At 41.7% G+C, this 288,358-nt stretch overlaps 2 protein-coding genes and 1 long non-coding RNA gene across 3 annotated transcripts; 1 reads left to right on the forward strand and 2 right to left on the reverse strand.

The window, feature by feature from the left end:
• Window positions 1-6,950: 6,950 nt before the first annotated feature.
• Window positions 6,951-202,220, reverse strand: adgra1b (adhesion G protein-coupled receptor A1b). The gene is made up of 19 exons (XM_085478355.1): window positions 201,531-202,220; window positions 177,422-177,493; window positions 154,570-154,641; window positions 152,222-152,293; window positions 151,971-152,042; window positions 151,472-151,635; window positions 142,227-142,440; window positions 130,951-131,115; window positions 127,631-127,850; window positions 127,054-127,203; window positions 125,208-125,369; window positions 124,640-124,873; window positions 67,568-67,778; window positions 66,823-67,031; window positions 38,242-38,369; window positions 30,483-30,606; window positions 20,892-21,037; window positions 11,797-11,892; window positions 6,951-11,467 (listed from the first exon to the last, which is right to left on the reverse strand). Exons 1-19 carry the CDS (start codon window positions 201,746-201,748, stop codon window positions 10,054-10,056), a joined length of 4,143 nt encoding a protein of 1,380 aa, XP_085334481.1. The 5' UTR covers window positions 201,749-202,220; the 3' UTR covers window positions 6,951-10,053.
• Window positions 75,290-75,727, forward strand: LOC146695880 (uncharacterized). Its single transcript, XR_014923638.1, has 2 exons — window positions 75,290-75,559; window positions 75,643-75,727. It is a non-coding gene; the product is annotated as an uncharacterized LOC146695880 (long non-coding RNA).
• Window positions 189,375-191,167, reverse strand: LOC146695881 (general transcription factor II-I repeat domain-containing protein 2A-like). The gene has a single exon (XM_085476750.1). It carries the CDS (start codon window positions 191,049-191,051, stop codon window positions 189,876-189,878), a length of 1,176 nt encoding a protein of 391 aa, XP_085332876.1. The 5' UTR covers window positions 191,052-191,167; the 3' UTR covers window positions 189,375-189,875.
• Window positions 202,221-288,358: the final 86,138 nt, after the last annotated feature.

Genomic DNA, 288,358 nt, shown 5'->3' on the forward strand with positions numbered 1-288,358 from the left:
AAGAGATGCAGTTAAAAAACAACGATACTGTCACAACTATTCCATGCTTCTTTTCCACATTGTCACAGCTACAATTGCATATATTTTATATATATATTACATATTTTTAGTCACCCTGAGTTGTGTTTGAAAAAGTTTTTTTTTAAGTCAGACAGGGTTTGCTAAAACCAACAATCAACCACCAACAAATTAATAGCATTGTTTTTAATTTATGAAATGAAAGAGAAAACAAAAACGCTATATTAATTTAAAAACAAATAAAGTAAAAATCAAATAATAAAAATAATTAAATGATAAAATAATAAATAATAACAAAATAATAATCAAATATAATAATAATCACATAAAACAGAAAAAGAACAAAAAATAAAATCCCTTTTTTATTTCTCATCTGATTATTGTAATTACTTATAAATTGTTTAAATTAATATAATTATTTAAGGACCAAAAGCCAATATGAAATCCACAGTACTAACAGTAATAACCTGCTGCCCACCACTATATTAAGAAGAAAGTAGCCACATTTAAACATGTAACAACAGAAAATATAACCATATGTATTTTCTTTCATTTAAATCAACTTCTCTTTACATTTTAATTAAAAAAAAAAGAGAAGACGGGTGGGTACATGACATTGTACTGTGTATTTTCCATTGCAGTTTCCGTTCTCTTTGCAAAGTTTGTCAAGTTTACAGGATCAAAAATCCCTTTTGACCTATAGCGGCAGTGAACACTGGTTATTGGCAGCTGTGTGGGATTTAACAGACCCAGAACGAACACCTACTGTAGCATAGTCTACTTGTTGCAATCCTCTCTCTCCATCCTCACTGGTCCTTGGCCCACCATGCCGTCCCCAGCTGTCCTGTCCTCTCTCTCCACTAAAGAAGGGAGAAGGAATGGGCTGGAGGGGAGGGGAGGGCAGGGTGCTGGCTGGTTCTAGTCCTCCCTCCCTGTCTGCCTGGCTGTTGTACGAGCCTTGATGTTACATACTGCAACAGCAGCCTCTTAGGCCTCATAATCCACCGGATTGTTGCATTAAAACCGTCGCATGATGCTTTGCTCCCTTGCAGTTGTGCTGCGTTGCGTCATCATTAGAGGAAGCTATAAATAACAAGGAGAGACTGCGGGGGTGGGAGGGGAGATACGGGGGAGGGTTGTCAAATACATAGAACAACACAGATTGGCAGCTTTTGGCTCCCTCCAAAGCCAGAGTGCAGCTTTGAGTTAGAGAGCGCAGTAATATTCACACTTACCTGACTTAGGCATTGTGATGGCACACATCACAATTCCAACAAAGGATTTGATGCATAAAGAAATTCAGCAGCGCAGCAGGGGCCAATACTTGTGTCGAGAAAACAAGTTAAAGGGAATATTCAGACATGTCACTCACCGAGATGTCAAAGTCCTTTCTTCTATTCTTTTCTTTCTTTCTTTTTAGCACAAGAAGCTAGCTCATAGTGTCACATCACAGACTGAAATTCAGGTGTGGATGTGTTGACAGTAAGCCACTGTGAAATAGCAGAATGGGGTTGAGCTCAGTAAAATAGGTTGGGGTTTTTGTTCATTACTTTTATGTACTTAGAGGGGGATGTAAGTCTTCAGAGGTCTTTTTGGGGAAGCTGAGCGATAGCTATTGGCTGGAAGGCATCCTCTGTATAGGGAGACATATGCTGAGGCAAAACACAGCTATGACAAGCAAGAAAACCAATAGAGCTGTTTTTGTTTTCCTATGTTTGGAGGCCCTATGCACTGCATTATCACACATCATATCCTGTGCCCGCCAGGCAAACAACTACAGTACAAGTCTGTGTAAGTGTAGCAGGCTGGTTCTTCCAAGGGAATAATGTAAGATGACACAGCAGCAATGCTTAACATGCGTACATGTCACTATATGCACACTTGGAGCACCAACATTAACCTTTATATATTATATAACCTTGGGATTAAGTAATAAATACATTATTACTGAAAGACAAATGAATAACACTGATTATCCTTCATCCTGGCACCTATTAGTGGGTGGGATATATTAGGGAGCAAGTGAACATTTTGTCCCCAAAGTTGATGTGTTACAAGCAGGAAAAATGGGCATGAGGATTTTGAGCGAGTTTGACAAACGCAAAAGCGCACTGATGCATGGGGGTGAGCAAAGGCTGGCCTGTGGTCATGTCCAACAGATGCAGGTTAAATTGACAAAAAAAAAGTTCATGCTGGTTTTGACAGAAAGCTGTCAGAATACACAGTGCATCACAGTTTGTTGTGCATGGGGCTGCAGACCAGTCAGAATGCCCACTCTGACTCCTGTCCACTGCCAAAAGTGCCAACAATGAGCACATGAGCAGAAGAACTGGACCACAGAGCAGAGGAAGAAGGTGGCCAGGCCTGATGAATCATGCTTTCTTTTACATCACGTGGATGGCCATGTGAAAGTGCATTGCTTATCTGGAGAACACCTGGTACCAGCAGGATGCATTATAGGAAGAGGGCAAGCCAGTGGACGCAGTGTGATGCTTTGTGCAATGTTCTGAAACTTTGGGTCCTGCCATCTATGTGGATGCCATTTAATTATCAGTTATTAGTCATCTCTGGGTCCTGTGTTAATCCCCTAAACCCAAATGTTCACGTCAGATGTCTGCCCCTTCCTGAGCCTGATTTTGCTGGAGATTTCTTCCTGTTAAAAGGGAGTTTTTCCTTCCCACTGTCTCCAAATCACTTGTTCATAGGGGATCATATGATTGTTGGGGTTTTCTGTTTCCTTTGTGTTATTATAGGGTCTTCACCTTACATATATAAAGTGCCTTGAGGCAATTAAGTTGTTACCATTTGGCACCATAAAAATAAAATGGAATTGAATGTTACTTTGACACGTACCTCCTACCTTTTACCTACAGTAAAAGGAGACCAACATAATATTAGGCAGGTGGTCATTTGTTGTGCCTAACCGGTGTAGTGTAGTAATTGCTCAGTTCAACAGTGTTGCTTTTTAGCCTGTTTTGTATTGTTTTGGGTTTTTGTTAAAGAGGAATGGTGGAGACAGAAATAAAGCTACATAAACAGTGAATGTGAGTCTGGCCTGCTTTCATGAACAGAAACAAAGTAATTGAAATTTCTGTCTCAAAAAGAATAGAAAAAAAACACGTATGGAAAAGAAAGTTACACGATAGCGAGACTGAGGCTAACTTTACCAGTTTTCTCAAGTAACAATGAAAGAAATGTAATATTGCACTTTGTAAAGGCCTCAGTGCTCCTTTAGTTCTAAAGTTGTCTTTATGTCCAAGTGGCTGCATTCATGCAGAGCTTCGGCTTGTTCTTAAGATATCTGCTAGCCTTTCTCCTGTAAGTCCAGAGTATTCTTATCACATTGAAACTGTGCTCTTGTATGCACAGAGTAAAAATTAAGCAATCATCAACCCAGAGAGACGTAAAGAGATGAAATCAAACAATCTGTGCTTGCAAAGAGCACAGCTGCTGTTATTGAGGACAAACAAATGAGACAGATAGGATCCATCAGGACCATGATGAATCCTTAAACACATACAAAGTGATAATCAGACAGTCTGTGTTAAGCTTCTATGTTTTTTTTGTTTTTCATTTTTGCTGATATGAGCAAGTCATAGGTGACTCATAGCAAGTGTTGGTGATAGCATGATAAGAACTAGTAATTCCTAGAAGTAGCGAAAACACACATTAGTGATGGTACATTTCTTTAGGTGTCCCAGTAAGACAGTATGACATTAACAGCACAATAAAGGGTTAAATGTGATTGGTTGATCATTCATTTCTTATATAGACCTGTGATTTCTGTCCTCTCTTTCTCCAATATGAAAAAGCCCAGTATAAAGATTCTCTACAGAATGCATAAAAAATATTGTAAAACAGACCGTCTACAGTAAGAAAACAGTAAAGAGTAAAAATACATAGGCATAGAATAAGCAGCAATTTAATGGAGGTAAACGTTAACAAAATGATTCACACAGTCACTGGCCACCTTGTTAGGTGTACCTGTTCAACTGCTTGTTAAGGCAAAGAGCTAATACATAGCTCACATAGCAGGAAAACAGGATTGTTTAAGCATGTAGACATGTTCAAGACAAGCTACCAAAGTTCAAACTGAGCATCAGAATGGAGAAGCGAGGTGACTTAAGAGAGTTCGAATGTGGCGTGTTTGTATTTCACAAATTGTAATCTACAGGGATTTTAACACAGCCTTGTCTTTTTTTTTACAGAATGTCTGAAATGAGAAAAAATATCGTGTGAGCAGCAGTTCTTTGGACCACGTTGATGCTAGAAGTCAGAGTAGATTAGCTAAAGGAAACAGTAACTCAAATAAAGACTCATCACAACCAAAGTATGCAGAAGAGCATCTCTGAAGACACCAAACCCAAACCTTCAAGCAGTTGGGCAGAAGACCACATGTGCCACTCCTGTCAACTAAGAACGGGAAAGTCTACAACAGAAGACAGGAAAAATGTTGCCTGAGCCTTAATTTCTGCTGTGACATTTGGATGGCTATGTCAAAACTTGGCATAACAACTCGGATCCATCCTGCCTTGTTTCAGCAGTTAAAACTGTTGTTGGTGTTTTATTGGTGTATGGGGATATTTTCCTGGCATACTTTGGGCCCCTAGTACCAACCGAGCATTGTTTTAACACCACACCTGAGTATTGTTACTGAAACTGTGTGATGCCTCAGAACTGATTAGGACAGTTCTGAAGGCAAAACAAGGTTTACTAGCAAGGTTTACCAAACTCGTTTACCAAACAAAGTGGGCAATGAGTGTATTTAGTAAATTATTAAATTATTGGAACAACATTCTTTTCTGTCATTATCTGAAACGTCACCCTCAGATCTTACAACATTCCCAGAAACATCAGGAGCAGATTCAGCATCTTCTTGCCATATGATGTATTTACCACTAATGCAACCTGGAGGCTTTGCATAAATTACTCTCTGGAATAGGTGAGGTTCACTATAAACATTGATTTCATCAGTAATAGTTCAGACTTTTCATAAAAAGTGCATATTTTAAATAGTGACATCAGTGTGATATCATCAGGACTCGCTGTATTCTGAGGAGCTCCACCTTTATAGGCTACATTACAGTGTTTATAGATGTTTATAGATATTCGTTCAGATAGATGAACGGATTTGCATGTGTAAAACCAGTGGGCGTGACGTTGGCACTGGAGTAAATTACCTTCCACTGCAGCAAGCCTGAGATGCACTCTCACATACACACACACAAATTTCACGGACACCCATTAGAAATGTAGCTTCCAAGAAACCAAGTGATGATATCTAATAAGAAGTTTTGCCCACCTCTTTCTGTCTTTTCTTCCCCTTTGATCTCTCCACCTCCCTCGCCGTGTCTTTCTTCTCATAAGCCTCAAACTATCCGTCCTGCTTTCCCCTCCATCCACCGCCCCCTCCTCACCACCCCGCCTTCACTCTGCTGCTCCCTCTCGCTCTCCCCACCCCGCGAATCTCTAGCATGTTATTTAAGCCAAGGACAACATTAGCATGACGATCACAGCCTTCTATCACAAGTCTTGTCCGACAAGACAAGAGGAGGAGGAGGAGGGGGGGTAGAGCTACTAAACGTGTGGGGAGTAAGGGAGGAAGCCAAAGGCATATAAACGGTATAACATGGTCTGAGAGAAATCAAAGACATTCTTGATTAAGTAAGACAAAGTAATACAAGTCTCTATACACCAGAGGAACATTGTTTACGTGCCATATGTTGTTAGATCTACATGAGAGATAGCGAAAGATAACAGCAATTTTGACACGTGTTAAGAGACAGGCTTACAAAGAGACTCACAAATCATGCCCCTGTTCATATGTACAGTTCTTGCATCATGATAGAAGCCCCTCAGTAAAATCTAATTGTACTGCATGTATGGTTTCCGTACCATACATGAAGCGTATTTCTTTGCAGGGGCACATAAGCATTTCTCTTCACATCTCCTGCTCTTCTTCTTTGGCTAATACTCCTACTTATAGGCCTATCTATTACAACAGGAAATTAAAACACTGTTAATTGTATCATAAACACACATCTGTGTTGCTAAAATCAGATTAATTTTTAATGAAACAGCTGCCTCCCTGGGCCAATTTCTCCCTTTGCCAAACCACCATGGCCTCACCTACCACGGCCTTCAGTCTTCAAGCCTCACGGTGAATCATCCATGTGCTTTATTGACTCTTTGTTGAGCACTTAAAAAAACACACACACACTTATTTATTCAAAGACACGGGCAAGCGTCATATACAAGGATGGCAGCTACTCATTTGGCACTGCAGCACACAAAATAATTTGGTTTCTTTAAAAGATAGAGGCTCGAGACATCCATTACTCACCTTTCATAACACCCTGCAGTACTCATGTTAAGCCTGGGTCCTCACAGCCAACAGAGAAGGAGATCGGGGGTTTGATATTTCACATGGCTTTCAGTCACACGAATAATCTGATGGTTGTGAGGCTGAAGAGAGAGCTGTGTGGCCTTGGGAAAGAAAAAAAAATCCAGCTGCATATTAAATGTGCTCAGGCGTTTCACGGCCTGTCAAATCAGGGTGCCGTTTGTGATGCGCAGAAGACACAGTGTCTCATTTCCTGCAAGATATGTGCACGTGCAGATGCCTGTGCATGTATGTGGACAAAAGTCTGGGCATGCACCACACACACTCGCACAGCAGCAGCAGCAGGAACAGCAGTCAAGCCTGTTATCACTTGATTCCTCCCCCATGGTGAGTCCAAAAGACATCTCAATTTTCATCACGCTGGCAGAAGTTATAAAAGAGAATTATGAAGAAGAAGAAGAAGAAGAAGAGGGAAAAAACAGGCTTTTGCGATCACTTGGATTCATATTCACATATGTTAAATGCACTTTCACACACATACACACAGGTGGCAGGCACACAAACACAAAGCCAAAGACGCGCTCGTCCGTTGCATGGTGAAAAAATACATTTATTGGAATCTGTGTCAATGTAGAAAAAATTGAAAACTGGCTTTAGGTTTTGTCACAGTACCACAAGTGAATATTCCAGCAGGCGCCTGGTGAGCCGAAACGAAGCCAGCTAGCTTGTTTGGGGCAGTACATCTGTTACTGATGGCGACAGAGAAGGTGGCCTATGGCGGCCTGTGATACCAAACACACCGTCTCACAGACACTGAAAAGCTCGGGCTGCTCCTAAGACACACCACCAGCAAATGCACATGTTGTACAGCAATTAACCTAGACCGATGTTCTCTCGGTTTAATGTGGGATGATTTCGTTGTGATACTGTTACAAATCCCTTTCCAATAACTATAAAGCCAGGGCCGCTGGCTGCTAGCATCCAAGGTGGCTCAAAGGAGCTTGTATTGTATGATCAATTGTGGGCCAATGTTTTATAACCCATAAGCTGAACCCATAACATCCCATTTTGTCCCAGTCCCTGGCAATAACTCCAATGGCCCTGTGCAAAGCTATGAGGTTCATGCATCATCTTTGATGTCTACCATTGCCTTCCTTTACTGTTCAAAGCCTTGCCATTCAACCAGAAGGACTGTCACATTAATATTTTGCTTTCTTTCTCTGAATTTCTTTCCTTAATTCAGGTCTGTCTGAACAAGCACTTCTATTATAACGACACCGTAAGTGACAAATACTATTCTGGCAGGCCAAACGTTATAATGGGTAGTGCATTTCTATTTCTGATATGACAGGATAAGTCTCACAACACACGGCGAGTCTGCATACTTTATGAAGTCGACAGAAAAAAAAGGCATTTGAAAACAAAAAGGACATTTCTAAACTCAGATACTGAGCATTATAACACTGAGAGGTCAGTTTTTTCCCATACAACTTTCTTTTACATAGACTTATTTTATTCTTAAATATCTTAAATCTCATAAAAAATAATTCATCAGAAACCAATTCTATATACACGGACAAAAAGTGCACGAGATGGATAGAGAGGTGGTGCGCATGCTGAGGTGGTTTCGCGAGAGTGGGCTTTGCTGTGAGATTATGCTTTGGATGTTGTTTTTTTTATGAAGTGTTGGCTGGTCTGATGAAATGTATGATTTGTTTTGTCTGGAGCATTGTATTAAATATTATCATTCATAAAACAAACAAGCGCTTCTAAATCAACACGGAGACTCTTTTGGCTTCTCTTTCGAGAGGCAATTCTTCAAAGAGAGTGTGACCTTCACGGTTTAAAAAAACAAAAAAAGAAATGATCCACATTTCATCTGTTAGCAGTCCTGACAAAAGCTGTCACCAAAGCAGGACATATGATTTTACTGACTGGACTCCTGAATAAATGTAAGAATAAAGGGATAGCTTATGGTTTATCTTATTTTCTGTAATACATATATTGTTACAATGTCAAAAGCAATCTTGAAACCTCTCTAAATGTTTTTTTTCTAGTGTCGACTCTGTTTGATTCAGTGAGGGGGGTATCAGCTTTGGCTATTACTTTTGGCCACACATGTGCTGTTTCTGAAGGGCAACCAATCAGGAGAAAACTGGGTGTTCTGGGCTAAAGCAGTTGCCCAGAAATAACTGCACTAAAGCCTGGTATAAGATAAAGAAGGATTCATTTAAACTATGAATCTTGCAAAGATGACTCTAAGATTGAAGATTAAAAAAAAACTATGAAGCTGTAAATGAGCATAATGGGTCCTTTTTAAAGTGATGCAACATGAAGGTCACAAGAGCCAAATAGTACTGTTGAGAAGTGAAATAATCCACAAGTGCTTCAAAAAAGGACACATGGCAAGCTGCATTGGGTCGAGTCAAATGATATGTCTGTGGAAAGGCATTCATTTACACCATTAAAACACAGCTACATATAAGCATGCATGCGTTGGAGCTTTTATAAGGCAAATTATAAATTTATAAAACACAACAGGGCCGAATTTGCTCTGGTGTCTGCCATGTATCATTTTTTTGGCTTCGGCCAATGTCGGGTGAGTCTGAAATATTTTATTAGCATTTTAATAGGAGGGAAAATTGCAGGACGCTGGGCTGGTTTCCCAAAGTTATGTTGATGCAGCTTGCTGTTATTGTTGTTGCTGTTTTTTTTTTCTAGATTGATTGTACAGAGAAACATAAGCTGATGTGATACCGTCACATGAAGCGTGTGCAAACTGAGCTGAATGGAATAAAAACCAGCACACCGGTTTGGCAATGAACTTTGCTGTGAGGACCTGGCTCTTTATGGCACAATGGATCCAATGACTCACTGACAGTAACTTTCTACACACAATGCTGTTGCTGCTGATGTGCCGTTATTCTCTCCAGAACAGAAAAGAAAAAGAAACACAACAGTGAAGACATCATATAGACAGCACGATCAATACTGACCTGGATAAGAGGATGCTTAATTTCACTTCTCTTTTTCTGTTGCTTTGAATTTTCACAACTTAACTGGCATCCACACATCTCTTGTAAGCAACAGTATCTTTATATATATTTATATATATTTCTTTTTTTTAGAAAACTCTAGTAGATATTCACAGTTGCTTGACCGAATGGCAAAAATACCCATGAAGTCTAAAACTGCTGGTTTAGTTGTCTAAAGCATGGATGCCAAGAAGTTCTTTTAAGTACTGGAGGTTCACTGTCATCAGAGACTATTTGACGTGTTTCAAAGTGTAAAAAATATCTTGCAGCGTGTTGCCTTTGAGCGTTAACACACACAAATTCATACGTACAACCATTCATTTTCTTGTATATATAGAGAGAGATAGATCTGTAGTAATATGGAACAGTGGCGACACCTTCGATTACATCTGAAGGCGCCATGCGACACACGTTTTCACAAATTCATTGTGATGGAAGAAATTCGGTTTCTGTCAGTGGATGCCCCCTGAAGGAGAGCGTTCAAATGGAATTCTGTACAGTAAAACAGCACACATAAAATCAAGAGGACATTAAAATAAAAAAATATCCCACGCTGATTGTGATGTTTTAAAATGTTATACAATTCTTTGTTTTTTTATTATCCTAGAAGGGGAAGCAGGAATGCTGCCTGCATCCCCTCTTCTCAGTCTTCCCACACTACACAGTAGTTTCATTCTTCCAGGGTCCAGTGCGTATATTTCCTGTGCTGTCTGACGTGTAGAGGAGACCCTCATGCAGGCTCCCCTTTAGAATCCCGTTCTGATTGGGCGGGTTCTGAGGGTAAGATTGTCTGCGCGGGGCGTGCATTTCCAAATGGTGATGTGTTGCCACGGGGTCCTCCTCAGCCACTTTGCCGCAGCCGCACAGGAAGACGCCCGTGTCTCCTGCTTCTGCCGGGCACAGAGAAGGGAAAAGGTCTGCCTTGGCACAGCAGATGTGCCTGTGGCAGGGATTATGGCATGCCAGGGACTCTGCAGCAGCGTGGCATGTGTGATGCACGTCATGGTGGCCTTCGTGGGCCAGGTGTGGACAGATGTGGGCGTGGCGCTCGTGTGTGCTGTGGGGGCTGTCAGTGTGTAAGCTGTGCACGCTGCCTCCATCCACACTAGAGGGGATGTGATAGGCGTACTCCCTCTCACTCCCCGCTCCACAAGCACCGGCCCCATCCCTGCGGCTGAGATGTCGGCCTTTAGTCCTGGCACTGCTCTTTAGGCAGGGGTGCAACTGGATCCCCGGCCGGTAACCCTCCGGGTCAGCGTGCAGCAGCACATGCGTGGCCGCGGGCTCTTCTTCCATAAGCTGCTGGCTGTGCAGTGCGGCACAGCACGGCGTCACTGGCGCTAGACACGTCATGTGATTTTGTGAGGAAGGAAGGGCAGCGTGTTTACAGTGAGCTAAGCTGCCATGGCCACAGCTTAGAGCTTTAGCCTGACAAGGTGAGTCATGGTGGCAGTGGCTGTGGCCGTGGCCGTGCCCGGGGGTATCTCCGTTCACGTTGACTTTGGGCCGCGTTTGAGCGGGCGCGGGGGCACCAGAGGAGGCGTCGGCGCTTCGTCCAGGACAGCAGGAACACCAGCAATGCCAAACATCGTCCCGCTTGGCACAGTGATGGATGAGGACGAAGAGGCCGAGGGTGACGGAGAAGGCACCATAAAGGCAGCTGAAGATCATGTCCAGGAAGTGGCCCTGTGACACAGCTAGTGCCCCAAAAGTCCAGGTTGCCAGGAAGAGGAATAGGGTGAAGGCCGCTGTTCTTAACTGAGCCTTGAAGGAGTGCTCGTTGGCCAGCAGCGCGGGGTTGATGGGAATGCCAGGGCAGCCGGCGGGGCAGTGGCTCCCGCTGGGCGGTGGAGCCAGGGCTCCGGGCTCGGCTCCCTGGTGGCAGTGTGTCGGCACATCGACAGCAGCCAGCCTCTGCTGCTCCTCCGTCAGTTGCTTGAGCTCGTACTTCTTTTCAGGGTGTCGCCGTAGCTGGATGAATGTGCAGAGGAAATAGATGCACGTGACCAGGACGATGAAAGCTACGGGGCCAAAGAATGCTCCCAGACTGGGCTCCCACGCCATCCAGCAGCTGCAACACACACAAACACACCACTGCACTTTAATACCATAAGAAATATGGAACAATTCAAAGTTTACTTTCTGTTTGTAATTAAATGGTTACCTTCATAAAGTCACATCATCTTTATGTGTTTACTGAGAAGAGAGTAACTAAATGAAATACACATCCACCAAAGGGAGCATACGCTTGTGTCTATGTATACACCCGTCTAACAGCGTTTAAAGAAGATTAAATCAAATTTAATTTTTGGGAGTAAAACATAAAAAAACTCTTTATTTGCATAACAATGTGAAACATCATCTCAGACTGACTCAGGAAGAAGCAAATCTAGGACTTACTACAGCGCTTGCTCCCTGCTGCCATAGTTGTCTATATTGACAGCTGCCGTGACCCCGCAGATGATGAGGGGCACTCCACCGCTGACTAGATAAAATCTTTGAGGGTAATGGGGGGAGGGGTAAAAAGAGAGAGTGAGACAGGGTCAGTAGGGCAAGAATATCAAAGTTGGAAGTGAAAAGACATTTACAAATCCTGTGTCACACAAAATACACTGTCAAAATAAGACTTCAGGAAGATTAAAAAAGCTGTCAAAGAAGGTGACAGATGAAAGATGCTGGCTTGTGCTGTGAATGGACTGGTTACCACAGCAGATGGACACACACATTTGATTTGGCAGCTTTTTTTTTTCTTTTAAACACCACGTGAGAATTTGTCTCTCCTCTTGGGAAAGCTTTTCTGTTTTGGGACAAATGTGTTAACCACTACAGTATGGAGCCACTGGTGAATGCAGCTTTATGAGTGTTTTAAAATAAATGAATGAACAAAGATCAATGATGTGTGATTGGAACTTGTCGGTGTGCCTGTGACCACACTCCATGGGAGGAATCGCCACCTACAATTTGTTTTCTTTGCCACAAATCAAAGTGTAAATTTTCCTATATAAACAAATCTGTTTTCCCGGCGATAAACTTGTCAGTGCTCATTTAGGGCATCTGCTATTCATCAGAGCACCGAATATGGAAAGAGAGTGCGGATTTAATAGGAAAGGGATGGCGAACTTATCAAAACTGGCTTATCAGACAGACAGAAAACGGATTGTATCCTCGACTTCAGCTTTCATTATCATAAAGAGGGCAGGTCACTTAATAGACAAAATGAAAAAAACACTACACAACAATGAAGCACAGAGTTATACAGCTAAGTGGCAGTTATTTTAGCTTTCATAGCAACAACCCCAGAAATACAGCATTCGTGTTATGTTGTAAGCCACCAAGAAATTTAGCAGAACTACCTTTAATTTTAACACGTGTTTTAAGTGAATTAGCTCTGACCTCACTTGCCAACATAGCTGATGTAATGGCGGTTTATCCAATTAAATCAAGACTATATAAGGCTAGCTGGAGAAAAAAACCCCCAAACAAACAATAATATCAATGGGAGAAAGATGTGAAGCGGAACTAATAAAGTATGATCTTAACAACAGTGCATTATGCCCCTAGGTATTACCATGTTTAGTTCTGTTTACTTTGTGTTGGATTAAATGTTCTCAAGGATGATATTCTAATGTTAACCGCAGATTATTCGGTGCTTTTTTCCCCCTCTCCTTGATCTTTCACATGTCAGCTACACTTATGCATGCGCACGGCAGGTATGTGAACCATGAAACTTGCATTGCAACAGTATATTACGATCCGTCAAGACTTCGGCGCAGAAACAAAGCTAATCCCCCAGCAGCTTCCTGTCCTTGGCTTTCCCTCCACTGTCATGCTATACAACAGTATGCTATTTCCTCTTCCTTCCTGTTCAATCTTAGCCTCTGTCATTACTCTAACCTTTCCACCACTCCATCTTCCTCCGTCTTCATCCTCAGTTTCCTCCCTTCCACCCCTTCTTACTGTGGCTCTCTCTCTCTCTCTGTCGCTCTCCCTTCCAATCGTTACTCCGTCACACAGCAGCCGTTCTGAAAATTCAATTACAATCAAGATGTTTGTCTGGGCTGGTCGGTGAGGGGTGGCTGGAGGTGAGGCAAAGACAGGGGGTTTTCGGGGGGAGCATTACTGGCCTGTCACTGTCTGTGTGAGTGGAACGGTTCTCCCGGGGGACCCTGCTCCAGCAGAAAGCCATTTACAGCTAGATAAGCATAAATGAGAAGAGCTAGTAGATGTTAAAGCACCCAGCACTTTATAACCCTCATTCCCCTTTTATCCCTTCTAGGAAAGCCAGCATGTGTTTCCTTAAGACGTGGTCCCAAGTGAAGCACATGTACAGTACATGCAGAAACTGTATCGAGAGCGTGTGATATATTTCATTCTACTTGCTGCCTCGTTTTTATTCGAAAAGGTCTACCGCATTAAAATTCTTGCTAATGCACCCATTCTAATATGAATATGCACACAAAATCCTGCCCCCCTTGAATGCACTCATCCTCTTTGTTGGCCAATCTACTTTTTTAAAAAAGCCTTCAAACTCAAACAAAATGGCTGTGTATGCAGTCTTGTGCTTTTGAGTGAGTTTAGGAACAGCAATCATCTGATATAAATAGACCCTAAAGTGCCTTTTAGTCAGTAGCTACAGCAACTCCTCTTTTTGTTCCTATGCTTATGCTTATCTTCTGTTTTTATGACTGTGCACTGTCCTTTCTCTGGACCCTGTCCAGGATATACATAGCACAGCTGGGGACAACTGATGGTCATATTCAGCTCCAGCAGAGGGCAAGGGCTTTGGAGTAAAGCTGGAGGATGGAACATTAAGGCATAAATTTGGCATTAACCACAGTCCTGCAGGTCTGAATTCTCTTTAATGGGCAAAGTAAGCTGAATGAAGTGGCAGTTCAACACTTTGGGAAATATACTCATTAGCTTACTTGCCAAGAGTTAAATGCACAGATTTATGCAAAGATTGATGCCACAGCCAAAAGAAAGCTGTGCCAGCTACCACAGCTTAGCATAAGGATCGCAAACAGAATAAAAACAACTCACAAAATAACACTCAAGCAATATGTCTGTGAAGGTTCTCAGTCATCCAGGCCATTGTAGTCTAAAGAGTTTGGAAAGAAAAGCGTCTGGACTTCTTTAAGTTGCTTGAACACATTTCACCTCTCATCCGAGAAGCTTCTTCAGTTCTAGGGTCAAATGGTGGAGAGCCCCAGATTTAAACCCAGTGGGAGTAACCCCCCAAGAGGGACAAAAGGACCCCTAATGATCCTCTACCTAATCACATGAGCCAAGGTGTGAAAACGAGTGTAGATTCACAATTAGCCAAGGTTTCGGGTGAGCTCATTGTGAAACCTAGCCCCACCCTATCACGTCCAGAATTTTTTTATTTCCAAGCGCCTTAGATAACACTCAAGCAAAAACTCTGAACAGTCTATGTTAATTTCAAGTAGTCTTTTTCAAAGAAAGATGTTCTTCCATATACCATTTTATTTTCTGATACATTTTTTGCTACTTTTATCATGTGACAACAGCTTTGAGACACTGTCACAAATAAGAGGAAGCCTTAAAATCCCCCCTTAATCATAAAACTAACAGAGGACAGAACAAAGTCTGCAAATCACTTTGTTCAAAGCCTAAAAGAAGCACACGCAGAGACTTCTCCAAAAATCACAACACAACTTTATGTAGGTTAAGTGTAGCCGGATTCACTTTGCTCTGAAACTTCACATCTATTAAAAATGTGTGGTAGTCTTCTCATTCAAAATAATTATGCCCCAAATGCTGAATTTGATCAAATTCTGGTCAAAATCTTGTCAAAAACAAAAATAAACTTGACTGGTATACACTTTATACCAATCATACTTTCCTTAATGATTAATTATTTGAATAAACAAACATTTGATTTTATTTCCGTTGCAGTTTATTCAAAATTATTGCTTCATATTTATGAAGGCAAAGAATCACTTTTTGTTGGAGTTAAAGTATCAGAATTTCAGGAGCGGGACCACGCCTCCAAACACGCTCCTTCCGGTTCTCATCTATATATGTCCCCCCAGTTCTACAAGCCGTAGTTCTCGTTTACCTGCCCCACCCTCCCTTCCCTTTTCAATTCTTTAACTTCTTCACTTCTATTTAATACACGGGGATCTGCCAGGCCCGGGAGCTGCCGCCCCCAAACTGCAGCTTAATTCATATCCAAGCCCTTCTCCTTTATCTACTAAAACGCTATCAAACCTCAAATGAGGACGTGGGCCCAGCGAGTGAAAGTGCTCTTTAAACAGTTCATTAATCACCTGCAGCATCATACAGCAGCAGGATCCATGTGTGTGTCTCCAAAACAACAGTTTTGCACATATACACTTTACAAAACTTTGCAAATATTGTAAGATTTTGTAAATTATATTTCATGTCACTAATCAAAACACATGGATGATATAATTGCAAAGAGCATTGTATTCTTTTCTCTATTTGAGAGAGGTGAGCTGCCAAAGGCTACAGTCGCTTAATTTGTTACCCGGTGGTTTTCCTCGGGTCGAGTATTGAGCACCATCATAATTGCTGGGACATTTTCCTTTCTAAAGTCACAAATAGTTTTCTGTCATGTCTAGTTTTTCACACAGTTTCAGTCTTAGAGTTTCACTGTAGGCTATTTGCAGCAGAGATATTTTTAGGTCTATGGATGCTTCCCAAGTAGAACATGACCTCTCAGCAAAGTACCCACTAAAATATAACTAACGCCTTCTTGGTACCATAAATTACTGTAACTGATAATTATACATGACACACAGACAGTAGATTAAAGTTGTTTTTGTTTATCTATTTATTTGGGTTATTTAGGGACTTGATGGGTGACCTTTTCCCTTTAAAACACACTGCAGCATCTCATGTGCTGGGTATATTTTAATTGTTTGTCCATCTAAATTAATATGAATAAATTTTAACTACTGTAAAAAGATTTAAATGAGTATTACAATACATTACATAATACATTACCTTAGATTTCTCCCTTGTTTCCTGCTATACATGTAGTGTTATTTTACACTTACATGACTGCACTTGTCATGTGAGTTTTCTTTTCGATATCACTGACACCGACGGCTGGTATAAGAAGTTTTTATCAATAATTGTCAGATATTTGATGGAGATTCTATAGTGAATCCTCTGTTAAGTTTTAGAGGAAAGATCAGCACTCATCACTCCGGATCGGTGTTAGTTAATAGCAAAAACAGAAGCGTTTAAGGTGTGCGGTCCAACATGGTGTGGCAGATTTTTGACAGGGGTCGGTGTAATGGTCGGCTGGATATGCCATCAGATGCTGTCAAGAGTGGAAGGCCGGGAAAAGAGGTAGATGAGGAGAAATAGGTGGGTTGTTGGGAGGGGAGAGAAATTGATTTGTCTCCAGCTGCTAAGTCTCATTGCATGAGCCTGTCTGACGGGGAGCATTACAGTCAATCACTGTGGATCAACTTGACTGCTGTGCCACACAATCCCCCCGTCTGCCCCCAGACAAATTATCTCATTCACAAGCAGTGCATGATGGGAGAGCCTCGAGAACATTCCATATTAAACCCCTGAATCACGCAGGTGTCTGAGGATTTGCTTTGCAAGGAAAGTGCTGCTTATAGGTTGAGGGGATCCTTATCTTAGTGGCGTCCGTATCCTCAGACTTTCAGCGACTCGTCAGGAATACGTTATTGAGAGATTCGAATTTTAATAATGTCAGACATATGAATCTGCCCCTTTATAAATTTTCCAGATATTAGTTTCGGGTGGTATGGGCAATAAATGCCCATGAGAGTGCTATATTCGTCATAATAATCCTTTTAAACCACCCCACAGACAGCGATTCTAAAAGCACGTAAGGTGTTGCAGCAGGGTTCATATCCAGTGCAGCTCCACATGTTCAAATCATTTTCTAGTTTGGGGTCGTCTGCTGTATCTCCTGCAAAATATTCTGAAAAGTTCAAGAAAATTCATGCAACTGAAATTTCCCAGCGGGCTTTAAGAAAATGACAGATTAAATGACAAACATACATTTGCTACGGTCTGCCCCCTGTTTGCCTCTCTGTTGCTGCTCTGAAACCTTCCTCTAACAGGATTTCTCATTGAAGCTCCAGCAGCTTCTGCAGCACGGTTGCAATGTGCTGAAGAGCTCACACAGCACCTTCTCACCGCAGAGGAGGAGCGCCGCATGGGTCCAAAAAACGATCCTCTTAAATGTGCCAAATGTTAGGCGTAAGCAGTAAAGTAATAAAACGAAGAAGTAGGGGGAAAAAAACAACACAAATAGGAGAAATGTAATCTGATGTGCGCGTGTCTAAGTGAAGAGGAGTTAAAGGGTTAAAAAGCTAAATACATTTAGGTTTTTGATAAAGCTTCTGGCTCAGTGGCCTCCTGGGTGACTGCGGTAATTAGTAAAAGCACTGGAGGTGATGCTATGGTGAAGGGCTTTAGTCAATTACTTCTCCGTCCTTCCTTCTCCTCCTCACATTCACCTGCACTCCCTCCTACTTACTAAACCTTTAAGTGTGGAAGGAAAGCTCACACAAAATAACCGAAAGTACACTGTGTTTTCACTAATCTATAAAAAAATCTATAAAAAGGCAAAACATGATGTCTCAGGTTATTTTGAAATGCCTATTAATGAACAGCTAACAAAGGTTTGTGTTGTGTTGATTTACATAGATTCTGAACTGCAGCTATCAAATTGTCGATGTTGTCAGACTTCAGTTTAGTCAATGCTGCGTTCTCGTGTCTGCCATTTGGAGCGGCTGACATAGTCGTTTTTAATCCAATAAAACTACTTTAACAAAGTATTTTAAGTATGAATGGTTATTTCAAAATTAAGTATTTAAACAACTTGCCAATAATGTTATAACTTATAACAGAAAGCAGCTGTTTCTGTATCACCTTAACCATTGTGTTGTCCTCGGGTCAAAAATGACCCCTAGGTGTGTGGCAAACAAGTGTATGGGAATCCCGAGGACGACACAAGGGAGCTGCAGGTGCTTTAAACAAATCAAGTCAATGCTGACTCTTGTCTTCACATAGGAACCAAACCCTTGCCTCTTAGGTGAAACTCCATTGATTAACCTGTAACACTGCCTGCGTTTTGTTTGTCACAGTTGTTCATACTGTCCGTGATTCCCGATATACATAAATATTATGAAGAAGTATAACAGGCAGTGTTACAGGTCAATTTCTTTTTTAAATGTTTATTTGAATTATGTCACAATCCTTATTTTTGTGTTTTTACAATTAATAAAGTACATTACAAATACACTTAGATATTCACCAGTGTTTCTGGGCTAGAGATTACAAGACTGCGGCGGTGACTGCAATGATTCTAGCAAACAGATCAAAACACTTTCTGGTCAGTCTGCTATAGTTCAGTGAGGCTGTTTCTTAATGTCCTGAAAATATCAGGCAAGTTGATTAGCCAGACAAGCTCAGTGGGGAAATTCAGGAAATGCCCTACTGAGAGCTGCTGATGACTGACGGTATACTACATATTCATATTAACCTTGAATGTCACCCCTAACAACAACCTCTATCCATTTTAAGTGGTCTCTCTTCAGGAAATTGGCTGATTACAAGGAATTTAAAGTTCTCTAATCAGTGGTTTATCAGTTTTCACATAAAGTCACTCCTTACTATTCAACACCCACGACATGTGTGAGAAATCAATAAGGTGATGCAAAGTGTATCAACAGAAAGTCTTGATAGCCATCTCGCTGTTGATGTTGAATAATGCAAACCAACTGGGGTTTTATTTTCATATAAATTATGCAACACTTGCATGACAGTTTCTCCCCTTTGAAACACCTGAGCCTAAACTAGTGTGAGACACAAAGATGCAAAAGTTTACTCCACAGTAAAGTCCACGTAGCTCACACGTGCCCAAGGGAATGGCTGAGTAATCTGACAAACACATATTTAGCTATTTAAAAGCTCCAGCAGCTTCTGCAGCACGGTTGCAATGTGCTGAAGAGCTCACACAGCACCTTCTCACCGCAGAGGAGGAGCGCCGCATGGGTCCAAAAAACGATCCTCTTAAATGTGCCAAATGTTAGGCGTAAGCAAACACATATTTAGCTATTTAAAAGCCACTAAGAATTTTATTCTGTGTCCATGTCAAGCTAGCAATAGTCATTATCCCACCAACTCAAAGGGTATGAAGCAGCGGTCTCCAACCATTTTTGCGCCACTGACACTTTATGTCCGACAATATTTTCACCGACCGGCCTTTAAGGTGTCGTGGATAAAACCAGTACCGGTAACAAAAAAAGGAAGATTTATTCATAACACACGGGGAAAGACCCAGAGAAACTGAGTTAATGATAAAACCGATTAAAAACAATAATGATAAAAAACGATAAAAACCCTGAAAACCATAAATTTCACACCTGAGCCTCAACTCTCACGGCCCGGTACCGAACGATTCACAGACAGGCCCGGAGGTTGGGGACCGCTGGTATAGAGGATGCTATGTTGCTAACTCTGCAAAGTTAGCTTATCAGAAATATGCCACATATTGTTAGCTGTTAGCTTTAGTAGGTGCATGAAGGTACTTATCCATAGTTTCTTACAAATCACTGTACTGCTGACAATGGGAAACTGGCAAAAGGTTTTCTTCCACCTATAAAGCCAGTGGGAAAAAAAACTGTTTGTGAAAAACTACTTCTCACTCCGAAGTGAAAGTCCTGGTCTACCACTGCCTCCATCTGTTAGCAAGTTTATGTTATGGTGTGACTTTGTTGTTCTAACAACTGTGAAAGCTAATGTGCGAAATCCTCAAAGACACACAATATTGGGAGTAAATATAAATCTATTTATGAAGTGCTTTTCCAGCCTTGCTGATCAGTCAAAGAGCTTTAGATTACAAACCACATTTAACCACGCATTGATACAGCGTTTTACTCTATATAGTTTAAGCCCTTTATCGGCCTTACATCCATGGCCCTTTAGAATCATCAGTCAAGCCAATAGTTGTGTTTTTAGTCAGTGGGAGGAAACTGGACCACCTGGAGGAAACCTATGAGGGCACAGGGAAAAACTCCATACAAAAAGATGAGTAGAAACCAAATCAACAGTGCTAATCATTGTATAGTGCGCCACACATAAAATAGACAACACAATATAAGACCCAGGGGTCTGGGGCAGGACCCTTATAACTGAGTATATCGATCATCGCTGTATTTGTATTTTTACTCATCCGAAGACTTCTTTCATCAAAATGTGAATGCATAAACCTACTATGACAGTATATCTCAGCCTCGGTCAAGTTGTGTATATACAAAAAAATGAAATAAGAAAGCAAATAACTGCGCAGTGAACCGTCCTTGTCCTCTAAAGGCACACATGAAGCAATCAAAAAAGACCAAAGAAAAGTACCACACACACACATACACAAACACATATGTGTGCACAAATGTTTATGAACTTTCTGTTGAGCGGCATTCAGGGTTGGGAAGGGTTGCGAGGACATCTGTGCTTACCTCAACAGGGGCTGTTTAGGGCGCGGAGGCGGGTCACTGTCTTGACTCTGTGGAGGCTTCTTGGTCACCTGTTTATAAATGTTCCTCGCCGTCACCCCGAGCCACAGCATGGTTGACAAAGACGAGTAGTGCAGCACGACCCCGACCTGAGATTGGGTGACGGAGGGTGCATCAAGTTACTTCTTTGACTTTGCTGAACTTTTGCTTATACATAATACTGTAAAGTGTGTCTCTGTGAAAAATGTCAGACTTCATTATATCCCTGTAACTCAAAGAAGAAAAGTGTTCAGGATGAGCTGCCACTCCTCTTGAGAAAATAACCATCAATGTCACTCCAAGGGTGTCTCCACAGACGTTTTCCTTAAAGACCTGGCTGCTTTGTGTTATCCTCCACTAAAAGACAATAGTAGAATGACGGAAAGACAGGTTCAAAAAGTGCTATTGAATCATCAAGGTTGTCTAGGATAAGAGCAGCATAGTGAGGTTATACTGGTGGATACTGAGCAGCTCCTTATCAGTTGAGTTAGAGGACATGAGGTGTGCACCGTGAATAACAAACCTGAATATAAATGTCAGTCACGTTGACAACTATCAGCGTGTGATTGTTTTTCCAAAAACGCACTGTACACATATCTCCGTTCCTCGTGTTTTAATATTCATGAATTATATTTGAATGGGGAAACTAATCTAACTTTGTTTAAAAGCTTTGCTAGCTCACAGACAGAGAGCATAGACATGACAGTTGCAAAAAAAGACAGAAAGGAGAATGGATACAAAAGATTAAAATGCACTGAGCCTTTTCTTCAACCAGTCAGTGCGTTCATGATGTACTGGCAACCTGAGGTACCCAATCAAATGGCTTCTCTCCAGCACGAAAGGCCTAGGGACTCGAGCTACCAGTCCAGATGCTAATTGGAAGCGTACTTGAGCTGGTTATAGAGAGCAGAGAGTGGGTGGTAAGTCAATCACAGCTTCAGAGTCCACACTCTTCAGAGCTTCTTTAGTGCCAAGAACAGACAGAAGGCAAGTGTGTCTTTAAATATGGTTTTAATGGGGGAGGAGGGGGTTCTCATATTAACGTACGGAGCGTGACCTGTGATTGTTACTGGCTGATTAATGTCCTGAATATTGTTTTGCTATTGCAACTGCACGATCAATCAAATGGCAACAAAACTTTAATGTCCAAATCAGCTGAGACAAGTCAGCAATAATAAAGCGACACAGCTATAGTTGCCCATCTGGCAGTTTTTCAAAAAAAATCACACACAAGCCGCAGTGGACCAATAGTGTGTGTGTGTGTGTGTGTGTGTGTGTGTGTGTGTGTGTGTGTGTGTGTGTGTGTGGTTAAAGAAACCCTATGCTAACATTTGTTTTGATAATAAAGCAGAATTTCTGGTGTCTTTCAGAACCGAAGGTGGTCACAATTATAGCTGTAACCATTGGTGACTGGAGCTATTTGTGACCATCTGTATTCGTTATTGAGTCTGTGAAAGGTGCATCATTTAGACTGGTATATACTTGAGGGACCTGACTTCTAAAAAACACAGCAATATTTTGATATTTGATGTTTTACTATTCAGAGCTGGTGTGTGCTTTCACCTGATGTGCCATTGTTAGCACAGAATCTGGGTAAATACAAAATTTCAGTCAATAATCGGATCAGTGAGCAGCAGCACAATGATCACACAGTTAACAAAACAGAAGCTGGAAGCAGCCCAGGAAGCCTGATCAATGTGTCCCCATTAAAACAGTCACTGCTTCCGTCTCCTCAAATCCCTCTTTTATCTCGTATGGAGATGTTGGTGAGACATGAAAAAATTAACACTTCACAAAAAAAAAAAAGAGTGGCTTGATTTTGATTCGTCGGCTACTTTCCTCCATACATGTGTGGTCAGTGGAAGAAGAGTAGCAACTTGTCAAAGCACTAGCACGTCCTTCTGCAGTACCAGTACACAGTGCAAGAGTGAACCCCAGGATTCTACTAGCTCTTAAACAAAAGCATCATGTGAAATTAATGTTAAATTAATAAGGAATCAGCATTGTTTTTGTATTCTCACTAATCCTATAAGTGTCTTGTTGAAAAACTAAAGTAATAAATAAACATGTTTTTTCATCCCATAAACCACCATTAATGGTTAATAGAAACATTTATCACAAATGATCATAAATCATTTCTGATTTCGACTTATTTTCACACACATTGTATTTCCTGACCGCAAAACGTTTGACCAGAACTGTATGTAAACTACAGAGTATTTTTTTTTTTTTATAATTATAATAATTTATTAGACACTCTTTTGTATTAGATGATGGTAAAGGCAAGAAATCTGTTTTTTTCCTTCCCTTCAAGCTGACTGTTGTAAAATATATGACAGAAAATGAGGAAAAGCAGAATTATAAGGCAACAATAATATTGTAAGTCTAGAAAAACACGTGTGCTCTTTATACTTTCTGACTGGAAATCACAATAATCAGTTTCATAGTATTTTTTTCAGTGAACCTAGTCCTTGAAAACTGATTTGAAATTTGAATAAACATTATCATAGTTCTGGAGGGAAAAGAAATGTGGAAAATAACAAGCGATTAAGAATTTTCAATGAACTCTATACTACATTTTTATTTCAGTTAATATTGCCAGATGATCTGTTTTAAAACATTTGGCACAGACTAAAAGTGCGATATTAAAAACTAACTTTAAAGTCTTTTATCTTTTATCACATCTTTGTCATATTGTTTCCAAATTATTTTTGGTAACCAGTCTACTCTAAGCTACAGTATTTATGTACAGGGAAACTTGGGAACAGTCAAAGTAGACCCAATGGAAAAACAAAGCAAAATCACTGCTATAATGTAATGCCCTCTCTCTCTCTCTCTCTCGCTTTCACAGCTTTTGCCATCACAACTAATTTCACAGTGCGGTGCTAATTAGGGAAATCCTCTGTATAGCATCTTTAAGCTGACACTTGGATGTTACCTCAGATCTAGGTCATCCTTAGCCAAGTTCTTTTCTAAATTAATAGGTTATTTAACGCCGGTCACACTCAGTGAACAATCATCTGCGATGTGTAATCCAAATTTTGATGGTCTGAGGTAACATGAGGTAAGTCGACTGGAAACAGTGGTATACTGTATGTTGTTCTCCTGCTTAGCCCGGGCAAGCAGAAAATGTAGTGTGACAGCTAGGGTGTTGCTCAAATCAATGATAAAGCAAGCCTTGTTTGAAGAAAAGATAGAAATTGAGATTAGAGATGACTTTGACTTTGAAGCTGTAAAGACATTGGATGCTGCATAGCGACAGTGCCACAGTGGGTGGAGTAGCGGTGCACGACTGAAGACTGGCATACAGATAGAAGAACAGGCAGACGAGTATGGGATGCAGGTGTGGAAGGAAAAGGAGGGGGGGGGTTTGGAGGAGGGATGGGTGAAGACTGGGTGGGGAGTGCGTGCTTGAAGTCTTGCGAGAACTGCCAAATCTAGACTCAGAGCCCCTTGAAGTTGCTTAGTTTGGAGCGAGAGCATGTACTTATTTTTCCTCCTGGGAAGGGAAAGGAGGGTAAGTGTGTGCGTAAGGAGGTTGGCGGGGTGATCGGGGGGTACAGTGAATTTAGCAGGCAATGCGTGTATCCGTGTGTGAATCTGACTGTGTATATGCATCGGGAGATCACACATCTCCTCAAGCATTCCTGTAATTATCCCAAATTGTGTCTGGTGGGGCCTGCCTCGATCCCAGTGGAATTGAAGACAATCTGGGCTCCTTCCCAAATCTGCCAAGAGTGATTTTGCTAGCAGTGATTAGGTAAAGGAGGAGCATCAAAAAGTATTCAAAGGCCCCAGGACAAAGTTGAATAAATGAATGAAAGGTAAGTACGTTAAAAACCAGCGGCAAGGTCAGCTAAATTACACAGCTCCATCAGAAAACTCTGCACTGATATTGTGGGAAAGCAGGAGATTGTGTGTGGCTGCATAAGTAGAATTCAAATAACAACCTTTTTCTAATAAGAAATGGGTTTTTGAAAATAATAACATTATTTCTTGTCCTTTCAAAACATTAAACACTGATGTACAATTCAAGGACAAACCTAAAAAAAAGAGAAAAAAACATTTAGAGGCAACAGATTATTGCAACAAACGCTTAATTTAGTACATTTTAAAATGCTTGGGTATCTAATCGAGTGAAAAAATCAAAACATGGACACACCAGCCAAAGTGCTTGTTTACAATGCCACAACTCAAAAGCATATAGAACAATATGCAGCTCATACTAAGTTTAGATGATATTTTATGCAGATGACACATTCCTCAATATGATTGAACATCATTCATTCTTCTCTCCTCTGAAGCTTGTACTGAATGCTGAAAAGTCAATGTCTCCCAGCCACCTATACACTCAGTGGTACAAAAACTAAATTTCATCCAGCTTTTAAGAAAATGAGGAGTAAATGGCACAGAAACGAAAGATAACAGTTGAATTCTTATAGTGATGTTTCTGTGAGGACCACCATGTTCTTCTGTTAAGAGATGTCTTTGTTCTTACATTGCTGCATGGATAACCTTCAACACTAGGCTATGCTACATGCTAAAAATCTAATTGTGTATTATTTGAAAATATAACTTTGCCTTCATAAGCATTAGAAGAAGATAACCACATTCTCTGTTCATTAAGATCTGCAAAGGGTACATCATTACATCACTTCTCTTCTCAAATTTTAAACCACTATGCATCTGAGCAGTGCAAATAGTTCTGAACTTGATCTAAATTGGACCTTATTCGTAAAATAAATGATAGAAGATTTGAATTTCTTATCCCTGTGGGTGTTTTTTTATGTCAAGTAATCAAAAATGATTTGATGTGCTTCACTAGACAAAAACTAGTTAAGCTACTCTTGTGTCCCTTTCACCATTTCTCTAAGAGTAAAGGGACAAATACCAGCCATTTTGTGTCAGTTACCATCGTATGGGAAGACTTGACGGCTGTGACACAAGTGGTGACTTTTTTTAAGACATGCCTGTCAGCGAGCCTTCTGCTAGACAACTCAAGAAAAGCTGGCTATATTTCAGCAGAGGTAGAGTTGTTACACTATGGAATAGGAGGCCACCTAAAGTGCTTGTGACAGCAGAAGAAGGAGTTGAGTCCCAAATGTGTGATAGCGCACACAAAAAATGGAGCATCGGAGGCCAACTGATCCAAACAAGTAGTGACTGAAGACAGTCTAAACTGTGAGTGAGAAGTAGAAAAGAGGTGTACATCAATCTCTTTGTGGCTACATACAGTAAATGCCCCCCTGCTGAGGTGAACTGACAGTGGGAGATGCTCTGCTCCAGCTGATGTTTCATGCTCACTACTGAGGTCGGTCAAGCTATCAATCAAATGGATAGGAAATCCACAGGGACCATATGGTATTCTAACCATGTAAAAAAGTTAAAGGAGAGACATATTGTTTTTTATTCTCACTTTCATTCTTTCTGACGCTGTCAACTATCGCAAACATCAGAGACACAGTTCAATAACACAGCAATTATGTCAGAAGCCTCTTTGATTTTTCCAGCTTTACAAATTCACATATGTTGACATTTTAATTTAATATTTTTCATGGGCTTCTGTAAAAGTTAGAGAGGGGGATGTTTGATATATTGGAGTGTTTAATATGGAGCTGCGAGGCAGGAAGAAAAAAGAAGATTTGCCAATATAGAGAAGGAGGACATGCAGGGGGTTGGTATAACAGAAGGATGTTAGAACAGGGTGAGATGGAGGCAGATGATCCACTGTGGCGATCCCTAAAGAGACCATCCGAAAAAAACAAAGTGATGTATGGAGGAGGCCAGTGAACAACAGTGAGTGTCTACAGCCATCTCTAAAACATGGTGGAGGCTTTGTCATTGTTTTGGCTGCATTTTAGCCAGTGCTGTCTGGGATCTCATCAAAACTAATGGAATTCTGAACACAGGAAAGTGTGGCGATATGTGGATCCACCACGCAAAACCATCTGGAAAACATCTAATTAGTAATGGCTTTATTTTTCAGCATGACACAGAAATGATAAAGTAAAAGTAGAATGCCAGGCAGAGCCTTCAGCTGTTTGCGAAACCAGCTCCCAGTCTGGATTCAGGGGACAGACACAATCTCTACTTTTAAGATTAGGTTCAAAACTTTCCTTTTTGATAAACTGTTTAGTTAGATGACCCTGAATCCTCCCTTAATTTTGTTGAATTAAGGCTTGGTTACTGGGGGCTTCCCATTGAGCACTGAGGGTTTCTTTTTCCCTCACTCTTCTTCATTCTTTATGTGTTTAAACACCACTTTGCATTTAATCATTAGTTAGTACTAAGCTCTGGCTTTCTTCCACAGTGTGTCTTTTGTCCCGTCTCCTTCCCCTCACCCCCAACCGATCATGACAGATGGTTTTGTCTTTCTTTCGAGAAGCCTGCAGAACTATTCCTGCAATCTATCCAAAGAAATTACAAGAAAACTTGCCCAAGTGAGATCAAGTTGTGCGAAGAACAAAGGTGGTCATACTAAATATTGACTTTAAAGCACATTACAATTTCACAAACTCTTTCACAAACTACATGTCTCTTTACCCCTATTTCCCTTTTTTCATAGCAAAATATAAAGAAACGAGGCGTGGCTCAAGAACTTTGCACAGTACTGTATTAGCTTTATAGTTTCATTTTTGATGTGATTTTATTCAGGTATTTTTTCTGTTTTCAAGTTACAAACTCTGTCAAAAACAGCTACACTCTAAGTTCAAGTGGAGTACCAGAGTGTAGAAAGTGTTATTTAGATTTGTATGCAAGTATTTTAATATGAAAATGCAGTCACTGCTATCCAGGGCCTGTTTCTCTATCTATAGCTAGGCTCAGTGATTCCTGTGATGGTCTCCATTGTCATTCAACTGCCTCACCGTCTTTGGTCCAGCTAACCACATATGATTTACCTAAATCTATGCAACCCTCATCAAGGCTGTAGAGGATAAAAAGGGCTACAGTACCTGCAGGCAGGGACACGCAAGACCCGAGCTCATGAGCAGTGACTGAACTCTAAATCTAAAACACTTTCAATGATGTGAGCTTCAGGACTCATCTAAAAAGCACGCCATATACCAAATTAAAGAATGCCTATACTATAAGATTTCCAATGCCTCAGAGGAGTGAAAACACTTTAAGCATGCAGGGGCCCTCAATTTATCCAGGGACCATAATGCATTCAAGATTTTTTACAGTAACCCACAAGCTCGGCAAAAAAACAAAATCTGTGCAGATGTTAGGTTGAGAAAAACACAAATCATGAACCATAAACCATCATACACAAACTTAACACATTACTGCCTTGTCACGGATAGGAGCGCAACATAGCAAACAAGTGTTTCATCAACCAAATACAAATACTATTCAAACACTAGGGGTGCAACGATATTCGTATCGATATTGAACCGTTCGATACAGTGCTTTCGGTTCGGTACGCATATGTATCGAACAATACAACATTTGTAATTTATTTTATCAACTTTCCTTCTGACGATGCTGTCTGTGTTGAGCGCTCAGTGAATCTGTGTTCGACTACTCCGCCTAGGCTGCACTGTGGAGCGCAGATCCACTGAGCGCTCAACACAGACAGCATAGTCAGAAGGAAGAGCGCAGGGCAAGCTAGCGAGAGAGAAGTTAAGCTCTCCTTGCAACATGGACCTCCCCCACCCTCATTCAGATCTGGCGTTTGGAATTATTTTGGTTTTCATGTGACGTATGACCCTGAAGGTAAGCGAGTCATGGACTAAAGTAAAACAGTATGTTGGATGTGCCACGCAATGCTCAATTACATGGGTGGGAACTAGTGTGTTAGCGCAGTTAGCTCGTTAACGTGTTGGCCGTCTAGCCCCATGCACGGGGCGATCGGCGGTAGCTCGTTAACGGAGATTTGCCGTGTTGTGGCGTTAAGGTCATTTCAACGAGATTAATGCTGACAGCACTAGTGGGAACACAACGAATATGACTGCACATTTACGCCGACATCATCCTAGTGCAAAGACAAGTGGAAGCAGACAAAAACAAGCAAGCATGCTACTAACTTTAGCCGAGTCATTTAGACAGCTGTTAGCACATGATTCTCCTTACATATGTTTAAAATGCTGCTGAGAATATAGCCCAGAAGAAGCGGATAGTATAGCTTTTATTTTGGAAAGAGACATTTCTCTGTAATAAACTCTCTTTTCCAAAGATGAGTGATTCCTCAATCAGATACAGGGCTCGCAATATCGCTAGCCCGACGTCCTAGCGATTTTTTTTTCAGTCGGGCTACCAAAATCTATCTCTGCCCTGCCCGTCGGGCTATTGTAGGAAGGAAAAATATATGTCAATGCTTTTGCATTCTTTCAGAAATGTAGCTGGGTAATTATGTCATTGGCATCGGTGAGCCACTGTCAATATGTGACATATTGAAATCGCGTTTGAATTTGTGCTTGTTTTTTTGCTTTCAATTTGCAATCGTGCAAACTGTGTATAGAGAGCGACAGCACCGATCTGTGAGTGATGATAATTTGTGCACCAATTCCTCTGACATCGTCTTATTAATTGTTAGCTTACTATGCAAACATGACAAGTGAAATCTCCCGCAGCAAGCTTAAACATGTGAGAGGTTGATCGCGCAGAGAATCGCTGAGCTTATGTGAGTGTGTGTAAAAGCAGCAGGAGAAGTTATGACAAATCAGACTATAAGGCAAAAAGAAAGTGCAGCTTTATGGTTTCATGGACAAAAGAATTTCTGTGGCTGCAATATGACGAGCTAAATAACCAGGGCTGCACATAAGTGGTCCGCAGGTGCGCATTCGCTGTCAAAATAAAAAACACGCACAAGGGTTAGGGTTAAATTTAAAAACTGTACTTTTGAGTTAAAATATATATTTATAATTTTAATAAATGACAAATTAAAAAGGCATGAACATTTCTTTTGTATCGAAAAAATATCGAACCGTGACACCAAAGTATCGAACCGAACCGAACCGTGAATTTTGTGTATCGTTGCACCCCTATCAAACACGTAAAAATCCTGGAGCTTATTTCATTAAGTAATTTAAAAATCCTTTGAAACTGCTTTTACTGTTATTTATGAAGACAGACACGCAATCCACAACGATCATGTTGCATCTCAAGTACACAGGCAGGGTGCCTTTAATGAAAAGCGATGTGGTAAATGCAACATTGAAATTTCCATAGAAAAGCATGTTTGTACAAAATTCTATTGACCAGAAAATCTTTTATATGCTAACAATTTCTAAAACATCCACAATGTTTGTGGCACAATGCCCACCACTAACCCCTGGGCAAAAAGAAAGAGACAAAGATAGACAATAGAGAGCCTGCTACTGAGTGCAGTTATGATGGGAAGGCCTGAATCATCCGCACTCACTAGGCCACCACTTTACTAAAAGAGTGACCAGACCATACATGCAGCTGAAGCATGAAAGACACACAAAGCGGGGTTATTGTACATCCACATACTGCACCCAGTGGCCTGGTTGTGGACACCTGAATAGACATTCACAATCAATTTTTTGAAAAGCTTTGAGAGTGGGACGAATGAAAAGGGAATGCACTTACTGCTTGACAGATGATGGGGTATTTGATTCGATTGATGCCGCCAGCAAACACAGCGAAGGTCAGCGCTGTGTGGAAACAGAAGTTGAGCAGCATATGCCATCCCTTCCGACTGATGCGGATTGCACTGCCAAAAAAAAGGTTCAAGGGAAAAAAAATTAGTAGATAAATAGTGATAAATATCATACTGTGAAGTGTTTTGTGGATTACCTTTTGTAAATTTGGTTGAAATTGTGTTACTTTCAGTATTATTTACAAAGGTCAGCATCAGTTTTCTTTATCATTTATCTCCTACCATATATATTAACAGTAAAACCTGGTAGTGCTGTCCATAGAAACCGAGTAGTATAAACAAAGTTTTATATACTTCACTACCAATACACCTGCTGAGTAGCAGATATTTAAATTTTTATGAAAAAAATAAATCTATTAGCAGAAAGATTGTGAGCTATTTGTATTCCTGTCTGAAGACAGTTCCACATTCAGATGGAGGAGCATAGAATTTTACCAGATTTCTCTTGAAGAACTTGGGAAGCACTATCCCAGCCAATCATTATCAACCATACACATAAGATCAGTTGTGGCACCACAGCACCATTCATTCTCAATGAGAAAGGGTATTGCAAGGGTACACTAGAAAAAATGCAACTCAGTTAAATGCTATTCACTTATATAGCACCAAATCACAACAATAGTTGCTTCCAGGTAACATTAATCTGGAAACCCATTAACTACTGTGCTGACTTAGCCTGCAACAGTCAATATTTTGGGGCCTTGGTTTATCCAGAAAGTCACTGTTTACAAATGCAAATACATCTCTAAAAATACTGGCAGTGGCACCTCTCAGCCTCCAAGTAGATACACCAATGGTATCCAAAATGAAACTCCTACGTCGCTTCGTTCTCGAGTTATCGCATTTGCAAACTTAGATATCCACATCGCCTACGCGCCTGCCAGGGTGACAACAGTACTTCATCAGTCTTTTAACGCTAATAAAAAGCTCATACTTGTAAGACATTCAGACTGTTTATGTAGACACATGTAGCCAAAGCCTCCTGAAACTGAACATGGACTACAAGCGGAGTAAAAATGGAAACTGGAAAGCTTCAAATTCCAGAAATCTTGCCTACATACTCTGCATATTCATATGCAAGATATCTGTTGATAGAGATCACCATAACACAAAGCCAAAGATAATCATGTAACTATGTTCAAATATATGACATTTGTGTTATCAAAAAAAATAATTAAATGATGTCCCTATTATATTATTTTATAAGAAGACTCAGTATTGAAGTGCAAAAAAATACATATATCTCTTTGCATTGACTATATCAATACTGTTTGCTAAAAGCAGAATGAACTGCAAAAAGCACATTTTTACAAGTATTTGCTACACAGCAAAAAGCAGTTCAGCTACTTTTAAGTTCATTCTGATTGAACTTTTAGAAGAATGCTATTTACAGCAATGCTGTTTGAAGTCTTGTGACAATAAAAAAAGGAAAGTGCATTAAAAAACAAAAACCCAAAAAACAAAAACGGCCCTTTCAAAAAGAAGATCTCTGCATGTACAAAGTGAAAGACAGAATATTGTGTCATCAAAAGATACGAATGATTTAATTCCTTGCTACAAAATGCATAATGCTTATTTTAGAATGATGGACCTCAGGCAAAGGGATATTTGCAGATTCTTTTACAAGAATTCAATGTACATTCTTTCCACACAGCTTTTTTCCACCACCTTCTCGCGTACAATACATGCAGCATATGTACACAAAAGAGAATCAATCAGCTGATTTGATGATGAAATAAAAGGAGATTGCCTCCAGTTGGTTTGGCCAGTTGAAGTTTTTACATTTTTCATCTAAGCCCTGCATCTGTTTGTGAAATATGGTAGCAGCCACGCTCTGTGCAGCAGCACATTTATGGTAACCCAAACCATCGCTTTTCACCCAGCTGAAAATAAGCTGAATAGGTCAGACATTACCAACACATTAGTTGGACTGTGTGAATTACTAGACCATCTATTCTTTTAATTACTTTCCTACATCGGCTCCAGCCTCTTCAACCTTACAGTCACTGTCACCATTTGAAATTATATAACCATGTGCTGGAAATCTCCACTCCCCAAAATGGAGGAGCAGAGCCCCAGCTGCACGTGAGCCAACTGTAGATGAAGCAGTGGCTCAGCAGTGAGCCATGAGGTGTTTCTGGGGCCGGGCTTCACTGCTCTGTGTGAGGGGAGGGAGAATTAAAGCTACCGTTGTCGATGCCTCTCCTGCGATCCAGGTACTGAACTCCTTCCAGCAAAGAGGCCATAAATCAGGCCGGCTTCAGGCCTCCCTTGAAGGAGGTTTTCATAGGCTCTGCTCTGGGCTTTCACTGGGTCAAGTACATTAACCTGGCAACCCTCCATGTCCCAATCTCCCAGTGTGAAGGGGGAATAAAACTGTCCTGACTTTGCATCTGCTCTCTCACCCTGTGTCCGGTCCTCAGCCAAATGTAAGGGACAATAAAGCTATGGACAGTGTAATATGACACATTATGCAATGAGTAGTTTGAGCCAAGTCTTTTTATTGGTGGCAGACACATTCCAAATATGCTGCTGAAGCTCCATAAACTATAGGCTGCAGCACCGTTACACAGTTAGATGGTACCCGCTGCATGGAAATGCATGTTAATTATGATGGAGGAAAAAGAGGAAACGTGGCAAAGGCAGTGGGGTATATGGTTGAAATCTATTTCATATATGAAAATAATATAATTTGTGTTCAGTGCAATGAACTGTGGCCCACCATATTATATTATAATAAGACAAACTCACAGAAACAGTAACATATGACATACACTACACTACCACAAGTATTCACTCCCCTAGCCAAGTTACATCCGTGGCCACAGGTGTATAAACTCAAACACTTAGGCATGCAGACAGCTGCTGTGAAAGAATGGATCACTCTCAGGAGGTCAGTGAACTCTAGCATGGTACCTTGATAAGATGCCACCTATGCAAGGAGTACAGCGAGTCGTTCCTCACTACTGAATATTCCACAGTTAACTGGTAATGGTATTATAACAAAGTTATGAAAGTGATTGGCAACAACAGCCATTCAGCCATGAAGTGGTAGACCACCTGCTCAGGTGCATAATGTTCAGATGTTGCCAGCTTTTTGCGGAATCAAATGCTACAGACCTTCAAACTTCATGTGGCCTTCAGATTAGCTCAAGAATAATGCATAGAAAGCTCCATAGAATAGCCTAGCAGCTGCATCCAAGCCTTATATCACCAAGCACAATGGAAAGTATCAAATGCAGTCATGTAAAGAATGCCACCACCATACTCGGAGTGATGAAGCACGTTTCTCCGTCTGGTGATCAGATGGATGATTCTGACTTTGGCAGTTGCCAGGACCGCACTGTGCCAAATGTAAATTTTGTTGAGGAGGGTTATTGTGTGGGGTTGCTTTTCGGGAGTTGTGGTCAGCCTCTTAGTTCTAGTCAAAGGAACTTAATATTTCAGCATACCACGACATTTTGGACAACATACGCAGTCAACTTTGTCGGACCAGTTTGGGGATGGTTCCTTTCTGTTCCAACATGACTTTGCACCAGTGCACAGCGCAAGGTGGATAAAGACATGGATGAGCAAGTTTAGTGTGGCAGAACCTGACTGGCTTGAACAGAGTCTTCATCTCAACCCAACAGAACACCTTTGGGATGAATTAGAGCAGAGAGCCAGTCCTCCTCATCTGTCAGCATCTGACCTCATGAATGTGCTTCTGGAATATCCATCCATCCATTTGCTTCCGCTTCTCCTTTTCAGGGTCACGGGGGGCGCTGGAGCCTTTCCCAGCTGTCATAGGGCGAGAGGCGGGGTACACCCTGGACAGGTCGCCAGTCTGTCGCAGGGCCAACACACAGGGACAGACAACCATTCGCGCTCACATTCACACCTAATGGCAATTTGGATTTTCCAATTAACCTATCCCCACAAGCTGCATGTCTTTGGACGGTGGGAGGAAGCCGGAGTACCCGGAGGGAACCCACACAAACACGGGGAGAACCCCGGCCTGATGTTGGAATTGAACTCAGGACCTTTTTGCTGTGTGGCAACAGTGCTAACCACCGTGCCACCGTGCTGCCTGCTTTTGGAATAATGGTCAAGAATTCCCATAAACACTCCTAAACCTTGTGAAAATCCTTCCCAGAAGAGTTGAAGCTGTTATAGCTTCAAGGGATTGTCTGGCCTATATTAAACCCTATGGATTAAAAATGCAATGTCATTCTGTTCATATGCATGTGTAGGCAGATGAGCGAATACTTTTGGCAATGTGTATGTATGTATTTGTAGAGGATATATAAGCAAGCAGTTGTGTATTTGCACATCCAGCACACTTGGAGGAACAAAAGAATTCATTTGGACTAATTTTCCTGACAAATGTGAGTCCAGAGTGCAATATTTGTGATTCACTTTTGGTGTCCATCAACTTTAGAAAATATGTATATTTTTATCTACTCAGTGCACTACTCAATTCACTAGTGAGCTTCACCACTGGGTTGCAGCTGGTTTAAAGTTTTCTTACTGCTTGCTCCAGCTGGAAACAATGCTAATGAGATCCTTGAGGCCTGAGTTGTAAGTCTGAGGTCTATGGTGAAATCGCAGACTGCACACACAAGCATTCTGAAAAACAAAGAAAAAACAAAGAAAAAAAAAACAGCTTTCACACCGGCATCAGTTGAGATGCACAAGGACTGATCTTGAAGGGAAGATTAGCCAAATTTAAATCAGGTAGGGCTTGTGATTGTGCTGAATGGAGACCCATCATCTATGCTCCTAAATGACGCTTTTGAGATTGCATTGGAATATGAAATCCCTGTTTCAGCTCCACACAGACTCTTTACCAAAGCCTGCTCAAATATGATAAGACTACAAGCAGACGAGCGGACCTGAAAGCAGAAAGCTTTTGGGTCAAAAGAAGTCTCGATACAAATGCATATTATGCAAATTCATATGCAGATATCTGTTTATAGAGATAAACTGGATGGGTACTGTATAAACTGGAAATTACTGAAGTATTCCTCTGACTCTAACAGCATGATATCAGTGTTTTCGAATATTCACTGAGTCATGACTGTAAACACTTTTGACTCAAATTTCATCAATTGGACTCAAAGGATTTGGGGTTCAAAGACGTGATACCCACCACTATGTTCTTCCTTGGCTCATACATCATACATCACATGCACTCTTAATCACATATTCTGTCTTATTATCTTTCCAGCAGAGAAAGAACTAAAGCACACAGTGTATTGCTATATTTATGCATGTGTGTATGTGTTAGTAAGCTAAAGTGAGAATGTGACAGATTCAACGTGCCCACTGCACACGGTGCCTTTGGACAGCCTCTATTCTATTCTGCCCATTTAACACAGTCCCAACGCTTCACAGCTTGGATACTGTCAGTCAGCTGGAGTGATACTACACAAGTAAAGTGTTACTAAACAGAGATGTGTTTTAGTACTAGGGAGAGCCTGGAGGGAGGTGTGGAGGAGGAGGAGGTGTTGGAGTTTGTTAATGTGAGCACTGTTGAAAGAAAAGCCCTCTAACCCTCTCCTGTGTGTGACAGACACCACAAAAGCTCTGGCATCATATCTTAAATATGGGCTTGTTCTCACTCTAGTTTAATCTGGAATTTCTGCATTCTTGCTCCGAAAAGCACTCTCTGATGAATGAATGTCTGTCTACTTGGCTTTGTTCAGTTTATTGGGATTATCATAGCTGTGTTATCGATGTAAACACAACATCTCTAAACTATCGTTTAATCCCGATGATGCTCTACCATCCTTATTGGAACAGCAATTCCAACCAATTTTCTGCTGCATTTCAATGTTGGGGAGGAAGCAAAGTAAGCAGTGATGCACAGGCCTGTGTCTCCCTGGTTATCTCCTCCAGCTCTTCTTGGGGGAATATGAAGGTGATCCCTAGCCAGCTGCAATGCATAATTTCTCCAGCATTTCCTGGGTCTTCCCTGGTGTTTCCTCACAGTTGCATGTGCCCAGTTGGATATGCCTCTTGGGTACCACTTGGGCATCCCAGTGAGGTGCTGAACCACCTCAGCTCTTTTCGATGCAGAGGAACCGCAGCTCCTTTCTGACCTTCTAATGAATGGTCTCTCCTGGTCTTATCACGGTCTCTGCCTTTGCCTGTAACTGTATCCCAGATTGCTGCTACGCTTCCTGCGAGTGGTGAGCCTACAGCAGGTTGGACCCATGTGGCTTATTATGTGCAGAGTCCTTTCCCAGCCCTTGCTTCGGGGTAGTGCCAAAACATTCATTCACCAGGCAATGTTGATATGTGCCAAGATGTTGTCTTCATAGGACTATTTTGAATTACACTTAGTCTGACCCCTCACCCAGGACCAATTTACCTTGTGGGCCAAGGTGCCCCTGACAACATAGTTACTGGGCCTCTCATAAAGTCCTATGCTCATTTTTGATCCCTGATGAAGTGATGGAGAACCTAAAACCAGCCCTGAGATAAATGCCAAAAACAAGACCCCTGGTAGATCCCTGGTAGCTTAAATAATCAAAAATCAAAATACAGGTTTAAAAATCCAATCCTTAACTATACACCACAAAGAGAAATTCAAATGAATTTGAATTGATTCTTTTTGTCTCTAATTCCATTTTGTGGAAAAACTACAAAATGCACACCAGTATCTGGGAATTGTTTTTTTCATTTCACTCGAAACCACAACATCTCAGTCTCCTGCCTCTATGGCGATTTCCAATTTTTCCTTCAAACGTCAATACTGCAGTGCCAGACAACAGCAAGTGATGCTGCTGTTTGGAGCCCCAGATGCTGTCATCACTGTCTGACTGCAGAAGGACCCACCCTGTCTCCATCCCAGGTGTCACAGATGGATGTAAACTGCGAAAGCCTCTGCGCCTTCGTATAGTTTAATAAATTCAGTTCAGTCTCCGTAAGAACAGAGACCCCACCCACAGAAAAAAACACAACGAAAATAAAAATCTTACTGTGACTATACCAGATAACTGTGTTATAAAACAATATTTTTTGAAAATGTGACATTTGAGATATTTCTTAGTTCCTTTATATGAAAATAGATGGAAAGCTATTACAATAATACCACATTAATGCCAAGGATATGATAAAATGAGTGATGCTCTACAAGAACAACAGATGATGAATTGCTGTGCTGAAACAATACGCCAGTCAAGCTCCCTCCTGCTTTAATAACAGCATTCACAGCAGATGAAACTAAGATGAGCAGACAGATGCCACCGTACAAAACCACAAGAGCCACAGGTCCACTTTTTTATTTTTTTGCCCTCATCTCCATGCCGAATAAAAAGAACAAAGCTGGTAAAAGTACTCCTTAGAAATCCATTAGACACATATATCTCTGCTGTAGCTGTCTAAAACACAGCTACACATACACACATTTGTGTATATGTTTTTATATCCTCTTAGTCAGACAGGCTGCAATACTTTATGCCAGCCTAAAGCATCTGACTCACACCACAGTCAGCTCAGGATCTGTGACAGAAGAGTCAAAAACAAGCATGAAGGTAAAAGGGCGGGAAATAAGGAGATTACATAAGCGTCTGCCTGAATGTCCAGATGATGAAGAAGTGAAATTAATGGCTGCAATTTTAGAAATCGAGGCAAGACGTGCAGGGAGGGATTAAAGCCCAAATGCATACTTAAACAAAATCAAGGTGGAGATTTTCTTCATACCTGTGGTGCACTATGTACGTGATGATGGAGGCGAAGAGGCAGAGCAACATGACCGCCGTGCAGGCATACACGACCGGGTGCAAAAACTCCCCAGGGTATGGGGGGAAAGACAGCACCTTCTTCAGATCCTGAGGCAGAAAAAAAGGAGAGACAGAGGAAAATAATGGGGATCAGACAAAAAGTCATCATAAACACAGTATCCAAAAAGAAAAAAAGAAACTATCAAGAACAAGAGCCAGGCCTGCACAGTCACAGCATGATGAGCTCTCTATATGCATAAGCATAGTATGCTGCGCTGACAAGATATGCAGCCAAAATATAAATGAATGTCAAGGAAATGTCTTTGAGTTAGAATGCGGTCCAAATCAGCATAAAAGAGTAACAACCCTGTCGAGGGAACATTCTTCCTCCTGCATTTACATTTTGCATTTCAGACATTTAGCTGTCACTTAGCCGGAGCAACTGAATGCAACAATAGCATAAGCTTCCTTGTCTGCCAACATAAAAAGAAAACCCAAACAAAAATGGATAGGAGCCAGGCAAACAGAAAAAAAAGGAAAGAGGGAAAAAAGAAGTCATTTTTTGTGTTTCTAAAAGACGGTAATGCTATCACACATTCATTAAGCCCTTATCAACATCACAGTCGATTTGCTCGGAAATTTATTTACATATGTTTTACAATCTGCAAGACAAACTTCTTCCGTATTTGCGGCACACATGGTGACAAAAAATTCCCAGACTTCAGACGCATTTTTAATGCTTCCATTTTATCGCTGCATGTGAACGGTTCGGATCTGCTGTGCACAGATAAAAGAGACAGCTTTAAAGTCGGCCCACTCGACTCTCGTGCGCTGGACTGCCCTCGCTTTGTGCCACGGGCAGGTGTGGAGCCAGCGGTGGCGTCATGATTTAGGCTCCATCATCTTGACGTTGCTAAATAAAGCACACCTTATCTCCATAACCCGCCGGCTCAATGTGAGGTTGTGTCTGCGAGAGTGATCCACAGACACGCTGTCTGACTGCATCATTGTCTCTATGAGTAGCCAAGTGGGATATTCCCTCTCTCTCTCCCTGGTTGTCTAGACGCAGATGAGCCTGTTGGGGCCTCTGTGGGGTCTCGACCAGCAAGAAGCATTTTTTAAACACAGCTGTAATGCAGTGGCCAGAGTTAAAATGAAAGGTTTGCAGAACAGGACGTTAGAGAGATGTAAAACAGGAGAAGATGCGATAGACGCGGCTCAATCGATCAATCTAATAAAGCTTTTCATGTGTGTTTAAGGAGGCAAAGGGAAAGACTGGAAGTCATCTGTTCAAGCTTCAAATTGCAATGTAACCTTTAAATGTGTTTTCTTTTCAGCTACAAGGTGCCACTGCGCCTATAAAAAACAACAACAAAATGAATTCTCTTCAAGGCAGTCACTGATCTGCAAACAATGCTTCCAGCATTTCAGCTATGTTGGATCTCTCTCGGTCTTCTCCTGACCACCTGCATATTAGTTATATTCCAAAACAGCAATCTTTTAGCTTGAATTATTATATCTTAGGGAAGATGATGAAGTAACACCTGTATCTGGTGGATGGGAAGGCAGTGAGCAGCAATGATGTGCGATTTTATATTACAGTAGAAATTAGCATTGATAGTCTGACCATGGGGAATGTATTGATGGCGCACAACACCACATGCCAAAGTAAATAAGCAGCATACTCTTGGTGGCATCGGTTTGGACATTGCAAGCTTTTCCACTGATGATTTCTATGGGTGCTGTGGTCCAAGCAACCAATGATCATAGTCAGCATGACAGTTTGGTCAGCCTGACACAGAATCTGATGTTTGAGATCCATGGTGAAATCATCAAATGTGGCCCTGGCAATGATCACTATGACTACCAGGGAGACATCCGTGCACCCACAGAAGGACTGCTAGAGGTGATGCATCTCAGCACGATGCAACAACTTTGACACACCAGACTATTTGTTACACGTAACGATCTGAGAAATCTTCCACGTAAACTGTTTGGAAAAACGTCATGCCTTCAAAACATTAGATAACGGGTGATGACAGGGTGAGCCATCTTCCTGTTATTGTTACAGTCATATTAAAGACCCACAAGACATGGAACATAAGAGGAGAAAGCGGCGCAGCGTTGCAGAATTTAACTTATTACACCATCAGTGTAGCAACCATTCAAATGTTGTAAGATAATTCTCGGTGTCTTTCTAACGAAGACCGTGAACAAAAGTTTAATAAAACTTTCCAATCACTTTCCAAAAATACTTGGCAGGTGGTTGAATAAACCATCTATTGGTACAGCTATAACCTTTTTGGGCAGTAGCTCCACATAGCTTTATTGGCAATGGCTAAAAGAAGCGGTGGGTGATCATTTTAATCTGCTAAATGGACATCATCTCTCTGTAATCAAGGACTATATTTAGTTTGAAAATCACAAAGAACATTATCATGGTGAATTATACCACAATTATGCCAGAAAAGATGTCAGCATGCCCTTGGACTCAGGGAGACACCTGAGTTAAAATAGAAATAGAAATAGAAATCTCTTCAGCTGACAGATGTCTCACTATGTTAACTAGCTAGGAGCTAACTTGCTCCATCTGGTGCTATGCATGTAGTGGGTTTATGGGAGGTTTTCACTAAAAGCAGTTGCCTGCCTCTATAGACTCCACTATAGAGCTGTAGCTTAACTGTAACTTGAAAGTCAGGTGATGACTCTCTGCAGGTTTATGAGCGACAATGACAAAAAACATGACATTTTTAAAGAACTGTTTGTTCCCAACTCTGAAAAGCAGTGGAAGACACAACAGTGTGACAACTGATCTGACTTTGACATATATGGCTTTGGAGCTTGGAGCTTGGACAGTAATGACAAGATGCAGGCATGGAAGGAGAGCTGGAGGAAAGTCTGCCATCAGACCTGAGCAAAGACATACAGAGCAAAGAAAGAACAGAGAGGAAGTGGCCTTTATGGGTGAAAATACAACACGAAGAACGCTTTCCAATTTGTTCACATAATTTGGTAGTTACGGATTTTCATGGAATTATTAAGTTTGAATGACGTCTTTAAGTGATGTCATGGAAGGACAAAACTGGTGTTAATTACAGCTCAATGAATTGATGGTGCTGAAAAGAATCATGGCCCGAAGCATCCGAAATCCTCCTGAAATGGAGCCGCCAATTCAGTAAGCTGATTTATGTACTTAAAAAGCAAACAGCGCTTCATATGAGTTTAGATCATGAAAATGAACCCCATGCAAACATCATTTCAACTTAAAAGAAAATTTAAAAAAAACAAAACATTTCTCTTTGAAATCAGTCTGCATTTGGGAAAAACTGGAAAAAAACCTGCCCACACACACGTGATGCTAATCATCACATGTCACAGTAAGGGCAGCTCCTGTTAAAAGGCTTTAGGTGGAAGTCAAACAATCTCATGGGAGCCATTATCATCATCATCATCATCATCATTTGGCTTATACTATTGGCTCATGTCAGTCTCTTACCTCCTGAGTCTTTAACCATTTCTCAAACCACTAAATAAACAGCTGCTGAGCTGTTTCCCCCCACAAAATTCACAAGATGATATGCATGTTGCCATTACGTATTTGAGTAACACACTGATCATACAGTACCTTATTCTAGTACTCTTTTTATCTCTCGAAAGCCAGGCCTATCATATTTGTTATAGAACAAAATGACTGGATGTGGATCTGAAGTTAGTGATGCTCTCTATGCAGCTACACTTAGCAAAACCTGGAACATATTCACTTCTTTATTGATACATAGCGAGGTGCCAAAACGTATCATAACAGATACGAGGAGGTTGTTGAATGCCGTTTTTATGGGAGAATGAGTTAAACATAAAAACAGGTGATGTGTGTAACAATGATTGTGTCTATTACAATGAAATGTTCTGCTGGAGAACCTTGTGCTCTGGTATTCATTCATTGTGTATGTCTCACAGGACCTAATCTAAAGTCCCCCCCCCCCCCGAGACTCTAATGGCAATTCCACTTTTCAGTGAAGAAATATCCCCACTGACCACAAGACATGTCCATGTCCAGGAACAGTAAAAAAACACAGAAAAAGCTCAAAGTGTTAAGCTTCAACATCCCACTTTCTTTGCATAATAACAATCTTGATACAGCAAGGTTCCATCATGGTTGACTTCCCAGTTGATCTGCTGCCAACATCTTGGACCCAGATGGACATATTCAATTCAATTATATTAGTATATCGCCAAATCACAAAGACAGTCACCTCAAAGCACTTTAAAATGTATGAAAAGACCCAAAATAATACAAAGAAAACCCCAATAATCAAAGGTCCCTTTTTAGAGCAAGCACTTGGTGACAGCAGAAAGGAAAGACCCCCTTCAAACAGGATGAAATCCCAGCAGACCCTGTCTGTAGGGAAATAGGATAGGACATAACATATAACCCTTATAGAATACAACCAGTGTACCTCCACGTGTATCTGATATGAAGTGATCAGTGTAAATAAACACAGAGGTCTAATAGCTAAAAAACATCAACTGACTTGCAACTTAACATTACCTTTAGTGTATTTTCAAATTATTTACAGCATGCCATTATAAAGAGTCTCACCATCTTTTCAAGCTTTTGCCATTGTGGCACATTTGTCCATTAACACCACGTCAATAATCAAGCAATTTTAGAACCTGCTCATTTCTTCCAGCAGCATACGTGAAGATACTTGAAACACATTTAGAAACAGTATTAGTTATGCAAATTGGATATTGATTATTAGCCTCAAAGCCCTGCTAACAGCAGAATGTACCTTTCCCAGCAGCCAGCTAAATTAAGACAGACTAACATCGCCAAGCTGCGCTGTTGACAGAGGAGCTTAAGATCAGGTGCTTCCAAAGCTGAACAAAGGTCTACACAGCTTAACCAGCAGACATAGCATTTGCACACAGGGCATCTTAAGTCAGATTCCTAATACGTAGAAGGCATTTAGTTTTGGTGATGACTGCCAAGAGAGCAATCATATTGTTAATACATTAACGAGAGCAGAAACAACAATGTAGTTAGATGATATACAGTAAATTAATCTGCAGCAATTCTGATCCTTCATTAATCACAATCAAAAACACCAAAATAAAAATGTTTCTAAGACTGCCAAAGTAAGCAGACTTACTGTGCCATGTGGAAATGGGTGTTTGTATTTTCAGATATTCAATGGATCAAATGCTTAAACGAGATATTCGAAGAATGCTGAAATATTACTATGGAAATGTTCAATAATCTCCAGCCCTACAGGAAAAATCAGACACTAGCAACATCATTTCTCAGAGAATTTTCCAAAATTAATTACAAATCAATTACAACCATCACAAACATCTGTCCTGTGATGCGACAGTACAAGAGTTAATGTTTGGTTACAGTCGGGAATAGAAAAAGTAAACAAGCAAGCATTATGCAGAAGAGCTGGCGGCTCACAGACAAGCTAAAGAAGGACAACGGTTGCCTAAAGGAGAAGGAGGCAGCTGGCAGAAGGAAATAGCCTGACTGAAAGTGAAGTAACAGCCCTTCTTCAACAACTACAACAGAGGTACCCTTGAGCAAGGTGCCAACAGTAGAGGAACTGCCATTTTTATAGGGCAACATAGACTATACAGCGGCGGGGTATGAATGTGAAGAAGGGCAGAGCTGCAACGGAACATGCATGCTCAGCAGAAACCTCCAGTGGACAAATAAAGGTTAAAAAAGACCTTACAGCCCAGAGAGCACGCGGAGACAGAAAATAGAGGGAAAGAAAGGAAGAAGGATGAAGGGAGACGCTCCCTTCAGCAGATGGATCAGCCCAGAGAAAAATGGCGAGGTAGACTACAGGCTGCCCAGAACAAATTGTTCATATGGCTTCTAGGAGCAGTGTTTATGCTCCTGGGGTGGTGTGGGGGCAAACTGCAGAAGCAATTCAGAAGAGATGACTTCAGTGGGGTGAATGCACAATATGCAGTGCTGAGCATTGACTCAAGGGCTATAAAGTTTTTCACCTCTTCTTTTCATATTTTTCTGTCACTTGGTATTTTCTCATTTATTAGTAACACCGTAAAGAGAATTTTCTATCGTCCTTGCCTCCCAAAGTCTACTACTCCTGAGTTTTACATGCTCTATATTTATGTTATGTATAGATCTTCCTGTCCCGTGCAACAGATGCAGGCTGTGAAGTTGCAATTCCCTTGTTGACCTGGCTGTCATGATGACTGATAGGCTATTGGTGTAGCTCGCAGCGTGCGCTAAACAGCGCTTCCCTATTGTACCATTGCATGCAGAAGCCAATAGCGGGATGTCATCTAGGGACAGCAGCAGCGAGCTTCAAATGTGATTCTTCAAGTCCAGTTATTATCATTATTGCTATCATATTACATCACAGCACTGTGGCCACTTTATTACTGTGTCTGTACAGCAGGGCAATGTGACCAGCCCCTCCCTCCCCTGACAGTGCAATTCATTACAGCCAGGCAACTATATTACCATACAGGGCAGCTTAGTTTAGCCTATGCTGGATTAGCAGTGGCATGTTACATCTAAACATGCCTCCATTGTCCCCTAGCCTCTGCAGCTAAAGAGGCCCCTGATCCCCTGTTTATGTTGTAGTTACAACTTTAATCCAGGATCCTCCATCCCTGTGCCAAAATCAGATTACCAGACTCAATTAAACTTGATCCGTAATCTCGATCCAGCACAGCGCAATGCAAGGTTATCAGGCCCAGAAAATATAACTAGGACAAGTACACTGCTGATGTGCGAGACCTTATAAGCTCGGTGTCGTGTTTCATCCCGGGGATTGGGAATAATGCTGAACAACACAACGTGCACTATTATTATTTATTATATCCTCTATTTAACAGCTGAAGGCTGCTGAGAAATGTTTAAGGTCTTTTATTTCTTTTGTTTTTTAAATATCGCCCAGCCAAGGGCGGCAAACGTTGTCAAAAAACATAAACACAAACAATACAAATGGACAAATACAGCTGTGGAGCTCCACAGCCGGCTCACACGCAGGAAAATATCAGTTATTTAAGGATCAGAGCAGTTACACAACCAAGAAGGCTGTTTTCTTCATCCTTTAAAACTGACTTTAATTATGCCACAGTAACCAGCTCCTGCAGATTATGCCAAGAGGAAGGGGGTTGCTTTTTTTTTTGGTCAGTTCTGATCTAACTCGCGGGAAAACAGTAGTAAAGTATTTTAAGAGCACAGGCCATGTGGATTTTAAGTTTTCCAGCATGTATGAACAAGGAACCAGCTCGAGGATGGATTTAGAATGTGAAAACCTGTAGACACAAAGAAAAGGCCATTTATAGAGAACAACCAGTAATAGAAAAAAATAAAGTGATAATGATAGCTTCTTTGGGTATATTCATGAAGTCCACATAAGTGTTTGTTCATTAAATGCTATAAAATGGGAAAAATAAGTCAACTTTCCTTGCGGCTGGGGTGAAATAGGGTTTAACCCACAGTCTTTTACAGAGTGGTGTGATTTCTAATTGAGCGACACAGTTTAGCGAGCTTTGTATGTTTTGTATGTAAAGAGCAGAACCACATTTTGGGAAGCTATATTTGTCTACACATCTGTTTTTTTGTTTGTTTGTTTTACTGTAAAAAAAATTATGTTTCTTTTTTAACTTCATGCCTTTTGGGGATCACACGAGTAACTAATCATGGTAACAGAAATTTGGACCAGTGGCACACAGAATTTCACATATCACTGTACAGCTTTGCCCATTCCCAGCTGTAATCACACTGGTGAATGCAAGAATGCACAAACAATTTGGGAAAGAGGCAAGAGCTGAGAGAAAAAAACAAAATTAAAATCCTCTAGTGAACAGCCCGCGGGCTCGCGGCTCACAGCTCCCATCCAAGCACTGTATTTTATCATCCTTGAGTGGCCGTGCCAATGTTGGAACATTGTGCAAATCAAACCTCTGGCTTGCCCATACATACTGAATAACAGAGAGAGAGGGAGACACACACACACACAGGACAGCAGGCAGGACAGAATGACCTCCGGACTTGTCAGGAAAACGGTCATGCACCATTAACGCGGGTCATCAGTGTTTCGGCCGGTACCTTGTGGCTGTCACTCAGCACATAGCTTTGAGATACGGTCATGCTCGTAATCGCCACTTCGCCCGGTGAATGTTCAACAGTTTCTAACGAGGCCCACTGCGAGGAACAAGCAATCAAATCACGTGGAATCAAGCACGCATCCATCAAATCAACAAGCATTACGAGCTGATGAGGACGCTTGTTCGGAATAAAAGATGAAGCCCACCGTTGTTTGATGCGCACACATATCAGTGGTGCTGTATTTATCTCCTCGAACATCAAGGGGGCATTGTTTCATTAGCATTAATTTCTCCAGAGCCCGAGATTAGAAGTGTTGTATTTAGCTTTAGGCTATTCAAATTCCTATACAGAACTTATTGTAATCGCTGTTCTGCGCAGATATTCAAAGCATGACTATCGAATAAACGAGCCTTGTGCACTGTTCAACCTTGCAAACAGAGAACAAGCTCATAATTCACCAAATCCCCCCCGCCCCCAAGTGGAACAAAGAAATGTGAATACTCAAAGCCTGCTACAAACAGAATGAATCAATACAGACAAATGTGAAAGCAGGGAGAAGACTGCTTTTTAATATAGGGCAGTTACACTAATCCTTCTCTCTCTGCAGCTTTTATTTATTCAAGCAACAGTTCCTGAGCGTGATGCCTCATTTTGCTCTCATACTGCTAACTTGGCTACTGGTAGCGGCCCAATCTGACCACAAGCTGACTGGTGTTTACCGAGCAGCTCCACTACAACAGTCGGGGATTTAAGACGCGTTGTTCCTAAAGGCTCGTGTGCCAGTTTGTGAGAATGAATCACAGTCTAGAATGCACAGTACACATGACACAAGGTATGAAAATTTGTTGCTCATCAGTCTGCACTCACTCTGCTGCAATGCAACGTTTGGGAGCAGCGGACAGGACAATTTGATATGTGGACAGCAGGAGACGGGGATTAAACCGCCCACCCCTGCGATTAATCAACGACCTCTTTTACCTCCTGCACCGCAGCCACGAGAAAGTAAGTGACGCATTCAAAGTCTGTCAGGCCTTTGCACAAAATATTTCCTTCTCCACAGTTTACACGGTGGTAGATGTGGACGGTTGTGTGATTATTACAAAAAAAACCAATTCACTCTCACAATTAGCACATACTCCACACAGAAAGTCTATTTGCAATCACAGTAGTGTCACCAGCGTGCACGAGGCACTTTAACTTAAAGTAAGACCACAGAAGCATGCAGAAATGTTTGGAGCCCCCAAAAACATAAAAACATTTTAGCCAGAGCCAGATGAAAATCATCAATGCAATGAACTATTTTTTTATTCAGTTTTGTTAATTAAGGTTTCATTTGCTCAAACATAATAGACCTCCTTGTTCATGAAATGGATGTAATTAGCTGGAAAACACATAGATTTATGCCAAGAGAGGCGCCATTGATACTTCAGTTTTACGGTTTGCAGACTAACTGTAGTTGCACACATAGCCACCCCAACTGTGGTGAAACTGGAACAAGGAAAAACCTTTTTTTGCGTGTTTGTCAGTAAAGAGGAGCAAAGAGGGATAAGAGGGACCTAAGCTTATCACTATATAAACAGCAAACAGCCAGCAATGTCCAACTATCAGGGACTAAGCAGCCAAGGACCTGCAGGCACAGGTGTCATTTCCAAAATGTGGGTTTTATTATATAATTCATTTCACTTTTATCTACATAGCACCAAATAACAACAAAAGTTAACTCAAAACACTTTATATTGTCAGGTAAAGACCCTAAAATAATACAGAGAAAACAAAAGGACCCCCAATGAGCAAGCACTTTGGCGACAGTGGGAAGGAAAAACCTCAGGCAGACCTGAGCTCAACGAAGGGCATCCATCTGCTGCGACCGAAAAATCAAAACAAAAAAGACCCAGAAAAACACAGAAATAATGTAAGAAACACACACTCAGCAAAATAAGCTATTTCTAAGAAAATGTGGGCCCATAAAAGAGGTCAACTAAAAACAAGAACCGTACTCAAAATTAACACTCAACAAAACGTTAAAACATAACAAACTGACCCAACCCAAATGAGAGACAGCAGCCACTGACTGTACTCCAAAAGGGAAACCACAGGGACAATAACTAGGTTTAATACAAAAAAATAACCCAAACATTTCCTCCCATGTGATTACAGCAGATGGTTAAGTCCACTCGGTCGGCCTCTGGACTTAAACAAGCTACACCCTGAGCCTCCGTACATACTGCTATATATATTTCTTATATACTTGCTTGTGCTGTATCTATAATATACTAACAAAACATGTCATATTTTCATAATGTATTGAAACAAATTAACCATATTATGTATATAGAAACCAACTGTTTGCTGTGTAGCTTCAGTAACTGCCAACTAAAAATGTGAAAATAGGAGTAGAAGAATAAATATCACCCGACTGTGTGGTCACGGACACAACCATCACACCAACCCGTTTAGCTATTAGATTCCAGCCACAAACCCTGCTCCTGAAATAAACGTGAGAGAATCTGTTCCTTCTGTGAACCGTAATCAATAAAAATAAATCTGAGAGGAATTGCTTTAAAATGTGGAGCAAAGAGGCTACAACGAGACTGCTTTCTCTCTCTGTCTCTCTCTCTCTCTGAATGTGAATGTATGAGCAAGCCTGAAACTCTGCTCCCCATGTCTCTCATCATTTTTAGATGTGTGTGTGTGTGTAAGAGACGGAGACAGAGAGACAGAGAGGGATGGTTGGTAGGTGTTGTCTTGGAGGGGTGACTCATCTTACAATCGTTACACACTACAGAATGCTCAATGGAAGCCTGCTCACATGTGCGTGCACACAGACACACAAGCTTATAGTCACAGGCGAGGACATGAAAGAGTCACATGAGGGCAAAACTAGGCACACAGAAAGAAACACGTCGGCCCCTCGTACGCGCACCCCACTCGTGCTCTGATCTCAGCTCTCTGAGATGGCACGCTGTTCAGCACACTGAGTGGGAGCATACATTACACCGGTCCACACCTCGTTCCTTTGCAGGTTGACGCGTTGAACCAAAGCGTGCCATTTTTTTTCTCTCTCTGTCCTGTAACAATAGATGAGAAGGAGGCCAGGACTCCACAGGTTCTGCACTGTTAACGCTTAAAGACGGCGCGACAGAGGGGGGATGCACACCCAGTCTCTGCAAGCAGCACAATACAAACAGCCTCTCTCTCAACAGAATGTATCGCTCTCTGGCTACAGAGGTCTCAGTGCGTAAATAGGCTTAGGTGTGCCTGTGTGGTTCTTATCATGGCAGAGGTGGAGCATTTACAGAGGCCGCCTCGTACGCGGACATCTGTTGCTATCCACCATTTTCATGTGCGCTCTCTCTCACTGTCTCTCTGTCTCCACTACAAACCTCTATCATCCCTTTTTAGTGCTGGCTGACTACATAAAAAGCAACCCTGTAATGTTGGGCTTTTGATGACTCTATTTTCATTGCCATAGAAACCACATTACCACCTCGGGTTCTTCAAATAAAATGCATGTTTGCAGGTAAGGGGTCACGCCACCACCCCCCTTAAACATAAGAGAAAATGAATGGCTTTAGCGTGGTTTTATTTAGTTGCTGCTTTCGGCGTGGTCAGGAAGTGAAACTGACCATTGCTGGTGTGTGTTCTGACTGTGGTGCCATTTAGCCCCCTGGGACAGGGGTACTGAGGGAGAAAACAGATGGGGGATGCTCTTGAGTGAAAGCAGTCAGCTTCGCACACAATAAATGTGCGGAGAATATGTTATGTGATGCATCTAACAGAAAACAGCTTGTAGCAGGGACCACAATGAAGAGCTGCGATAGGAGGGATAAGGAGATGAAGAATGATGGCATTATAGAGACAGAAAGCACGGAGACAGATGGAGAGAGAAGGACACCCAGGTAAATCATTATCCCCTTCAGCCTAGGAAGGGACTGTAAGTCTGGCTGGATTTTTCCCTTAGTTTCTTTCCCATTCCATGCATCCTCCTCGCACAGCAAAGCAATTTTCTTCCATTTCTGATTACAGATAGCTCACGGTGATCTCAACCCGGTTCCATTTTACTATCTGACAGTTGCGCTATCTGTGCCATTTACACTTAAGTTGACACTCCATCTCCTCTGATGGCAATTTACATGTTTGCATCTTGTTTGGGCCATTTGTAAGGCAAAGTGTCAGGACAGTGAATGAAGACAGAATTTCAGCTCCTAGATTAGTTTTCACTTTTGATACCAAAGCATATCGCTCAGCAACTCGAATGGGATTTTGGAAAGGCAGCTGCAGATACACATACTCTCAAACATGCTGTATACTTTTTGCACATATCTTAACCCACTGTGACATGTGCAAACACGTGGCAACGGTACACTGGAGATATACCCTATGGGCAATTTTTTCCCCTTTAGAAAATTAGACCATATTCATGCAAACATTCTTGTATTGCTGCATCACAGAAATACTATACCAGAGCCCCACTATTCTGGTAATGCCTCTGAGCAGTTAAGAGCACCGAGGCCTTATCTGAATGAACGTGGAGAGAGATCTGAGTAAGTGAGACAGAAAAACCGCCTGTCGAAATCACCAATCAAATCTACTGAACATGGCTTGAAAAAACTGCCAGTTTTGCCCAGATCAATAAGAAAAGCTGTGACATTGTCACTTCATTTATAGCTCGATCCAGACTACCAACACGATCAGCGTCACCAGCTCATTCCAGGGGTAGTGCACAACTGTCACGCTACTACACATTACTACCTGAGGAAAACAAAATGTACACTTCACTACATTTTTATTCAGATTAGGCCTGTCACCACACAGATCAATAATTCACTATTTTTTCGTACCACAGCAGTTGTTGCATGCCCTGGCTGCTCCAGTCTTCATGCCAAATATTGTTGGGGAGGATGCATTGGAGTGTCAGTGTGTGTGAATGTTAAATAGAAAGCACTAAAGCTTAGAAAAACAAGGTGCTTGTATGAATGAGTGAAGGAATGTTGCATAAAGCACTTTGAGAGCTCAGGTAGAACAGGATAGTCCTAGATAAGAACCAGTTCATTTAAAATTTCATTTCCCATTTGAGAAGTCAGGTGTATATATATATATATATATATATATATATATATATATATATATATATATATATATATATATATATGTAAAAACCCAGGATCAACATGCTGCCATTTTGACCATTTTATTGACAGGAGGCATCTAAACAGAGCATACAGAGCTGTGAGAAAAATGAAGCTCAGAGTGGAAATAAACCATTTTTATCACTCAGCGGCCTGCAGGTGTGTTTATTTAAATAACACTGCTTAAAAATGATGTTTGAAGGAGGAGGTCTGGAGCTCTGTGCGCACTGATAAATATACATGTGACTCTACCGTAACTTGTTGTCCACATCTGCTTTTTTTAAACATATGCTGTTTAATAAAAAAAAAAAGCTCCACCCTCAGTTCATTAAATCCCTGCAGCCATCTGAGGGCACATATGCTGGCAAATCTGCACCCTGTGATTTGAGAAGTGTCATGCCAGTGCGCAGCGCCATTACACACGACAGTGTACTGTTTACCTTTATTAAATCATGTGTAAATAACAGCAGGCTGCTGCAAAGTAATCCTACTCAGTACTGCACACATCTGACTAGTCTGGTATGATTTGGTATTCTGTTGTTTTGGCAGAAGACTTCAGATTAGAGCAGCTGACAGTTCCCCCCCCCCCCCCCCTCCCCCCCAACGTGGATGGTATAACGTGGACATTTACAACGTTGACATATTTTGCCGTCTCCTATCATTATTGTGCAGGGCCTGCCTCTGCCTGCAGATTTGAGGTGCCAGTGTTCAGGTCGTGCTTCTCTGCACCATCCAGACAACAGTATAATTTCCTGTAGAGGCTTTTTTTTCCCCATTTGTTGCACGCTCGTCGTCATGCGTCACTGAGATTGGCACAGCTGTTTCAGAGCGATGAGATCGTTGATGTGACCAGATAAGGGTGCATTTATTGACCGTCACACCCTCTGGTTTATATTCCACTTTAAACAACCCCTTTTGCGTATTCTGCTGCTGCACCTACATGAACCGCAAATGCAACAGGTGTGCTTTACACCTGTTGCATTTGCAATGGCTAAGTGAATGCATTTAAATTCAGCTGAGTATTGATACCAAACATCACTATAGTTTTTCTTTCTATGATGCCATCCTTTTGTGACCAAAGATCTATGAGGCCAAGCATGAGACTGACGTTGTTCACTATTATTTATTTTTCTTACCAAATTCCCATGAATGCTAGACACTAAGCAAACAGGAGTAAACAGAGCATTTATGGGATACTCAGTATTTCTGTTAGGACAAGTGTATGAAAAGACCGTTATTTAGATGTCTAGCATTTATACTTGAAAGTATGGGTTTTGGAATCCTTTAGAATCCATCCTTTTGTGTGCATACCAGAAAAACTGGAGCATCAACATGCCTGCTTTTGGAGACTGCAAGTAGTTAAGGTGACCAAGTAGTTGCTGAGAGGTTGAAAGGTTGAACTCTCGATCAGCAACGCAACTGCACAGTTTGCCTCTCTCCGGAAAACTGCCGTCTGCCTCAGACTGACTGCAATCACTCGTCAAAGCTTTGCAAATAATTGCCATCTTGGTTAGACATGCAGACAGATTGGCAACTTGTTGCAATCAACCTGTGTCGTCTGTGACATGGGTCTTTGTAATAGAGGACTTGATTGCCAGCTGACTGCATTCAGGTTATATTCCTTTATAAAAGCAAGGTTTCTGAGCGTCTATGGCTACGTTCACACTGCAGGCGAAAGCGCATCAAATCTGTTTTTCTTTTACCCTATGCGACCCATATCCAATCATGGTATGACAGTGTGAACGGCACAAATCCGATATTTTCAAATCCGATCTGGGTCACTTTCGTATGTGGTGCTGAATCCGATACATATCCGATGTTTTAGAAAGTGACTGCTGTTTGAATGGTCAGGTTGCATTAAATCCGTCTTTTACGTCACTGACACAAGACAGACGCCAATTATCAGCGCCGGAGAAGACGTCGCGAACGCTTCCTGGCTATCCAGTGTAGATGTTAGTGAAACTGTTGGGAAGACAACGTTGGAGAAACGTGAACATTTTATTTGTACTGTATAATCTGCAGATTCTGACGGAAATCTGCAACTATCCTTTGAAGCACCGCTCCTCTAAAACAGCAATAAGGATAATTATTAGGTTATTTACTAGCATAAAGTTGAGCTAATCACCACCTGAGCTTGACTTTGTGGTCTGAATGAACTACGGATGTAGGGGTGCAACGATATTCTTATCGATATTGAACCGTTCGATACAGTGCTTTCGGTTCGGTACGCATATGTATTGAACAATACAAGATTTGTAATTTATTTTATCAACTTTCCTTCTGACGACGCTGTCTGTGTTGAGCGCTCAGTGAATCTGCGTTCGACTACTCCGCCTAGGCTGCACTGTGGAGCGCAGATCCACTGAGCGCTCAACACAGACAGCATCGTCAGAAGGAAGAGCGCAGGGCAAGCTAGCGAGACAGAAGTTAAGCTCTCCTTGCAACATGGCAAATTGAACCTCCCCCACCCTCATTCAGATCTGGCGTTTGGAACTATTTTGGTTTTCATGTGACGTATGACCCTGAAGGTAAGCGCGTCATGGACTAAAGTAAAACAGTATGTTGGATGTGCCACGCAATGCTCAATTACATGGGTGGGAACTAGTGTGTTAGCGCAGTTAGCTCGTTAACGTGTTGGCTGTCTAGCCCCATACACGGGACGATCAGGGGTAGCTCGTTAACGGAGATTTGCCGTGTTGTGGCGTTAAGGTTATTTCAACGAGATTAACCTGAAAGCACTAGTGGGAACACAACGAAAATGACTGCACATTTACGCCGACATCATCCTAGTGCAAAGACAAGTGGAAGCAGACAAAAACAACAAGCATGCATGCTACAAACTTTACCCGAGTCATTTAGACAGCCGTTAGCACATGATTCTCCTTATGGGGACCTGATATGTTTAATATTGTGGCGAGCTCAGACAAGGAGGAGACGGAGGTGTCGTTTGGTCTTGCTTCCCGTGAGGTAGCCAGGGAGCACAGCCGTTTATTGACATCTGCAGAAGAACACTGCCGCTAGCTAACTGCTGAGCGCGGCAACCGCACAGCAACAACACACAGGGCGCCCTCTGACCCCGGAAGGACACACCGTCGCAGCGAGAGGGCGTCACCCGTCACTATGGCAACATAAACAAAACATAACTGTACAAACAGAACCCCAAACAGCCCTGACCCGCTACATAGCCCCCACCTAAGGGGTCAGTCGTCCCCGACGACCCCATTGCCCCACACAAAGTCCTGCAAATGTCCAGGTGCCTTCTTTCGGCGCACCGGCCGGTCACGACCGGCGGGGGAAAAGTCACTCGGGTTAGAATATGGGGTGCCACCATCATCCCACTTCTGATACCAATGTGGCGAGCTCAGACAAGGAGGAGACAGAGGTGTCGTTTGGTCTTGCTTCCCGTGAGGTAGCCAGGGAGCACAGCCGTTTATTGACATCTGCATAAGAACACTGCCGCTAGCTAACTGCTCAGCGCGGCAACCGCACAGCAACAACAACAACACACAGGGCGCCCTCTGACCCCGGAAGGACACACCGTCGCAGCGAGAGGGCGTCACCCGTCACTATGACAACATAAACAAAACATAACTGTACAAACAGAACCCCGAACAGCCCTGACCCGCTACAATATGCTGCTGAGAATATAGCCCAGAAGAAGCGTATAGTATAGCTTTTATTTTGGAAAGAGCCATTTCTCTGTAATAAACTCTCTTTTCCAAAGATGAGTGATTCCTCAATCAGATACAGGGCTCGCAAAATCGCTAGCCCGACGTCCCGGGGCTAGCGATTTTTCCAGTCGGGCTACCAAAATCTATCTTTGCCCTGCCCGTCGGGCTATTGTAGGAAGGAAAAATATATGTCAATGCTTTTGCATTCTTTCGGAAATGTAGCTGGGTAATTATGTCATTGGCATCGGTGAGCCACTGTCAATATGTGACATATTGAAATCGCGTTTGAATTTGCGCTTGTTTTTTTGCTTTCACTTTGCAATCGCGCAAACTGTGTATAGAGAGCGACAGCACTGATCTGTGAGTGATGATAATTTGCGCACCAATTCCTCTGACATCGTCTTATCAATCGTTAGCTTACTATGCAAACATGACAAGTGAAATCTCCCGCAGCAAGCTTAAACATGTGAGAGGTTGATCGCGCAGAGAATCGCTGAGCGTTATGTGTGTGTGTGTGTAAAAGCAGCAGGATATATATTTTAGTTCTGCTGAGCCAAATAAGAGACGTCAGGGTGAAGAAGTGACAGCCAAAGAAAAGCTTACCACAAAACGGAAAAGTTATGACAAATCAGACTATAAGGCAAAAAGAAAGTGCAGCTTTATGGTTTCATGGACAAAAGAATTTCTGTGGCTGCAATATGACGAGCTATATAACCAGGGCTGCACATAAGTGGTCCGCAGGTGCGCATTCGCTGTCAAAATAAAAAACACGCACAAGGGTTAGGGTTAAATTTAAAAACTGTACTTTTGAGTTAAAATATATTTATAATTTTAATAAATGACAAATTAAAAAGGCATGAACATTTTTTTTGTATCGAAAAAACATCGAACCGTGACACCAAAGTATCGAACCGAACCGAACCGTGAATTTTGTGTATCGTTGCACCCCTATACGGATGTGCTCATTCATGGTATCAAGACAGTCTGTTAAACTACACTTTGGGCAAGCATGGCATTTAGAAGCATGCCATCAGGTGCTGCGGCATAAAACACTGAGGTTTGGTGTGAGGATTTGGCAAAATTTGTAATACTTATAATGGAGGATGAAATCATGTGCGAGAGAGACGCTTGCTCCTGTACAGCTGCTCTGTCCTTACTGCTTTGTGGTGTGTGCTACCAGTTAATTGCATGTTAACTGCTCTTTGTGTGGAATTTTCTGTCACAGGTGAAGCACATATTTCAAGTCAAAATGAAAAAAAGGAACAATTGAACAGCTGGAAATCTGCATAAATATGTGCCACCCCTGAAATCTGAAGGGCCATTAACAGACTTTATGAAAAGATATACCCCTTTGTCTGCCATGTTATCGCTACCCCTTCAAATGACTTAAGTCTCATTTTCTGCCGTGCTTATCTTCCACATAGAAGCTCACAGGGGGCCACATTGGATCAATATATTCTCCCTAATTACGGCAGAGAAACCAGCAAAAGCAGCAGCAGTTCCAATCTTACAGTACACACACACACACGCAGAAAACATGCTGGGCCAGGTTGCACTGTTCTTGCATGCTGATGAGACTAATGTGCTTTTCCAAAAACAATAAAGAGGTAAGGTCATATGGCATAGGTCACTGGTTGAGGCAGGATATAAAATAACTTGCGAGAGTTTCATTTCTCGCGTCTGTTATGAAAATGCCTCTCACCTTTAACCCTTTGGCTTTTCGGATATATCGCTGCTAATCAGCCAGGCGGCAGCAGCAGCAATGGCATTCTGGGAGCTGCTGTTGTCTTGGCTGACAACAGAAGTGGACATGCAGATAGTCAGCCAGCCAAACATCTAGCCAGCCACAGGGCAGAATTGCTGTCTACACTGGCCTAATAGAGGAAAAAAAAAAGCACTTAATGTGTTTGTCTAGACTGTCCAGCACTGTGCAAATGAGTCGCTGTCCAGTTTAGTTAAATGCAGTTCACAAATACAGCGACCCAATTGAAAGCCAGTGACAGAAACTCAAACAGAGGCAGAGAGAGAGAGAGACAGAAAGAGGCTGTTTACACGGCATGCCCTCATTTCTACCAAGCTGTCTCGGGTTCAGAGAGGGTCGCACTGATGACTAGGAAACAGCTGGTAAAAAGGGATGGGGAGGTGGGGACATTTGACCAGGACAGTTTCAGATCAGATGCCATGTTATGATGTGAACAGCTCAGTTTTTTTTAAGCTCAAATACTTTTTGGATGCGACTATGTGCACCAACAGTGTCCTAGTACATGAATCATTTATGTCAGATGGCCCCTATCGCATGCGAGAGGACAAGCAAGACCTGTTTCATTTTAATCATTTGTGAGTAATCGTGGACTTGCACGTCAGATGTACTCAAGTCTGCATAATACTTCTAGAAAAAAAAGAACTGATTCCCATTCAAGCGCTCATATCTCACTAATTGTTTGAGAAAATGTGTGCCAAAATCATGAACTTGAAAATAAAACCAAAATGCGTCTGCGTCGTTATCTTTTATAAAGACAGCTTGTCAGCAAGGACAGTTTCATATTTCAAGCGAGCGAGTTTACCCGTGTGTAAAACTCTGAGCACCGTTTTGGCTGCCAGTTAATCAGTAACTGCATATAAACGTCATCAAAACAGTGAGACCACCAAATATCCCATTAGCTTTCTTAGCACACAACGGACGTGCGCACACATTAAGTGCAAGAATCCTTTCTGCTGCCAGAAGCACTATTATAATCTTTCATACACTGTGGTTGAGGAGCATACATAATTTGAATAACAATAGGTTAAAGCAATGCAATTTGTATACAGGCTAAAGGAGGGGCACACTGCATTAAAAACAGAGTGTCCGATACAGAGCGCCACACATTAAAAAGGAAAAAAAGTGCCAAGTATTGGCTTACTGTATAAATGCCAGAGCAAAACTGTTGATGTCTGAGATAAATGGTGGTCTGTGAGCTCTGAACTCATTAGTCAGGAAGAAAACAATCTGCATTACATGTCAGCTTATTGGCAAGCAGCAATCTGCTGTGGGAGTGGAGGTGGGCTGGCCCCCCCCCCCCTTTTTTTTCCCATTTCACACCAAAGCAAGTCAGCAAACACAGAGAGTTTAAATCAGAACAGAAGCAACAGAAAGAAAGTCTGCAGTGATGCACACACAGACACACACACAAACAGCAAACCTCATGTGTTAAAGTAACCGTGCCCGACATCAAATTTAAGTTAATGCTTTCAAATGGAACACGAGTGCATTTATTAAATATTAAGTTAAGCCAAACTCGACTGTAAGTGCAGTAAGTTCACAGAGTGTAGCACAAACCCGAGCCTCAGCGTAGCTGGTTAAGCCAGCCGCCCGTGAGGAAGCTGCATGGTTGCCTCTCCTCAGAATGAGGCGGATTAGAGTTGGTCTGCCAGCTGCCATGTTTGGAACAAGCGTAAGTGAGGTGAAGGGTGAAAGGTAGACGATGCGTAGTGAGCTGCAAATAATTAGCATTTACTCAAAGAATTAGCCTAAGCTGTATAATTACGGCGAGGTGAGGCACGCAGTGTGCAGATGTCGCCAACTTTCTGCAGAATCAATTGCCACAGACCTTCAAACTTGATGTGGCCTTCAGATTAGCTCAAGAACAGTGCATGGAGAGTTTCATGGAATGGGTTTCCATGTCCAAGCGGCTGCATCCGATGGATAAGTCTGAGTTTGGCGGTTGCTAGGAAAACGGTACTTGTCTGAGTACACTGTGCCAAATGTAAAGTTTGGTGGAAGGGGGTTATTGCATGGGTTTGTTTTTCAGGCCCCTTAGTTCCAGTGAAAAGAACCCTTAATGCTTGATGAATTAGAGCGGAGACGGTGGCCTTTTCGTCCAACATCACTGTCTGACCTCACAAATACACTTCTGGAAGAATGGTAAAAAAAATCCTATAAACACGCTCCTAAATCTTGTGGAAAGCCTTCCCAGAAGAGTTAAAGCTGTTATAACTGGAAAGGGTGGGCCAACATCATATTAAACCCTACGGATTAAGAATGGCATGTCACTTCAGTTTATATGTCTGTGAAGGCAGACGAGCAAATACTTTGGCAATATAGTGTATGTCGGTCTCCGTATGTGTCTCAAGTGGCCAATTGTGATGAGATCTTATCCTGTTAAATAGCAAATGCATTATTTTCTTTTGCCGACCCCAAATCCCAATGTGCAGGACAACAACAGCACTACAGGCACAGCTCAGCAGGCTTCATGTCCTGTCACCTGGAGTTATCACGAGTCAACACAAACCATGATTAACAGGGCTTAATTTTTAGCTGCGCAATCGGCCATGAGATTCATGTAAAACAAATGACTAATAATAGTTGTCCGTACTGAACCTGTTATAGCGATCAACAAAACGTGTTGTTGTTTTTCCACAGCAAGAAGCACATCAGTTGAGTGGGTGATCCTTTTGTGTGGTCAAGGACTCATTCGCATGCAAACTGCTAGAAGAATTGGCCATATGTTGCCCAAACTTCCTCCGAATGTGGTCTGAGCTCAGCGTGTCCTCTGTGTGTCATTGGCGCATTGGTACTTAGAGGAGTCTGCTTGTGATCAGATCACCAAGGAAACAAGTTAGTTAACAAATTAGTGCCAGTTATGAAAGGGACCTTAAGGACACAAATTAACACATTGTATATCATTTAAGCTTAAATACTTGATAACCACATTTTAGCTGTGTCTGACCAGAAAAGTGTTTTTCTTCTCCTTTAACTCCCAACAAGAATGTCAACATAGCCTAATTGAAAACCACAGTTAAGGCACTTGAGATATTTAGTTCATGGCTATTGTACGTATTAAAAAGTGTATATTGTCAAGTGGCCTGTTTTCTCAAAACAAACCTTTTTTTCAATCCACTGTCATCTAACACACCATCACAAGGCATCGCCACCCTTTCCCTCTGTAGATATCATAGCCTATCATCCCTCTTCCCCTCCCACAACAATGCCTATCAACAGAAAATATCAACATAGTGCTGTGAGACATGGTTGCATATCTAAACAGGTCATCATCGTTACCACTGTAAATCCCTTCATCACCTAAAACACACACAGCAAAGTTCCTTTAGCATGAACACGTCTCGGAGATAGAAAAGTCCAGGGTGTGAGGATAAAGTCGAGGGAAGCAGGAGCTGGGTCTCGCTTGTGGGCGAACAATGAAAGCTGGCTTGTTGTCTCATTATGTCTGCCTTGAGCACAGATGTGGACAAAGGACTAATGAGGACACATAACTTATGTGCTGCTGGAAAAAAACAAAAAAACAAAACAGACTGAGAACAAGAAAACAGTGTTTCTGAACTACAGAGGATCTGAAAGTTGCCGGGAGGTTATTTTCAATTAGCAACACGTATCCAGCACAACTTACACTCTGTGTGCATTAGCCATTATTGCCAAAGACGAAAACACCAAATGTGGATTGAATTTGAATAAACAACTCCCTTTTGATGATGTTTTCTAGAACACAGCCAGTTGGCATCTTTAAGATGAAGCAGAAGGGCAGAAGGATTTCTGAATGTATCGCTCCTATTCCCTCCTTTTAACTTCATCCTTTATTTCCTTTAAGAGACAACGATCGTGATCCAGGTGGCAGTACACATTTCTGAATGAATCTTATGAATCAAAGCTGATGCAATGATCTGATCTAATATTTGAGAAATGCAGCCGGATTATTCCACCTAGGATAAGGATAAGACAATGAATGGATGGATTCTTAGGGACATTGTGCCCTACAGATATTTTCTTCCTCTCTATAGGAGACAGGACCTGGTGGTCAGCACCAGATGTCAGCAGTAATGTCACAGCAGTATCGGGCTTGCAGAAGGCTCAGCCTGTGAGAGTTAATTTATCTAGATGGGATCCTGTCTTGGCTGGTTTGGTTCAAGGTGGAGGCGGAGCAGCCAAGTGAATCATGGTTTGTTTGGTCATTTTGAAAGTATCTATGCAAGTGTCCTAAAACAGGAGGTACTCAGGCTAGAATGACACAATAAATCTCAGTCTATGGTCCATTACAGTTCAGACACAGCATTAAAGGAGTTGGAATGGAGGTGGGTTGCAAAGTAGTCTGCAGATGCAGCAGAAACTGTAAGCAGGCTAATGCTAAAACAGCTTTACCATTTTGAATGTGTATAAGGAGATCAGCTGAGCTACATGGATGAAGTGAAGAATCTGGCATCGTGGTGCCAGGACAACCACCTCCAGCTGAACGTCAGCAAGACCAAGGAGCTGGTGGTGGACTTCAGAAGGGGTCAGCACAGAGACTACAAGCCCATCATCATCAATGGAGCTCCAGTGGAGAGGGTGCAGTCCTTCAAGTATCTTGGTGTCCACATCTCCTCAGACCTGACATGGGCTGCCCACATTCAGGTCCAGACCAAAAAGGCTAGGCAGCGCCTGTATCACCTACGACAACTGAGGAAGTTCAGGGTCTCTCCAAAGATCCTCAGGATTTTCTATACAGGTGCTGTGGAGAGCATCCTCACACAGAACATGACATCGTGGTTCGGGAACAGCTGTGTGAAGGACCAAAAAGCTCTCCAGAGAGTGATCCGTACAGCAGAGCGCTGCTGCAGGATTGCTCTCCCCCCGCTTCAGGACACCTACACCAGGAGATGCCGGACTAGAGCAGCGCAGATACTGAAGGACCCGTCCCATCCTGGCAACAAACTGTTCCAACTTCTGCAATCTGGTAGAAGGTTCCGCATCATCCGGGCAAGGACAGAGAGACTCAAGAGGAGCTTCTATCCCCAAGCCATCCGTGCCCTAAACACACACACCCGCCCTCTCACATCATCTATAATTGACTGAGACAGGACTCTTCCAGACACTCTAAACCAAGGCACAATGTACATTTCAATTCCTTTAAATTTAAATATGTTTATATTGTCTATCCTGTAAAATAGTCAGATATCTATTCATATTAATGTACAGAATTCACCTGCTTGCTGCTACTACTGCACATTCACCCAATGTATATACTATATATATATATATATATATACAATCTACACCCCCCCCCCCCTAATTTTTTTGCACATGTCGAGGAGCGTGTCAGGCTACATTTCACTGTGTGTTATACTTGTATAACTATGCATGTGACAAATAAAGAACCTTGAAACCTTGAAACAGGCTGGTGACATGGGCTGGCACTGAGATCAGCTAACCTGCCAACCACTGACTAAGGATATTTAAAATATTTCAGCGCACTTTGTGCGCACTAATGGGATTCTCGTTTACGTGCCCCACCCTCCCTCCCTTCTTCTTCTCCATTCTTCAACTTCTTCACTTCTATTTAGTACGTGGGCATCTGCCAAGCCTGGGAGTCATCGCCAGTCCTCTTCGAGGTCTTCCCCAAACCGCAGCTCAATTCATGTCAAAGCATTCACTTTTACCTACTAAAACGCTGTCAAACTTAAATGAGGATGTGGGCCCAGCTAGTGAATTAAAAATACAAGTTCATTAACGCAACATGCCATCATCAGAGATTAAAGCAGTGTTTCTAGGCTTTTACTGTTTACTCGTAACCCTGTGTGTAAAAGCAGTTCCTTACAACTCATGACCTTTGTTACTCCACTGTGGGAAACACTGATCTAAAATGCCAAATTCTGTATAACAGAAAATAGTTGAAACTTGCTTTCCCTCAGTCGGCTGCTGTCACAGTGATGTATTAACAGTTTAACGGTGCCTCAGCCTTGGACCCATGGTTTTGAGTTTTTGTGGGATGGTGATTCCTTTTGGATTTGAGAATCACTTGTGTTTGAATTTTGTTCCCTTTTTATGTAACATAGCTTGTATTGTGTAGATTTTGCCTACACAATACAAGATCATTTATATCTTCCAGCAGTCTCTTGTGTATCTTGGTTAAACAGTATTTAGTCAGTTGCCTTTCGTGTTCTGTCCCACTCTTGTCTCGCTTCTATGACTTTGTCCTTTAGCATCTCCTCTGTCCAGTTGGTCTGGGTTCTCCCGTTCCCTTCTGTCTTTTTTCCTGTTTTATTTTGTTAGCGGTTGTTCTCTGTGTCTTAGGTTAAGTTTGAACTTTTATCTCATTATGTTAGTTCATGGTATTCCTGGTACCCAGATTCTCTGCTTCTGACCTGCCAATGTATCAAACTTTTTTTTTAGCAATATGAGTAACTGACATTAAAGCTGGATGGCTTTCCATCCAGATCCATGATCTGCCTACAACACGGCCAATCTGTCAAATCTTTCATTGGTCAATTTCTTTTGCTTCTCATTCTTAAAAAGCTGTTAATATCACCCACCGATACTGTTTGGGCTTTAATGCTAAATTCTGCACTTGGTGGATTGTATTGTAACTAAAGGATCTAAACAATCAGCCTACCATGACTCTTTCATCTGTCATCATCTTCTCATTAAAGCCATCATCTGCAAACACTAAACAGTACTACAAACTTACCCTTACACTGTATGACTCTGCCGTGTTTAACCAACAGGTCTCCTGTTTCGCTTGAGGATAAAACAGAGGATCCACCACTCTATAGGAATCCACTTCCCTTAACATATTCGTTATATTGTTTACAGTGCATGGGGATATATCTCTAAACAGCTCTTCCCTTATTGGACCTCGGCCTTGGGCCCTTTGTTATGATTGGATACTTACAAAAGCCAGCCACCCACACCATGTCTCTCTTTCGTTCTAAAGGTCTGCTCCTGCATATTAAACAGTCTGGACCGCTGCAGCAGTAAAATGCATGAACTCCTTCATCGACATTATCTCCTCAGGAAATACATGCATAAATAAATGAATCCTGCTACCTCCGAGACAGCACACCATACTCAGCGTGGTTACAGAAGAGGGGTGTGTCTGGTAGAAGGGGTTAAAAGGTTGCTGGGAATGTGGGGTTGAGGCTTGTCACTGTGATGAAGACTGATGATGAGGCTGCATTGCTGTAAACGAGTGAGTCAGCCCTCCCTTCAGTCAGATAGACACAGGCTTGCAGGAGGCAGATGGGGGAGGGGAAGGGGGGGGGTGCAAGAGGAGGAGGCGGGACAGAAGGAGGGAGACAGAGAAATGCATGGGAACTGTCCCCGGTGCTGAAATCTGTAACGGCTGCATTGTAACAGCTTCATGTTCAGCCCAGTGCAGGAAAGAGAGAAAGAAAAAAAAAATCCAAAATAGAGGGAGACTGTCTTTTTTATACCTGACCCACATCTGAAACAACTTGTATCACTAGTTGGAATGTAACAGGTCAGCGCCGCCTGCCTTCCAATGTCAAAAAAAGAGAAAAAGTAAGGCATTTGTTACACCTACACCAAATTTTCAAAATCCATTGCAAGGAGGAGTGTAATATTTGCCCAAACAAAAGCTCAGAGGCTCTTGCAGTTGAGGTTTTCCACACTGTCCAAAAGTCATGTCTTTGGCATTCTGATCACAAAGCCAGGGGAGGATATTCTCTACCGTGTAATTCCTTCTGAGCCAAGTCAAAAAGATTCTCATTAGAGTGCTTTTTATATTCCAAACATCAGTGCCCAGGGACAATTGTATTAGGCTGCCATGCTATTTGTAGACTAATCATCTCCACACACAGACACAGTAAGAACTCAATGGAAAAGAAAAAGTCAAGATCAACAGGAATGGGATATTTCAATGTCCAACATCCACCCACCCTGCATGTTCTTTGCTAACCCTGACAGACACTTCAACTGCACACTGCAGACAGTTGATATAAAAGCATTTCGGGGTCAGATGTAAGGGAGGTGATACAGCTATGCAAGACACCAGCATGATGGCTAAGCCATGACTTGACACCCAGGGAATAAAAAACACATCACGGTCACCTTGTTTAACTTCACCCACAGCAGCTGAAATGTGGAACTCTGCTCAACTTGTTACTCTGATTTTGCTTTAGAACACCAAAAGCAAGAGCTGAGCTTAAGCTGGTCGCTGTGCTTTTACTGCATTAGTCACAAACGGTGGTTTCACCGATGGAGCCCCCCCCCCCCCCCCCCCCCCCCCCTTGTGAATACTGTAAATTAAAAATGGTCAACTTGCAGTCAGGCTGTAATTGGCAATTCCCCTCAGATTGACATGCAAAAGATTATGCAACAGGTTTAGTACTTGCAGAAGCCACCCTGGGCTATAAATATCCCTGTTGCAATAGTACAGTATTTTAGATGAGACCATCAGGAGAATGATGTCACAAGTCCGTAAATAAAAGGTCCTTCTTTCTTGGGCACTGCAGAGAGCAGGCGGGTGTGGTGACTGCATTATTAGACGCGCAATCCCCGGCGCGAAAGCTCACATTAGACCACGATGTGGACATTCCCGTCACGGCTTTCTACCATCGCTATGACTACCTGCTACTTATCGTACGTGTCTTGAAGTTCAAATCATTCATCTGCAGCCGGGAAATTTGAGCAAAAATAGAAATAATAATAAAAATGCCGATCTAGCGTTTATTCTGACAGTCACAAGGTGCCCACTGACGGTGCGCCTGCCCAAGCCTCGCGTTTGATAGAGAATACATGTGCAATGACAATCTGACATCTGCTCTCCATCTGACAACAGCTCAGTGTTCTCCACAGACACCCCACTCCCCCACTCGAGCAACACCCCCACCCCTTCTCCACCACCACCACCCCATGCCGTTTTTATGTGCCGCTTTTCCCCTTGTGCCCCACTCTTTTCCCCCCCATTCCTATGCGGCTGTTTTTTCTTCTTCTTCCTTTTTTCTCCTCCATCCTCGATCCAGCTCATTTCCACACTCGGAACAACAACCAAATTGAACAGCGGCTTCATAAAATATGCAGATAAAAGGAAAGACAAAAAAAGAAGCAACTCGGAAAAGCACCGACATCTCAAGCACAACACTTTTCATGCTCTGCCGAGGACTGACCTCCCAGTCTAACGAATGCCACTCTTCGGTAAACATCCGGAGGATTTCTTTTCATCCAAAAAAGCGGACCAGGCGCAGCAGCTCTATGGAGCGACTGGGCGATGCGATGCCATTGCGCTTTTGGTATTATCCTCATGAAATCAATTCGAACAGAGGGACGTCGTCGGAAGAAGGCATCTCGTCGGCGTCTAGACCAACTTGAGCGACACAGATGAACGATCCTACGCTTTGCAGTCCAACATTTCTTTTCTTTTTTTTCTTTCTTTTTTTTCTCTCTGCGATGGTTGCAACCAATTAGCACACCACTTGCGCTCGGAGGCGAATAGCTCCTGACAAGGCGCTCCTTCTCTTGAGCATCGCTTCTATTTCAGCTGCTGTGCTGCTTTTTGGAAAAAAGGTGGCAGACTATACAACACCCGCAACTTTCCAGGATACGGGGTGGGGGGGGGGGAGAATTTTTCTTTTCTTTTTTTCTTTTTTCTTTTTTCTTTTTCTTTTCTTTTTTTTTTTTTAGCATAGCGCATACTCCAAAGCCAATAAATCCCCGTAACGCATTTGACAAATCCTTTTCCCTCTGCTGAAGAGGAGCAACAATAAAAGGAAGCGTTTAAAGGTCCCTTCTTAAAACACGTGACTCCAGCCTATTCCACGGTGAAAACAGATGCATTTGATCCATAACAGGCCTTAAGCAGTGGAGGAAGCATTTATGTAGTGGTTGGGGGGAGGGGGGTCATGGTAAAAAAAAAAAAAGAAAAATGAATGACACCGGTACCACACAGGAGACTACTCACCATTAGCACAGCAAAGTTATTATGGTGGGTGCAATGAATGGTGGTCGTGTTGCCCCCGGAGCCTGTTATGTGGCAGCCCTCTGCCCTCCAGCCACCGTGTCCATCCAGCAGGTCAAAATCCCAATAGGCTGCGGTGGGGTCTACACCCAGCGCGAAGTGCCTCAGAGCAATAGTAACAGAGTGCACGGCGCTCCCGAGGCTGCACCCATCTGCAAGGAAAGCAACACATTCAGTAAAGGAAATCATGTGGAAAGTCTGTAAGTGCTGTGGCACAAAAAAAGCATGGGCATGAGAGGACGAACCCCCCCCCCCCCCCCCCACCCACCCCGGCCGCTATACACACACACACATGCACACAGGCTAGACAAGTGTCAGACAGCTGACTGCAGGTGATAGACTGGTGTGTGAAGTGTTGCAGTTAACTTTCATTTCAAATCGAACCAAAAAATAATAATATTTTTGCTAAAACATGGTGTGTTTTCGGACATGATGCAGCAGCGGAGTGTGCAGGGTGATCTGAAGCACGCGCTGCTCTCTTTAATCAGAGTAAATGAAACCGCAACAGAGTTCTTTCATTTATTCCGGGAATACGCACAGGAGCGGTGTGTCAACATGTTGCGCAGAGCAAACTGATGGACTACGGCTATGTCCGCGTGTGTGTGCGTGTGTAAAGCATGTCCGTGTCGGCAAATACAGCACGGCGTTGACATCACAGGCATGATGATAAAAATGGATTTCCTCTTACCTAATTTGGTGAAAGCAACTGGTGTTGAAACGCTCCTACGCTTCCCGTCGTCTGCGAGATTTGACGAATTGCCAGTGCAAGGGAAGAGTTTCCCATTGCGAAACACAATAAACTGCAGCTTGCAAGTGGAGTTATCAACAGATTGCAACGGCGAGGAAGAGATAGGCGTACCAGCCAGCGGTAAATGGATTGAGGCGACTGCCACTGAGTTCTGCGGATGGAACAAAAAAGAAAGAGAGAGAGAAGAAAATAAAAATTAAATAATGTGTCGGTGATGCGCTGTGGGAAAAAAACTCTGTTAAAAAAAAGAAAGAAGAAGAAAAAACTGAAAAAAAAAATCCTTTCCTCTCCGGGAGTGGAGGCGACCATAGACCAAAAGTGACCAAGGGAATGAGAATCACGTTTGAAGCGCTCTAGTGCGCCTATTTGGTCAAGCTCCCTGCCGCAGAGGTGGAAATGGTTCTTACCATTTCAGCTTGAGGGCACATCAACACTGCAGCTTGATTTAAAGAGACAACCGGTCTGACTTTATCTTCTTTTTAGCAACTGTAAACACCAAAGAACACAAATAACATCCCTGGCAAGATTTCTTTTTTTTTTTTTTTTTTTGGGGGGGGGGGGGGGGGGGGGGGCACAGCTTGGGAATGCCAAAGTGAAGACTCTCGCCATCTTTAAGCAGAAGTAAATCCAAACTGTAATGTAAACCTGCCTGTAAAATAAAAAAATAATCCCCACCAGAGTTGCATTCAAGATCCACACTCCCTCTGATTTGTTATGACCTGAAGCAGATCATTTTATATTCTGACCAAATAACTAAGTAGCCCATACTGTCCAAGAAAGTCTGAGCTACAATCAAGATCCAGCAGCCCCACAAGAGCGGCATGATTACAGCTTCGGGAACTTTGGCAAAGCTCACGATTTAGTAACTTGACATCCTGGTGGACAGAAATGTTGCTCAAGGGTGTGTGGACCAGTGAGTGACTGCATTTAGGACAGGACAGGCAGCACTTAGGCTGCCAAAGAGCAAGTTTAATCAGAAAAAAAGGCTTCCAAAGTGCCACTGTCAGCATGTGTGGCCACACACACTTAACTCTGTGCAACTGATATATCTGCATCAGCTCATGAATTCCACATGCCATGCACAAATACAGCGGAGGGAAGTGTGGCGTGCTTGGAAAGTTAAGCAAACGCGTGTTTAAAAAGAAAAGGCTTTCTGCTGACATTATCTGAGCTGTGATTTTATTCAGAAAAGTGATAATTCTCTAGTCAGGGACCTTCATCAGAGTGTGAAGCAGCGATTAAACAAGCTGACATCTTTGTTGTTGTTGTTGTGAAGAAGTGATTACAACAGAAAATGTTCTTTCAAATGAAGCCAGCACCTTGGGTTATTAACAGAATTTGCGCGCCATGAACAGATTTCTCGGAAGAAGCAAAATGACTGACCCCGCACATTGATTCATCCCTGATGGAGAATGATGCTAATGACAAGGCTGCTGATGATACCCCTTCATAATAGGCATAATGACGGCATCTTGCTTGCGGCTTGCTTTCCGAATGCAGTCTGTTTTTAATCAGCTTTCAATCGCTTCACCCTCCCTGGCGTGAGAGGATCAGCACTTTGAACCTAAAGGGGAGGGAAGCTTCCTGCCAGAGATGAATGTGGATGCACGGAAAGTGCCCTTACAGTTAATGGGTAGCTGCTTAGTCAGATGTTCAGCCCAATCAATGCCGAGGAGGAAGATAGCCAAATTTCTTAATCGAGTTAATCAAGAGCTTCCTTGTCCAGTATTATGTTGATTACAGTAACCGTGGCGTTTGTCCAGCCTTTTATTCTGCTTTGTCCTGATCGTCCTGGTTCCTTCTGTATCCTAGAAAATAAATATACACGGGTGCCAAAGAGCAGCTGTGTGCTTAAGCACAGTTCTTTTTACGTCCGAGACACCACGGCAGCATCAGCTTTGTTAGCTATTTGTTTCTGCATTGACTCACTCTTGAAAAGGTGTTGATTTTCACCCTGCAGGGTGTGTATGCATGTGTGTGTGGAGGGAGAGCAAGAAAGACAGAGGATCTTTGCCTTGAAATTTATGTTGCATCATTTCCTTTCTGTGAGCAGCTCAAGCTTGGCAGTCTGTTTCCAAGACGTCACAGGATACAGACATCAGGGATGGAGTCAGGGAGGATTTCAGCCTAGGTGACGATCTAGGTGGTGTTAAACACAGGCCCTGGCATGCTATTCGAATGCAGTGAGCACAGATTCCGAGTGACCCATCATCCCCAGGGGAAATGTTTTCAAATCGCACAAATTCAAAAAAGAAACCTTATCTCGTATACTTGTCTCTGCATCTCTTCCTACATCTGTTATCCCTTTTTATGTGGTGTATCAAAGTGATTTACAGCCCGGGGTGTGTGTGTGCGCCATAAGCCATGGCGTGCGTAAGGTCCCATTCTCAGCAACAATCTATGTTCCTCCTGAGCAACCTAAACAGCTACATTTCCTCAACCCCAATGCCACCAGGGACCTCACACTTCAGAGTTGATTTAGCTGGTTGTACCTCAGCTGCCTGACCTTCCTCCAAGCCCCTCCCTTTTTTAACAGGGCAGCATGCTGTAGTCTTAGTAACCATAATCACACGCTCCCCTCCATCTCTCATTCTAGCCTTCCCCCTGCTTATTCTTTTATTCTCTTCCTTATAGAGGGCAGTTAGGTGAATGTCAGCAGTCACCTCCTATTTCAAGCTGTTCCTTGCTCGTCCACCTCCCTCCCTCCAGCCTCCTCCTGCCTGCTCCTTGATGCACAGCCCTGCTTGATGGAACCACCAAGCTGCAAAACAGCCTGCTGGGCAAAACACAACAGCGGCGTTTGACCTGGGGTGGCCACCAAATCACAGCATAAACATCGTGCTTAAACACAGATTCCTGACTTTACAGGAGCGATTGCTATTTAGACAAAAGAGGTGGAAAATTAGGAGAGCCACTTTAGTGTGCAATCCAAAATTAGAAAGAGCCACAGCTCTGTGCCTTTGTAGATATATCTGTGGGAGCGATACAGCTATTTATTTGCGCGGGCGGAAACTTGAAAATTAAGTATGAATGGAATGGATTTAGCTCAAAGGGCAGCTTGCTGAGCTCGCCTTCAGCCAAGAAGAACTGCTGACAAGCACGATGGGAGACTTGCATAATTTTTCTGTTTCTTTTTTTTTCTCATAATCATTGGCAGTCCAGTCAGCACAGACGTGGTCAAAGGCGCAGTGTCCATGACAAATAGGTAGACATCAGGAGACTTCAGGGGGATTGTTTCTACCCCTTATGTTTTAGAGTGATTCTGAAAATAAATCACAGTTTGCTCAGAAACATTTTTTTTTCTCTTTAAACAAAAAGCTTGTACACAGGATGCTGCCAGAGCTTATTCAATATTTGAACACACTTGTATCTCCTGACACCGAAAATACAAATAAAAGGAAACACGGCTCTACAGCAAATGACTGCTGCTCGCGAGATTCAAATGCGTTTTGCTCTTGAGCAATTTTACGCCGTGGCGTTGTTAGCGTTACCTATCAAGACAAATTAAACACAATCCCACACGGTTGCCATGCCAACAGGAATCTGTTTCCCCCCCTACATGAGTTGTGTGGCGTCGTCGTGTTGTGTTGGTTAGTTGGTTGGGTGGGGGCATTTGAGCAGATATGAAGCAGGAAATCAGCGTCTTTGGAGAGGCTGAGCTGTGCTTCAGCTGTCAGCCACGCTCTCCTCAGTCAGCTCTGACTCAAACTGTCACATCACAGTGTAGTGGCGTAACAAAAACATTCAAGAGGCCGCAGCAGATGGACAATACTGTCTGACTGAAAGGCCGTTTCGGATTACAGATTAATTAATGAGTATGTGGTGGATAAAACTCATGAATTTGCTGCGAGGTGACTGATAAAGAGCCATAAAAGAACCTTAAAAGGGGAATTCACATTTCCATCATAGTGCTTTAATGCAAATATTTGAATTTCACTGGTCAGTAAGAGTTTGTCGCATTAGTCAGTCACTGCCACGTCAGCGTAGCCTACATGCCCATTATTAAATGGCCTGTATTTTATATAGCGCTTTACTAGTCCCTAAGGACCCCAAAGCGCTTTACATATCCAGTCATCCACCCATTCACACACACATTCACACACTGGTGATGGCAAGCTACATTGTAGCCACAGCCACCCTGGGGCGCACTGACAGCAAAGATAACTGTGACTCACTACAGTGTGCCTTTTGAAAGAAAACATTTTTATGCACTACCACAATGATAAGAAGCAATTTGCGCACACTAAGAAAAAAGAATTATTCATTCATTTAAACGTCTAAAATTGGAATGACTATCGCTCCAAATCTTTAAGGAGTCTATAAAACGGCTATTGTAGGGCTTGTAGTTTTGGAAGGCTCAGACCCAAAGTATATAGTTTTGCCTCTATGGAGCAGGTTGTTAAAATAATAAATTCCTTATTTGCCTTGACAGTAATCTTGAATTTAATATTAAGCTGAAATTTAGAATTTGCTTTAACTCAAGTTTGGTTGGCACCGGCCTGTGTCTTGCTGACAAGTTTGCCATTGTGTTCAATGTTCACCGTCTCACTATCTCACAATACATTTAAATGATATCCTTAAAGAAGCGATAGGCAATGGACTGCATAAATCAGAATTTTGGATTTTGTGAAAAATGCCTAATTAGTGAAACTGAAACCAGCGTTAGCAATGAGAAGGACTTCTCTGAACAGTCCCAAACAATCACCACCTTTTTCCTTGGAGACGCTTGCATGTGTGAAGCTGTCAGACTAACTGAAAGAGCTCGGCTTTGCAAACATCAGCACTGAGCAAATCGCTGCGCTGTGTGAAGTTTACTGTTTTTGAAAGGCAAGAAGTGGTAGAATTGCAGTACCATATCATCATTTTGATACATGCTCTGCAGGCTTGAACTTTTCTAAACATTATCTGAAGGAGGTCAGTACACTTAGTTAGCACCGAGTGATGCTTAATTGAGGCAGTAAGGAGCCTTGACTCTCAGTTTATTACAACGTCCCTGTGTGTCATGGAGATTCAAATGCTAAAAGGTAGCTAACACTAGCTAGCTCACGTTTAAGTATTAGCATGAAGTAGGACATTTTTAAAAAGTGATGAAAACTGCTGAAAGTAACTGATCTGTGCTGTTGTTTATGTTTCCAATGGGTAAAAGGACAATAATAATAATGTCACTGCCACAGCTTTAGTTACTGGTGAAAGCTGTAAGAACAAAGACCACCGCTACCTCCACCACAGCGCTGCCACACACATACATAAAGTCCTCTTGAAGTTGATCTGGCTCATGCTTTACTGTCACCACTTTCTGTATCTTATGCTCTCGTTTCTTGACTTAGATTCACCTGCTGGTTACAGAGACAAGATTAATGGTCGGTCACTCGGCGTAGCAATAACAGCTGGCGATCACACAAAGTGGGTGTGCTAGCACTGCCTGAGAGGTGAAACCGATTCATAACTTTGGATTATGCCAAAGGGTCCTGTCCTCTCTCTGTTCGGACTACCCCTGTGGATAAATGTCTGAGTTCCCCTTAATTCAATACATGTACAACCTCTGACTTTATACTCTTTTCCAGATTTACTTTCACTTATTCCAGGTCAGCACTCTAGCAGTGAAAGAGGACATGACAGCTATACAATTAAAGTCATGTTTAGGCTTGAAGTCATTAATAGATTTCTCACTTTTGTTCCACTTGTCGGATAGCTTTATTTCAAGCACGCTGCATCTGAAGCCTGGAAACAACATTGCTGCAGTGATATCAATTGTCGCAGCTTGCTGCTGTAAAGGCAGATTTACCCAGAAAAGGGTGCATTTGACTTGAACAATATGATTAAGCACATCTCCATTTGAGGAGAGACGGGGGCAGAACAATTGCAGTCTCTTTGGGACTTTTTTCGATTGTAATTTAAGATCCGCCACACAGGTGGAATGGATGTGAAGTGGTGTGTGTGCGCTTCACAGATTGAATTATACAATTACTTTCCACCTGCCATCTGATGATTTTTTTTTTTTTTTGTACATGTGGCAACACTCTCAGCTTTGGCAAGCCAGGGCCAAGTATTGATCGCATAAATGCACGTCGTCAAACAGTTTGCAGTTCGTGGGACTGAGGTGAACTCTGCAAATCAATTGGAATGAAATAATGAAACGAAAAATGAAAGTGTAACCTTCACAACTGATGTTCATGCTACCATGAATCCAAACACTGTAACGCTAGCACACATCCCTATGTAGACACACGAGTTTAAAATATGTATCATGTTCCCCTGACATGATCTACAGTTTGTATTAGTTGATAGCAATATCCAGTAAGATATGATGGCACACAGAGCCTCCTCCCATTTCTGATCTTGTCACCATGGAAACCTGCTTATTAGTCTGCGTGAATTAACAAGTTTCCTCCACAGAGTGGAGGGCTAGCTAGTGCTTCATGTGCTAAGTGCCTTTACATCAACATGGGTATGCATGAATATGTATGACGGTGGGGAACCGGGGTCATTCATCAGCAAAACTCGAGTACAACATGGTAGAGTGGGATTTCTGACTTCCAGACCTCCGCTCGGGGAACATGATTAACCATCCTCTGACCGGCGGCGGCAGACACGAACCGTATTTCAAAGATTTTCTTTTTTTAAAAAGCAGACACAATTAATTTTTTACATGTAATTTGATCAACCCAAGGAAAGTCTAAATATTCCATTTTCTTGTGAGCGTGATGCAACACGGAGTGGTCTGCGAGCTCATTAATCATAATTTAACACTCGCACTGTAGCACTGGCCTCTTTTAGGACTTCTCTTACACTGATGTTGCGTGCAGGGCCTTATGGTTCCCTGGATCCCACCTACACACACCAGCTGTTGTGAGATTCTAGAGAGGTCAACACCATCTGCACACAGCAAACACAACTCATGCTGTATAGAACAAATAACGCTTTGGAGATCAAGTGGATCCATTCATGTGCAACCAAAAAGCATTTTGGGGCTCCTGTGGTCCCGCGACTGTGGTAGATATTGCAACCATCCGACTGCTTCCAGCTGAATGGCAAAGCATAAAGGCAGTGAACTGTACATTATAAATATACACACGATATAAAATTGCTCGCTCAATGCTCAATACGTAAAGACGAAGGATGCATAATGGCAAATCCTCATGAAAGCATTTATGCCATAATAACATTTATGAGCAATCAGGTGTGCTGCGTGGTTAAAAAAGGTATTAACTGTTGGTTTACTAAGCCATTTTCGTTAATCAACACAGCATTATATAAAAATGCAAAAGGTTTCATTTAGCCATAATGTATTTAAAGCTAATGGAATTGTCCTGAGATGCGATTGTCTTTAATGACCTACTCTCTCATTTTGCATTTAAGCTCCTCTCCTGGAAAATGCTCCTGGGCATCAGCACAGCAAATCTAACAGATCTGGGAGGGAAATGAAAGCAGAGGAAGAGGGGAAGGAAAGTGCTGTATATTTTTGCCCTCTTGCACCATATTAATCCCTTCCCACTAATCCTTCAGCTGAACCAAATAAAGCTGTAATGGCTTTGATGGCCATTTTTGGCTCACCAGGGTGATGATGAACTCACTGGTCAAAATCACCAATTCAATCCCTTGGCCAGATTTTTAAAAACATTCATTATTATTATGTCCCTTTTGTCTCCATGTGTCTGATAGTTTTACTGCCTTACTTTCAGTTAATGTATTTTGTTTTGCACTATGCATATTTTATATGCCATTAGGTCATTTATTGTGAAAATTCTCATGTAGGAACTATTGTACTGCATTTTGGTTCCACTGGTGCACCTGAGGGAGATGCACGCCCATGTTGATGTGTGAGCATGGCAAGTTGAAGCAAGAGAAGCCAATTTAATTCAGAGAAAGTTGTTTCTTAAAAGTATCTGTAAAGTGCTCATTTCTGCCTCAAAGCATGGGTCAGCCAGCGAGGTATGTTTGTATGTTATATAGATCATTTTATGTCTTTAATTCACTCGTCTTACTATCTCATTGGATTTTATGTTATGTTTTAGTTCGACGGTGGCGTAGTTTGTGATCAAGGTGAAGCTGTAACAACCCCAAGATCTTACAACTAACATTAAAGCCAACTTCATGCCATCAGTAAAAGAACTCTTTATTGACTTTAAGAAGAGGTAGAAGTGATAGTCGAACTCGGACCTGCATGATTCCCGGCCCCCTGGTGGCAACATCGTGCCAGTGCACCAAGGACCAAGCTGCTGCAAATGTTAATGGACACACAAGTTCACAGTTGCTTCTTCATAAAGATGTCCAGAAGCCAGACATTAAAGTTTATGTTTGGAAAGATGACACAAGGAAGGAGAAACAATAAGGAACTGTGTTAAGCCTGACAACAACAGCATCACAAGTTAGCAAGAAGGGAATTAATGCACCCAAGTTCACAATTCATTACTCAAGTCAAGTTAAAGGGAGATTTTGCATCAACAAATAAGTGCATTACAAGAAAAACAAAATGTCAGACACAAATGAGACAGAAATTGAAGCTCCCAGTGCAGAACAAGCTGCAAGGCAAGTGGATGAAACCTCTTTAGAGCAAACAGTGCAAATAGAGCAACGTAGAAGTGAAAGGTCTCGCATGCTCACAGAAAAAGGAAAAGAATTCCATAATCAAAGGTTACAAGGGTTGCAACGTCGCTTTGACAGTATTTATGACAGATGGAAAGCATTAATCAAAGTGGCAAAAAAATCTGTTATAAAAGGAGATCCACCTGACATTCTTGAAGGTCACATGAACGTTGTACAAAGAGAAGCAGCCGAGCTTAATGATATTTATGATGAATACAGAGCAATGGATGGACCACCTCATGATATGCGTTCCAAGATAGACAAATGCACATCAGTGACTACAGTAGTTTTGCAAAAGATCAAATGTCACATTAAAGGAGAAACTCAAGAGGAGATTGTATGGCCTGATGCAGGCTCTATATTTACATCCTCTAGCTCTGTTAGTGTCTCAGTTCATAGTCCATTTAAAGCCAATACAGTTCTTTCTAATGGTTCCTCCTCCAAAAGACAAGAAGCTGCAGCAGAGTATGAAGCCACAAAGGCTGTGCTTCAGATAATGACAGAACAAGAGAAGTACAGAGAAAGAATGCAAATGCTTGAAGAAGAAGACAAACGCATATTCGCAGAGCAAGCAGCTGCTGCAATGTCACAACGTCTCCTAGAGGAAAAGGAGGAAACTGAGCGCAAGTTACAAAGAGAAAAGGAGAAAGCGGCCCTGATAAAGAGACAACAAGAGGAAAGTGCTGCGAGGAGAAGGTCAGTTGAGGACTTAAGAAGAGAAATTGAAAGATTGGAAAATCTGAAAGGACTCAAGGCAGCACAGGCAAAACTACAAGTTTATGAGGAAGACTACATTTCAGTAAAGCAAGAAAGAGTCACTCTAAACCCTGCAAACTTACAGGTAACAGAGTCCAAGAATACTGCTAATCAACCCTTACAACCACGAAGAGAGTCAAATGTCACTTATGAGAGCACAGGTGAGCTTGTAAAGGTTTTGGCAGAAGCTATGTCAGCTAATAGACTGCCTATTCCAGAGCCCTCGGTATTTAGTGGGGATCCACTTAAGTTTAAGCATTGGAAGGCGTCCTTTCAGACTCTAATAGAGAGAAAGAACATTCCCACTGCCGAAAAGATATTTTTTCTACAGAAGTATGTTGGTGGCTGTGTTAAGGAAGCCTTAGATGGCTATTTTCTGATTGGTTAAAACATCTAGCCACGCAAGGTGAGGGAAAGTTCACTCCAAACACTGTAAGGTTCATTCAAAGGAACTTTTATGTAGATGATGGACTTGTTAGTGTTATGTCAGAGTCAGAAGCCATAAAACTAGTCCAAGAGGCAAGAGAACTGTGTAGCACAGGTAAACTAAGATTACACAAGTTCATATCAAACAGTGAAAATGTGATAAAGTCATTGCCGAGAGAAGAGTGTGCAGAAAGTATTAAGGATTTAGATTTGGCACTTGGAGAGCCATTAATGGAAAGGGCTCTTGGTGTTCAGTGGTGCGTTTCTGCTGATGAATTTCAGTTCAGAATAACTGTAAAAGAGCACCCAATGACAAGAAGAGGAATTCTGCGCACAATAGCATCAGTGTATGACCCACTGGGATTTGTGGCACCGTTCATCCTAAGAGGAAAGCAAATCCTGCAACAGTTATGTCAAGAGAAAGTTGGATGGGACGAGCCACTCTCAAATGATCTCAGCACACAGTGGGAATCCTGGCTCCTAGATCTTCAAACCCTGTCAAAGGTGAAAGTTCAAAGACATGTCTTACCTGCAAACACAGACATTGTACAGTGTGAATTACACCATTTTTCAGACGCTAGTGTGACAGGCTACGGAGAGTGTAGTTATTTAAGAACAGTAACATCAAAGGGTGATGTTCATTGTGCCCTAGTCCTGGGAAAGGCACGTGTAGCCCCAACCAAGGTCACTACTGTCCCTAGACTTGAATTAACGGCTGCAGTAGTTGCCGCAAGAACAAGTGCAATGTTAAGAAATGAACTGGAGATAAGTGATCTTGAAGAACACTTCTGGACAGATTCCAAGGTAGTGTTGGGATACGTGAATAATGATGCAAAGAGATTTCACGTGTTTGTGGCAAATAGGATTCAAAGGATACGGTCACTCACAGACCCACGACAGTGGCATCATGTACCATCTGAAAGTAATCCTGCAGACCATGCATCAAGAGGACTCAGTGTCCAACAGCTACTCAACTCTAACTGGTTTAAAGGTCCAGAGTTTTTGTGGCAAAGCGAGCTACCTGTTGAAAATGGCAAGTTTACGGAAGTCAAGCCCAATGAGCCAGAGCTAAAAACAGTACATGTGTTCAACACCAAAGTAGAAGAAAGGAGAACAATACTAGACCGTCTCACCAAATTCTCAGACTGGAGAAGAGCGGTTAAAGCTATTGCTCGTCTACAGAAATTTGTGAAGGATTTTAAAGGACTCACCCAAACAAAGGGTGAAAACACAAGTGTTGAGGACAGACAAAGGGCAGAACTGTTCATAATAAAACTTGCACAAGAAAACACATTCAGCAAAGAAATCAAGGACTTAACTAGAGGAAAGGACATTCAACTGAAGGATAAGACACACAAGCTGTACAGCCTAAGTCCATTTGTTGATGAGCAGGGAGTGCTCAGGGTGGGAGGACGTTTAACAAGAGCAACTCTGCACCCATATATCAAACATCCTGCCATTATTCCCAAATCAAGTCATGTGTCGTCTTTACTTATTAAACACTACCACGAAAAGGTGCAACATCAAGGAAGAGGAATAACTGTCAACGAGCTGCGCTCCAATGGACTATGGATCACAGGATGCAGCAATGCAGTTGCTTCTCACATCTACAAGTGCACAACCTGCAGAAAGTACAGGAGACATACTCAAGATCAACGGATGTCCGATCTGCCAGAGGATAGAATGGAAGCAACACCCCCATTCTCCTACTGTGGCATTGACTGTTTTGGACCCTTTTATGTAAAAGAGGGTAGGAAAGAACTTAAAAGGTATGGTCTTCTTTTTACATGTATGTGTTCTAGGGCAATACATATTGAAATGCTGGATGACCTTACCACTGATGCCTTTATGAATGCATTACGTTGTTTTATTTCTATTCGTGGACATGTAAGACAAATTAGGTGTGACCAAGGTACTAATTTTGTTGGTGCTAAGGGAGAGTTTTTGAATGCACTAAAGGATTTTGACAAAGAACAGTTGAAACAATATGGATGTGAGTTTGTTCTGAACACCCCCTCTTCAAGTCACATGGGAGGTGTTTGGGAGAGGCAAATTAGAACTATTAGAAGTGTTTTAACTTCTATTTTGGATCACACTTCTAAGAGACTTGACAATTCCTCACTCAGAACATTTCTTTATGAAGTCATGGCTATTGTGAATAGCAGGCCATTAACAGTAGAGAACCTAAATGATCCAAATTTAGAGCCTCTTACACCGAATCATATTCTCATGATGAAGTCCAGTGTTATTCTACCTCCTCCTGGTGAATTTGTGAGCCAGGACCTGTACCTAAGAAGGAGATGGCGCCAAGTTCAGTTTTTGGCCAATGAATTCTGGACTAGGTGGAAAAAGGAATACCTTCTCAATCTTCAACAGAGACAAATCTGGCAAAGAGATAAAAGGAATGCAAAGGTGAATGACATTGTTATTCTCCAAGAGGACAATTCTCCAAGGAACAAGTGGAAATTGGCAAGAGTAACAGAGATATATCCAAGTGCAGATGGAAGAATTAGAAAGGTTAAGCTTTTGCTCAGTGATTCAACCTTGGATAAGGATGGCAAAAGGACTGTCAAACCAGTGTACCTTGATAGGCCAGTACACAAAACTGTGTTATTGCTAGAAGCAGAATAAATGCTAAATTGTAAACATGTTCCTATTATAATGTTTAAGTAGAAATCACAATAGTTTTGTGATTTGGTGGGAGTTTTACTGCCTTACTTTCAGTTAATGTATTTTGTTTTGCACTATGCATATTTTATATGCCATTAGGTCATTTATTGTGAAAATTCTCATGTAGGAACTATTGTACTGCATTTTGGTTCCACTGGTGCACCTGAGGGAGATGCACGCCCATGTTGATGTGTGAGCATGGCAAGTTGAAGCAAGAGAAGCCAATTTAATTCAGAGAAAGTTGTTTCTTAAAAGTATCTGTAAAGTGCTCATTTCTGCCTCAAAGCATGGGTCAGCCAGCGAGGTATGTTTGTATGTTATATAGATCATTTTATGTCTTTAATTCACTCGTCTTACTATCTCATTGGATTTTATGTTATGTTTTAGTTCGACGGTGGCGTAGTTTGTGATCAAGGTGAAGCTGTAACAACCCCAAGATCTTACAACTAACATTAAAGCCAACTTCATGCCATCAGTAAAAGAACTCTTTATTGACTTTAAGAAGAGGTAGAAGTGATAGATAGACTTTCACAGACTACACGAAGATCTGTGATTGTTCGGCCACGAAGCAAGCGCAGACCTTCACGCCTCAAACATGAAAATACAGATGAGAAGTGTAACAGAAATATCTTTAGAATCAACAGATCAAAAAAAGCCAAAAAAAGAAGAAAAAGTAGGCATATTCACCAAACCTGCTCGGCTTCTGCCCACTGTGCTTACTCACACTGACTTTATTAAAAATCTAGCCTCCGCATTTTAAAGTCAGTAAAGGGTGAGTCTCTTCAAACAATAGTTTGAAATAAAATGTCAACAACTTAAGGCAGATGCCTTTGAAAAGACAGGGCTTTGAAATGTTTGAAGCTTGCTTCTCTGCAGAGGCTTCTAAGAGTAGGTTAGTGGATTTCACTTGCTACCTAGATAACCACAAGACCAGCCCTCAACAGAAACACTTGGAATCCATCCAACAGCTGCAACCGCTTTGTGTGAACAGATGGGAAATGTGTTTGGGCTGTGGAGACCAGCACAAAGAGACTAAAAATGGCTTGTTTAGAATGTCGACTTGACCTTGTTTGTCTTAAATTAGGTCTGGAATGGGAACTGATATATGTCAGCCAAGATGTGAAACACGCTCGTGAGCTGCACATCTTTTCCAATAAACTGAACGTGGAGCAAAGAGAATGATAGTGTGAGATAATCCAGGCTATTACTAATGCTGAGAGGTGGTATAAAGGGGCTGGATGGAGCCTGGATCGACTGTCATAGGGCGAGAGGCGGGGTACGCCCTGAGTTGCCAACTTTGACACTTCAGAATTGGGGAGACATTCAAAAGGGCTGGTTTTTTTGGGGGGGGAGGGTTTTGGCGGGGGGGCAGTAGCCAGTAGCATCCATGCGCTTGACTTCGAGGTGTCGCGGTTATTATTGTCCGGCCGGAAACGGCAGCCCAATTAAGGATGGTTTAGCAATTTTTTTGTCCGGGTGGAATTTGGGAGAAATTTGGGAGAATGGTGGCTCCAGGAGATTTTTGGGAGGGGCACTGAAATTCGGGATTCTTCCGGAAAAATGGGGAGGGTTGGCATGTATGGGGCTAACACATAGATGGATAACCATTCAATTTGATTTTCTATTCAGTTTTATTCATATGGTGCCAAATCACAACAGCAGCCCTAACTATATGCTTTATTGAAAAGGCTAATCTTAACCAGCGTCTCTGTCTTCTGAAAAGTTTCTAAAATAGAGCCAATCAGAATGTGGGACTTTTTCTCTATAAGTGAGATTGGAGACAAATTACAAAACAAAACTATGCAGTCCCAAATAAAAGAGAACACCTGGTCAGGCTATGACATTGGCCAGTTTCTGTATTCATGCTTTTTGGTAGGTTTTTGGTTTAGAGACAAACAAATAAACTCAGTTCAACAAACAGACAAAGTCTAAACTTGAATTATTTAGTTTTAATTTAAATATAATAGTTCATTATTGCTTTATATTTTAAATTAACATGATACAAAGCAGTAGTCAATTTTCAGTAGCTTGTCTTTATGCACACTTTGATTTTTGTTCACAGATGTTGTTTGCTATGCTGTACAAGCCTCTCAGTCTCGGTCACGCTGAAGAATCCAAAACACAACACTCTTAGCAAGGGTAGGAGGATTTATTGAAGCGCACTCGTGCCTCAGATGCACATCACTTTAATCGATCTGTTTAAGCATTACCATAGTCAGCTCACTTTGGGTGTTCAGACCCCCTCCCCATGCTGTAATCAATGACAGTACATCCACTGTTCCATTCCCCCCCCACTCCTACATGATGCAGTGGAACCAAAGCAAATTGACTCATATATGTCTCAAGAAGCGGAGATGAAAGCTTCTGTTTCTCAATCAGGTCCACCATTTCAGCGAAAAGACCGACAGCAAATTCTCCAGCGCCATCTCATAGTAAGATGAGAAAAAGAAAGATGATTGGAGCTTAATTTGAGCAAACGAAATCCCCGGGGATCTGCACTCAATTCATCAGCCATTTAATGTGTTAAACAAGGCTAATAAGCTGGTGTCAGTAAGCTGCCTCTTTAGCACAACTGCAGAAAAATACGCCCTGATCCATGTTGTCATGGAAGTGGTGCTACGCAACTTGGAAACAATCATCCAGGGAATTGTCTCTGCCTACACAGTGCAGTTTAAAAACTTCATGTGATATTTTTTTTGGTGGGGTTGAGGCCTTTATGAAACTGCAAACAGGAAATTATAAGTGGGGGAGAGAAAAAAAGGCCAGTGGTTGAACTTAAAAAAGAAACATCTTAAACTCTACCCACAATACCTGATTTGAGTCCTGGTCTCTGAGCCAGCACAGTTCAAGGTGTCATCATATTTCTCCCACTTCCCCCAATAAGCCTTTTTTTTTTTTTTACAATTGTTGTTATGTCATATAACATGTAAGCATACTGAATAAACACAGGCAATCTTAACGGCGTATTCTCTACTACTTTAAAGGTTAACAGATCATATAACAAAATACTGCACAGTGTAGAAAACCCACCCAGGAGTCATTTATTTTGCTCTTGTTAGTGGACTGTTGGGAGTCTCAGTATATACTCAACACATAGTCTGATCAGTGCCATAGTTTGGTCTTGTAAGTCGTTAACAAATAAATGAGACACATTTTCTCCATGCGCACCCTTCATTTAAAAATAAATGCAACATTTTCCTTGTCATTGACCCAAGTCCACCATCACTATCTAAAATTAATGGCTGCACATAATAATGTCAATGTTAGAACTTTTACATTGTCACCCATAGCGCATTATTCAAATGGGCAGACTGATGATTTGGATGGAGCAGAGCTTACGTGAGCCAATCTAGCCACTGCCTACATCCATCAATCTACAGAGCCTCCACTTGGCCCAGATTAACATCAGACAAGAGGGCACACTTTGAAGATTCTGTTTAAAAAAGTGATTAGCTGGGAGCCAGCCATGCAGCCCAATGGGGACTTATTAGCCATCCCACTTAGTGTACACATTGACCACCGAGAGACAGGGAATGAGGACGGGAGGGGAAGAGAAGTCATTCATCACAGATATTTGTTTTCACCCTGATTAGGAAACAAGCAATGTAATGGTGTTAACAACCGGCTAACCTTTGTCTCATCGCCTTCTTTAACATATGTTTGAGAATGCAGCTCTTGGTCCAAGCTGCAGAGCCTCTAAAAAAGTCCAAGACAGAGATTTGAAGCAATTGCGTATGATTGATTTTTGTAGCTGTTCCACATTGGACAGCACACTAAATGATTTATAGCTCAGGTCTTCTTCTCAGAGGAAGTGGCAGTTCTTTAAAAGCTCCACACTCTGTCATAGCTAAAGTTAGCTGTGTGTATGCACCCACCCGTGTGTATGCATACAGTGATATCAAATTCTGACATTCACGACAAGTGAAACTTCTATCTTACAAAAGTCAAGAAGGAGATTTTTGAGAGCAATTTATTGGGAGAGGTCCTTGAACCCTGCAGGACCAACAGTAAACAACATAATGTATGCCTAGATGTACAGTGTGGCATTTCTGTGAAGAGGCACGACTCTTGCCTCTACTTTGCAAGTGCCAGGCTGAAGTAGGATCAGCTGTGGTAATGGTGGAGGGAGAGGAGGGGGACGAATAAGCTCATTGGTGCTGTTCCATTTGTCATGAGAGAGACACTATCTAGCTATTTGTCTGTGATCCTTTAACCTCAGGGTCACCGCCGCTGGCCATGTTTAACTCCATCAGACTAAGGAGCTTGCCACATGCCCCCAGCTACCATCGCCATGTCACAGCATCTAAGCTACATGGATCTCAGGGGTTGGAGCTAATTGGTCGCTTTTCAGGAAGCCTGTCTCCATTGGTCTCATCAGGAGAAGTTAGTACTATCATCAAGGTGTCATTACCCAGAGAGAATTGACCATTGTGGCAGTGATGAAGAGGAAGCAAAGATCTACTCCTGTCTTTGCCCTGAAATTCATTTAAAAAGCAATTTGACTTGCTGCTTAATGCTCCTCCCTTCAAGTCGCATTACTTTAAGAACTCATTTTCATGTCCTTGAAGAGTGGAAAAAACAATTCGTACTTTTCAGCAGCAACTGAAAAAATATGCAGGACACTTATATAGATTGTTTCCAAGATCACTATATTTATTTATTTATTTTGTTGCTTTTCAAATAAGTCAAGCATTATTCAAATTGGGTACTTTAGTTTGCAAAGCTTCATACAAAATCCATTAGTAGCTGTTCATCACTTTTATCTTTCACATTTTTCACTTTTTTTTTAGAAACAATAGCAAATAATTCAATGTTATTTTTTTTCTTGAAAAAAATATTACTAAGATGTTCTCTCAAGGTGGTGATACTCAGTGAAACAGTCATCTAATTCTTTTTTTCTCTTCTCTGCAAAATTAATCTATAACTTCCAAATTGTTTACAGCTTTTTGAAAATAAAGTATGTACATATATGTACATGTGTGTGTAGATATATATGTATGTATATGTATGTGTGTTTGTTACTTGTAGTTATTACTGCCTGTTACCTGTGGTAATGCAATTTATAATTTATATATTCTGTATTCAGTTATGAAGGCTCTAATTGTTGTTTGCGAGCTGCCGTTTAGATGCTTGTATGTGCCCGGGGCTGTTGATGGGTCTGTATGCAATGATGGGCGTAGCTGCGGGAAGTTTATTGTTTTTTTTGTTGATGAGTGAGTATAAGGGTGGGATTTAATAATAATAATGTTCAATATAGGTATTTGTTGTGCCTGAAAATGAACAAATAAATGAATGAATGAATGAATGAAAATTCTCTCTGTTTGTTTTCTTCAAGTTATTCTTGGATTTTTTAAATTTTACCATGTGTGTCATTTTTGTTATTCCCTAACACGTAATAATCCAAATCAATGCAATGTAGGTGCACAGCTAGAAAGACTCTTAATCCTTACACACGTGAAGTAGAATCTGAGTCAAGGGACAGTTTAGTTTCATCAGATGCAAATCAGACACGGAGCAAAATGTGCAGATGGTACATTGGTTCTGTCTCATCCACTCAGTATAGGAAGGCTGCTAGTGAAATGATGAAAAAAAACAGCTGACTGAGATGTTGGCGGTGACTGTGACACCTCCCTCCACCAAGCTCCTGAAAAAAGTGAGCTGCAAACCTGCAGCCTCCAGGGGGCTTTGTATAAGAATGGATGCTCGACGGTGGCTAGCACCAGCCAGACGTTAGTTCCACTCCAGGGATGGACCTGCCTTTCCATGTCAGTGTAAATGTAATTTTCACTCAGCTAAAGCACCTCAGGTACCCTCTCGCCTCACATCCGGGATTAAGTAGTGAGAGCGAGAGTCAGGAAGAAAAAAGACAGACAGCAACATGTGATGTGAGAAATGAAAGCAATGTGTGGCAACCTTTGCGATATGCTTTCGTGCATGCAGAGTGTGCAGTCATGCGTGTGTGCATATCGTCAGGTGCTGTGGCACCTGCAGTTTGTCCCATTTTTACTCCATTAAACTGCCATTCATCCGCACAATGCATGAAGCACTGGGCGATCAAATCTAATTCCGCATGGCCAATATTTTGAGGTTAAGATCTCAAAATCCATTTAACCACAGAACCAATAGGAAGTTCAGAGAAGACTTAAATATCTGCATGTATTTTACTGTGTAAAATACTTTTTACTCTGTAAAATACCAAAAATAAAGTACAGTAGCATACTCTTATTTATTTAAATAACTAAAATTTACATTTAAAAATGACATGTATAGACATGCATGCAGTCTTAAGAGATATACTGAAGTTTTAGCTGAAGGCTGTCTGGTTTTGTGTGATATCCAGAGCTCTTTTTTTTTTATCGGAACCCACGTATAGCAGCTCAGCTAACAGTCTGGAGATTGTGCGATAGACAATGGACAACTCTATCAGCTATCAGCTCAAGTTGCAGTGCTAATGCTAAGAGAAAGCAGTACTCTTCAACTGCAATAATGTTTCTTCCTTACGTGTTTAATCCACATAGTTTATACTGGCACACCAGATGGCGAGTATTTGTGTTTTTATTGTAAAACATAAAAATAATGCACAAAAGGATTTATTATTATTGTATTGTTGACACGATGTAGCAATAACTGCAGCTATTCCACAGCTCCACAGCCAAACAACAAACTAACCTTCCATGTAGTCCTCTGTCCTCAGTCCCAGGGCAGGGGAAAGAAAGAGGAGTATACAGGATTACACACAACTGACTTGTCATGTCATCCCAAACACAATCGACCTTTGTTGGCTCCCCGTGGGAGGCTCCAGCCTAGGTTTCTATCTGCAAGACTTAACCTAACACACACTGCCATCCATCTCTTTCCTCAAGGCCACAATGTATCACATCTGCCTTCTCATTTACAACTAAAGCTCCTTCCAAAGCTGCCAATCCAGGCCAAAGTACACTCCTGGGGCTGCAGGATCCAGATAAATGCCCCAAACAGTTCAGCATAAACAGGTGCTGTCAATCAATGAGATTCTTGTCAGTGCACAACTAGGTAAGATGATTCGCCGTGCATACAAGCCAGAGGCTCCTGAGCAGGTTCAGAAAGTCACCTGACATCAGGCAATATTTTTCCAGTGATATAATGATTTAGTAATCCCTCCCTACCTATCACTTCTGCTAACACCTTTTCAGAACAGCATTAACTTGCTGCAAACAGCACACAGCTTACTAACTTCATATGTCAAAATGGTAGTATTTTCTCATTTAGACATAAATCAATTTTACCTTTTACGTTTTCCTGCCACTTCATGTTGCGTACATATGAAATTCACAGAATGAGCCATGGTACCTTCGCAATATCATCTACTACCTAACTATAAAGATTACAGAAGCTACTTCCTACACCCTAAGAGACATTCAAAACAATCAGTGAGTAATGAAATAAAGGAGCCAGGAGCACCAGGAGCAGCTGAGTCGCAGTGTTGCTGTCTGATGCTCCAGGTTATTACACCAAGAAAAAAGACTTCAACAAATAGCAGGAAGCAACAAAGTCTCGATTAACAATAAACTTTTTGTCAAAGATTGTAATCATTACTGGTGAGTCTTGTCAGTCTGACTTGTCACTGGGTCAGACTGCTGTAAAGTTGTGGCTTATAAACATTTAATCGATAAAAGAGAGAGAATTATAATGCAAATGAGAAAAAAAGATTAAGCATACATGGAAAAAAACGGGACTCTGGGTGCTGAAGGGAGGCAAACTGTGCGTATCTCTCTGTGATGATATGTGATGATATTTCTGATAAATAGACATCAAGAAAACTTCTTATATGACAAAAGAAGCTTCAGTTAGTTCTAAAGAAAGAGAACTGTGTAATGAGCTAGCCTCACTACGGAAGAAATTAGCTGTGTTAACTTAGCATAAGTTTTTTTTGGTTTTGTTTGTTTATTTTGTTATTTTATTTATTTACTTTTGTTTCTTTTCAATTTGTTTTGTTGGTATTGATGTTGCTTTTGTTAAGTTGTTGTATATTATGTGATTGTACTATAAACAAATATGTCAGTTGTTTTCAGAGCAGCTGCTCACGGGGTATTTGCTGTAATTTCCCACCTGTCAAGATTGTGTTTTGGATATTGACTGAAATTTATTGCCTGCAGCTAAAAGGTTTCTTTGTTCTCACCTGAAGTCTGCAGGCATATTTTGTCAGATTAGAAGTAGAACCGAAGTCCAACAGGAATAAGACATGGAGTACTGCAAAATCCTGCAGTTTTGTATGACAGTAAACACCCCTGACATTAAAGCATTTGCTTATTAATAGATTAAAAGAAGAGTCTCATTTTATATTGGGAAACAGGTCTGTACCAGATCTTTGAACAGAGACCGTGAGCATCACTAAAACAACCAGGACTCACAGATTACAGATTTTAAAAATAAAGGCTGTATAAGGTGTTTTTGTAGGTAATTTAAAATGTAGAATACAATAGAATAGAATTGAAATATCCTTTATTGTCCTTTGTTGGGAAATTCACGTAATCCAGCAGCAAAGTGACAGACAAATGGCAAATTCAGATTCACACAAACGTAAATATAAATATAAATATAAATTTTAAATAAAAGGAAATAAGAAACATCATGTTACAAGGAAACAGCGCCTTACTAGTTTTAGGATCCAGGAATAGCTTTTTAAAACTACTTTAATTCATTTTGAAAGTTCGGATTCATTTGCTTCATTGCACATAGTTCATATCACAATAAGAAAATCTAAATCTAAACACATAAATATGGACCCCTCACAGGGAATTCAGCCCTGCCCCAAATGTGACCCCATTTAATGGGCTAAAACTCATTTAATGGGCTAAAGCTCATTAAATGGGGTCTGCCCATTAATTGACCCATATAAATATGGGGAAATTCAGTGATGCCACACCACCGCCTAGTGATGATAACCAAACTAACTCCCGCAGTTGGAGTGTGAGAAGAGCTGCCTTGAAAATCCCATTCAAATAAGTACTGAATAAGGAAATCTATGAGAAGGACCGGACTGAATAAAAATGAGGGCATTAGGATAAAAATAGAACAAAGATACTTTTTGGAGGACGGATTTTTCAAAGCAGAGTAAACTGAACGTCTGTAAGGAAGGCCAACAAAGAGAAAAAGACATAAACCTCTTTTTCATATCATATATAAAAGTTTGCTTTCACCAGTTCATTTGCAAAGCAGTGTCAGAGTTATCACTACCACTAAGGACACACCTCCCACTCTGGGGTTTGTGAGTTATTATGTTAATCGTGTGTTTACTGTTGTGGTGCGACAGCAGAATTAAATGTTTTCCTCTGCTACATTATTCATGGGCTAAAGGAGAGCCTTGGCTCCATGTTTGGCACTGGCTTGGGTTGTTTTGTTTAGCATCCCTTGTTACACAGGCCCTATCCACCCTACTTCTCACATTATGAATTCTTAATCGATGGCCGCACTCACTCACAGCCCAAATCTTGCTGGCTCTTCTCCCACGCCGCAGGCCCGAGGAGCTGGAAACAAGTTCAGGTGGATCTCGTCTTTGTCCTCACGCTCTGTTTACAAGAACGCAACGCCGATTAACGGAGATAATCAGATAACAGCTTTTAATGAATAAATTATGATTGGCTGGATCAGGAAGCACTAGGTTTTTGCCCAGGAGGCAAAAAAGGATTTAAAATGAATGCTTAAACAATAAGTTGAAAATGTGCTCATGTGATACAACTGAGATACAGTCTGAGTACCTTTGTCTTCCAAATCTGTTGCCCAGCTTTTTTCTTTAAATGTGATTCATATTCATGCTGTGTGCTGACATATATCCAATCACTATGAAGCGGGGATTTGACCATTTCTTTTTTATCAAGGTCACTCAGGTGCAGTAAAACAATGAGAAAGTGAAGTCACTTACTTAATATGAAATCATTCATCAGAGTGGCATGGGACTCACCAATATCAATAAGTTCACAGTAAAAGATAGATGGGACCTAAGTTGAAAATCAATGCTCCAACAAGTTAAAGTCACATCATTTGAAGCCATTTCTCTTAACCTACAACCCATATGGCGTGCGGATAGCAGCACTGCCAAAAATAACATCAAGAGTCCATATTTAGAGTGTTATTGGAGTGCACTTTTACACACATGAGGTGTGGACAGAGGCCACTGGAGTGGTGAAAAAGAGATTGTAGTTGGTGGGATGGCTGGGTGGGTGGCTAGGTAGGCAGTGGTGGGAAAAACTGATTTTTATTGAACCATTAAATCCCCAGTGCCAAATGTAATTTCAGGTTTTTGTTGCTTTGCCACCATTAGCTGCTAACAACCCAGTCGCTCCGGGCGATGTCCTGATAAAAATAGAGTGAAGAGACAAGGGCAAATCTGAACAACAGCATATTCAATCTAGGCAGTTAGGGTGTTGTTAGCGTTAGCCCGTCTGATTCCTTAACGTCAAGGCAAATGGACACGTCACTCAGGAAGCTTCTAAATCTCATCAGAGAGGAGACACAGGTGGGGAGCGAGAGCCAAACAGTGCAGAGATGAAGCAGCATAATAGACAGAGAGGGAGCGATAGGGACACATAGAGTCTTGATGAGAGCGGGCAGGTGCGTGTTTGTTTGGGATTGTGGGTTTGTGCATGTGAGACCATGCATGTGTAAAGTATAAGTGCACATTGCACGACAAGGGACAGGCCACATCACCATAAAATGTAATCTATTAAAGCTTATCCCAGACAAGATCGCTACATCTAAATTCATCTCAGTCTGTCAGGCCCTCTTCTATTCCCAAAGCTGCTGCATCATAATGGGATGTGACAGGAGATGTCCTAAGGAATGAGGAAATAAGAGCTCTCCATGTCACATAGCTGTGTCATTTTCATATAGTCTGTTGCCCCATAAAGACACAAAACAACATGTAGAGAATTAAAATACTGCATTATGGACTTTTTTAATCATTACATAAAGCCTTGCATCTCTATCTCTATCCTAGTCTCAGTGGAGCATGGCATTATTTCTTTCCGGATTTAAGCCTGTGCATCAGAGTTTATAGAATTTATATAGTTATTCCACCTCCCATAATTTCCATAATTTGCTATCTGTGTGTGGATCAAGAGTCTCTTCTCTTAGGCCTCAGACACACAGCAACAGTAGTTGCTTGAGGTTTTTCACTGTTGCTACGTAGGTGAAATTGGACACAAAGAGTGTGCTGCACTGTCCTTGTGAATTCGTTGATTACTAAAGGATTGCTGCAGTTGCCTATAGTTTGCGAGGAAGATGCAGACATCTCTGCAAATGGTCACCAGCTGCTGGCCGAGAGGCAGTGAAGGTGTGAAGAGTGCAACGCAAACAGGAAATAATAAACATCCTAGTAAAGATTGTGCCTTACTGATTGTTAAACATTGCAAAAGCTGCAACTTTTACTGTTTCTCATAGCAACCAACTTCACCTATCAACTGGTAGCAACTTCCAGTAATCACTCGCCAACCTGTCAACAAATACACTTTCTACCCCAACAACCATGGTTTCCAGGGGTCACCCATCAGTCCCTTATCCTGTGTGACTGGGACAGTAAGATAAAAGTCAGTGGCAGTGATGAAACATTGCCAGTTTGTCAGCGACATTTTTGAGGTAGGTTGGCAAACGTGTCGACCATATGAACGTTGGATGCGCATGATAATGAAAAGAGTAAGAGATACTTTACTGAACGTTTTAACTGCTTAAATGTATAAATCACAGAATAACTGACCCTCTAATCTAGCTGGGTAGCCTCTAAAATAATAATTCACTGATGTCCGGTACATATTCACAGTATTAGTTTACTTAGATTATTTGGTAGTGTTGAAATGTTGACAGCTAATGAGATTTGCCAGTGTGCTGTGTTTGAGTAGTGAGCCATGACCGACACACGCTCTGTTTCCAGATAAGGAATGGCCAGAGAAAAAGATAAACAAGCGCCACCCATCGTATTCCACACAACACAAAGTCAAAGCATTGTTTCAACCCTCCAGTTATGCTGAAGTTTAATTAAGCGTGGTTACAGCTGCTGGTCTCGTAAAGGTGAACAGAATATTGACAACCACCCCCCAAACCAAAGAAATGCTGCTGAACAATGTGAGTGAAGACGGAAAGGGATACTCCGCTGTGCCTCCACACTAACATACACAACACCCAAAAGACGTACTCCAGTAGGTAAAGCTCACACCATTGGCTGACACTCACCTTCTTCCATCTCCACTGATATCTGCTGCATAGTCAAAGGAAAATTAAAGCTCTAGAGACGACAACAAGATAAGGAGCCAGCTCATGAGGAATTAAGAAATGTTTACTGAAATATATGACAAAAAGATGCCAAAGTGTGAAGATTAGTATAAGTACAGGGTGGGCTATTTATATGGATACACCGTAATAACATGGGAATGGTTGGTGATATTAAAGTCCTGTTTGTGGTACATTAGTATATGTGAGGGGGCAAACTCCTCAAGATGGGTGGTGACCATGGTGGCCATTTAGAAGTCGGCCATCTTGGATACAACTTTTGTTTTTTCAATAGGAAGAGGGCCATGTGACACATCAAACTTATAGGTAATGTCACAAGAAAAACAATGGTGTGCTTTGTTTCAACATAACTTTATTCTTTCATGAGTTATTTACAAGTTTCTGACCACTTATAAAATGTGTTCAATGCGCTGCCCATTGTGTTGGATTGTCAATGCAACCCTCTTCTCCCACTCTTCACACACTGATAGCAACACTGCAGGAGAAATGCCAGCACAGGCATCCAGTCTCCATAGTTTCAGGTGCTGCACATCTCGTATCTTCACACCATAGACAATTGCCTTCAGATGTCCCCAAAGATAAAAGTCTAAGGGGGTCAAATCGGGAGACCTTGGGGGACATTCAACTGGCCCACGATGACCAATCCACTTTCCAGGAAACTGTTCATCTAGGAATGCTCAGACCTGGCACCCATAATGTGGTGGTGCACCATCTTGCTGGAAAAACTCAGGTAACGTGCCAGCTTCAGTGCACAAAGAGGGAAACACATCATCATGTAGCAATTTCAAATATCCAGTGGCCTTGAGGTTTCCATTGTTGAAGAATGGACCCACTATCGTTGTGCCCCATATACCACACCAAACCATCACTTTTGTTGTTCCAACAGTCTTGGAGGGATCCATCCAATGTGGGTTAGTGTCAGACCAATAGCGGTGATTTTGTTTGTTAACTTCACCATTCACATAAAAGTTTGCCTCATCACTGAACAAAATCTTCTGTGTGAACTGAGGGTCCTGTTCCAATTTTTGTTTTGCCCATTCTGCAAATTCTGTGCGCCGATCTGGGTCATCCTCGGTGAGATGCTGCAGTAGCTGGAGTTTGTAAGGGTGCCGTTTGTGAGTAGCTAATATCCGCCGAAGGGATGATCGACTAATGCCACTCTCCAGTGACATGCGGCGAGTGCTACGCTGTGAGCTTTCTTGCATCCACATTTTGGCAAATCCAACACTGAACCAGTTTCACGAAACTTAGCAAGCAGTTTGCTAACTGTAGCATGGGAGATGGGTGGTCTCGTAGGGTGTCTTGCATTGAAATCTGCTGCAATGACCCGGTTACTGCGTTCACCAGATATCAACACAATTTTGATCCGCTCCTCACGTGTTAACCTCTTCGACATGTCAATGGCTGTGAACAAAGAGAAACTTGTAAATAACTCATGAAAGAATAAAGTTATGTTGAAACCAAGCACACCATTGTTTTTCTTGTGACATTACCTATAAGTTTGATGTGTCACATGGCCCTCTGCCTATTGAAAAAACAAAAGTTGTATCCAAGATGGCCGACTTCTAAATGGCCACCATGGTCACCGCCCATCTTGAGGAGTTTGCCCCCTCACATATACTAATGTGCCACAAACAGGACTTTAATATCACCAACCATTCCCATTTTATTACGGTGTAACCACATAAATAGGCCACCCTGTAGTGTAAAGAAATGCATGGGCATATATGAGCTATAAATAAATGGAGCTATAGCAAATAAATGGAAGATTTGGTGTGTGCCTGTAGGACTAAAGTGACCCTGCAAAACACTGACCAGGTGTTCTGCATTATAGCCAGTCCAGCTCCACACAAAGTGCCCACGCTGTCACAGTGGTGAGAGCCTGTGGCTATCACAACCCTGTTTCATCAAGTTAAAAAGTCCAAACACTGCCATCCTGAGCTACCATCCTTAGTTTGGTAAACTAGCCTTACAGGACTTTGCTCTGAGAGCAAAGGGAGTTTTGACCCAGTGTTTGGTGTTTCCAAAGACAAAAAGCAGGTCAAGGCAGGAACTGTTGCTCTTCCCTCTGGAAGATGGTAAACTGGTGCTATAGAGTTTGCACATGGTTACTAGAAAGACTCATGTAGGCCGTGGTATTTAAAGCATGACTGTCCTGTATTAAGTGCCCCAAAGTGTAAGAAAGAAACAATCAGCATTACTCCATCACAAGCCAGACGGGATCCACAGAGTCAGTGCTGCTGATGCCAAATCTGCAGCGTGAGTGCAGTTCGATATTCATCTGAGCAGGATACATTTTCCAGCCTTCAGCTTTTGGTAAGTGTGCACTCTTTGAACCCGCTTTCCCTGCCTAACAGTGAAAACTAAAATGCTTGCAGATGAGAGCTGGACTCTGGTCCCCTGGTTGAAATTTGAGTGTTTTTGCTTCCTAACATGGACTTTTTTGGGCTGTTTTAAGTCAGCTCTATTAGATGTGATTCCAATAATGCCTACATGGGTTGTTTCATGCTCTGTGGTAGAATCAAAGTTAAGTTAGTTAATTAGGTCACATTTTTATCACACAACTCAGTGGCAGTTCATCAGCAGAACTGCTACTCGCTAAGTTTTTCTTTGTTTTATTTATTTTTTGTTTATTATTCCATGTAAACCATAGAGACTGTAACGGTGAAGGCAATCAGCAGTTTTAGAAATCATCAAACAAGCCTGTCTAATAATCATGATGCAGTCAGTGATGCTAAAATCAGTTATATGTAAGGTGAAAATTGACTTTATTTCTGCATTTTTTTTGTCAATGTGTGGCTGATTGGTTAACTACATTAATAAGGAGGTGTAAATGTTTTCCTAAAAGAATATGTGTAAACAAAAAAAATGTATGCAATCTCTAAATAAGTGAAATTTACATGTGGAAAATTACCTCTCTATTTATCCAGATCTCATCAAATGTTCTCCAAAACTCCAAAATACAACTGCAAAGAAATGTCTAAAAGTGCAGTAGGCAGCAGCCACTTGCTTTTTTCCTGTCTGTTTCTCTTATCCTCAATCCCTCACTGCTCACCTTCTACCCTTCCTATCACCGTCTTTCAATGCATCCCACTCAGTCAATCTGCCAGGCAGCTATTGCCTTGAAACAATGCACCAATCATTGCAAAAGGAGCGTGGCTCACACCTCCTCTCCTCCTGTAGTCCAGTGGGATTGGCTGCTGCTTCGTCCTCCAGGGGTTTTCAGACAACAGCCAGATCCTCGGACCACTGTGTGGCTGCCAGGAGCAAAGAGCTCTAATGATCGCACACTGCCACTGAAGCAGAGCCAAGGACACAGAGGCCCAGAAAGAACTGCAAAAACCAGAGCGCTCAGGGGGGATGGAGGAGGCGTCACAATTTCTGTATTATTCAGAAGTGTGTTCAGGGCTATCTATCTACCTGTCGTCCATGGTAATCATCCTATTTAAATTCACTTGGAGAAGATCTTTTTCGAATGGATATGTCCTTCTGAAATGCTCCTCTTGTAGAAAATGTGTTTCTTCTTGAGTCATTGCTGGTCAAAGGTTTTATGCAGGTTATTGTGCAGGATGACTCAGTGGTGGACTATTTTTCTCCCTATATTCTCTTGTGGCACAACACAGCATCTCGGGATATGTGGTGGGAATGGCAACCCGAGTGTGCTCAATGAAAAGAAAAAGAACTTTAAATTCACTCACTCCCCCTCTTTCATTCATGCTTTATTTATGCCTACCTCTGTCTCTATTTCTTACCTCGTCTCTTCCTCTCAGTCCTCCACACTTATAATTACCCTCACCTTTTCTCTGCCTTTCGGTGTCTTGGCTCTATACACCTTAATCTCTCCACCTGATGGACTCTCTTTCCTCTCAGCCATCTGGCCCCTTTTCTCTTTACCTTTCTGTCACCTGCTTTTTGTCTAAGTAAGGGAAAGCTTTTAGTTCCTTATCAAACTCTCATGAATTATGAAGGGCCACTGTCCAGTGGCCTGGACAGAAACACATCTCACTGTCTGCCTGCCTCGCTGTTGAAGCAGCTCAGAAAGGAGAGGTACTGCATTCCAGTCATAAACACCTTGTTCTGCAGGTCTGTGAGATGAATTATTTAGACTGTTGTGACCCCTAAAACCTGTGTGTGTGTGTGTGTGTGTGTGTGTGTGTGTGTGTGTGTGTGTGTGTGTGTGTGTGTGTGTGTGTGTGTGTGTGTGTGTGTGTGTGATCACCCATACACCTGCCAAACCTCAGTCCAAACAGATCTTGGACAACTGTCACACAAGAAACCTTCTCAACACTGAAGTAAAAAGCCGACAGACTGACTCCAGGTCAACCTTTGAACCCAGTGGCGATTCGGCTGGGAACAAAACTGCGTTCCCAGACTGTTGTTCCCAATCTATTTCAGCTAGATTGCCGAAATGACCTCTCTGTCATGTATCTGCCCATCTAAGACTAGATTTTGAACAACTTAGCAGTGGGAAGAATGACTACATTCCCACCCAAATCCATGCTACATACTTAAAAAATGCAGTATGCTCTCCGTAATGATTTGTACTCACTGGCAAATGTAAGCCTTCTTTGTGCGCTAATCATTTTAAACAAACATTGTAACATGAGCTTATATATACAAACAATAACTTGTCAGTGTTGGCTGAAGTTCTGGCCAGATTTTCCCAGGACTTCAGTGTTTAGGAAGTTGCATAAAATATGCAACTTCCAGATGTTCCAGAGATCACCATGACTTATTTTGTCAGTGCCACCATCATACATCAGACCTGCATCCTACATCATACAAGTCTCAGTACCATGCTGTAATCCTTCACTGTTCACTGCTATCATTCTGTCACATATCATTCTTGAGACTTCACCCACTTCACCCTGCCTTCACTCTCTTCTGTTGCTCTGGATGGCTGACCCCAGGGATTTGAACTTATCTGTCTATTTGTACGTTCACCTTTAGACCCGTGTCCCTCTCATTCAGACACATGTATTCTTTCTTGCTTCTACCGACTTCCATCCATCTTCTCTCCAGAGAATACCTCCACCTTTTGAAGCTTTCTTCCACCTGCTCTCTCCTCTCACTACAGATCACAATGCAAACATCACAGACCACAGAGTCCTCATCTGTCACCTTTACCATGAGCACTGCAAACAAGACTGGAAACCCATCTGTCACTCCTACCGCACACCTCACCACTGTCTCGCTGTCTTCATACGTGTCCTTCACCAGTCTCACATAATTCTCTGTCATTCCCGACTTCCTCATGCAGCACTATTGTTTCTCTCTTGGCACCCTATCATATGCTTTCTCTAGATCCACAAGACACATTGAAGCTCTTCCTGACCTTATCTGTACTTCTCCATCAACATTCTCAAAGCAAACATCACATCTGTAGTGCTCTTTCTCCATACTGCTGCTCGCTGATGTCACCTCTCTTCCCAATCCAGCTTCAACAACTCTTTTTAGCTTCCTGGTATGGCTCATCAGTTTTATGTTTGAGGTCTCTCCTCTGCAACTACTAAATACCTGCAACTCCACTGAAAAGCAGAATCTTTAACCATCCTAACTATTAATTATTCCCCAAACAGAGACAAGACAGCAGTGGATCAGGGTTTTTTGTCAGACAGGTACACCGTCATACACACTGAGACTCAAACTTGATGGGACATCTTTGTTGTACTGTCCATCATGGTGATCTGCCAGTGGACTGCCCATAGATATTTCTCAGGGATCTGAGCTTTTTGCCTACTGCAAACAGTCAACTTGAAGCAACCAGGGGTGAGCTGATGGACCTCTCAGGTCCACACATCAGACACGACTGTCTCACTCCTGCACCTATGTGCATCTCTTGGCGAGGCACACACTGTGCACCTGCTTCTCTATAGATAAAATTCAGTTGCCCGGTTATAGGGGGCGGTCAGAAGAAGAGAGAAGGCTGAGGGATGTCAAGATTATTGCTCATTCGGGTTTTCAGCCTTGAATTCAAATTCAGTATATGCAGTTAATGATTATTTTATCAAATACAGAACCTGAAGGCGTAGCAACACTCAATTGAACATCTTTTATTAAACCATAAGTTACAAGCATTAAATAACTCATCACACAGGAGTTTTCTTACATCATAAATAAAGCAATAAACTGACTTTGGGAACATCACAGCCTGCAGATTTGTGATTATCATTACTAATTAATCATTTTGGGGTATTCTCTGTTGGGAGACTTCATAGAAGTCATTGTTTTCATCTCAAATCTACTGTGGCACCTCTGATTCTGGTCTATTTGAAAGGCCATTTCACTCAAATTATGATGAAAAATCAATGAAAATTCCTTGAAACCCTCTGGTGAAAGGATCTTCATTGAGCTGCAGGTGAGAAGAAGAGCCACTAAAAAGCTCATGCCTGCCATATATCCAAAAACTACAAATGCTTGCTATCTATCCTTACTTGTCAATAGTAAAAAGTGGTAGAACTTTTGGCTGGTGGCTTCCCTTACCAACCAGGAACATATTTTTAACTTGAAACTCTAAAGTATTTGTCTTGCATTTCACCTACATATATGCCATTGCGCAGAGGCAGAACAATATGGCTGCAGGCAGCATGAACACTAAGGAAGGGAGGCAGCTAACGAGATGAGCCGAGCTTCTGGCAAATACACATAGATGATCCTTCGTCTTAGGATTCGTGTCGGGTGCCGTGCATAGAAAGAGTTGAGAGCTCCAGTATGGATTAGTGGGGCTGGGAGTTGCTTATGCTCTTCAGGAGAGCACAGAGTAGCGCCACACTGGATTACACAGCTGGGGAAAAGGTTGCACACTTCAATGCATGTGAGAGAGGGATGAACAGAAAGAACAAGCTCACAGCAGCAAGGATAATTAGAGAATTCTACACATCCTCTTCCTAACAGTACAGTCAGACAGGTGTGCCTGCGAAGAATGGATGAGGATATTTTTTTTCTAAACTTTTGTTCTGTTTACTTGAGTGAAAGAACCATTCCCTGGTAACTGCTTAGCATGTTTGATATTTCTGTGCTGGTGTCACCCATACGAGTTGCTGTGTATTCATTGTAATTTGGTAATTACGGTGCCTTGATGGCTTTAATTAGCATGAGAAAGAAGTTAGTCACAGTGGGCCATAGCCTGACACTGATTGCGATCTGGCTTGGTAGCAGATATTGTGCACTCGGTTCAATTATTCTCTTTAATGAACTTTTATAATGCAGTAGTGTCCTACCTTATACTAGGTGTAGTCAAGAGTATATGCATGGAAGAGACAGACCAAGATAACTGCAGACTTTAACCAGGCATCTGGTTCATCAATAATCAATTTAAAAAGTTTATAGAAATCTCAAGAAAAGGCCAAAACACATATTGTTTGTCAAACTACATATATTGTACATATATTTATTAGTTTCAGGTTGGCCATTCTTGTATTTTGCTCGTTTGTGTTGTTGTGTTTGCACATCTCTGTTGCTTGTGGGGCTCGCACACAAGAATTTCACTCGCATGTGCTGTGCCAGTGTGCCTGCACATGTGATGTGACAATAAAAAGTGATTTGATTTGATTTAATTTGACTAAACTGTAATACAATTTATTCATGTGCCACAGGCCTTAACTACTCACTCGGGTTTTTAGGTATGAACACACACACACACACACACACACACACACACACACACACACACACACACACACACACACACAGTAGTTTATTAGCAAGTTAATCTAACTAGCATACCAAATCTGTTGCTAAAAAACAGGCTAGAGTTTATAAAATGCTACAGTGCATAGCTACAATTTGATCAATCCTTTTGGATGGTAAAAGTAAAAATTCATTGATATATTTAAAAATGGTTTTAAAGATTTTGATTTTGATTTGAAATAATTGGGGGTGGAGCAAAAAAAATGAACTCATGCACAAGAAAGATATCTTCCTTCATATCAAATAAAAAATGTGATCGTTCCAGCCAACATTTTTGTTTTGCTTTCATTTTCCAGACAACACAAATAATCGGGTGTAGAATCAGCTGTGACATCTGACATTAGTCCGATTCTAAAGTCACTATAAGGTGCACAAACACACACACACACACACATACACACTCACTCACTCAGAAAACAGCCTTGAACAGCTCCTCAGGTATTTCCTTGCCTGCCCTCTGCAACTGCAGTCATATGTGCTGGGCCTGATAAGGTATTAGCATTCCAGTCCTGTGGAACAAGATCAGCCTTCTCTGTTGTAATTAATGCAGTTCCCTCCTGCTCCACATCTACAGCAGGTAGCTAGACTAAACAGAGTTAGCATGCTAGCCATTTCAATGCAGGTATCATTGGAAGCTGGATAGAAATACATAAAAGGTAACACAGTGAAAGAGAAACAGTCTTTTATTTTACTTATTTACTCCCTAGAATAAACAATTACTTAAAATGCTTCTTACCATACATCTACATTAAACTATATCACCTAAGATTCATTGCCCTGTAATATGCAGTTGACAATACAGACCTATAAAACCTTATATATCCCCACATAGCAACACAAATACCTATTTTATAATGTGGAAATACAGATCAGTAATTGTTTCATGAACTATTCTGAAGCCTTTATTTTAGCATTTTTAATGTTGCCATCTTGGTTTTATGAAGCCGAAAATGAGGGATGGATGAGAAGACGCAGCATAAACATGGTTGCAACTTGCATACCTGTATATTACGTGAGGAGAGCAAGGAACTTTATAATTATGTGACAATGGCAGGTTGAGCTGCCTGGATGCATGCTTTGCACCATTCACTGCATAGTTGTTCAAATGTGGAATTTAGGAACCGTCTAACATGTCTAACATTAGAGGTCAACGCCAACGCTGCTGTTGTAGTGGACCGATACTTTATCTCTATCCTCTAATTTGAGTATGTAACCCAGTGAATTGTGTTAAATAAACAATCTTTTGGGTAATAAAAAAAATTAACTCCAAACATGCTCTATGAAAAATGTCTGAACCTTTTTATGTTGACTATTTTATTTATAGTCTGTAGAACATTTGAACACCAGAAGCTGACCCAAAATGCTTTAGAGACAGGCACATTTACATTCCAGCGCTTCAAATCACACAGTTTCAAAACACATTAAAATGTGCAAGTTGATGATGTTTCATCTCATAAATCATGATACATTGCTCCCCCACATAAGTTGGCTTTATTGGTAAAAATATTGACATCGGTACCAAAATGTCCAGTATCGCACAGCAGTATCTAACTTTACTTTGGTACAGAGAAGAATAATATGATTACAGTCTCTCAACAGCGTGGCCAGTAACCAAAAAGAAGGGAACCCATAGTCTGTTGCAACGACACTCCCAAATGCACCATCGTGTGAGTATGCACTACCCATGGTGGACTATTCACAGTGTTCTGCACTCCCCCCCCAATCTACACTCAGACTGAATAACCATGATGCAAAAGCATAAATTTATAGACAGCCCCTTAAACTGGACAATAAAACTACAGCAAATGGTTTGTATTTATGCAGCGGAGGACAGCTAATGTGCATTCCGAGTATGACTCCAAAATGATAACAGGGTGTTTGTGAAGGCGTATGTGGGAGAAGTAGACTGCAGAAGGAGCAGTTGGGCAGGCGCAGCAATGAACTCAAGAGGTGAGTGTGAATGAGGACGGAGGATTCCATCTTTCTGTAGTGATAGCACAGAATAATACATGTATTGTGGATACTGGATGCAGCATCACCCTCTGTATAATGTATGGTGGTACAGGGTTGAAATGTGCCCTACAAAGAAAACTAGGTGGGGGGGGGGGGGTTTGTTATGCAGCCACAAACTACTGCATCACAGCTAGCTGCACCTTTTGAAAAGCTTAATTCACCCACTTAAAGATGATGCCGGTCTCATTCGAGCCTGACTTAACATAGCTTATAAATCTTTACGATGCCAAGTGTTTATTATGATACTTTTTTCCCCTGCTATTTCTCAGAGCTTTTCTTTCCTCCCTTCCCTCCCCCCTCATGCTAACCAGTCTAGGCAGATAGCTCCCCTTCCTAAGCCTGGTCCTGTCTGTGGTGGTTTTCCTCACCAGTGCTTCCTCAAAGGGTTCATTTTTGCATTGTTGTATAAGCGTGAGTCTATATTTTACTGCATCTACTGTATATAAGATATACTGTACATACACAATTACTCATGTGCTAACTTGGCACTAAATTTAGTGCCAGGTTGAATTCAATTAAATTGGAGATTGCATTATGTTTCACAGACATGATATTCAGTTGTATTTGGAGCACTTGTCCAGCAAGTCTGCACTTTCTACCTACAACTTGCTTGCTTTCCCCTGAAGCAGAGATGGTTTTTCATGCTTAGCTCATTTACGATCACAATTAGACTCACAGCAGTGCAAGTAAATAAAAGTCAGCAGGCCCCCAAGTAGCTCATTAAATGGACAGAGTACAGTGGAGCTGTCATTGTACCAGAGAGGGGATCGGAACCAATTTGATTCCAGCTTCTGAAATTGTAATCTCGGCATGAGTTTAGACTTTGATTTATTCTCAGCTCTTTTTCAGCACTATCAAGAACTTGCAACTGTTGGTTGACAAGTATAAGCATCTTTCAAAGACTCCATTTCTGAGAACACAAACTCTTGGAAATCTAACAGATCTCAGACAAACATTCAAATGGTGATGTCCAGTCAAAGGAAACTAAAAAAAAAGCTGCCGACATTCTTCTTGTTATTGTATCATTAAAATGGAAAGTGTGATTTTGAGTTACAGTTCTGTCTTTTAGCTTTGATTGTGACCTGATACAAATCCAAATCATATATTTGTTTGGCAAATGTGAGGTTTGTTCTTTTTTTTGTTTTTTTATTGTCATACAACATTATCAAAGCAAACTGAAACTGAAAAAGTTGCTTTTACAATGAGTTTTTACAACTTTGTCACTCGATGTGACTATCACTGTCAGTGAACACAAGCTAGGGTAAATGTAACAACTGAAAAACAAAACAAAACTAACAACTCTCACTTTTTTGCCACTAGATTTTTACTTTTCAAGAAGAAGCCACCAACTTACAGAGAGCAGCACATGTGTAGTGTGCTGGTTAGCACTGTTGTCTCAGAACAAGAAGGTCCTGGGTTCAAATCCCCCACAGGGCATTTCTGTGTGGTGCTTGGCGGTTCTCCCCATATATGTGTGGGTTTTCTCTGACTTCCTCCAATGGTGAATTGGTTCTAAATTAACATGTGTGATACCTGTCCAGGGTGCACCGTGGCAGTGGTTCCCAAACTCTTTTTTGCTGGGCCCCCCTTTGTTTTATAAGAAAAATGTTCGCGTCCCCCCGTGTGCACACATCCTCCAACCACACACACCCATATTTTGCTCCATTGCGGTTTATTTCACACCTCAAACATTTAAGCAAATACAAGTAATCTGCAATAAATTACAGGTAGTAAGAAAATATACTACTAACTCTTTTACGCTACGTTTGTCCGTGATTTGAACCGGGGGAACAAATCGTGGCAGGATCAGCCTGATATTATTTGTATCCCGCTGTAACTTTACTGTATAAAGTATAGTATGCACATCTCCAAAATGTCAGGAATAGTTAGTCATTACAAGAAGTGGTTGTGAACTAAAAATCACGAATGAGGGATACTGTTTGTCCGTGATTTGAAGAGCCCAGCGCTGCTCCCGACGAAGGGAAAACCAATTCTGCAGGGGAGACCTACCTCGGCACTTGTGCAGGTGAAGCCAAAGGGAAGATATGCTTCACCATATTTTCTAGTCTTTGGCTTAGAATGAAGTTGGTTTGGAAACATATTCAGCGATGTTTCATCTCCTGCTTTGCATTTCTGTAGGCGCCCGTGCTAGCAGTGTCCAAGCGTTTTGTTTTTTTCCCCCCTTGTCATCTTGTGCCCCCCCCCTGCCATGGCTCTGCGCCCCCCCCAGGGGGCGTGCCCCACACTTTGGGAAGGTCTGGCCTATGGTATCTCCAGACCACCATGACCCTGAGTTGGATAAGCAGCAAAAAATGGATAGCACAGAAAACTAATGTGACATGATGTGAAGCTGATATATATTCAATTCAATTGTATTCATCCAACACCAAATCACTCTATATTGTTTATATTGCTTTATATTGTAAGGACCCTAATACAGGGAAATCTCTAGCACTTGGTGACAGTGGGAAGGACAAACTCCCTTTTGACAGGAAGAAACCTTCAGCGGAACCAGGCCCAGGGAGGTGCAGGTATCTGCTGCGACCAGTCAGGGACGAGGGGATTGACACAGGATAAAAAACACACTGTGGAAGAAAGCCAGAGATTAATAATAATTAATTATTAAGGAGTGGTGTGTAAGCACACAGTGTGTGAAATAAGGTGCTGCTTTGCTTTCATATAAACACATTATTTTGCTAGGACAACAATCAATACTAGTATAACTGTTTAGTCTGCATCAGACTGCGACTGTTTGCACCACAACTAAACCAACCAGAAATGGCTAAGCGTTCAGTTTGTTTAAGCGGTACCCAAACAGTTTTGGTGATGGGCACCCTTAAGGAACCATGGATAACTTCTAAACATAGCGTTCCACGAGGCTTAGATCCCGTGTACGTGTGTTTGTTTCTGCGTTTGTGTGTGCGCATCATCCAAAATAAGCAGCTTATATTGTTTCAGTAAATCCAAAATTATGGACACTGTGGGAGGACTTGTAACTGCTATGCCAAATTTACAGCTTTGCACAGTGCAGTAACAGATACAATAGGGGGTGAAAACTACTATTTCCACATGAGGAATAACAATAATTAGAGAGAAATATACAGAGAGAGAGTGATATCCCACTGTTGAGAGAGGAGCACAGTTTTACTGTAATTATAAGCTGTGAAAGTCGGTGCTTTTGCAGCAGACTCCATCTGAGCAAACACTGGCAGTGCAGTAAAACTCCAATCTCGTCGATCTAAGAATTCTAATTGAGGGAACAGCAGAAGCTTCACAGATGGTGCAACATGCAAACACACCACAGAGTAATTAGAAAAAAAGGCCCCCTCCTCAACGAAACCTCTTCTTTTCAAGGGTATCACAGAAAACACGATGTGGATGGAGCTGATATAAGTGAGGGGAAGTTAGAGAAAAAGATCCTAAAAGAGGGATGGCTTCAAAATGACAGTGAAGGGGAGTGAAAATAAGAAATGAGGGTGAGGAGAGATTTGGATTTCATTCATCAAAGGAAAGACGTCGCTGCCTGTGCCCACCAATCTCGCAGGTACAGACTGTGTGAGTACCAACTCAGCAGCATATGGCATGCTGTCCCGAACACACGTAGCATACATGTCTAAAACATCTGTCCACATATTTCAGCACTTCTTAACAAGCACTTTACATCACCATATGGCAAAAAGCTGCGTTCAAGCAGCTGAGTGCAAGAAAGAGTGCAGATGACCAAAAAAGCTTTTTTTTGATGTGTTGCAAGAAATATGTGGATTTCAAACGCTGCAATAGGTCCACAGCTGAATTTTATGAGGAAACATATCTTATAAAAGTCTGCAGCCAATTGTTTACTCTTGCTATTATCTGCACAGCTGTCAAACACTAAGAGCCTGACCTTGGACATCCAGCTTTACCAGCAACCTGATGCTCTATCAGCATGCATTTAATTACATCCGCAAAGTGCAGGATGCCACATGAAAGCAGCACGGAACAGGCTGAGAGAAACACAGCGTTGTGGTGGGGCTGATGAGACGAGACACAGAAGAATTGCAAAGGACTCCCTGCTGCTGCACCCTACTTTTCTTAGAGAAGGAGGCGCTTGCTGCGGGGCATGAGGGGAGGACAGGGGGGAGAAAGGAGATGATAGAAATAGGAGTCGATCGAGCTTTGATTTGTGGACCAGAAACAAAAGGTGGAAGATAACGCTAGACAGGCCAGATTAACCAGCACATGGGAGGCAAACTTAGTTGGCTGAGTGTTTTACTGCTTTTAGCCACAAAGAAGGACAAAGGGAGGAGGCGAGAGAGCAGCAGGGAGTGAGAGGAAGAGTTAAAATATGCACATCGGGTTTTGTGAGCTGTTTTGCTATTATGACAGCAATTCATGAAACAATTAATATTAATGGCATCATAGTGTGCATAGAGAGCAGAGCAGTAGTGCTGTAATATTCTGCACGCCACCTGACACAAGAGATGTTTAACATTATTAATAAAATTAAGTATTATTTAACCCCTGCAACGAGTTTCGTGTAAAATCAAAACGTCTTATATTCAGAAGTGTGCGCCTGCGCGTGCATGTGTGTGTGTGTTCTAGAGATAAAGGGACAAAGTTCAAAAGATCAGACAACTATGCGAATATGAAATGCGAGCGGGTTACTGGTGTCTAGATTGTAAAATGCCAGTGCTAAAGCGTGCTTCTTTATTACTGCCAGGGGTGCCAGTGACAGGGCACTGGGTGATGAATGCCATCTGACTGTAGCAGAGCAGGTAGCCCAACTCGTGAGATCACCATAATAACTTAATGTCATGTCAAACTGAAGACACAGTTAACTGGCTTCAGAGATGAAATGTCAACGGCTGTCGCTAAGTTGAGAAAGCCATCTAAACTGTTCAGGTGATCGGGTGATGTAATACTCGAGTATGCTCAACCGCACGGTGGATTTTTTGCTTTTTGTTTTGTTTTGCCTTAGATTTGTGGTGACAGCTGGCAGCTGCCCAGTACAATAGGCTTCCAGTACTGGCCAGTCTTAGTGCTGGCTGAGTGAGTTATGTATTTGAGGAGGAAATGTATGACTCATTCACTTTCAGAGTTATACTGGGATTAAAAACCATATTGCTATTGTTGGCTGAAAACCTGAATGTCAACAACTATTCAATTTTCAGTTTGCCTGAGATTTTTTTTTTTATCTTTACTTTTTTAAAGGAGGAATTTATCTGCTGGAGATGTAATCCTGAAGGTAGTTCATAAAAGTTTGTAAAAAACAATAACAGCAGGAGACTTACCTGTCATGGTAGTCATCATTTTATTTCATGATTAAAAACAGATTGGTGTGTACATTTTTATGACTGTATGCTATGATTTTTCAGAGGTCACTGAACACATCACAGTTCACTTTCCATTATTAGTTTTTTGATTTTGATTTTTGGCGAAAGTTGCTGGAGATCCTTGTCCGTTCTGTGTCTGTGATTAACTTAGTTAATGTTATGTTATACTTGTTGTATGTGCTGATTTGTAATGTTAAATCACAGACTGATTTATGATAAATGACTGACTGGCAATATTCTTTTCACAAGTGAGCTTCAGCTTCCTAGTGGAAATTGTGCTTCTACGACCATCACTTCTCTACTGGAACATCAGACTTTCTTCAGCATCCACTGCCTGTAATCACTTCTTTGCCTCTCTTCTGCACTGTCATCGCCAAATCACAACAAGAGTCACCTCAAGACGCTTTATATTGTGAGGTAGACCCTACAATAATACATACAGAGAAAAGCCCAACAATCATATGACCCCCTATGAGCAAGCACTTTGGCGAGAATGGGAAGGAAAAACTCCCTTTTAACAGGAAGAAACCTCCGGCAAAACCAGGCTCAGGGAGTGGCGGGGCCATCCTCCGCGACTGGTGGGGCGAGAGAAGCAGACAGGATAAAAGACATGCTGTGGAAGAGAGACAGAGATTAATAACAAGTGTGATTCAATGCAGAGAGGTCTATTAACACATAGTGAGTGAGAAAGGTGACTGAAGAAGAAACACTCAGTGGATCATGGGAGTCCCCCAGCAGCCTATGCCTATTGCAGCATAACTAAGGGAGGACTCAGGGTCAGCTGGTCCAGCCCTAACTATATCTTTTAGCAAAAAGGAAAGTTTTAAGCCTAATCTTAAAAAGAAGAGATAGTGTCTGTCTCTAAACAAACTAAGCTCCATCCATCCATCCAGATTGTGGGGCACCTGGAGCCTATCTCAGCTCACGCTAGGTGAGAGGTGGTACACCCTGGCAGGTCAGTAGTCTATCACAGGACAAACTACTGTTATAGAGTATTGAAACTCTGCTGATATGCTTCTGCACATCCTGTTGGCAAATCTCACATGAAGCATTCTAACGAAGGTGTGTTAGCCTGCTGACTCTGCCAGCTGCTTTGCAACCCACCACCATGCCAGCTCTGTTCTGTCGGGTGGTCATTCAGCTACGCTCCCTTACTTTTGGCTTTCCATGCATGCATGAAAGATCAAGAATACTTGCTTTCCCCTGATATTTAGGCTTTCCACATATGAAACTGTACAACTGACCTGTGTTACTCACAACAAGAGAAATGAGGAGCTACGTGTTTAAATTCACAGATTAAGGTTGAACTTGTCTTTTTGAAAAAGCATCTGCTTTAACTAAAGATGCTGAAACTAGCATTTCAGTACCAGTAATGCCAAAATAATAATAATAAAAAATGATGATGCTTAATTTAACAAGTGCAGCAAGTGGAATAGAGGAAAATAGTTCAAGGGCAGCAACAGATTCATCCAATGTGAGAGAAGAAAAAATATTTTAGATTTTACTTGGATAATTGGGGACAAAATATACATACATGTATAATGCAGCTAAATTTTAGAAACTGCCACAAAATATTCATAGCAGCCCAAAGAAAGCACTCCATGCCTTTACACGGATTTCAAGGTGACAAAGTTTGAGTGATGCTATCTGAACAAGCTCCTATGATCCAAGATGAAATGCTGTGTTTGTGAATTGTGACAGCTACAGATGCTGCAGAAAAGTTACAATACAATATCAACAAAACTAATGTTAGCTTGTTGTAAATCACAGGATGCTCAAATAGGTGTGACACCTCTGTTTTTCCAGTTAGATTTGCTTCGTCTTCAGTGCCCTGGCAGTAACTTTCTAGGATCAGGATACAAGGATACAAGATAATGCATGAACAAAGATCTCATGTTTCTCTGTTTGAGTTTTTTTTTTTCCAATATGGACTACTTGATTACATCGCCAATAAATCCTTGTATCTCTTAATTATTCTGAGCTTTATGTCTCCTGTAGACCACTAACAATGGGACAAGGCTTGATAACCAAATCAAATATGCCAGCAAGTGTAGAGTCTTGTTCCCCACATTCCCACTTCGATACCATGTGTCCTGCACCAAGTGAAGCTTCAGAATTTTATTAAATGGTGGATTCCCACTACTGCATTGCAAAAAAATTAATTTAACTTGAACTATATAAGGAAAACTACCAAGTCATTTCTGCTTGTGTTTAATAACCTAACTAAAGGTTATTTCATGTACTTGATCCAAACAGTGGTAGGTCAGACTCACCATGCTTTAGCACTTAGTTAATGGCTTATGCCTAAGTGAAGTAATCCTTGGCATGGTATACAAGTTACAACAAAAGCTGACATCATCTGCGCTCTTATGACCTCTTATGTTTTCCCGAGATTATTTTTAGATTTTGCAAGGTCCGAATACACAAAATCACCCTAAACATGAATGTAATATATCTTTTAAAGTAAGTATAGTATATGCCATGTTTACAACTGAGTCTTTGTCAGTTCATGTCACGCAGGGGAACATCTCTACTCATGTGAGGAGCCCCAGAGTGATGCAGGTTTACAGTATGGCTACGGGCAGTATACTTTAAACACAGTCTTTCTTGACAGGAAGCAATATTATGATGCAGACACAATATATAATTTAAAATGACCTATTTTCCATTGGATTTATTTTCCTAAAACTTCCAGTTGTCATTTTCCTACAGAAGCTGTCAGGACAAAGCTGTCTGTATGTGGTACAGCTTTCCTGATGAGAGTGTGTCACACCACAGAGAAAATGAGATCTTGGCTAAATGTATAAAAAAAGGGGGGATAGTCAGAGATGAGCAAATGCCTCCATTCATCTCTACACAATGCTGCAGAGTGAGATGAAAAAACCCCCCACATTGTTATGCAGCAGCAAAACACTGCATTGGACAACACAGCCAACAGACAGGCTGGGTAAGCACAGCACAAAAAACAGGAGTATCCTGGAAGATTCAGCAAAATGTTTAATGGGGTATAAGCACAAACTGGATGGGGCAGTAAGGAACGTGAAGGTGCTATGTGGGCTCTAATTTAAAAAAGCAAAACAAAAAAAGTTAGAAATGACCTTTATGTTGCCAGAGTGCACTTTAAGGGGATGGGATGGGCTGATTGATTCAGTTGGGGACAACTTGTCCAGCACAGAATCTACACAGGAAGTAGAGGATCAGCTCCTCTGCTCTTCTAAAAAGGGAAATAAATCACTGTCTCTCATTCAGTGGAAATGGATATAAGTCCCCCGGGTGTGCTGATCTCCAGTCATTGATGGAACAATTTCTCCTCTCTCTTTCTCCTGTTCTTAGTATCACCCTCTCTTGTTTCCTGCTAAGTCTCTCCTTCTCACTTCTTGCTCTCTATTTCCTGGATGTGTCCACCTGTCTGTGTCTAGTCCTTCATTTGTCACTTTTGGCTGTATTGCACTCAGTCTTGTTCTTTTTTTTTTTTTCCAATTTCAGTTCTCTGTTTGCCTCCTGCCCTCCTCCTCCTCCTCTCTCTGCCTTCCTCTCTTATGATGTGTTTAGCATTCAAGGCCTCTCACTGCTGCATCACAGGCCTGTTTGTTTCACCGAGCTGCAAAGAGAGAAAAAGATGTGATTCCTCTGGGAGGGAGTAAAAATTCTATATGCCTTCATGCTGAAGAATAATGCATCTGCATGGACACTCAGCCACACACATACCGTATGAGCTGCAAATAGTTTGCACAAAAACAAAATCCGGAGCATGTATAAATCCATTTGCCTACACACACGCACACACGCAAGGATGCATGTGCACTGTCCGCACAAGCCAGCACACATGCACAACACGCCCACGCCCTATTGTGAAGCTTAACATGAACTAATAAAACCTTAATACTTAATAACTGTTAATGCCTGCTGCCATTTGGCTTTGGTGCTTAACAGAGTTCAGCATCCATACAATTAACCTCCGGTCGTTTGCATGTCAAATATGGCGGGAGGATTTCCTCAATCTGTGGCCCCCGTACAAAGAGACACAGGTCAACGAGCTAATGAAGAGTCCTTGCACTGTTCGTGTTGGAGTTAAGTACTTGAAATCCTGTATTGCTTATTAGGGAAGTGTACACAACACATCCCTAACATATCCCAATTAGAAGCAAATTATTGAGACATTAGGCATTCGCATTTGTAAAGCTCCATGTTTACTGAATCAGGACAAACTGGGTTATATTTGGTGGTCTCAGATGCCAGTGCTGACACACAGAGGATTCGTTTTCTGCGCGGCAGCCCTGCGGCTCTATTCTCCTACAACAGAGTCCCCAGATAGAGTCTTCACCTGGAGGGCGACTGGTGGGCACGCATCCAAACACACCCTCACACCAAAATAAAAAGCACAAACGCACACATGACGACACACAAAAAAAGAAAAAAAAAAAAACAGACTAACAAACACACCCACCCACGCAAAACAGGGTGGGTATAATTAAAAAACACTGGAGCTCTGCAGAGCAACGAGAGGCTATATGAGGGGAGAGGGAGGTGCAAATACTCCACTGTTCAGCCTAAAGGCCTCCGCTAATTACCTGTCAATGACAAGGAAGAAGGAGATCTAAAGTGGTAAATATTGTCCCAAACTGTCATCCTCAATGAACCATACACTCTGCAATTCAGTTCAAGGATAACGCCCACTGACTTGGGAAATAGGATAAGATGCCATATGTTTGTGTAATTTAGGGATAATTAGTTCAGAGTCTGTTCTAAACAAAGTGGAACTGTGTGATACCAACCAGAGGTCAACTGGCAAGCATGCTGTAATCAGGCAAGATGCTGAAAAGATCTCGAAAACAGTCAGGGGTTTTTTTTTTCTTCAAAAGCTTGTTTAATTTCTAATTTAAATACAACTGCTTTTTTCAGATATGAAAATGAAACATCACAGCTACTGTAAATTCTGGAGCTTATGATTAATGTATGTCAGTGAGTTCAAAGCCAGCTGATAAATAACACATAAAACAAGTGATTCCCAAACTTGAGTTGGGAAAGCAGTTCTGCACCACAAAAATTGCACCACAAAATTTATGAAGGCAAGGCAAGGCAAGGCAAATTTATTTGTATAGCACAATTCAACAACAAGGTGATTCAAAGTGCTTTACAGAGACATTAGAAACAAAAACAAATAAAAAGCATGATTTAAAATTGATTAAAACAAGCAAACAAACAAACTAACTAAACACACACATTTCACACCTGTTCGCGCGATCTGAACCCTTATCGTAAGGGGAGCTACCAGTCCTTCTGTGGACGAGCTACTTTCTATTTTAAATTCCCTGAATTTAAAATACTCTCTAGACCCAGTCTAGACCCAGTTGGGGAGCTACCCAGAGCTCTAATCCCACACCTGTTCGCGCGATCAGAACCCTTATCATAAGGGGAGCTACCAGTCCTTCTGTGGACGAGCTACTTTCTATTTTAAATTCCTTGAATTTAAAATACTCTCTAGACCCAGTCTAGACCCAGTTGGGGAGCTACCCAGAGCTCTAAACCCACTTAACAAACAAACAAACAAACAAACAAAACAGTATATAAAATCAAAACAGATAAAATCAGAACAGTAGATAAAATCAGTAGTTAATGTAAGTTTTGAAATTTAAGCTTAACAAACAAACAAAACAGTATATAAAATCAAAACAGATAAAATCAGAAACTTGAAAACATGAAACTTTTTTTTAAATATATTGTACTAAATCTGAAAGGGATAACATCTTTTAGATGACACAAGGAGTTATAAATGAAGACTGTAGGGCATTATTCAATTTACCCACGCAGAAGAAGAAGAAGAAGCAGAAAATGTTTTGAAAAAACAGATTTAAAACCTTGACCTACTGTCTGATTTTCGCTTTTGCTCTCTTCTCACACACCTTGCCAGTTTTGGTCACATGTTCTTTGGGCACAGCTAATTTCCAAAGCTAGTCTCTTTCACGCCCCAACCATTAGCTGATTTGGACATTCAGACTCCTCAAAAACATGAAATATAGAACATAAATGAAGGTAATTTTACTTGGTTGTCATTGAATCTATCTATTCCGTTGTTTGGTACAAACATAATGCGGGCTGCCTGCTGTTTAGCTTTCAGCTTCACTACTGCTATCGTTTCTGTAGTTAACTGATAAAAGCCCATTAAAGCATTATTTAAAGATACTGCAAGGTAAATTGGCATAGAAATCAGAGCCTTAGACTCATTTTTGTAGTTCAAGTAAGTGTGAGTATATTATCTAATCTAATCTGCAAGAATTTGTTAGCTAATGTTAGCAAACATTAGCTAACATTAGCTCATATTTGAAGAAAGTATAGAAAAGCCGCTGGCTGTAGATGGATGTGTGCATATATTCATTCACATGTAGACATATTTTGAGCACATGGAATTCAATTCTAATGGGAATCATAAAGAAAACATAAATGTCAAGTATGAAATTGTAATTCTCCCACCTAGTTCACTAAACCCAATTAAATGAATTAGAATAGAATAGAATAGAATTCAACTTTATTGTCATTGCACATGCACAGGTACAGGGCAACGAAATGCAGTTTGCATCCATCCAGAAGTGCTTTAGTGATATAGATATATTACAATATATATTAGCAATAATATAGATATGTGAGTATATTACAGAAATGGGTCTATTATGGTATGTTACAATGTACACGGTATGAAGTATGTTGTGAATATTCTATAACTATAAGTATGTACAGGCTGTAGTGAGTACAAGCTATGTACAGGATATGAACAGGATATAAATATGAAAAACTATACAGAATATGAAATAAATTACTTTACAGAAATCTGAGATATACAGCTATACAGAAATGGGAACTATGCAAGTTGTAAACAGTTGTAGGGTTAAAAATTATCGAATGTACAGAATGATTATTTACACAGAGCTATACAGTAGTGCAGTTAAGACAAGTGAAATATAATTCCTACAGAGGCTATATAAAGTGCTAGTGGTTGTGAGTGGTGGTTCAGTCCATGTTATTATTGTGTGTTTGAGGGTACAGTTGTCCATTGTGGGTGTGTGTGTGTTCAGTCCATGTGTTAACGTGGGTCAGATGTCAGGAGGCAGAGTTCAGGAGTCTGACAGCTGTGGGGAAGAAGCTGTTCCGGTACCTGGTGGTCTTAGTCTGGAGGCTCCTGTAGCGCCTCCCAGAGGGCAGGAGGGTGAAGAGTCCATGTCATGGGTGACTGGGGTCTTTGATGATTTTCCCAGCCCTTTTCAGACACCGCTTCCTGTAGATGTCTTTCATGGCAGGAAGTGGTGCTCCGGCGATGCGCTGGGCAGTTTTCACGACCCTCTGCAACGCCTTCCGGTCCGAGGCAGAGCAGTTCCCGTACCAGACTGTTATACAGTTGGTCAGGATGCTCTCGATGGTGAACGATAGAAGTTCACCAGGATGTCTGAGGACAGGTGGTTCTTCCTCAGAGTCCTCAAGAAGAAGAGGCGCTGGTGAGCCTTCTTGACCAGCTTGGAGCAGTTGGTCGTCCAGGTGAGATCCTCGGAGATGTGGACTCCCAGGAACTTGAAGCTGCTCACACGCTCCACAGCCGTCCCCTTAATGTGGATGGGTGGATGTGGGTCAGCATTCCTCCTGTAGTCCACGATGAGCTCCTTGGTCTTCTCGGTGTTAAGCAGCAGGTTGTTTCTGTCGCACCACTCAGCCAGACGATCCACCTCCTCCCTGTAGGCGGCCTCATCGTTGTCACTGATGAGGCCAATCACCGTGGTGTCATCTGCAAACTTAATGATGGTGTTGGAACCATCAGCAGGTCTGCAGTCGTGGGTGAAGAGGGAGTAGAGGAAAGGGCTCATCACACAGCCTTGTGGTTCATCGTGATTGTAGATGAGCAGCGGTTATCCAGCCGGACATGTTGGGGGCGGTTGGTCAGGAAGTCCAGTATCCATTTGCAGATGAGGGAACTGATGCCCAGGTCTGTCAGTTTCCTGATGAGTTGTGAGGGGTTGATTGTATTGAATGCTAAACTGAAGTCTATAAACAGCATTCTGGCGTAGGTGTTGTTGTTGTCCAGGTGTGAGAGGACAGAGTGCAGTGCGATGGAGACTGCATCCTCTGTGCTCCTGTTCTGGCGGTATGCGAATTGGTGGGGGTCCAGGGTGGGGGGGAGTCAGGATTTGAAGTGTGCTAGGACCAGCTGCTCTAAGCACTTAGTGATGATGGGGGTGAGTGCTACTGGGCAGTAGTCATTGAGGCAAGATGGGTTGGAGTTTTTGGGTATCGGGACGATGGAGGTGGATTTGAAGCAGGCCGGTACCACAGCGTGGGCCAAGGACAGATTGAATATGTCTGTGAGCACTCCTGCAAGCTCCCCAGAACACGCTCTGAGAACACGCCCGGGGATGCCATCAGGACCTGCAGCCTTGTGGACATTGATCCTGCTCAGCACCGCTCCTACATCGGTAGGGGAGAGAGTCAGAGGTTGGTGGTCTGGCGTCATGTCTGCTTTGGTTGTGGTTGTGGGGTTCCCTCGCTCAAAACGAGCATAAAAGTTGTTGAGCTCGTTGAGGAAGGAGGGTTTGGTGGTCCTGTAGTCTGTAATGGTCTGGAGTCCTTGCCACATGCGTCGGGGGTTGGAGTTGGAGAAGTGTTCTTCTACCTTCTTTTTGTAATGGTGTTTGGCTTTTTTGATGCCCTTCTTTAGATTAGCCCTGGTTGTACTGTAGGCGTGTGCATCTCCTGACCTAAAGGCGGTGTTGCGGGCCTTCAGGAGGAGACGAACATCCCGGTTCATCCAAGGCTTCTGGTTGGGGTACATGGTGATCCGTTTCTGGGTGGTGACACTGTCTGTGGTTTCGGAGATGTAATCCAGTACAGATGAGGCGTACTGGTCCACGTCTGTTTGGGTGAACATATTCCAAATGGAACAAATGGATAATGAGGTCAGCAATAAAATGCGGTGCTCAATATTCAGGCTGATTTGAGGGTGCATGCTTATCTTCTTCCAATAAATGAACAGTCAGAAACCTGAAACTGGTTGCTTTCTTTGTCCACCCAGGGATTCGAACATTGTTGGTGTTTTGTTCAATAAGCAACACTCAATATGAGAATCTCAATGTCATACCAGCAAAAAACAGTGAAATTCTGGCAATGATGTTTATTGAGATATCCCAGCCTCCCTGGAATATCTCAATAATGATTACGTTGGACACCCAGATTCCCTTCAGGATAAAATTCAGTAATTCCGTTGATCCTTTGCCTTTTCAACTAGCACCATCACTGGACCAAACAGCTTGCCCACTGCTTTTCTTTTTGACCAAATACCTGCAGTGAGCCTTAGCTCACTTAGACACTTTGATGCTGTGTTGGTTTTGTTTTTAAGTAACCTATAATCTTCTTAAGTTCCTCTACACAGCCAGTGTTGGATCCTCTTCTTTTCTCACATAAATCTCACTAAATTTGACCTGCCACTGAGTGAACATCAGGGTGCTTCATTAAATCACAGCATGCTTTCAGGGAATAACTTCTAAGCTGCTTCAGATGTGCAATATGAAATACATGGAATATCTTATTCTGTCACAAGGTCTTGTTTCCGACAGAAAATGACACGAAACGTGACAAATATGTGGTTTCTTTTAAACATCCAATAACATATCTCTTTTTTTTTCTGTTTGCAAACAGTTGGTGAATAACTATTTTTAAAAAAGCAAAAAAGAAACAGAATAAAATAGCTCTTTAAAAAGTTAAGTGAGGATCACATGTTTCATGTTGGCTGTTTTATTATGCCACTTTTTGGCAAGGTGTTGGCACAGCAGGGCCATATGCTGTGTGTCTAAGTCCAGTTGGGCTCAAAATGGCTCTAAACTGTGCTGAGCTCCTGCCAGAGTGAGACAGAGAGGGGATCATTCAGTCAGGTACATGATGGTGAAGGAAACATTCTGGAAAAGGAAGAGTTTATGGACAAGTGCAGATTTTTAGGTCTTGGCTTGTTTCTCACTTTTAGAGCCCCTTCCAAAGACAGTTCTCTGTCACTGTTAGAAAGAAAGAAAGTGTAGGGGAGACCGGGGATAGTTGTAACGTGGGTCAGTTGTAACACTTCCAATTTCTCCAATCAGGGCTAAGTTTCAAATGATGTGACTCATCCTGTGCATGCCCAATTCAGTTCTGCTATCACATGTGAAAAATCAGCACATTTTGTCAAACACAGACAATTTAACACGAAAAAAAGTAATTTGTTTGCCAAAAAGTAAGTTTTTCTACTTTATTTCAATTTCTAATAGCATTATCTGCTTTGCAGTTAAACTCATCAAACTTAAATTATGTTATTTGTATGTCTATGGGGATATATTCTGTGTAGGTCTTTAGTGCTAGTGTTTTAGCCGTTGGCTGTAATGTTAGCTAGTTCATAGCTATAGGAGTCTGGGTCAGTTGTAACAGCAACAGTCTGGGTTAGTTGTAACAATAATGCAGATGTTACAACTTGCCACACTATTACTTTAACTTATATTAAACAAGTTGGGGCAACAACATCAGCAGAGAGAGGTTCACTGGTCGCATTTGTATATGCGGTTAATGCCATTGGCAACACAATTCCTCCACTGTTTGTGTTCCCACACATACATTATGCAGACCACTGTGTCAGAGATGGACCAGTAGGAAGTACTGGTAGTGGAAATAAATCAGGATGGGTGCAAGAAACAGATTTCCTCATCTTTCTGAAGCACTTTGCAAACCACACCAAGGTAAGCCATGATAAAAAGTAATGGAATTGCGATGCTGGTGAACAACTACATTTTTTCAGCTTCATTGTTATGTTCAAATTTGGTGCAAGAGTTGTAGGTTATAATGCCCACTGAGCCAATGAGGCCAAACTCAAGGAAGACCAACCAAAGTTAATGAAATATTCAGTTGCAGAAAATTCCATAACTTGTCTTTTTTGGGGGGGTTGGAATATGTTCAAAAGCTAGATTTCTGCATTCTGTCACACACACACAGAGCTACATAAATGGCTCTAAGTGCATTCATGTGTTGAATAAACAAAGATTACATGTTAATGTTTTGTTAGTACCCTTATTTCATTGTGTTACATTTTACCCCAGGATATGTTACAACTAACCCAGACTATGGGGTTAATTGTAACATTTCACTCTTCGTGTTTGAGACCATACCATGCAATGGGTAATTGTGCTGCAGAGAAAATAGCTGCACTATTTAATAGCAGAGACATGTAAATACTTTGCATTACAATTTGAATCCACTACCTTAAAAGAGCTTCAATTTACAGACAGAAATGTCACAACTATCCCCGGTCTCCCCTACTTTATTGGCCCCCGTGGGGAAAATCCCTCTCTGCATTTAACCCATTCACTCAGTGAAGCAGTGGGCAGCCATTGGGCGCCCGGGGAGCAGTGTGTAGGGACGGTACCTTGCTCAGGGGTACCTCAGGGTAGCTGTTCAGGGGAATCGAACCCCCGACCTTCCGATCATGGGGCCACCACTCTACCTACTGAGCTATCCCTGCCCTTTTAATTAAATCTGTTACAAATGTACTAATGAACTAAAATATTATGACCACAGATAAAGTTGCTTATATTTTATATTTTTATTTGACAGTAAGTCACCAGGCAGTCTTCATCGCTGTGTTAGAAGCCATGAATGCTTGCGAACTGGACAGATGTAAAGACCTGAGTAACTTGGACAGACTGTTAAGGCCAGAGGAGGCCAATAAAAAGATACTATGCAGGTTGATTTCAAGGTGCTGTTAGTTAGAAAAGAGTATTTCACATCCAAATGATGCCATTCTGGTCCACCCTACAATTAACATTGAAGTGATCCATACTAGGTTGCTGCTTCACACCCCAGAGCCTTTAAAGAGCAAGACGAGGCATAACACAGGTGTGAGAGTGTAAATCGCCCAGAGAGTTCTCGCTTTATTCATTCTGCACATTCAGTGAGTTGGAAATAATATAACATTCTTCATCTCACATCCAAAAACTGACCTTTGGAGAGATTTTTTCTGCCAGAATTACCAAAATATATTAACTATTTAAAGGTAAATCTGACACTGACAATTGTATGCACCTCATAAATATTACATAAAAATGCAAAATAAGAGCAGTACATCTGCAGAAAATCTGCACCTGTGGGTATTAAGACTAATTCTAACACCTTTTTTTAAAATTTGGGGCTGTATAGAATTGGAATTTTACATCAGCATCTAATCTGATCTAACCTCTCTTCACATATTAACGAGCTGCATTGATGACATTAAATGCTGGATGTCTCAAAGCTTTTTGGAACTGAGACATTAGGATGACTTCAAAATGCAGCAGCCAGAATCCTTACAGGTAGGTGGAAACACGTTACCGCTGTTGTTTTGTTTGTGCTGCTCTTGCCGCCTTAAGATGTTATAACCTGCACTAGTTTTTATGTTTTTGTCTTCTCTGTTAAGCTTATTGAGTTTACACATAATGAAATGTACAATACAAATAAAGCTGTTATAGCTATCTCTTTAAAATGTTCTCGTCCTAGGCTAATAATGCATGTTTTTTAGTCACCCAACACTGGACTAAAGAATTGTCTCTTCACACATTGGCACGCTACTTCGTGCTGCTTTAGGCTACGTCTACACTAGCTCCGTGTCCACACTACACTGTTCCGAAAAATAGTAATGTCAAATTATTTTACTGTGTATTTTACAGTTGCGTACTGTTTTTCTAGAATATCATTACATTTACATAAGTAGACTGTGATCTGACACGTCAAATGTAAAATAACATAACATCACTGTAAATGTAATAAAACACAATTTACTTGTTTGTTAAATATATTTTGTTGTACATATGCATATTTAGATTGTAAAAATACGTCCAGAAATGTCTCCCATTATGCTTTGGGACATGTGCTGCTGTTTAGATGTTCTTGTTTTATTGTTTATGGTTACGTTACTTTTAACTGTTATCTTGAATGTTGTGTTTACGCCGTGGTGCAGCGTCACTGACAGTTGTTGTTTCGTAGAGAGAGTGCTGTACCATGAGTGACTTCTGTTGTGCTGTTGTTGAACCTTGAGGCACATAGTAGCACCGGCAAGTGTTTTAATGAAGAGCTCCCCCTACCAGCTTGGAGTTAAATAACAAGCGCAATCTCTCTCTGTGAGCTTACTTGTTAAGATTTCCCTGCATGCCACAGTGTAAAGCATTGCACGGACACGCTGTGCTAATTAAATAGTTTGAAAAAGGAATGTAGAGGTAGGAGTTGCAATAAATATAAATAACATGATGCTAAGTTTTGGCCATTGAATGTGAGCTAACAACAACAAGGTCGCGGGTATGGCTGCGACCGTAGGAAAAAAACCCTAATATGAAGGTAATTTACTGTGCATTTTACAGTAATGTTCTGTTCTTCTAGAATATCATTAAAGTTACGTAAATAGACTTTGACTTCACATTTTGAATGTAAATTAACGTTAAATCACTGTAATGTAATACAACATAATTGTCATGATTATTAAATGTATCTGTCTGTACATATGCATATTTAGATTGTTAAAATACATTCACAAATGTATCATGATTTCACAAATATCTGTCCGTTATTTGAAAGATTGAACTGTTGAATTCAAATGTTCGCCTTGTGATCAGAAGGTTGCCGGTTCGCGCCCCGGCTCGGACACTCTTCGTCGTTGTGTCCGTGGTCAAGACTCTTCACCTACCGCCTACTAGTGATGGCCAGAGGGGCCGATGGTGCGATATGGCAGCCTCGCCTCTGTCAGTCTGTCCCAGGGCATGCAATCAATTGTTATTTAAACCAACTGTTAACTGTATATTTCTGTACATTTACGTATTATGATTGTTGTTTATAGGTAATTTCATTGTTTGATCACGTAAAAATGTTCCTAATTTAATGTCTAAAAGCACTTGGAAAAGGCAGAATCCCGCGTCAAATTAGCGCAACAAACTCTATTTTCATTACTGAAAATGACCGTATTTTTATGGGACAGTTATTTTCTGTTATTTTACGGTCGCATTTTGGCGCCCCAGCTGCCGGAATATTACGGTTTTTTTAAGATGTTTTTTTTTTCCCCTATTTATAGATGATTTCATTGTTTAATCACATTAACATGTTCCTGATTTAATGTTTAGCGGCACTTGAAAAAGGCGAGATCCCATGTCAAATTAGCGCAACAAACTCTATTTTCATTACTGGAAATAACCGTATTTTTATGGGACAGTTATTTTCTGTTATTTCACGGTCGTATTTTGGCGCCCCAGCTGCCGGAATATTACCGTTGTTTTTTTTAACAGTGTAGCTCCGTGTCCACACTAGAGTTTTCAGTTGTTTTCACAGAGTTGTTCATCCACATTGAAACAGCTGAAAATGCTTGCGTTCCAGTACTGCGCATGCGTGAAACGCAAGAAGATTCGACCTGCCTCATTTCTGTCTGCCGCTTATTTACTTTCAGGCTCTTTGAAACGTTGCGGCAAAATGTTGAGGAAAAGCGCCGAGTTTTTTAAATGGACTGACAATGAGGTGGAGTTGTTGCTGCGAGTAACACAAAAGCACAAAGTTGCAAAAGCGAGTGAGAATTAAAGAATTTGAAGAAAAGCTATCTGGAGCATAACTGATATTAATCGTTAATAGGGCTGTCAAAAGTGACAGCAAACAAAACAACTGCTGTATAATGGCCCTCCGCTATCTTGGTTTAATTGGTCACATGACAGCATCACATGACTAAAATGTGTTATCGTTTTCGAAAAAGGCTCCGGGTTCGCTGTCCACACTGCGACGCAAAAAACTGCATTTTCAAATATATCCGCTTCGGAGAGCATTTTCAAAAAGCTGTGTTTTCCATGAACGAAAACGCCATCTCAGTGTGGACGGGAGGCCAAAACAGAGAGAAAAAGATGTTTGTACCTTTAGTTTCAAACAAAAACATATTAGTGTGGACATGGCCTTAATCTAAGTATTTCATCTATGTGGGGCCCTTCAGTGGGGCTTGTTAAATTAAGATTAAATAACATTCACTCTACCTTTAGTTTCATATGTTTGGCTGCCCTAGCATTTGTGTTTGAAGGATTTTGATTTCTTCATGCCAGCTATGTGGTGATAATGTCAGAATCCCCGAGTAGTAATGCTGTATGGACATGAAATGAGCATTTTCCATGCAAAGTATGGGTAACTGGAGCAATTTGCTAGTGACCAAAGTCATCACAAAGACATTTTGAATACAACAGCCTCCTTGTGACCAATTCCACTTAGAAACAGCCAGCAACCACCACCAAGCATTTGCCAGCTGGTTGGGGAATAAACCACTTTTCCCTAGTGACAGGAGTTTGGCAGAGAGTCATCTCTAGGTCGCATATAGCTATTTTTGTTTGTTTCTCTTTTTTACATTGCAAAACAAAGATACTATTTAGCTAAATGGTAACCTATGGGATTTGTACAGTGGACATTACTGTTAACAACAGGAGAAGAGCACTAAGACTAGTGAGAGGTCCCGGGCTTAACAGTTCAGATGTTGGAAAAAATGCAGTTTAACAGAGTCCAACAATAACACGTATACTTTTACCCTTTCTTGTAGTAAATAACTTACCAAAAAAAGTCTTTTTACTGGGAGCATGTCGAGACTATGAAAATCAATTGTTTTCAGCTATCAGTAGCAGCGCTGAGCACTCCATTGTTAGCAAGCAAGATATGATTTTATAGAGTTGTGCAATGACTTCAGTAGAGTTTAACTTGACAGTCATTAAGATTTCCTGCTGTCAAATCAGGTTCACCTTCTTATTTTGACATTCAGCTAACAACAGTTTTCTTATGTGAATCTGTAATTGAAATGTTGATTATCTTAATAATGAACCTTTTCTGTGCTGCTGTTGAAGAAACACTTAGCTGAGATGAGTCACTGATAAGAACCCTTTAAGTTTACACATCACATACGAGCTTCGAGATAAAGTATTTTTCTCAAGGTCACACAGTGCTGCAACCGTTTAGTGGGAAGATAAAATATTATTTTTTGTTTGGACTCTGCTGTAAGAAAACCTTTTAAAACTGAAAGTACTGGCAGTGAGATCACTTGTCCATAATGAAAATAAATGTTAATTCCTCATTCGTCGACCTCTGCCAGAGCAGTATTGTCCTTTTTGTGAATCTGCTAATTTATGTCAGTTTCCAGAGATAGAAAAAGTTTGAAACATTTGAAATGCTGAGATGAATCATAAGAAAAAGGTCTTCCATCAGTAGCTGAATAAGGATCACTGCAACAGTTGGTATGATCCTCACACATCCCTGAGCTCAGTATTACGTTTGCTACACTTTGTATGTGGACAGGTGATTTAAAAAAAAAAAAAGAAACCTATAACACACCTACTTGTGCTGAAAACCTTTGACACCGCTGTACAATGATATACATGCGTGCAAGCTACACAGACCCTGGAGCTACAAACAAAGTGCTGTAATTGCTGACAAAACCTGAAAGACTTGACGAAGAAGAAAGGTGGAAAATGAAACAATCGTGCGGATTTAAAGACAAACACGCACTCATGAGCTCTTTCCTGCTCATAAACACTAACATGCACAGACAGTGTTCACACGCACGTACACTGGTGAATTCATCCGTGGACTGAATAGCTAGAGGGTGCAAACTGTACAAATGTTGCACAAATATGACACTACAGTGCCAGGGGAGTTGAGTGTTTTGCCTGCTGTCTGCAGATGTATAGTGCCCCATGTCTATTTCTCATTTGTGACAACCACAACTGGAGATGTAGTAGAGCTTCAGCTGATTTAAAGTGACAGGTACACAAGGCCACCTTATCCATCACTGGGGAGTGGTCGGCATTCCCTGACTCCCAAATTGCTGCCCTATTTGCAGTCCCTGCTCCCACCACAACCCCACCTATAACGAGATGATCTATAGCGCGCCAACAAACCCCAACAAAGGTGTCAGATTGCCAGGACAAATAGGCAACAACAGACTTAAGGGCAGGAGGTAATCTTTTTCACATGCTTCAAAGGCGTGGTGCAAGGGAATTCATTTTATTGTGCCCATGAGCTAGTATACAAACTGTACTCCTGTTTTCGTATTTTATTTCTGTCCTCTCTCAGAGCATCTTCCCTCCTTCTCTCACTCCTGTATTTGGACTAAGAATCAAAAATTTCAAAAGTGAATGTCTGTTTAGAAATGTTTTTTTGCTGGGAGTGAGAAAGGGAATATTTTTTTCTCCCCCCCTAGCTAACACGTCCAAGCAGCAGAAGATAGTGGCGTTATTTTAGAAAGCTTCACACCGCTTATTAACTTGCGTCTTACCTTGCTTAGCTGACTGACCGGTGAGCCACTGTTGTTGACAGTGTGGCATTTGAAGCTGAGCAACGATTCCCCCACGGCATCACGCTCTCTGCTCATGTCCTTATCAGAGTGGGAGTGGCTGTCAGGACGGGGTGAGGTGGCAGTTGAGGGGGGCTGTCGAAGGGCTGTGCAGCACAAACCGTGGAAGTTTGACGGACGGATCAGAAAGGCCTCCAGAGCTATGTTAGCAGATACCTAAGATGAGCATCCCAGGATTTAGGAGTGGGGAGAGAGAGGTAAGGGTAGGAGAGCGGCGAGGGGAGGAAAGACAATTTTATATTTTTTTAATTTAGCCACTGCTTTTATCCCCAATGACAATGGGGAGGGAAAAATAGAAGAGGAAACCAAGAAAGGAAGCAAATTATCTTTAGCTTGCTTTGTTTTCACTATCTACTTAAGCCAAATTGACTTCTCATTATTCTAAACCACGAGAAAAAAGTGAAAGCTTTGCGTCATTTAGCGCCATAAGCAACCCTTGCCCTGAGTGTGGTCTTGAGTGTGAGTATTTTTTTTTGTAGTCCAGCTATACCTTAGAAATGGCCTGATTGTCTCCAGTCAGCGCCAGGTCAGCAATTCGCTCCACACACTGGACGATTCGAGTGCACGCCCTGGCCTCATTCTGTGCCATCCACAGGATATGCTCCTCCACCAGCATCATGTTGCTGGCAATGTCTGATATATAGTCCCCCAGCTGAGGAAGCACAAGCAGACGTTTATGCAAATGGTTGCTCGCGCACACTAACACAAACTGCACTGTACGTGTACAGCACACACACACACGCACACATGCAAGGAAGAAGCAGACTCATCATGCACATCAATCATAGAACAACAGGCACATTTGTAATCTGCAGCCAGGATTGTGAGGGAGGCAATGGTGGCTTCATTCATTACAGGGAGATTTAATTTAGATTAGGAGCTCCAATGGGGCATAATTGCTTCCTAAGGATGGCAGTTCACTATTTACTTACTGTACTTTTTATTGTTGCTTCATTGGGCTGTTCTTTATTCCGTGAATGAGGGTGGTCTCGTCACCATTGTCTTAGGAATGATAAAACTCTAAGTATCTCCTAATAATATGTCCTCCCGAGTGACCTGTGTTGAATAATTGCACAAGTGAGAGCTAATATTGATTCTTTTCACTGACTAAGCCCAGCACCGTTCCCCCTCACACAACCTGACCTTCAGTGTGATGCCAGTATAACAATCCCATTGCCTCTACTAAAGAAATTCACTCAGGGTAAAAACACGACTCGCCCAAACACGAGATGCATCTTAACAATGATTCCCATTCAGGTCCAGTGCCACAATGGCCAGTGGGATATTGTATGAGGTGAGAAACATGTTACTGTGTCTTATAAGGAAGCTTCTGTGGTTTCTTGTTGGGATCTGGTGAGCAGTGGTTGTGCAGACATTCATCAGTTATGTGGTCCTAATTGCTAGTTGCAAGTCTTAATAGATACATGTTCAATTAGTAAATCATGGTCCCTGTTAGAGTCAAAAAGCTTGATAACGTAGGGTATCTTTAGAGAAGGCCTGCACTGTGATCGACAAGTCACTGACATTTCTTGGTTTTTTGGTTTTTCAGTGATATTGCTTGTCTAGTGCAAGAGCAACTAACTGATGGGTAATGTGATATGGTGTAGTCTTTAGGGTAACCTCTAGATGAGCATTAAACAAAACCTTATTCTTTCTTAGGGTGATGGAAAAATGAATGAATGAACATGTGCGCAGATCAGAATAGGAACTGCAATTAGAACTATTGAAACAACAAACAAAATACCTTCCTCTTTAGACCTAATAGCTGCTGTCTAATTGTCACTGTAGACAAGAAGAGCACGTTGCAGGTATTATATGTTTCGCAGGGTTCCCCTCCTACTGTCCTGAGTTCCCAGAAAAGTTACTTAGCAAATCAAGTTCCTCTTCTGACAGTTAGACGAGCCGATGGCATAAGCTGGCTGAGAGTGAAACGGGTCAGATATTAAAATGGAGACCTAGAAACAACATGTGTTTTCACTTTTAATAAGCACTCTTTGACAAGAGTAGGACTGGCTGATTTAAGCTAAATAACTGTCATTAAGGCCCCAGTGACTGCAGTCTAAAGACCGGCTGGTGGCAGCCCAGCAACCACCATTTGCCAAGGAAAAATGTGTATTTGCAAAACCAGTTGGTGAGTGGTTGCAGGAGGTTGCTTGCAGTCACTCACATTGGTTGCAAAGACGTACAGGTTATGCCACTGAAAACCTTGTAATTGCTTTTACAGTTCATTCACACAGCATCTTAGGGGTTTGATTCTGTTTAATTCAGTTGTAAAATATTGGGATGATTCCACTATAAATGCATTGGATGTAGTATATTTCTGTGTTTCCTCTTACATCTTTATGTTTCTCCACCAGCCTCGTTAGTCTCTCCACCAGGTGGGTGACATAAATGACATCCATGACATCGGTGAAGTGCGCCGCCCTGCTGGTGAAGGCCACCAACTGCTGTCCAAAAGGCTGAGCGTTGGTCGTATTAATAGGTATCTGGAAGAGAAATCAATATATTGTGCAGTATGCAACAATTTTCAGAGAGGACAAACATGACGGCTTGTTATAATAATTCCACAAAAACATTGCACAGTTGATAAGATGAATAAAATGAATGAAAATTTCAAGAATTTGTGTAGTTTTGCAAACTTTGTCACTTTAATGAATCCTTTGAGCAGAAGTAGACTAAAACAGCTTGCATATAAATGTTTCATACACAGATCTGGAAATACCTGCAGGCTACAGGTGAATCAAAGCAACTGGTAGTTTTCAGGGAATATGAACTTGAAATCTTGCTGTTAAGAGTAAGCTGGAAAATTTCTAAATAAGGATTGATGGACAATTAAAAAAAAAGAAACAGAATCCATAAATGAATCCTGTTTCCCAGCAGTTCTCGGCACTAGTTCTACACTAATGCTGATACCTGGGTGAGCTCATGCAGCACACGGGTCAGTTCACTGGCATAAGGGCACTGAGTATAGTCCTCCTCAGCCCACCGCCCAGCACGGTCGCAACGTCGCCACGCCTTCTTTTCTGCCCGGCTCGAGGGGTGAGGAGCGCTGCCAGATGGGTGAGGGGCAGAGCCAAAGGTGGCAGGAGCACAGGGTAGGAAGGCCAGGATGCCAGCCAGCGTCTTTGGCCACCTGCCAAAGAAATATCAGAAATATCAGGATCTACACAAGCGGCACCAGATGGCAATTTCATACTCCCTGTACTTAGGAAAGTATTAATTTGCATAAATGATTTACAGCTAGGCTTAATTATTTTGCAGATGACTCCCAGATTCTTGACTGTGAAACACGCGTCTGTCTTATTAATGACTTCTGAATTAATTTTATTTACTAACTTTATTAATGAAGTTTATTGTCTATTCACTTGGTGCAGTGCAATATTTTTTTTTGTTAATCACAAAAGACATTTAAAGGTGTTGATGTCTTCTCCCCTCTGCTTGTGATGGTTTCCTCTGGCTTTAGCCCACATTTGAGTATCCAAAGACATCCACTTTTACCTCCTGTGGCTCCAGATGTGTGAAAAAATAACTTGTGTGATGTCGTCACAGTTATTTTTGATATTTTTAGTTTCTTGCAGGCACAACAGAATAAATACTCTCAAGGTGATCTTTGGAAAAGCTGGCTTTGTGGAGTGGCACAGCTTGACCCATACAAGGGCCTGAAAGTCAGGATACCTCATCCTCTACTCTGTTCTGAACTGTTTGTAACTTCCACAGCATATTGAAAGAGCGTTACAAAATCGCCTGCGTACCCCATTTAAACATGCACCACAGTGGCAGATGGAGAATGTCAGTGAAGGATTTATATTTCAAGCAGAACCTGCTCTTGCCTGTTACTCCTAAAGGGAAATTCAAATTAAGTGTTGTTCTTATAGTAATACAAAGTTCACTGAAGACTCCTCTGGAGCAAGAAATGAGACTTTCTCAATAATGTCATCAAGAACCAAGTCCTGGAGCTGCTCTACTGACCAACCTATGATAGGGGCTAGTGTGATTTTACAGTCAAATGGATCATTTCCATTTTCTGGGTAATGCCTGTTAGTGTTTCAATAAAATAAAGCTCATTAGGGTGTAAAAAGGCAGCCAAACATTCACAGTCTAGGACACTAGCCTGTATTTCGCAGATAACAAAAGAACTCCAGGTTTTGTTACTTGGCATCACCGTATATTAAAGGTATGTGTTTCTGTAGCCTTAGGACAGAGCGGCTTGTGTTCTCACATGTTGATCAATTTGTCAACAATCAAAGAAGGAGCATGTGTCTCATGTTCGTGGTTTTATGCTAGAGGCAGCATCACATTGTACTTCAGAAAATAAGCTGAAAAAATGTGTGAAAACAAACGCTTTTGACTTCATCAAAATTAAAATAAAGGAGCAGTGCTCTCAGGAGGCTAGTAATCTGTTCTGAGGGTAGAGACCTGCCATCACACTACTCCCCACCCCATTCTCTTTACCCCCACCTCTAGTCATCCACATTGCTGCTGCTGCAGCAGCTACTTAGTAATAAATGGCATTAATTTCACCCCCAACAAAAAGGGGGCTCATTTTCCAGCCCATTACTCCAATGCTCCAGCAGAAACAAAGCCTCTGTGCTTGCTGCACTAGAAGTGGGCTGTAAAGTACAGCAGCTACAAAAGAGTGTACACGACAACAGCACACCCACAAGGGAAGAGAGGTGGAGGGTGTGCGTGCATGTATGTTAACAAATACAGTTTTAACGTGGTTACATGGAGTCGAGGACAGCGAAAATGGAGTGCACAGTAGATGTGTGGCGTTTTTCTTCTGTCTATGTGAGACTTTAGTTATTCAACTTGTTCTCTGTAGTCATGATATAAATCTGGACTACAATGAGCCATAATGTGTGTAGGAGTTTTTCTATTGCACATAACAATTATTATTAAATAATATGAACTGTCCAGACTCTGCTGTACTAGTGAGCCAAACGTAGAGGAAGGCAAACCAGTTGTAAGATGAAACAAAAAAATGCACGACACTACCTAAAACCAGACTTAAGTACCTTGACTGGGCACTCTATAGAGGGATAGCAACAGAGTGAGTTAGTTCTGTGATTAGAGTATTCATTTTTATAACATGCTATTTTATAATTGGAAATATTTCTTGTGAAATAAATAATAGTGGGGTTAAACTATTGCTTTAAATATCAGGAGACTTCCTGGTTTCAGCTTTGAAAACCAGTCCAAGCACAAGACCAAAGTACAATGTACAGGCAGATTGAAGGAAATTGTTTATTTACATAATATTTACTAGAACTTTTATTATTTATTTATTGATCAATGGTCTTTGATCAATGATCAGTGGGCTTTGATCAGTGGTTGTTGATCAATGGTCATGACAATTTTCATATTACTGATCAAGAAACTGACCTCACAGCCCATTGTTCATTCAGTGTACTGGTTTCAGTTATTGTGCAATGTACTGTTTATAAGGCTGGGGAAACCTGCAGTCAGCTGACACTCCAGAAGTCACTTGGATGAGTGACGAAACGTTTCTCCCACTGAAAACGCTACGTCCAGATGAACAGAATCAACCTTTGGGACTAACCTAGCTAGGTTAACAGTTAATAGAACTGCAAAAGCTGGTTAAGCTATAGATTATAGGTTTTTACAGTAATCAGTGTGTCAGTTAAGATGGATTTTATTATCTCTGAAAAAAGCGAGACTGACTGTTTCCAACCATATCATTTTAAATCCCAATGTAAATCCCATGTACTAATGCTGTAGAATGAGTATGTGATGATTGGTGGGAACTCTTGCTCATACCAACTATAACAAAATTCAGCTAATGGGTTATGAAGGGTGTATTTTAACACAAAACACAATTCTTTACCTAACCAGTTTTGTCCCTAGATATAGGCAAAAGCAAGTGATGCAAGTAAAAATGAATGTGGGAAAAGCAGATGTTCTGGACAGCAATCTTCTGGTTGCAGGTAAGTGCCTCCAGATACAGATATTGCTGGGGTTTATTTTTCCTCCTCACATGAGAAACATACATCGAAGGGGTATCTGCATGTGTCAGAATATGTTGGTGATGGGGTATGAGAAGAAGTGGTTCCTGACCAAGCCACAACTGCACAAACACATGAAATATACCAGGTTTCTTATCCAACTCTCAAAAATACATTTACTATTATTTTGAGACCTTTTTTTCCAAATCAGCCTGTATAATAAAACTGAAAAACTAATCTGCCATTGTCTGTGGCTGCAAGGTCACTCACCTGAAGTCCCCCTTGTTGTTGGTGACTCTGTCAGCAGGGCAGTATGATGCTGACGTTTCCAGAACCACGATTTCCATTTGCTGAGAAATGTTGCCACGGGAACTGGTCACCAGGCACTCCCAGATTCCAGCAATGGGCACATCGATGCTGGAGAGAATAACCTCGCTGGAAGAAGAGAGAAGACACGTAAAACTATGAAAATGTGTTTTTAAAATGACATATCCATGAGGGGGTTGTGTCAGTGAACCTCTTCCTATGAGATTTAGGAGAAGTTCGAAGTACCGAATTAGAGCCTAGTCGTACATTTGGGGTTAAATGTAGTTTTAGGATTAGTTTTCTCTTGCGGCTTGATTTTAGGGTGCTTTGAATTATTTTTGGATTAGACTAAGGATTAAAGTCAGTCAAAAGGCATAAAGAGTTAAGGTCATCTTAAGACGTCTGTAGAGTGCAAAGATGTGCGTGCGCTTGCGTGGTTCACCCGATCTAATTCATTCAAGGGACCTTTGTCCATATACAAGTATGTGGTAGCTTAAAACGTTGGCTGTGACTTAAGATGATCATTACTCATGCTTATCTTTCCTACTTTGTCACAGCGATTCCTATCTCAATGGAAAATGCCTGATTAAACAAAGAATGGTGAAACAGTGACAAAGAGCCAATGCAGGGCCATTTGCCAACGCGACTAATCTTGAGGATTTTACTCGTTATAAAAAAACAGAAAAGCCGCTGGAGATGGCTAAGCAATGGGAATAATCACCATGGAAATTCTACCTCCTTAAGAAATGCCAACTGTTTTATTTTCAAATACAATCCAGTTGTAGTCAAATATACACTTTGCTTTGTGTCTGTGTAAAAACCTAATGCCTTTTTTGTGTGTTAATTAAGCTGCATGTGTTCGTAATACACAGTATGCCACTGTATACCCCCACTCGGCTGCATAAAGTTTTTAAATGGGACTTAAGGAACAATGCTGCACAAATGGGAAAGTATTACAACTGACATGGAAAATCTGAAGTGACAGACTGGACAAGAAACGAAAATCTTTCAGAGTAAAGATGATTAGTGGCTGAGTGGCTCTGATGTGCGAAAGCTGTAATCCCAGAAAACATTTATCAGACGGTGTGAGGAAGGCATTTATTTCGAAAAATGAAATGCCTTCGTTTTTTTCTGCTTCTCTCACTCCTTCCTGTCATCCTTTTTGTCTCAATATGCTTATTAGCAAAATCATTTCCGGCTTCCATGCGTGTACTTCAAGAAAGTCAAAACAACCATCCCGACAACCAACACATGTAAACATATTCACACATCCCAGCCTAATACTGCAAAACAAAAACAGGACAATATCTTCTACACAGTATGAAAAACCTACAACTCTGCTTTCCCAACAAACCAAAAAGAAAGAAATATTATCTTGGAACCAGATATTCGTAGTACAGTATGTAAGTGAAATAACTAGTTAAAATACCAATATAGTTTGGTTAAGTTTTTTTTATTCAATTTACTAGAACAAATAGAAAGACTGGCATTGATGTGGACATATAAGTAAAGCTCAGAATAGCTCATAAAGTTAGTTTTACACTTCAGAAGCCCACTCATTACCACATCAAACTGTAGAATTAGTTTTGAAATTTCCCACACATGAAATAAAAGACGTACCATTTTAATTAGTTATCTGCAGAAATAACTAGGAATCAATGCATACTAGCTTTTAGTATTTGTGCTAAGCTAAGCTAAATAAAAGATAGCTTGACTATCCGATAAAAGGATTATCACAAATTGTTAAGGGATGAGTGTGATGGAGGGTTTTACACAACCCACATGCTTTTAGAGTAAACTTAAGGTTGAAAAACAAGCTTATATTTTAGATTAACTAAGACCAAAAATGTGCTGGAAAAGTAAGCAGTAAAAAGTTTAAGAAGTTACTGTCCATATCGATAAAATCCCTCAACTTAAAGCATGTGTATGTATCCTTCTGTGTTAAATCTGTACCACAGGTATGAAGGCCCCGTGTCATAAACCCTTTGGAAACCCTGTGCCGTAACCTGAGGTGTATACCTTCCTAGAAATAACTACACATCACCACTGATGCAGCCCACACAGATAATAAACACTGGCAATAGTCTGCCTCTTGTGTAGACTACAGTCATTGGCTCTGCATAGACTAATGCCAAAGTATAAATTAAGCAATTAGCTTATTAAGTAGTCAGTAAGCTTAAGAAGTCCAGGTACAGTAATTTCTCTCTTTTTCCAGTTAGCTTAGCCAAGTGAATACTTAACATTTTATTTAACTTTACCTGATTAGTGACAAATCCACAGTTGTGCACATACAGTACCAGTTGGAGTGGTTTTCAAAAAATCTTACAAAAACATATGGCACATGCTGCTTGAACATATCCTTTATTAGACTGGTTACTTGACAGCTGACAAGCTGTCACTGGGTTTCATTTTCACACTAAAAGCAAACATTTGCATAGAGCTGTGAATTTTGTTTGAAACAAAAAACAAACAGGTGTGAATGAACCACAAAACATATTTAAATAATAGTAAACTAGCAAGAGTCTGACTTGTGTTTAACATATGAACTGCTAATGCAAATAAATTGAAATGTGGAGACCATGCATTAAAATGCAAAATCAGTTCATCAGTTAAATGAGCTATTACTGAAATGAAATCTTTCTACTTTGTGATCTGAATCTACTACAGAGGTGATGCGATCATACAGTAACGTTTCCAAATGAAAACATATTGTACTTTCATGTGAACTTATCTCCACTGCTACTTGTTTAGAAAGAGGAGGAAGTTCAGTGAATGCTGTTAACATTTCCAACATATGACTTTGCTCCAATGGCTTTCTGTGAGCAAGATATGGAAATGAATAAAATGTGTCCTGATTTCATCTTCTGTGTTCCACTGAAGCTCCCCTTTCTGATTGCTTTTCTAAGACACCCTAAATCAGATTTGAACGCTTGACTGAGATGATGACATTCTGGGCTACAAAACAAATGTGTAGGCCTGTGCCTGGCTCTTTTTTTTGTGCAAGTGTAAATATGTATGGTGGCATTTTGTGAGCAAAAGTACATTTTCAGTTGTCTGAAAAGGACCTATTTTTTGCCTTGTACTGTCATTATGACAGATCTTCTTACATATACAGTAAGAATGTTTGCATGCCTTACTGAACCTTACTCCAGGAATAACATACTCCCCAACATGACTGCGATGATTTTACATGCTTATTCTGTCTGACACAGTGCAAAAACCTCACATTTTCAATCACCCTCTCTCTCCCCATGTCTCTTCTCCAGCCCCACTTAAACGTAAATGAAGCCCTGTGGAACAAAAAGGATGTTGTGTTAAACTTTGGATGGGCTCTCCATTAAAACCTTCTTGGCACAGTCAAGCCTGTCTTCACAGTACAACAGTTACACAGCATACAACAATGAGGACATGGTGTCTGGAAACTCAATATAAACAGATAATATAGATAAAATATTAGGAGGTATTTTGAAAGACTAAATCCATAGACCAAGTCAAGCTTCTCAGGCTACTTGCACAGGACCTGTATTAAACGGCGGCTGCAGTAATTCACAGATTACTCATCAAACTCTGTGGTGGTTACATTTTGTTTTTACACAGGATAATGAAACGGGAAACTCTTGCTGTCTGTAAACCCAAAGTTTAGTAAATTGTTTATCGATTTAGCAACGGAGATGCGAAGAGACCCGAGTATTCCAGACCTTCTTCTGTGGCGTATTAGAGTGAAAAAAGTAATATACAATTTGCACAGGATAACGTCCTCATTTCACCCAAAACTCTCTTCTCCCATCCTCCACTTCATCTTGTCCAATACCTCCTCCAGTTTCCATAGGAACCTTTTAATGACTGGGATCACCTGCTCCTGTTGCTCATGCCGTTGTATTTACTTAAAGAATACGTTTTGTACTCATTTCACGCTTCACTTTCATTTTTTGGTTTTAAGGGAGTAGCTTTGTTTGATTTACAATTCAACCTAATTTCTACTTATCTTAGACCCTCTGTGCAGCTCTATCATCATCCACTATATGAAGGCAGTTGTCTTGTGCTCCCTTTATGTTTACCTTCCTCTGATTGGCTACCCATCCTAAGCAGAAGGTCTGAATAGGCGGAGCTGCTGTGCTTGTGACCAAATACCATTTTTTTTCCTGTCTTTCATCGTCAAACAATTTTGTCAATAGTGTCTAAAAATTAGTCGAACCAGGCAGCGCTAGTGTGATCTATAATGAATTAAGTAATTAGTGAATTACAAATTAATAATAATTTTATAATGTTTAATTTAATTTACAGTGTATCAAATGTATAATCTATAGTAGTGAGTAGAATCCCTGCCCTGGTAAATGGTGTCGTTCTTTGCATTTATACTTAAACTTTTTTTTTTTAGGGCAGCACGGTGGCACGGTGGTTAGCACTGTTGACGCACAGCAAGAAGGTCCTGAGTTCAATTCCACCATCAGGCCGGGGTCTTTCTGTGTGGAGTTTGCATGTTCTCCCCGTGTTTGCGTGGGTTCTCTCCAGGTACTCCGGCTTCCTCCCACCGTCCAAAGACATGCAGCTTGTGGGGATAGGTTAATTGGATAATCCAAATTGCCACTAGGTGTAAATGTGAGTGCGAATGGTTGTCTCTCCCTGTGTGTTGGCCCTGCGACAGACTGGCGACCTGTCCAGGGTGTACCCCGCCTCTCGCCCTATGACAGCTGGGATAGGCTCCAGCGCCCCCCGCGACCCTGAAAAGGATAAGCGGAAGCGAATGGATGGATGAAATATAGTATTTTTGGATATCATTCCTTATATATATTATGTCAACATAGACAATAAAACAAAGTTCTAATAGTATTAATGTCATTTTGACATTCAGATCAATCTATTTACCTTGAAGGAGAGGTCAGAGGTCAAATGTGACATGATATTTTGAATCTTTGTCCAGTACTTTTCATGTGTTAGCAAGTTATAAGGCTTATTTTTAAAATTTGCCCAGTAAATCTTTAAATAGATCAGGGGAGCCTCGTGGATATAACCCAGATTTCACCAGATTGTTAACATGACCTTGCTCTAAACCCTTATAAAGTTTTATCAGAATCAAGCTATTGTGTTTACAGACAAAAAAAAGTAAAAAAAAAAAAAAAACCCTGCTAGTGTGGCGTCAATAATAACCCTATCAGGAATGTTTACACAATAGGTGTCACTGCAGCACACAAACCAAAACAGATCAGTGTGATAGCAGTTCCTCTAAATTAGAGCGTCTCTCTCTCTCTCTATCTCTAGACATGAATAGTGCGCAGAGGGGACAGTTACATCACTGTTGAACAAATGCCAAATCTCTGAATGCTGGGAAATACAGAGGGAAATACCCCCACCCCCATACACAAAACCTCCCACCCTTACCTCTCCTTTTCCTCCTCCTTCTCCCTCCCTCCGTCCCCCCCTCCCGACAACTTCGCTGATGATCACTAACATCCCTGGTGAGCTGCTGCACCCAGAAAAAAAAAGAAAAAAACAGAGAGAAAGAAGAGCAGGGAAACCATGGAGCAGCCTGTTTAGTTTTCAGGGAGGGGAAAAAGGTCATTTTCACATAATGAACATATGAAGAAATCACACCACTTAGTGAAAATCAATAGGGCAGAGGCACACAAGCTGCAGAAAGCACTGACCTACATCCTCAGTAATACTGCACTATTGTACAGCAGCTCCCAAAGGACTCATTAAGAACATTTATGCTTGTGCATTGATATTTAACACTTTGTTTACACAATGTTGCTTATGAGACTGCAAAGTTTCAATCTGTCCCACCTCAACTCAGCTATGTAGGAAATATTCCAAAAGAGCATCGTTTGTGAATTTGCGTCAACTGATTTTGTCAATTTTTAAATGCCTAAACGAGTATATGTGTGCAACCATGGTATGCACACACACACACACACGGTGGCATATTTCACAGATACTACTCCCACTGTAGCAGCTTCCATCAAATTAGCTCCATGTCTTAAACCACTCGATGCACTACACTATATAATGTGGACTATAAATAATTTACACCTCGTGTTATCGTTGTTTCACTTCATCCAATGTAACTAAGAGCTTTTATTTTTCTTTATTGAGTGAAACTGGCAAGCAGTAAAGTGATGAACCCAGAGGTAAAACCCTACAGTATGTGTGGACATAATCACATTTGGTCTCCTTATCAACTGACGCTGCACAAAAGCTCGTAAACAAATGGTGAAATCCAGCGCGGAAAACAAAGGAGAGAAAAAAAAAAGCTACCAAAAAAGAAACAGAGACAGAAATTTAAGGAAAACACTGCAGAATGCAATAAGAGAGGAAAGAGATGCTGGTAATAGCAGAAAGAAATTAAAGTTTATGCGCAACAAAATGGAAAAAGAGCTTTCAGAGAGATCACCATTAGAAACACTTTGCCTTCAGTAATGCATCCACATCAGGTTTTGTGTAAGATTAGCCTGATTAAAAATGGAGAGGATTAAGGAAGATACATCCAAAGTGTCTGCTGTTGCTAGCTACAGGGCTCTGAAATGTTTGATTAATGAAACATGAATCCCAGGCTGATCCCACTGCTGCTGCTAGCATAGCTAACACTGGGAGCTTGGCCTGACACCATTACTCAGCAGGAGTTTGACCCACGTCGCAGAACCACCAGGCCTCATGGGGCCCGTTTCTTTGCTGCTATTCACTGTGAGCAATGTAAATGGCTTCACTTATCGGCCCACCTGCTCTAGCAAATGAGAGGCCATGATGACATGGCACAGCATGAAATGAGAGGGAGCTGATAGATACAAAAAAGAAAAAACAGAAAACAAAAAAACCAAACACTTTTCATAATGTTATGCCCGTTTCAATAAGCAAAACACCCTGTCAGGCTTTGAATGTCTACACTGGCTGCCTGCCTGACACTGCCTAAAGCAGGATAAAGCAGAATTTAGATGAGAAAATAGCCGCAAAACATTTTGGGTTCACCTTCAAAGAGGTCACTTCACTGAGGCTTTGGCATCTCTGCTCACACTGCTGCAACGCTGTGCAACAAATCCAGATGAGGGCTTTAAGCTACGCGCTAAATCCTGTGTATTCAGTCTTTCCCCTCTGATGGGGCATGCAGGGCGAAGCTCACTGACTCAGAAGACATTTATCCAAGGTGAACGACACCAACACGGCCTGCGATGACTAATATCTTGTCCACTGTGCTTAAATAAGCATCGACTGCATCTGGCATGTCAAAGGTCAAAACATCAGTTAAATTTTTTCTTTTTCTTTTTTTTAACAAAAATTTTGCAAGGCTGATGAAGTGAAAGCACTAATTTTCCTCCCTCCCTCCCTCCCTCCCTCCCACACACACACACACACACACACACGCACACTGTTCTCTCAGCACTCCACTTTAAGATACAGCAAAGGGTGAAGGGTGAAGTTCAGCCCATGCACAGCAGATTGTTTTTGTTGGCCCAAGCTCTGTTATTCACTCATCAGCTATGGAACTAATGTCTGCTTTTTGTAGGTTTTCTACATGAGGGAGACACTCTCAGGTGCCAAGAGAAACATGACCTAAATAGGTTCCACTTGGAGTAGAAAATTACATTATTTGTGTATACTGGGATAAGAGTGGTGCGTAATTGCAAATGGGGCCCTAATCAGAATGGGAGTGTTGGGAAATTCATCGGGATACTGTGCTGGAAAAGAAAGACAAAGTTTTGAGGAGAGGGAGATGGGTTCATGTAGTCTACAGTGATATGGCTGATGAAGCAGAAGGCTGGATGAGACACTGACAGACGTCACCAGTCTGTACACAACCATAATAGAGGGTTTGTTACATAAGGTGTTTGGACCCCCGAATATGCATAATGAGGGCTGAGTGAGCCTAAATCTCACTGTCTCCAGTGAGTTTTCTTTCTCATGACATCAAATGGTGAAAGTTGTACTCAGACTCTTTACTTTAAGCTACTGTTTGCAAAGAATGTTTTGGATTATGGCAGAATGATGTATAACAGCAGGAACAGGAATACAAATAATGTGTAGTTATTATATTTAATAACCATAATCGATCTGATCTTAATCTGAGCTCACAAATCAAAAGTTGGAGATCAAAACTGTAGATTAAATTCAATCAAATTGAAAATAAAATGAAAATATCGGGGACGTGGAAAATAAGATATTGAAATATGATAAATTTGTAAAAAATCAGTACATTCTCTTCACTATTATAAAAAAATAATGATTATACATTATTATTCTTTCTGGACTTAACTGCAGATTAATCAGCTGTAAAGAAATCATTCACATATTTTTAGCTTGAAAAGATATTGCAATATCATTACTCACCTGGCTTGTTTACACATATATAAGAAACAGTGATTTAGATTGTGTCATGTGCCATGTGTACCACTGTGTATAGCACTCCCTCTTTCTTTAACAACAGTATATGAATGTCTGGGACGTGAGGAGAGCAGCTGCTGGACTTCTATATGCTCAACAGTCCCGGATCTTCTTCATCATATTTTTCATATCATAACGCGCCAAATGTTTTCAGCTGGTGAAAACTGCAGACAGGCCCGTTCAGCATTTGGACTCTTCTACTATGGAGCTATACTGAGTTAATAGATTCAGTATGAGGTTTAGCATGGTCTTGCTAAAATATGCAAGGCATCACTTATAAAAAACCTCATCTGGATGGACGCATGTGCTGCTCTAAACCTGTAGAACTGTTCAGCATTGATGGTGCCTTTCCAGATGTGCAAGCCGACAATTTCATAGCTGCTAATTCACCCCTATACCATCAGAGAATGGTATATGGGTGCTCCTTCTCCAGGCTCTTCAAAAACAATTTCAAAATTCTGATTTCTGACCACAGAACAGTTTTCTACTTTGTCTCAGTCCATTTTAAACAAACTTTAGCCCATAGAACACGGTAGTGTTTCTGGATCATGTTCCCATATGGCTTTTTCTTTGCATCACAGAGCTTTAACCTGTATTTGTGGATGGCATGCAAACTGTGATTTCCGTAACTGTTTATGAACCCATGCTGTGATTTCCATAATAGAATAATGCCACTTTTTAATGCTGTGCTGCCTTAAATTGAATTAATGCCATTGAACCGCACTTTTGTGATGTAGTTGTTTTGCAGACTGGTGAACCTCTGCCCATCTTTAATTCTAAGAACATCTGCCTCTCTAAGACCCCCTTTTTATACCCCAACGTATTGTTGATGAGTTTCAAAATGTTCCTCCAGCTGTTACTGTTTAGTGCCATTTACTTTTCCAGCCTGTCGCAATTGGGTTTGTACTTAATACCCAACTGATGCTCCCATCTTTATCAACAAGACAGGACTGAGCTATCGCAGCAGCTGCACTAGTCACCGTACTCAACGTGTAGTTTTTGCTGCGCCGTGTCATGTCTTGCATGTGTAATGCATGTGGGCATCCTTCTTCTTTTAAGTGTATCCCTCACCCTTCACTTCTTGAAGAATTACAACCTACGCTACCTACACAGTTTAGCATTGCAGTACTTCCACTGTCCCCTTTGTTACACTATTAGAAAAAGTTACTGCATATTAGATTATCTGTATGTACATGCAGTTCAGTTGGAAACAAGTGCCTGAGGGTCGATCTTTATTGCAGTTTTCAGTGTTGTAGCAATGCAGAGGCATAGGGACAACTGGATAAAGAGGAGACATTCTGGAGAAAACTCTAAAAAAAGAAAAGTGATGCTGATGCTGAGGTTTATTTTGAGCTGTTATAGCTATCATTTAGAAGCCCACCAAGTCCAGTATGCCTCCAGCATCAGTGTAAATGAATAAAGGGCTGTGATGTTGTCACAATTGGCACAAGTGACAACCGTTGCGGTGACCACAAATGAGGCTTAAGGAACATTTAAGACTGGTGATTAATTTTACTAGTTAATATGCTAGTAGGTAGTTAAATCCATAATGCATTACAATTTTAAGCTGATTATACAGTATTTGGCATGTAAAATCTTAATCTGCAATACAAGCTGCACGAGCTGCCAAATAGTGTTTAGCGGATAAAAAAAAAAAGTACAATATTTCTTGTTAAATTGTAATTAAGAACATATAAAGCAGGATGATGTCAAACTATTCAGGCTCAAGGATCTCGGAAATGTGCCAGTATTTGGTAGCACTTCCCTGTTACGACTGTAAGCACTGAGAAGAGAGTGACAAAGTATTGTATTGATTGAAACCTTGATTGAAATGAACCTAAAACATTCATCATCACTGAGACACAAAGACACCAATACATCACTAAAAGCACCCACACTACCTTTAATCTAATTATGCCACCACAGGGATCACCGAGAACGATTATTCACCACTGAGTTAATTTTACATAATAAAAGCAAATAAACCCCACTGACTATCAGTGGTATTTGCAGCAGGGGAAACGGTATACCTTCCCAGTAATGGAGCGGAAAAGTAGCTGGTGCTGCTGCTGCCAAACACACCACACAACAAGAGGCGTTCTGGCCCCGTTAACACAGGGAAACATATTTCTGTCAGCACTCCATCAATATTTATGTTAGAGAGGCCAAGTAAGAAAAAGGCAGCAGTTAAAGCAATCGGCAGCAATGTGTTCTTGTGTCTGAGCCCTGTTGCCACGGCATTATGTCAAAAACATTAACTGTAACACACAAACAGAGGAGTGCGTGAGCACGCCCATGACACAAAGCAGGCCAGCGCTAAGGCAGCAAAGATGGGAAAAGGACCGAGGTTTTAGGCAACGTCTTATATCAAAAAATAAACATTTTTAAAAATGCACAAAAGCCAGTGTTGCTGCTTTAATTTATCACTGCAATTATGATTCAGCATCTGTTCCTCTTAGCGTGTAAACAGCTAGTGCTCGGGGAGCGGCTGGACGGCCAACCTCTAGAGACGGGCCGCGGATTGCTCTGAGGTGTTGGCACCGTGCCAAGCCAATTTTGCCCTGTCCTTTCAGATCCTTATCAAGGGCGGTAATAACAAAAGGTAAATCACAGCCTCTATGAGTGAGTGAGAGAGCGCGTGTGTGTTTCCGCACGCATATTTTACATCTGTTCCCGTGGAAGTGGCTGTGCTGCATGAGTAAACGCATGCATATTCTGATGAAACTCCTCATGCATCAGCATATTTGTATGTGGATTTTGACTGCGTGGGCTTAGTCGGGCTCTGACTGTGTGCATGTGGGTCAGTGCAACAGGGCAGTCAACAGCTAATCAGACATTAGATGCACTCCCCTATCCTTTGTGCACACCTTGTGAGCAGGCAGCAGTCGTGAATGAGGGTTTCTTCCACGTAGATGCCTCGGTCTTCCTGCGTGGTCACGATGTGCCCGTTATGACGCCACAGCAGCTCCACTGATGGGTCCAAGTAGGAAGCGGTGCACTGCAGGGGGAGGCGGTCACCATGGAAAACAAGCTGCCTCCGGGAGGGGATGAGCTGAAACAGGGGCATCTCCAAAGGTCCATCTGGAACACGAAGAAGATTTAAAGCAGAATGGTTATGTTGTAAAGCTTCCTTTAGCTTCTTTGAGACAGGAAAAAAGCCAGAATGGAGATTTTCGGGGAATGGAAGTTCTACAGACTCAGCATCACATATGGATTCAAATCAGGCATCAGGTCTTTCCACATATTCCACCACAAGCACAAGCATTCTTCTCGGGAAAACCAAACACGCATGCTCCTTAAAATATTATAAACACACAGAAACCTTTTGTCAAGGTCACACCCCTCCCCCATCCTTCACACACTGTTGCTGTTGCTCAGCGAAACCAACAGGAGCTGATAAAGTGACAGCCTAGAGTGCTCCCCTGGACTCTCCTTGACACCTAAAATTTTCCACATAGGAAGCTGACAATAGCGCCAGCAGCTGGCCAGGTCAACAGGCGCTTTTGCCAAAGATTAAAGGCTACAACTGGGAGGAGATTAGAAGCCATAGGAGTGTTTAGTCTAGTGCCAGAAAATGGACCTGATTTTGGAAAAATGATTGATCTAAGCATACTGTTGAAATATGATATACAACACAGTGTAATGTCTCTAATCATACTGAACCCTTGGAGATCAGTGCTGTCTATTTTGCAGGGCATGGATTGGTGCCTTGACAGCTCAGTGCACTACACTGGGAACTCTCTCAGAGCTTGAAACAATAAAAAATATCTGTGAATAAAAAAAACATCCAGTTAAAAAAATCATGTAAATATAAACATAATGTAATAATTAGAAAATCAAGGTATTTTATTTTTATTCACGTTCCTTGCACATGCTCCAAAGAGCAACATAAGCAGGCACTTTGCCTGCAGTGTGTCTTTTGTAATAAGTTATATATGCTGAAAGCACCAGACACACAATTCAATTTGTGGCTCATAAACCCTTTTTATTGCTCGATGAATTGGTTTGAAAGAGGAAAACAGTGAAAGATCCATGTTGGGTGGTAGCAAAAGGTCTAAGTTCACAAGGTGACATTTCCCTTGAGTAGCCTTGAGTAGCTAGCAATATTACTTATTGTAACATAGAACCCACAGGGCAATCACAGCTATTAACACAAGCAGAGCCTTGACCTCAGCTTTCTACATAAGTAGTTTATATTCATAGGTGTATAATTAAAAGTGACATGCTTTTGAGAGTGACTTTAAAAACTGGTCACTAATATTGCCTCCTCCATGGCAACATCTCAGTGTAATTGCTTGATGACCCTGTTAGATTGTCGAGACTCTATGACAGTAGTGGCAGATGAGGCTTTGCTATCTCCTCTGCATGAAACACAACAGAAACAGCATGGGGGCCATTGACTGTTGACTAGTCTGGTGCTAACACTGTTGAAACAACACTTTGAGGCAAGGATCAGAGTGTGGCTGTTTGCCTTTGGCCACTGGACACTGTCAGAGCAAAATGTAATTGTTGGCTGTGGGTTTGGGAGTGTGTGTAGGACAACCAAAGGAAGTCAGGGACAGGGACAGAGACATAATTATATGTGCAAGAACTAGGGGCATGTGCACTGGAGCCGAGTCTGTGAAATAAAAAAAACAGTACAATGCTTTTGAATTAGCAGTGCCTTAGCACCAGATTATATGTATGCATCTTCTTTTAAATCCTATGTGAAATATACAGTTGTGGCCAAAAGTTTCCATACACTCATCATGTGCATGAATGCAATGGTAATTTGGAGGTTCTAACAATTTCCTTTAACTGGTATTTTTCCAGCAATCATCATCTTTAATGATTAAAAAATAATAATTGGGTGCTCATGTTTGATTTTATTTTGGAATTTCTCTAACCTACACAGGGACACAACTATACATAGAGACTGAAATATACACATACGGTCATCTTAATCTTTTAATAAGTGGTGATGAAGGTGTCAATTAACTTTTCATTCAAGACTACAACTGGAAGATTCTCTTTGCTAGCATGAAATTTACTTGTTTGACAGGACTCATTGGATTCACCAATGGTCGGGAAAATGGGAAAGTCCAAGAACCTTAGTGAAGGAAAATTGTAGATTTACACAAGGTCTCTTGGAGCCATTTCTAAACAACTGCAGATTGTCAATTGCAGGTAAGTGCTAGTTATTCAGATATGCCAAGATCTGGAAAATGACTAACTGAAGAGCCAAAAATAAAAATCGAGTTAGTATGATTCTAATCATCTTGAAAGTTTAAATTTGATCTTCAACCCAGGCCAATCTGTAGTGCTGATAGTGTTTCATTATGCGTTTTCTGTTCAGGTGTATTTTCACTGCACTGGCACTTTATTGGGATCATTTTCATGCTATATAATGAAACCATTGCCAATTAGACAATTTTCAGACTATACTGCATGATGCACCAAAATCTGATGGGACTTTTCCTAACTCCATCGGTTTAGACAACATCAACTGGCTAAAATGCAGCCATCACCCAGCTTCCACCATGTTTTACAGATGGCTTTAGACACTCAATATTGGACCGCTCTTCTTGACCTCCTCTCTAAAAAAGATCATGGCGCAGCTTAGTATGGCAAAGTTGCATCTAAACAATACACAAGAATTCTGGAACAATGTTCTTTGGTGCAGTGACACCAAGATGGAAATCTGTGGACATACTGCACAGCTCCACTTTTGGTGAAAAACCAAGTCATTGAGCCAATCATGAACTCCTCTGTGTACCAAAGTATTCTAGAGTCAAATGTGATGCCATCTGTCCCATATGGAAAAGATATATATACATTTTATAAAGTTTGTATCTGTATTGTGTGAAACTTGTATGAAAAGCATACAAGAGTGAAAGCAGATATAAGATCCCCTGAAAAATGATATAAATGAAACTTGTATGTTTTGGATACTTACTAAAACAATATATGAAAGTAATGAGAAAGTGGCCACTTTCATGAGTAAATCATATAAGCCTTATATGATTCACTATATGAAGTAGGCCACATCTTATGCAAGTCTTTTATGTTTTTACTATTTCTTTTCCATACGTCTGACAGCTAAAGCTTAACTGAAGCTGGCTCACTCAACAGGACAAAGATCCTGAGCACGGCAGTAGGTCTACAACAGAATGGCTCAAAAACAAAAGGGTCAATGTCTTGCTATGGTAAGGTCCAGACCTCAAATTCAACGCGATTGACATGCTGTAGTGGGATTTTACACTAGATTTTAATGTAGAAGTCACTTAAAATGTGAATGTCCAAGTCAAAGAGAGTGAGCGAGACAACAGAAGATTTAGCCGTTTTGTGTCAGTAGGAGTTGTGTCCTGGTTCAAGTCATTCAGAGCTCTTGCTGCTGCATCATTCAAATGCAAATTCAATTCATCAATTTAAGAAATCATCCATCCATCCATTTTCTTAACTGCTTATCCAATTCATGGTCGCGGAGGGGCCTGGAGCTTATCTCAACTGTCAGTCCATAAGAGGAGCGGTACACCCTGGACAGGCCACCAGTCCATAACAGGGCTATTTGAGCAATCGTTTTAATTTAGCAATTTTTAAAGTATAGACCAACCTCCATATCCCCCATTTGTTATGGATCATTGCCCCCCTAGAGGATTTATTTTCTTTATTGCTACATTTACTGTATTCATGCACAACTGAATTGGATTCAAATCCACATTAAAAATAAAACAAAATAAAACACGCAGATATTCTCAAACACGTACTGTCTGTTTGTATAGTCACTTCATTATCCCTTTCTCAAAGCAACTGGTTTTAAAAGAGGTGCATGACTGAACTTCAAAGACTTGTATGACAGACTATCTTGAGGTATATTTCATGATATTTTTGCATCATTAAATTATTGGAGTCACACCACAGGCTAAGAGAAGTAGTGCTGCACGTGAAACTCAGTTTAATGACATGATACCCGTGCAGTTGCACTACTGTGTCATCATGCAATAAAAACCGCTAAAGAAAGCAGGGTCTTGTTGGGCAGTGTATAACATGCTGTGTTAGTTTTGCACTTTATGTCTGGGCTGTTGTGCTCCTCCTACCAGGGTTAAAGAACCAGGAGTCCATCAAACAGACAGCCCTGACCCCAACACAGGAAGCACCTGATCTCCTAAGGAAGCCGCGTGCACTCTTCCGTTCCCCCTCATTTGCAGGCAGCACCCGACCTGTATCACCGGAGGGATGAGAGCTTGTTGCTGGAATGTATGGTATAAACATCTGCAAACCATCAGGCAGGAGCCGTTGGAGAGAGAAACAAATTTGTCCTCAGTGACAAATTTTCATAAAAACAATGAGGGGATAATCTCATTTTAAGCATACTTTTGATTCCATGTTTGAATTTTATTATATTCCAGGTCATCATCATTCTTGATAGCAAGAATGTGGTATCAGGTGCTGAGAGATAGTCAGGTACTTGGATGTACATTGCTGGAAAACATTCCTTTGCAAACTGTAGCCATATGAAAACAGCAATCATCAAATGACATTTAAAATATGACTCTCAGAGCACTACACAAGTTAATGGATAAGGTACTGTAAGATAGAGTTGTACTGTGGACAAGTGTATGGAGCCAAGCATGCCTGAGAGCAGGACTTTATCATTGTAATTCCATGATGGATGCTTTAGGGCCTAAAAGCAGTGCCTCCTGTCTTGCCACTGGATTCCACTCATGGCTCTTTGTCCACTGACTATGCAGAATTACTCTGTAATTGGTTTGGCTTGTTCTACGTAAATGAAAAACACATACAGTTAGGATTACATAGAATTTCTCCAGAATGTCTGCATTGCAGTGTCTGGATGCAACTGCAAAAATGCAAAGAGAGATATGTATTCTGCACATGGGCTACATTAGTTTTTTTTTCCTTCTGCAAACTATTTGACATCGTGCATACAGTGCATCCCAATGTAATGCCCCTTTGCATTATATATACACATACACACACAGACATACACCAGCACTAAACAATGATTTTTCTCATTCCAGTGCAATATCCCCTGTGCGAGCCAGATGTAAGGAGAAGAGGAGGATGATTCTATCACATATGAGATACAATTCCCCTGTGGACAGCAGCACGGAGCAGGGAGATAGAGGAATGGAGGGAAGACAGAGGGAGGCAGGGGGAGGTTGCCTGTCTGTAACCAGTCTTTCAGGAAAGAAAAAGAAAGCAAAGACTCGTGGATTTTTCTTCGCTGTTGCTAACAGCTTCCAGTCAGTAAAGAGAGCATTTTTATCTGCTTAAAGAACTCACTTTGATGCCCCCACTGCTGATAGACAACATATCTGTCCTAATCTTTTAGCCTTTAAACTCATATTTGGTCTTTAAAAGTCCACCGTGCATGCCAAAATGACTTTTCCACAAATTTAGCAAGCTCCCCAGACAAACTCTCCAACAGCATGCAGTGCAATCAGTTTTCTCTGTGTAGACATTTTTGCACTTTGCAGTTCCAGTTACACTATAGCCTTCAACCACTGGCTTCTACAGAGTGAATAGCAGGTTTTTCTGAAGGTCCTTTGGCATCAGCGTGTGAGTCAGGGAAAACAATAGAGCATTTATGATTATCTGAGGAAAAGAGAAACGAGCAAATCTTGGAGCTCCTTCCTCCTTTTAGGGATACCGACGCCGGATTTACAGATGAACGAGCGTTGCCTAACAGGCCAAAGACCACACAAAAACACCTTTATGAGACAATCTTTGCCTGCAATTTTCTGTCAAGCAAATTTGCACTAAATCACTGGCTCATGTTAAGCTTGTCAAACAGTTCACAGTAGGTGGAGAGATAACAGCGGAGGGGGAAACCTATCATCCAAATAGCTCTACTTAATCATGTTTTCATGGGTAAAACACTTGAAAATGCAGCTTTCATGACATTAGAGGTTCTTGTTATGAGAAGTCACCAAAAGCAAACCTGAAAATGTAAAGCTGTCAGACAGCCAAATTAAAAATATGATGACGATGTTAGTTTTTTTTCTCATTATCAGAATAAGCTGAAATTCTTATAAGACTGCCCTTATTATCTGAAAATCAACTAATTCTTATATATTGATATTTATTTATTCATTCAGTCATCACAGACTACACAGAATGTGCAATACAATTAATATAGGAACCACTGAACATGTGTATAGATGCCTGGCCTATGTTCTTATCATTAAAGCTACTTTCCAAGTAGAAAATGAAATAACAGCAACAAGAAACAGACAGCAGCAACAATATTATCACAAGGAACCCACCAAAATATATTTTAGCATTCTTCTAAAGACCAAAACCATTTTTATGTTGATGTCAACATCATTCCACAGTTTAACCCCAACAACTGAAATATGTCTTTGTTTAGTCTTTCGCTTTGCTTTTTTCCCCTCAAGTCGTATTTACTCTTCTGTAGTGAAAAGAAACTTTATACAAAGTTTGAGAGTAACTTTTTTCTTCAGATTTTGCTTTAAACATCGTTTAAAGTAAACCAAATTATTACATTTCATAATATGGGACTTTCGAAACAGTGGCTCAGTGACCTACATTGCTTTTTCTTTGTAACATATGCATCGTTTATGAAGACCCAATAAGACTAAAAGTGGACCTCAAATCAGAATAGCAGAGTGCAATCTGGATTGTAGAGGGTAAAGAAAATGTTACCTTTATTTGTGTAGCATTATTTAAGCAAACTTGTTTCACTTCAGTGTCTCCACATCTGTTTTGTTGCCCTTTCTGGTCTTTGTTTCACAGTGTGTGCAGGCAGACGTGGAAACGAGCGGGCAGGGGAGACCAGCAACACAGCAGTAGTCTGTCATCATGGCGATGGGCTCAACAGCATAGCATGGCCACTCAGAGTATTTACAATGCTTGAGTGAACGTTTGTAACCGCTTTGATTGCAGTGTACAGAACATTTCTGGTTGTAAATTTGAAGGTAGGAGGAGGTTTCTTTGGTGCTCCAGCGCCACATCCAAGTGCCCTTTGTTATGTGGTACAATGCACTTTTGTTCATTTGCAAATACTAAAAAGATATGATAACTCTCGTCCATAAAAAACTGAGCTATATGCTGTCACTGCTTTGTCTTTATAATTATCAACAATGAAATTGTGTCCCGCTGACAAAAATAATACGTTTCACACATTTTCTCCCTGTAAACATCTGTCAGACAGTCAATTACAAAACTCAGAGACCTGCTGGCTTTCATTCTGGCCTGAGACTGAAAAACTCATTTACGCCTGGGATGACAGGTGGACTCAATTAATTAAGAAATTAACAAAAGTGCTAATTAAATTGAGCATTATTTGGGGACTGTTGGATATCATTTTGCGGGGACAAATTCAGTGCTACAACTAATGTGGGAAACTGCTGACTCACAGTTTTATTTGCGTTAAATAAAATATTGCTGCACTCTCCAGTTACTTGGAAAATGAAGTACACTTAGAATTTATATAATATTTTGCTTCACTTTCTTAAGTTATGAAAAAATATGCAAAATTTTGAGTCACGTAGTACAACAATTTGACAATGTCAAGTGTTTGAATGAAACATCATAATCATACAGCCATAATTTGCAGTGTTATGTCACTTCGGCCATAAAACTTAACTTCACTGCAGATTCTTTGTCTCAGCATCTGTGTTCAATCTGCTAAAATATGCGTAAAGCTAGTAATAAAATAAATGTATGTGTGTTTAAATATAAATACCTTATTATTACTCTAAAGTGGTTCTATATTAATTTCTATTTTCATAACTTTATTCTTGGACTCAATAATAGTAGCTCCTTAAAAGTTCAAACTAATTCTTTTTTACCCTTTACTGCGCCGTAGTGTCCCATTAGCCTGCCCTCTGTCAGAAACAAGGCATTTAGATCTTTATTTCTTTTTTTTTTTTATATCTTTGTGGGGTTTTTTTTTAGTTCCTCTCACTGTAAAGTTGTAAATGTTTTAAGTCAACTTTTAGCCAAAGCTGTGTACATGAGATGGCCATATTAAAGACAAGCCATCATTTTTATCATAGATATCCAAGAGTAGAAAAAAAACTATACGAATTGGGGCAGAGTGAGGTGCTGCAAACAGAAATGACCACAAACCACATGGCGTTAATGTCTCAGCAGTTTTGAGCGTGTGACAATTCTGAGGTTCCAGCCACACAGGCCTAGAGACTGGTCAATGACCATCTGGGATCTGCCAGTACCAAGGGAAAAATGTCCATTCCCCAACTGGTTGGTGAGTGGTTTCTGGATGTTGACAGAAAAGATTGCTAAAAATAAAGTTCTAGCGAGTTGTTAGTGACCTCCAGTCTCCACTCAATCACAGATTAGCAAAAAATCTGTATTCCCAACCAGTTAAAAAAATACTTCCTTGTGGTTGCTTCGGTTCTGACAATCACAGGCTAACTTGTCTACAAACACTCGCTAGCTATTCTTGTGAAACTGTGAAAAGTGCAACACAAACTGGAAACATTGTGCCTAGTGGGGCAAACTTTCTCCATTTCCAACTTGCACCATACTTTCTCAGGTTTTACTACATCTTAGCCAGTAGTTTGTGAGTGTTTGCAGTCAAGTTGGCATCTTTCATGCAAACTACAGTCACCCACCACAAGCTGCCAGCAAATAAAACATTCACAGCGGGGATTTTGGTTTAGCATTCTCTTTGCAATCAGTTTCACCTAGTGACTTCCAGCAACCTCCAGGGACCACTGCAACCAGTCAGATAATGGCCAAATTTCCCTTGCAACCAGTTGTTGTCCATCCTTTCATCCATCCATCCATCTCTTCCACTTATCCTTATAAGGGTCATGAGAGGCTGAAGCCTATACCAGCTACCAGTGGCTGTATCATGTCAAATACATCATGAAAGAAACTGCGCAGTCTGTAGTCTGAGATTTTGGCTCACGGGGATTACTTGTAAATACAATTATCTCATTATGTGAAACTTTGGCCATGTTTAACATGACCTATATAAATAACAGGTTAGTGTTTAGTGTCATTTTATTTTGCAAGCTAAAAGCTTTCAACAGTCAAGTTCTTTTGTTCTAAATAGCCCCAACATTTAAACCAGTTTTAGGAGACAGTAAATGCCAGCCACCACCATTAGCTAAATCCTTACCACATTTGAGCTGTGGTTCGCGTAGGTTGCGAAACTCCAGGCCGTGGAGGTGGGTAGGGAAAACGCAGACCGTGTCATTGCCAATCTTTACGGAGTTGCTTTTAGCCCAGATGAGCAGCCACTTCAGCTGACAGTCACAGAACAAAGTCTCAGCGCTGAAGTGCCTGGTGAGAATACAGCATACTGTTACAACCCATGCGCCTGTATTTGGACTTTATTCATTTAACACGTATTTGATGTCATAACAGGAAAAACTGGTCTAGTTGCTGAGTGCATGTATTATGGTCACTCATTGGCAAGACTTCCAACCTACTGTGTGTGCTGCATAGCTATTATTAATGTCATTTTCTTCCTATGACAAGCCAAAATAACTGCAGTGAAAACAGCCAATAACTGACTTTTACCACTGCATCCATGCTCTAAACTACAACAAACAAGTGAAACGTAGAAAACTGAATGGATCAGGCCATTATACTGTACACTTGTATGTTTCTCTTACAGTACTCTGAGAGCAGCTAGGTGTGTGAAGAGTCCCATGGTCAGAGTGGAGAAGATGTTCCCAGATAAATTCCTGTTTGTGGGAAAAACACACAGAGAGAAACAGATCACTCCTCACATACAAAAAGGCTTTACTACTGGGGTTTTTTTCATACATTACTGAAGCCATATCAAACATATCCTCTACAGATTTGGTGAATACAAAGCATAAAGAGATGCAAGACATGTTTCCAATTTTAGGGGATTACTCACAATTTCGAGAGGTTACCCAGATCGAGAAACATTTCAGGGGAAAGGCAGCCAATCCTGTTGTTGGACAGATCCCTATATGAACAAAAAGGCAAAGAGAAAAATGCTTCTGTTCATATGGTGAATTTTGCTGATATTATTGTGCAGAACGAGTTGGAACAAGAGCTAACTGGAAAACAATATGTCTGTTTTCATGGCTGCTTGAACAGAGAAGTTAAACAGCTGTAAAGCCTATTCAACTTCCTGGAATATTTGTCCTGACCTTTTACTCGTCGCATAACCATTTTTGGCACACAGAGCACGAAATGCACAAACATGTGCAAACGCATTGGGCTTCCATGTGCGAGTGGCTGAGCGCTGTCGCGTCCGTGGCTCCGTGCCCTCACACTCTGTAATTAAAGAGCTGCTTTGCTGGAGCAGCTGTGGGAAAATAAGCAGAGCACTCGAATAATCACCAGTTGGGGAGCACTTAAATTAGCACTCCGCTGCACTCCGAGCCTTGCGCACACGCGCCCCGAATCAGCGCGGCTAACTCACTGTTTGCATCCCTGCCAGCCCAGATCCCACTAACTATCAGGCTGCAATCATGTCACTCACTCCCTAAGCCTATATGTAGAAAGGATGAGGGTAATCATTGAGAGAATTACCCAAAGAGAAGAAATCAACGAAAACCACAAACAAAGGAAAGCTAACCTTTAAAACTGCATTTGCTTTTTGAATATTTGCCTTCCAATTAAGTCTGTAAAACATTTGAAATGTTGCTGTAACTTTAACAGAAGCATAACTTTAATCGAAAATTGGAAAGAAGAATTCATTTGATGTAAGCATAGTGTCATTTTTAACTTAGTAAGGCAGTAACATTCAAAGTTTTTAAAATTGCTATGTAATTTTTATACACAGAACATTTACTTGCAGGCAATAAAATACACCCTGGTGACTATATATAGTCTTACTTACAGGCATTGTAAAAAGAAAATACTCCTTCTGACTAAGTACGCTCCATGATTCAGTTGCTTCAGTAGCAGTAACCACTTTTAGCAGCAACAATATGAAGTCATTCTGTTTGACTTTCAGTCTCTCACACTGTTGTGGAGGGAATTTTGGCCCACTCTTCATTAACAATGTTGCTTCAGTTTGCAGGCCATGATTTATGCATGCTTTCTTAAGGTCATGACACTGCGCGTCAAGGTTGAGGATGTATGGGTTCTGACCGGGCCATTGCAAAACCTTGAATCTTTGCTTTTTCAGCCATTCTGGTGTAGATTTGCTGGTGTGCAGTGCTTTAGCTGTCATGTAGATGACCTCACATTTGACTCCAGAAAACGTTGGTATTCAGAGGAATTTGTGGTCGACTCAAAGACTGTAAGGTGCCCGCCGAGGTCCTGTGGCTGCAAAACAAGCCCAAATCATCACCCCTCCACTACTGTGCTTGACATTTGGTATGTGGTGCTTGTGTTGATATGTACATTTGGTAAGTGGTACTGTGGTATCGCGGTTTGTGGCCAAAAATCTCCACTTTGGTCTTATCTGGCCAAACGACATTGTTCCAGAAGTCTTGTGGTTTGTTCAGATGCAACTTTGCAAACCTAAGTCGTGTTGTTATGTTCTTTTTTAAAGAGAAGACGCTACCTCATGCCAGCCCTTCCAAACAAGTCAGACTTGTTCAGTCCTTTTGAATGAATGAGTTTTAGCATATAGCATGCTAACTGAGGTAGAGTCTCAGATGTACTTGGAAATGGCCTGACGGGCAGTAACAACTGCTTCTTTCAGATCATTACTGATGTCCTTTCTCCTTGGCATTGTGTTAACACACCTTCAGCACACTGCATTTATACAGGTGCTCACACTTGCTGGTATGGAAGCAGTAAGGGTGTTATGTCATGTGTTGTTGATGATCTGAGGTTGCATTTTTCAGACCTGGTAAGGTCCTAAAACCAGACAGTGGCAATTAGCATGCCAGCAGAGTGCCGGGGCTCACAAGCTCAGTCAATCCCGTAATCCTCATCCTCATCTCAAGGGGTTGCAGTAGTCCAATTGAGAGTGTTCCAATGGCAGATACTGTTAGCAAACTGTAACTACACTATCCTGTGAAGCTGACTGCTTTCGGAGTCAGTTTGCTAACTTGCAGCTATTCTGTTCTTCCCATAACTCTGTGTCCTGAGTTAGCTTTGCTCAGGCACAGAAGGTTTGTGAATGTCTAAAACTGTACTGCAGGCCTTTTGCCTAAGTTAAACACTTCAGTCCACTCTTCAACTCTGTACTTTAAAACACTCTTTCTCGTTGTCTCTAAAGCCAAAGGACTCTCCCCGCGTCCCCTGGAGAAGGCTATTACAAGGCTTCATCATACTTACAGTCTCCTCAGTGCTAGCAGACCACGGAAAGCCCCAGGCTCCACTGTACTTATCAAATTATTCTTCAGGTCCCTGGAGAAAAGAGACACAGAAAAAGAGTCAGATAGGAGTCTATCTCTCTATCTATCTATCTATGGATGTTTAGGGATTATTTCTGAGATTCAATTTGCTTGGTTTAAAGAAATCTGACCATATAGGCCAGCACCATCCTGCAAAACATGTTTCTTTCACAATGTGCACACAGCAGAGTCCAGTTCACCTTATAATAGCGTGCTTGCAGTTTGAACTGAAGCAAAGAATTGTGTTTTTTAAGCTTTCAAGAAGAACTAAACAGCCAAGGAATTTAAAATGGGAAAAAAAAACAAAATTAAATATTTGCGCTATTTGTAAATTTCTATTAGATTTACTATTTTACATTGACATCTAATTGAGACAGTATTTGTGGGTTAACTAGCACCTGTTAGCTGGATGACACAGACAATTTCCTGCATGCTGGAGACCCAGACCACATCCAGCCAAGAGACAAAAACACACATGTTGCGGTTACAGCCAAGGACTTCTAATCCACCCCCTCTGCCTACCCCAAAACCTCGGACGATGCTAAAATTGGATTCCAGAAAAATCTCCTCTCCGGTTTTCTCAGATGGCCAAAGAAAACTTCCTGAAATTGTGTCCCTGGTTTCCTTTGACTCTGAACTGTATGTCCAGTGTGATGAGAATGAGATGAAGGGTAGTGCCTTTTTCCAAATGTGAGCAACAACAAAGCTCAACTAAAACTTTAGCAAAATATCTGTCAGGTCAACTCAGGGTCAGCCAGAAGAAACAAAATAAAACCAAAAGGACACAATAATCATCCCAAAGTGAAAATAGAATTAACGCTTCAGCTCTTCTATTTGATATATGGGACAGTTTTTGAGCAAAAAGCTCAGAATGGATTTGCAAGATTTATAGGAGCCATTCAATAATGCAGATTTCCCCTTAGAGGTTGAAGGCGTTGATGGCTATATCCCTACTGTTGGTGGACTTCAAAGAAAACCTTTGGTTGTGGCTGTTTTACAGTAACTGGTGTTAATTCAGTTGATTTAAAGCATTAGTTAGTCATACTGATACAAGCCATCATTAGCAGCAGAAAAATGAGTCTCGTTTAGGGTTAATGATCTGTGTCTTGTTGTTTGGTCCATGCTAAAAAACACTCCCACACACAAACCACACACACACACGCCTGGTCTGTACTCGTAAGACTTTGTAACAAGCTCTCCAAGCGGACTTTCATCCAAACTATGTGTTATATGCAAAAATATATGCTCTTCATCATATATGAGTGATCATGTCACATGTCATCATCTGAGCATGCCAGTTTTGTATGCCTCTTACTCACTAATGAGACTTTGTATGGACATCCTCCAGGATTTGTTATTCACACAGGAAGGGGCTACCACGCTCTAGGAAGAATACTGAAGTTCCTTTCCTGACTGACTAACCTCCTAGTCCAACAGGGTCAGCCAACGGCTAGCTCTCATCTCCGCTCTCATCCAAAGTTATCTTTGATTATGTATGATAGTCTACAAAAGAGCTGGTGCAGGCCTGAGGTCAAAAGGTCATCCACTGCGCCTGTAGCACCTCCTTTTATCCCGAACAGTCATGTAGCTCACTGCTCTACTGCCTCTGAATTTGCTGAACGTTCAAAATGTTCCACCTTATCGACTGAGTGCCCTACCAAAGGGCAGAGATCACTGCTGTGTGTGTGAGTCTACACACAGTAAATGTGTTGCTTTGCAAGTGTTATTGGAAAATGTCAAATCCCACAAAGCACCTCACAAAGCAGGTTTGGAGTGGAGGAAGATTTCATGAGAGAAACCCCTTATAATGGTAAATGGCCTGCATTTGTATAGCGCTTTTCTAGTCCATAGGACCCCAAAGCGCTTTACACTACATTCAGTCATTCACCCATTTACACACACATTCACACACTGGCGATAGCAAGCTACATTGTAGCCACAGCTGCCCTGGGGCGCGCTGACAGAGGCGAGGCTGCCGGACACAGGCGCCACTGGGCCCTCTGACCACCACCAGTAGGCAAACACGGGGTTAGTATCTTGCCCAAGGATATTTGGCATGCAGCCAGGATGCAGCCTGGGATCGAACCACCGACCTTCTGATTAGTGGCTGACCTGCTCTGCCACCTGAGCTACAGCCACCCAATAATCCCAACACTGATTAAATATAGAATAGAATAGAATAGAATTCAACTTTATTGTCATTGCACATGCACAGGTACAGGGCAACGAAATGCAGTTTGCATCCATCCAGAAGTGCTTTAGTGATATAGATATATTACAATATATATTAGCAATAATATAGATATGTGAGTATATTACAGAAATGGGTCTATTATGGTATGTTATAATGTACACGGTATGAAGTATGTTGTGAATATTCTATAACTATAAGTATGTACAGGCTGTAGTGAGTACAAGCTATGTACAGGATATGAACAGGATATAAATATGAAAAACTATACAGAATATGAAATAAATAACTTTACAGAATCTGAGATATACAGCTATACAGAAATGGGAACTATGCAAGTTGTAAACAGTTGTAGGATTAAAGATTATCGTATGTACAGAATGATTATTTACACAGAGCTATACAGTAGTGCAGTTAAGATAAGTGAGGGTGTAGATAGTTTCTACAGAGGCTATATAAAGTGCTAGTGGTTGTGAGTGGTGGTTCAGTCCATGTTATTATTGTGTTTGAGGGTACAGTTGTCCATTGTGGGTGTGTGTATGTTCAGTCCATGAGTTTAACGTGGGTCAGATGTCAGGAGGCAGAGTTCAGGAGTCTGACAGCTGTGGGGAAGAAGCTGTTCCGGTACCTGGTGGTCTTAGTCCGGAGGCTCCTGTGGCGCCTCCCAGAGGGCAGGAGGGTGAAGAGTCCATGTGATGGGTGACTGGGGTCTTTGATGATTTTCCCAGCCCTTTTCAGACACCGCTTCCTGTAGATGTCTTTTATGGCAGGAAGTGGTGCTCCGGCGATGCGCTGGGCAGTTTTCACGACCCTCTGCAACGCCTTCCGGTCCGAGGCAGAGCAGTTCCCGTACCAGACTGTTATACAGTTGGTCAGGATGCTCTCGATGGTGAACGATAGAAGTTCACCAGGATGTCTGAGGACAGGTGGTTCTTCCTCAGAGTCCTCAAGAAGAAGAGGCGCTGGTGAGCCTTCTTGACCAGCTTGGAGCAGTTGGTCGTCCAGGTGAGATCCTCGGAGATGTGGACTCCCAGGAACTTGAAGCTGCTCACATGCTCCACAGCCGTCCCCTTAATGTGGATGGGTGGATGTGGGTCAGCATTCCTCCTGTAGTCCACGATGAGCTCCTTGGTCTTCTCGGTGTTAAGCAGCAGGTTGTTTCTGTCGCACCACTCAGCCAGACGATCCACCTCCTCCCTGTAGGCGGCCTCATCGTTGTCACTGATGAGGCCAATCACCGTGGTGTCATCTGCAAACTTAATGATGGTGTTGGAACCATCAGCAGGTCTGCAGTCGTGGGTGAAGAGGGAGTAGAGGAAAGGGCTCATCACACAGCCTTGTGGTACACCGGTGTTCATTGTGATGGTAGATGAGCAGCGGTTATCCAGCCGGACATGTTGGGGGCGGTTGGTCAGGAAGTCCAGTAACCATTTGCAGATGAGGGAACTGATGCCCAGGTCTGTCAGTTTCCTGATGAGTTGTGAGGGGTGGATTGTATTGAACGCTGAACTGAAGTCTATAAACAGCATTCTGGCGTAGGTGTTGTTGTTGTCCAGGTGTGAGAGGACAGAGTGCATTGCGATGGAGACTGCATCCTCTGTGCTCCTGTTCCGGCGGTATGCGAATTGGTGGGGGTCCAGGGTGGGGGGGAGACAGGATTTGAAGTGTGCTAGGACCAGTCACTCTAAGCACTTAGTGATGATGGGGGTGAGTGCTACTGGGCGGTAATCATTGAGGCAAGATGGGTTGGAGTTTTTGGGTATCGGGACGATGGAGGTGGATTTGAAGCAGGCCGGTACCACAGCGTGGGCCAAGGACAGATTGAATATGTCTGTGAGCACTCCTGCAAGCTCCCCAGAACACGCTCTGAGAACACGCCCGGGGATGCCATCAGGGCCTGCAGCCTTGTGGACATTGATCCTGCTCAGCACCGCTCCTACATCGGTGGGGGAGAGAGTCATAGGTTGGTGGTCTGGCGTCATGTCTGCTTTGGTTGTGGTTGTGGGGTTCCCTCGCTCAAAACGAGCATAAAAGTTGTTGAGCTCGTTGAGGAAGGAGACATCAGAGGATGCGGGGGAGGGTTTGGTGGTCCTGTAGTCTGTGATGGTCTGGAGTCCTTGCCACATGCGTCGGGGGTTGGAGTTGGAGAAGTGTTCTTCTACCTTCTTTTTGTAATGGTGTTTGGCTTTTTTGATGCCCTTCTTTAGATTAGCCCTGGCTGTACTGTAGGCGTGTGCATCTCCTGACCTAAAGGCAGTGTTGCGGGCCTTCAGGAGGAGACGAACATCCCGGTTCATCCAAGGCTTCTGGTTGGGGTACATGGTGATCCGTTTCTGGGTGGTGACACTGTCTGTGGTTTTGGAGATGTAATCCAGTACAGATGAGGCGTACTGGTCCAGGTCTGTGTGGGTGAACATATTCCAGTCTGTGTTTTTAAATCTGTCCTGGAGCACTGCGTCTGTCCCCTCTGGCCACACTTTAATTGTCCTCACAGCAGGTTTCACACGTTGGATGAGTGGTGAATACCTAGGTGTGAGGAACAGGGAGAGATGGTCCGATATACATAGTATCATATACCATCTTACCACAATAAATACTCTTATGCCACTGGATCGAATCTCACTGTAAAAACTGCATATTTCAGAGAGATATTTCTAATTCATAGTGTTAAACACAAAAATGCTCTTTAAATCATGCTTATATCAATTATATACTTCTGAGGGTAATCTTATTGCATTTGGATTCAGCTTGACAGCATTATGACTTTTCAAGTGTCTAATTTTCTAGTCCAGTGGTGCACTTTGGTCTTCTTATGGTATTGTCACTAAAACTAAATACAACATTACCACCTGCATAGTTTCTTAATTAACCTGGCATGGGTCAGTCATCACTTGATGATGTGGACTATGTAAAAGTTTTGCCTGTTCTCACCAGCTACCTAACTGGCTAATAGGTGCAAAATATTCCTGCTGTTATTTTAATGACCCATCAACTTACTGAATGAAATTACACTTGTTACCTCCACCAAGGAGGTAATGTTTTTAGTAGCATGTTTGTATGTCCGTCTGTGCGAGCATGTCATTATATGTAAACAGGATCCCTCAAAAAGTTTCAAATGAATTCTGATGAAATTTGACAAAAATGACAAAAAGCATTAAAACTTAGAAACTATGATTATTACAAGTGTGGTGTATATGGTCAACACATAGAAAGTACCATATAAAGATTAAAAATATCATGTCACATTTGACCTCTGACCTCTCCTTCAATGTCAGCAGGTTGATCTGATGGTCAACGTGATAATAATCCTACATAAAGCTTTATCAAAACTATGCTTCTTACTGCCATTGTTTGTACTGACAACATTTAGGAAATGATACTGGCATGTGTGCAAGTGGATGATGGATGACGGACATGGATGACTGTCATAAATGGTTACTACCTAGATATTCATTTTAGTCAGGATATAACACATTTTTATGATCGAGAGAAAATTATTTTGCTGACTCCTGTCTTGGACCCGAATTTGAGAACCAGTGTCATAAATTTTAAAAGTAAAAAAGAATTGCATTTAAATTTTAATTCTTTTAATTTAAATTAAAACAATTAGAGGCAGAGCCTTCAGTGTTTATGCCTTTATGATATAGCTTATAGCTAGGGCTGGATCAGGTGACCCTGACCCTTCCCTTAGGCTGCTGGGGGCTTCCCATGAGTAGGGATGGGTACCGGTATCGGTTCTGTCATAAACGGTAGTAACCAGACCGAAAAGCAGCGCACATTTCGGTGCTTTATTTCGGTGCTTTTTTTTCCTGAGCTGTGATACACTTTAGATTCTAGCCAATCATTTTACATTTCCGAGGATAGTAGGCGGGTCCAGGTACGTACGTTCTGTTAGAGCAGAGCTACAGATTAAAAATGCCCAAGGCGAAGCGGTCAAAAGTCTGGCTGTACTTCACAGCGAAATATGCAAACTCAGCAGCCTGCAACAAGTGCTTTAAGCTGATACTGTGATACTGTCAAAGGAGGTAACACCTGGAATCCAATGAAACACCTGGCGACGCATAGCGTTTTTTTTAAAAGCCCAGAAATGCGCCGTATTTGATAGCTTGCTGCGAGACCTCACACCGTGCACATCTACTGCGGGTGGGTTGCCTGTTATCGGACCCGGAGTTAGCAACATCCCCCAAAAACCCGAAGAGGAGAGTCCTGGCCCCTAGCCCTGCCAGTGTAGCAGAAATGATGAGGATGATGATGCAGCAGCAGCCGTTCTTCTCTGGGTCAGTAGCTTAATGTTGTTCGTGTGTAATTTACGTTGAGTAGGCTAACCACGTTATTACATTAATGCGTGTAAGGTGAACTAGCAAACATCATCATAGCTACATGCGGCTGTCTTCTTGTTTGATGGCAGATACTCCCTTCACCCTTGCCAAAAAGGCTAAAATGACCAAAGAAAAAGTGGAAAACAGTTAAACATGAGAGGTTTTTGGACAAAGTTTGTGTTTTTTCTATTGTTTAAGCACTGCTTCCAGCCAAGAGTGATACCATATATGCCCCATAGCTGCAGAAAAGGCTAACATTGTTATCTTTTTACAAAAAAACAGCTAAACATGAGTGTTCTCCATTCTTTAAGCACCGGTTTGAGCACCGTTTAAGCACGGGCACTGTTTCAAAAGTACCGGTTTGGCACCGGTATCGGATAAAACCTAAACGATACCCATCCCTACCCATGAGTATTTCTTCTTCACTCACCTCTTTTCACTCTCTTTGTCTTTATCCATGACTCTCCACTTAATTATTAGTTATTATTCATCTCTGGCTCTCTTTCACAATGTTTCTTTTGTCCTGTTTTCTTCCCCTCAGGCCCAACTGGGAGTTTTTCCTTTCCACTGTTGCCAAGTGCTTGTTCACTGGAGTTCATTTGATTTTGGGGGTTTTCCTTCTACTATTGCAGGGTCTTTACCTTATAATCTAAAGCACCTTGAGGCAAATCACTGTTGCTGTGATTTGAGTTGAATAAAGTACAGAAAACAACCAATTGGCTGATTTGTAATTACACATTTCCTACAGTAGGTACTCATGTGTCTGAACTTCCTCTGGATATTAAGAGAATAATTGTCCTGTTATGATGTTGTAGTCCTGGTTTCACAGACCATGCCAGCTGTGGCCCTGTTTGTGTTAGTGGTTTCCTGTATACAGTCACGTTTAAAGCCATAGATGACAATACAGGCAAAACCTTTTAAGGTCACCAGGCCTGAGATAACAAATATCTGCAAATAAATGTTATAAATTATGATTCTGTGTCATTAACTGGCTCAGGACGGGTGGAGTCTGCTACATAATGCAACAGAATGGATGCCAAAAGTCAGAACAATCAGAGGAAGTTATGTGAAATTGAGTTTTGCATCCTTTTCTGTGATTAACAGCCTGACATAATGTCCTCATTCATCATAGTGTAAAGCTTGAAGGATTTGTAGTTGTTGGTTAAGGACCCTGAAAAAATGCAATAATGTCTTCTACCCTGTTTTTAGCATTCCTAATTTTGCCAAGGTAATTTCCCTGCTACAAGCTTTGAGACCCCTGCTGAGTTTACTGTCACTTACATCACTGGTTCCCAGCGGCTTGATTTACATTCGCTCTCAGTCATTATAGTAAAGTCGACACATCGAAGAGCTTAAGTTTCATTCAAGGTTATTTTCCATCCATCTATTCTCTTAGCTGCTTATCCTGTTTAGGGCTTAGGGGTTTAGGAGTTGGAGGGGAAAAAATCAACACACACTGGAGGGGGGAACAACTAAGCTGTAGTGCCTCTTCACCTCACTGTGCAATACCTTTTGTGCAATACTTTTGTAAATAGTCAACGGTGCAATAGACTCAATACTTGAAATGTGCAATTCACTTGTATTTTTATTTTTATTCCTATTTATTCTATTTATCCCCTTCGTATATTTTATTTATATTGTCTCTGTATTATATATATATATATATATATATATATATATATATATATATATATATATATATATATATATATATATATATATATATATATGTGTGTGTGTGTGTGTGTGTGTGTGTGTGTGTGTGTGTGTGTGTGTGTATTATATATATATATATATAATATTCTGTAACTCTGTAACTTCTGTCGGTGCTGTGCTTTTTTGGAAATCGCATTTCCCAGAGGAACCCACCCGAGGGATTAATAAAGTTCTATCTAATCTAATCTAATCTAATCTAATCTGAATGAAGGTACCCCAGATTTATCACCAAAATAAAGCATTTGTTTCTCACCAAGGCTCAGTCACGTAGGCCCAGAGAACTGGTTAAAGATCGCCTGGCAACTACTGGCAACTACGGAAAAATGAGTATTCCACAACTGGGTGCAAGTGGTTGCTAGAAATTGGTGGCCGTCACTATGAAATTGCTAAAGCTCCAGTCATGCAGATGCAATGACCTATCAGTGACTGCCTGGCCACGGTTTTGCAAAGCAAACCACAAATGTAGAGATTTCACATTCAAAATACATAACCAATGCTGAAAAAGTTGGGACACTGTGTAAAATGTAAATTAAAAAGAGAATGCAGTTATTTGACAATATCATAAACACATATTTCATTCAAAGAAGAAAACATCTCAAATCTTTAAACTGAGAAAAAGAGACATTTAAAAAAAGAACTATTAGCTCGTCTTCAGTTTGATGGCAGCAACATGTTTACCACGGTGTAGCATCCCCTCTTCTGTTAACAACACTCCATTAACATCTGAGATTTAATGAGAGCAGCCACTCGACTTTTGGAAGACAAATACTGCCCGACGGTTGCCTAATATAGGATTAAAGCTTCTCAGCAGTCCAGGATGTTCTTTGTCATAGTTCTCATTTCATGATGTGCCAAATGCTTTCAGTTGCTGAAAGCTCTGGACTCAAGGTAGGCCAGTTTTACCCTGAAGTCTTGATGAACCGCTGCACCCTGTCAGAGTATATTATCTGTTTTTCAGTCAACTTGAATAAATAAGGAAATGATTTATCTGTTAAATTAATGTATTACCTCATTTTCTTTAGTACTGGGCTGAACACAAGTAGTTTCTTTTCATTGCATCTTAAAATCAAATAAAACTTATTTGTACCTTTTAGAGCTAATATTTAGTCCAATACAATGTTTACTAGACTTTACATGTAGGGAAAAATATGGACTTGTGTACAGCTCCAGAGCTTTATGGAGGAATTATAAGCTCTGCATGTAATATTCAGGTCAGTCCAACTTAGGATCTCCCTGCAGGATTCAAACATTTTTCTAAAATAATTGTACCTAAGCCTGGTAATAAATTTATATATATATTTTTTAATCTGATTGAAAAGAAACGTTCTTTGTCATTGTCTCATCTGTGCCAAATATTCCATGTCATTTGTGACTTAGATTAGGAGGTGAACTTGTTTCTTTTCTGTCTCTGATAGTGGAAAAACTACTCCAGCACACAGCAAGAACCAACACTCAGACCTTTTTTTCTTTTTTGACAAAGTCAAGCCATATGTTTGTAACCCATCCAAGATCCACTCACAGTGAGGCAACTTTGGCCAGCAACTCACCAGTTAGGAAACCTTCATTAACTTCCATAATTCTGTAAAACTAGCTGTGAGGCAAGTGACCAGCAGCAGAGACCTGTTCAAACGGGCACCATGAACATAAAGAAAATGTGTACAAGCATAATGAGAAACCACACAAAATACAGCTAATACAATTATAATAACTTATATTGTAAACTCAGTAAAATCTACATTATGGCTGTAATGTAGAAAGGAAAATATCTCACACTGGTTTAATCTACATATTAGTGTATACTGACAAAAAAAGCTCCACACTTCCTGCGTAAACAGTTGCAGTTTTTCAGCAAATGCTTTCTAAGGAAGAAAAGAGATTATGCCACCTCAGGCTCTAAGCTCTGAATCTAAAGTAACAGGACACAGTGGCGGCATATAACAGCAAAGTGGAGAAAATGTGAAAAAAAGGAGTAGCTTCAGCACATTAAATATACTTATAGAATATATTTAAGGGGAAATCGAATATAAGTGGTGAGTCTGATAGTAGCCCGACTCAAATAAAAGCCCACTTCTCTCTTCAGCTGAGGTAAACAAAAGCTCTGGCCACTATTGAGTATTTATGACGCGTGCACACACACACACACACACACACACACACACACACACACACACACACACAAAGACACACAAACAAATGATAACTACCTTTGGGAGACTTGCCCCACATAGCCGCTGTAGATACAGCTGGAGTAGCTCAAATGAGACGAGTGTTTAAACAATAACCATTTTCTACTCCCCTCCTGCCTGTTTGAGTAGCAGTAGCGACCCTAAGTTTAAACTCCACCATTTGTGGTTAACGTTTGAAAAGCTACTGAAGTGCTTCCCAATTAATTTAAACTGGACTGTATATGTTAGGCAGCTCAGGTTCTCCTGACGCGCGTGATCCCGAGGAGAGCAGCCTGTTTGCAATGTGACGCTAATGGGTGGATTCCTCCACGAATCCAAATGATTACCGCACCGCACTGTTACATTAATAAAGAAGCGTGCACAGGCATTCAGTCGCTGTGATAAATCTCCACATGCAGAACACACCACACACATGCTCCAGACACAATACTGCCTTCTCTTTAAAAGCAAGCCCTATTTAATCATGCGTAGTTCCAATAAATAAATCTCAGTGTTGATTGAATTATCAGAGCGCCATCAGTTTCACTGAAAGTCAAATTCTACTTGAAGTACATAAGCAAATAAAACTGCAGCCTCCTATGGCTACTCGGGCACTCGTCCAAATGGAAAGTGATGCCGCATGACGTATTCGATTGTGTGCACAGTTAATGAAATGAGACCACAAGGTGCTTTCATTAACTGAACTTGCATCGTATTTCTCAGTGGCGCGGTATTGTCTCAGCATTTGTGAATCCGAGGCCATCTTGGTTTTAGAGAACAGAAGACTAATATTCAGAATAGTGACAATACAAAGATACTGCACTTCCACACATAATGCTGCAGGCAAGACTGGATGGGGTAGAGTTAAAAATGGTTTAATGGTTTAACTAACAGTGCACCAACTTGGATAACTCTATAACCTTTTCATCGATTTTATTCCAAAAAATGAAATAAATAAATAAACAACTGTTCAAAGGATTTCAAAATGCTGTGCACACTGTATTTTAGTGATTCCCAAACGTTCAAGCAGATTTTTTTTCTTTCACTTATCTTCACTTAGTAATAGAAGTCTCAGCTGTACAGTCCAGTGGTCTTAGGATAATGAGAACACTGCATTTTGACTGCTTCCTACTAAAACTCATTTTCACCATTCAAATCAGTCTGCCATCAGCTACAATATCTTGCAGAAAAATAAAGGCCTCATTGCTCAACCAAAACAGAAAGAGCATCCCAGTTTTGTTGATCACTCTCCCCATGTAGCTACAGTGGTGGCCAGTGGAACGACCAGAGTAACGCTGCCGTCACACTAGGGGAAAGTATTGACACCATGTATAATTAACTTACAAGTTTGTTGCCTTTGAAATGGTTGCTTTGTGTGTCATGTTAGTGTGAGTGAATAAGTGTGCCAAGCAATAAAACGGCAATAAGACGGGGTCAGTCTGCTATCAGTTTGTGACTGAATGGGGCCACATTAACAATTACATGCAACCTGTTTATGAATAAATGTTGCCATATGAAGCAAATCTAGTGTGTATACATACACAGAAATTACTTACATTCAGAGTCCAGCCAGATCCTCATAGATCTGGAACTGAAATGCCTCCACAAACAGTGATGCAGTAGCTGCATCAACACATCGGACTACAAACACGCACATTACCACTTCCGGAAGACGATCAAAGCAGCCAAACGTGAGTACAGGGACAGGGTGGAGCAACAGTTTGACAACCCTCGGAGTATGTGGCAGGGACTAAACACGATCGCAGACTTTAGAGGGAAAACCAGCACACCGCAGACCACGGCCTCTCTGTGTGAGGATCTAAACGTATTCTACGCTAGATTCGACACAGCGAACACCATGAGACCGGACAGTGTGTGCACCGCGGATGACGTCAGTGCGCACACTGTGTCTGAGGAGGATGTGCGGAGGTGCTTCAGGAAGGTGAAAGCGCGCAAAGCTACAGGTCCGGACGGGATTCCCGGCCGCGTCCTCAAGTCATGCGCGGCTCAGCTGGCTGGAGTGTTCACACACATCTTCAACCTTTCCCTCTCTCTGTCTGTAGTCCCAGCCTGCTTCAAAATGGCCACCATCGTCCCTGTACCCAAATCCTCCACCATCTCCTCATTGAACGACTGGCGACCTGTAGCCCTGACCCCCATCGTAAGCAAATGCTTCGAGAAGCTGGTCAGGGACTTCATCTGCTCTGCACTACCCGACTCACTGGACCCTCTACAGTTCACATACCGCCACAACAGGTCCACTGATGATGCCATAGCCCTGACACTACACACTGCCCTGTCACACCTGGAGAAGAGAGACACGTATGTGAGAATGCTGTTTGTAGATTACAGCTCAGCATTCAATACCATCGTTCCCTCGAAGCTGGACAGGATACTGCAGGATCTAGGACTGAGCAGCTCCCTCTGCAGCTGGATCCTTAGCTTCCTGTCTGACAGACGCCAAGTGGTCAGACTGGGCAGCATCACCTCATCCCCCATCACACTGAACACTGGTGCTCCACAGGGGTGTGTACTGAGCCCTCTCCTGTACTCACTCTACACCTACGACTGCACAGCCACTAACAACTCCAACATCATTGTGAAGTTTGCGGACGACACTACAGTGGTGGGTCTTATCACCAACGGTGATGAGACGGCTTACAGGGAGGAGGTCAGCGCCCTGACCCACTGGTGTCAAGACAACCATCTCACCCTCAACGTCGCAAAGACAAAGGAGTTGATAGTGGACTTCCGGAGGTGCAGAGAAGTACACACCCCCATCACCATCAACGGCGCTGCTGTGGAGAGAGTGAGCAGCTTCCGGTTCCTTGGTGTACATCTGGCTGAGGATCTTACGTGGTCAGTACACACAAACAAAACAGTGAAGAAGGCGCAGCAGCGCCTCTTCTTTCTCAGGAGACTGAAAAGATTCGGCATGAGCCCCCGCATCCTCAGGACCTTCTATCACTGTGCCATTGAGAGCATCCTCACTGGATGCATCACCACCTGGTATGGCAACAGCACCGCCTACAACTGCAAAGCTCTCCAGCGAGTAGTGCGGTGCTCTGAACGGATAATTGGAGGTGAGCTTCCCTCCCTCCAAGACATCTACAGGAAGCGGTGCCTGAGGAAAGCGGGGAGGATCATCAAGGACTCCAGTCACCCCAGCCATAAACTGTTCAGACTACTTCCATCAGGAAGGAGGTTCTGCAGCATCCGGTCCCGTACCAGCAGACTGAGAGACAGCTTTTTCCATCAGGCCATCAGACTGCTGAACACGTCATAGACACCTCAGCTTCACTACTGGAACTTCAACATTATGCACTACATACTGTACAGTAACGCCACTGTTTTGCACATGTCTCAACTCTGTATATTTTTATATATTTTATTTATTGTTTACTCTATTTAATTTGTAAAATATGTACACACACACACACACACACACACACGCACGCACGCACGCGCACACACACACACACACACACACACACACACACACACACACACACACACGTAGAAAAATATTTAGTATACACATCCAGAAATGCATATACTATTATATATTGTACATATATTTATTAGTTTCAGATGTAGCCATTCTTGTATTTTGCTTGTTTACATTATTGTATTTTGCACAACTCTGTTGCTTGTGAAGCTCGCACACAAGAATTTCACTCACATGTGCTGTACCAATGTACCTGCACATGTGATGTGACAATAAAAGTGATTTGATTTGATTTGATTTGCAGGATGGCAGTTTAACTGCAAAGTCACATAGGTGTCCAGAAACCTCGGTTTAATATAGCAATAAAACATTACAACCATTCGAGTTCTGTCTTGCACAGTGATGTGTCGCAGGCGAATTGCGCTCGTCAGTGCTGATAGGGACTGCGTTCAGTTTGTGGTACTGCAAATATTTGGAGACCGGTTGCATCCCACCAGGTGATTTGTGTAACTGTCTTGCAATTGAAAGTGGTCATGCAGAGGTTAAGTGTGTTACACGTTCATCATCTCGGCGATCAGTTGTTTGCTGCAGCTGCTAGCAGAAAGTCACCCAATCTGAAAAAATTCAGTGCATTCTCTCTGCAACCAGTGTTTTTTATTCAAGTCTCAAGGAGGTTGCTGTCCTATTTTTATCCTAGTGTGACTGAACCATAACTGTAGAAAACTCCCCACTGTCAGAGTAGGTAAACAAAGTGATGATAGAGGCTGACAGGTAACAAAAGAGGAGTTTCCTTAACTAAGAAAGAACTCTGAGAACTGAGAGGGTATAAAAGACTAGATATTCAGTTGGTATTATTTCTCTTAGATCAGTAATAAACTAAAACTGGCTGCTTGTTAAGGTGATTCCAACTGGTTTTGTATTGGTGGAGCAGTAGTTAGTACTCTTGCCTTACTGCAAGAAGGTTCTGGGGCGTTTCTGTGTTTTCATCTCCTCCCTGTGCCTGGATGGGTTTTTCCAGGCATTCTGGCTTCCTTTAAAAGTCCAAAGATGTTTGGTCAATTAGTGACTCTAAATTGTAGATGTGAATGATTGTCTGTCTCTCTGTGGTAAACCTGTGGAGATGGACCTGCCTCCTGTCCTATGGCAGCTGGGTTATGCTTAAGCATCCCTATGACCTTGAATTTAATATGCAGTTAAGAAAATGGATCTATGGACTTGAACATATCTTAGCAACTGTTGGATGAATTGCCACATAAAAACCAAATTCATGGTTTCCAGAGGATTGTCGCCACTTACCCTTTTTTTTTTTAGCAAATTAAAAAATATCAGATAAAAAAAATTATACTGTTTCTTTTACCTTTTCTATCTACATCCCGCCTTCAGAGTCACCCTCTCCTCCCTTATATGGCTGTGTAAAAATATCCACCTCAGATCAAATCACACACTCAAGCGTGTGTTTAAAAAAATAACAAATTTCTGATATAATTTCGATGACAATTTTGTGGATTACGCTTATTTTTTTGTGATGTTGTAATCTGAGAGGAGAAGATAGCAACATCTAGCCTCAAATGAGTCCAGTCTGAGTGTTACGACAAATTGTGTGGTGGCATTGTATCAATGCAGGGACACCAAGTATCAACATTTTATAGAAACACTTTAGAAATACTATGAACAAGAGGACTCCTCTCATGCAACATCATCCTGACATAAAGTTACCCGAGCAAACTTTTGTTTAATTGGCTGTTAGACAGATTGTGTAAGGTCGCCAACATGTTGCCATCAGTCTTTGTCAGTGAGTCCAGTTCGAGAGGACTCAACTCAAAGAACATGAAGATTGCTGAACGCAAATGTAATAGTTATACAGAAATATAACTATTTCTGTATAACTATTACATTAATAGTTATATTTCTGTGAATTTCGGTGTATGCAGACAACAACAGAGGTGTGATTTTCAACTATTTATGTAACCGACCCCATTCAGTTGCAAAACTTTGCATGTTGCAAAATAACAAAAAATTGCAATAATTGTGGGTACTGAACTGTGTCAATATGTACCCTGCCTTTCCCCTTATCTCAACCAGACTAGGCTCCAGCCTTCCCTAAACCTAAACCTGGATGAAAGGCTGTCCCCATGAAAACTCTAACTGGCTCTGTCATTAACTTGACTAAATGCTAAACTACAGTATATTGGCACCAGACCTGATTGTAATGTGGATGGTGTTTATTAAAACCATTTATTCACATGTTAAATATTCATGGGTGAGTTTGCAGGTGCTTTGAGGGAAGGCCTGGTCACATCCACTGAATTATAACAAACACTCACTGAGACAGATAACCACCTATTGAATTGTAAATAAATGCGTGTTGAAAGCTTACTGAGAAGGGGAAAAAGGCAGACAGTCAGACAGTTCAGTCCAATTAAACAGAGTGAATGTGTATGCATTGTGACAGGCTTCTAGCTACCGTTGCCAGAGCTTAAAACGGTGGACTTCCCTGTGTGTGTTTGCATTATAAAATATTACATACAGTAGGCACCACAGCACCTGTGGGCACAAATTAATTATTCAACCTTCTTATTCGAATTATTCAAACAGTAACCGTAGACCCATGTAAATCTAAAAATAATCTGTATGAACTGCGAATATATTTGTTTTTGGGGGGAAAAGTTTAATATTTCTCAAGCACTGATGGAGTGCAGGCTCCTTCCTAGCTGTTAGGTGAGGCTGTGTGCAGGCAGGAATAGGACCCAAGGTGCAGACTCCGGAGACAGACGTGAACTCAAAAAAGGCTTTAATTTAATACTCAAAATATAACAAAACTAAAAAAAACTCAAAACAAACTTAAACTAGAGAAATGACAGAACACACAGCTAAGAAAATGGTAGATCACGACACAGACACAGAGAAACACAGGGCTTAAATACACAGAGGGAGTAATCAGGGAATGAATAACAGGAGGGAAATACAGCTGGGGCAAATCAGAACTGACGAGACAAAAGGAAGCGTAAACTGAACACACTAAGACAGAGACCTTCAAAGTAAAACAGGAAACACATAACATAGACTCACATGCAGGCACTACAGAGGGAACAGAGACGTGGGACCAGGGCAGACACAAACACTGACTGAACACGGGGATATAGGAACTAAGGATACATAGAGACGCGAACTAGACAAGGGGATGCAGGTGATAGGGGAGACAGAGCAACTAAAGAAGACAGAGACATAAGCCATAAGACAGAACTCAAAGAAACCAAAAACTAGAAATTATAAATAATAACATAAACTCAAAAACCCTGGGTCGACGACCCAGGCATCCTAACACTAGCGGGTCGATTGGCGGTGCAAATGAAATATTTGTCAGGTTTCACTTCTGACCTAGAAGAAAAGTAGCAGTAAAAGCAGTCACATTTGCAAAAAAATAACCTTTAGTCAAGCAACACTTAAAATTAAAAGAGTTGCACAAAAGCAGCAGATTGGGGGAAATGCTTCTAAGGATTCCAGAAATGTGAAGAAAATTTCTTTGTTAACAGCTCAGCGTCGGTATCCAATTTTGGAACTACCCCTCTCATCAGTGTGAGAGATTTCTATTAGAACAAAACAAAAGGTCAAAGAGAGTGTGAAGTTCTTTTAAGAGACGCTTTTGATGCCCTCTTGCTTGCTGGTTTAGCACAACAAAGCAAACAACAACTCCCAACACTCCCACGTTACACCTGAATATTATAACCAGTCTGTGCTGAAAGTCTACGCTCCTCATCTGCTGCTTGTTTTAATCGTGGGAGACGGTTATTTGTGATTACCAAAACAGAGCGGGAGACGGATTGTTCTTCTGTCTCCCCCTCTGTTTCTCCAAACTTGGTCAGTGAGTCAGTCACACCCATGCTCCTCACATGTTTTACCTCAGCTGCGACCCAGCAATGATCTCCTTTAAAGTAACAATAAAAGCATTCATATTTCAAGCGTGCACTTTGATCCATTTAAGGCTTGATCATACTCCACGTCTTAGGTAAACAAAGGGGGTTGAGGGGGTTATAGCAATGCTTTTGTGTGATACGGGGAAATCTGGAAAATGTAAAGCAAGCTAACACTGCACTAGCAAGCCCAAGTTCACCTGCAGTGTTGTCTTACATGAAAACTAGAGCGCATACCGAAGGAGGATAAATACAATTATGAGTTAAGTTGGTAATAATTACACATAAATGGTTAACAAATTGAAATAGATTGAACAAGTAGCTGTGGCACTACCTAAAAATGTGTTCTGAGTCTTTAATCAGATGGCTTCACTCCATCTATTAATTGTTCTTAATGAGGAAACAAAATGAACTTATTCAATTGTCAATCAGTAATGGAAAGGTTCATTTGAATATTTGATTTTCTTTCTTTTTCTTTTACACTAACACATGTAATCTTAGGCTTTTTTCCCCTTTAAACTGCATGTGGACTGTAAGAATTCTAATAATGCTCTCATTTTTTCAGCTGTCCCTTCTTTTAACCTTTAACCCTTGCAGGAAAACGTCAGGGTCAGTCTGGTTTATGATCGCATAATCATCGAGCATTTCCCGACCTGCACTCCTCACTCGGAGCCCTGGACTTTACCCGGCCGCACATTCTTATGCACAACCGGCCGGGGCGATGTGTCCTTCAGCGACCTTGCCACTCCATCATCAATCACCTCCCAAGGAGAGGCGTTCACAGGGAAGACTGAATAAACGTCACTTTGTCAGTATGAACAACAGGACTCGCGAAACTTTTTAAACGACGCTGCCTCACACCTCTGACATCCACTTTTCAGGATGAGCAATTGCAGATGCTACTCTGAATTCTGATACTGTCTCCGGCCTGAGCCGTGGTCCGCTCAGTCTGACGGCCTGCCTCTAAACACCTCAGGGCTAGACAAATAATGTTTGGTCAAATAGACGAAAAAAAAAAAAAAAAAGATCCTCTGCTTTCAGTAAAGAAAACATTTGGACAGTCTGCGAAGGATAAATCTGCTGTCATAGCCACTGTCATGATCTCAAAAATACCCACTCCTCTCTCTGACACCTATAATCAACAACATGCTTGAAGCCAACAGAAGTGTGCTCGAAGAATCTCGACCTTATCATTAAGGAATCATTTATTTTCTGTAGTTGCTGTTGGATTGTTACGTTGGACTCTAGATGTTACATAAAGAATGCAAATAGAATATTATAATGTCCGCAATAGTTCCAAATTAAGTGCAATCTTTCTATAAAAACATTTGCTCATGAGTGTAATCGGTATGAGAAGGATATGCCAGCCTCGTCGCTTTCAGACAGACCCTTCGCACAGCGAGGCCTTCTGCGGTGGAAACACATGATTAAGTGGCAAAAGCTAGATTTAGTGTCCTGACCAGAGAACAGAGATGGGCTTTGTTTCTGCTTTGCTCCTGTGGGACCCAGTTTGGCTGACGGCAGTGGGCTGGTGTCCATATGGGGGGGGGGCATCACCCACAATACAGGAGCCCTCCATTAAAAGGACTCTATCTGGCCTACAGGGGCAAGCAAATCACATCAAAAGAGACTTCTATGGGGGATTAATAAAGTCGCTTAGTGTGCTGTATAAATTCCATCATTCATCAACGATGATAACAATAATGATGATATATATGAGTCCAGCCCCTAGCTAGGATTAGTAAGTTACAAGCAAAACAGTATACTCTCATCACGGAATTGGACTGGGAAGCCTAATAATGCTCCCCCATGACCTCGGATGAAAAAGTTAATGCTCATTTGGTTCAGAGTGAAATTACTATTAAAATGTTTCCTCAGACCTTGTCTCCAGAGCACCTAACCTTTCCCAAGCGCCCCTGTAAAACCACTGTAGTGATTTTCATGAAAAGTGCTACATTTGATTAACATTCAACTGATGCCTAAACCTAAAAATATGAGTGCATCGAGTTTTCACGCTCGTCTTTTCTGCTCTGCTTGTCCAAAAGAGCAAGTGCACTAAACTAAGATTCTGAAAATAATACAATATATGTTTGCATGTTCTCTAGCTACTCCTAGATGAGTGGACCAATCTTGATGTAATTTTGCATAAACACTGCCTAGGGCAGGGGTGTCCAACTCCAGGCCTCAAGGGCCGGTGTCCTGCAGGTTTTAGACGTGTCCGTGATCCAACAGAGGTGATTTAAATGGCTAAATTACCTCCTCAACATGTCTTGAAGTTCTCCAGAGTCTTGTAATTATTTGATTCAGGTGTGTTGATCCAGGGATCTCTAAAATATGCAGGACACCGGCCCTTGAGGCCTGGAGTTGGACACCCCTGTTCTGGGGTAATGTGAATGCTAAAATACATATGACTTATACAAATATCTCATACAAAATCCCCAAATCATATATAGTTATACATTTGATAGTTCAATTGAGTGTGTTTTTGTGTTTGTTATGCATTTTAACCGTCAGTGCAAATATTTAAACTTTTTGGTGCAGCTGAATGGCCGCTGATTATCGATCAAAGAAATAAGCCACTATAAAAGCATTTAAAATTTAGAAAATACTGCAGCAGAGCAGGCAGCAACATTGTGGGGATAAGAACACAATGTTTGGATAAGCATCATATTATAAGAGACTTTATAAACAACCTGTCATGTATTAAATCTTCTATATGAATTCATCATTAATTTTGCAGTATACATATTATTTAATATATTCTTCATTTTACTAATTTATATTGTTTAGATTTGACAACTAATAAATAATCTAATAAGTCAGTATTCTGGTAAATTTACCAGTATATAGATCTTCCATCAATGAATTATTAAATTGTGTGCTTATTGTGCCAATAATATATCTGGTACCATATATTTGTACGCAGAGTATATCACAAACACACGCATACTAAAATGAAAATCTGCGAAATGTTTCATGTAATCACGATTTTAAAAACTACTGGACGCTGCCAGGCTACCCTCAGCCTCCTAGTAGATACACCTATGGTATCACTTTGAAAATCATACATGACATCTTTCTCGATTTATGGTGTTCACAAGATCTTCAGAAAACTTGGACTCTCACCTTGACCTTAACCTTGAAGTCAACCTCACTGAGATTCAAACTCATCTCAGACTTTTAGTAGATGCACCCATGGAACGAATTTCAAAATCCCACGTCTCCTCGTTCTTGAGTTCTCACATTCACAAACTTGGGTGTCACGCCACCCACCCGCCTGGTGGTGTGACGATATTACCCCCTCAGCCTTTTATGGCAGAGAGGTTAAAAAGGGATGAAAAAGTGACAGTTATTCTTGACAGTTATTGTTTATTGAGCCAACACCAAAGCAAAGACCGGCGTGCAGTGCAGGGGGTTATTTTGAAGCACTTTTTTTTATTTCAGTGGTCCACAGGACATAACAACTGCATATAGAGAAAAAAACGTCAAATCTACTAAAAACTTCTACCAGCTTCCACCTTCTATGTTTGCTGGATTTCAGTTTGTCATTCACAGAGTATTTTGTCTGTTTTATTATGTCTGTGCCTAAACTGAATTAGAAAGGAAACAGATTGCCTCAGAATAAAAATGAATGAAACTAAAATTATCTGCATATCTAGAGCCATCGTTAAATAAGAAAAGATGTGCAAATCAGTTTCTGTTTCATTTAAAAAAAACAAAAAACTTGCAGTGGGATCCAAGTTTCCATTCCTGCCCCAAACGGTCTGTTTGTTGAAGAACATTGAGAGCGCAGCTGCAGCAAGAGTGGTGCAAACATATACACATGCCTTATTAAGCTTGTCAATCAGCTGCCAATTCTCCACAACCCTCAGATCCATTCAGTCAGCCAGCCGTACAGGAAGGCAGTCAGTCGGCTGTGCCAGACGAGGGAACAGCTGGCCGCCACTTTCAACTCACTGAGGCTACCTGGTTTGGCATCAGCTTCCAGCAACAGGCGTATCTCTGCCAAATGCTGCATGTGGCAGGAAGAATGGAAAGACTGAACCAAGGGAGTGAGGTGAAAGAAGGGATAGGCCACGCAAACTGCTGCTCCAAAAGGTCAGGTGCGACAGACCTTTGGCTGAATGTCCTTAAAAGCCTCGCAATCATCATCTCCATCACTCCAATGGAACTGGAGAGAGAGTCGGACAATTTAATGGCACTAATAAGGCCCGGAGAGACAGGTGACACCATCCTGTAGGTCACCAGGCGACACAGCCACCCAAAAAGAAGTGAAAGAGAGGCAAAATTATACCGCTGCCATTATTCCAATCTAAATTTAACTGTCAGTCAGCAGTCGGCGGAGACGGGGGCCAAAACTGACTGTAATAATATTCACAGCAGTCACTGATGTAGTTTGTGTGTGCGTGTGTGTGTGTTTTGGCGTGAGTGGTGAGCTTAATATGTGTGCTTTCACATGCACATACCTCTGGGAATGACTGACTGAACAGAGCAAGTTATCAAGCCATCCGCTCTGTGTGATTTCAGCCCCTTTCTGATTTCCTCATCAGCCAGTGTCTGTGTCACCATCAGGTAGAAAAGCAGCTATCACCGGGCTGCACGGAGGTGAAAGCAATCAATAGCTGACTTCAGGGGGGGACACAGGAGGAGCTATCATGGAGCTCATCATCAGGCTGTATGAATACAGCCCTCTGGGAGATTGCATATGGTGCGAGAGTCATCGGCATGAGCCCGCCACAGTCAGTCACACTGTCAGAGCACCCTGATCTCACACTGCATTAGTCCCTAATATGATGCTATATATTATCGCTTTTAGGACATTTACTGTGGCAATTGTGGTTAAGCGCAAGGGCTGGAAGGTAAAAGAAAAAAAAACACACTGGCAAGCCTCCTGCAGGGTAAAACCTGACAAGGATCTCCTAATTCCCACCATGTCCCCTGTTTGCCTTTTCCCAGCTACAGTGCAATACTGCTGCTGCGATGACAGCTATTAGGACTCTGGGGAGGACAAAACATTAAAGAGTGCTTGATTTAAGTACTCACAGCTTTTCCAGGGCAGCCAAGCCATAGAAGGAGCCGTTCCTCAGCAGAGAGATCTTGTTGTTACTCAGGTTTCTGTTTAGGGGCAAAAGATATGAGAGAGAGAGAGAAAGAAGTCGAGGTGAGCATGCGGAGCAAGTAAGAGGAGGCGCATTTGTAAATATCACAAAAACAGAGCTGGGGGAGATTACTTATTCAAATGGCTGATAAATTGTTTATCCTCTGCCTGTCAATATGTTAGCAAGAGATAAGGATTTATGCCTGATGAGATTGCGGCTGTAAATTACTCATCCAAGCCACGTTTTGGACTTGTTTATGGCCATTTGTGGTTAAGATGTGTAATGATCCAAGCCATCCACCACCCCCCACATGCCCCCTCCTGCACTCCTTCATGTCAAAATATTGGCCTAATAGAAAAGCTTAAGGAAATGCCAGGTCAGCACAATTCAGTCATCCATTGCTCACACCACAACAGCAAACAAATCAATGAAATGCACTGCAGGGATCTTTAAGTGATGAATTAATATTCAGAAGAGACGCAGTGCCTCCGTTTTGATTATTTCTATGACAGCCATCACTGCTTTTTCTCTTTTTTCCCCCTTTTTTGGGGATGAATTATGTCTGGGCTGGATGTAAAATGAGAAACTATGTTTCTCTGAGTGATGCATGTGTTTGGGGGAAATAGAAAAATAGCGCCTGGACAGGACTTCTCGGAGAGTACTTGAAAGCACAAACACACGCACACAACCTTATCGTGTCGCGAAAACGTAGGAAAATCCAATTTAACGCACGCTACACTTGCGGTATTTCTGTTAAACCTCTGTTATCTATCCGCAGAAATGAGCACAGCTAAAACAAATAAACACACATGGGGCATATCAAGGTAATCAGGTGGGTTTTTTTACTGTAGAAAAAACAAAACAAAACCCAGAGTGACTTATTAGACCACGTAAAACTCGGGCGCCTGCTGCGGGTGCAAGAGGCATTTCAGATAAGGGCCCGAGTCTCCTCGAAGCCCGCTGCAGTAATTACTTTTGCTATGTTTGTCGAGAATAACATGACCACACAAAGTCACCTCTGAACCAGTTACTGCTGGAAATACAACGATACAGCAGACAAGAACAGGTAGTTCAGGCCTCCACTCTGAAATAAATCTCTCTCTCAAGCCAGACTTCCATGAGCAAATTGGCAAATAAAGACTTTTTGAGTTTTTTTCATTATACAGATTTCCTCAGATTTCCTTAAAACAGCGAGACGGTGGTAATACATGATGTATGTTACAATGCACCAATTATCCCTTTATTCTTCTATTTAGACAATTCAGGGTTGGAGACTGTCCCATGAGGTCATGAGGTGACAGGCAGGGAGAACGTGTAAACTCCACACAAAAGGGCCCAGGCTGGCCAGTGGGTTCAAACACTTCCCTGGCAGTGTGAGACAGTGCTAACTACTGCACCGCCACGCCACACCTAGGGTTTGTGTCTCAGTTCAGAAGCCTGGTGCCAATCAATCATATCCAACCACACAGACACAGTTAAAGGAGATTAAAGCTTTTATAAATTAGAAACTACTCACTACACTACTCACTGTCTATGTGAAGAGGATTGCTTGTAGCTAAAAACCAACAGAGAATTGTGATTTTATTTTGTAGTTTCAGATCACAGAGGTTGTTGACTTTCTCCTTTACTTTATATCTTTTAACCTCAGCACAAAAAACAGCAGTGATGCAAAAATGAAAGCACAAACAGAGCTCAAAGGAGAGACACTGTTTATTATGTAACAGTTACATAGCCTGTATTAAAAAGACGAAGGTAGCCACCGTGTGATCATCCATCAGTTTTGCTTTTGAGTTAGTGTGTCGTTTTGTGAGTTTGTTTAGTGGCTAAAGAGGCTTTTTGTTTTCAACAGATTGGTGGGTTCCTTGTTATTAGCTAATGCTAGCAAACTTGCTAACCAAGCTTCCATGAACAATATGAATGCATTAATTGCGTTACACATTATATGAATGCAAACACCTGCTAATTAGTGTCAAGCAACAAAAAACTAAAAACTAAAAAAATTAAAGTAAAAATTTCTATAAATTTATTGAAATTAATACACATAATTTTCTCATTCACATTTAATTAGAGTAATTAAAGGTAATAGTATTTATAGGTACTGTTGGGGTAAAAAAAAGAAAGAAGGTATTTTCTCTGCAGACACATGGATGCAGATGCAACTTTACACATACACTGAACAAAAATATAAACGCAACACCTTTGTTACTGCTCCCATTCCCCATGGGATGGACGTAGAGACCTAAAATTCATTCCAGATACACAATATAACCATCCCTCCCAAACAGTGGTCACAAATCAGTCCAAATGTGTGGTAGTGGGCACATCTGCTATATTGAGATAATCCATCCCACCTCACAGGTGTGCCACATCAGGATGCTGATCTGACATCATGAGTAGTGCACAGGTGTACCTCAGACTGCCCACAACAAAAGGCCACCCTGGAATGTGCAGTTTTTTGCGCTATTGGGGGTCTGAGGACCCAGAACCGGTCAGTATCTGGTGTGACCACCATTTGCCTCATGCAGTGCAACACATCGTCGCATGGAGTCTATCAGATTGTCAATTGTGGCCTGTGGAATGTTGGTCCACTCCACTTCAATGGCTGTGCGAGGTTGTTGGATATTCGTGGGAACTGGTACACGCTGTCGTATACGCCGGTCAAGCACATCCCGAACATGCTCAATGGGTGACATGTCCGGTGAGTATGCTGGCCATGCAAGAACTGGGACATTCTCAGCTGCCATCTGCCCTGAACAATGTGAACCATGATTCATCCGTGAAGCGCACACCTCTCCAACGTGCCAGACGCCATCGAATGTGAGCATTTGCCCACACAAGTCTGTTACGGCGACGAGCTGGAGTCAGGTCAAGACCCCGATGAGGACGACGGGCATCCAGTTGAGCGTCCCTGAGACGGTTTCTGACAGTTTGTGCAGAAATCGTTTGGTTGTGCAAACCAATTGTTCCAGCAGCTGTCTGGGTGGCTGGTCTCAGACGATCTTGGAGGTGAACCTGCTGGATGTGAAGGTCCTGGGCTGGTGTGGTTACACGAGGTCTGCGGTTGTGAGGCCGGTTGGATGTGCTGCCATATTCTCTGAAACGCCTGTGGAGACGGCTTATGGTTGAGAAATGAACATTCAATGCACGGGCGACAGATCTGGTTGACATTCCTGCTGTCAGCATGCCAATTGCACGCTCCCTCATTGCTTGTGGCATCTGTGGCATTTTGCTGTGAGACAAAACTGCACATTCCAGGGTGGCCTTTTGTTGTGGGCAGTCTGAGGTACACCTGTGCACTACTCATGATGTCAGATCAGCATCCTGATGTGGCACACCTGTGAGGTGGGATGGATTATCTCAATATAGCAGATGTGCCCACTACCACACATTTGGACTGATTTGTGACCACTGTTTGGAAGGGATGGTTATATTGTGTATCTGGAATGAATTTTAGGTCTCTATGTCCATCCCATGGGGAATGGGAGCAAAAACAAAAGTGTTGCGTTTATATTTTTGTTCAGTGTAGCTGTAGGCTATGGTGCAAGAGTCGGGGGGATGATGATATACGCAGCGCTTATTCTGCAGCCCAGACTCACATAATTTTAAATACAACTCCAATGGAGATTCAAGGTTTTATATCTGCTAAAATATTGATTTCTCCAGCCAGCTCTTAAATCGTCTGCTGCAGGGCTGCTCTCTCTCGCTCTGTGATGCTGTGGATACGTACATACCCATGTGATCTGCTGCCTTGAGCTCTCCTTTGCATGTTGTGTATCTTCTTGTCAGCCAATGGCCACTTCACTCACTTACGCACATACATTCAGACAGATAGACAGTGGCAGATTTGCACAAGGTCAGATCCTTTTATCACCTTCCACCACTACCTTCCCATCTTCTTTTAACACAATGGGCTGTGGGAATGATCACCCAGGTTTAAGGAGAGAAGGCCAATTAGAATGTGGTGTTGATTTCTTCTGTGACGACAGTGCTCTCGTTATGGCTACATGCTCATTTTTAACCCCAGGATTAAGCAGCGGGATCCCACAATGCATTGTGCTGAACGGGCAACTCGCCGGCCAAACTGCTCAGGGTGCAGAGTGTGCACAATGAAAATGTACTTGTGAAGGCACAAACAGACATGCAAACTAGGCATGAACTCACAACAGGAAATAAATATTTGGTCTTTTTGGTCATGAGAATAAACAATTCTATAAAGATTTCTCTCGGTTTTTGGCTGAAAGGTTAAAAAATGATATTTGCACTTGCCATTTTTTGCACTTGCACTGGAGAATTGTCTCATTTAATTGAATAAGTTTGCTTCTGGGTGATATTTGGGGAAAGCACCTCTTTCTGCTCACAGTTGTCTTGGCAGGAAAAGCTAAATTGAGGACAGGAAGTCCCCTCTCAGCAAAAGGCCAGGATGGACGCAAACTCGCGTCAGCAAATTTGTGTCAACATCTAAGCTTGTATTTATATTTTGACCTACCCCAATAGCAAACTTCCAAGGAGATCGTATCTCTATTACTTACAAAATGACTCTTTTTTTTTTTGACAGAGAACTAGTGGGAAGATCCGGCGGGACAAAATCCGCAGAGCCAATACAAGAGACAAAGAATGCACAAAAAAGATAGAAATAATCGGGTGAGATAATAGACTTTTCACTAAGCCCCTCCATCCAGTTATTGCTGCTATGGCTGTCAAGCGTTCCATTGTTGCACAAAGCACTTTACACACTGATACCACAGGCACATTTATTATTTGAAATTTGCAGTAATTCTTTAAACAGTGATATGACAGCTGATTTCACATGGAAGTAAACAGTAGGCTTCTCATTTCCAGCCAACAAGTGAAAATCTATTTTATCTGCTGTACGAACGACTGTCGTTTGACAGTCCACTGAATTTAGTGTTAGAAGACTGAGGCCAAAGCTGCTCGTCACCCGCATGAAGTCATACTGTCACCAGCTGATGATCAGCGTCAGTATGGAATAAGGAGGAGCATGGGCATGTTTTGCATAGTAGAGATGGTTAACCGTAGTTATATATGACATTTGTGCCAGTACCACTTTTTTCCATCTGCTATGTGCCACTGCTTGTGGTACAGAACAGAGCAGCATTAACATGACAGAAAAGACACTGATTGTGTCAGACATGGCAGAGGAGGAGGAGCTGGAATGGAGGTGGGTTGCTAACCTTGCTCAGTAATGTAAATAACATGCCCTATATGAGATTTGCCAATCAGCTGTCAAATATCTGTCTGCACTGAAATCTCACCTGAACTAATTCCTCAATTATCAGTAAAAACGTAATTTAAATGTTACATGCCAAAAACGTCCTGTTTAACTGACTTTTATTTTGTGCTATTTTATTTTTACAAAACTGTTTTGGTTTTTTTTTACATCAAGTGTAGTTATTACTTGAGCCCTGTGTCTACTGTTTTGGGACATGGTGAAATTCAAAGGCTTGCAATTTATGTGGGCTTGGCGAAATCAGTCAATTAGAAAGTGTAGGGCCAAATTAACTCATGGGTTGAAGGGGAAAAAAGTTCTGTGGGTGATCAGCTCAACTAACAATGGGCTAATTTACTAAAAACCTAAATTCACAAATCAAAACAAGCAGACTGGATAATGGACAAGCAGTCTAGTAATCAAAATAAAACAGTCTCCAGTAACAGCAATGGCAATTTAGATCACTGAGAGCCAACTTAATGGTAATTTCGTGTCTTTTTTTAGTGCAAACTTCTCTGTTAGAAATTGCTGAGGGCTGCTTATGTTCTGCATAAATCAGAGGAGCACAGGATTTGTGTAGAAAAAGGGCTGTTACAAACTATCCCATAGTGTAAACCTGAAATCTGCAACAGCTGATCTGTAGGATGTGCAGAATAACACAAAACATAATCTACCATCAAATACTTACCCATCTGTGCGTCGATGAACTTGCTGTTATTGTGTTATGTGCAATAATGCAAGCAATTCTCTCATTTTAGGAAGACGTTTTTATAAAACCCATTAGACATCAGAGATCAGTCTAGAAGTGTATGAGTCCCATTCATTTTTGCATTTTGACAGTCATTTCAATATGGCAATATGTGCATGAAAAAAAATCACGAAAGGTGAAGATTTTATGACGTGCCATTTTCAAATGAAGGAATTTTCTCGATTAATTTTTCAACCATAACTGAATGTTACAAATAACAATTACAGTTCACAATTACAACTACATACAGAAACTGTTAAAAAACGGATAATATGCTCACAGAAAATTACGTTAGTTTTTTTTTACAGTGTAACTTTGAGCTATCCACTATATACAAATTCGTTCTCACTCATTTTGAGTATATCAGCATTCCTAGGGGCGACTATCACAGCCACACCCGGTGCAAAATAACACATGACCTAAAGTTAAATGCATTAAATTTAGTGCAATTTGCAATGAATTGCTTTATCAGACCTTTCTGATTTTCCACTCTAAAACTGAAACTCCTACAAAGACCTGCACAACAAGCCCAGTCACGAAAATACCTGCACCCTGTGCACTTTAATACCAAAAGAGAGTATTTCATTGGTGCAGTAAATTTGTAAATTTGATCCTTTAAGCTGAGTCAGATTAGACAAGATTTATAGACCACCAAATGTGAGTAAGCAAGAGTTTGTATGGATTTCTATTGTTGTTGATCCAAACATCAGTATCCTGCTGCGTTGGTGTCAGTTTGAATTCGTCTTGACAAAAGCTCTCTGCATGCAGGAAATTGCAGCAGATACAAGCCAGCATGGAAGCAGCCGGACATGGTGAGAAACTCCTTGGAAAACCGAGCAGGTCAATATCACAATATTTCACACGGAGAATTACTGAAAGATAACCAAAGAGCTCAAACAGTTTGAAGGGCCAGGTGGAGTTGATTCTGGTATTCCCTGAGCTTTTTCTAAATGCTAGCACTATAAATTGTGCCAAAACTGCTGCGCTTCTTTTCTAAAGCCACATATGAACAATGTGGCAGGGTAAAGGTGGTCGAGCTGAGACACTCACTGCTGTCGCTGTGTTTTCTCCAGTGTCTCCCATTCTGTTCCTACACCTCCCTCTGCGGACGGACGTCCCACTCAGGGACAGGCAGCCACTGTTTGTGCAAACTCAAGCGTGTCCTGTGCTGTGTTATGCTGCATGTATGTGTGTGCGGATTTGTGTGGATGTGCCTGCTTGCCGACCCCTGCATGCCTATCTCAGGCCTCTGCGCAACGTCCAGGAAATCACAGGAAAAACAGAATTGAACATTATGTAAACAGGCCATGACAAACTTGTGGAGGAGCCATCCAACTCTGTATTTACATTATCAATTATGTTCTCTGTGGATAAGCTGCTTTCAGCGAGGAGAAGTGATTCAGTATTGTCTCTGTGGGCTGCAGCAAATGGTCTATGTCATTGCTTACTGTGTTCCAGCGCCAACCACAGCCAGATGTGTATAGTTTATCTAGTAAATGCTGCATTTTCACAAAATTCCCACATGGCATAGGGCATTCATTTGTGTGAATGTTGAGTTTGCGAGCGTAAAATTGGAAGATTGAAGCACTGCAGAAGGTTAAACAGTTGATTAGTTAATTGATAATAAATTTGTGTGACAGTATTTTGATAACTGATACACACTGGAGTCATTTTTCAAATAAAAATGCCAAGGTTTTGATGAGAAATATGAGAACTGAGTACTGTACGAAAGTCTTGAGCCACCCCCATTTTTTTTTTAAGTGGTCCTGAGTAATAGTTCTCAAGACTTTCTGAAGGTCTTTTTTAAGTTTTTGGACATAACCTGGGAATAATTCAAGAATAAAAAGACATCTGATTCAACAGATAAGTAAGTGTTGTGTCTACACGTATCAGACAGGTTTTTAAATGTTTCTTTGGGCACTTATTAGCAGCCTGTTGCAAAAACATATCATTTGTTCCCATTAACACAGTTTAACAGGCATAAAATTGCTTTTGTTGTGTGTTGCTTTGTCTTTTCCCAACAAGGTGATTCCCAAAGAGCCATTAGCTGAAAACATATCTCAGCATGGTGTGCAATGAGCTCTTAAAAAATTTGAGGAACATGAACAAGTTGAGGATAAAAAGTGACATACCTGAAAAACTATGTACAGCTTAAGAACGGTATCTAAAAGTCATGTCATTGAGAAGTAAAAAAAAAATCCAGCAAAGACCTGACACGGGACCTGAGAGACGTGTCTGGACCTTTAGTTGATCCATCTACTGTTTCTAAGCCTTATTAGAAATAGTCCCAGTGGAAGGATGGCTGCTAAAGAGCCATTATTAAGAACTGGAAACAGGGGTAAAAGGCAAAACTGATGACTGTCACCAGTATGTATGGAGGACGTCAGCAGAGAGGTACGACAGTGCTTGTTTACAGTCATCTGTAAAACAAATTGAAGGCTCTGTCATTGTTTAGAACTGCATTTCATTCCAATGGTGTTTGGGATATTGTCAAAATGTTAAAAGTGATGCGACTATAAACACAGAAAATTATAGTCTAATCTACCATGTAATAAATAATAATAATAAATGAAAACATTCTGGATTTTTTTTTATTATGGCTTAATTTTAAACGTGACAATGATTGTAAACACACTGTCTCTGTAAACGCAAACCTGACAGAAAAACACACAGTAGAACACTAATCAATCACATAACTGAGGCAGTTTAGGATCATTCTGATAGAGAACAGAAAAAAGGCAGCTAATATCTAAAAAAGAGCTTTGAATGTCCTTAAAGGAGCCCGGAGAGCTACTTCAAGAAATGACAAGAAAGCTGCCTAATGTCTGGACATGTTTCAATAAATAGCTGCACCTATTTTCCATTTCCTAGCCAAATATAAAGAAAATTCTTCCTTTAAACAGGACCTCTTGCTCTTAATCTCCCTCCACACCACAGCTGGGATATTTCTGTGAGGCCGAACAAAGTCAGTGCTCTAGAAAACAGTCTGGCTGGAGCAAAGACATTCAGCTATATCATTATGGAGGAATAGAAACGAAAATAGCTCCCACGGAAGTAATCCAACACACCGATCATGAGAAGCAAAGGGAGTAAAGATCACAATCTAAACTATGGCAAACATTTAGATCTACTGGCCTCGAGGATTCAAGCCACTTCTCTTCAAACAGCCAAACCCAGTGTTTTTTTAGAAGATCAAGTTACTAGACAGGGCTAACCAAAATAACATATTTCACATCTACTAACATTGACCTTGGATGGAAAATTGCTTTAAGAGCTACCAACAGATGTTCACATGGCCTCTAAATGATGGTGAAGGTCATCTGACTGAGACACAATCTACCGTTCTACTGTTGCAGATCAGTTAGTCAGATTTGTTTGCTTGTGTTTACAGAAGGTTATAAAGTAAGGTGTTATTCTGTGTTATTCTTGTGATTTGACTTAAATATGAAGCAATAAAATGAAGCTTATCTTGTCTTTATCTTTAACAAAAGAGAAAGTTCTGTTTAGTTGAGTTCTTCAGTTGGGGAATTCCAAAAAAGTAAGTTCTTATCATAATCTTTATTATTATCTATTGCATGCAACTATATAGTTTTTCAGATGCCTTAGATGCTCTTCATTCTGATCAGAGTGAATCAGAGAGAAGAGTGCAGTCTTCGCTTGCTTTCCTTTTTTGTGCAAAGTGCCATATTCGCTGGGTTTGCCCTATTTGCTATTGAACAGCACAGCAATATTTCATCTTCTTGTTAGGGCAAAATATTGCATATCTTAAATTTGGAATTAACCTTTAGGAATGTCTTGTTGATTTTAATTATGTGACTTCATAATTTGATAAGTTGTCAGAACCAGCACAACAATAACCTCCGATTACATCACCTCTAGTGTACCACCTTATAAACAGCTCTACACTCTGCACTGATGACTGCAGACGGATTCAGATTGACTGTTTGCAACATATCAGCAAACAGTCTGTGTTCATAAAGTGGATAGTCTGTCAGTCAGGTAATTGCAAACCTTTGAGTCTCAGAGTGACTTCAGTCAGTCTCGCTCAACCTCAGGACAACCAACTGATCACCACAAAAATTCAATTAAAATTTTTTCGTATTCATAAGAAGCGTGACATTCTACTTTAACTTTAGTCTGATTGAGCCATAAAGGCGATTGGAGATCAGAGATTTGAGTTTACACTATTGTAAGCTAAGAATTCAAAAGTTCATTTACCGAATTATATATTAACCAGCAATAATATTTAGATATGAAAAAGGCCACATCACGAGAAATTACTTAATGGAAAAGTTCAATAGAAAAAATAAGCATTTTTTTAAAAGTTAGTTTTTTGTGATTACAGGCATTGCTAAATGCTGAAGCTACGTGACTGGAAGCCTAAGCAGTCTCTAACTATTAGGCTCACCACAGACATAGACATATAGCATCAGTGACTTGTGTTGAGTGAGTGGAGAAAAATGTGAAGAAGCTGAGTGACAAACACATATGCAAGCACAGGGCTCCTACATATGCACACAAATGGATACACTGACTCCCTGATTCGTGCACACACAGAGGCAGGCATACGCTCATAATCTAGCACACAGGGCTGATAAAAGCCTGCCAAGGCTCCTGTGAGACAAATAGAACAGCTAATACGATTCCCACTGGGATCACACATTGCAACAGAAGCAGCACACATCAGGGCTTTAATCACCTTGTTGTACAGTTAGTCAGAAAACGGGGTAAAGACAACATGCTTCTAAGCTGGCCTCCACTGCTCTCTCAAATTTATGGCCCTTTAAGTAACTTTAGTATTTACTCAGCGGCGTATGAAGGAGGCAGGGAGAGCAGCACAAAGAAGTATCCTTGGCAGACACTGTATTTGTCTTTACTTAATATTTTTTGGTAGTAGGTCTGGGTTTTGACACATTCTTGGTTTTTCCATGCTACAGTAGGATTTACAGCGACTGCTCCAGTGGTCATGAACTCTCGATCATTGAATCATTATTGTCTAACGCAGAACTGATCAGACCTGAACCACGTCAACTGCAGTCAGAGAGATTTTCAGGCAGCCAGTGTGAAGGCCAGCTTCTAAGTGATATATCTGTAGCCTCTGAAGAAACCATGACAATATCATTGGCATTTGCTGGTAACTAGATTGAGTAATGGCAGCCACCTCTGTGGCTGTAAAATGAAGCCAACATGGAAGTGGTAAAAACCGCACTTAAGTGGTCACTTGAGACTGGCTCCAAAAGCATGTCACTTCTTATCGACTCTATTGATAAAAATGCCCACCGTAAGAACTTTAACGAACAGGAACAAAAAAGTTTTGGCCTCCATAGTTTCCCCCTTTAACACAACTGTACAGATAGTGACTTATTTATTTATTTATTCATTCATTTACACCCATTTAGATTTTGTTGAGGACCAACGTTAGGTTTTCTTCAGATATGCTGACCACAGATGGTGTACGATGGCTACCGTGACATCACTCACTGGTTTCTGAATTCTCGTTTTCAAGCCTTTATGACATTTGACAAGGTGGGGTGGGGGTGGCCTGAGAAACTGCTTGATAACTGGCCAATGACTTTTGATTGACTGTGGCTAATCTCTCGTTTTAAAATATGGCATGACCAAGATTTGCAAAATAGATTTCCCAGCACCAGCTGAACACATGAACAGGAGTACCACAAACTTTGCAGATCACCTTAGAGACCAACATCCTGGTCTTTATGAAGAATTTTCAACAACACCTAAGTATTAAACAGCAAGAATGTTACTGTTTCACTTCTAGCAGTTACCCCTCATTAGCCAACTGTTGAGCTGTCATTAAAACAGCAGTTAACAAGCTCCTTCTAATAATACAATCATAACAGTTATGTGGGAACTAGGTAGCAAATGGAATTTAACAGGCACAGTCATTAGAGCAGGGGTGGGCAAACTTTTTGATTCGTGGGCCACATTGAGTTCTAACATTTGACAAAGGGGCCGGAACAGGAGTAGATAGATGGCATGCTTTGAAAACATCACCTCATTGGGGGAAAAATACACATCTTGGGATATGGAGAAAACATGTGCTTTAATTTCCAATGAAAATGAAGAAAAGCATTACAATAAAATCTCTGACTTCGAAATGAGCCTTTAAACACTGAAAATCAAATAAATGAATATTTTATTTTAAAGCACTGAAAGTTCTGTTATCCTTCAGGATATCACATCACTCTCCTCCTAACTCTTTTTTTTTTTTTCCAAAAACGGTAGGAGATGCAGATGTACTTGTCCTGTTCCTTTTATTCAATTTGTTTCCCCGGTGCCAAAAGTCAACAACGACCAGTGCAAGGACGAAACAGTTGCAGCAAGTCAGTCTGTGAAGCGTTATAGTTGATCTGCGCGCACTGTTCATTTTAACAACGTGCGTATCACGGAGAGACACACATTTTAATGGGAGCAGTGTTGTTGGTCTCCTTTTTTAGCCAGCGCATCAAAGTCTGGAGTTAGTTTTGTTGTGGCGATTCTCAGGATTGATCTGAGGTGTAGGTCTGTTAACTTGGATCTGTGGCTGGCTTTGTTGATGTTCATGACGCTGAATGTCTGTTCACACACGAAGGTAGAGCCGAACAAAGCCAACATCATCTGCGCTCTTCGCCTTAGATTTGGAAACGCGGCATCATTGAGTGAAGCATAGAAGTCATTTAGTTTCAGAGAGCTGAACTTCTCTTTTAAGGCAGGGTCAGACTGAAGGTTGATGAGTTCGAGCTGAAGCTCCTCTGGAGCTGTTTCGGGGTCTTGTGACAGAGGAAAGGCCACCAATTGAAGTGACTTGTCAATTTTATCGAAATCCAAAAACCGACGGCAGAATTCTCCGTGCAGTGCATCCAGTGACTCACTGTATTTCTTTACTTTTGCTCCGGCCTCTTTCAGCGTGGCTAGTGTAGGAAAATGAGTGAATGACTTGTTCAAAATCTGCCTGGAGAATAAAGCCAGCTTGGATTTGAAGGCTTTCACGTTTGTGTGCATGTCATGCACAAACTGCTCCTTCCCCTGCAGTTTCACATTGAGCTCATTCAAGTGTGAAAATACATCCGTAGCAAACGCGAAGTCACACATCCAGCTCTTGTTGCTCAGCTCAGGAAATTCCTCAGTCTTGCCCTGTCGCTCCAAAAACACGCCAATCTCCTCTTTGAGCTCCCACACTCGTTGAAACACTTTTCCCAAACTCAACCAGCGGACACGGGAGTGATAAAGCAGGTCCTGGTGATCCGCATCAGTTTCCTCCAGGAACGCAATGAACTGACGGTGCTGAAGTCCCCGTGCGCGTATGAAGTTGACAAGTTTCACCACAGGATTCACAACATGATTCAGCTGTAACACCGATTTACATAGAGATTCCTGGTGGATGATGCAGTGGAGGAAAATCACATCCTGGTCAGAGTTTTCATCTTTCACTTTATTCTGGATTCTCCTCAGCAGGCCAACGTTTTTTCCCGTTAAATTTGGAGATCCATCTGTGGTGACGTTAACAAGCTTACTCCAGGGAAGCTTCATGTTTTCGATGGCAGCAGACACTCGTTCAAACAAGTCCTCTCCCCGTGTTTGTCCTTTCAGAGACTCCATTGTCAAAAACTCCTCCGTTATTTCAAAGGTTTCGTTGATTCCTCGGATAAAAATGAGGAGCTGAGCAGTGTCTTTGACATCGTTGCTTTCATCCAGTGCTAAAGAATAAAAAGTGAATGACTTTTTGTTTAATATGCTGGTGATATCTTCATCTATTAGTTCTACACGGCGAGTCACTGTCCGCCGTGATAAACTGATTTTCTCAAATTTGTCTTTGGTCTCCGGGCACAAAATACCTGCTGTCTCTACCATACATTCTTTTAAAAACTCGCCCTCTGACAGTGGTTTGCTGGCCTTTGCTATTTTGAATGAAAGCATAAAACTGGCCTTGGTACTTGACTCTTGAATGGCAGTTTGACGGTGAAAAAAACTTTGCTGAGCCTTCAAATTAGCTGCCAACTTCTCAGCAGCAGATTCCCGTTCTTTTGTTGAGAGCTTGCTAGCATAATTTGCGTGCTTTGTGGCAAAGTGACGGCTAATATTATACTCTTTAAAAACCGCCACAGTTTCTTGGCATATCAGGCAAACAGCAGATGATCGGTGTTCAGTGAAAAAATATTTAGTTGTCCACTCCTTTTTGAACACTCGACATTCTCTGTCCACTTTCCTTTTCTTGGGACCGCTCATCTTCATAGAGGGGCGGTAGGTCACAGGGTAAAGTGCAAACGTGGAGTAATAGGCCTACGCCGCTTCACCTCAACAAAGCCAATATATCTAGAGTGCGCCATCTAGTGAGGAAACATCAGAATTGCAGGGGAAATAAAACATTAACAAGGTTAATTTATTAAATTTTTTTCAAGTTTGGCGGGCCGGATCAAAACGTTTAACGGGCCGCACGTGGCCCCCGGGCCGTAGTTCGCCCATGCCTGCATTAGAGTGTAAAAAGAGTTTTGCTTCCCTTAAAGACCCAAATTGAAGACATCTACCAGCACCTAGGCAGAAATGGTGGCAGCCTGCTTAACCAGCAGCAGGAGTCCTGACAGGGACTAGAAAGAGAGAGCAGATTTCTCCTGTTTTGGCTTCCCTTCATTGGCTTCCTGTTAAGTCCAGAATTGAATTCAAAATCCTGCTCCTCACATACAAGGTCTTAAATAATCAGGCCCCATCTTATCTTAATGACCTTGTAGTACCATATCACCCTATTAGAGCACTTCGCTCTCGCTCTGCAGGCCTACTTGTTGTTCCTAGAGTATTTAAAAGTAGAATGGGAGGGAGAGCCTTCAGTTTTCAGGCCCCTCTTCTGTGGAACCAGCTTCCAGTTTGGATTCGGGAGACAGACACTATCTCTACTTTTAAGATTAGGCTTAAAACTTTCCTTTTTGCTAAAGCATATAGTTAGGGCTGGACCAGGTGACCCTGAATCCTCCCTTAGTTATGCTGCAATAGACATAGGCTGCCGGGGGATTCCCATGATGCATTGAGTTTTTCCTTTCCAGTCACCTTTCTCACTCACTATGTATCAATAGACCTCTCTGCATTGAATCATATCTGTTATTAACCTCTGTCTCTCTTCCACAGCATGTCTTTATCCTGTCTTCTTTCTCTCACGCCAACCGGTCGCAGCAGATGGCCCCGCCCCTCCCTGAGCCTGGTTCTGCCGGAGGTTTCTTCCTGTTAAAAGGGAGTTTTTCCTTCCCACTGTCGCCAACGTGCTTGCTCATAGGGGGTCATATGATTGTTGGGTTTTTCTCTGTATCTATGAAGCACCTTGAGGCGACTTTTGTTGTGATTTGGTGCTATATAAATAAAATTGAATTGAATTGAATTGAATTGAATTGAATTGAATTGAACCATCAATGAAATATGGTGCCAGGTTCCCAGAAGCACTTGAAATGAACAGGGCTGTTACTGAATACATTTACATGAGCTAAAAGAATAAAGAAGAATAAAAAGCAAAAAGGCAGTGTGGTAGCACAGTGGTTTACACTGTTGTCTCACAGCAAGAAGGTCCTGAGTTCAATTCCACCATCAGACCGGTGTCTTTCTGTGTGGAATTTGCATTTTCTCCCTGTTTTTGCGTGGGTTCCTTTTGGGTACTCCGGCTTCCTCCCACCATCCAAAGACATGCAGCTTGTGGGGATAGGTTAATTGATTAATCTAAATTGCCCATAGGTGTGAATGTGAGCGCAAATGGTTGTCTGTCTCTGTGTGCTAGCCCTGCGACAGACTGGTGACCTGTCCAGGGTGTACCCCGCCTCTCACCCTGTGACAGCTGGGATAGGCTCCAGCGCCCCCCGCGACCCTGAAAAGGAGAAGCGGAAGTGGATGGATTGAAGAAATAAAGAGTATTTTCCTGAGTATTGATATCGAGTTTGAAATTCTAGAATGGTGACGACCTTACCCCCTAATTAGCAGGTAAAATTAGCTTTGAATTGAGCTTTACAGTTTATGAATGTAGCTTGTAAACCACACTCTAATCCAAATATGAGCATTAATCAACTTTTTCTTAATTATTAAAATAGCAGCTAACAAGTTGTGATGTGGGAGCAAGGAAGCAAATGTTAGTTCTGCCTAAAAACCAACAAATTCCTACAATAAGCTCCAACAAACAAACATGGCAGTCCTGACGTCCCTGCAGCTACATCTTCTATATTCTGTTAATGTTTCCAATACGCAGCAGCTCAATGCCCATGTTGTTGTTCTTGAGCACACGGATAACATGAGGAAAGAGGTCCTTGGCAACAGCGAAGATAGAAGTGCTGGGGATCTAAAATATTGCACCCTCTGAAGCTTTGATGACTGATACTGGTAAGTGCACTAAAGCTGAACCTTTTGCTTTTTAAAAATCTTCCATATCAGTGGAGATAAGAATGAGAAAAGCCAGTAGAAAGAGACAGAAAGACCAAGAGATTGGCATGACTCCTCACAGCATGAGATAGTAGATACACCATGTTTTATCAGGGTCATTTTGGTCACATCTCTTTAGATTAACATCCAGCTCTCTGTGGATCTGAATGTCATATCATTTAAGGCGTTTAACACTCGGAATGTCTTGATCCGATGTGTTGTGCACTCACAAGGTTGTTCAATGAGTTAATGCACAGGCGTATATGGACAGGCTATGTGTGCAATGAAATATTCATGCAGAAGTACTCAGAACTCAGAGGAGGGTAGAGCACAAACAGCACCTCGGCAGACGAGAAAAGCCCCCAAGGAATAACAGCAAGGAAGAAAAGAGCTGGAGTGAATATAATGGGGGGTAAAGAATATACAGAATTATATTTATAGCAATACTAAAAAATAAAATGCTCTGACATCCAGTATTTGTTCACAGTGACAACGCAGATCAATATAAACTTCTCAATCCTTTGATCATGCTAATCACAACCTGTCCATCTACAGCGAAGAAGCGCATTAATCTAAAATCCAATTGCTATTTTACAGCCACGCATCCTCCAATGTTTCCCTGCCAGCACTTTGACTGACATGTTCTTGTAGTGGTTTGGAGGGAGCTACTGCCCTATCCTGATCACTTCCCTCTTGACACCACAAACATCCCTCCTGTCTTTCAACTGAAAGGATGATGATGGTGGCGAAGGTCCACAGAGGAGGATACTACAGATTTGGCTTTAGCCCAAACCAGATGCCCTCATTTTTCTCTCTGGCAAACTGGAGAACAACCAGGCTTTCAAGGAGCTCAGTGTGTGAGAACATGCACCAATTAAGAAGATCAATTTCAGCTGACACTTCTGTAAATCACAAACATTTTATTATAGTTGTGTTTTTTTAATTAAGATATTAAAAACAACATGAAGACAAATAATGCACTACTGCAATTATATTTGTTTATTATCGCTGAACTCTTAACTCTGGAAACTGATTGCAACAAGGACAATACTGGGCTCAACGTGAAAGAAGAAAAAATAAACCATTTACTGTGTGATATGAGATGGATATTTAAAAAGGGATTTTTTTTGGCTGAAATGCCAGCATTTAATGTAACAAGTTGCCTTTTTCCCTGTTTGCAGATGTGGGTGAAAGACAATGACGCACTGTTTATTTCCCCTTAAATGGTGCCACACTGAAAAGGGAAACGCATTTGTGGATTGAGCAACAGCGTTGAGTATGTGATCTGTGTTCGTGAAAACCTTGTCAAATGTTCCCCGTCTTCTCTGGTGCCTTTTGTTGGATTGGATGACTGAAATCTGAAGGATCGAGACATATTGGCAATTTAACTATTTATTCATTTAACAAACAGATGCCTCTATAGCTCTGGAAGAACCATACAAAGCTTGGAGGATAGAGTTTGGTCCCAGACTGTGGAGATATTGGGTTTGCCAAAACTGCAGAATCGAATTTTGATGTCGTTTAACATTGACGTTGCTTCCAATGATAACAAGCCTTGTTTTTCCAGTGACATCACCATCACAATGCTGCCACCAAAAGCTATGCAGTAATCAACATGTTGATCCAACTGCAGTAGGCAGAATCTGGACTGATCACTGAACATATTTCTCCAAATGTTCAGGTTCCAATGCGCATGGTGCTGACACCAGCGCAAATGGGCCCGACGGTCAAGGGCAGCTGCAGCAGGCCTCTTGACAACCCTTTAAGACCACAGATTGGCTGCGTGCACTCTGTTCTGTATTGTCTGGGTACAGAGCTGTCGGCCATATTGTCCTGCAAACCTTGTCTGCAAATCTGTAGAAGACTGCCTACAGTTCCTAAGTTCTGACAGGGTGAGGAAACAGTCTTCTTGTAGCGTCATCTTCTTGGGACGCCAGCTTCGCAGCCTGTATCTGGCATGTTATAGTCCCCAATTATATGGAATTTGGCCTTCAGTTTGGAGATGATATAAGGGCTCACTAAAAATAATGCTGTAACTTGCTTTTGTGGAACATCAGCCGAAAGTTGACCTATCCAGATCAGTCCAACATGGTGTGTTTGGAGTAGACACCAACTGATGCTATAGCAGGGTCCATGCTCACCAGTGCTGCTATTAAGGCACCAAACCTGACTGCAGTTGAGGTATCAGAAGCTCAAAACAAGAGTTAATAAAAGAATAAGCTGTTTGGCACTGACATTGCTTTTTCATTGGTTTTTCATAGATGTAACCCACAAACTCAATTCTGCTGCTCAACCCACAAACACATTTTTCTTACAGATGTGGCACCATTTAAAGGACAATAAAGAGACTTTTATTTGATTGGCAAACTGACTGAAAATATGACATTCAGAATTTTGCACATATTAATTTAATTTATAAAAGTGTCTTAGAATTTTCTTGAACATTGTTTAAGTTCTGAATTTATTTACTTGAAGTTCATAATAATAAATCCTTTACAGGATTCAGAGTACATAACACCACTGTGGTTAATGAGTTATTTTCATAAGGGGGAAAAAAATCAAAGAAACAAAACAACATAAAACAAAAAAACTTTATGCTTCGCAAATCAGTCACTGCATAACAGAAGAAAGTTTTTTGGTTTATTTCTATAACATCGGATCAGACTGGGGCTCTGGGTGCATCTTCATCACTTTCTAACATGTAGAAGACAGAAACATTGTTTTGAGGAACATTTGAATGCATTTCATTTCAAAGCCACTCATCTCATAGACTAACACTTTAGGTATTAACATTATATTACAGGTTGAAAACCAACCTGTTGGGTGAACTACATGCTAATTCTAATAAAGCAACAGAGTGTGGATTTCTGATTTTTCATGAGTAGGTGGGCAATATTCTGTCTCTACTACTACTATGTGCTGCAAGCAGTACTGACAGCTTTGTCAACTGTGAAATGTGCTTGAGTATACAAACTGACTCATTGTTAACATGCACTTTGCTTAATTCGCCGTGGAGAAAACATCATGCTCAGACTGTGGAACAAGTATTTTATTCCCCTGAATGAAGAAATACAGTCTGTACAGTAACATGACCGTAAATAATACTGCTCCTTCTTTTATTTAGCCTTTGCACACAAGAGTCATACATTTTAGTTGGCTGTTTTGCCATCCTTACCTATGGAACTTTTTTATGCTGTGTTATGGAATATATATTTAAATGATAGTTAAAGCTAATGAATCAGACGGCACAGTTTTTCTCTATATTCAGTCTAATGATGTTGGCCAGTGTCAAATACTGGATCAGGGCAACCCTTGACACCTTAAACCATTCTTTACAACTTTGTTAATGCATGTTTGCCTTTGGAGAGAAGGGGAATATTTTAAACTATTTATTTTGAGCCAATGACTCCTTCCAGGAGTAGACCCCAACCAGTTTATTAGTGATCTGATATTATTGGGTATTGGCTAACTATTTGTTTATCTAATGTAAACACAACAACCTGCTGTAATCTGTTTATTTTTCGTATGTTGGAATATTTCATTTTTATCTTCCTCCAAACACCCCCATCTGATCACAGCAGATGGCTCCCCCTGCCTGAGGTGGTTCTGCTGCATGGTTCTCCAAGTTTAAAAGGGAGTTTTTCCTTCCCACTGTCACTGTGATTGGAGTAGCTTGATTGTAAGGGTTTTCTCTGTATTATTGTAGAGTATCTACCTTACAATATAAAGCACCTTGAGGTTGTGATTTGATGCTATTTAAATGAAACAGAATTGAATTGAATTGACCAATTATTGGTACTGGTATCAGTCTTAAAAGTCCTTTATTGGTTGGGCTCTAGATCCATGCATACCACTCTAACATGTGTAGAAACTGCAGCCTGACTTGCCTGTTTTGTGCTATGTTAACACACAGGACCACAGGAGAAAGTGTGGTTGTAGAACAGTCAGCTGAAAAATATGTGAAACTCAGTTTAAGCTTCCACACGTTGAGCTACTCTCAGCAGGTAATATATGAGTATTCAGACAATATGCAAATAGTACACGACCCGGGTCAGGCTGCAACTCAGCAAGAGAGAGAAAAACAGCAGTACAAACATTGTAATGTTTATTAAAAGTTGTCAATTATGCAAGTGCACTGTATGTGCAGTATGTCTTTGGATGTAGATTCCAGCAGAGCAGAGACTCACAAGCTCACTTACAGTAAGCTGTGAGTGTGGAGTGTGCAAGCACCTCCACATCCCAACTGTTTGCAGTGGTCGCATCTGCTCAGTATCACTCTCATCATCAGTCTCAGCCCTCAGGTGATTTTCTACCAAACACTTGACATCCTCACTTTCCCAGCATCCTCTCTGTCACTCCTTTAAGTACTTTAACTGCTTTTTTTACTCTGAATCTCCCATCTCCCCCTACCACAACCATCCATGCATCTCTTCCACAATCTATTCCTCCTATTTCTGAGATGAGCGAGGCGTGGTCCTGCTGGACCACTGCCTAAGACAAGTGTCAGCAACGATCTCAGCCGCTACTCTCTGCAGTGAAATGGCGCACCGCTGAAACGATTACACCAGATAGGTCCCAAGGTCAACAGAGCTGTCAGGACAAGCTCTAAACTCTTCAACTCCAACCCCTCCCCGTGGACGATAAGGAAAACAGGCGGAGGTGTTAATCGAGGGCGCTGTGCGGCTCACAGACTTACTGACACGCTCTCTCATACAGTTCATTTTCATCTCTCTCGTTTATGCAAATGTTCTTTCATTTGCTCGTTAAGTTGTTTTTCTTTGGCAGTCGCAGGGCGCCGCATTATTGCAGGGCTTGTTCCTCATAAACATTTTATAGATACAATACTGAAACGCAAAAAGAAAACCAACAAAGCACAATCTGTGCCTCTAATCAGAAGTGGTGCTCGGATCTGGGCTGGTACACTTGAACGTGACAGGTTGTCATTGAGGAAATGGCTCAACAAGGGGTTCATTGTCTATGTAGGTGGTGAGATCAGGAGAAAATAAAGAGAGCATGCCGAAGGACATTTGGGAAATTTGCTGACAGTTTATGGGGTGGGGGGGTGGGTGGGGGTGGGGGGGGTTGGTATGTACATGCTTCCCCTGATATATATGTTTATTTGTACAGCACATCTAAACAAAAGAGCACGCAGGGGAGGTCACTTTAGCCTGACAAAGGTCACATTTCCTAACGCAGGAAAACTGCTTCCTGGCCGGTAAGAGCTCTGCTGTAAGATGGAGTTCACCAAGGAATAGTGCTCACACACTACCTCGAATTTCTCAGGGAAACTCGGAAAGAAGGAGACGCTTCGACCTGCGTCGCTGTACTTTGATGCTTACTTACTGTGTACTGTGAAGGTTAACCTTACTTTATCTTTCTGTGTAGACCGCTTAGGAAAAAATCAAACCTCGTTAGTACCTGTGAAACCTTAAAAACGCCTCCACTTTTACTAACGCCGAGGATAAAACAAAGCTTTTTAACCATTCCCCACTTAAAAGAAACAAAAGCAGCTCTGCCTGCGCGGAAACAAACACCACTCCAGATAAACTGCTGTAAGCAAAGTGCTGCCATTAATCAACTATGCTTGTGGTTCAGAATGAGTAGTCGCCTGTAACTTGTCAAGGGCCTTTACATTAAGTATTTGCTTTTACACTCCAAAGGCAGACCTCGAGTTTCCGTGAATAAAGCAGTCTATTAATCTTGCCGTCAATCTGTGCACCTGCAGAGAGAGAAGGGGAGAGGGAGCAGGTGGGGGGGGGGGGGGGGGGGGGGGGGGAGTTATCAACCCCTCAAGTGTTTGAAGTGCTATTTCATCCACAAGAGAGACACAGATGAATACTAAGAGAGGTTTCTCCAAGATGGTGTGGAAGAGCAAAATCTATGAATGTTTGAATGACTTTCAATACAGTAAAGGTAACGGCACCTCTAAACAGCACCGAGGGTAGGGAGAATGATTTATACAGATGTGAGCAATGGATGAGGTCTGACTGTCACTAACAGGGGGAAGGTAGATCTCAAAGTGGGTCTAGAAACACACTAAGGAATAGATTTAGATTTTTCAAACTATCATTTGAATCAGTGATCTAGTAATAAGAGCAGGATTTTACAAGGACTAGCTTCTGCTCTCTCCCTTTTGAAATTACAGACAGCATGTAGACAAACAGTGATCACTCTTCATTACAGCATACTAAACACCCCCGTCAGTACAGGAACAGGAAGAGAAGTAAATGCCTCCTGCTCTGCCAATGCATAAGACTGTAATATAAAACTGTCATTCATCAGAGCATAGTTCAGGATGGATTAATTCCCAGTAACCCACCAGAAAACATTCTGAGAATGCTGACAGACTGAGTTGCACCATATGAACAGAATGAATTACAGAACTTATTGAACCTAGACCATCTCATCTGGACCATTTTTTGTGATGTGGTTTGTGATTGTCATTCCTTCTATTGATATGTGTGTATGTGCAACCCATTTCTTGCATTTCTTTGTACATATTATCTCTCCTTTCTTCACCTGCTGATCTTTTGGGAAATGTGAGACTAACACATTAAAAACTGTTAAAAGGGTTAGAATTGCAAATTAAAATTTTTAATTTAAAAAAAAAAATGCTGCTAAATTTTATAATTAATCCATCCAAATAATAGACTGATCATCAGAGTTAACAGTGATCTCATTTCACTTATCGATCAGTCTTTGACCAGTTTTTCCAGTTATAAAATCTCTTTATTATTTAATTAATTATATTAATTATTAATTAGGCCTCATTTCTTTAACCATAAGCAATAAGAGTAAATCAATAAAATAAAATCAGGAAATAATAATATCCTGATTTTATTTTTTTAAACGGAGCAGTGTAAAAAGTTTCTGTATATTTAACAGAAACTTTTTGGCAGCCGGATGCCCGTATAAACCGTATAAACCTATAACAGTATCTTACTTTTGGCGCTCCCCATAATACTGTTCTAATCACAGAAATCAGTTACAGTGTGGAAAACAGAATATGATAACAAAGAGATTCTTTAAATTGCAAGTTACTACAAGGTTAATTCAAGGTTTGGCAGATAAAGAAGAATAGTAGGTACACTACATTATACATTATCATTTACTTATTATACGTCATGACTGTGGGGATTACCTCAGCGACTTTGCTAGCACTCTGATTTTGAACTGGAACCAATCTGTTGTGTAAATTTTTTAAAAATCATTTTGTTAGAAGAGTGCATCGTGGATAAGTTTAGTGACCTTTCAGTGGCATCCTTAATGCAGTGGGGCTGGGTGGGCGGGGGCAGTAATGGTAATAATGTAATAAGGTTGCAGAAAGGCTGGCTGCCAACCACATATTTCACAACATATTTATGGTAACAGTGCAAGGTAACATTATTCTTTGATGTGTACTATTCTTCTGCAACTCGATAAATGACTTACTGGTAAATTATGCCAAAGTTGTTTAACTGTGTGGAATCAATTTATAACACTTAACGCTATTGTTCATGCAGGCAGACGCCCTAACGGGGGCCGGGGACTCCGTAGATGAATTGGAAAATAGAGGAAATAAAATTATCTTTGCACTTTTCCCACACTGTTTTCTTCCTGATAATCCGTTATATGTTGAGTCTCACAAACACACACTACCTCGTGTGTGGGCTTTATATTAGTGACGTGAAAGTCTTGACTGCTCCTACTTACAGCGAAACGGTCCTGTTGGGTAAGAAGCTGGGCTGTAAGGTGTCCATCAGATCCACGTCGTCGCACACAACTTTGATTCGGACCTGCTGCCTGCTCAACTCCTTGGACCTCTCAGCGGAGCAGTGACAGCTGTCAATGATCAGATCCGGGCAGTTTCTATTGCTCAGGCTCGACTTGCACAGCAGGACTATTACGCACAATAAAGTCAGCGCCCTCATTGTGGACTGAGATAACTTAAAATATAAGAAGAAGAAAGGGAAAAAAGGAAAGAAACCCGCTATTTTCAAGTGATGTCGTCCCAGCTTCTGTGACAAACAGGGACCATTTCACATTCACTCCCGTTACAATAAAGTTTCCTCCGTTCCTGAGCCGAAGTCCAGATCCCAAACCCCGCTCGTCACCTGCTGCGCTGTAATGAGCTGAATACTTTCGCTGTTTTATTGCTTTTAAACCAGGAATAAAGTTAAACATCGCGGGTTTTAAATGCTGACATTTCTGAACAACAGTCTTACGAGCCGGCTTCTGTCATGTGCTCTGGAGAAAACTTCCAAAAGTGCGTTTTCAAAGTCAAACTTTTCGGCGACACTACCTTTCGCGCTGGCAGCAGAAATCAAGAAATATTCCCTTCACGATCCATTTAAAGTGCTTCTGTTTAAACCGCTGCATGCAGTGTTGTCATTCTTTGTCATCACGCAGTTTATGCGCCCTTGGACTTGTTGCGCATGTAGTGTCCCGAAAGTCCCTCCCCGTCCAGTCCTTACAGGCGTCGGTGTGGGCTCATAAACGTCTCATTGCTACAAGAGGCCGTTAGATAACGTCCTGAAGACTTTCGGCTTCTCTTTCTTTCGGATTGCGCTTACTGAAAGCAACAGGGGGAAGAAGCCCGTCCTCTCATCTAAATAATAATCAATGAGTGGGATCACAGATGGGCTAAATTAAACAATTTTCTCGTCTTTGCCACCTCAGAGAGTCCCCGGAGGTCCTCTAGACCCATGATTTCTCAAACACAAACATTTACACTGCCTGATGAAAAGTGCTGCTGTTTGTTTTAGTCTCTTCAGTCACTCAGGGACGAAGGAACCAGTTTGTATCCAATTCCCGTGACCTGTACACAAACTGAAAATGAGCCACAGCGCTGGTGAACAGGCGAAACACACATTTTCGGGGGGGAAATGGCTTGAATTGTGATCTTGGGAAACATGGTGTTCTACTATTTTACATGCCCCCTAAACGAAAGTAGAATCTTGTTTTTTTTAACTCATTAGTTTCCATATTGCTCGGCTTTGATTTGCTGCAGTGAGAGGCTGCTGCAGATGTTGGCATTTTACGAGCAGAGGACAGACTTGTAAACCTGGCGTTCATTTCACTGATGGCAATAAATTAAGAATATGAGCTGGAAGGTTGACACAGTAACGGATTGTTGGCCTCATGAAGATGATTAATGAGTAAATACAGAAAAGACTACTTTAAATGTCTTTATGTTTTAGGATTTAGAGGTACTTAAAAGAGAGTGTGAACTGGGGCATTTCTTTGAAATTAGATTAACTTTGATGAGCTGAATTTTAGTTTGTTTGTTTTTTTATTCCATCCAAGATGTCATCTGATTCCTCTTGAGACAGAAAGCAAACAATGTGGACCAATACCTGTCCTATAATGTGCACTTATTCTTATCAAGCAATAGTGACTTTGAACAGCCCACACGATGTATCCAGTGACATCAATCTCGTCTCTTTCTGGGGCATAATCTGTACAGAGGGCTTGGCCCCAGGGGGACAGAAGCTGAGACAGCTGGCTAGTTAGGTTCCCCGGGGCCAGGGTGAGGTGCTTCCCCTGTGTGTTTGTGTGTCCATGTGCATTGCACCCTGGGCCAAAATCCTCCCTCATTATCCACATTGTCTCCGGCACAGGCCCGAGAGCACAAAGGAGGGTTTGAAGCCGCTCCCACTGACCCTGCAAGCAGCCCGTGTTTCCTATTCTTCCGTTTTGACAGGCAAACATGGACTCCCTTTCTCTCCATAAGAGCATGCTATACTGAGAAAGACACAACCTTCCCTTCTCTGTTTATCCACATATGGAGACCCTTGTGCTCCCATGACACCGCCTCAGACTGTCAGTCACATTTGTTTACACAGATGTATATTTACCTCGTACCTCTAAGTGCAGAGGAGAATCTTACCCACCAGCTGACCTCTGGGGAAGCCAAAGAAAAGTCACTTGATGTAGCTGACATCAACATTTGAAGTGATCCATCTTTAATAGACCCTAAGGAAACCTTTCCTTGGATGCAAGCCATGACTGTTCACTGAGCTACTTGTATGTTCTTAATGGAAAACAGATCCATGTACTCGAGTGTGTTCTATAAAGGTTTTCCTGTCTGGCAGCGGCTATATTTTCACACCAACAGCCTCTTCTGAATGGCACAAACAACTTTAATTGAAACTATGAAATCCCGCTGAACATTATTGTAAAATAGTGCTGCAGTATTAACTCAAAATAAAACCTCATTAGTGCACAATGAAGTGATGGAGTCAATCCTGGTCAAGCAACGCAAACATGTCTGTCTGCAGAGCATGTTCTTGTGTTTTCCCTCGTGCACATTAGTGTTCACAGCTCTCCATTATTACTCTGTGACAGAGATGAATAGCAATCACAGTCCTCACTAAATATTTACCTGCTGAACTTGAAGAGGCCAGGGTACAGCAGGATAAGAGTTACTCATTATTAGTCCATGACGTTTCGGATGAAGGCTCGAGGTGTTCAAACTTGTTCCGTTAATATGGAATATTGCACATAAAAAAATTGTTGTTTTAGCTTTAAGCAAATGTGACAGGTGGTTTCTAGTTTCATAATCGTTAATACTGGTGTTATCTGAAGGGTGTGAAAGAGTAATAAAAATGTACCATAATGCCCCATCTGTGTTTTGGCCGGAAGTAAGACAGCGACGGTTGAAATGATCCCTGAATTAAACATACAGGTGAATTTAAAGCGAATGCTCTTTGGGCATGTGAAAAGCAGTCATGTAATATTTATATGACTTAGAAAATAAAATTGTGGGGCCTGCATTAAGGGCAATACCCAGAAAAGTCGTGGAATCATAAGTCTGCACTTGAGTCAAGTCCAACAAACTGTCAAACAAAAGTTATATAAACTATAAGATTCTCATTTACTGAATTGTTTTGTTTAATTTCTCAGTCTCACAGACAAAGAAATTTAAAACTACAATAATTGGTATTTGTGAATGCGCAGCGGGACGGACCATTGCATTTGACTGAAAAGAGTGGAACAAAGATTTATTCATCAGTTGTACAGCCACACTTGCCTCAATGAAAAACAAAGCCTCAAACTTTCCTGGAAAGAGTTTGGCTCAAAGTCTTAGCCAGGTGACGGACTGGAGACCTGTCCAGGGTGTACCCTGCCTCAAGAGCGGTGACAGGTTCCAGCCCCACTAACAGCCCTAAATTGGATAAGAAAATGAACGTGTACAGATGGACTGATGTCACCAGGACTTAAAAATGAGGCTTAAAAAGCTCTTTTTTGGGGCAGGATTCTTTTTTGCTTTTGTTTATAGGTCAGTCCAGAGTGCCGAGATGATCGACGTTAGTTCAGCCAAAAAAAGGAAAAAGATCAACACAACTCAGCTGTAAACATGGATGAGTGGAACAACACAATTGGGTCTTTGAAGGCATTAGGTGGACAACTGCAATTTGTGCCTTTATGTAGTTCTCTAATCCTAATATCCTATTCCTTAAGAATACTTCCATAAAAATAACAAGACAGAACCTGCGTCCCCACTAATCCTCTGTATTTATTACAAATATGTGTCTTTATGTGTAATGTATTTAATATGGATGTCTTTTGCATGCGTAATCCATTCATTTAAAAGCAAAGTTAGTGCATATTGCTGTCCATTATTACTGATTAGAAACTTGTTCTAAAGAACTGTGGCAGGTTCATTTCCAAATCCCAAGAGGTCATGAGTCTGTGACTCAAATATGAGCTGTCCACACATCTATTCAGCATAAACAAGCAATCTTTTTTTCCCTACCATATTCCCATGTGCTTGTGGGAGTCTGAGAAAATGCGAGTGGGCACTAGGCACCTGTGACATGTATTGTTGTGACACAACTAACACCAACATGAGCCCATGGCTTTTAACCAGCTTAAAGCCCAGAGGATTTTAGTCAACAAAAGTCAAGTCGAATCAAGTCATACATGGATTTTTTTAGTGCTTCATCATATGAGTGAGAACAAAGGAGAAGAAAATGCAGCAATTAGAGACAAGAGTGGCACACATCTACGCTGATACGTGGATGCAATTTTATTTTATTTTATTTATATAGTGCACAAAACACAACAACAGTCACCTCAAGGTGCTTTGTATTATAAGGTAAGACCCTACAATAATACAAAGAAAACCCCAACAAACAGACAACCCCCACAAGGAAGAAATTGGCAACAGTGGCAAGAAAAAACTCCCTTTTAACAGGAAGAAACCTCCAGCAGAACCAACCCAGGGGCAGACATCTGCTGTGATGGATCAGAGATGAGGGCAGGGAAACAGGACATAAGGACACAGAGTTGAATTGTAATTCAAAGCAGAGAGCATGAAGTACAAAACAGTAGAAAATCTAATAACATGTTATACACCAAACAATCTGGTTTCCCCTCTTGGTTAAACAAGGTCTTGGGATGAATTTACCAGCAATAAACTGAGACTCACTATAATAAGGTGCCAAGAGGATTTGGGAAACCAGTGCTACTTTTAAACTTGAGAATGGACGACGCTGCGGTGCGAGCTGGCATGTCGGCGCTTCTGCAGCGACTGGGTGGACCCACTGACCACCAACCACCGCGGCACGGCGCAAGGACTTGAGTAAAAGTTTGGAGCGTGTATAATGACCTAAACAGAGATGTCTAGAATGAATCTTTGGAGGCCCTTTTATGAGAGTGCAGATTTGTTATTGCCTCCGCAGCTTTCTCTCACTCTCCGTCACCCGAGAATACAAGCAGAGCACCACAAACCAGATGCCAGCAATGAGCTTGAGCTCCAGTCGTTTTCACCTCATTTACAAACAGGGCACATGACAGCTTTCGCAATGATATTGTTTTCAAGGGAGGCTGCGGACAATAAGTCGAGTATATTCATTTGTAATCACTCTTTCCCCCGAAGTCTCATAAAAATCTCTGCACATAAACTCCTCTCTTGTTTTCACATCTCAATACGGTCATCATGAAATTTCATCAGCCTGCTCATTTGTCATCATTAGCGCTGATGGAGGTCGCTCTGCTCCCGTCTGTCGATCCACAACAATAAGTCAGAGACAAATAAAAGCTGCACAGGCCTGACGTACCACCGCTTTTATTTTGTTGCTTTGACAAGCAGCATTGGCGGAGAGACACGGTCCGACTCTGTCTGCGGTGCAGCGCTGAACTCGGCCTTATAAGTATTCTAGCCTCTCTCCATAATCCCAGCTGCGTGAGCGGGGGACCCAATGAGAGGATTAGGTATCCTGGGAACATTTCCTGACAGAAAAAGAGAAAAAGGGGAAGGAAAGGGCAGAGAAATAAAAGAAACACAAGTAATTTTTAACTGCATTTACAGTCTTAAAGCAAGTCATGTAAATAACAAAATATTGAAAACAATCTACCAGCAGGGTGCATAAAATTCACTTGCTCCTTTGAGCTCCTCTCTGTCCCTCCTTAAAAAAAAGACAAGTGATATTTCAAAACATCACGCTGATCCTTTGGTATAAAGATACTCCTTCCTGTGGCTTTTCCAATTGTTTTAAAACATTTGAGAAAAACAGATTTATTTCTATTGACATTTTTCACAGCAGTGCGAAATGAAAACATTTCCCTTCTGCCCTTTACATGTAATCTGACCTATTGGGCAGTACTGTCTATTTCGCAGAGCTGGGAAAGGCCAGGATATGTACATGTGCACACACATATAGAAAGAAAAAAAATATAGGTATGAATAGTGTGATCCAATTATGGGCTTGAGAATTAGATAGCAATACTGGGCCCTCTTGGGGAAATTGGGTGAGGAGGAGGACGTGATCTTCACCAAAATGGATTTGTTGTTAGCATAAGTTGCATAACCTGACTGGGTTTAACACACTCGTTCTCAGGTTGTCCTCTATTTATAGTACAAACAATGAATAGGAAAGAGAAAAGCAGTAACACATTGTGAATCAGAGAGAATCTATTTCAGATTTCAATTTCAAACAAGGATGCTTTGTGCGATGGCGTGAATCTAAAAACAGCCCTGAGGGGAGTCTTGCATTTGAACCCTGACCTCAGTGGCTGTAAACTTTGAATAGCAAGGGGCAACAAGCAGTGCTCCCATATCCTGCCCTATCATGCCCCTTTCTGTAACATAATTGCTACTTGTTCTCGGTAGTGAGATAGGTCATCGCAGAGTCAGAGCCGAAGCTCTCCCACGGCAGATATTTCACGCCTGTCGGTGGATGTCTCTTTATCTCGTTTCCTCCTCTTCTATTAAAAAGACACGCTTTGGCTCTGCTGCGGAGACGTCTTCTTCATCGGTGCTGAGAGGGGCTTACAGCTGGGCACTTTGGCACAAGTGTATCGAGGCCCGGCTTCCATCTCCGTTGCAGGACGGCGCGCACTCAGTAAGTGCTTCTATTTTTTAACCAGCCCTAATTCATTGCAAATCCACTCATCCTTGACACGGCCTTCATACGAAAAACATCTCTTTTCTGTTTCCCACCCGCATCAAAGCGGATGGATAGAAGGAAATCAAGACAGCATATGCTGCTAACCAAAAAAAAAAAAAGTTAAGCCCTCCCTCAACAAGGGGATGGTTTGCCAAGAGGGAGAATAGATGGGCTTTTTAGTGACACATTCTTACTGGCATTTCATGGTCAGGATCTGCCGGCGGCCTCAGCCCATCCTCCCCCTCTCCTCCTCACCTGCGTCCAACTTCTTCAGTGCTTTCACACTTTTTTGTGAACCGCTCAGTTTGCCATCCAAACCGGAACCCTGAGCTCAAAATGCTCTCTAATTGGTCAAAACCTCTTATTTGGCTCTTGTGGCTTAGCCTCCCCACAGAATGTTCCACCAGCTCTCTGCCACAGCAAAGACTTGGGAGGAAACGGCGGCCCTGTGGGCACGAAGAGGAGGGGCACGGCTGGCATCACCGGGAGAAAAAGAAAAACATACATGGAGCATTCCCAGAAGAACTTAAACAGCAGATAGCCTTGAACAGCTGAGCTCATTAAATCTGAGGGCTCCCACGAGAAAAGGCGAGATATTCTTTGCAGAGAGCGAGCGTACGGGCTCGGTTGAAAAGCAGGAAGCTTTCATACCTCCAGTTTTTTCTCCTTTTTTTTGGTGCCTTTGTTTTTTCTCTCGGTGGGTTTGTACACAAACCCCCAACACAAATATCCAAACTGACAGCAACCAAAGTGGATGAGCGGACTCCAGGCTAAATCAGATCACTGCACTCAGCATATGTTGTGTATTTAGAAAGTAACTACAGGTAAAAAACAGACTTGTGCGCAGGTGTGAATTATTCATTTTGACTAGATGAGATGCCAGATGGGTGGGATTTATCAACCTGGGAAAATACAGACAGTGCTAAAGATGTTGCCACCTGCAAAAACTGTACTGTAACTCCACATTTTTAATCTACAGTTGATATCGTCCCATGTCTCAGCTACAGTGCGTACCCTTACAGTGATACATTTATGGACTGGATAACACAAAGCCAAGATCCTCAAATATTTTTATTGTTCATGTCAATTAATTCCCTTCACTCAGCAAATTGTAGACATGCTTTTGGTTAAATAAATCTTTCAGCATATCCAGACTGCATGGATAAGTTTACTGTTAAAATAACTACATCAGTGTAACACAGGAATACGCAGAAAATTTATTACCTTAATTGCACAACTGTCACGAGCCAATACCCTGCCCTTGTTAAAATATTGACCTTAATGGTGGAGGTCTGACGCAAACATATTTCTTCCTGACTGACTCATATAAACCTTAAGAAAAGAAAAAAAAACTCTGCACAGGAAAATTAGTCCTCCTCAGAGAACATGACAACATTTGGCAATAATGAAGGAGTGAATGCAGGAGCTGCTTCAGCAGATGGGTACTGAGGTCTCTGGCAAAACAAACTCTTCAGTTTTTACAGAGCGACAGGTCACGCACCTGGCGGCGTCATTCTTGCTGTACAACACTGGAGATCTGTAGTGAAACTGTAATTTAGTAACTGTTCATAAAGGTTGTAATGGTTTGATTTCATGCCATTTTTAGACTTGTAATTTACCTACAAAATGACACAAAACCTGTTTCATTTGTAAACCTGCTAGTTAGCAAAATTAATGCTTATATTGTGATCAGTAAACTATATGAATTTAAACATTCTTAAAGGTAATTTCCCATTCAGAATGTGGTTAGTGCTTTAAGTTAGATTTACCAGGAGTTTATCTAGGTTTTTATTTCCCACAATGAATACATTTACCAAGCATCGGAAGTTGTTTGATCCATCCATCCAGCCACCCTGGACAGGTTGCCAATCAGGTGGAAGGCTAAAGGGTTGTTTGGGTTAATGGTAAATGGTAAATGGCCTGTATTTATATAGCGCTTTAGTCCCTAAGGACCCCAAAGCGCTTTACATATCCAGTCATCCACCCATTCACACACCCATTCACACACTGTAATTTAAGAAACATGCAAGATCAGCAAAATCCAAATTCGTGACTCAGTCACATGCTAGGCCCGGGAGCCGCCACCAGTCGCCTTCGAGGCATTCAATTCAATTCACGTTCAAGCCATTTACTTTATCTACTAAAACGCTGTCAAACCTAAAATGAGGACATAGGCCCAGCTAGTGAATAGGTTTTTGAGGTCATAGAACAAAGGAGCCAACATTATTTTGCAACCTCAGGAGTTGCCCCCTGCTGGCCAGTAGTAAGAATACCAGTAGAAGGTGCTGTGCTATGTCCATCTTTTGCGTGCAGTTTATGGTGTGCAATAACTGTGGTTTGTCAAGATTTGTAACCTTGTTTTATAATGCTCAACACTCCCTTGTTGATATTTTTGAGACACAGTAACTTATTATGACCAATCACACTTCAGTGTTTTGACTTTGTGTATATGCTCCTATGAAGAGAAGATTAACCCAGGTTCGAACCAACACACCCAAAGGGTTTCTCATGTTCACACATTCTGTACTCTCCAGGGAGGTCTTGGAACATGATGTATGCAAGTTGAAGCTCAGCTCTGGAGCCCACAAACCCCCAAGGCCGGCTAACCTCTGCTCCACTGCTCTTCACTCTGCTCTGTCCCAATGTGTGTTTCTTTCACTCTCCGGCTCTCCCTTGATTTCCTGGGCTTATTGAGTCATGATTGCACACCGGCACTCAGTGACGGAGGATGTCACTTGGCTGTCAGGCGTTCAGGAGGCTCCAGCTGAATCAACAGTCTTTGCAGTTAAACACACACATATGCGCAGCATCTCGGCCCTTTTTGTATCTATACATAGAAAGGCAATAAAAATATAGCTACAAAAATAGACAAGGAGATATTTACTACCTCTTACAGACATCATGCAATCATAACCTGAGGCAAATAGTATGTCACCGAATAACATCAGATCCTGGCTGAGGGTTCCTTTCTTTCTGGATGCCTTTATTTTCAGCAGATGGGGCCATATATCTGTGACGCATTGCAGGAGTTAAAAATATTAGCTCTATTTCCCGTTCTTTTTTTTCTCCTGCTCATTCCATTCCCTTCCCTCGCACTCCCTCCAGTTCATGACACTGGAAGCTCGCCAAGCAAAATGTTGACGCCAATTCCCCGGTGTCACTCACAAAGCTGGTTCTGCGGAGTCTGAACCCTGGCCGCAAACAGCACTGAGCAACGACTGGCCTCCACGAGCGAACAGGTAGCACACCTTAGAGAATTTGCTAATGCACTTTGACCAAATTTCTCACTTGAGAAATAGCCAGAATTTGGTTTTAGGGGAGAGGAAAGCTTTTTCAGATTATACTTTTGAAAGAACCTCTGCACTGGCTGCCCCTGAGTCTCCAAGGAGACGGGGGCAGACAACAGGATTTATCCTCAAAGGGGCTTGACATGTCTAATGTGCCTGCTGGTCAGTCACTAAAGGGTCAAGCTATTCTCAGAAACTCCAGTGGGAAAAAAATAATTCAACAAGACGCTCAATAAGGGAAAAGTCCTTCTCCTTTCATTCAACAAAATTCACATCAGAAAATTCTCAAGACATTCAAAAATAAACAGACCACTCAATTTTTACAGGCACATTCACAGGATCTAAATACGGACCGAAATAAACTCGTTTCTCTCCATCTGGCTCTCTTTGAGACTAAAGTCTTTATATTCATTTGTGGGTAACTGGTCACCACTGTACCCCAAACGCCAGCAAGCCCTGGCCCAGACTGCCTGCAGCCTGCATCCTGTCATTGTGTTGAGAACGCAGAGCTAAGCAGACCAGAGAGTGGGCTAGTGACATCCCAATCAAGTCTCTTACCGCTTTCAGTCCACAAAGAAAAACAGAACTCACAATTAGAGGAAAACTATAAAGAAAAACAAACTTTAGTCCAGACGTATGAGTCATAGCAGATAAACAACAGCCAGTTGCTTCTGTCATGGGTTGGTAAGCACTGAAAAAAAGTACTTTGACTATGTACAACTAATTGCATCTGCTGAACGTCATTACCAGACTAAACCACATTTGTCCTTGAATGGCCCAAAACACTCAGCTTCTCTCTTTACAAACACTGTGAATGTGAACACCAGGTTTAGCTTGCTGACACTGACTAATTAGGGTCATGATAAAGCTGACTTCTTAGGTTTTTTCTGACAACCTGTACTCCTAGTTACGTCTTAAAGATGTTAAATTATGCTATTTCTCTTGATAATTGTAGAGCAATGAAGCTGTCTTTTCATGTTCGTGTTTCTAAAATGAATTGTTCATAGAATTACTTTTTTGTGGAGGAGTGGAAAATATATGAAAAAAAAAAGGATTACACAAAAAAAAGTAACACATCTGGATAAATAATCAAATCGGTACCTCAGCAGAGCTGGCAATATCATCAAGGACCACTCTCACCCCAGCAACCAACTGTTTGAACTATTACCGTCAGGCCGACGGTACAGGTCACATAAAACCAGGACAAACAGATTCAGGGATAGCTTCTTTCCCAGAGCTATCACCGTAGTAAATAAGCACAAAAACAATTGAACCTATTCCATACCGTCACTGTCATTATATTAATGCTGCTATTCATACTGTCATTATATTAATGCTGCTATCCTGTATATATTGTACATACTATTGTTTGAGTACTTACGATTGTTTTTTTTGTACTTTTTATATTTTACATTTATATTTATTATTGAAACTTGCACCAAGGGAGTGGCACTCCAATTTCGTTGTACTCTGTACAATGACAATAAAGGCTATTCTATTCTATTCTATTCTATTCTATTCTATTCTATTCTATTCTATTCTAATCACTAGTTTTAAAAAGGTTTGAAGCCAAAGGTTTTACGTGTTATCTAATCTCTTCCAGATTAGGTGATTTAATAGTTATTATATTGACCAATAGGCGCTGGAACATTTTACAATGTTGCAGACATGTCAGTATGAGCATATATGTATAGTAACCAATAAAAAAAAGACATCAGTTCAGGCATGCTACAGATTTGTTTGATATCATTTTGACACACTGTCTGTAACACCGACAGTGAACTAATAGACCTCAGGATACTTAAACATGTTCAGTTCAGTTCAGTTCAGTTCAATTCAAAGGTGCTTTATTAGCATGACAGTTTTTTAAACAATAGTCAAAGTCAAGTCAAAGTCAACTTTATTGTCAATTCTGCCACATGTACAGGACATACAGAGAATAGAAACTACGTTACTCTCAATCCCTAGATAAAATAGCAAATGAACATTTAAATATAAGAGTGATTAAAAATGCAAGTAAAATAATTAAAAAGTAAAATTTAAATAAATACAATACAATTTTACATATAACAAGAAAGCTATACAATATACAATATAAGGGTAAATGACATTGGGTGTAAACCAGGCAGAGTAGTGCAAATAGGCAAATAGTGCAAATGGAGATTTAGTAGTGTACGGTAAGAGATAGTGTAACAACAAAGTCTTATGAGGTAATGGCAGTCCAATGCTCCACAAAGTGACTGGTAACTGGTGCAGGCCAGTGAGTGAGTCAGAGTGTGTGTGTGTGTGTGTGTGACAGAGTTCAGTGAGACCGTGGAGGAGAGAGGGGAGAGGGGGCAGAATCGGGAGGGAGTTAAGCTTCCTGACAGCCTGATGGATGAAGCTGTCCTTCAGTCTGCTGGTCCTGGCCTGGAGACTCCGCAGTCTCCTCCCCGACGGCAGCAGCTTGAAGAAGCTTTGCATTGGGTGCGTGGGATCAGCTGCTATGCAAAGGGCTTTTTTAGTGAGACGGGTGCTGTAAATGTCCTGGAGGGAGGGAATTAGTCAATATTGAAAAGCTTAAAAAGATCATAGAAAGTGAAAGACATTTGACAACTTTAACCAGTGGAGGGTGAAATAACCTCTGGCAATGTAAAGTGGGCGGGTCCCAATTTAAACTTGAGGTGAGAGTACAAATGACAGGGTGATAAATACATTAGAGAGGGTTACCTAGGCAACTGGAGCCTGGAATGCCCACTAGAGACTAAGTGTCAACAGTTAACCACTCAGGAATCGATTTGCTCATCCATCCCTTATTTATTGATTTATTTTTATTTGCTCTCATTTATTATCTTATTATTATCCTCAAAGTGTAAACTGGTCAGTGCATTTATTTGCTATATTTTAATTTATTTTTTATTTGGCTTGATGTTGCCATACACACAAAGATTTGTTTCCCAGAGTCTCTTGGTTACAGTGATGAATACAGTTTATTGATTTTACACTGGTGTCAGACAGGAAGCCAGTATTCACATATACCCTAAAAAAAGGTACTGAAAAACTGAAATAAAATACTGTTTGAACTGTAACAGTAATACACCCATTTCTCTCTATCAATGTTTATTTTTGGACAGATTTTACAATCATTTTATTTGTTTATTATGGCATGTTGCATAGTTTAAGTTAAACAAGCCATTAAATGTACTTCAGACAAACAAGCTCTCCTTCTCTTCTTCACATTGTAGAACCTATCAAATCAAATCAATCAAATCACTTTTATTGTCACATCACATGTGCAGGCACACTGGCACAGCACATGCGAGTGAAATTCTTGTGTGCGAGCCCCACAAGCAACAGAGATGTGCAAACACAACAACACAAACGAGCAAAATACAAGAATGGCCAACCTGAAACTAATAAATATATGTACAATATATAATAGTGTATGCATTTCTGGATGTGTATACTAAATATTTTCCTACGTGTGTGTGTGTGTGTGTGTGTGTGTATACACATTTTTACAAATTAAATAGTAAAAAATAAATAAATAAAATAATAATAATAATAATAATAATAAAATATATTGTATTGTATTGTATTGTATCTTTATTTGTTTCAGACATATAAAACAAAAAACAATATATACACACTACATATATTTTCATTTACAGATACGAATATATATGTAGATATACACACACACACACGTATGTGTTCAGATAAACAAAAAATATATAATGAAATAAAACAAAATCGTCTGACATAATGTAACAATGTTTGGTCTGAAAAGGAGTAGGAAGAAGTATGAACATACTTATTAATTCCTACCCCTGCTCAACATCTTATTGATCCCACATAATTCACCTAATTCCCATCATCACATACTCCACACGATACACGAGGAGAACCTATATAAACTTGGCTACCGTGACTGATATAATTTGGATATAATTTGATATTTTTATACATACAATGGGTGATCATCTTTATCGGTATCATATTCTTCCAAAATCAGTTTTCGAAGTATTTTCATGAACTTACTAATTCCTGAGCATTGCTGTAGATCTATAGTAAAACTATTCCACAGTTTTACCCCATAAATAGTGACACAAAAGGTTTTAACCTTTGACCGTGCTTTAAGAATCCTTAGATTCAATTTCCCCCTCAATTCATAGTCTCCTTCTCTGTCATAGAACATCCTCTGTATATTTCCTGGTAACATATTGTATCTGGCCTTGTACATAATTTTTGCAGTTTTATATTTTATAAGATCCATAAACTTCAGTATTTTTAATTTCAAAAACATGATGTTAGTATGGTCTCTAAATCCTGCTTTATTAATCATCCTGATTGCTTTTTTTTTAATTTTACATATTGGTTGAAGTGCAGTTTTATATGTGTTTCCCCAAATTTCCACACAGTATTCCAAATATGGCAATATAAGTGAACAATAAAGTACCCGGAGTGATTTGGAAGGCAAAAAATATTTAACTTTACTTAGTACGGAGATGCTTCTTGACAGTTTGGCTTGTATATGCTTTATATGAGGTTTCCAGCAGATTTTGTTATCTATTATCACACCCAGAAATTTTGTATCCGAAACTTGCTCTATTTCAACATTGTTTACTAATAATTTTGCTCCTGCATCTTTTTTACAATTTCCGAATAACATAAATGTAGTTTTTTCCAAATTTAATGATAGCTTATTTCTATCAAACCATGTTTTCAGTTTAATCATTTCTTGTGTGACAATTTCCAAAAGCTGATGTAAGTTCTCTCCAGCACAAAAAATATTTGTATCATCTGCAAATAGAATAAACTGTAGTATATCTGATGTTCTGCATATATCATTGATATAGAGGATAAACAGCTTTGGTCCCAATACTGACCCCTGCGGAACTCCACAAACAATGTCCATACACTCTGATTGATATTCCCCAATTTTCACAAATTGCTGCCTGTCTCTCAAATAACTCTTTACCCATTCTAACACCACTCCTCTAATGCCGTAGTACTCCAGTTTATCAAGTAATATGTCATGATTAATTGTGTCAAAAGCTTTTTTTAGGTCAATGAATACACTAACTATACATTGTCTTTTATCTATATTGTTGGTGATATTTTCGATCAGTTCCATTAATGCCAATGATGTTGATCTATTTGATCTGAAACCATACTGACTATCCGTTATTATTTTATATAAAATATACAGAGTTGAATATGTGCAAAACAAGTGGCATTTATATACAGTATGTAGTGCATAATGTTGAAGTTCCAGTAGTGAAGCTGAGGTGTCTATGACGTGTTCAGCAGTCTGATGGCCTGATGGAAAAAGCTGTCTCTCAGTCTGCTGGTACGGGACCGGATGCTGCAGAACCTCCTTCCTGATGGAAGCAGTCTGAACAGTTTATGGCTGGGGTGACTGGAGTCCTTGATGATCCTCCCCGCTTTCCTCAGGCACCGCTTCCTGTAGATGTCTTGGAGGGAGGGAAGCTCACCTCCAATTATCCGTTCAGAGCACCGCACTACTCGCTGGAGAGCTTTGCAGTTGTAGGCGGTGCTGTTGCCATACCAGGTGGTGATGCATCCAGTGAGGATGCTCTCAATGGCACAGTGATAGAAGGTCCTGAGGATGCGGGGGCTCATGCCGAATCTTTTCAGTCTCCTGAGAAAGAAGAGGCGCTGCTGCGCCTTCTTCACTGTTTTGTTTGTGTGTACTGACCACGTAAGATTGATGTATTGAGGCCTTGGATTACCTCTTTTCAAAACACAGTTCTATCTGAGGTCCTTCACACAGGCTTATGGAATTGGCTAAGCTAAACTGGTTATTCAGAAACATAGCGTGCTGACGGGTCACCATCATTTTCCAGTTTGTTTACGGGTTGTTGTTGTTTTTTATGGCTTCAGTGAACAAAAATATTTTAATGGAAGAGGTATTTAGGTTGGGTTTTTTTTTAAACAATCTAAGCTGTAGCTAGAGTCTTTGTTTTACATACCTTGTTTTGAATTTGAGTTATTTACCAAGGCTTATGACTACAAACATATCAGTTATCGAGATTTACACAGATCTGCTCAGAAAACCTCCAGGCGTACTTTACTCTGGCGGACTCTGATCATCCGTTAGATTTTGACAGGAAGATTAGTGCGAAGAAAAACCATTTTCACTAAAGAGGAAACAAGATGTGTTTATTAAATGATGATGTCACTGTAAGACAGATTGAGGTCAGATTTCCTGCAAAAACAAACCAGCTACAAAATCAAATCACCCTGTAGTATTTACAACATAAAAACTGCAATGGGAATAATGGTAAAGCGCCCTTCAACTCAATTATGTATTTAAAGAAGAAGCTGTTATGGTGCACTCATATTTACCTCCTCTTCAATTAGCGCCAGCTCAAGCTACTTCGCTACGTATCCCCTGAGGGCAACCTTGTCATTGTTGCAGTCGGCGTAATTACGCTTGCAGCTGTAAGAGCTTCAAAGATCCCCACAGAGTTGAAGAAATTATCTCAAGCCATACTAACATTTACCTTATTGACTTATTTGTTTCCTATCCTGTGGATGGGAGTGTTGTGACTCACACAGAAAAACAAGTGTGCTGTGTCTCTCAGAGAGGCTGATGATTAGTTACAAAAATGAAATATTGCTGCGGTCATCACCCATCCAAGAAGTTTGAATAAATGAGATCTCAAGCAATTTTATAATCTGTCCTGAGACGGGCGGATGTAAATCTCACACAGCCTTCCTCAGATGTTTTCACCCCCACCGCTTTCTTGATGATGTGTCTGTTTAGCTTAAATTACAAGCAAGCTTAAATGAAGACTGATAAACATACAGAAACTGTTGTAGTGCACAGTAATCTCTCTCTCTCTGTGTGTGTGTGTGTGTGTGTGTGTGTGTGTGTGTGTGTGTGTGTGTGTGTGTGTGTGTGTGTGTGTGCTACACTGCTCCCTTCACTGGAAAATGGGTCAGCCTTTTTAAATTGTATTTTTTATATACACTTCACACCTGCCGTGCAGCTCTGCAGCTTATGAGATTGCAAATTCTGCTTGACCTTTACTGCACATCCTTCATTGAAAAGTTATTACTAAGCTTCAGTCATGCATGTGCTTTTAGACACCTGTCAGTTTCAGCCAAGGTCGTAGTTGACAGTTTTCCAGCTCAGTGGTCACTGGTGTATTTTATCATGCCATCAGGCTCTGTTGCCTCCTGGGGCAGCGAGGAGATGTACTTCACTCCTGAATGAGTCACTCTGTGGTGTCTTAATGCAGTGATTCCAATCAGCAATCAATACACAAAAGATAGTTTTTAGCTTCTGGGTTTGAAAAAGTAAAGCCTGTGGGTGCCTTAAGCTTGCTATGTTTTATATGGCCAGTGGTGGGCAAATCCTCTGGTTGCAAAAAGTAGTTATATAGTCCATCCATCCATCCATCCATTCACGTCCGCTTATCCTTTTCAGGGTCGCGGGGAGCGCTGGAGCCTATCCCAGCTGTCATAGGGCGAAAGGCGGGGTACACCCTGGACAGGTCGCCAGTCTGTTGCAGGGCCAACACACAGGGAGAGACAACCATTCGCGCTCACATTCACTCGCACATTCACACCTAGTGGCAATTTGGATTATCCAATTAACCTATCCCCACAAGCTGCATGTCTTTGGATGGTGGGAGGAAGCCGGAGTACCCAGAGAGAACCCACGTGTTATAGTTATATAGTATAGATGTCAATAAGACCTCAGTAAACACTCTGATAGGTTTATAGGCTCAAGTATTAATTTTAAGTCTTAAAGAATATAAAGTCAGTGTTCACTCAGTAATTAATGGTCCCCTATTATAGCAAGAATGAAGAATAGGTCATCCATACCATGAGACTGACAAGTCACTACAACAAGAGTGTGAAGTGTCCCTTGGTTTCAGAGTTAAGATCCTCCTGGTGTTTTAAAACACCAAGATAGGAACGGTTACAATGGGCTTCTCAGTCTGTTTTTCAAACCAGGGGCTGCTTCTACATTTGGCATGGGTCAAAGTAGCCTATACTGTGAGCAAGCACTTGGCAAAAGTGGGAAGGAAAAACTCTCTTTTAACAGGAAGAAACCTCTGGCAGATCCAGGCTATGGGAGGGGCAGTCATCAGCCGCTAAAGACTGGGGGGAGAGGGGAAAGAGAAGAGAGCGACACGCCAAAAGGCAAACTATGGAAGAGAGACACAAAGTTTAATAATTACTAATAATTGAATACAGTACTGGCGTTTAAATAGTTAGTGGAAAGAAATGAGTGAAGAAGAAACACTAAGAGATGGTTCGGGTTTGCCTGAAAAAGTCAAAGTAAACTTTTTTGTCATCTCTGAGATATCCAGTGCAGCATACAGAGAGGAAGATGACGAGCTCCGGTTACATCAGTGCAAAAAAAGCTAATAAATAAATATAAAAGGAGTAAGAAAATAAATATACGCTTAAGTCTTAGGCAATCAAGAGAACACTAACTATAAGCTTTATTAAAAAAGAACGTTTTATTATTATTATTAATATTAATATTAATATCAAAACTGCTTTTTTTAGAAAAATAAACTTAAAGTAAATTTTTGAAAAATAAAAATATAATCTGTAAAATGTGTAATGAACACTGGACACTTTATTAGATACACCTTTATTAGCTACCATCTATATTATGTTGGACGCACTTTTGCCTTCAGAACTGCTTTAATTCTTGTGGCACAGATTCAAAAAGGTCTGCCTAAATGCACTGAGTTGCTGCCATGTGATTGGCTGATTAGATATTTGCATTAAGAAGCAGCTGTAAAGGTGTACCTAATAAAGTGGTTGGTAAATGTATATATGCAAATTCTAAAGATACCTTTCAGCTTGTTTTGTAAAATTGTTACCCTACACTTAAATCTTTCAGACTGAATGCCATTTTAAACACAAATACTTTTTTTGAGTGTGTCGGCGATGTCAGGAATGTGTTCTTATCCAAGTCTGACTTGCCACAGCTCCAAGTGGCAGATAAGAGCTCACCAAACAACAAGGAGCAGCTAGCAGGCCAATCTGTGCAGGGATAAGACAACCCCTGAGGACTGTAGTCCTCAACTTTAGTGACAAATTAATCTAGAGTGGACTGCTCTTCAACTGGACTTATTCGTAGAGTGTATGTGTATGCGTGTGTGTGTGTGTAAATGTGTCTGCATCAGGTGTTTGTGCAGCAATCTGCATTTCACTGCAAGCTTTGACAGTAAAATCATAGCTCTCTCAACACTTTACTGTTCCCACTTATAAATATTGCACTGAACCTGTTTTTACTATCCCCAAACACCTTCAATCTCAACTAATGAAGTGAGCAGACAGGCCGGAGGTGATATTACAGGATTTATACTGATCAGCAATTTCACATTAGGTATTTGACTGAAAAGAGTAGCAGGGGAGACAACTATCTCATCTAAATATGTTATTGTTTATTCTGACAGATGGAAAACTCGATGCTTACTAACTCTGATATCTACCTTTCCCTTTGCCTAGAGCAATGCGAGTAATACATTAAGTGAATTGGTCTTTTTCTGCATGTGTGCATGCAGAAAAGTTTCTATTCCTGTGTGCCTGTGCGAGCATTAAGTCACGCACGTATAATGTTGCATCCTTCGTGCGTATGTGTGCCTACGCTGTGTGAAGTTGTGTCTATGTTTATGTCTGCTTGTGCTTAATTAGGGGAAGCAGTGAGCATTTCACTTCTGGAGGGGATTTTATGGCTATGTAAATATCACACATCATGATTCAGCGAGGTGAGGCAAGCGTAGCCCAGCGGCTGCCAAATCTCACTTAGATTGCTGTCTAGATGGCAACAGTGGAGGGTGACACAGCCAACGCAGAAGTGATGACTGATTTGTTTCTCTGGGTCAGAACACACGGGGGTGGATTTGTCTTAAGGTGCTTAAAATGAAAGCGTATGATGCTGTCGTTTAATCCCGACTGCCGATTTCATTTAAAGCAACACCAAAGATAGTGTCACTATTGCCAGTTTAATGGCATGTCAAATAACTGTTCGCTAGCACCAAGGGAACTGAAACTCAGCTCATGCATTACTGTAAAAAGTAATGACAACTTTGTGCTTAAATTACTGCAAAGATACATTACTGCTGGTACAGAAAGCTTGGTGGATGCTAGAACAGTTGGTTTAGTTTACATTGTGCAGCTCAGCTCCAGTCCTACAATAGGAACAAGGTGATTCATTTCACTGGAAGCTGAGAGAGAGTTACCCTAGTGGCTACACATGATGGATTTATCAGTGGGCATTTGCTGAATATGTGAAATTTTACATGATGTTACTTGTCTTTGTGTTTTATAGAGTGACAGCTATGACAGAGGAAGGTTTCCACTGGTAATGGGTTTGATAAATCACAAAAATTGGAATTTGTTGCATTACAGAAAAGGTAAAAGATTATTTCATCATTTATTTAGCAACTATAAAAGTGGCTGTTGTTTGCGGCAGTCGACAGTCTGTAGGCATACCCCTATAAATCAAACTTTAGGACCTTTCAAGTGTGTTGTCGACGTTCAAATGCTCTGATCTGCAGGATCTAAGCGCTTGCTTTGGCATATCTCACCTCAGAAAGCAATGGAACACAACATTAAAATTCTGCACTGATTATTACAGTATGTATGCCAAACTAGAAGGCGCCATTTGCCAAATTAAAAAAAAAACATCCCAGAGTATAACTTAAATGTATAAAAAATTAAGGAACTGCTATATAGTGTTTTATTTCAGAGTGAGCACAGGAAAGACAAAATGATGAGACTTTTCTTATCCCTTCATGAGAATTGGCAATATTTAAACAAACACTGCCTGCATCGCTGTTCCTGTGTCCCCTCTGTTTTCAGTTGTTTTGAATTAAAAGCGATGCATGTGCTTTGGACTCTGACTCAAATTCAAGACTTCATCTTTTTAATGCAATGGAACAAAATGGTGTCAAAAGGTTTTTATACTTGGAAACTCAGTCAGAACTCTTTTATTTTGGTTTCATCTGTTCAGGCAAAAAACACAGTGAAGCTGCTTTCGAGTACTTTGAAACTACAAACCTTGACAAAAACATGTCATTTCCAAGCCTCGCAAACCAAAACCTGCAGCTGTCGGGATCTTCAAATCAAATAGGTGAGAGACACTGCACACCAACATGTTTTCACATATTACAGACTGCAAAATGTTCCTGTCCTACGTTGCATGCTGAAATATGTACATCTATTCTTTAGTGATTGTTGTCTGCTGAAGTTTTCTTTTTCATAGGGTTAGTGTAAGTATGCTTCTGTTTTTATATAGTAGACAGTAGCCTGTAAAGAAGAAGTCATTTTGCACTGTTTCTTATCTTCGACTTCCCATATTTACGTTTTTACAAAACTAAGTATTACCAATTAATGCTTCTCTATTAAATCCCAGTAAAGTTGTGAGAACAGGTTGAAAACAGAAAGAAAATGTTTAAAATAAAGAGAAATCTGCCTCAGGCTACATTTAGATTTATGATCAAATGGGTGAATAAAAGCTTGCGATCTAAAAAACAAATTACACAGTTCTGTGACAAATGGGAGCTGTGAGACAATGTATGTTTTTAAAATTGATAAAGTACAACTGATATACTTTGGTTTATACTTTGATATACTGATTTCATACCTGCATGTCATCAAGTGCTGACTGAATATACTATAGCTACACTGTTAAAAAAAACATCTTAAAAAACGGTAATATTCCGGCAGCTGGGGCACCAAAATACTACCGTAAAATAACAGAAAATAACTTCCTCATAAAAATACGGTTATTTCCAGTAATGACATTACAGTTTGTTGCACTAATTTTACATGGGATCTTGCCTTTTCAAGTGATTTTAAACATTAAATTAGGAACATGTTAATGTGATTAAACAATGAAATTATCTATAAATAGGGGAAAAAAACAAATCCTAAAAAAACAGTAATATTCTGGCAGCTGGGGCGCCAAAATACTACCGTAAAATAACAGAAAATAACTTTCTAATGAAAATACGGTTATTTTCAGTAATGAAAATAGAGTTTGTTGCGCTAATTTTACATGGGATTCTGCCTTTACCAAGTGCTTTTAGACATTAAATTAGGAACATTTTAACGTGATCAAACAATGAAATTACCTATAAACAAGGTCAATGAATGTAACAATATGAATCATAATACATAAATGTACAGAAATATACAGTTAACAGTTGATTTAAATAATAATGGATTGCATGCCCTGGGACAGACTGACAGAGGTGAGGCTGCCGTATCGCACCATCGGCCCCTCTGGCCATCACCAGTTGGCGAAGAGTCTTGGCCATGGACACAATAACGAGAGGGTTCGAGCCGGGGCTCGAACCAGCAACCTTCTGATCACGAGGCAAACTGCCAACTCTTGAGTCACGATCGCCGTAAATAGCAATGATAATAATACTTATGTGATGTAACACAAGCTTATAGGAATCATGTTATATACTTTTCCATAGCATTACATTTGAATTCAACAGTTCAATCTTTCAAATAACGAACAGATATTTGTGAAATCATGATACATTTGTGAATGTATTTTAACAATCTAAATATGCATATGTACAGACAGATACATTTAATAATCATGAAAATTGTGTTTTTTTACATTACAGTGATTTAACGTTAATTTACATTTGAAATGTGAAATCACAGTCTATTTATGTAACTTTAATGATATTCTAGAAGAACAGAACAAAACTGTAAAATGCACAGTAGAATACTTTTATATTAGGATTAGCGCTACAGTGCTGCCATCAGTGTTGGTCAAGTTACTTGAAAAAAGTAATCAGTAACTAATTACTGATTACTTCCCCAAAAAGTAATCCCTTTACTTTACTGATTACTTATTTTCAAAAGTAATTAATTACTTATTTACTTAGTTACTTTTTAAAAATACGATTTACAACCTGAAGAGGTGATAAAGCGATAGATCTTTCAGCCCAATTCTACTTTTTCTACATAATCCATCATACAAAATGTAATCAAATGGAAAAGTCTCTTTTTTTAACTTGTTTTATTAGTTTTAATCTTTTAACTTTATGCATCAAGCAAAAATTAAATTATATGCAACATTCTCTGACTTGAATAAATTAGTTTAACATTTAAACCTATTTTCTGCACATTCCAGCACATAAAATATTTTATTTTTTTTTGTGTGTTTAGACTCACTCTTTCAAATAGATGCAAGTAAAACACAGCAGAAAATAAATAAAGTCAAAGACTAGCCGTCCTTTTGCTCTATTTTCACCTGTAAAGCAGGAGTAGGGTAGGTGGAGGTTTACCCTGGTGCAGGTGAGCCGCAGCGGTCAGTTGAAGTTTCTCTGTGAATTTCCCATTACGTCGTAGTGCACTCGGTGCTTGCTTGAAAGTTTAGAGGTTTTTTTCGCTGTAAAAGAAGTTTTCTTCCTACGCACAACGGACGCTAATGTTTTTGTCACTTTTTATGGAATCAAACTTAAAGTAAGGTCAGTACTTCCACGCTTTAAACGCTGCACGCTCATACTGTCTCCCGCACTCGATATATTATCCATTGTTGATCTGCGCACAGCTGTTGTCACGAACGTCGCACTTGCTTACGTCATTGTCATGAGACATTCTCGCAAAAAAATCACGGTTTTAGTAACGCAGTAACGCAGCGTTCCTACAGGGAAAGTAACGGTAATCTAATTACCATTTTTGCAATAGTAATCCCTTACTTTACTCGTTACTTGAAAAAAGTAATCGGATTACAGTAACGCGTTACTGCCCATCTCTGGCTGCCATACCCGCGACCTTGTGGTTGTTAGTTCACATTCATTGGCCGATGCTTAGTTATAATGTTGCCCAACATCCAGTGGCATGTCACATTGTTTTCATGGCCACACCTTCACCCCAGGTGCAGAGGCTTATTTCTGTTCAGGAATGTTGTGAATACTTTGAGATTTATATTAATTGCAATTCCTACCTCTACATTTATTTTTTAAAATATATAATTAGCACAGCGTGGCCGTGCAATGTTTTATAAGTTTTTTTTAGTTTTTATTCCTATTATTTATATTTTCACTTGTTACCTCTGAATTATTGAATCAGACCTAGATGACATGAAATTTTCAGCAAAATTATAATTCAAATACTCCTTTAATTATTGATTATTCTCATTAATTTTCGATCATTTTATATATTTTTCCATAGTATTATTTGAATTTAACAGATCATTCTCTCACATAACAGACAAATATTTGTGAAATTATGATACATTTCTGAATGTATTTTTAAAATCTAAATATGCATATGTACAAAAAAAATATATTTAAAAAACAAGTAAATTGTGTTTTACTATATTTACAGTGATGTTATGTTATTTTACCTTTGACATGTAAAATCACAGTCTACTTATGTAAATTTAATGATATTCTAGAAAGACAGTACAAAACTGTAAAATATACAGTAAGATACTTTGACATTACTATTTTTTGGAACAGTGTAGCTGTTTTCTCTTAGGACTTGTCCAGCAGAATTAATGAATACCTGTTTTCACGGTTCTGCTTTGATGGCTGCTTTAGCAAAGTCGCTAAGTGCAGAACTACCTAAGAGTTCTTGGCCATAAAGATATTCAAGATCGCCAATGAGTTCCAGAAGCCCAACAGAGAGGTGGGTCATTCTTGTCCACCACGCTTCATCATAAACATTAAATGTTATTTTTCTTTATTTCATGCCCAGTGTCTCATATTTTCTTTCCAGCTGACCATGCTGAAAAACATCAGCGGGCGTGACCCTCTGAGTATTGGTCGGTTCTTTGAGGACTTTCAACAAAAAGGCACACTTGTCTAGTATTGCTAGACATGAAAGGCTACACGCGGATTTAGACATATTAGAAAAGAAGCTACCCCGCAATCCACTCTCCCTTCATGAGATTAAACCCATAACATAGCAGGTATCATCAGTCTACCACAAAGCACTGTCTGCTAATGTAGGGTGCAAATGTGCATGCTTGAACATATTTGAACAACACAGTCTAGTTTTTCCTTTGTCCGTGCGACTGTTTTCTGCGCTCAACTCTCTGAAGAATGCTGGCATCAAATATTAAACCCAGCAATATCATGCTGGTAAACCAGGAAGTCCAACCATTCACAGTTAAACTAAATTCTCAATAAGCCATAAAAGCTGCTGATGTGGAACAAAGCTACATCATACAGCCTGTTGGATACCGGTTTGTTTCCAGATTTGTGTTCTAACTTCGGCTACGTTTGGTTCCTTGTGGATAATTTGATCTGATGTCAATAACTCTTATCAATATGCAAACATTTGCAGGAAGTCATTCTAATCACTACTTCTTGTTTTCCACTCTCAGATCTCCTGAGGTTTTCATGTGGACTCCAGGTCTGCAATGCTGTCCTGAAATGCACAAATCAAAGGATATTTTCCTTTTCTCTCTGTGTTTTTGATTTTTTTTAAAGTCTTCTCAAATACATTCTCTACTTTTTAGATGTCTGAAGCGTACCGACTGGGACTGGATTCCCACTTCAGAGAGGCAAAGCGACTGAGTTCAAAAGTCTGTATGACCTGGTGGTGGTAGGTAGTCCTTGTACTGTGGATGTAAAATTGAATTTAACTCATCTGTAAGTCAGGAAGTGGGTGTTTTAAATATACATGAAATATGTCTCAAAATGCAGCTGTACCCAGATGTGGAAACATATGAGGACAAGATAAAGTTTGTCAGCCTGCTGGAGATGCTGCTGCATCTGAATCCTCAAAGGAGAACTACACCAAGTGATGCGCTGGCACACCCGTGTTTGAGCACCTGTAAATTGTGTGATGCCACCAGTTTTGAGTGAATGATTTTCTGTGTGTATTGCCTTTTGGTTTACACTTCTGCAGTGAGATTAAAGTTTCGTCATCCAGTGACATAATCTCAGGTACCCTTAGTGTCCCCACCACTGGTGAAATCGGCAGGAGAAGGCAAGACCAAAACAAAACCACAGTTTTGGCTCACGCTGCTACAGATGATGCCGCAGTTGGATCTGAAATGACTTGCAGAAACAACGCCGTCTCAGCTGCTCAAGAAGCCTCAGAGAGCGCTGCCAGATTAACGGATGACTCTGCCTCTTCAGAGGAAGATTTGGGTGAGGCTCTAAGAGCAGCATGAAACGAGCCTGCACATTTGAACCACGCCCATGATGTGTGGCACTGCTTCAGCTGTCAGGAACGGTCTTCATGTTCTCAGCTTCAAAGGTTAACAATGAGTCACATGAAGTTGACAAAGGTGCAGTTGCCAACGGTTCCGCAGATTGAGCCTCACCTGAAGCAAATGATGCTTCACCCACACTGGGCGAAGTTATCTGTGACCCTACTATGGACAGAAATGCTCGGACTGAAAGCAGTTAAAAAAATGTTTGGACAGGATGTTTAGATCTCCATACTGCTGTGGCAATAAGTCAACATAATCATTCAATGTTTTTCTCATATTCCCACAAATTAATACAAATATTAACTTACAGGCCTTGAGTTGTCTGACCTGGTAACTGAAAAAGTAGTCACATAGCAACAGCCTCAGCAGATGCAGTGACAGCAGTTGTAGCAGGAGGAGCACTTGTGTCAGCTTCACTATAACACCAATGCTGTAGTTTTAGTAGCTTTAAGTTTTGAAACTGAAAAAAAAATCATCAATAATCATTTGCCTTTAATATATTTCCTCAAAAAGTTTAATTACTTTACAAAATTATTTAAATTTAAATCAACTGCTGCAAGCTAATCTTTATCAGAAATGTAACTTATGTAAAAAAAATATTATTATTTATCTGCAGTTAAAAAATATAACAAATACAAATATCTCAACCCCCATGTATACATCTCTTTGGAACTAAAAAGAGACCATTTTTGTGCCTGATATCACAAAAAAAAACCTATAAAACAAATGGAATTGTGTGTTGTGGTAAGGTCATTAATCCACTTCAGCACCTAGAAATAAATATATTATGCATGCCTGTTTGTGATTAGTTACGGGTTGTTCAAAGTAAGTTGTTTAGGCTTGAATTTGTTGTGTAGCCTATAAAGGTAGCCAAGTGTATAGGCTATAATTATACAGGAATTCCTCTTCCAAACAGTAAGTCATGGTATAAATGCACTCTGTTTTTTCAGACAAAATTACAGTGGGAGTTGAGATAATGCCCCCTTGTTGGTGGCCTGTCCAGCACATATGCTCTGACATCTCTGACTCTCTGACTGTGCTTGATATAAAAGATGTATAGCATGGCGCACCCAATTTCAGTAACATAAATAATGTGAAAACTTTTTCCACCACTCTCCTTTGGTAACACACAAACACCAACCATTTGCAGGTCTACTGACTGCAAATAAAGTCTAATTCCTCTGTACTGAAAAAAAGACTTCACACACTGAATTTCACATACTTGTTCAGGATCTAATAGGGGAATGCATTCAGAGTCTTCCAGAATGTTAAATCTTCTTTGGTTACGTCTTTAAACACAGTGGCGTGGTTGTTAGCATTGTTGTTTCACAGATTCAAATCTAAGATTTGGTCAAGACATGCAGATAGTGGGGTTAGCTTATTTGGTAATTCTAAATTGCCCATAGGTGTGAATGCGAGTGTAAATGGTTGTCTGTGTGAGTTAACCCTGCAACAAACTAGCATTTCTTGCCCTGTAGCAGCAGAGATAAGGTCAGGCCTGACTAGTCCTGAAGAGGGTTTATGGAGTGGTCACATTCTTAACAAAAAGTCAAAATACCAAGAATAAACACTAAAAGCCACACCACTGTGCCAGCCTCTCTCTTCACATGTTGCCTCCTGTGAGATTCCTGACACCCCTCCCCCACCCATCACCTTCACTCAATACCAGGTTGAGATGCAAATGAGGAGACTTCACTCAGGCAAGTCTGCTGGACCAGACGGAGTGAGTCCCCTTGTCCTCAAGGCCTGTGCCCCCCAGCTGTGTGGAGTCTTTCATAAACTGTTTATGCTGAGTCTGAGTCTGCAGAGGGTCCCGGTGATGTGGAAGACATCATGCCTCGTCCCTGTACCAAAGACGCCTCGTCCCAGTGGCCCCCAGGATTACAGGCCCGTGGCACTGACCTCCCACATCATGAAGACCCTGGAAAGGCTCATCCTGGACCAGCTGCGACCCATAGTAAGACCACATCTGGATCCCCTTCAGTTCGCTTATCAGCCTCGTCTCGGAACAGAGGACGCCATCATCTACCTGCTCAATCGTGTCTACACCCATCTGGACCAGCCGGCGAGCACTGTGAGGGTCATGTTTTTTGACTTTTCCAGTGCTTTCAACACCATCAGGCCGACCCTCCTGGGTGATAAGTTAGCAGCGATGCAGGTGGATGCTTCTCTGGTGTCCTGGATTGTTGATTACCTGACAGGAAGACCACAATATGTACGTCTCCCACAGTGTGTGTCTGACAAGGTGATTAGCAACACAGGGGCACCACAGGGGACTGTCCTCTCCCCCTTCCTCTTCACCCTCTACACCACAGACTTCAGCCACTGCACAGAGACCTGCCATCTTCAGAAGTTTTCTGATGACTCTGCGGTGGTTGGATGCATCAGCAGGGATGATGAGACAGAGTACCGGGCTGTGGTCGACTCCTTTGTCACGTGGTGTGAGCAGAATCATCTGCAGCTCAACGTGGCAAAGACCAAGGAACTGATCGTGGACTTCAGGAAGACCAGGAAACACTTGACCCCTGTTTCAATCCAGGGGGTCAGTGTTGACATTGTGGAGGACTATAAATACCTTGGAGTACACATTGACAATAAACTGGACTGGGCTAAAAACACCACAGCACTTTACAGGAAGGGCCAGAGTCGTCTCTATTTTTTGAGGCGACTGAGGTCCTTCAACATCTGCCAGAAAATGCTGAGGATTTTCTATGAGTCTGTGGTGGCCAGTGCGATCCTCTATGCTGTTGCATGCTGGGGGAGCAGGCTGAGGGTCGCAGATGCCAACAGACTTAATAAACTGATCCGTAAGGCCAGCAATGTTGTGGGGATGGAGCTGGACTCCCTCAAGGTGGTGTCGGAGAGGCGGATGCTGTCCAAGATAAAGACAATGTTGGATAACACCTCCCACCCACTCCATGACATGTTGGTCAGTCACAGGAGCTCGTTCAGTGAGAGACTGAGATTACCGAAAAGCACCACTGAACGACACAGGAAATCATTCCTGCCTGTGGCCATCTCCCTGTACAACGCATCCACTTAACACACTGTTTGCTGCTACAACTACACATGTTTCTTTTCCAAATATTTATTTATAAGTGACTTATGTATGTATGTATGTATATATATGTATATATTGTACTATTCTTAGTTAGCGTATTGTCTGTCTTGTCTTAATGTTGGTTTAAAATGGAGCACTGTAACAAAAAATAATTTCCCCCAGGGATCAATAAAGTATTCTGATTCTGATTCTGATTCTGAAAAGACATTACTGGGTAAGTAAAGCAGTGTAGGGGGCAGCAAGCAATCAAAGCTAAAGTGGTCCGCTTGCTCTTATATGCTATTTGTGCGCTTTTCCGGACCAAAATAAACTGACCGCAAATGGATTCAGACCCATCACAAGTGTCACTGAGAGCCAAACATTTGCGTTTACAGCTGCATTACATGGCGCCATTATTATGGGTAGAACACTATCCCAAATCTCAGAGGGGCACTAACATTTGATTGCAGCGCACCATTAATGAGCACAAGGTCGCGCAGAGTCCAGGGTGAAATAGGGTCCTGTTGTAATTTTCACTTTATAAGAAGTCCTCTGACACCTGCTAATTGACCTACATGAGAGTCAAAAAAAAAAAAAGGAAACCTTGTTTTTCTGGGTGGCTAGGTGGTTAATCAGCCTTGGCTGCAGATGTGTTATTTCTGATAGCATTGAAACTTTAGGATCTTTTCTTTTTTTTTTTCAAACCTCAAGGCGGTCCCTCGACCAGCTGGCCCCTACCCACTGGCAAACACAATGCCTCCCCCTCCTTTTCCTTTTTCTCTCTCAGCTGCAAGCCGTGTGCTGCTACTGACCCTAATCCCAAACCGCTGCTGTCACTTCTGCTTAGCCAGCGCTCCTGATTACACTACAGGGGTATGCCATAAAAACCCACTTTCCCCAGTTTCTTCAACCCAACACAAGGACCAGCTACTTCAGATGAAACGCGATATCAGAGATTTCAATAACATAGCTTTTTCTCTCTCTCTCTCTTTTGCTGCTGCTGTTGCCACTCCTTGTCCTTGCTCCCTTTCGTCCTGCTTTCGCTGGCAATTGTAACAGCTTCTCTGCAGGAACAAAGGCAGCATATGAATTTCAGGTGGTGTAGAATTGCTTTCTCTGTGTTTTTTTTCTTTTAACCCTTTGACATTTCACACCTTTCTATGCCTGCCTCTTATAAGAAGCCATTTTGAAACGTTATATTTGTAGTTTTTATATAAATTAAAAACTACACAGGCGTGAAGGATACTGTTGCTCGCCCTCGCTACCCTTAAATATTTGAAGAGTATGAGCATAACATCTGGAGAATTCAAAATTCTGTGAAAAACCTTCTATTGAGCTGAGTTACCTTGATCTTCACCTTGGCATATTTCGGTATTACACTTTCCATTTATGGGAGAAAAAGCAGAAAAATGCTATCTTTGAAAGGGTACTCGGTTTAAAAAAGAAACCCCAAACTCAGTTGATCAAAAACCGCCCAACCATTCTGAGTATCTTTTGAAATGTGTGCCTTATTCCTTAAAAATATCTTCTTAGTTAAACATAATCAAGCACTTGATGATTCAATGGGATCAAACAGACGAGGTTCTGTGCAGTAAACACTTGACTGCTAGATTGAAAGCTAGTCCTCTGGTGGAGCTTGGTTCAGTGGTTTGACTTTTTTTCCCTCCTTAGTTTGTGTCTCGTGATTCATGGGAACACCACTTAAAGTCAGAAAACAATGAATGCTTATTTTATGGGAAGTACACTTTCAAGAGATACAGTAGCTTTTTGGACCTCAGGAAGTACAAAGGCTCGTGACAGGGGCGATTTGCTCTGTACAACTGTTGATCCTTTGACAGGGAGCACTTTTTTGGTACCCTTGTACATAACGGAGGCTGGTTTTGAACATCTGCTGACAGTTCTTTAATCTGAAACTCCGGGACAAATGGTGCACATGTGTACCTTCCCAGCCCTCAAAAACATACAGATAGTGACTTCAAGGTCTGATCATTATTCCTAGGTCAGGGGTCGGCAACCGGCGGCTCCGGAGCCGCATGCGGCTCTTTAGTCCTTTTAGTGCGGCTCCGCGTGGTTTGGGAAAAAAAAATTGTTTTAAGTAATTAGCTGAGGTGTATTTTATTTGTGTTAGTTTTTTTTAACTTGTAGTTCTAAATTGGAAGATTATTGTGATATTGAAATATAAATACAAAATTATATTCTATTATTTTTTGATCACTCAAAATAAGCGTCACACTTGCGGAAGCCGGTATACCCGCCGAAACGCCGTGCATTTATCGAGACTTTCAACCCCAGGTAGGCAAAGTCAGCAACTATTCTCCACCGTGAACTATGTTAAAAACAAACACTGCTCGCGCCTCACAGATGACAGCTTACAGTCCTGCGTAAAGATGAAAGTGACTTCGTACAGCCCCGATCTGCAGACGCTGTGCGCAGAGGTTCAGGAGCAGAAGTCCCATTGTAAACATATCACGGCAGACCCGACAATGTTTCCATGAACATGCTTTTCAGCATCTCTTTATTGACCACTTTTCACACACGGTTGCTGTATGCATACAGCCGGTGTTAAAGCTCACAGCCCAACACATACCAACACAACGGCATAGATAGCACAGACGTTAAGGCGGCGAGGCGTGATTGCGGGTGGCGCTCAGGTGCGTCCGCCTCATGCCTTCCCCTCCAAACAGTCTCCGCCTGCAAGCACATCAGGCGGCACAATGCTATAATTCTTTGATTAACACGCAACTTTTCTTTGGAGAGAACTCTGACAGTTCTCTCCTCAGTTTCAGTGCCCTGGTCTGCCATAGCTCCCTCCGCCCAGTCCCTGCATCCCATCGTCACAGTGATCTGTCATAGTTTAGTTATTGTTTTAGTCTCTCCTGCCTCAGACGTCTAGTTTATGTTCCGCACTAAATTTAGTTTGAGTTTTTAGTTTCCTTACCACTACAGACGTTGTGAATAAAGATTTTTTGTTACACCGCACTTCAAGCCTCCAGTTTTGAATCTGCGCTTGAGTCCATCCCATTTTCACAGGCCACTGTGCCATGACAGCAAAGTTTAAACTGCATCCACGACAGAAACGGCCACATTATGGCAATAACAGAACTTCAGCTATTTGAAAGCATCTGTACAGACAGCATGGTAAGAACCCAAACTGATGTTAAAGCTGATTGCATGACGACCCCAGTCAAGCAGCCAGAGCCTGATCTTCAACAGGTTACAAATACAGTGAGGATAAGCAGTCTGGCTTGCTGCCCCCGTTTCTATCTGTTCATTATCTCTTTGGAGTTTGGGCTCATTTTAAAGTTTTCTTTGTGTTGTCGGCTATGTGTTCATATGTAAATACAAAAGAAAGATCCTGTGTGAGTCCTGATTAGGTTCAGGATTTATGTTGCTCTTGCCTAAGGTTTAACTGGTAATTAGGTGACAATGCATTTCAGGTTATTTTACAGTATAAGAAGAAACTAATGCAAAGAGTAGTGCAACAAATTACTCTCTCAGGTGAGTAATTAATTATTAATTAATTACATTATTTTAATAAAATTAAAGAGTAATGTGTAATACATTACTTTGTGTAATGACCCCAACACTGGTCATAACCATCACCATAACCATCTGTTCCTAATGTCACTATATACGATAAAAAGATCATATAAAATGATTTGAGTGGTCACATTCACCTAACACGCGAGAGAGCTTCCATATAACACCAGGAGGAGACACTAATCCCTGCGAAGGTTGCATCAGCAACCTGTGCAGAATTGTGTATGCAGATCTATGCACTGTGGTGACCCGTTGCAAATAAAAGTGCTTCTTGAACAGAAACTTTATTTTGGTAGAAAATCCAGCAAGGACATCCCAGCATAGTTGAACAATATACATCCAGCAGGCAGTCAAGCTGCATCTCAGACATACAGATTTCAGTTTGGAAGTTATGCTGCTGCTACAGGACTGAATAAAGCCCCAGAAAAGCCAGACTGTTGCAAATACCTGTGTAAATCCTGCTTTAGTTGCTGATGTGTTGTCTACTTTTTCACTGGTCTCTTTATTCCTCTGTTTCCGAGCTAACATTTGCTGCTTTGATAAACTGCAGAATAGTCTTTTGACTTCCGACCTTTGACGGTTTTCAGTTAGGTTGAGTGAGTCACTGCAGTTTAGTTATCTACTTTACATTCATGATAATTTAATAGTGGATTTATGCAAATTTCATACATGCACTTGCATATATAACAAAGCCATTTTCACTTGGTTTGCCACTGTTAAAGGCTTGTCTTAAGGACAATATTGAATTATTAAACTTAAGGAAATTAAAGTTAAATCATCTCCCAAACCTGGGAGGAATAACACAAACTTGTTCATTTTCAGGAGAAACAAATGAGCTCAGAAAACTTGCATGTGGAAACAGTTCAGCAGTGGCCAAGAGCTTATAGCTGTGACTTGGTCACTCTGAATGGAGAACACAACCTGTTCTGGAGCGCTGCCAGCTGGAAACTTGTCTAACCTATATCTGAATCCCTCTTTGCTCCATTGTGTCATTCTCATACTGCACATTAATGAGTCATTCTGTGTTACATAAAACAAACAGTAACACCAGTTGCTCTATTTTTGTTTCTCCTACCACGCGCTTACCAAAAAGCACACAACTTTGATTCAAAATAGCAACACTCATGTATTTTATACTGAACTAGCTCTAAAATTACTGTTGTACTGAAATTTTATTTTCCTTTTTTAACAGTGGTGATGGGGGGTGAGTTCATTGGCTGTTAAAGTTATCTGACATTTAATGAGCAAAAAGAGAGGACTGGCTTTTAATCCATTAAACTGTTGCATCAATACGCACATCCTAAACAATTTTGAATATCAGCATTTATTTTCTTTGGCTGGTTAGCACTACCCGAATCCTTTGGCCCACATTCAGTGTTATTAATGCTGGACACACAGCATCAAATCACAGTGAAGGCAGCCAAAGCAGGTTACAGGTTTTTCACAAGTCCTGCTGTGAGAATCCTGAGCTTGTGCGTCATCATAGCAGTAGTTCTGGATGGTAAGTCTGATATCTCGCCAGCAGTTAGATCTGGAAGGATTTCTGCATTCCTGTTATAGAGTACTTTTTACTAAAACCGACATTCACTGATTCACACACACAAATTCATACAGCACTAAATTAAATAACATTTTGTCTTTAATTTTGTATTATGAAGCCTATCATTACGTGTAATAGCTATTGAAAAAATCAGCATTTTCAGCTTCCTAAAAATGTTTTTTATCTCAGTGCTCTCACTAGCCTACCACCAGGCACTTGAAATCAGATTTTGTTGCACCAAATCAGATTTCTAAAGAAAATTGCACAAGCAAATCTGGAAGCAGTTTACCGTTTACAGCAAATTAGCAGTTAGCTCACTACGCTAATGGTGTAAACTATTTTCAGAAGTCAATACCGCAGCAGTTTTCTGGCAAGCACCGCTTCCGTTACTAGCCTTTTTATTATCTGATATGGCCGAAGTTAGGGGTGGTCATCTAGCTCAGTGTTTCCCAACCTTTTGGAGCCACAGCACATTTTTCACATTAGAAAAATCACACAGAACACCACCAAACAAAAATGCCACAAAAAGCATATTGATCATTTTTCCCTGCGCACCAGATATAGTGGAATTGGCTTGGTTTGTCCCCAGTACACCTTTATTGCTTTCTTCTGACCACTACTCATACTAGGGCCTTCATCTGGGTCGGAATTTTCTCCAGGACCCAGGTCAGATTGACTGCTTTTTCTTTTCAAATACTTATCTATTGCTATTATGCGCTGTGTTGTCTCACTCGCAGCATGACTATTGTGTAATTTCTTCTTTGTTTTCTTCTGTTTTACTGGTAGTTGGCAACCCATTTAATTAGTGCAGGTAGTTGTACTGCCCTCTAGTGGAAGAGAATGTAGTTGTTCTGCCCGTTACTCATGCCAATCGCTTAGAGTACTAATCAGGTGGAACCAGATAATCTTCCACGGCACACCTGATCATTTTTCCCGGCACACCTATGTGCCACGGCACAGTCCTTCAGAAACACTGATCTAACCGCTAGCCGTTAGACACAGGTGCTAAAAACTTTTCAGAGGTACCGGTGGATATCTTTTTTTTAGCTGGCATGGCAAATACACAGACACCTTTGAAAATGCAATCACTGAAAGGAAAAACAACAAGGAGGGAAAGGAGAGAGCAACAGAAAACGGGACAAAGCAAGCAAGAGTTAGACAGTGACAAGCATTTGTACGATAGAGACACGATCAAGATTTAAAGGGCTTCAATACAGAGTTACCTGGCATTATATCTACAGATCAGTAAGTAGCAAAACCTGCCTGACATTTGTACAGTTTAGTATTTTCTTGTAAACTTAATATACTACCAAAATGTGTCATTGGCGCTAGACAGACATTCTTAAGATCTTGTCTTGCTTTGTACAGTAGTAATGTTGTAATGCTGTTAGCATTAGCCATGTTGCTAACCATCCAAACAGCTATCTGGACCGGCCCAAAAATTATTTGTGATCTAAAGACAAACAAAAATTTACATTGACCTTCTTCAGGACTGTTTCTGTTTATGGAAAAAACTCTAAATAAACAAATAAATATATATTTCTGCATTAGGTATGCCAACGTGACTATAACATTGGTATGCAAAACAAGTTAAGATCCATGGTCATATTGGTAAATATAAATTGGTAATATAAACGTGAACAGTGCCTTCTGTCACTGCTTAGATAATAAAAAGAGTGTAGGCAGAAGGAAACAGTTGGTCTGCCTGTGTTCAAAGATTAAAATATTCAAACACAGTTAGCTGAAACTGGTATCAAGGAGTTAAAAAAGAAGAAACATTTACTCATCAGGACTGTTGAAGAATGAGGGGCATGATTTGATTAGATGAGTTTAATTGTTGGAGTGTGTGGCCTGTTGCCTCAATTCTGACCATGATTTTAAAACTCTCCAAGTCAAACACATTTATAAAAGTGCAAATCCAAAACAAGTCCGTAACTCAGTCTGCATGTGTTTATGTGCAAACAATAAGGACACACTGGAAGCCAAAGAGAAAGTTTAAACCAAACTTCCCCCTCTCTGAACACTCCCCTTGCTGCGTTTCATGGTAACAACAGAGGTTCAGAATGTCTAAATGCATTAGACCTATTTTGTAAATGGGAACTGACTAACTGGCATTACTCATGCATAACATTGTTTTTGCAGGACTTGTGGCTTTTTAAAAAAAAAAATAGGTCTCAGCCATAACTCATCTCTGCAGTTTTACCCACTAGAGGTCAGAGATATTTAAACTCATGTGTGACTCACCTGGCTAAGTTGGAGAGTGATCTTCTCCGTGCAATCCTTTATTCCCATCTGATGTTTGATATCACATAGCTCAAACCCAAGTCACTGATCAGGGAAATGCTGAAAACTTGTTAAAAAAGAGGGTGAAAAAAAGGATCCAGGAGCTTCCCAGCTAAACATTTTCAGGTGTCGATGTCATGACTGCATTACCGCCTCTGCAAGACATGATGGAAGATGGAGAAAAGAAAAAAGGGGAGTTTTTCTGAAGAAAGTAGCTGAAATATACATCACAGAATGCTGTTCTTATGAGATCCCGCTGCAGTCTCAGGGGGTGCAGGGGTGGGAGAATGGAAAACACACTCTTTAGTCACAGAGAGATGAAACTCAAACACTGAGCGGCGAGAGATGGCAAGGAATACAGCGGCGCAAAGTGCCTGAATGTAGCGGTGCGTTAGGTGGTAGCGTGAATTTCAATCACGGCGCAGAGTGAAATTAATCAGGGACGTGGAGGGCTCTTGACGATTCCCGCAAAAGTGAAAAAGATCACAGGAACGTCACAGTGCTGCATATTACAGGATCAGGGCTAGACAATCAGATAATCTGCTGCCTGGGATGAGGGAGGTATTATTATGAATGACAATGTCTGTGTGTGAGTGAGCGCGTGCATGTGCATGTCCGGGAATGTTTTTTGTTAATTTGAAGGTATGGATCATAAGGTTCTCAAAGGTGTTCACGTTAGTACCTGATTGATTCCCACATACACATTTCTCTGACACATTCTCCATGAATATTTATACACACATAGATGCATGGTCATGTTACTTGTGCAGCACCGTTCCCTGTGAGTTTTCTGCTCCCCTGTTTGTTTGCCCACCTTTATGCATCTGCAAATGTGTGTGCCTGAGTGAGGGTGTATCTGTGTTTGTTGAAACACCAGAGCTGCTCTGTATTCCCAACTCCCTACTGTGATGCAGAGGCTCCAGACTGAGCTATGACTCATCATGGGCTCTCAGTGAGATCTCTGAGGTCAGACACAAAAGAATACAGGCAGAGAGAGCGGCTCAGAGACATACAGAGAGGCATGGGCTTAACAAACGCTTGGACACTGGCTTGAAATCCACTGCCAGGTATTAACCGTTCCACTAAAATACACCGCATTATACACAGAGTATTTTATGACCACTGACAGGTGAAGTGAATAACACTGATTATGTCTTCATCACATTGACGGTGGGATATGTGAGAAAGCAAGTGAGTATTTTGTCTTATAATTTGATTTGATAAAGCAGGAAAAACAGGCAAGTGTAAGGATTTGAGCAGATCTAACAAGGGCCAAATTATGATGGCTAGAGAACTGGGTCAGAGCGTCTCCAAAACTGCAGTTCTTGTGGGGTATTTCTAGTCTGCAGTGGTCAGTATCTATCAAAAGGAACAGTGGTGAACCAGTGAAAGGATCATGGGTGGCCAAGGCTCACTGATCTGCATGGGGAGTGGATCAGTGTGATCTGGTCCAAGAAACAAGCTACTATAGCTTAAACTACTAAAAAATTTATTGCGGGTTCTGATAAAAAAAAAGGTGTCAAAATTATGGAGTCCCACAAAGGACATGGGAGAGAAAAAAAATAAAGATGAAATGTTTTGGCCGCATCCTATGGAGGCCGCCAGCTCAAAGCCAACCGGGAGGTCGAGGCACGATGTCCCAGGAGTGCAGTGTCCCCTTAGGCTGTAGTGGGCCTTGACCTCACGTTAGCTTCGAGATGGTGGGTAACAGACGTCTCTGAAAACATCGGAGCACTTTTGCAAATATGTGATGTCTTGATAAACCGAGCAGATATTTGAAGTTTACACAGCTACATTCATGCCTGAAAAATATCTTAAAAGTTAATTTTGTGACTCAGAACGAATAATATTAAAACTAAGTAGCTGCCACCATTGTTGGAAACGAATTGGCTGGGCTGCGCTTTGAATTCTGGGATAGGTTGGGTCACGAAGGATACACCGACTTGGCCTTCAAATGCGACCTGTGAAGGATGCAGTCAATTTTGCAAGATATCGCAAAAGTTTTGCAAGATCCCAAGTTACTTTTGCAAGATCTTGCAAAACTTCATCTTAATTTTTTTTTCTCCCACGTCCCTTGCGGTGCTCCGTACAGAATACACGATGCATCACAGTTTGTTGCATATGGGGCTGAATAGCTGCAACCCTAGATGTGACTTCGTTGTGTTTGTGTTATAGTAAAGTTGGTTCTGGTTCAACACTGCAAGTGTTTAATCACACTGTAGTGATGTCATGGCTTTGTGACACGGAAACACCGTCACACCACACACCAAACCTTAACCCTAAATCCTCCCTATAGCCCTGTAACCCAAACTGCAATCACATCCTAACCCCCAACACTAACCCCAACCATTACCACTGTCATGGTCCCTGTGCCTCACCAGCTGATTCTGTATTAGGCAACATGTTTTCTCTCTTTCTCTCTCTCTCTCTCTCTCTTGCTCTCTCTCCTGCCGGGGCGATGCTCATTACGGGCTCCCGCCCCTGGCCCACGCACCTGCTGCCGATCGGGATAATCACAAGGCCGATTTAAGACAGCAGCACTGTGTCACTCGTCGCTGGATCGTTGAGTTATCAGCGTCAGTCGCTCAGTAGATTGCAAATAAGGATCTGTGAGTTCGTTCCGTCTGTTCGCCTCTAACTATTATCTCTGTGTACAGATCTATCCCGGACCTTTCCCTGCCTGCCTGTCATCCCGTGGACGAGTGTGTGGTTGGTGTTTCCCCAGTGTAGGGAGTGAAGAGAGAGAGCCTTTGGAGGACGTCAGATCCCCGTCTTTTCCCTCACATACCCCGGAACCCTGGACCCCCCTCCCCTCCCTCCAGCACTTTGTAAATAGCATCACCTGGTGTCGTTGTGTGAAATAAATCTGTAAATCCTGTAAGGAGTCCCGGTCTGCGCCTGAGTCCGTTAACTGAAACCTGACAGAACGATCCAGCCATCATGGACTCAGCAGGTCGGGACCCAGCCGCTCAGGACCCTGTCGCTCAGGCACTCATCGCTCAGGGAGCTGCTCTGGCTCGACACGAGCAAATGCTCGAGCGGCTCCACCACGAAATGGCGGCGCTTACGCAGGCGGTCGCTCGCTTAACACCTCTGGAGAGTGATCCCCGGCCGGCGGCTCCCGCCCCCCAGGAGCCTGCGCCTGCCGCTGCGAGCACACCTCCGGCACCTCTGCCACCCTCGGACGGACCCCTGCCCACGCCGGAACCTTTTACGGGTGAGTCGGACAAGTGTGCTGGTTTTCTGGCTCAATGTACTCTTGTGTTCCGTGAGCAGCGGCGCTTCCATAACAACGACGGTGCCAAAATAACCTTTTTTGTCCAGTTGCTGCGGGACCGGGCTTTAAAGTGGGCTCAGGTCGTGCTTAGCTCGGATCCTGGGATTGCCTATGCTGATTTCCTGTCTAAATTCCAGACTGTGTTCAATAAGGGCTCAGGCGCTGAAGTCGCCGCGCTTCGTCTGCTGAACTACAAACAAGGGAAGCGGAGCATGTCTGACTATTCTATTGATTTTTGGATTTTGGCTGAAGAGACAGGCTGGGGCCCGGAGGCCTTACGGAGTGCACTGCTCAATAATGTTCGTGAGGAGGTGAAAGATGAACTCATTATGCGAGATCTCCCCGACTCTCTTACCGAGTTAATGGCTTTATGTATTAAGGTGGATGACCGGCTGCGAGCTCGTCGTCTGCCACGGCACTACAATTCCCAGGAGGCCACGGGGCAGTGGAGGGCTGGCTCCACCTCGGAGCCCAGCTCTTCCCGGCAGGCAGAGAGCGCAGACGGAGGAGAGCAACCCATGCAGATTGGAGGCTCGCATCTCTCCGCCGCGGAACGCCAGCGCCGTATCTCTGCCGGTGAGTGCCTCTATTGCGGCCACAAGGGACATGTGGTCGCCTCTTGCCCATCTCGAGCAAAAGGTCGCGCCCACCAGTGACGGTAGGAGTGCTGGTGGGCGGTCTCAGCCAAGACAAATCTCCTCCACGGTTAATGCTGTCTGCCCAGCTCACGGTCAACACCAAAGGTCATGTTCTCTCCGTTTTGATAGATTCAGGGGCGGAACAGAATTTTATCGACTCTGAGCTAGCAGACCGCCTTCAGCTAGGGCAGGAACCTCTTCCCCACACTTTGCGTGTCACTGCTTTGTCCGGCCAGCGCCTACCTGACATTACTCACGTCACTGAGCCCGTTATTCTCACTCTGTCTGGCAACCATACTGAGGAAATATGTTTTTTTGTGTTTAAGGCCACTCGGACGCCGCTCGTTCTCGGGCACCCCTGGCTTCATCAACACAACCCGTGCATTAATTGGCTTACGGGACGCATTACGGGGTGGGGAGAGGAATGCCATATGACCTGCCTTAAATCCGCCTCACCGCCTCACACACCAGCCTCCCTCGCCAAGTCGACCGCGCCCTCCGATTTGTCCGGAGTACCCCCTGTTTATCATGATCTCGCCGAAGTGTTTCGCAAGGACCGGGCCCAGTCGTTGCCTCCTCACCGACCGTACGATTGCGCTATCGACTTACTCCCTGGCGCGCCATTGCCTACTAGCCGTCTCTACAGCATCTCTCTACCGGAGCGAGAGGTTATGGAGTCGTACATCTCAGAGTCCCTCGCCGCCGGCTTGATCCGCGCATCCTCATCGCCCGTAGCAGCAGGGTTTTTCTTCGTCGAGAAGAAAGACAAGTCTCTCCGCCCGTGCATCGACTACCGTGGATTAAATAACATAACCATCAAAAACAAATATCCACTCCCACTTCTGACCTCTGCTTTTGAGCTGCTCCAGGGGGCGACAGTTTTCAGCAAATTGGACTTGAGGAGCGCATATCACTTAGTTCGGATCCGAGAGGGCGACGAGTGGAAGACCGCCTTCAATACTCACCTTGGACACTTTGAATACTTGGTTATGCCATTCGGCCTCTCTAATGCCCCTGCAGTTTTTCAAGCACTCGTTAATGATGTCTTGAGGGATTTCATTGACAGGTTCGTCTTCGTCTACCTCGACGACATCCTGATCTTCTCCAAATCACTGTCAGAGCATGAGACCCACGTCAGACAGGTCCTGCAACGCCTGCTGGAAAATCGGTTGTTCGTAAAAGGTGAGAAATGTGTCTTCCACGTGTCCACAGTTGCCTTCTTAGGCTACGTCATCGAGCAGGGAGACCTACGTCCTGACCCAGCTAAGGTGGAAGCCGTGGTGGAGTGGCCTGAACCCCCCAACCGACGGCAGCTGCAGCGGTTCCTCGGCTTCGCCAACTTCTATAGGAGGTTCATCCGGGACTATAGCAAGGTAGCTCTGCCTTTAACGCAATTGACCTCTCCCAAGGTTCCTTTTCAGTGGAACGATGCTGCCCAATCAGCCTTCCTGGAGCTGAAAGAGCGATTCGCCTCAGCACCCATTCTGGTCCAGCCCGACCTGACCCTGCAGTTTGTGGTGGAGGTGGACGCATCCGACACGGGAGTAGGAGCGGTCCTCTCACAACAGAGGGATGGTAAGCTCCACCCGTGTGCCTTTTTCTCCCGTCGTCTCACCCCCGCAGAACGCAACTACGACATTGGCGATCGGGAACTTCTTGCCATCAAGCTCGCCTTGGAGGAATGGAGGCACTGGCTGGAGGGCACTGCCCAACCGTTCATCGTTTGGACAGACCATAGGAATCTGGCATATCTGCAAACCGCAAAGAGGCTTAACGCCAGACAAGCAAGGTGGGCTCTGTTTTTTACGCGGTTCCACTTTTCAATCACTTACAGGCCAGGATCCCGCAACGTCAAGCCGGACGCCCTGTCTCGACAGTTCTCCACCTCCGAAGACCCGGCGGACCCTGCTCCCATCCTCCCGGCCACCTGTGTGGTGGGGGCTGTCTCCTGGGAGATCGAGTCGGCCATTCGCGAGGCTCAGAGAGCCGAACCGGATCCAGGAGGCGGTCCTGCGGGGCGCCTGTTCGTTCCCCAACCTGTCAGGTCTCAGGTGTTGCAGTGGGCACACACAGCCCGTTTCTCCTGTCACCCAGGAATACACCGCACAATTGCTTTCCTGCAGCGCTACTTTTGGTGGCCCACCCTGAGCCGGGACGCCAAGGAATACGTCTCCGCGTGTGCAACCTGCGCTCGAAACAAGACCCCAAACCAGCCACCCTCGGGTCCGCTTCATCCCTTACCCACGCCTACCAGACCATGGTCCCATATTTCTCTGGATTTTGTGACCGGCCTCCCGCCATCTGCAGGTAATACGGCCATACTCACGATCGTTGACCGCTTTTCTAAGGCGGCTCACTTTGTTGCTCTGCCCAAGCTGCCTACAGCATTGGAGACTGCTCGCCTGCTCACCACCCATGTCTTTCGCCTGCACGGCATTCCAGATGACATCGTGTCTGACCGGGGTCCTCAATTCACGTCCCGTGTGTGGAGGGAGTTCTGCACCTCATTGGGATCTAAGGTCAGTCTCTCCTCTGGTTATCATCCGCAGAGCAATGGCCAGTCCGAACGGGCGAACCAGGAGTTGGAGGCGGCCCTGCGCTGCGTCGTCTCTTCCAACCAGGCCGTCTGGAGCGAGGAACTGCCCTGGATCGAGTACGCCCACAACAGCATGACCTCCTCCGCCACGGGCCGGTCCCCTTTCGAGGCTTCTCTGGGGTTCCAGCCACCTCTTTTTCCCTCCATCGAAGGCGAACACTCTGTGCCATCCGTCCGGGCGCATCTGCGTAGGTGTCGTCGGGTGTGGAAGGCCACCCGGGCTGCGTTGTTACGCACCAAGGACCGCAACAAACGCTTCGCTGACCGCCGCCGGTCCTCCGCTCCCGCCTATACTGTTGGGCAGAAGGTATGGCTTTCCACACGCTTCGTTCCCATCCGGGCGGAATCCAGGAAGCTCTCTCCTGCCTATATCGGCCCGTTCGAGATCTCGGCTTTGGTTAACCCTGTGTCCGTTAAGCTCAAGCTGCCTCGCAACATGAAGATACACGATGTTTTCCATGTGTCTCAGGTTAAACCTCTCCGGTCCAGTCCTCTGTGCCCGCCTTCCAGGCCCCCTCCTCCCCCCCGGCTCGTGGACGGTCTGCCGGCTTACTCGATCACCCGTATCATGGATTCTCGGCGGCGGGGGCGTGGCTTCCAGTACCTGGTGGATTGGGAGGGCTATGGCTTGGAGGAGCGGTCCTGGGTCCCTCGGGCGGCCATCCTGGACCGGCGCATGCTGCGGGCGTTCCATCGTCTGCATCCGGATAAGCCTGGTGGGTCGCCGGGGGGCTCCCGTTGAGGGGGGGGTACTGTCATGGTCCCTGTGCCTCACCAGCTGATTCTGTATTAGGCAACATGTTTTCTCTCTTTCTCTCTCTCTCTCTCTCTCTTGCTCTCTCTCCTGCCGGGGCGATGCTCATTACGGGCTCCCGCCCCTGGCCCACGCACCTGCTGCCGATCGGGATAATCACAAGGCCGATTTAAGACAGCAGCACTGTGTCACTCGTCGCTGGATCGTTGAGTTATCAGCGTCAGTCGCTCAGTAGATTGCAAATAAGGATCTGTGAGTTCGTTCCGTCTGTTCGCCTCTAACTATTATCTCTGTGTACAGATCTATCCCGGACCTTTCCCTGCCTGCCTGTCATCCCGTGGACGAGTGTGTGGTTGGTGTTTCCCCAGTGTAGGGAGTGAAGAGAGAGAGCCTTTGGAGGACGTCAGATCCCCGTCTTTTCCCTCACATACCCCGGAACCCTGGACCCCCCTCCCCTCCCTCCAGCACTTTGTAAATAGCATCACCTGGTGTCGTTGTGTGAAATAAATCTGTAAATCCTGTAAGGAGTCCCGGTCTGCGCCTGAGTCCGTTAACTGAAACCTGACAACCACTCCCTTTTTTGGATTTTTTCCTGAGTGGACAACAGCAGGTGTTTTTCCAAGTCACACATCAATGGCATCATAACAATGTGATTAATCAGGTGCAATGTTAATCCTGGACAAACATTATTATGTTGATCCAGGAACAACACAGATGCAAGGATATCACATAGACTAGCCGCAGACCAGTCAGGGTGCCCAATCTGAGCAGTGGAAGAAGGTGGCATGGTCAGATGAATCATGTAAAAGGTGGACACAAACAATATTAAGGAGATGTTCATAATGTTATGCACGATCAGTTTAACTATGCTTTTAAAAGAATGTGCATTTTAACAACAGAACATGCAGAACGACAGAAAAGAGAAATGCATCAAGCTTGAAATTAACCAGCTGTGGATTCAAAGTTACCTGATAATACAAACGTTCCATAAGTTGCTATGCATCTGTTTGATAGTGTGGCCCCTCTTTTTTGGACTGCACTGATATTGTGTTCAGTGTGCACTGCCTCCTGAAAGGCGTGGATGGAAGTCTGCAGAGAGCCAGGCAGAGCGACAGACAGCACAGTGGCGTTATCACACAAAACGCTTGTTACATAAACAAGCTCAGAGCCTGCTTCCAATTGGAGCCCAATTACATGGTGTTTGCAGGCCATAGGGAGAAGCACAGATCTCAGGGCAGATAAGAGCTCACTCCTGCACACCCTGCACGGGGGCTCTCAATACAGGCTAAACACTGCCATTCTGCAGTGATCTCACAGATGGGCAAAGTGAGAGGCTGACAGAGGTAGATGCATGTGTGTCTTTGTGTGAGAAGGTGAGAGAGATGGTGAATACGAGGGCGTTCATTCTTGTGTTACAGCTGCACATGACAAGGAGCGGAAAAGCACTTTTTGGGAAGATTTCGTGCTAATAGCGCCATCTGATAAGACTGCTGATGGTGATTGTGTAGAACTGAATGGGTGAAGGTGGCATGACGACCACAGCAGTGTCTGTGATAACCCTTCCTTTGTTTGCATGCATGCAGCGAACTCGGATGACTGCCATATTCGGAGTTCTTGTAACAGTATCACAAAGGGTCTCATCAGCAATTTGTAGAAAAAGTGGGGACACTTTATTTTCACCATTGCATTAGAGCACTTGATGTCTATCAGGAGTCCAGTCTATCACGAGACTCCTGATAGAAGCAGCAGGATGAATGCAGGACTATACTCTCTGCTCAGATTCAGTCAAATGCTGCAAAACTGATTGCACAGAGCTTTACAATGCTATTGGATAATAACCCCAAGTGTAATACAAAAGCAACCCAAGAGTTTCTTAAGGGAAAGAAATGGGATATTCTTCAATGGCCAAGCCAGTCACCTCATCTCCATCCACTAAGCCAATAAGCATGCTTTTTAGTTACTGAAGACAAAACTGAAGGTAGCAAGACCCCCAAACAAGCAGCACCTGAAGGTTACTGCTGCATTAAAGGCCTAAAAGTAAAAGTCTGCACATCAATCACATCTTGCTTATTTGACTGTGAATCATCTGTGGTGGACTCTTATTCAAACAATGAGGTCAACTGTATCTTAAAAATAGAAGCCGTGTAATAAACATTGTGTAGACATAGAGATATTTATGAAAACATGATGTTTTTAAGTTTTTCTTTTCTCTTGTTATTTGAGTTATATTTGCATGTTCGTAATAAAAACTATTCTGTTGGTAAGAGAGCTCCCTATATTCACTGTACTGTTCCATAATAGTCCTATTTACCTCCTGTGAGGAGATTTGGGAAAATAAAAAACAGTTTGACATTGTTTTAAAATTGTATGATAGAATGATGAATTCAGCGCTGTGTCGATAATGTACAAAATACTTCCTAACTGTATACATGTGGGCAGAGGTCGGGTCCTTGCACCCCTGCTGTTGTGGGAACTGCTTAGTTTGCTTATGCTTTGAGCTGGCTGTGATCCGGTAAAGTAAAACAAATAAATAACCCAGCCTGAGGAGGTGAGACCCCTGCTGATCTGCTCTCTGCCTCCATTCCTGCCTCCTGTAGCCTGCAAATGTTGCATTTGAGACATTTTGATCAGAATTCAATAATGGATATTTTTCCACCAAAAAACGTCGACAAATATTTTGCGATTGAGTGAGTTTTGCTTGGAGCATCAAGCTTAACATTGCATTATTTTTCTTCATTTTTGTGTAAGTATAAGATGGAATTCTTCGGTTTCTTACACCCATATCCAGAAAATTTTATCCAGTGAACAATAGGTCAGCTTAACTGACCTATTGTGTAATGGTATTACATCATCAAGGCACAATGTAAAAATGGTCAAAAATGATCAGTTGTATTGGTAATTATATTTATACTTGTGAAAGTTTAAATCAGTGCTCAAACTTATTTTTTATGAAGCTTGAACTATAATTACAGTACTGTGGTTTCGTAGGTGTAATAGCAGAACATCTAAAAGCACAAGGTTAAATTAGGCTTATAATATGAGCAATTATATGACACATTATAATAACCATTTTTTTCTTCATGTTCCTCTTATTTTATCAGACATAACAGTTAGAGACATCACATGTGACAGTCTAATAGTCTACTGATCTATCTGACTGTTTAACTGTATATGAAAGCTGCCTGACGCTGTTTCATTAGAACAAGCAACATGTTTTTTTATTATTTTTTATAAACTGGAAAAAGCATTGTTGTTGTATTTTAAAGGTAGATGTTCCTTTTATTGATATTCTTTCAAAAAATAATACACACAAGCACTGAGGTCCTGCGAACAGATATCTTCACTCTAACAAAGTAGCATAGCATTTTCCGCTGTAGTGGGTGTGAAGCAGATGTGTATGCCATTTATGTTAGTTCCCCATCTCAGTTACTATTGTTGATATATAAACATTAACAGGAAGTTTAGCCTCGCTAAAGAAATTTAACAACAGTGGCAGTGGGAAGGAAAACCTCCTTTTTAAAAGGATGAAGCCTCCAGCAGAACCAGGCTCTGGGAGGGGCCGTTGTAGTGCTACATGTACTAAAGGTACTCAGGCTTAGTCTTGTATTTACAGAAGTTAATTTCTCTAATACTTATATTTATTATAAGCAGATACTCACACATGCCTACTTAAAAAAAAAACAGCAACTAATCTATCATTATTATTTTTGCTGTGGATTATAATCCCTGAAACACTTAGATCCAAAGTGTAATTAAATAAATGTGGCCTTATTTGAAGGATTACTATCAGATTGATGTAAGAGAGTGAGAGAAATGCAGTGAACAGGCTGTTGGGTGAGCTATGTTTACTGACAGTATATGAACAGAGAGAGAGAGGCGTACTGTGGTTTAAATGCATTAGCTTATATCAATAGGAACCACATGTGGTTTCAAGGAGAAGACTCCCATATACATTTGTTCTCTCTAGGTTTTGTGCTTTGAACAGAAAGTGTATTTATTAAATTTACTTCATCCTCATTGTTACCTTAATTCTGTGCGGAAATATTGAAACACTGTAGTTTAACTGTTAATAATTGTAGGGTTGGAACTCACCGTCCGTTATTTTATTAGTGATGTTTGCTGCATACATCTGAAACAAAAACACATAAAAAGCACAGTTGAACATAATGAACATAAGACAAGAATTCTACAAATTACTGCAATTTTTGTCAGTTTTCTAGTCTTAGGCTTCATTTTCATTAAAATCCTCCAATTCAAACTACCAAAGCCTTCAAATAGAGCCAAAACAAAGGTTTTATCTCGGCATTTATTCTTCATTACAAACAGACTTTCAGGTGTGAGGTGGATGCTCTCTACGTGTCTGAGTAATTCACTGTTCTCCGACTGTGTTTTTGCTCTCCCTCAGTGCAGGAGTGATCATATCTTCAGCAGTGACGTAAGCTGGGATGTGATTTTCCTGCAGAAGCCTAAGGAAATGTATTCATTTTCAGTGTATGCTCTGCATAGTCTGTGACCATCAAGGCTCTGAATGCTGTGATGCATTCAGTAAATGATGTGGAAATAAGTTTCCCAGACGTCATAAAGTGAAGTTGAATCCCTGCTGAGAGTTTTTTTGATGTTTACATTTTAAAAAGATTTCTGTGCGTGTATTTTTGTTTGTGGATGACAATATACCAGGTTTATGTTGGATGGTACAGCTTTGACAACACTTTGAGACATATTTTTTCCACCAGGCACCCACACAGGAAATCAGCAACTTGAACTTCATGTTGGAAAGACTGCCTCAGTCATAGTTGACTCTGCATTCTCTACTTTACCTCCTAATGTTTCCTAATTTCTGCCAGAGCCTCAGAATGACTTCCAGCAGGACACTGGTGTCAGTGTCTCTAACCAAAGAATAAGAAACAGACTTCTTGAGGGCAGCCTGAGGGCCTGACATCCTCAAGTCAGGCCCTCCTGTGCTCACTGCCCAGCACTGTGGAGCCCAGTTGATTGTGGGGACGCACATTCATATCCATGGAGGGACACACTCTTCTACAGGCTAGACTACAAGATAATTAAACAATCATCAGACACTAAAGGACAGACAATTACACCTGTACTAGGATTTCTTTTCACCACAGTCTAAAATTAGGTTACTGTTTAGCTCCATTTTTGTCTTAAACTACCAAAGCAAAACACCAGGCTAAATAACCTCTTTGCTGTTTGCTTTTAAAAGCTGCTACTTGGTAAACCTGGAAATAAAGCAAAGGAAATGCTGACTGCAAAAGCTCTACAGATAATAATTTCATGATGCACGTGTAATAAACCAGGTAAGTGTAACCAATATAAAATGAGGGTACTTCTGTAAAAAAAAGATAAAGCTTAGGAAAGAGCGACAGCCTGTCCAACCAGTCAGAATACACAGCCTCCTGTTTGTTTTGACCAATGGGAATACAGACTGCTGCTGTGTGTCCCGCCCACCTACTATGTTAATTACAAAATGATGTCAAATATGATGTATACAAAAAGCTAAGTTGTGGATAATATCTAGAACAGTGTAATTAATACTGGTATCATTCCTCTGACCCTGTGTGATGACATGTTATATTTTTCTTTGTATCCTGGATTGTTTCTGTGGGCGATTTCTTCACTCATTTAGATGACAAGCCTTCCCGTCTGGACTTGGAGAGTGAGAGAGAGATTTTTGTGATTTTTTTTTTCTTTTTCATAATTGTGTCTGAGAACCATAAAACTGTGGTGGTCAAATCTATGGTTCTGTTCACTAAAGCCAGCTTATTCTTTAAATTCCCATTCCTGTCTCTGTCGTGTTTTCATAAGTGCCAAATCTGAATCATGAAGTCTGGAAAAAAATGGATGTCATACAACAGGAATCAGTCAGAATTCCCCGTTCTGTAGTTGCTAGTTTAACAGGATTAGAAACTGATGAGGAAGTCTCCGCCTTTCTCCAGAAATATGGCTCCATCAACGCTGTTTCCACGATCCTGATTCAGATTACCATAAGCACATGATTATTGAATTTTCTGAAGACAACCAGCGGCACCTCTAGACTCCATGATTTTGACAGTGACAAATAATGCAAGTAAGCCTCTTACTTCTCCCGTTTTCATTGAGAACCCGATTGAGCTCAGCTCCTCACAGACTCTTCCAGTCTCATCTGGATCCAGTACTAAACCCAGTTTGCTTCACATCATAGACTCGGAGGTTTTTCAGGCAAGAGTCCACGTCCCAGCCATGAGGCAGATTACAATACATGGCGTGCCAGTGTGAAATCCTTATTAAAGACCCTTCCGTGTCTGACTTGTACTGCACACATGACATACTGGACCGTCTCCTTCCTCCTGCTTCTGAGATGATTAACCTCTCAATTCCCAAGGGTATTTCTGAGGTTCCTGCTCGAAAATGATATGCCCAACATGAATTGAGTATTTCTCTGCAATAACAAACTATGTGAAAACAATCTTGATCTCAAAATGAAACTAATTTCATCAGAGGTGTAAATATTACAGCAGATGTTACTCACACAAACACACAAAAACCTGATTTCTTTTCCCCTTGTCTAAATATATTTTTGTTTTTATAGCATGAAAATATGCTAGAGAAACTCTGGAATATCATGAATAAACATATGGACATTACCTGTACAAAGATTGATGCTAATGAAGTGAAATACAGCAAGGTTACAGAGGTTTTAGTAAAGATGTATTTATGCGTTTTTCAATTTGGCACCATCTGTGAAAGTTGAAATATCTCAATTACTGAATAACAGAAAGTATCTAACTTTAGGGTGCCTAAAAAAATATATTTTTTATTATTCAAATAACACTATAATAAAGGATTGTGTTTGACTCCCAACGGAGACCACTTATTAAAATTCCAACCCTACACTACATATTCACACTTTTACCATTTATTTCTGGTCATCATGCCACTTTACTCACAGTTCTAACATGCAAGAAAGAAAGCAAATATGGAAATACCCAAACCTTCAGTTTTTTATTTATATATTTACAATTATAGCATTTATTGCTACTCATCATGCCACTGTTAAAAGCAGATATTCTGGGGGGATAAGAGGCACAGAGGGACATTGCAAGCCTTACAACAGACTGGCATTTTCATCTGCTGGATGACTATATCCTGGCACCTCCTGCAGTACCTCCTGTAAAGTGTAGCATTGCTGCCATAATAACGTGGAATGCAGGTGAGTGTGGGCGTACTGAGGCAACACCAACACCAACACCCCACATTTCTTCAGCAAGCTGCTCCTGGAGCCTTTTTTGTGTTCCTGACTCCTGCTCCTGACTCCTTAAGCAAAATAAAACTCTCCATAACGGCAATGTCCAAGAAGTCATCACCACTTCATTATTTTGTGGCGAGCACTGTAATATCCAATCAGAGCGTCAGACACCACCCATGTTCTTATTGTAGTCCACTACATCAAGAACAGGTACCGCCTTTTTCGTCCACTAGTGATGGGAAGTTCAGGTCTTTTCAGAGAGCCAGCTCTTGTGGTACAGCTCCCAAAGAAAAGCTGGCTCTTTTGGCTCCCAAAATTTCTTATCATCTGTAGCATCATATTTTAACCTTACTTGGCAAATATGAATGCTTTGTTTGTTGATAAACCCTCTTGCATTTAGTGTTTCATGAGAAGCCTTATCATTGCCTAATTTTGTGTATTTATTCTGTTACAAAAGCAAGCATTCTTATTTTTGTTTAATATTTTAACTTAAATGTATTTGTGATAACTGATCATATGCCTCAGGGGTACCAATTCCAAACCAACAAGCAAAGACCAAAGTGTATCTGTGAACTTACTGGCATGAAGAAAGTACATACAACCTCTTACCATCCCAGAGGAAATCCCCTTGAGAGATTCAATCGTGCTCTTCTCCAGATGCTTGGGGAACACTCAATTGGTCAGATAAACTCCACTGGAAAGTCTTGGTCAAGTTTTGGTACATGCTTATAAGTGTACAAAGGGTCTTCTCTTCTGAAGATTAGGAAGAGTCCCAGGTTGCCACCAGTAATGCATAAAACAATGCAACTTCCAACAAAGCCAGATCTGTGGGCAAGTGGTTGACTCAACATTGCAAACTGGAGACAGAGTCCTCCTAAAAAATGTGAAGCTGCACTGACGCTGCGTGGGAAGAGGATGTTTACATAGTCCTTAAGCAAGCTGGAGACAGTCAAACCTGACAGTACAGATGGACCTGTGTGGATTTCTATCAGCAGCTGCAGAACCTGACATAGTCAAAACTCACCCAAACAAGAAAGAGTGTCAACAGTTTCCCTTCCACCTGATCCTCCTACAACTGAGTCCCTTATAGTAGTGGAAGGTGAGGAAGTGATTCAGGGTGTATGTTATGATGACAACTCACTTGAATGTGACAACTCACCTGAACTTGACATGTCATCTGAAGCAGGCATCTTGCCTGGACTGGACTTGCCAAAGAATTCAGAGTTCAGATTTGTGGTGGTTTGAGGAAATTCCTCTAGATGATGAGATGAGCTCTGATGCAGCATGTGATGAAGGATTGAGTGATGTAAAGAGAACTGTGGCTGAACAGCCTGAACTCGTGAAGATCCAGGTTAGTGAATTTCAAATTACTGAACTATCCCTTCATCGCTTCATCGCTCTCAAAGCAAAGCTAGCTGAGATATTGCGTTATGTAAAATTTGCCAATCCTCTGATAACGATGATAAATTCTCTTTTTCAAGGCCTTAGTGTGGCATTGATTAGCTCTTTTAAATGAGTTTGAGAAACCAAATAGAAATTATGTTGGAGATGTTAAAGTCATGTGACTCAGTGCCACACTGCAGATGCCTAGGGACGGGCAGGAGGGGAGGATATAACCCAGATAAAATGAGGGTACCTCTGTAAGAAATGATAGAGGTCAGGAAAGAGAGTGTGTGTGTCCCGCCCACCTGCTTGTGTCTGCTGCGTTGTTGTGTGTGTAGTTACCTGCTGACATGAGGAGGAGAGTTATAAGAGACTGAAGTTTTGAGATGAAAACGCACTGGATATAAGCTTGCAACAAACCCTACTGTGGATAAGTTCAGCTACTTTCAGCAGTTTTCTGAGCTAAAAGTAGTTGCAGTGAGTAAACAGATGCATGTTTGGAACAGTCTTTATTTTGCAATTTACAAAAAGTGAATTGTTTGAGATTTTTATTTGAATGGAAATTGAATTTGAGTAATCTGTTTTTTTCTAGAAAGGTTCAGATGTCAGTTTACCTGGTTACACCCAATATTAAGAACTGAGAACTAACACTTGGCCAAGTCTTTATCCTGGTAGTTTTATGTATTTTTTTAGTTTTTAGTGATTTTTCTTTTTTATAATTGTAAGTACCGTTAAACTGTGGCGGCCAAACTTATGGTTCGGTTCACTAAAGCTGGCTTATTCTTTAAATTCACATTTCTGTCTCTGTCTCATTTAAACACACCACTGTGCTCCTATAATCAAACCAATTGGTCCATTAGTATAATTCATTTAGGAAGTCTTGTTACTGTGTTACATAAGGAAATCCCCCCAAAAAGTTTATTTAGTTCAAGCTGGACACGATGTTTTTCACCGGGAGAAACATTTCATCACTCATCCAAATGACAGAAGAATGAATTTGTGCAAACAACAAGGCATGTTCAAATGCCTTCCATTAAAAACATGCTCTATAGTACACATTAAGAGCAAAAACTGCAGTGTTAGTGAGTTGTTGTACTGCTTGCCTTTCATCAGTTAGTCTGTCCTCCTACCCTGGCAAAAACATGGTGGTAGCTACTTTTAAATTCTGCACTTTTAACAAACCCCACAAACCAAGTTGTTTTAAGCAACTAGGGTTCCTGGCAGGGCTTCCTCACAGTCTGACTGTGTATTCTGTATTTTTCCCTTTAAGTCTGTATAGCTTTTCATTGTTACGTATGAAATGTAACTCTTTTAGGATGATTTCAGGTTGATGGTATTCAGTAGTCTCAGAAAGTCATTTTACCTGAAGAGTAAGTTCCAGTTTGAGCTTGAATTGTTATATTGTAATATGTTTTAAAATCATATAAGTGTTAGTAATTGCTGCATGAATACGATCACTTTGATCATTTCATATGCTTATGTGAGGGAGTTTGCAGTACAAGAGAGACACTGTATTTCAATTTAGTTGTTAAATCACAATGAATGATTTCTCTTATTTCTATGTCTTTAATTGATTTGACTGGATTTTTTTTTTTTTTTTGAGGAGACATTTTAACATTTTTGCAGCATAGCACCCATATTGCTAATAACATTCACAACAGCTGTACAAATTGTGCACCCGGGTTCAGCAGTAAGACTCCCTGAGTCACCTGAATATGAGAAAGTGGTCATTAATTTTGTTAATTACACCAATACATTTCGCGCTATGACAAGTCCAATGTGTTGCACAGGGAGTCTTGGTGTTGGCTGCAGATAAGACAAGAAATACAAAGTGATAGGGGCTGAGCTCTGTTTCATTTGCTCTACCAGAGAGTGTCTCCCATTCAGACGGATTCCACTCAGCATTGCCCATGCTAGTTACACCCCTTTATCTAATGTGGGTGCAAAGACTGACATCTCTGTCTGCTGTAATCAGTTTACACGTGTCCGGTTTGCAGCTCTTTGTTGCTCTGACTGGTTGTAGGCCAACTCAGTCCAGTTGCATTGACGGATTTTGGTCTGAGTTTGTTGATTAAAAACGCAAGTACGAGGTTCCAGACTAATTTGAAATGCTCATGTGTCCGGCATAAAGACAGGCTGCTCTTGGCTTTGTATTTAAGTGGCAACGCTGCTTCATTTTCATCTTTCATCTAGTGGAAAAAAATTATAATAACAGCAAAATAGCATTACTGAGTCGGTTTAGGAACCGCAAAGGTGCAGTTCAGCTGTGCTTTTTCCTCACTTTGACCTGCCAGAGTAGGGAAATCACAGTGTAAATAATACAGTGAATGGCATCTGTATTCTGCTTAGCTCCTGCAGATACTGTACAACTTTTCTCACTGTGATTGTTCATGTCACATGTTCACATCATCCATGATGTCTATGCTTTCCTTCGTGCATATAAGAAGGCATGGTTCCATTCTGTTTGCCCTTTTGAGGATCAGAGCATCATTTCAGTTCCTCCATACATCCATCCATCTTCTTCATCTTCTCATTCTATGACCGCTCTGTTTTTGGATATGGACTGTTTGCATTGACAGGTGCACTTGCAACACTCTGGCCTGCATGTGCATGTGAAGAACATTCACCCACTGTCTGTTTCAAATTACTCATTGTAAGTTTTCCCCTGTATTACAAAAAGACCACACCAACCTCCTTTGGGGGGGGGGGGGGGGGGGGGGGGGGGGGGGTTTATATTAGATTTGAGGTGAGAAAAAGAATCCATTGAGTTAACAAATCTTTTAGAGTGTTTAGTTTAAAAGTATTCATTTGTTTGTTTCCAGAGGGAGCCACTCTGCGTGTCCTTTATTTGCACGAATGAAAGGTGGCTAAATGAATGCTTTGTCTCTCAAGGTAGAGCTGTGTGAATGTACTGCCACCTACCATGAGCTTGCATAATACCAGAAGTCTGGACGTAAACACACTTTAGTCACCACTCACAGAGCTGACAGCATGATTACATAAGTGACTTTAAATGACAAAGTCATGACAGACTCAATACAGACTGTAATAATATGCTAGAATGAAATGGCCAGGGTTTATTGCAAAGAACAGAGACATGAATAATCTGATTAGTAATATTTGCTATAATAGTATGAAAATCACAAGAAAAATTGAAAAACTGTCTCCACGTGGTTGTCATCTGGTTTGTTTTCCTGGTATCTGTGATTCATGTGAGAAACCTTCACCATGTTTAAAGTGTACTGTTTGGGACACAGTGCACAAAAGATGAAAAGTCTCCCAGTCCTATGGATGACAACTGATTTTTCAAGTTTCCTATTTGCTATGGTAACAAGCCTGTACACGGATGTCCATCAACTCAGGCTTTAATAATTACATACCTTCCATATATACCTTTTATAAGTCCTCCAAGTAGCCTGTGGAGATCCTCAGACTCCCCCATTCAGAGAGCTTAGTCCATGAACAACAGGGGAGTGTGTTACACATAGTGAGCTAACGCTTAAAAGGTTTGATTGAAATTCAATTTGCAGGGTAATGGCCCCAATGGTCCAAATTTGCAAATTGCAAGGTAATCTGATTGACACGGAATGGACCACAAGAAGTGAGGAAAGTTATTTTTAGTTCAAGTGCTGCGGCACAGAGCAGTTAGCAGGTACTTGTGCCTGAGCTGTTCTATTTTGGAATTCATTTCTGTTTTACTGTCTCATTTAATCACTGTGTGAATAATTAGGGCCCGAGCACCGAGAGTGCGAAGGCCCTATTGTATCTGCTCCGTTTCTTATTATTATTATTATTATTATTATTATTATTATTAGGGCCCGAGCACTGACAGTGCGAAGGCCCTATTGTAATTGCTCTGTTTATTATTATTAGGGCCCGAGCACCGAGAGTGCGAAGGCCCTATTGTATCTGCTCCGTTTCTTATTATTATTATTATTAGGGCCCGAGCACCGAGAGTGCGAAGGCCCTATTGTATCTGCTCCGTTTCTTATTATTATTATTATTATTATTATTATTATTATTATTCAGGCGAAACAAGGGCCTTTTTGAGGGCCTAAACATGCTCAAAAACTCATGAAATTTTGCAGACATGCCAGGTCTGGTGAAAAATTTTGTATTTTAATGGTTTTACATATGAGCACTGGGAAATGGCTCTAGAGCGCCACCTATGCCTTGTTAAATGCAGCCCTACGACCACATGGTTTGAGCTACATGTATGAAATTTGGCACACATGTGTATCATGCCAAGACGAACAAAAAAGTCTGTGGGCCCATTGACGCAAACCCAACAGGAAGTCCGCCATTTGGAAGAGAAGGTGACATTTTGGCTCTAATTTTGCCATTTCCATGCCTCGAACTTTTGCGAACTCCTCCTTGGGTTTTGATTTCATAACCTTCATATTTGGTCAGTGTCAACTACACCCTTGTGCCATGTTAAATTGCGGAGCTTTTGAGTTTTCACAATACGGTGAGGCCGTGGCGCCATGGCGAATTTCGATGACTCGCCATGAAAATCTTATTGCCTCTCATTTTGTCATACATTTTCTGACCTTGACCAAAGTGAACACATATGATAAGGCTCCACCCCTGAACATATTTCAACTGCCATATTTGACACCAGGGACAGCGCCACCTAGTGGGAACAGGAAATGTCATGTTTTACACTTTGGGGTACAGTATTGTGATGGGTGACATCTGCAGCCTCAAATTTCTCCAGGAAAGCCTTAAGGAGTTGGTCTTGGGTTACAGTGAAAACTGTGACTTTTCACGAAAGGGTGTGACCCCAGCAGCATGGCGAACTTTGATGTCACGCCATGAAGAAACAAATTAGTATAACTCAATGAAATCCAGTCTGATCAGTACCAGACTTTACAGGCATGATGTCAGACCCGCCCTGAACAAATTGATATGCCCATTGTCGGAAATACGGACAGCGCCACCTAGTGGCAACAGGAAATGTCATGGCTTTAACTTTGTTGTACTGATTTTCACAGGTTGATCGTGGCCACCTCAAAAGCGGTGAATATCACCATCAGTCCCTCGTGATGCTTCAGTGCAAAAATTGTGACTTTAAACTGAACGGCGCACCCTGGTGGCAACGCAGTTCATCATGAAAGATGAAGTGGCTTTTGAGGGGCTTGGAAAGTTTATAGAGGCTTGAAATTTGGCACACACCTCCAAATGGATGTAGGCTTTGTTGTTATGTAACCATTTTCCTTGAATAGCGCAAAATGGCTCCACAGCGCCCCCTACAATATTTCAAAACATCAGCCCCTGCTCTGTGTTTCATCTATGAGTCTGACACTTGGTAAGCTTGTGTAAGATATCAAGATGTACAAAAAAGTCTCCTGGAGCAATATCCCAAATCCAACAGGAAGTCAGCCATTTTAAAATTAATGTGTAATTTTGATGACATTTTCCCCTCTTTTCAGGCTTCATACTTTGACGAACTCCTCCAAGGGATTTCATCATATTGAAGCATTCTTCAGTGTGTAGAATCTAAAGACCTTTCTGATGTTAAATTGCGAAGCTTTTTCCGTTCAGGGAAACGGGGTGGTCATGGCGGCACGTAGAGTTTCAATCACTCGCAAAAAGCAGTAATCTGCTGTCACTAAAAAACACAATGTCCAATTTCTCCCAAAGGTCGCAGGTGTGATGAGACTCGAGCTTGGAAATGTTTGTTATGCTATTTGTCAATAATGGTTAGAGCGCCACCTAGTGGCATGACTATAATCCTGGTTGAATAAGATGAAATGTTAGCTGGTGATTAAAAGCATGAAATCCATCAATGTGACATCACATCGGACGTGCCGGTTTGAGGTGTTGGCAGTGGCTCGACGTGCCGGGGGTGCGAGGGCCCTCATAACGCTGCTTGCAGCTTTAATTAGGGCCCGAGCACTGACAGTGCGAAGGCCCTATTGTAATTGCTCTGTTTATTATTATTATTATTATTATTATTATTATTATTATTATTATTATTATTATTAGGGCCCGAGCACCGAGAGTGCGAAGGCCCTATTGTATCTGCTCCGTTTCTTATTATTAGGGCCCGAGCACTGACAGTGCGAAGGCCCTATTGTAATTGCTCTGTTTATTATTATTATTATTATTATTATTATTCCGGCAAATGAATTGGCCGTTTGAGGGCCTAAACATGCTCGAAAACTCATGAAATTTTGCACACGCGTCAGGTCTGGTGAAAATTTACGTATTTTAATGTTCTCAGACATGGCCAGGGAAAATTAGCTCAGTAGCGCCACCTAGAAAAATGAAAAACGCGAGCCCCCGGTATGGGTATGACCTACATGTTTGAAAGTCGGTACACCTATATAACTTTCAGAGTCGAACAAAAAAGTCTATTATGGCAATGTCCTAAACCCAAAAGGAAGTCCGCCATTTTGGATTGAAGGTGACATTTTGGCTCTGATTTTACCGTTTCCATGCCTCGAACTTTAACGAACTCCTCCTTGGGATTTGGTCCTATAAGCTTCAAATTTGGACAGTGTCAACTACACCCTTGTGCCATGTTAAATTGCGGAGCTTTTGAGTTTTCACAATACTATGAGGCCGTGGCGCCATGGCGAATTTCAATGACTCGCCATGAAAATCTTATTGCCTCTCATTTTGTCATACATTTTCTGACCTTGACCAAAGTGAACACATATGATAAGGCTCCACCCCTGAACATATTTCAACTGCCATATTTGACCTCAAGGACAGCGCCACCTAGTGGGAACAGGAAATGTCATGTTTAACACTTTGGGGTACAGTATAGTAATGGGTGACATCTGCAGCCTCAAATTTCTCCAGGAAAGCCTTAAGGAGTTGGTCTTGGGTTACAGTGAAAACTGTGAGTTTTCGCGAAAGGGTGTGACCCCAGCAGCATGGCGAACTTTGATGTCACGCCATGAAGAAAGAAATTAGTATAACTCAATGAAATCCAGTCTGATCAGTACCAGACTTTACAGGCATGATGTCAGACCCGCCCTGAACAGATTGATGTGCCCATTGTCAGAAATACGGACAGCGCCACCTAGTGGCAACAGGAAATGTCATGGCTTTAATTTTGTTGTACTGATTTTCACAGGTTCATCGTGGCCACCTCAAAAGCGGTGAATATCACCATCAGTCCCTCGTGATGCTTCAGTGCAAAAATTGTGACTTTAAACTGAACGGCGCACCCTGGTGGCAACGCTGTTCACGATGAAAGATGAAGTGGCTTTTGAGGGTCTTGGCAAGTTTATAGAGGCTTGAAATTTGGCACACACCTCCAATGTCACGAAGGCTTTGTTGTTATGTGATCATTTTCATTGAATATCCCAAACTGGCTCAACAGCGCCCCCTACAAAATTTCAAAACCACAGCCCCAGCTCTGTGTATTATGTATGAATCTGAAACCTGGTAGGCTTATAGGAGATATCAAGATGTACAAAAAAGTCTCTTGGAGCAATATCCCAAATCCAACAGGAAGTCAGCCATTTTAAAATTAATGTGCAATTTTGGCGACATTTTCTCCTCTTTTCAGGCTTCATACTTTGACGAACTCCTCCAAGGGATTTCATCATATTGAACCATTCTCCAGTGTGTGGAATCTAAAGACCTTTGTGATGTTAAATTGCGAAGCTTTTTACGTCCAGGGAAACGGGGTGGTCATGGCGGCACTTAGAGTTTGAATCACTCGCCAAAAAGCAGTAATCTGCTGTCACTCAAAAACACAATGTCCAATCTCTCCCAAACGTCTCAGGTGTGATGAGACTCGAGCTTGGAAGTGTTTGTTATGCCATTTGTCAGTAATGGTTAGAGCGCCACCTAGTGGGACGACTATAATGACGATTGAATGAGATGAAATGTTAGCTGGTGGTTAAATGCATGAATTCCATCAATGTGACATCAGATCGGAGGTGCTGGTTGTAGGTGTTGGGCGTGGCTCGACGCGATGGGGTGCGAGGGCCCTCATAACGCTGCTTGCAGCTTTAATTATTATTATTATTATTATTATTATTATTATTCACCCCAAACAAGGGCCTTTTTGAGGGCCTAAACATGCTCAAAAACTCATGAAATTTTGCACACATGCCAGGTCTGGTGAAAAATTTTGTATTTTAATGGTTTTACATATGAGCACTGGGAAATGGCTCTAGAGCGCCACCTATGCCTTGTTAAATGCAGCCCTACGACCACATCGTTTGAGCTACATGTATGAAATTTGGCACACATGTGTATCATGCCAAGACGAACAAAAAAGTCAATGGGTCCATTGACGCAAACCCAACAGGAAGTCCGCCATTTGGAAGAGAAGGTGACAATTTGGCTCTAATTTTGCCATTTCCATGCCTCGAACTTTTGCGAACTCCTCCTTGGGGTTTCATTTCATAACCTTCAAATTTGGACAGTGTCAACTACACCCTTGTGCCATGTTAAATTGCGGAGCTTTTGAGTTTTCACAATACTATGAGGCCGTGGCGCCATGGCGAATTTCGATGACTCGCCATGAAAATCTTATTGCCTCTCATTTTGTCATACATTTTCTGACCTTGACCAAAGTGAACACATATGATAAGGCTCCACCCCTGAACATATTTCAACTGCCATATTTGACATCAAGGACAGCGCCACCTAGTGGGAACAGGAAATGTCATGTTTTACACTTTGGGGTACAGCATAGTGATGGGTGACATCTGCAGCCTCAAATTTCTCCAGGAAAGCCTTAAGGAGTTGGTCTTGGGTTACAGTGAAAACTGTGACTTTTCGCAAAAGGGTGTGACCCCAGCGGCATGGCGAACTTTGATGTCACGCCATGAAGAAACAAATTAGTATAACTCAATGAAATCCAGTCTGTTCAGTACCAGACTTTACAGGCATGATGTCAGACCCGCCCTGAACAGATTGATGTGCCCATTGTCGGAAATACGGACAGCGCCACCTAGTGGCAACAGGAAATGTCATGTCTTACACTTTGTTGTACTGATTTTCACAGGTTCATTGTGGCCACCTCAAAAGCGGTGAATATCACCATCAGTCCTTCATGATGCTTCAGTGCAAAAATTGTGACTTTAAACTGAACGGCGCACCCTGGTGGCAACGCGGTTCATCATGAAAGTTGAAGTGGCTTTTGAGGGGCTTGGAAAGTTTATAGAGGCTTGAAATTTGGCACACACCTCCAAATGGATGAATGCATTGTGGTTATGTAACCATTTTCCTTCAATAGCGCAAACTGGCTCCACAGCGCCCCCTACAATATTTCAAAACATCAGCCCCTGCTCTGTGTTTCATCTATGAGTCTGAAACCTGGTAAGCGTATGTAAGATATCAAGATGTACAAAAAAGTCTCTTGGAGCAATATCCCAAATCCAACAGGAAGTCAGCCATTTTAAAATTAATGTGTAATTTTGACGACATTTTCCCCCCTTTTCAGGTCTCATACTTTGATGAACTCCTCCAAGGGATTTCATCATATTGAAGCATTCTTCAGTGTGTAGAATCTAAAGACCTTTGTGATGTTAAATTGCGAAGCTTTTTCCGTTCAGGGAAACGGGGTGGTCATGGCGGCACGTAGAGTTTCAATCACTCGCAAAAAGCAGTAATCTGCTGTCACTAAAAAAAACAATGTCCAATCTCTTCCAAAGCTCATAGGCGTGATGAGACTCCAGCTCGGAAGTGTTTGTTATGCCATTTGTACATAATGGTTAGAGCGCCACCTAGTGGAATGACTAACTAATCATGAATGAATGAGTTGAAATGTTGGCTGGTGGTTGAATGCATGAATTCCATCAATGTGACATCAGATCGGACGTGCTGGTTTTAGGTGTTGGGCGTGGCTCGACGCGCCGGGGTGCGAGGGCCCTCATAACGCTGCTTGCAGCTTTAATTAGGGCCCGAGCACTGAGAGTGCGAAGGCCCTATTGTATCTGCTCCGTTTCTTATTATTATTATTATTATTATTATTATTATTATTATTAGGGCCCGAGCACCGAGAGTGCGAAGGCCCTATTGTATCTGCTCCGTTTCTTATTATTATTATTATTATTATTATTATTATTATTATTCAGGCGAAACAAGGGCCTTTTTGAGGGCCTAAACATGCTCAAAAACTCATGAAATTTTGCACACATGCCAGGTCTGGTGAAAAATTTTGTATTTTAATGGTTTTACATATGAGCACTGGGAAATGGCTCTAGAGCGCCACCTATGCCTTGTTAAATGCAGCCCTACGACCACATCGTTTGAGCTACATGTATGAAATTTGGCACACATGTGTATCATGCCAAGACGAACAAAAAAGTCTGTGGGCCCATTGACGCAAACCCAACAGGAAGTCCGCCATTTGGAAGAGAACGTGACATTTTGGCTCTAATTTTGCCATTTCCATGCCTCGAACTTTTGCGAACTCCTCCTTGGGGTTTGATTTCATAACCTTCATATTTGGTCAGTGTCAACTACACCCTTGTGCCATGTTAAATTGCGGAGCTTTTGAGTTTTCACAATACTATGAGGCCGTGGCGCCATGGCGAATTTCGATGACTCGCCATGAAAATCTTATTGCCTCTCATTTTGTCATACATTTTCTGACCTTGACCAAAGAGCACACATATGATAAGGCTCCACCCCTAAACATATTTCAACTGCCATATTTGACATCAAGGACAGCGCCACCTAGTGGGAACAGGAAATGTCATGTTTTACACTTTGGGGTACAGTATTGTGATGGGTGACATCTGCAGCCTCAAATTTCTCCAGGAAAGCCTTAAGGAGTTGGTCTTGGGTTACAGTGAAAACTGTGACTTTTCACGAAAGGGTGTGACCCCAGCAGCATGGCGAACTTTGATGTCACGCCATGAAGAAACAAATTAGTATAACTCAATGAAATCCAGTCTGATCAGTACCAGACTTTACAGGCATGATGTCAGACCCGCCCTGAACAGATTGATATGCCCATTGTCGGAAATACGGACAGCGCCACCTAGTGGCAACAGGAAATGTCATGGCTTTAACTTTGTTGTACTGATTTTCACAGGTTGATCGTGGCCACCTCAAAAGCGGTGAATATCACCATCAGTCCCTCGTGATGCTTCAGTGCAAAAATTGTGACTTTAAACTGAACGGCGCACCCTGGTGGCAACGCGGTTCATCATGAAAGATGAAGTGGCTTTTGAGGGGCTTGGAAAGTTTATAGAGGCTTGAAATTTGGCACACACCTCCAAATGGATGAAGGCATTGTTGTTATGTAACCATTTTCCTTGAATAGCGCAAAATGGCTCCACAGCGCCCCCTACAATATTTCAAAACATCAGCCCCTGCTCTGTGTTTCATCTATGAGTCTGACACTTGGTAAGCTTGTGTAAGATATCAAGGTGTACAAAAAAGTCTCTTGGAGCAATATCCCAAATCCAACAGGAAGTCAGCCATTTTAAAATTAATGTGTAATTTTGATGACATTTTCCCCCCTTTTCAGGCCTCATACTTTGACGAACTCCTCCAAGGGATTTCATCATATTAAAGCATTCTTCAGTGTGTAGAATCTAAAGACCTTTGTGATGTTAAATTGCGAAGCTTTTTCCGTTCAGGGAAACGGGGTGGTCATGGCGGCACGTAGAGTTTCAATCACTCGCAAAAAGCAGTAATCTGCTGTCACTAAAAAACACAATGTCCAATCTCTCCCAAAGGTCGCAGGTGTGATGAGACTCGAGCTTGGAAATGTTTGTTATGCTATTTGTCAATAATGGTTAGAGCGCCACCTAGTGGCATGACTATAATCCTGGTTGAATAAGATGAAATGTTAGCTGGTGATTAAAAGCATGAAATCCATCAATGTGACATCACATCGGACGTGCCGGTTTGAGGTGTTGGCAGTGGCTCGACGTGCCGGGGGTGCGAGGGCCCTCATAACGCTGCTTGCAGCTTTAATTATTATTATTATTATTATTCAGGCAAAACAAGGGCCTTTTTGAGGGCCTAAACATGCTCAAAAACTCATGAAATTTTGCACACATGCCAGGTCTGGTGAAAAATTTTGTATTTTAATGGTTTTACATATGAGCACTGGGAAATGGCTCTACAGCGCCACCTATGCCTTGTTAAATGCAGCCCTACGACCACATCATTTCAGCTACATGTATGAAATTTGGCACACATGTGTATCATGCCGAGTCGAACAAAAAAGTCTGTGGGCCCATTGATGCAAACCCAACAGGAAGTCCGCCATTTGGAAGAGAAGGTGACATTTTGGCTCTAATTTTGCCATTTCCATGCCTCGAACTTTTGCGAACTCCTCCTTGGGATTTGGTTGTATAAGCTTCATATTTGGTCAGTGCCAACTACACCCTTGTGCCATGTTAAATTGCGGAGCTTTTGAGTTTTCACAATACTATGAGGCCGTGGCGCCATGGCGAATTTCGATGACTCGCCATGAAAATCTTATTGCCTCTCATTTTGTCATACATTTTCTGACCTTGACCAAAGTGAACACATATGATAAGGCTCCACCCCTGAACATATTTCAACTGCCATATTTGACACCAGGGACAGCGCCACCTAGTGGGAACAGGAAATGTCATGTTTTACACTTTGGGGTACAGTATAGTGATGGGTGACATCTGCAGCCTCAAATTTCTCCAGGAAAGCCTTAAGGAGTTGGTCTTGGGTTACAGTGAAAACTGTGACTTTTCGCAAAAGGGTGTGACCCCAGCAGCATGGCGAACTTTGATGTCACGCCATGAAGAAACAAATTAGTATAACTCAATGAAATCCAGTCTGTTCAGTACCAGACTTTACAGGCATGATGTCAGACCCGCCCTGAACAGATTGATGTGCCCATTGTCGGGAATACGTACAGCGCCACCTAGTGGCAACAGGAAATGTCATGGCTTTAATTTTGTTGTACTGATTTTCACAGGTTCATCGTGGCCACCTCAAAAGCGGTGAATATCAACATCAGTCCCTCGTGATGCTTCAGTGCAAAAATTGTGACTTTAAACTGAACGGCGCACCCTGGTGGCAACGCGGTCCACCATGAAAGATGAAGTGGCTTTTGAGGGGCTTGGAAAGTATATAGAGGCTTTAAATTTAGCACACCCCTCCAAATGGATGAAGGCTTTGTTGTCATGTGATCATTTTTATTGAATAGCGCGAAATGGCTCCACAGCGCCCCCTACAAAATTTCAAAACCACAGCCCCAGCTCTGTGTTTTATGTATGAGTCTGAAACCTGGTAAGCTTATAGGAGATATCAAGATGTACAAAAAAGTCTCTTGGAGCAATATCCAAAATCCAACAGGAAGTCAGCCATTTTAAAATTAATGTGTAATTTTTGTGACATTTTCCCCTCTTTCCAGGCACCGTTCTTTGACGAACTCCTCCAAGGGATTTCATCATATTGAACCAATCTCCAGTGTGTGGAATCTAAAGACCTTTGTGATGTTAAATTGCGAAGGTTTTTACGTTCAGGGAAAAGGGGTGGTTATGGCGGCACTTAGAGTTTGAATCACTCGCCAAAAAGCAGTAATCTGCTGTCACTCAAAAACACAATGTCCAATCTCTCCCAAAGCTCATAGGCGTGATGAGACTCGAGCTCGGAAATGTTTGTTATGCCATTTGTGCATAAGGGTTAGAGCGCCACCTAGTGGAACGACTAACAAATCATGAATGAATGAGTTGAAATGTTAGCTGGTGGTTAAATGCATGAATTCCATCAATGTGACATGAGATCGGACGTGCTGGTTTTAGGTGTTGGGCGTGGCTCGACGCGCCGGGGGTGCGAGGGCCCTCATAACGCTGCTTGCAGCTTTAATTATTATTATTATTATTATTCACCCCAAACAAGGGCCTTTTTGAGGGCCTAAACATGCTCAAAAACTCATGAAATTTTGCACACATGCCAGGTCTGGTGAAAAATTTTGTATTTTAATGGTTTTACATATGAGCACTGGGAAATGGCTCTACAGCGCCACCTATGCCTTGTTAAATGCAGCCCTACGACCACATCGTTTGAGCTACATGTATGAAATTTGGCACACATGTGTATCATGCCAAGACGAACAAAAAAGTCTGTGGGCCCATTGACGCAAACCCAACAGGAAGTCCGCCATTTGGAAGAGAAGGTGACATTTTGGCTCTAATTTTGCCATTTCCATGCCTCGAACTTTTGCGAACTCCTCCTTGGGGTTTCATTTCATAACCTTCAAATTTGGACAGTGTCAACTACACCCTTGTGCCATGTTAAATTGCGGAGCTTTTGAGTTTTCACAATACTATGAGGCCGTGGCGCCATGGCGAATTTCGATGACTCGCCATGAAAATCTTATTGCCTCTCATTTTGTCATACATTTTCTGACCTTGACCAAAGTGAACACATATGATAAGGCTCCACCCCTGAACATATTTCAACTGCCATATTTGACATCAAGGACAGCGCCACCTAGTGGGAACAGGAAATGTCATGTTTTACACTTTGGGGTACAGTATAGTGATGGGTGACATCTGCAGCCTCAAATTTCTCCAGGAAAGCCTTAAGGAGTTGGTCTTGGGTTACAGTGAAAACTGTGAGTTTTCGCGAAAGGGTGTGACCCCAGCAGCATGGCGAACTTTGATGTCACGCCATGAAGAAACAAATTAGTATAACTCAATGAAATCCAGTCTGATCAGTACCAGACTTTACAGGCATGATATCAGACCCGCCCTGAACAGATTGATGTGCCCATTGTCGGGAATACGGACAGCGCCACCTAGTGGCAACAGGAAATGTCATGTCTTACACTTTGTTGTACTGATTTTCACAGGTTCATCGTGGCCACCTCAAAAGCGGTGAATATCACCATCAGTCCCTCGTGATGCTTCAGTGCAAAAATTGTGACTTTAAACTGAACGGCGCACCCTGGTGGCAACGCGGTCCACCATGAAAGATGAAGTGGCTTTTGAGGGGCTTGGAAAGTCTATAGAGGCTTGAAATTTGGCACACACCTCCAATGTGATGAAGGCTTTGTTGTCATGTGATCATTTTCATTGAATAGCGCGAAATGGCTCCACAGCGCCCCCTACAATATTTCAAAACATCAGCCCTTGCTCTGTGTTTTATCTATGAGTCTGAAACCTGGTAAGCTTATGGAAGATATTAAGATGTACAAAAAAGTCTCTTGGAGCAATATCCCAAATCCAACAGGAAGTCAGCCATTTTAAAATTAATGTGTAATTTTGGCGACATTTTCCCCTCTTTTCAGGCACCGTACTTTGACGAACTCCTCCAAGGGATTTCATCAGATTGAACCAATCTCCAGTGTGAGGAATCTAAAGACCTTTGTGATGTTAAATTGCGAAGCTTTTTACATTAAGGGAAATGGGGTGGTCATGGCGGCACTTAGAGTTTGAATCACTCGCCAAAAAGCAGTAATCTGCTGTCACTCAAAAACACAATATCCAATCTCTCCCAAAGGTCGCAGGCGTGATGAGACTCGAGCTCGGAAATGTTTGTTATGCCATTTGTACATAATGGTTAGAGCGCCACCTAGTGGAACGACTAACTAATCATGAATGAATGAGTTGAAATGTTAGCTGGTGGTTAAATGCATGAATTCCATCAATGTGACATCAGATCGGAGGTGCTGGTTTTAGGTGTTGGGCGTGGCTTGACGTGCCGGGGGTGCGAGGGCCCTCATAACGCTGCTTGCAGCTTTAATTATTATTATTATTATTATTATTATTCACCCCAAACAAGGGCCTTTTTGAGGGCCTAAACATGCTCAAAAACTCATGAAATTTTGCACACATGCCAGGTCTGGTGAAAAATTTTGTATTTTAATGGTTTTACATATGAGCACTGGGAAATGGCTCTACAGCGCCACCTATGCCTTGTTAAATGCAGCCCTACGACCACATGGTTTGAGCTACATGTATGAAATTTGGCACACATGTGTATCATGCCAAGACGAACAAAAAAGTCTGTGGGCCCATTGACGCAAACCCAACAGGAAGTCCGCCATTTGGAAGAGAAGGTGACATTTTGGCTCTAATTTTGCCATTTCCATGCCTCGAACTTTTGCGAACTCCTCCTTGGGGTTTCATTTCATAACCTTCAAATTTGGACAGTGTCAACTACACCCTTGTGCCATGTTAAATTGCGGAGCTTTTGAGTTTTCACAATACTATGAGGCCGTGGCGCCATGGCGAATTTCGATGACTCGCCATGAAAATCTTATTGCCTCTCATTTTGTCATACATTTTCTGACCTTGACCAAAGTGAACACATATGATAAGGCTCCACCCCTAAACATATTTCAACTGCCATATTTGACATGAAGGACAGCGCCACCTAGTGGGAACAGGAAATGTCATGTTTTACACTTTGGGGTACAGTATAGTGATGGGTGACATCTGCAGCCTCAAATTTCTCCAGAAAACCCTTAAGGAGTTGGTCTTGGGTTACAGTGAAAACTGTGACTTTTCGCAAAAGGGTGTGACCCCAGCAGCATGGCGAACTTTGATGTCACGCCATGAAGAAACAAATTAGTATAACTCCATGAAATCCAGTCTGATCAGTACCAGACTTTACAGGCATGAAGTCAGACCCGCCCTGAACAGATTGATGTGCCCATTGTCGGGAATACGGACAGCGCCACCTAGTGGGAACAGGAAATGTCATGGCTTTAATTTTGTTGTACTGATTTTCACAGGTTCATCGTGGCCACCTCAAAAGCGGTGAATATCACCATCAGTCCCTTGTGATGCTTCAGTGCAAAAATTGTGACTTTAAACTGAACGCCGCACCCTGGTGGCAACGCAGTTCACCATGAAAGATGAAGTGGCTTTTGAGGGGCTTGGAAAGTTTAAAAAGTCTTGAAATTTGGCGCACACCTCCAATGTGGTTAAGGCTTTGTTGTTATGTGATCATTTTCATTGAATATCCCAAAATGGCTCCACAGCGCCCCCTACAAAATTTCAAAATCACAGCCCCTGCTCTGTGTTTTATGTATGATTCTGAAACCTGGTAAGCTTATAGGAGATATCAAGATGTACAAAAAAGTCTCTTGGAGCAATATCCCAAATCCATCAGGAAGTCAGCTATTTTAAAATTAATGTGCAATTTTGGCAACATTTTCCCCTCTTTTCAGGCATCGTTCTTTGACGAACTCCTCCAAGGGATTTCATCATATTGCACTATTCTTCAGTGTGTGGAATCCAAAGACCTTTGTGTTGTTAAATTGCGAAGCTTTTGACGTTCAGGGAAACGGGGTGGTTATGGCGGCACGTAGACTCTCAATCACTCGCCAAAACGCAGTAATCTGCTGTTACTCAAAAACACAATGTCCAATCTCACCCAAAGGTCGCAGGCATAATGAGACTCGAGTTCGGAAATGTTTGTTATGCCATTTGTACATAATGGTTAGAGTGCCACCTAGTGGAACGACTAGCTAATCATGAATGAATGAGTTGAAATGTTAGCTGGTGGTTAAATGCATGAATTCCATCAATGTGACATCGATCGGACGTGCTGGTTTTAGGTGTTGGGCGTGGCTCGACGCGCCGGGGGTGCGAGGGCCCTCATAACGCTGCTTGCAGCTTTAATTAGGGCCCGAGCACTGATAGTGCGAAGGCCCTATTGTAATTGCTCTGTTTATTATTATTATTATTATTATTATTATTATTATTATTATTATTATTATTATTATTAGGGCCCGAGCACTGAGAGTGCGAAGGCCCTATTGTATCTGCTCCGTTTCTTATTATTATTATTATTATTCACCCCAAACAAGGGCCTTTTTGAGGGCCTAAACATGCTCAAAAACTCATGAAATTTTGCACACATGCCAGGTTTGGTGAAAAATTTTGTATTTTAATGGTTTTACATATGAGCACTGGGAAATGGCTCTACAGCGCCACCTATGCCTTGTAAAATGCAGCCCTACGACCACATCGTTTGAGCTACATGTATGAAATTTGGCACACATGTGTATCATGCCAAGACGAACAAAAAAGTCTGTGGGCCCATTGACGCAAACCCAACAGGAAGTCCGCCATTTGGAAGAGAAGGTGACATTTTGGCTCTAATTTTGCCATTTCCATGCCTCGAACTTTAACGAACTCCTCCTTGGGATTTGGTCCTATAAGCTTCAAATTTGGACAGTGTCAACTACACCCTTGTGCCATGTTAAATTGCGGAGCTTTTGAGTTTTCACAATAGTATGAGGCCGTGGCGCCATGGCGAATTTTGATGACTCGCCATGAAAATCTTATTGCCTCTCATTCTGTCATACATGTTCCGATCTGGACCAAAGAGCACACATATGATAAGGCTCCACCCCTGAACATATTTCAACTGCCATATTTGACATCAAGGACAGCGCCACCTAGTGGGAACAGGAAATGTTATGTTTTACACTTTGGGGTACAGTATTGTGATGGGTGACATCTGCAGCCTCAAATTTCTCCAGGAAAGCCTTAAGGAGTTGGTCTTGGGTTACAGTGAAAACTGTGACTTTTCACGAAAGGGTGTGACCCCAGCAGCATGGCGAACTTTGATGTCACGCCATGAAGAAACAAATTAGTATAACTCAATGAAATCCAGTCTGATCAGTACCAGACTTTACAGGCATGATGTCAGACCCGCCCTGAACAGATTGATGTGCCCATTGTCAGAAATACGGACAGCGCAACCTAGTGGCAACAGGAAATGTCATGGCTTTAACTTTGTTGTACTGATTTTCACAGGTTGATCGTGGCCACCTCAAAAGCGGTGAATATCACCATCAGTCCCTCGTGATGCTTCAGTGCAAAAATTGTGACTTTAAACTGAACGGCGCACCCTGGTGGCAACGCGGTTCATCATGAAAGATGAAGTGGCTTTTGAGGGGCTTGGAAAGTTTATAGAGGCTTGAAATTTGGCACACACCTCCAAATGGATGAAGGCATTGTTGTTATGTAACCATTTTCCTTGAATAGCGCAAAATGGCTCCACAGCGCCCCCTACAATATTTCAAAACATCAGCCCCTGCTCTGTGTTTCATCTATGAGTCTGACACTTGGTAAGCTTGTGTAAGATATCAAGGTGTACAAAAAAGTCTCTTGGAGCAATATCCCAAATCCAACAGGAAGTCAGCCATTTTAAAATTAATGTGTAATTTTGACGACATTTTCCCCCCTTTTCAGGCCTCATACTTTGACGAACTCCTCCAAGGGATTTCATCATATTGAAGCATTCTTCAGTGTGTAGAATCTAAAGACCTTTGTGATGTTAAATTGCGAAGCTTTTTCCGTTCAGGGAAACGGGGTGGTCATGGCGGCACGTAGAGTTTCAATCACTCGCAAAAAGCAGTAATCTGCTGTCACTAAAAAACACAATGTCCAATCTCTCCCAAAGGTCGCAGGTGTGATGAGACTCGAGCTTGGAAATGTTTGTTATGCTATTTGTCAATAATGGTTAGAGCGCCACCTAGTGGCATGACTATAATCCTGGTTGAATAAGATGAAATGTTAGCTGGTGATTAAAAGCATGAAATCCATCAATGTGACATCACATCGGACGTGCCGGTTTGAGGTGTTGGCAGTGGCTCGACGTGCCGGGGGTGCGAGGGCCCTCATAACGCTGCTTGCAGCTTTAATTAGGGCCCGAGCACTGACAGTGCGAAGGCCCTATTGTAATTGCTCTGTTTATTATTATTATTATTATTATTATTATTATTATTATTATTTCGGCAAATGAATTGGCCGTTTGAGGGCCTAAACATGCTCGAAAACTCATGAAATTTTGCACACGCGTCAGGTCTGGTGAAAATTTACGTATTTTGATGTTGTCAGACATGGCCAGGGAAAATTAGCTCAGTAGCGCCACCTAGAAAATTGAAAAACGCGAGCCCCCGGTATGGGTATGGCCTACAAGTTTGAAAGTCGGTACACCGTTATAACGTTCAGAGTCGAACAAAAAAGTCTATTATGGCAATGTCCTAAACCCAACAGGAAGTCCGCCATTTTGGATTGAAGGTGACATTTTGGCTCTGATTTTACCGTTTCCATGCCTTGTACTTTAACGAACTCCTCCTTGGGATTTGGTCCTATAAACTTCAAATTTGGACAGTGTCAACTACACCCTTGTGCCATGTTAAATTGCGGAGCTTTTGAGTTTTCACAATACTATGAGGCCGTGGCGCCATGGCGAATTTCGATGACTCGCCATGAAAATCTTATTGCCTCTCATTTTGTCATACATTTTCTGACCTTGACCAAAGTGAACACATATGATAAGGCTCCACCCCTGAACATATTTCAACTGCCATATTTGACATCAAGGACAGCGCCACCTAGTGGGAACAGGAAATGTCATGTTTTACACTTTGGGGTACAGTATAGTGATGGGTGACATCTGCAGCCTCAAATTTCTCCAGGAAAGCCTTAAGGAGTTGGTCTTGGGTTACAGTGAAAACTGTGAGTTTTCGCGAAAGGGTGTGACCCCAGCAGCATGGCGAACTTTGATGTCACGCCATGAAGAAACAAATTAGTATAACTCAATGAAATCCAGTCTGATCAGTACCAGACTTTACAGGCATGATGTCAGACCCGCCCTGAACAGATTGATGTGCCCATTGTCGGAAATACGGACAGCGCCACCTAGTGGCAACAGGAAATGTCATGGCTTTAACTTTGTTGTACTGATTTTCACAGGTTGATCGTGGCCACCTCAAAAGCGGTGAATATCACCATCAGTCCCTCGTGATGCTTCAGTGCAAAAATTGTGACTTTAAACTGAACGGCGCACCCTGGTGGCAACGCGGTTCATCATGAAAGATGAAGTGGCTTTTGAGGGGCTTGGAAAGTTTATAGAGGCTTGAAATTTGGCACACACCTCCAAATGGATGAAGGCATTGTTGTTATGTAACCATTTTCCTTGAATAGCGCAAAATGGCTCCACAGCGCCCCCTACAATATTTCAAAACATCAGCCCCTGCTCTGTGTTTCATCTATGAGTCTGACACTTGGTAAGCTTGTGTAAGATATCAAGATGTACAAAAAAGTCTCTTGGAGCAATATCCCAAATCCAACAGGAAGTCAGCCATTTTAAAATTAATGTGTAATTTTGATGACATTTTCCCCCCTTTTCAGGCCTCATACTTTGACGAACTCCTCCAAGGGATTTCATCATATTGAAGCATTCTTCAGTGTGTAGAATCTAAAGACCTTTGTGATGTTAAATTGCGAAGCTTTTTCCGTTCAGGGAAACGGGGTGGTCATGGCGGCACGTAGAGTTTCAATCACTCGCAAAAAGCAGTAATCTGCTGTCACTAAAAAACACAATGTCCAATCTCTCCCAAAGGTCGCAGGTGTGATGAGACTCGAGCTTGGAAATGTTTGTTATGCTATTTGTCAATAATGGTTAGAGCGCCACCTAGTGGCATGACTATAATCCTGGTTGAATAAGATGAAATGTTAGCTGGTGATTAAAAGCATGAAATCCATCAATGTGACATCACATCGGACGTGCCGGTTTGAGGTGTTGGCAGTGGCTCGACGTGCCGGGGGTGCGAGGGCCCTCATAACGCTGCTTGCAGCTTTAATTATTATTATTATTATTATTCCAGCAAATGAATTGGCCGTTTGAGGGCCTAAACATGCTCGAAAACTCATGAAATTTTGCACACGCGTCAGGTCTGGTGAAAATTTACGTATTTTAATGTTCCCAGACATGGCCAGGGAAAATTAGCTCAGTAGCGCCACCTAGAAAAATGAAAAACGCGAGCCCCCGGTATGGGTATGACCTACACGTTTGAAAGTCGGTACACCTATATAACGTTCAGAGTCGAACAAAAAAGTCTATTATGGCAATGTCCTAAACCCAACAGGAAGTCCGCCATTTTGGATTGAAGGTGACATTTTGGCTCTGATTTTACCGTTTCCATGCCTTGTACTTTAACGAACTCCTCCTTGGGATTTGTTCCTATAAACTTCAAATTTGGACAGTGTCAACTACACCCTTGTGCCATGTTAAATTGCGGAGCTTTTGAGTTTTCACAATACTATGAGGCCGTGGCGCCATGGCGAATTTCGATGACTCGCCATGAAAATCTTATTGCCTCTCATTTTGTCATACATTTTCTGACCTTGACCAAAGTGAACACATATGATAAGGCTCCAGCCCTGAACATATTTCAACTGCCATATTTGACATCAAGGACAGCGCCACCTAGTGGGAACAGGAAATGTCATGTTTTACACTTTGGGGTACAGTATAGTGATGGGTGACATCTGCAGCCTCAAATTTCTCCAGGAAAGCCTTAAGGAGTTGGTCTTGGGTTACAGTGAAAACTGTGAGTTTTCGCGAAAGGGTGTGACCCCAGCAGCATGGCGAACTTTGATGTCACGCCATGAAGAAACAAATTAGTATAACTCAATGAAATCCAGTCTGATCAGTACCAGACTTTACAGGCATGATGTCAGACCCGCCCTGAACAGATTGATGTGCCCATTGTCGGAAATACGGACAGCGCCACCTAGTGGGAACAGGAAATGTCATGGCTTTCATTTTGTTGTACTGATTTTCACAGGTTCATCGTGGCCACCTGAAAAGTGGTGAATATCACCATCAGTCCCTCGTGATGCTTCAGTGCAAAAATTGTGACTTTAAACTGAACGGCGCACCCTGGTGGCAACGCTGTTCACCATGAAAGATGAAGTGGCTTTTGAGGGTCTTGGCAAGTGTATAGAGGCTTGAAATTTGGCACACACCTCCAATGTGACGAAGGCTTTGTTGTCATGTGATAATTTTCATTGAATATCCCAAAATGGCTCCACAGCGCCCCCTACAAAATTTCAAAACCACAGCCCCAGCTCTGTGTTTTATGTATGAATCTGAAACCTGGTAGGCTTATAGGAGATATCAAGATGTACAAAAAAGTCTCTTGGAGCAATATCCCAAATCCAACAGGAAGTCAGCCATTTTAAAATTAATGTGTAATTTTGGCGACATTTTCCCCTCTTTTCAGGCTTCATACTTTGACGAACTCCTCCAAGGGATTTCATCAGATTGGACCGATCTGAAGTTTGTGGAATCTAAAGACCTTTGTGATGTTAAATTGCGAAGCTTTTTACGTTCAGGGAAACGGGGTGGTCATGGCGGCACTTAGAGTTTCAATCACTCACCAAAAAGCAGTAATCTGCTGTCACTCAAAAACACAATATCCAATCTCTCCCAAACGTCGCAGGTGTGATGAGACTCGAGCTCGGAAATGTTTGTTATGCCATTTGTCGGTAATAGTTAGAGCGCCACCTAGTGGGACGACTATAATCATGGTTCAATGAGATGAAATGTTAGCTGGTGGTTAAATGCATGAATTCCATCAATGTGACATCACATCGGACGTGCTGGTTTTAGGTGTTGGGCGTGGCTCGACACGCCAGGGTGCGAGGGCCCTCATAACGCTGCTTGCAGCTTTAATTATTATTATTAGGGCCCGAGCACCGAGAGTGCGAAGGCCCTATTGTATCTGCTCCGTTTCTTATTATTATTATTATTATTATTATTATTATTATTATTCAGGCAAAACAAGGGCCTTTTTGAGGGCTTAAACATGCTCAAAAACTCATGAAATTTTGCACACATGCCAGGTCTGGTGAAAAATTTTGTATTTTAATGGTTTTACATATGAGCACAGGGAAATGGCTCTACAGCGCCACCTATGCCTTGTTAAATGCAGCCCTACGACCACATCGTTTCAGCTACATGTATGAAATTTGGCACACATGTGTATCATGCCGAGTCGAACAAAAAAGTCTGTGGGCCCATTGATGCAAACCCAACAGGAAGTCCGCCATTTGGAAGAGAAGGTGACATTTTGGCTCTAATTTTGCCATTTCCATGCCTCGAACTTTTGCGAACTCCTCCTTGGGATTTGGTTGTATAAGCTTCAAATTTGGACAGTGTCAACTACACCCTTGTGCCATGTTAAATTGCGGAGCTTTTGAGTTTTCACAATAGTATGAGGCCGTGGCGCCATGGCGAATTTTGATGACTCGCCATGAAAATCTTATTGCCTCTCATTCTGTCATACATGTTCCGATCTGGACCAAAGAGCACACATATGATAAGGCTCCACCCCTGAACATATTTCAACTGCCATATTTGACATCAAGGACAGCGCCACCTAGTGGGAACAGGAAATGTCATGTTTTACACTTTGGGGTACAGTATTGTGATGGGTGACATCTGCAGCCTCAAATTTCTCCAGGAAAGCCTTAAGGAGTTGGTCTTGGGTTACAGTGAAAACTGTGACTTTTCACGAAAGGGTGTGACCCCAGCAGCATGGCAAACTTTGATGTCACGCCATGAAGAAACAAATTAGTATAACTCAATGAAATCCAGTCTGATCAGTACCAGACTTTACAGGCATGATGTCAGACCCGCCCTGAACAGATTGATTTGCCCATTGTCGGAAATACGGACAGCGCCACCTAGTGGCAACAGGAAATGTCATGGCTTTAACTTTGTTGTACTGATTTTCACAGGTTGATCGTGGCCACCTCAAAAGCGGTGAATATCACCATCAGTCCCTCGTGATGCTTCAGTGCAAAAATTGTGACTTTAAACTGAACGGCGCACCCTGGTGGCAATGCGGTTCATCATGAAAGATGAAGTGGCTTTTGAGGGGCTTGGAAAGTTTATAGAGGCTTGAAATTTGGCACACACCTCCAAATGGATGAAGGCATTGTTGTTATGTAACCATTTTCCTTGAATAGCGCAAAATGGCTCCACAGCGCCCCCTACAATATTTCAAAACATCAGCCCCTGCTCTGTGTTTCATCTATGAGTCTGACACTTGGTAAGCTTGTGTAAGATATCAAGATGTACAAAAAAGTCTCTTGGAGCAATATCCCAAATCCAACAGGAAGTCAGCCATTTTAAAATTAATGTGTAATTTTGATGACATTTTCCCCCCTTTTCAGGCCTCATACTTTGACGAACTCCTCCAAGGGATTTCATCATATTGAAGCATTCTTCAGTGTGTAGAATCTAAAGACCTTTGTGATGTTAAATTGCGAAGCTTTTTCCGTTCAGGGAAACGGGGTGGTCATGGCGGCACGTAGAGTTTCAGTCACTCGCAAAAAGCAGTAATCTGCTGTCACTAAAAAACACAATGTCCAATCTCTCCCAAAGGTCGCAGGTGTGATGAGACTCGAGCTTGGAAATGTTTGTTATGCTATTTGTCAATAATGGTTAGAGCGCCACCTAGTGGCATGACTATAATCCTGGTTGAATAAGATGAAATGTTAGCTGGTGATTAAAAGCATGAAATCCATCAATGTGACATCACATCGGACGTACCGGTTTGAGGTGTTGGCAGTGGCTCGACGTGCCGGGGGTGCGAGGGCCCTCATAACGCTGCTTGCAGCTTTAATTATTATTATTATTATTCAGGCGAAACAAGGGCCTTTTTGAGGGCCTAAACATGCTCAAAAACTCATGAAAATTTGCACACATGCCAGGTCTGGTGAAAAATTTTGTATTTTAATGGTTTTACATATGAGCACTGGGAAATGGCTCTAGAGCGCCACCTATGCCTTGTTAAATGCAGCCCTACGACCACATCGTTTGAGCTACATGTATGAAATTTGGCACACATATGTATCATGCCAAGACGAACAAAAAAGTCTGTGGGCCCATTGACGCAAACCCAACAGGAAGTCCGCCATTTGGAAGAGAAGGTGACATTTTGGCTCTAATTTTGCCATTTCCATGCCTCGAACTTTTGCGAACTCCTCCTTGGGGTTTCATTTCATAACCTTCAAATTTGGACAGTGTCAACTACACCCTTGTGCCATGTTAAATTGCGGAGCTTTTGAGTTTTCACAATACTATGAGGCCGTGGCGCCATGGCGAATTTCGATGACTCGCCATGAAAATCTTATTGCCTCTCATTTTGTCATACATTTTCTGACCTTGACCAAAGTGAACACATATGATAAGGCTCCAACCCTGAACATATTTCAACTGCCATATTTGACACCAGGTACAGCGCCACCTAGTGGGAACAGGAAATGTCATGTTTTACACTTTGGGGTACAGTATTGTGATGGGTGACATCTGCAGCCTCAAATTTCTCCAGGAAAGCCTTAAGGAGTTGGTCTTGGGTTACAGTGAAAACTGTGACTTTTCACGAAAGGGTGTGACCCCAGCAGCATGGCGAACTTTGATGTCACGCCATGAAGAAACAAATTAGTATAACTCAATGAAATCCAGTCTGATCAGTACCAGACTTTACAGGCATGATGTCAGACCCGCCCTGAACAGATTGATGTGCCCATTGTCGGAAATACGGACAGCGCCACCTAGTGGCAACAGGAAATGTCATGGCTTTAATTTTGTTGTACTGATTTTCACAGGTTCATCGTGGCCACCTCAAAAGCGGTGAATATCAACATCAGTCCCTCGTGATGCTTCAGTGCAAAAATTGTGACTTTAAACTGAACGGCGCACCCTGGTGGTAACGCGGTTCACCATGAAAGATGAAGTGGCTTTTGAGGGGCTTGGAAAGTTTATAGAGGCTTGAAATTTGGCACACACCTCCAAATGGATGAACGCTTTGTTGGCATGTGATCATTTTCATTGAATAGCGCGAAATGGCTCCACAGCGCCCCCTACAATATTTCAAAACATCAGCCCCTGCTCTGTGTTTCATCTATGAGTCTGACACTTGGTAAGCTTGTGTAAGATATCAAGATGTACAAAAAAGTCTCTTGGAGCAATATCCCAAATCCAACAGGAAGTCAGCCATTTTAAAATTAATGTGTAATTTTGATGACATTTTCCCCCCTTTTCAGGCCTCATACTTTGACGAACTCCTCCAAGGGATTTCATCATATTGAAGCATTCTTCAGTGTGTAGAATCTAAAGACCTTTGTGATGTTAAATTGCGAAGCTTTTTCCGTTCAGGGAAACGGGGTGGTCATGGCGGCACGTAGAGTTTCAATCACTCGCAAAAAGCAGTAATCTGCTGTCACTAAAAAACACAATGTCCAATCTCTCCCAAAGGTCGCAGGTGTGATGAGACTCGAGCTTGGAAATGTTTGTTATGCTATTTGTCAATAATGGTTAGAGCGCCACCTAGTGGCATGACTATAATCCTGGTTGAATAAGATGAAATGTTAGCTGGTGATTAAAAGCATGAAATCCATCAATGTGACATCACATCGGACGTGCCGGTTTGAGGTGTTGGCAGTGGCTCGACGTGCCGGGGGTGCGAGGGCCCTCATAACGCTGCTTGCAGCTTTAATTATTATTATTATTATTATTATTCACCCCAAACAAGGGCCTTTTTGAGGGCCTAAACATGCTCAAAAACTCATGAAATTTTGCACACATGCCAGGTCTGGTGAAAAATTTTGTATTTTAATGGTTTTACTTATGAGCACTGGGAAATGGCTCTAGAGCGCCACCTATGCCTTGTTAAATGCAGCCCTACGACCACATGGTTTGAGCTACATGTATGAAATTTGGCACACATGTGTATCATTCCAAGACGAACAAAAAAGTCTGTGGGCCCATTGACGCAAACCCAACAGGAAGTCCGCCATTTGGAAGAGAAGGTGACATTTTGGCTCTAATTTTGCCATTTCCATGCCTCGAACTTTAACGAACTCCTCCTTGGGATTTGGTCGTATAAGCTTCAAATTTGGACAGTGTCAACTACACCCTTGTGCCATGTTAAATTGCGGAGCTTTTGAGTTTTCACAATACTATGAGGCCGTGGCGCCATGGCGAATTTTGATGACTCACCATGAAAATCTTATTGCCTCTCATTTTGTCATACATTTTCTGACCTTGACCAAAGAGCACACATATGATAAGGCTCCACCCCTGAACATATTTCAACTGCCATATTTGACATCAAGGACAGCGCCACCTAGTGGGAACAGGAAATGTCATGTTTTACACTTTGGGGTACAGTATAGTGATGGGTGACATCTGCAGCCTCAAATTTCTCCAGGAAAGCCTTAAGGAGTTGGTCTTGGGTTACAGTGAAAACTGTGAGTTTTCGCGAAAGGGTGTGACCCCAGCAGCATGGCGAACTTTGATGTCACGCCATGAAGAAAGAAATTAGTATAACTCAATGAAATCCAGTCTGATCAGTACCAGACTTTACAGGCATGATGTCAGACCCGCCCTGAACAGATTGATGTGCCCATTGTCGGAAATACGGACAGCGCCACCTAGTGGCAACAGGAAATGTCATGGCTTTAACTTTGTTATACTGATTTTCACAGGTTGATCGTGGCAACCTCAAAAGCGGTGAATATCACCATCAGTCCCTCGTGATGCTTCAGTGCAAAAATTGTGACTTTAAACTGAACGGCGCACCCTGGTGGCAACGCGGTTCATCATGAAAGATGAAGTGGCTTTTGAGGGGCTTGGAAAGTTTATAGAGGCTTGAAATTTGGCACACACCTCCAAATGGATGAAGGCTTTGTTGTCATGTAACCATTTTCATTGAATAGCGCAAAATGGCTCCACAGCGCCCCCTACAATATTTCAAAACATCAGCCCCTGCTCTGTGTTTTATCTATGAGTCTGACACTTGGTAAGCTTGTGTAAGATATCAAGATGTACAAAAAAGTCTCTTGGAGCAATATCCCAAATCCAACAGGAAGTCAGCCATTTTAAAATTAATGTGTAATTTTGATGACATTTTCCCCCCTTTTCAGGCCTCATACTTTGACGAACTCCTCCAAGGGATTTCATCATATTGAAGCATTCTTCAGTGTGTAGAATCTAAAGACCTTTGTGATGTTAAATTGCGAAGCTTTTTCCGTTCAGGGAAACGGGGTGGTCATGGCGGCACGTAGAGTTTCAATCACTCGCAAAAAGCAGTAATCTGCTGTCACTAAAAAACACAATGTCCAATCTCTCCCAAAGGTCGCAGGTGTGATGAGACTCGAGCTTGGAAATGTTTGTTATGCTATTTGTCAATAATGGTTAGAGCGCCACCTAGTGGCATGACTATAATCCTGGTTGAATAAGATGAAATGTTAGCTGGTGATTAAAAGCATGAAATCCATCAATGTGACATCACATCGGACGTGCCGGTTTGAGGTGTTGGCAGTGGCTCGACGTGCCGGGGGTGCGAGGGCCCTCATAACGCTGCTTGCAGCTTTAATTAGGGCCCGAGCACTGACAGTGCGAAGGCCCTATTGTATCTGCTCCGTTTCTTATTAGGGCCCGAGCACCGAGAGTGCGAAGGCCCTATTGTATCTGCTCCGTTTCTTATTATTAGGGCCCGAGCACCGAGAGTGCGAAGGCCCTATTGTATCTGCTCCGTTTCTTATTATTATTATTATTATTATTATTATTATTATTATTCAGGCGAAACAAGGGCCTTTTTGAGGGCCTAAACATGCTCAAAAACTCATGAAATTTTGCACACATGCCAGGTCTGGTGAAAAATTTTGTATTTTAATGGTTTTACATATGAGCACTGGGAAATGGCTCTACAGCGCCACCTATGCCTTGTTAAATGCAGCCCTACGACCACATCGTTTGAGCTACATGTATGAAATTTGGCACACATATGTATCATGCCAAGACGAACAAAAAAGTCTGTGGGCCCATTGACGCAAACCCAACAGGAAGTCCGCCATTTGGAAGAGAAGGTGACATTTTGGCTCTAATTTTGCCATTTCCATGCCTCGAACTTTAACGAACTCCTCCTTGGGGTTTGATTTCATAACCTTCATATTTGGTCAGTGCCAACTACACCCTTGTGCCATGTTAAATTGCGGAGCTTTTGAGTTTTCACAATACTATGAGGCCGTTGCGCCATGGCGAATTTCGATGACTCGCCATGAAAATCTTATTGCCTCTCATTCTGTCATACATGTTCCGATCTGGACCAAAGAGCACACATATGATAAGGCTCCACCCCTGAACATATTTCAACTGCCATATTTGACATCAAGGACAGCGCCACCTAGTGGGAACAGGAAATGTCATGTTTTACACTTTGGGGTACAGTATAGTGAAGGGTGACATCTGCAGCCTCAAATTTCTCCAGGAAAGCCTTAAGGAGTTGGTCTTGGGTTACAGTGAAAACTGTGAGTTTTCGCGAAAGGGTGTGACCCCAGCAGTATGGCGAACTTTGATGTCACGCCATGAAGAAACAAATTAGTATAACTCAATGAAATCCAGTCTGATCAGTACCAGACTTTACAGGCATGATGTCAGACCCGCCCTGAACAGATTGATGTGCCCATTGTCGGAAATACGGACAGCGCCACCTAGTGGCAACAGGAAATGTCATGGCTTTAATTTTGTTGTACTGATTTTCACAGGTTCATCTTGGCCACCTCAAAAGCGGTGAATATCACCATCAGTCCCTCGTGATGCTTCAGTGCAAAAATTGTGAGTTTAAACTGAACGGCGCACCCTGGTGGCAACGCTGTTCAACATGAAAGATGAAGTGGCTTTTGAGGGTCTTGGCAAGTTTATAGAGGCTTGAAATTTGGCACACACCTCCAAATGGATGAAGGCTTTGTTGGCATGTGATCATTTTCATTGAATAGCGCGAAATTGCTCCACAGCGCCCCCTACAAAATTTCAAAACCACAGCCCCTGCTCTGTGTTCTATGTATGATTCTGAAACCTGGTAAGCTTATAGGAGATATCAAGATGTACAAAAAAGTCTCTTGGTGCAATATCCCAAATCCAACAGGAAGTCAGCCATTTTAAAATTAATGTGTAATTTTGGCAACATTTTCCCCTCTTTCCAGGCACCGTTCTTTGACGAACTCCTCCAAGGGATTTCATCATATTGAACCAATCTCCAGTGTGTGGAATCTAAAGACCTTTGTGATGTTAAATTGCGAAGCTTTTTACGTCCAGGGAAACGGGGTGGTTATGGCGGCACTTAGAGTTTGAATCACTCGCCAAAAAGCAGTAATCTGCTGTCACTCAAAAACACAATGTCCAATCTCTCCCAAACGTCTCAGGTGTGATGAGACTCGAGCTTGGAAGTGTTTGTTATGCCATTTGTACATAATGGTTAGAGCGCCACCTAGTGGAACGACTAACTAATCATGAATGAATGAGTTGAAATGTTAGCTGGTGGTTAAATGCATGAATTCCATCAATGTGACATCAGATTGGACGTGCTGGTTTTAGGTGTTGGGCGTGGCTCGACGCGCCGGGGGTGCGAGGGCCCTCATAACGCTGCTTGCAGCTTTAATTATTATTATTATTATTATTATTATTCAGGCGAAACAAGGGCCTTTTTGAGGGCCTAAACATGCTCAAAAACTCATGAAATTTTGCACACATGCCAGGTCTTGTGAAAAATTTTGTATTTTAATGGTTTTACATATGAGCACTGGGAAATGGCTCTACAGCGCCACCTATGCCTTGTTAAATGCATCCCTACGACCACATCTTTTTAGCTACATGTATGAAATTTGGCACACATGTGTATCATGCCAAGACGAACAAAAAAGTCTGTGGGCCCATTGACGCAAACCCAACAGGAAGTCCGCCATTTGGAAGAGAAGGTGACATTTTGGCTCTAATTTTGCCATTTCCATGCCTCGAACTTTTGCGAACTCCTCCTTGGGGTTTCATTTCATAACCTTCAAATTTGGACAGTGTCAACTACACCCTTGTGCCATGTTAAATTGCGGAGCTTTTGAGTTTTCACAATACTATGAGGCCGTGGCGCCATGGCGAATTTCGATGACTCGCCATGAAAATCTTATTGCCTCTCATTCTGTCATACATGTTCCGATCTGGACCAAAGAGCACACATATGATAAGGCTCCACCCCTGAACATATTTCAACTGCCATATTTGACATCAGAGACAGCGCCACCTAGTGGGAACAGGAAATGTCATGTTTTACACTTTGGGGTACAGTATAGTGATGGGTGACATCTGCAGCCTCAAATTTCTCCAGGAAAGCCTTAAGGAGTTGGTCTTGGGTTACAGTGAAAACTGTGACTTTTCACAAAAGGGTGTGACCCCAGCGGCGTGGCGAACTTTGATGTCACGCCATGAAGAAACAAATTAGTATAACTCAATGAAATCCAGTCTGATCAGTACCAGACTTTACAGGCATGATGTCAGACCCGCCCTGAACAGATTGATGTGCCCATTGTCGGAAATACGGACAGCGCCACCTAGTGGCAACAGGAAATGTCATGGCTTTAATTTTGTTGTACTGATTTTCACAGGTGCATCTTGGCCACCTCAAAAGCGGAGAATATCACCATCAGTCCCTCGTGATGCTTCAGTGCAAAAATTGTGACTTTAAACTGAACGGCGCACCCTGGTGGCAACGCTGTTCAACATGAAAGATGAAGTGGCTTTTGAGGGTCTTGGCAAGTTTATAGAGGCTTGAAATTTGGCACACACCTCCAAATGGATAAAGGCTTTGTTGGCATGTGATCATTTTCATTGAATAGCGCGAAATTGCTCCACAGCGCCCCCTACAAAATTTCAAAACCACAGCCCCTGCTCTGTGTTCTATGTATGATTCTGAAACCTGGTAAGCTTATAGGAGATATCAAGATGTACAAAAAAGTCTCTTGGTGCAATATCCCAAATCCAACAGGAAGTCAGCCATTTTAAAATTAATGTGTAATTTTGGCAACATTTTCCCCTCTTTCCAGGCACCGTTCTTTGACGAACTCCTCCAAGGGATTTCATCATATTGAACCAATCTCCAGTGTGTGGAATCTAAAGACCTTTGTGATGTTAAATTGCGAAGCTTTTTACGTTCAGTGAAACGGGGTGGTTATGGCGGCACTTAGAGTTTGAATCACTCGCCAAAAAGCAGTAATCTGCTGTCACTCAAAAACACAATGTCCAATCTCTCCCAAAGCTCATAGGCGTGATGAGACTCGAGCTCGGAAATGTTTGTTATGCCATTTGTACATAATGGTTAGAGCGCCACCTAGTGGAACGACTAACTAATCATGAATGAATGAGTTGAAATGTTAGCTAGTGGTTAAATGCATGAATTCCATCAATGTGACATGAGATCGGATGTGCTGGTTTTAGGTGTTGGGCGTGGCTCGACACGCCAGGGTGCGAGGGCCCTCATAACGCTGCTTGCAGCTTTAATTATTATTATTATTATTATTATTCAGGCGAAACAAGGGCCTTTTTGAGGGCCTAAACATGCTCAAAAACTCATGAAATTTTGCACACATGCCAGGTCTGGTGAAAAATTTTGTATTTTAATGGTTTTACATATGAGCACTGGGAAATGGCTCTAGAGCGCCACCTATGCCTTGTTAAATGCAGCCCTACGACCACATCGTTTGAGCTACATGTATGAAATTTGGCACACATGTGTATCATGCCAAGACGAACAAAAAAGTCAGTGGGCCCATTGACGCAAACCCAACAGGAAGTCCGCCATTTGGAAGAGAAGGTGACATTTTGGCTCTAATTTTGCCATTTCCATGCCTCGAACTTTTGCGAACTCCTCCTTGGGGTTTCATTTCATAACCTTCATATTTGGTCAGTGTCAACTACACCCTTGTGCCATGTTAAATTGCGGAGCTTTTGAGTTTTCACAATACTATGAGGCCGTGGCGCCATGGCGAATTTCGATGACTCGCCATGAAAATCTTATTGCCTCTCATTTTGTCATACATTTTCTGACCTTGACCAAAGTGAACACATATGATAAGGCTCCACCCCTGAACATATTTCAACTGCCATATTTGACACCAGGGACAGCGCCACCTAGTGGGAACAGGAAATGTCATGTTTTACACTTTGGGGTACAGTATTGTGATGGGTGACATCTGCAGCCTCAAATTTCTCCAGGAAAGCCTTAAGGAGTTGGTCTTGGGTTACAGTGAAAACTGTGACTTTTCACGAAAGGGTGTGACCCCAGCAGCATGGCGAACTTTGATGTCACGCCATGAAGAAACAAATTAGTATAACTCAATGAAATCCAGTCTGATCAGTACCAGACTTTACAGGCATGATGTCAGACCCGCCCTGAACAAATTGATATGCCCATTGTCGGAAATACGGACAGCGCCACCTAGTGGCAACAGGAAATGTCATGGCTTTAACTTTGTTGTACTGATTTTCACAGGTTGATCGTGGCCACCTCAAAAGCGGTGAATATCACCATCAGTCCCTCGTGATGCTTCAGTGCAAAAATTGTGACTTTAAACTGAACGGCGCACCCTGGTGGCAACGCTGTTCACAATGAAAGATGAAGTGGCTTTTGAGGGTCTTGGCAAGTTTATAGAGGCTTGAAATTTGGCACACACCTCCAATGTGACGAAGGCTTTGTTGTTATGTGATCATTTTCATTGAATATCCCAAAATGGCTCCACAGCGCCCCCTACAAAATTTCAAAACCACAGCCCCAGCTCTGTGTTTTATGTATGAATCTGAAACCTGGTAGGCTTATAGGAGA

Source organism: Copadichromis virginalis, linkage group LG13, assembly GCF_057382275.1.
Source record: "Copadichromis virginalis isolate Kocher_CV1m ecotype Utaka linkage group LG13, C_Virginalis_male_GT1.1, whole genome shotgun sequence".
NCBI lineage: Eukaryota > Metazoa > Chordata > Actinopteri > Cichliformes > Cichlidae > Copadichromis > Copadichromis virginalis.

Excerpts from the sequence above, each read along its gene's own strand:
- LOC146695881 (XM_085476750.1), bottom strand. The coding sequence starts at position 191,051 with ATGGAGTCTCTGAAAGGACAAACACGGGGAGAGGACTTGTTTGAACGA.
- adgra1b (XM_085478355.1), bottom strand. The coding sequence starts at position 201,748 with ATGAGGGCGCTGACTTTATTGTGCGTAATAGTCCTGCTGTGCAAGTCG. Across the intron at positions 154,642-177,421 it reads TTGGCTGCCCTGGAAAAGCT|GGACCTGAAGAATAATTTGA; the intron begins GTGAGTACTTAA and ends TCTTTTCTCCAG. Across the intron at positions 11,468-11,796 it reads AGCAGGGAGCAAGCGCTGTA|CTGCTGGATGGCGTGGGAGC; the intron begins GTAAGTCCTAGA and ends TGTGTGTTGCAG.